Genomic DNA, 216,211 nt, shown 5'->3' on the forward strand with positions numbered 1-216,211 from the left:
ATTTGGTACACATGGGAACTGAACGAACATTGTTATTTTAACCACTGCACATGAGGAACTTCTGTATGTGGAACGTAATTTTCAAACTCGGAGCATCCTTCTGGATGATACCAATAACGAGTAGGGTATCAAAAGTTTTTTAAAATTTCTAACCATTTCAGTCTGATTTTAACAGTCTGTGTGGCATATTTCAGTGTGTATTCTATTGTGAACCTGTCATAATGTAATGAAGGCTTTGCAAAGAGGTTGTTATTGAAGTATAGCAGCAAACTAAATTATCTTTTTCTTACTGATGGTCAAAGAATGGTCATGAAATACTAAATCACGATTGGTTTTAGTGGAAAAAAACTAAATTTATGATATGAGCTCTTTAATATAACAGTTGACCCTTAAGACTACATCCGCTTACTTTAAATCAGTCTTTCAGTCAGTCATGCGATCTTGTATATTCTGGGCTCTCGCATCGCATGTGGGTTTCAAATGCCTAACTTGACAGATTAAAGCATATTTAATCACTTGGAGTTCACAATAGACTCTGAACTACTAAATGTTATTCAAGTCATTCTTCATGCTTCTCCATTTTGTATGAAATCCATGATTCTCCATTCTCTATGAAGAGTCTAGCTGTCAGTTTTACTCTCTTTGTTCTCGAAATACTAAAAATTATTCCTTAAGTATCTGTTGAAAGTCAGAAATGCATTACAGTTAAAAAAACTCTAACCTTTAAATCTGAGAGAAACTCCAGAAGATTAAATGTGCATTAATCGGAGCAGTTAGGAGCTTAAACCCCCCAGTGTGAGTGACAGTTTATGTGAAGTAAAAGCTTGTCTACATACATAATAGCTATAGATTGAGGACTAGCATAGCAAAAAAAAAAAAAAAAAAAGCGTAAAAAAAGTCTAAGATGGTCTTCTAGCTTGTCCAAGCTGGTGTTTATCTGGTTTAGTTGGTTGGCCAGCTGGTCTTCCAGTCTTCCAGCTTAACCCACTTGGCCAGGCTAGAAGAACCACCTCAGGCTGGTTCAAGCAGGGTTTTTGTTGTTGTTGTTGTGTTTGTTTGTTTGTTTCTTTTTGTTGTGTGTGTGTGTGTGTGTGTGTGTGTGTGTGTGTGTGTTCTTGTATACATGGTTTATGAGGACACAAATGTGTATAATGACATGGGTATTACAACGTAAACATGGTTTATGAGGACTTTTTCTGTGTCCTGGTAAACCAAATGGCTTAAAAAACAAACTAAACTGTGTTTTTTTTAAATTCAAAAAATGCAGACAGTTTTCTGTGATGGGTAGGTGTAGGGGGATAGAATATACACTTTGTACAGTATAAAAACCATTACATCTATAGAGAGTCCCCGTAAACCACATATACAAATATGTGTGTGTGTTTTGCCACAGGGCTTTGTAGCTGACGAGTTTACATCTGTCTTGGTAACTGTGCTGCAAGGTTTTGCTCGGCCCTTGTTGTAAAACTCAGACACATTCATGTCTGTGTCTTTACTAATGTCACTCCTGTCAAAACAGTGATAAAACTGACAGGGACAAACTCATGGTGTGTACTCTGCTGCAGCTAGCAACTGTCTTACCCCTTAACTCTTCAAGTCAAACAGAGAATGGCGTATAAAAGAGAAACAAATGGCAATTTGCTATTTCATTATTTCTCCGCCTTTATCTGGGTGTATTAAGTCATTATTTACCTCAGAGGAAAAGGCTTGAGATTTCTCACGGATGGAGGGAGGTGGGGAAGCGTGAGAAGATGGTGTGAACAATAGGGAGAAAAAAAAAATATTTCATTTAGAGCAGGCTTTTAGAGAGTCGGCTTTCATTTATTTGTGGTGACTTTCTCCGGGCCAATTAAAGTGGCACCCGGGAAAAATGTAGCTGGAGAGATGAATGTCAATATTTGCTCTGCCGTACCAACACACGTACAACAGCACACACACTCGCACATCAGACAGTAATTCCCTGGCAGAATGATCAGGTCAATAAACTACAAAACCTGCTGGGCCTGCCTAAATACACACACACACGTACACACACAGAGAGAACCAGATCTATGAGAGGAACTTGCCAATTGTGTTATGTTGTTAGTTTTTATTTTTTATTTTTTCAGTAAAATGGATTGCAATAAATGTGTAACTTTTTGAAATCATGCAAATTTTTTTTGCTTCAAATCTGGCAGTTATGATTCTGTTTTCAGTCATCGTTCCAAACCATTGTCTGTGGAACAAAAAAGAAATGTTAGGCAGAATGCTCATGCTGCTCTTTTTCATTCAATGAAAGTGAATAGTAATGTATACACTGTCAAGGCCCAACAATGGAAAAAACAAAAAACACCATAGAGTAGCCTAATCCATATGACACCTGCACTATATTCCAAGTATTCTGAAGCAATAACTTGACACAGCTTTGCTAATGCAATAGCTAAAGCTAATCATATAGTTTTGTGTTAGCAATGAAGATTAAAGGTAGGGTTTAGGCAACTTCGGAGAGGCTAGCAATAACAAGCTAGCTATGAAAGCATAAGATTCCACCCTCGCTCTGCAAAGCCAAGCCTCCTCCAAAACACATGAACGTGCTCAGCCAGAGTAGAGTCTGCAAAGCGTCACGAGACGCAGCGTTAATTTACCTCATGTCTCAAAGCACATAACGTTATGATAATAATCAATGTAAACAACTTGGAGCACCTGTACCACCTGACTGCTGCAGATTCATTTCAGCATTGATAGTGTTGCCATAGAAACAGATAGGCGGCTGTAAAAGGTGACTGCTGTTTGTTTACAGCACTTGGTCACTGTCTGTCTACAACTCTGCATAGCCTCATGGAGCACGCTGATGATGTGATGCCTGTGCGAGCAGGGTGCGCTGAGGTATGGACATACAGATTGACAGGCAGTTAGGACATCCTATCATTTCATTTGGACTGAATACAATGATTGGATGAACATTTTTTGGTACTGAGACTTCTACAGAAGATATATGTACATTTTTTTATTATTATTTTATTTAATATATACACCACTTCTATTATTGATTGCTATCAGGATATGAAGAGAGTTTTAACCAGTATAACAAAAAGGGTTCATGAAAAACATTGCCTATATCTTTAAGTTCATCTTTAGGTCCTGTGTGTGTGTGATGCTCATTTCCCTTACTTTTACATATTACTTTTACCATCATCAAATATCCACTTAAAATTCTTATTTAAAAACAATAAATTATTAACCAGTGTTGGGTAAATTACTTTTGAAAGTAATGTTACAATATTGTGTTACTCCCTAAAAAAGGTCTAGGCCTAATTGTGTCACTTTTTTTGAAAAGTAATTGTGTTACGTTACTTGCGTTACTTTTTCACAACTTGTTTGTTTTTTAATTACAAAAATAAAACAAAAGTTCTATTTTTTGCAAATGTAAAGTCACTAAAAGTGAAAGGCGGAAGGAAATTTGCAAATTCATGCCTGTACAGTAGAGGGCGCAGCTCAAACAAACCTTTCAGCTGTGCTGCCATTCTGGACTGCTGAAGAAAAGGAAACAGGAGAAGAAAGTTCAACACTTTTCAGCAATAAAAACAAAAGGATGAAACGAATGTGATGTTTAATTAAAGTCATTTTATGGTTGAATTGGTTCATTGAAGGTCAGCAGCATAGACGTTGGTTAATAAAGTGACATTAAATACATAAAGTATGTTTGTATTATTTGCGTTACCCCCAACACTGTTAATAACACTGTTAAATATCTCAAATTGAATATTGATTTTTTTTTAATACTGCACAGTATAGAACTGGGATGCCTAAATTTACTTATAACATTTAAAATGACTGATTTTAGTTTTTATTGTTTTATTTTTAATTTGTAGACGAAATGGTATAGAATTTTTAATATCAGCCATTTATCAGTATCAGACAGAATTTTAATATATGCGAATCCCTAGCAATAACAATTTATCCAGCAAGAATTATAATATTTTTTGATGTTTGTATAAATATTTAAAGAGAGGGAGAGAGAGAAAAGAAAGAGGAAAAAGAGACAGAAAAGTAAGTACAGACACTAGTGTCAGTTCTTGCTTCACTGCTCAGTTATCTCATCTGCCTGAATAAAACACTTATTCAACCGAATCTCTTCGACACACTTCACTGCTCATTTCCCTTACTTTTACATATTACTTTTACCATCATCAAATATCCACTTAAAATTCTTATTTAAAAACAATAAATTATTAACCAGTGTTGGGTAAATTACTTTTGAAAGTAATGTTACAATATTGTGTTACTCCCTAAAAAAGGTCTAGGCCTAATTGTGTCACTTTTTTTGAAAAGTAATTGTGTTACGTTACTTGCGTTACTTTTTCACAACTTGTTTGTTTTTTAATTACAAAAATAAAACAAAAGTTCTATTTTTTGCAAATGTAAAGTCACTAAAAGTGAAAGGCGGAAGGAAATTTGCAAATTCATGCCTGTACAGTAGAGGGCGCAGCTCAAACAAACCTTTCAGCTGTGCTGCCATTCTGGACTGCTGAAGAAAAGGAAACAGGAGAAGAAAGTTCAACACTTTTCAGCAATAAAAACAAAAGGATGAAACGAATGTGATGTTTAATTAAAGTCATTTTATGGTTGAATTGGTTCATTGAAGGTCAGCAGCATAGACGTTGGTTAATAAAGTGACATTAAATACATAAAGTATGTTTGTATTATTTGCGTTACCCCCAACACTGTTAATAACACTGTTAAATATCTCAAATTGAATATTGATTTTTTTTTAATACTGCACAGTATAGAACTGGGATGCCTAAATTTACTTATAACATTTAAAATGACTGATTTTAGTTTTTATTGTTTTATTTTTAATTTGTAGACGAAATGGTATAGAATTTTTAATATCAGCCATTTATCAGTATCAGACAGAATTTTAATATATGCGAATCCCTAGCAATAACAATTTATCCAGCAAGAATTATAATATTTTTTGATGTTTGTATAAATATTTAAAGAGAGGGAGAGAGAGAAAAGAAAGAGGAAAAAGAGACAGAAAAGTAAGTACAGACACTAGTGTCAGTTCTTGCTTCACTGCTCAGTTATCTCATCTGCCTGAATAAAACACTTATTCAACCGAATCTCTTCGACACACTTCACTGCACACAAAAGCACTTTCACCTATAGCACACGGCAGGAGGCACAGTTTCCCAAACACCACACTATTTATTTCTGTCTGTAAAGGAGCCCAGGGCAGCTCCCGTAATGATTGTGTTTTTAATTAGTTTGCCGTAAACTATTAAGACGGCACAAAACCCCAAATCCTAATCACAAGGAACAGAAGCTTAAACTGCCCTCGGTCCATTTGGGCTAATAATGTACACCTTTGGAGTAGCTTGTTGTGGAAATATGGAGAACTTTTGATTCTTTATCTGTCTTTAATTAAAGGTTTTTTTGTATAATATTTTCTCATTCAGATTTCTTGGTGGTGGTTTTACTGGAAGCAGAATTAGAACAAAAAAGAACAGTTTCCGTGTTAAGAAATGTCATTTTTACTTCATGTTTGCCAGGAGTTAATTAACCTTTGGGTTTGACAGATATCAGTGTGTACAACATGCTCATCCCACCAATTCTTGGTTTGGCTGCAGAAATCTATTTTTTTTCTCCAGGGTCTGTTGGTGGGATCAAAACATTAAGATCATTTTCTTGTCGATTCATCGCTTGGATTGGATTAAGGATTTGTCAGCTTGTCAGCTTGTCAATGTTAGGTAGGTATGATGCAAAACAGATTGTTTAGGTTGAACCACGGTGAAAACCCAGAGTGACACCGCTGCTGCCTTTCCCCCCAGAGAACAGATAAAACCAGTATTGTGATTATTGTTTGTTTTGGCATTTTATTGCATTTAAAATCACAATGACAATGTGTCAAGCCATCGTTATACAAGAAAATTCATGTTGAAACCGTTTCCAAATTCAATGCTTAGATACAGCTGAATAGAACTAAACAGAAGCATTGTTTGATCACAACGGTGCACCTGTCTGGTTTGCAAACCTGTCTACCTGCCCGTCTGCCAGCTTCAATAGGTCCAGCTGCTGTTGATTATGTACACAAACCTTGTCAAAGTGTTCAAATGTTGTGTTCCAAAAGTTACCATGTGAGTGGAAGGAGAGAATGAGAGAAGAGAAAGGAAATGTAGGCAATTAAAATAGCTCTGGCTGATTTCACTTAACATCTTAAAAACATACTATTCATGAGACATGTTGATGTTTTAGTTTATCTCTGTGGTAGTGGTTGAAAATTATGGGTTTCTATGGGTCACAAATAAATTTATTTCAACTCCATATACGGTCTTGGTAAAAGTATCTTTTGTTTACTCCTGAGAGTGAATGTGCATTAGCAGCTTTTATGAAAAAGAAGTCCACTTAATTGTATTGAATATACACTTAGTTGATATTATTTAATATATTTTAAATGTACTCAATTGCGACTTTATTATATGTGACAAACGTGTAATTGCGAATATATTTAAAAATATATGACATACAAGCTTCAACTGAAATGACATTAAAGGATTAGTTCACTTAAAATTTCCTGATGATTTACTCACTTTTGTCATCCAAGATGTTCATGTCTTTCTCTCTTCAGTCAAAAAGAAATTAAGGTTTTTGAGGAAAACATTCCAGGATTTTTCTTCATATAGTCGACTTCAATGGTTACCAACAGTTTAAAGGTCCAAATTGCAGTTTCAGCTTCAAAGGGCTCCACGATCTGTCATTTACTAATAAAAATACTCTCTTAAATGACCGATCATTTCACTAGATAAGACCCTTATTCCTTGGCTGGGATCGTGTAGAGGCCTTTGAAGCTGCATTGAAACTGCTGGTAACCATTGAAATCCGCTATATATGGAGAAAAATCCTGGAATGTTTTCCTCAAAAACCTTAATTTCTTTTCAACCGAAGAAAGAAAGGCATGAACATTTTGGATTACATGGGGGTGAGTAAATTATAAGGAAATTTTAATTTCCTTCAAAAACAACAGAAGTATGAAATGTAAAATAAGTCCTAATTAAGTGGCCCAAAAAAACAAAACAAAAACACAAAAACAAAAAAAACATTTGGCTAATTGCTTTTAATATAAGTTACATTTTATTTTAATTGTAATTAGCATGCGATTATGTGTCCAATAAGCTGCATTCAGTTCACACTTAAATATATTCTTTTAAAGTGTATTCTGTAATAAGTAGGCTACTGTTTTTAAAAGCCTAAATAAACCAGCCTAAAAAAAATATTTAGCTTGATTTGAGCTAAAGAAGCAAAACTGCCAGATGTAATATCTTGAAATGTAATCTTGACAAAACTAATCTTGGATTTTGAGGAGCTGTACTTATATTTACTTCCATAGGAAAAAACTGCCTAGACATTTTCAAGATGGCCGCCGAGTGAACTGACTAGGACTTTTCTGGTAAATGTAGGAAAGTGAATACACACCTTTTCTCTCTTTTCAGTCTATAGTGTTAGTGTTGTTTTCTTATTCGTCAATCTCCGTCCTTTTATTTGACATGAACTATTTAGACTTCCTGTCACAGCAGCATTCAGTCAGGATCATCTCAGTTTAAACATTATAGAAACACAACAAATAAACACCTACGCACATAAACCTACAAACATTCCTGGCTTTGAAAGGTACCCAGAGTGAATTCTGAAGTAAAGTGTGTGTTGAACTTGTGTTTAATGCATAAGGTGATGCTTGAGCACCGTATGGACCACAAGCACTTTGTGAAGCCTACGAACATTTCAGCTGCCTTTCATCTTCTAGAACAGAGCAAGAGAAAAGGAGGGGGAGAGACAGAAAGTGTAAGAGTGAGATATGTCATACCTGATCCAGTGCTTGGAGTTGTAAAGATGTTTGTGCATGCAGAGGCTGGTGGTTCTTGAAGATGAAGAGATTGTTTTCTGCATTCTCCAGATGAGCTGCTCCTCATCTCTCTCTCTCTCTCTCTCTCTCTCTCTCTCTCAGTCTCTCTCTATGTATGAAGAAAAAACATAGAGATGAAAGGCAGCTGAAGTGTTTGAAAAATGGACTTTGAAATAGAAAAGGTCCTGGCTGGCCTATGTAAGAGATGAGAGAGTGGATGAGAAAAGAGAAGGATGCAAAATGAGAAACACATGAGTAATGCAGGAGATGATTGGACAACACCGTCCATTAGAAATGAGCCATTGTATAGACTACTAAATGGATAGAGAGGTGGATATGAATTAATCCACCACTGATATCAGCTGGAGAGCCTTCTATTTCATTTTTGTCCACTGTAGTTGGTGTGCTTTTGTTAATATATCAGAGGGTCTAGAGCCAAGGTTCATCCTGAAGAGGACATATTGGGCTTTTTTGTGATTTTAGATATTTATAATAATTTTTTTTTCCCCATTACAAATTGTATTATTATCATTTGAGTGAAAATGTAAGAAAAAATATATAAAAACATGATATAATATTTATTTAAAATTACTATAAAACATTAAAACATTAATTATTATAAAAAACTTTACAAACTTAAATACAAGATTTTCAATGTGGTAATAGACTTTTCAGACCCCACTATATATGATTTAATAATGATGTGATATACCCGAAGGAAATGCCAAGAAAGCAAAAAAAAAAAAAAAAAAATGTTACATTTGTAGGTAACACTAAGGTTTAAAGGATTAGTTCACTTTAAAATAAAAATGACCCCAAGATTTACTCACCCTCAAGCCATCTTAGGTGTATATGACTTTCTTCTTTCTGATGAACACAGTCGAAAATATCTAAAAAAAAAAAATAAATAATCTAGCTTCTGCCAGACCGCCTTCCATATTCAAATTACAAAAAAACGGAACTGGTGTTGTGTCAGTTAAGCTTTTTCCGTAAGTCGAATAGGAAAGGCATAGGAAGTAGCGTAAGCTTTTTGAACGATGAAAGTTTTACACTTACTTCATCAGCAGAATACAGAAGGTGGTCTGGCGGGGTGTTGTTCTCGGGAAACTGCGTACATACGTCACTCGCCCATGCATGTCTTGTCATATTCATAAATAGAGAGAAGTTGCTCCCACTACTTTGAGGCATGTGGAAGTGGCATAGGTTAGTTGTCACAACGAGCTAGAAAGGTTGACATGGAGCACGCTAAATCTCAAACCTCTGGGGAACCACCCATTTTAAAAAACAACAGAGAGTTTGCTGGCAAAAAGAGAACGCGATAGAGCTTGTAATAAAACAATAGCCAGATATTTAGACATCATTTTAGCAAAAGCACATTCGTCCATTCAATTCCTAATGGATAAAATCAAGTCCCATCCCATTTATTTTATCGTTTCACTTAGGTAGCAAATGGGTAGTCATGTTGGCTTTAAGCGGTTCAGGCTCACTTAATTGAGAAATTAAGAAAAATATTAATTTTTAAGCAATATCAATATAGCGCTGTTGAGTAATGTTATAAAAGATGAGTAAATATATATAATTTTCAAAAACACATTCTGTGTAATTTTTCATGTGCAACAAACCCTGTAATGGTGTTAAAAAATATGTAATTGGAAAACTGTTTTTGCAAGGTCTCAGGAGAACATGATGATACTGCAGTGTCCTTCCTCAGAGCAGTGAATGCAGTACACATCTGTTTCTCCAGTCACCTTCATAAAGAACAGAGAAACAACACCACAACAGACATCTCGGGGAAAAAAAAACATATAATCAGCAATAAAAGTCAGCCTTGGCTGGAAAGATTCATTAGATTACAGTGAATTTGAGTCAGTTCTGTAAACAGCAATCACATAAAAGAATCAGAATGGCCAAACAAACGCTTCTGATCTCACACTCTTCCACTCCAGTTTTGTCCTCATTAAGGAATTCCACTTTAGTTTGCTATGTGCAGTATTCTTTGCTAATGCCCACATATCCAGCTGGCTCAAAGGCATAGGAGTTGAACTTGAAGCTAACAGAAATGTTAGCAAGGTTATGACAAGGGCAAAGCCTCTTTCACCCTCCGGGTCAAAGGGGATTTAAATAATGATTAAAGTAAATAACTCGGATAGCTTTCACCATATTTTAGAAATTTATTTGCGATGAAAGGGCAGCTAATCCCCCTGTGGCCACCTCATCTGACAGAGACAACAGTCCATCGTTAGAAACTGTCACATACTTTTTCTCAAAAATGCAGTTTGCTGCTGTTTTCTAGGTCAGAAATGAACTTTTGGATGCTTTTTTTGAAAGTCTTGAAGGTATGTAGACAGGTAAATCTCACAAAAACTGTCAAGAAGTATTCAGGCCATAATGCACCCCACAATCAAAAGTAAAAAATAAAATGTTCTTGTTTTCCATATATATATATTCATTTAATATGCAATATGCAAAAATATATTTTTTATATATTTTTACTAGTGGGTGCAGGACACTATAGTTCATTTATGTAAGTGAGGATAGCAAAATAAAGTAAACTGTGACATATTATACCCAAAAATTATTCATACAGTGGACTACCAGTAAAATTGATAAAAATTTGGAACCAAAAATTATTCGGACACTTTGACCTGACCATGTTTTGCTTAAGTGTTATCTGACATAATTAAGATTATTTTTTCTGACACATTATTTTTTTCTGACACAGTTTAACTCTGAGATCTTGTCATATTTTATTACCATTTTTTTAAACTATAGTGAATAAACTGTATTAATGAATGAAATGTTCAAGGTGTCTGAATAAATTTTGGTTTGACTGTATATATGTATTATTTAAATACATATTCTCCTGGTTTCACAGACGAGGCTTAAGCTAGTTCTAGACTAAAATGCATGCTTGAGCTGTTTTAACTGAAAGCAACTAGTACTGACATGTCTTAAAATATGTCAAAGCCATTGTTTTGTCCTAAGATGCATACCAGTAATGTTTTTTTCTAAGGCACGTTTATAAAAGCCACTTAAATACCCTAATTGAACTAAGGCCTAATCCTGGCTTAGGCTAAGCCATGTCTGTGAAACCAGGCCATTGTATTTTATCTAATAACAATGAAAATTATTTGTTTCAGAGTACCTGTACTAAAAATTTATTTTACATGCATTTCAATTAAAACCAACAACAAAACCAACATTGTGTTCAGACTGAATAATTTAAATGTTTTTAACATTTAACATTTGAATAATTCAAATGTTATAATAACATTCATAAAAAATTTTCCCTTCACCAATAATGAGAATTTAGGGAAAAAATGTCACCATTCCATGATCTCAATGGTTAAAAAAAAACAGCTACATTTTCTTTCTTATAAACTTATTAAAATATATATTTGTTGTTTATTTCTTATGATTTTGGAGTGAAATATAAACCGGTAATTTCTTCATGAGGTTCACCGAGACAAAAAATAAATTTGGCCAACTAAATGTTGGCATATATCCTCAGGCAGTGTTGATATTGAAATTCACTTCAAAACGCTCATAAACAAACACGCCGCTCTCATATCTGCCAACCAATGTGGTGCTTTATTGTTTTGGTTGAATTATGCTTGCTTTTTTGAGTGCTCTCATATGAACATTTTGATTATCTTGGAGAGTGACCGTGAATTGGACGGGTGGTTATTTTTGTCTCTTGAATGCAGGGCTGTATAGTTACGGCACTAAGGTGCTTGTGACTTCATGAAAAGAGAAGGTCATAAAGTCAAGCAGGGACTCACCACTCACTGACAGTTCTCACTGCGCAACTGTGACCTCCCTCCACCCAAGCTTGATTTGTGGTCAACTGGAGCACTTTTAAACCCGGGCTTTATGTGTCTGTCCAGAGACTAGGGTGTGTGTTCAAGGTCAGGTGGAGTTCAAGCATCCAGACTGCTCTGGTTTTCACAAGCATCTGCTGCTGTTCTTGGCAGCGATACTGCGGTGGTCCTGAAGCCACTTCTGTCTTCAGTTCTGATCAGCCATGCTGTGCCTGATATCTGCTTTTTCATTTCCTCCCTCTCTTTCCTTACATCTCAAGTGGAGACGCGTTCATCTGTCTGCAGTCGTCTCTTGACACCGAGCTTCATCATTATTAATCTTTTGTATCTCTAAACCAAACACTAAGGAATCTGCAAACACGTGTCTGCAGTCTTTTCTTGGATTATTAATTGGCAATATGTAAACATGTCACGGTATGTTTGAGCAGTGCATCTCCTTTGACTCGCTGAGGTTTATCCTGCAGTTGTGCGGCATCGTGGGTAAATTCATTTGCATGATGATTGAAGTCCCTCATCTGTGATGATACCCGGAACCCTCTCAGGTTTTTTCCCTGCTAGATTGTGCCAAGATTCATTTAGAGAACAGACGCATTTGTGTTTACTCAGAGCTGACAACAAACAGAATAGCACATATGTTCGGAACAACGTACTACATACTATTTTTGAGGAATATAGATGCAGTAGGCCTATGCATACTATTTGCCTGTTTTCCATGTGCATGTACTACTTGAACAAAAATGTTTTTTAAACTGATTTTTGAGAAAGAAACAAAATTGATCATACCATCATTGTGCCACATGAACATGCACGAATCAGAATGAATTCTAAGTCTTTTTAATAAACCAGGAGAAAATCAACAAGGCAACTACACTTTAACATAAACAAGACTGAACCAAGAACTGAGAGGAACAAAGAGCTTAAATACTCAGAGTGAGGTAATTAACTAGAACAGAAATAGTTGCGTGATCAATCAGAAACCATGGAAACTAATACTAATATCCCCGGGAAGTGATGCGCCATAATAACAGTCCAACTGAGGAGGGAGGGTGGGGGATCTGGAGGTGGACGTAGGCCAGGAAACAGGAGAAGATGATGGCGGGAGAAACCATGGTGGAGATGACGAAGGGAGGAGTCGTAGTGGAGACTTGGCAGGCGGACCCAGGGGGACGACGGAGCCGATGGAGGTGGAGACCCAGGCTGAGCGGATGAGACCAAGTAACACCGATGGATCTGGAGGCTGAGGCGGAGCCACAGCGACGAGCATCCCAAGTGGAGCCAGGGTGCCAGAGGCCTGAGGCGGTGCCAGTGGGACTGAGAAACAAGGCACAGCTTGAGGGAAAGGCAGAGCCTGACGGAGCCGAAGGGGTGGAAGGATGAAGTGCAGCTGAAGGCCCGGAGGTCCATGGCGCAGGGCAGAGCAGCGATTGACCTAGGCAGAGCCGGAGAGATGAGGGAGCCCGGTTGAGCCGTAAGGATGATGGCCCTAAGTGGAGCCGAGGGATGGAGGAGTCAAAATGGAGACGACTGGTTAACGGGCCGAGGTGGATGACTGGCTCGGTGGCTGGATGCGGAGCCAGGGGAGGAGGGGCAGAAGAACTGGCTGTCTTGGGTAGAGGAGGTAGGAGAGGCTGGGTCGGACCACCTATGGGGCATGTTTCACTTCCCTTCTTTTGGGGTAAATAGAGAAAAAAGTATACTCTGTTTTAATGAAACAAAGCCACATATTTGTACCAGATGTGTGAAATTAATCTGGAACAAAAGAAATTCTCTGAACCGTAAATAGATTTACACAAACTGAGAAAGTCAAAAAGCATTAGGTTGTGCCCCACTCTCCCCTAATAACGACCAGGAATATGGGCAAAATGAGGAAAACAAAAACAAAACACAATTAAACTAAACAGACTTAGACATAACCCTTACACATTGTTAGATTTTACTGGTAATTTGACATGTATTTTTGAAACATAAATGTTAGAGATTTCAGTTTTCTCTATTTCAGTACATACAAATTGTACTCAAATGGCTTGAAACCCAGCTAACAAAAATGTTTAAGAATGTTTGCTAATGTTCTCATTAAGTTATGAAAATGTTATTTATCAATGTTCTCTTAACGTTAACATTTTTAAACATTATGAGAATGTTACTTTTGAATGTTCTCTGAATGTTCTGAAACAATAGTAACATTCTAAAAAAAAAAACAGACAACTAAAACGTTTCAGAAAATAACATTGTATGAATAACATTTTTGTGTTAACATTTTAAGAAAATTAGATAGACCAGACCAGAGAACTCTGAAATGAACATTCTATTAATGTTACTGGAAGAATGTTTGTACATTACTTTAAGAGAACATTCCCAACAGCGCTGAAATGACTGCATAAAACTGAATAAATAATTAAAATGTAAGTACTTAGTATTTAAGCAATATTAAACGAGCAATTGTTTTGTTTTTCTAAATATCAGCATGGCTTACATTCAGCTCTCTGCCATGCAGCTCAGCTGCCGCTATTCGGAAATGCACTACACACGTGACATTGCTTTTATACAACATTTCAATAAACAAAATACAATATAGCTGTCAGGATTGTTCAGTCTTGTGTTTTCATTCATGTGCCTGTGTTTCTTCCTTGTGTGTCCATTCAATTTAGTCTTGTTATTCCCTTGTTAGTTTCCTTGGTTACTAATTAGTTACACCTGTGTCTTATTTAGTTCCCTTGTGTATGTATATTCCCTGTTTTGTTCAGTTTTTTTGTCCATTGCCTTAGAATATTTGTAAAGTGTAAGTTGTTACTCTCCTGAGATTCTCGAGTGTGTTCTGTTAGTTAAGACCGTTTATGTTAATTTACAGTTACTTTTGTTGTTTTTCTGTCTATTTATGCTCCACTGATGCAGCAGAACCGTTATGCTTTTCTTTCCTGAATGATTCAGTGTTTATTTCCAAAGACACGTGTTTCTGTTTACAAAGTAGGAGACAGATGAATGTGATATTAACTAAATGAAAGAGTCCTACAATAACAAGGCAATAGTGTTATAACTATATTTATATATATATATATATATATATATATATATATATATATATGTATATATATGTATGTATATTCCTTATAGCTGCACTGTAGTTTCATCATTGTTTTGCATATGCATGCATAATATCATCAGGGGGTGGATCAGGGAAAAAAGCAAGTCCAGGCCACATATCATCCCAAAATCATAAGAAAATTCTGTTGAATATACTATTTTTAAAAAATAGTCAGCAGTATATACATTACAGTGTGCAGTAAGCAGTGTGGGCCTACTATTATTCCATTCCTTCCTATCCCTCTGCAGAAATGTTACACAATCATAATTACACATCATATAGGGTCCAACAGCTGAGGAACAGTTGCAGTGTGAAGGATACAATCTGAGATTAGACACAACATACATCTAATTCAAAACAGAAAGTGTGAGAGAGAAAATGCGATTTAAATGTGGTCAGTCATTGGTTCTGAGGAAAATTAGAAATGGTCATCTCCTGATTCTAATCACTGCCTTAATGAATCAAAGTCTGTCTGATGTGCATCTGCACAGCTAATGCTGCTGGAGCCTGAGGTTTTTGTGTGTGTGTTTGTGGGTGGGATTGTGCACTGTTCTTTAGTAACCTTTGTGTGACCTCTCCGTCTGTCGCTGTCCCTTCTCTCTGCTCCTCTCCTCCTCTGCTCCTCCTATCTAATTACACATCTACTGTACAGTTGTCACGTAGTTCACCCATCTGATGACCTGAATAAAAGCAATTAAATACAGAGCACTCACTCCAGTTCCCTCCCTAGCTCCTGCGCTCTCTACTTTCTTTCGGTGCCCTCCTTCTCTGTTTTTACTAAAATGTTAATAACTTTAAACTTGGTGAGAAAACAGGGCTAATGATGTCATTTCAGAAATGTCATTACCTGTTCTCACCCCTGGCGTTTCATGTTTATGAGAAATATGCTCCTTTTTAACTGTTTCCACAGTGGGAAACAAATACATAAGATATTAAACCTAAAACTAAATAGTCTTTTGACACCAAGGTAACTGCGCAATATAAATCATTTATTTATTTATTGTTTGTTTGTTTGTTTGTTCTAGTTGCATTGTAGTCTCAACACTGCTTTGCCTATAAATGCACTAAATATTGTAAGGGTGAGTCTCACAAAAGCATGTCCAAGTCAGATTTCATCTCAATATCAAAAGAAAAAAATGTATTGCAAAAAGAAAATAAAGCCAATTTTAAGATACATTGTTACATTACTTGACATTAATATACATATATATATATATATATATTCCAAATTCTCATTACTCATTCTGTGTTTACATTAGCTTAAATCAAATCCAGTATTAAAACCATATCAGTTTTTTTTTTTCTTTTTTCTTTTTTTTGCAGTGTGACATTATTTTAGTAGACATTGTCTGTGACCTTATTTTCATGGCAATAACCCCCCCCCCCCCCCCCCCATCATTAATATTAAAATGATAAATGAAAAAATACTTGAAAGGTTGTACAACAAATACTACTGTATTTACTACTTTAAATAAATAATTGCATTTTGGTAATGAGAATTCACAGGTCCATAAAGGACGACCGATAATGTATAATACTGTGTAGGATGGTTTTCTTCGCTAGACAGACATCTTGTGTGTTCCTCTCTTCAGTGTCTCGTTCCTTCATCTTGTCTTGAAGCGCAGCAGATGGTTCATTCTTCATGGATATCAGGTCACATGTGCGACATCCCTCCTCCAATAGTCTCTTCTTCCAAAATGACTATTGTAAACCCATTATGACTAAAGAGCCTGCAGTTGGCAGATTAAAGGGGCACCTGCTCGCCCTCCGAGCGCCGCAGCGGGGGGACACTGAGCCGTGCCCTCAGAGCGCTCTGTGCCCGGATGGCGGCAGAGAGACAAGGACTTGACCTTCTGCTGAACAATGAGAGAAATTTGTTAGGGAAAAAAAGACCTGAGAAATAATTATATCAGCTCTCACGGCCAGCCAAAGTGAAAATTGAAAAGATGGTTGAGTTCGTCTCCTGACAAATCCTGTAGAGTAAAAGAAAAAAGACAGAGAAAATTGGCTAAGTTCACATAATGGAACAGATTTGAAAAGATATTACACTAGATTTGTTTCATTTTGGTGTTCTACTTTTCTCATTCGCTAATCACCCTGCATGTCTGTAGTGATTTAAATCAGTCCAGAAAAAACAAAGAGGGAACTTTTCCAAATATAACAAACCATCTAATAAACACATTTTCCCTCTTGTCCTCTGTTTACTTCCCCGTGACAGGCAGTCGTCAAGATTACTAATTAAATTGCTACATGACTGAAAGAGAATGTTGTCACACACAGCTATTATGAGGGTGTTATATATCCATCCCACAGCTGGCTTTTGAACGGGAGAAGCATCTGAGGCTGTGAAAACATCCTGCTGTAAATGCATTTGACTGGATCGATATCATCTCTGTGGTGCTGGAAAGTCATGTAATTGATGAAGTTACACGTTGTGAGATTGGGTGATGGAGATCAGGCGTTTTTAATCAGCTAACCAGCCCGTCGGTCTCAATCAACGGTCTCAGCTGCCACATGACTACTGAAATCACTTTCTGTCCATCCTGCGCAGTCATGGAAGGGCTCTCCAGCACCACTTGTTGTTTTATCGCCTGGTTTGTGACAGTAAAAACACTCACAAAAGCACTGTGAAGCGTAAGTCCATGGAGTATTCGTTAAAGCTACTCAACAGCTGGATAAAAGAGCCTGTATGTGTTTTTTGCAGCTGCGTTGGAGAGATTTGGGACATTGTAGCTCCATAAGCTTAAAATGCATCCATTAAAATGCTTCTAGTGAACTTGAAACATCCAAGGTTATGGAACCTGACAAGGCAAGGTTGCAAAAACCATCTTTGATGTTCTGAAAGCATGATTTCTGACTCGCTTGCCGACCTCTACTTGATAATTGGATAACATGTCTTGGCAAAAACAGCATGTCCATGTGTGGGGAATTGAACAAGATTCAGAAATTGAATTGGGGTGAATTGGCTGTAATAGATGAGCTAGTGTCATGTGTCATCGTCATTTTTTTACGCTCAGACTTCATGGGCCCAGCAATCTAATTTTAAAAGGAACTTTTCCTAAAATACTTTTTCTCATTGATTTTAGGTTGGGTCCAAAAAAAAAAAAAAAAGGCCATAGTACTATTTGAAAACCTTTTTGGAAATAATCGTTAGTGGTGCTTACATATATCTAGTGACCAGATTATCATAGACCAGATTATTATTATTATTATTAGTGCATTGTGCATAATTTTTATTTTTAGATGTTCTATTTTAAAATGTGTAGGTCAAATTGATTAAAATATGCATTTTATTTTTAATTTGTCCTTTTGATAAGTTCTATTTTTTTCTTTTTAATGTTTTCTATTTTAGATTTATCGTTATTATGGACCCTGTTCACAGAATGGGATGACACTTTTCCACAGTCATTGCGAATCATTTTAAAAATAATGTACTTTTATAAAAACTATAACAACAACAAAGTAGCACTATGAGTTATATAATATACCTTGGCACAGAAAACATTTAAGGGTACTCATGCAACCCTGGTTCCCTGAGATAATGGGAACAAGTATTGTGCCAGTTTTAGCTGATGCTTATGGGGAAAACTCCAGGAGGCCAAAACTCCAGGAGGCCTCTACCTCTGGTAGAGTGGGGCACAACAAGTCCATGAACTTGTAAGCCAGCACTATCACATCCACAATCCATCTGGAAAATCTTTGCTTCGAAACTGGCAGCCCTTTAGTACGGCCTCCAAGCAGACAAACAGCTGCTCTAATTGCCGATATTGGCCAGAGCACTCAATATAAACTCTACAGGACAGAGTGGGTGAGGTGCCTGCTCGTTCTCCGTGAGCGGAAGAGCTGACAAAGCTATCACCTGCATTTTAAACGGGGTAGAAAAGCACTTTCAGCACGTAGCCTTTCCTTGGCCTAAGGACCCAGGAAGGGTCCACAGACAGAGCCTGCAAATCTCCAACCAAAAGATGGCAGTCTTAAGCGAGAGTGATCAGAGGTCAGCTGACTCAAGTGGCTCAAAGGGAGGGCTCCGAAGTGCCCTAAGGACTGTGGAAAGGTCCCAACCCTGGACCGAGCATGGGCGTGTAGGGTTCAGCCTCCTAGCCCGCCAGAGGAACTTAACAACTAAGTCATGCTTCGCAATCAATTGGCCACTATTGGGGTGTGATTTGCCCTCTATGACACGGTATCACATTCAGCAGGGTCTATTTTCTGAGCTAGGCACCAGCTTGGGAAAATGGACCATTTCTGGGAGTAAAGGCGCTTTGTGGAAGGGGCCGTTGACTCTGAGATTGTTCTCATGACTTCCCAGGAAAGGCCCCGTCGAGGGGCCAAACATGCAGGTCCTACAACTCCGGTTGGGGGTGCCAAATCATCCTTGCTGCTTGGGAGAGAAGGTCTCTTCTCTCTGCTGACAGTAGCTGGACTAATTCTGGGAACCATGGCTGGTTCTGCCAGCGTGGTGCCACCAGAAGAACAGCACATGCTTCTTCCAGTATCCGACTGATGACATGCGGGAGCAGGGCTACAGGAGGGAAGGCATAAAGGCGCTGATGCGACCACTTCAGAGCCAGTGTGTCCATTGCATCCATCCTGTCTTGGAGATGTTTGTCACAACTACTTTCCTCCTGGCAACTGAGCCCAGCAACACCCCGTTTTGATAGAAATGGGGCGATTTCCAAGGGATCAGGGCTCTTGCCAAAGTTGACCCTGAAACCCAAGTCCTCTAGATCAGGGGTTTTTAAACCTGTCCTGGAGGACCCCCAGCCCTGCACATTTTGTATGTCTCCCTCATTTGACACACCCACTTCAGATCTTGCAGTCTCTACTTATGAGCTGATGAGTTGAATCAGGTGTGTTAGATGAGGGAAACATACAAAACATGCAGTGCTGGAGGTCCTCCAGGACAGGTTTGAAAACCCCTTCTCTAGATGACTGAGGAGCAGGGATCTGTGGGTGCACATGGGTGCTCCTGTTCCGAATGGGCTATAAGCAGCCAGTCGTCGGGATAGTTGAGAATGTGGATTCCCGTCTGCCTCAGAGGGGAAAGAGTCATGTCTACACACTTCTTGAAGGTATGTGGAGCTAGAGAAAGTCTGAATGGAAGGACTGTATGTTGGTATGCCACCCCCTCGAACACAAATCTCAAGAAGTTTTTTAAATTTTAAAGGTTTTAAAGTTTTAAAATATACCATGGATAAAAAACTAAAATTAATTTACGATTATTATTATTTTATTTTAGTTAGTTCTGGAGTCATAAAAATGTATTTCAGTTTAGCTTTATTCTTTTCTCAGTAATGTTAGTATTTAGTTTTATTTAAGTTAATACATGACATCACTAACTAGATGTCCACTTACAACACCCTCAAATTTTTGTAGGTAACTTTTGCATGGTCAGTGCACTAAAACTTTCCTCAGAAAATTGTCAACTCTAGTAATTTTGGTGTCGCTAGTGGTGCATAAAAAAAAAAAAAGGTGGACCGGCAGTCTAAATTTTCCAGTACAAATCACACTTCAGCTACTCAACACTTTCTTGATGTTTGGGCTTCAGGTCCTAAGAGACCATATATTGCTCGAGGACCGCAGGCTGCTCACAGAACTCCTGTCGTCGGCTCCTCAGAGCTGAGGACACATGTGATGATCGAAGTAAACCGCTTCTTGCTCACACAGGCCTCTCAGCTTTGCACAGGAACAACTGTGTGAGGGTGTGTGTGAGTGTGTGTTGAGAGAGGTGACCTAAATTTTTCTGGTGTGATAGAATTAGCTTGTAAACAGAAATTTACTCTAATTATGTGTGATTATCTCTGGGTCTAGAGGTAGGAATTCTGATGGTGTGCAGTCTTTTTGGCATGCAGTTTCAAAAGAAAACAGTTTATATGAATGTCTGTCATAACCTACAATTATGTGGTTAGATAAGGAAGAACACCATTTATAAAGTGCCGTCATTTCTTTTCAAGTTCCTTTCTTTATTTGATTGTTTCATTATTGCTCTGTCATGCTGTACTAAGCAGAGATTAAATCAACATTGTCTCTAAATTAAATTTACATTGAAAAAGGGAAAGTAAAAGGCCAATTGTTTGGACCATCCCGAACTTAATGTGTGCTATAATTTGATGACAGGTGCTGTCTTGCTCTAAACTACAAACTCATCCTCATTTTACCATCCAGATAAGCCTCACTCATCTTTCAGGTGTCCTACGTCTACTGTCTATTCATTTTTTCCCCATTCTTCTATCATTCGTCCTTTTATTCAGTTAACCAAGATGGATGATGCACCTGTTGGCCTTTTTCATCGACCGTTTTATAGACATTGAAGGTCTCTCTGCTTTTAAATTTGTCATTTTTCTTTTTATTTGTATCTGATACATAATCTCTCTCCATTCTTTCTTTTTTACTCAATCAACTTTGAGTTCTTCTACACTGTAAAAACATAATTGTCGCCATAACAGACGATTTCTACTTGACCTGACCTTTCCTTTGTATAACCTTTTTTACACTTTTTTGTGAAATTTTAGTTGATTTTAATTATAGTTTTTTTTTAATGTGAGAAGAAATAGTGATACAAGAGTCATGAAAGTATTTGAATGCATAATGTTGCAATTTTTTTGAAATTTTAATCAATTTATAATTTATTTTTATCATGTTAGAAGAAATAGACTGCTAAATGATACATGTCATGAAACTACCACAACTATGTATTATATTATATTATATTATATATTATAAAATTTTGCTGTCATTATGTATTTCACAAGTATTCCAGAGAGCCATGTAATAAAACGAGTTAACAGGTTAATTTACTGTAGATGTTACTGTAGATGTTATACACTCTTTAAAAGTCATTATCCTCTCTTCCCTCAATATTTATAAACCCATTCCCCCAGAAAAGTTACTCTATTTTTACATTATTTTGTACGTTTGAAGCTGCCTGGTCCCTATAATGTAGTTGATTCCATGTTTTACTATCCTTAATGTAGGTAAAACCTGACCCCCACATAGACTAGGACAGATTAGCACAGTCATTTTCTCTCTTTCAAGCAGGGTGGGGTAAACAGGTGCTTCGGCTGCCATATCTAAGCAAACAGGGCGAGCAGCAAATCTCTCTAAGAGATGACAGCTCAAGAAGGTCTCAGATAACAAGCCACTAGAAATCAACCTTATAAGTCATGTAGTTCAGTATTCGAACTGTATCATCACACACTTTAGCACAATTATACCCTAAATGTTCATATCAATGTCTCAAAATAGCTCTCGCAAAACAAGCACATATGCTAATCTGACACAGCCGACTGCTGAGAGACCGCGACAGGATCTTGCAGCTGTTGGGGAGAGAAAGCTTCTGTCTCAATGGAATCCTATATGAAGAGTCTGACTCACTACTGCCTCCAAAATTTCCCAGAGTTCCCTGAGATTTCGAACCTGAGGTGAAAATCAATACCAGTGCTGTCTGTGTGTATATATCTCCCACCTGCCTCTCTTCATCTCTCTGATTCCATCCTCCTGTTTTCTGTTTATCTCAGTGTTTGTTTGCTACATCTCAGCATGTCTGTCTATGGGATCCTTCGAAGACGACCAGCATCTCAGACAACACTCCTCGTCCCTCTCATCTTCCTCTTTTCAGCGAGGGGGTTTGAATTTGCTGAGCTTTCAATAATACGGATTTGTCAGACTCCTTGAAGACAGCATTTCAAAGGCAGCGGCCACACACACATTCGCAAGGATCTATCAGACATTCCCTGTGTGTAACAGGTCTTCTCTGAAATCATCAGGCCTGTATTTAAGAGGGATTAAATCAGTCAGTCAGATCCAAATGGCTCCTCTCTGTGTGGAATGCAGACAAATGAGCACCTCAAATATTTGTAGAAAGAACTTAGCTTACAACCACAGGGACAACTAGTGCTCAAACTGCTGAGCAAGATGCCAGCCAGAGACAGTAAAAGGGCGATACGGTTTTGGAGGGACAGAGAAATTGGCCGAGGGACAGCACTGTGCGACATGCTGTGGTTATTTGGCCTCTAATGAGGAGTGATGGTTGACATATCGCATTCTGCTTCCCTCAAGTGTGCACTTTAAAAACATAACTCTCAAGGCTGGCGACTCAGACTGGCAAGTTGCAGATGACCTGTGTGATGCACAAAGTGTAACATCTAATCTTTTATATCTGTCAGTTGAATTTCTAGGTAGCGTCATCAATCTTTGTGCTAGCTTTGGGACCATCGTTATTATGGGATAACGATAGGTTTATAAGAGATCACTAGGCCCAGACAGAAACAGAATCTGAGTTTTAGACATTTGGCTCAGTGACAAATAAGGATCAAAGACAATGAAAAGGAGAAATCCTTTAAAAATCTCAAGCTATACGTTTTTAAATGTAATTTTTTAATACATTACTGACCTCGACAGTTATGTCTAAAAGGGTTTCTGTTTTTCTGTGTAGTTTTTATTCTGTAAAAGTGGCTTAGTGCATGTTGCACCACACTAACTTATATTTGGAAAATAAATAAATAAATAAATAAATGTATATTTAAAAACAAAATTGCATGAATTAAATTTTTTTTTTTAAATAAGCCTTTTACCATTTCTGTTTTATACCTTGAATATATATATATATATATATATATATATATATATATATATATATATAGTTTGCATATGTGTTACTTTTGTATCATAGTTCATACACCATATGACTCAAATAGTATGATAAAGGAGAATATGAAGCTCATACTCATACTCAGTTGTCATATGTCTTAGTAAGATGATATTTAAATGCTTAGTTTTATGATCAAAGGTCTAGTTTGATTTTGGAGACAAAACATTTTAATGGAGTGCAATATGACTTGAGTTGTAGAAATAAACATTCCTCAAAAGCCTTTTAAATCTTCATCTTGAAATATTAGCAACAATATAAAAGCTATTCTTAAGTTTACTTTATATAAATCATTAAGGATTTCACAGCAAAAAGATGCATGTACCACAATCTGAAGGTGGATATTTTTAGAATTATACTAAAATACTCATGTCGTTCCAAACCTGTAAGACCTTATTCGTCCATCTTCGGAACATAAATTAAGATATTCCTGATGAAATCAGAGAGGTATCTGAACCACACATAGGCAGCAACATCATTGCGCTTTTTAAGGCCCAGAAAGGTAGCAAAGATATCATTAAAATAGTCCACGTGACTACAGTGGTTCAAACTGTTATGCAGCAAGAAGAAAACTTTTTGTACTCAAAAACAAAACAAAAAAAAACGACTTACGGGTCTTACGGGTTTAGAATGACATGAGGGTGAGTACTTAATGACAGAAATTTCATTTTTGGGTGAACTAACCCTTTGGACTTTCATGTCATTGACCGATCTTTTGTGCAGATTTTGTGGGAAAATCTGTGGAATGGATTTAAACATGGTCTTAAATATAGCTGAGAGTAGCTTATTATACTAAATCAAAGTAGTATTAAATTCATAATTCATTTAAAATATTTCATAATCACATAGGAAGCACGGGATGTGTAGAATTTTATAATTGACAGGCACTCAAATTCTGCATACTGTAAATCTATGAGTTCTGTGGGTGCAGATACGTGTGGACCTAGCAATCACTGTCCAATAATGCTGCTGCAGAAACTGTTGGAAACAAGTGATACAGTATTGCCACATCTTGCCACATATTCCCCTCAAACTGCGACCCTCGTATGTCAGTAAGATGTCTCGTTTGGCTCACATCTCAGGCTCAGAAACTTTCTGTCAGCATGTTGTGGAACAAGGAGAGAGTTTGACCTCAGCCAGCTGTGTCCAGAAAGCTGATGTGAGCCATATGACCAGCAGCAGAAAAAAAGCAAAGCTGATGTGCTTTCATAACAGCTTCATGATTAACAAACATATGGTGTGCCTGTCAAACATTTAGAAATAGAGCGTGTTCTGTTTTTTCATGTTCTATCATGCGACTCAGGCTCAGATTTTCAGCCATTCATTCTGACAGCCTTGTTTATTTTTATAGCAGCTAATTGTGTTTACTGAGATTTTAATTAGGGTAATAAATTATGATTTTAATAACATATTGTCACAATGAGGTTCATTAAAAATTAATTAAAAAGTTAAATTCTAAACTATGCATCTATGCAGTACCATAAATATATTATCACTGTTATATAGCTGTGATATGATATGAAACATCAACCCATCACAATATGGGCTGAATTTGCTTGATGACTACCTTTGACTTTCTGCATTGACATATGAGAGTACGAGCTCCATATTCTCCTATATCATACCGTACGAGTCATAAAAGCCATGTGAACTATGATACAAAAGTAATACATATGCAAACTATATATATTGTCTAAAGATTCAATGTACTGTTCCATTTCAAAATGAGAAGGATGTATATCAGGTTTTAGTTACATTTTTGCTAGTTGGTAATGTCGATGGTATTAGTGGGCGGGATATTCTCATTCTAGAGAGCATCTGACTGGATAAAAATCTATGTAGTACAGGATGAGTCATCTATATTTTTGTCCAGTTTTCCTGGAAAAGAAACCCAGATGAAAAAATAGTACACTTCCATAATGTACTTAAAGTGCTCTATTTTCCTATCAAATGGCTAAACTGCTGAAATCACGTGACTTTGGCGCTCTGAGTCGATTCTGATTCGATTCGCTCCGAAGCAGTGTTTTGAAATCGGCCCATCACTATATTGTTGAAAAGTCGTTATTTTGTTTTTTTTGGTGCACTAAAATATTCTCGTCGCTTTATAATATTAAGGTAGAACTACTGAACTCGCATGACCTGTTTTAAATATGTTTTTAGTAGCTTTATAGGCATTGAAAAAGGGAATGTTATTGCTGGCAATGCAGGCCTCACTGAGCCATCGGATTTAATCAAAAATATCTTAATTTGTGTTCCGAAGATGAATGAAGGCCTTACGGGTGTGGAACGACATGAGGGTGAGTAATTAATGACATTATTTTCATTTTTGGGTGAACTAACCCTTTAACTTTAGTTAGTTTGTAATATTACTGTTAGAGCATAAACAACACCTGCAAAGTTAGGATGCTCAAAGTTCAATGCAAAGGGAGATATTTTCTTTTAAAGAATTCTCTGTTTAAGGACTACAACAAACGGCTGGCAGGGACTACAACGAGCTTCTTCCTGCATGGGTTAGTGACATCACTAACCCTAAAATTTACATAAACCCTGCCCCCGAGAACACGCAACAAAGGGGGTGAGGCCATGTTATTGCATTACAGTATGTAACACAAATGCAAAAGCATGTTATAAAAGCAAGATAACAACATGACAAGTTATAACCGTAATTAAAACTAAAACTAAACTGTTCTATCTTCATGCAGCATATATTCTCTGGCTCTGTAGGATCTTAAAACAGTTACCACATGAGCGATTGATAGATTTTCATGGCAGAATATGCTAATCAATGACTTTAAGATAGTTAACTCCACATCAGCTACATAAATTCATCAACTAACCATTCAGAAACGTCCTGTTGCATTCTACATGTTGTCACTTGAGTCTCTCGTCATTGTCGGACTCCGTTTTGAACATAAAAGGCTGAACAGTTTCTAACATTTTAAGTGAGTCTACCTGAGGTAATCGGCGCTGCTAACACGAGCTCTTGAAACTCCGCTCTCTTCTTGAGAGCAGCAGGTCATTTGCATTTAAAGGGACACACACACAAATGGAGCGTTTTTGCTCACCCTCAAAAAGTGACAAATTTAACATGCTATAAAAAATGATCTGTGGTGTATTTTGAGCTAAAACTTCACATACACACTCTGGGGACATCAGAGACTTATTTTACATCTTGTAACAGTGGCATTATATGACCCCTTTAAATAAGGTATACAAGTGGTAACTAAATAAAAAAAAAATTAATACGTACAGTGGGTACGGAAAGTATTCAGACCCCCTTAAATTTTTCACTCTGTTATATTGCAGCCATTTGCTAAAATCATTTAAGTTCATTTTTTTCCTCATTAATGTACACACAGCACCCCATATTGACAGAAAAACACAGAATTGTTGACATTTTTGCAGATTTATTAAAAAAGAAAAACTGAAATATCACATGGTCCTAAGTATTCAGACCCTTTGCTGTGACACTCATATATTTAACTCAGGTGCTGTCCATTTCTTCTGATCATCCTTGAGATGGTTCTACACCTTCATTTGAGTCCAGCTGTGTTTGATTATACTGATTGGACTTGATTAGGAAAGCCACACACCTGTCTATATAAGACCTTACAGCTCACGGTGCATGTCAGAGCAAATGAGAATCATGAGGTCAAAGGAACTGCCTGAAGAGCTCAGAGACAGAATTGTGGCAAGGCACAGATCTGGCCATGGTTACAAAAAAAAATTCTGCTGCACTTAAGGTTCCTAAGAGCACAGTGGCCTCCATAATCCTTAAATGGAAGACGTTTGGGACGACCAGAACCCTTCCTAGAGCTGGCCGTCCGGCCAAACTGAGCTATCGGGGGAGAACAGCCTTGGTGAGAGAGGTAAAGAAGAACCCAAAGATCACTGTGGCTGAGCTCCAGAGATGCAGTCGGGAGATGGGAGAAAGTTGTAGAAAGTCAACCATCACTGCAGCCCTCCACCAGTCGGGGCTTTATGGCAGAGTGGCCCGACAGAAGCCTCTCCTCAGTGCAAGACACATGAAAGCCCGCATGGAAGGACTCCAAGATGGTGAGAAATAAGATTCTCTGGTCTGATGAGACCAAGATAGAACTTTTTGGCCTTAATTCTAAGCGGTATGTGTGGAGAAAACCAGGCACTGCTCATCACCTGTCCAATACAGTCCCAACAGTGAAGCATGGTGGTGGCAGCATCATGCTGTGGGGGTGTTTTTCAGCTGCAGGGACAGGACGACTGGTTGCAATCGAGGGAAAGATGAATGCGGCCAAGTACAGGGATATCCTGGACGAAAACCTTCTCCAGAGTGCTCAGGACCTCAGACTGGGCCGAAGGTTTACCTTCCAACAAGACAATGACCCTAAGCACACAGCTAAAATAATGAAGGAGTGCCTTCACAACAACTCCGTGACTGTTCTTGAATGGCCCAGCCAGAGCCCTGACTTAAACCCAATTGAGCATCTCTGGAGAGACCTAAAAATGGCTGTCCACCAACGTTTACCATCCAACCTGACAGAACTGGAGAGGATCTGCAAGGAGGAATGGCAGAGGATCCCCAAATCCAGGTGTGAAAAACTTGTTGCATCTTTCCCAAAAAGACTCATGGCTGTATTAGATCAAAAGGGTGCTTCTACTAAATACTGAGCAAAGGGTCTGAATACTTAGGACCATGTGATATTTCAGTTTTTCTTTTTTAATAAATCTGCAAAAATGTCGACAATTTTGTGTTTTTCTGTCAATATGGGGTGCTGTGTGTACATTAATGAGGAAAAAAATGAACTTAAATGATTTTAGCAAATGGCTGCAATATAACAAAGAGTGAAATATTTAAGGGGGTCTGAATACTTTCCGTACCCACTGTAGTATGTTAAAAGCACATTTTAGTTCATATTCATGGTGTCTCAAAATAGCCCAGTTGAGTACACTTAAATGTTCTTAAGATTATCTTAAGAAGTACTAAAGAAGAATTTTTAGTATATTAAGTACAAAATTAGTGTGTGAAAATAGAGCACTTTAAGTACATTGTGGAAGTATACTTTTTTTCACCTGGGAAGACTGTGTAAAGAATGTGTATACATGCAACATGTGACTTAGAAAGTATTAGGACTTTAAATAGCTGTTATATAATACAGTGGCTCTCAGATAATCTATAATAAAGCCATTTAAAAATACATAATGCACAGTAATAAATTTGCAATAAAGCCATAATGAAAAATTAATGCTTGGCTATGGATGATGTCCAGTGATATAACCATATCCTCATGGTCTGTGTTCATTTTCAGACTTAAAACCTGATTGATGGATGACATTACACTAGGTCTAAGTGAACTATAATGATCATGTATTTCCTGTTGATGCCGGTAATTGGTGATTTAGGGCTGGGCCATAAACACGAAGCGCTCTGGTGCCCTCTCAGTATGCTTTCAAACAATCAAAACCCATTTCTGTTATATTTTTAATGTACATTAGTCTGAAGTTGATAAGCTGAAAATATTGCCTAATATTTTGTTTGAGTCTGCATTTTGTTCTTTTGAACATTTTGGAGTAAATCAAAAATAAATAAGCAATTTGGAACCTCAGCAGAGTCAGGCTGAACTGAGATGTGTTCAATTTGCAATTGTATTTGTAGAACGGGAATTCAGCTTTCAGTGCAAATAAATGGAAGATATTGATCGACAGACTCTCCAGCATAGAGTCGTAGCTCCCCCTAGTGATTGATATGTTTACTGAGAGTATTTAAATGTCATTTAGGGATTCTCTATTTAAACACTTCCCTTTTATGGATGTTTGTCAACAAATGAAACTGCCTCTCCGTGATTTTAAAACTTATTTATCAGAAGAACAGAAAAAAAATGAAGTCACCCCACAAAACACGCATTTAAACCTTGGATTTGAGTAAGCTGAATGTGGTTAAATGTGGTGTCTTACATTCTGTGTTTGTGTGTGTGATCACTCTCATTGGTTCTGAAGGTCAAGAGCTTGTATGTCTTTTGAAGAGGTTTTTCCTCATTTCCTAAAGCACTTGTGCTTCTGTTCTTCATGCACTACCATGACAACAGCATCTCAGCAAGCAGTAAAGAAAACCAGCTGTCCTTGCTCTGGTGGCCTAATTGTGGAACCCATAAATGCTGCACTAAATATTATTATTGAAATTATTATTATTATTTTATTAAAAAATGTTTTGAAAAAAATGATATTTTTTTTCCTTAATCTATTTACAGTTTGGATCTCTTTAATTTACATTACATTCACTGTATCAAAAAACTATTTTAATTAAATCATTTTAATTTAATTTAAAGGGGTGGCTGATTGTGATTTCACTTTTTTAACTTTAGTTAGTGTGTAATGTTGCTGTTAGAGCACAAACAGTCAGCAATGTTATGATGCTCAAAGCTCAATGCAAAGGGAGATATTTTCTTTTAAAGAATTCTCTGTTTAAGGACTACAACAAACGGCTGGTAGGGACTACAACGAGCTTCTTCCCAGCTTCTTCCCAGCATCACTAACTCTAAAATTTACATAAACCCTGCCCTCGAAAACTGCAACAATGCTGAAGCAATGTTGGGCTGCTTTAGAGAAAAGGAAGAGTTGTTTTAGTAGAGTGTTGTTATGCCATCATTTTACGCCGGACTGCTTCATAAACTGGTTAATTCAACGCTGGATTTGCACAAAAGATTAACATGACAGCACATGCTAGTCGATGAGTTGAATCAACTCCACAGCAACTACATAAATTTATCCACTAACCATTCAGAAATGTCCAGATGCATCCTATAAGTTGTAACTTCTTCTTCTTCTTCTACTTCCTGAGTCTCTCCATCAGTGTCCGACTCGGGTTTGAACAATGTAAGGCTGAACACCGTTACTGACAATCGTCATTTTGGCTGCGTGAGATTGTCCAGCTTTGTTGTTGTTGAGCAACCAAGGCGCGAGCTGTTAAAGCTCCGCCCTCTTCTAGAAAGCAGCCAGGAGCAGCAGCTCATTTGCATTTAATAGGGACACATACAAAAACTGTGTGTTTATGCTCACACCCAATTGGGGCAAATTTGACAAACTATAATAAATGATCTGTGGGGTATTCTGAGCTGAAACTTCACAGACACATTCTGGGGACACCAGAGATTTACATTACATCTTAAAGGGATAGGGAAGATATTTTGAAGAAAGTTTGTAACCAGGCCACTTTGGGGCACCATTGACTTCCATAGTAGGAAAAAAACTACTATGGAAGTCAGTGGTGCCTCAAAACTGTTCAGTTTAACACATTCTTCAAAATATCTTCCTTTGTGTTCAACAAAACAAAGAAAATTATACAGATTTTGAACAACTTTAGGGTGAGTAAATGATGATAGAATTTTCATTTTTGGGTGAACTATCCCTTTAAGGGGCATTATAGGTCCCCTTTAAAACAAAAACAGTGTACCACATTTTAGCCTACGTACTGCCATGATTTTCCCTCATTACAATTTTATTTTATTTTACACCCTAGATGAAACATCATTTAGTCATTTTCTATACAGCATGGTGGGAAGACAGATTTTTTAAATTCAGTGGTAACTTTTATACAATTCAATAAAAGTGAAAGTGAGCTCACAGTGCCTATATGTAAATGTCAGAACAGAAGCCCACTTGTCTAAGTACTCTATACAGTGCACACACAAGTGTTTGTATATGTTAACTTTCGCACTTACTAGTAATGAGCTTTCCTCCACCACTTACTGCTCTGCCCGCCAATGTAAGGTTGACTTGTTGCCATAGTTACCTAGTGGGTGGTCTGCATCCCACTTTTTCTGCTCCCTTTGGCCACTACACTGGATTGCACTGTAGGGAATAATAACACAAACACACAAGTGTACATTCTTGTGCTATTTTAGGACAAGCACGAGAACAGGAATGAATTGCTGACTCCAACTAACTCCAACAACAATATAAAACAATATTAATTTCATGTAAACCTCTAGCATTGTTTACTTGACTATTATAGAACTTCAGCCTATTCTGACTGTGTTGTTTGCTAACTGATCCGCCTTATCTTTTTCTAATATTGAGGACAATAATATATTCTGAAAACCCAGTAGACTTTCATTTATCTTATCCAAATCATTGTCTGTCTTATTTTGTTTTTGTTGTTGTTGTTGTTGTTTTTAAAATGCACAAAAGCCAATAAATTCCAGAAAAAGATTAGGCTACACATCAACTATGTATTTTCTCTGTTATTAATTTACTAAAACTGTGCTTGCAGTGATGTTAGCTTTTTGAATAAATAAATAAATGCAAACTAAAAATTATCTACATAAAAAATTAACTTTAAACGTGCGATGTAGCGCTGCACGAGCTCGTTATCACGAGCCCAAGTGACACTCCGGCGCGTGGGATGAATCGCGCTGACGTCACTCAGTGACTCAACCGCTCATCCTTAGTAAAAGTAACGCAGCAGAGAGTAACAAGTCCTCCAGTCTCGGCTCATCATTAATTAAGCTCTAATGGAGGGTACATGTACAGATGGTGGTGTTACAGGTGGAGGAAGGCTCTATGGGGCATTCTTGAAGGAATTTAAACTGCGCAATTCTTCATCATTAGCTCACACACCCGGAAAGACCGGAAAGCTCATCCCGCAGGTAAGATAATGAATATATTATATAATAAATATAGCTGGATTTGAGAACTAATGAGTTATGTTACTTTTTAGATATTATAATGAGCAAGTCAGTCCAAAGTCACTCGCAACAAGATTGTGTTTTAATGATGTTCGTCACTTGTGCGTCTCTTTTCTATTTTTAAAACACACCACTAGATGGCACTATTTGAATACAGAAATAACATGTCTACGCTTGCAGGGGTTGTTTATTATTCAACCTCTCTCTCACTTCTCTCTCTCTATTGGGGCAAGGGGTAGTAAGCATAGTGTCTGTGTTTCCGGGGCTCGTAGCTTTTCGAATGAGAGAGGAGTAGTAGACTAGTTGGTGGAAGCTCATATAATAATGGGGAATAAATTAGTATTATGTACACCGAATGATGATGAATTTGCTTTGATGTTTAAAATAAAGTGAATCGTTTGTGTGTGTGTGTGTGTGTGTGTGTGTTTATGTAAATTAACTGTAATAATACAGGTAAACTTAAAATTCATATCTCTCTCTCTCTCTCTCTCTCTCTCATCATCATCATCATCATCTGCACAGCTGTCAAGCAGCTGGAATTTTTCCTTCATCCCTGCAGTGGGATGGAAAATGGTGTCACTGATGCCGATGCATCTGCAGCCAGTAGAAATGTGCCATCGGTACCAGTTTGTGAGGAGCTTCGTCCTGATTAAAATGAGATGAACAGCAGGGAGGGCCAGTCATCATGGAGAAGAGGTGGGTCTTTAAACTCTCTCCTGACCAATAATCACGGCTTCATCGGGGTTGAAAGATGATGACACTAAGTGCCATGTTTCATGTGTGTAGCATGTTCAGACTGTTTCCAAGCAGAGCTAGTTCTCATAGGTTTTGGATTAGCTATCATCTTGTTTTTATCTAATTTCTTATCTAATTTTTTATTTATCCTGACACAAATTGTTAGATTGTAACAAATGTCTTATAATTTTAAAAAATGGTGCATGAAAGTGACATTGTTATTTAAGTAATATTGATTATTTTTGCATTGTCCCAGCCAATTAAATGATATCTTTAATATGATGTTGTCAGGGATCTCAACAAACCCATGATCCATAAAGTTTGTTTTATGCTATATAGACAAGAATGACATGACCTTAAATTGTGTAGTATGTAAATGAGAGATGTAATTGGGCTTATGATTTTCATTTTGTTTTAATAATGCAAGAAAAAAAAAAAAATCCCATAGAAATACAATGAAAAAAAGAACTTCAGACCAGAAGGACCTTTAACACCCTAAAAATCACTCAGGATACCTTAGCAACAACATAGCAACATTCTCAGAATGCCTTACAACTGTATAGCGACTCCCTGTAACATTGTGCCGTCAACTTTTGCACATGCAAGCTTCTTCAGATCTAGTTGGAATAATAATTCAGAGCCACAGATATGAAACATACCACACTGCAACTCAAAACTAGATGCATCTTTTATGGCTCTGTAACATCAGTGGAATTCCAATAAGCTATTTCATGCATCACTGTCCAGTGTGAGTCTGTCTTCTGTGTGTTCTTGCACTACCATGAACACATAAACAGTGTTGATTTATGACATCTTCTGGTTTTTCTCTTTGCATGGAGTCAGCGGTCACATGTGGTTCATGGATGTCAGAACTCCATGTTTGACTGACTCAAGTGTGTAGTTCTGTAACCATGGTGAGCATGGAATCCAGCTCAGCCAGACAGAGCGTCTGATTGGCTGGCGTGCCGACACTGGTATATCATGCAGCCGGCTCCCTCGCCCAATGGAGATCGTGCAGCACTGGAGCTGTTGCTATGGGCAGTCAGACAGGAATCTGTCTTATTTCTTATGGTCTGTGTGTTTCTGTGATGAACCGTCTCTGTCTGTCCATCAAATAGTGTTTGTACTCACCGTGAACATTGCCTTCTCTCCTTATTTAATAGGATAGGGACAGGGCAGATGGGGTATGTGGGTGCTATGCACAGAAAGTCACGTAGGCAAGACCCCCTCCTCCTTTCGCCCACTGCCTCACTGCCTCAGTCTAAGTGCCTCAGTCTCAGTCAGAGGCTGTGGGTCTACCCAGCTGTGACCAAACATTGCCAGGAATGCACAAGCATTTCAAGTTCCCCTCTGTTCTTCTATCATCTTTTATCCTTTCCTACACTGTCATCCCGCACTCTCCTATTACTTCTATCCTACAACTATCCTAGATATATATATACACCTTTAACTATTATGTCCTGTCCAATCCAATCCATCCATCTTCTACTTTTCTCAGCATCTACTCTTATATCTCATCATCGTCCTATATCATCTATTCACCTCTCTTCTTTTTCGATAGGATTCGGTCCTATCCTATCGGATCCTATCATCCCATCTTATCTTATCCTATCTTATCCCATCCTATTCATATTCCTATTCTTTCATTCTTATTCATGTCATATCATATATCATATCATATATCATATATATTTTATCATATCCTATTCTGTTCCTATTCTTTCCTATCCTATCCTGTCCCTTTCATATTCCTATTCTTTTCAATTCTTTTATTCTATTCTTTCCTGTCTACTCTACCCTGTCTTATCCATATTCCTGTTCTTTCCTATCATGTCCTGTCTTATTGTATTATATTTTATTCTTTATTATACTATAATATCCCATTCTATCCTATAGTATCCCATCCTATCCTATCCTATTCACACTTTTTCCTGTCCTGTCCTATTCTATCCTATCATATCCCTATTCGTTTATTCCCTATAATATCATATATTAATTATATCATATTATTTCCTGTCCCATTTTTTCTTTCCTATCCTATCCCATTAATTTTCTTATTCTTTCCTATTCTGTCATATTCTATTCTATTCTATTCTATGCTATTCTATTCTTTCTTATCCTATAATATCCCGTCCTATCCCATCCTATCCAACCCTATCCTATTTACACTCTATCCTATCCTATTCACACTATATTCTACCCTGTCCTGTCCTGTCCTGTTCTATCCTATCCTATCCTATCCTGGTCACAATTTTTCCTATCCTGTCCATTCATATCATTTGCATTTCCTGTTCTTATTCCTATTGCTGTTCTGTTCTGTATTGTCCTCTCCTATCCCTGTTCTGGCCCATCCTTTCCTATTTTTTCCTATCCTATTCCTAGTCCTGTCATGTCCTATCAAATCCTTTGCCTTTCTTATTCCTATTGCTGTTCTCATTTTTTTCCTTTTCTGTCCTATCATATTCTTTACATTTCATATTCTTTCCTATCCTATCCCTTTCTGTCTTTTGGTCCTCTCACACATCATCTATTAGTGTCTTTCATCTCCTATCACCTAATGCCATAGACTTACATTGAACAAGCAACCAAAGCCTTATTGTTGCAAGGGAATAGTATATCACAGAGACTTGTAGTGAGCTCTCTTTTAATTTGGGTTGGTAAGCAATCACCTAGAACACCCAAACATTGCACTAGCAACCACTTTAACAACCACATAGCAACAACGTGGTGATGTTATATGTATCAGTATTACGTTGAGCTCAGAATTGTAAATAAGGTATCAGTGCAGCCTTTTGGTCCATTAAAAACTCAATAGCAACTGTAGCGACCACATCCACCTCTACGTATAGAGACAGTTTAATCAAAATACCATCGGAGACCATAATTGTCCCATGATGAATTCCACAGTTTCATATTTCTTCAGTCAAAACAGATTTAATTGAGCATATAGATTTTTTCGAGGCTTTGGAATATACCCGATTCTTTCAGAAAATGGAGTCTTTTGCCACCCTACAGTGAGGTTTAAAAATAGCACATAGTGTGTTGGCCTTGTTCCAAAACACACACATACAAGGCAGACACACTCTCTCTCTCCCACATTTTTTTCCACAAATTTCCCACCTCCAGGGCTCATATTTGCTGGTATCCTTTGACTGACACAGACTGCTCTCTTCCGATTGGCTGAGGTGAGATGATTGACAGTTGAGCAGAGTGCAGGAGCAGCAAGCAGTGGCCCCGCCCCCAGGCTGTGCACGTGGATGAGTCTGCTGTGAAAATCTGAGAATCAGAAAGAGGAGAGGAAAGGAGAGGGGAAAGAGGGAGGAGAGAAGTGGGGAACAGAGGCGACAGGATTGACTCAGGAAGGAGAGGAAGGGAGAAGAAAGGTTTGGAATCGCTTTGAAAGAAAAAGGAGTAGAAAAAAAGGGAGAAAGAGGAGAGAGAAGAGGAGGTGAAAGAAGAGGAGAAGAGGTAAGCCGAAGATTTGAAAGAAAAGACCATAATTCAAAACATCTCATAATAGTTAAGGCTACATGCATGTGTTTTTTTTGTGCAAATTAGTATGTGCATGTGGTTCCATATAGGTAAATGTCGTGTATGGTTGTATTACAGACACATTAATAAGCACTAAAGCAGTCATTCATTATTCTGACAGCAGTGTGTGTGCGTGTATATGTGTATGAGGTAGCATTACAGATGCAATGCCTCAAATCATCGCCGGCAACACATTAATCGCTTACATCGGCTCTGTGGTTCCGTGCAATTAAATGAATGCCATCATGAGATTACAATCCAAATGGCATGCTAGTTTTCATCTTGTAGGAAGTAAGTGTTGCTTCAAAATGCGCTGGTTTTTACAAAACAGCATCATCTGTCATGCATGTCAACCCATAAAGGAAGCATGGCTCTAAAAATTACTGTTTACTTAGAAAGAATTCACAGTATACTGTAAACATCTTCAGGATAAAAAGCATTGTAAAGCTATTGTTTGCACAGTCCTGCAGGGAGCTTAATGGCTCACGTGCCATGGTTATCTCCACATACTGACCTACATTCACCAGAGCTTTACCACAGGCAGACAACTGTGAGCTGCTAAAATATCCTTCTAAAAATAGAAGCTTAACCCGAGTCATTTAGTAGAGCTGTAATGAATGAAACCGTGATGTCAGTTAAATGAGATGAGTTGTGTCTTGTAACCTTGTAGACTGAAATGAACCTTCCTGAGTTGAAACCCAGAACAGCGTTCAAACACAGAAACCGGAAGTATGTAATTGCAGAATTAATTGTTTGTGAGGACAACTTGGATACTTGAGTCAGCTGTGTTTTTGGAGACCAAGTTTGAAACACAACCAGATTTGTTTATCCTCACATAGTTACAAAGCATCTCCTGAAACCTTTTGAGGATTATTACTACAAGTAGTCTTTAAGTGCGTAGTCTAGTGCTAAATCTAAGCAAAACATGGCAAATATGTGATAATAACACTCAAAATATAAACACAATCCTGTTTTAAACTTCTCATGCATACTGTGCACCTTTTACAGCTCAGCAGTAAATTGAAACATTATGCTTGGTTCTGGTTTGGACCAAGGTGGTCCAGCTGTGTAAGTCGCAGTGGTGGTGGTTATTATGGTTTAGGAGTGAAGGAAACTTGGTTTAGGAAACATCCTAAAGTTTTGCCAATCCAAGCACTTCACGACCTCATATGGGAATTTGTGGTTCTGATGAAACTGTCATTACTGGACCACCATCGTTTTGGAGCTCTTCAGCTTGCTGTGTACAGTAGTACTACCTTGTGTCGTATCTGCTTCAAGACTTTTGACAAAGGCAAGAGGTACTTGCCGAGGCAGGAATGGTTTACTGTCAAGCTGCCAATTAACTCTCAGATTAGACAGCAGTCTGATCTCAGCAGCCTGAACACAAATGTCTCATCTGAAACTTCTGCTTTTAACAGTCTGATCTCCAACTTTCAGTTTGAGCAGTCTCAACCTCAACTGTCTGATCTCAAACTTATGATATCTTCTGTCTAACCGCAACAGTCTAATTTCAAAATTCTGATCTCAAACCTCTGGTTTTAACTATCTGATATCAACATCTGATCTTAAACTTCTAATTTAATTCAGTTCAGTTCAAATATTGGTAGCTAAGGCAAAAAAGTTTATTCGTATAGCGCTTTTCACAATACATATTGTTTCAAAGGAAATTTACTGAAAATGCTTGTTTCATTGTTACTATTTAGAAAGTATTATGTTATCAGTCAGAGATGAGTGTATCAAAGTAAGGTCCATATATGGCAGTAATATACAGCTATAATATATATGTTATATGTAAGCAATAAGGTACGAGAGGCTGTACGCTTACTCCGCTTCGCGTCGTGCCTAACAACGCCCTTCAGTCGTGACTTATTCACGATACAGCACTAGCCTTGAGTACCTTATTGCTTTTATAAAATGGTTACCACACAATACAAATATTAAAACCAAAAATATGTATCAATGCAACTTTCATGAAGTAAACTTTTACTAAAAGCCTTCCTTCCGCCGAAATAAATAGTCCCTGACCGTGAACAGCAACAGAAGTTACATAATTACGCCATTAGATGGCGACAAAGACTGTCTGTATGAGTGTGTTAGTCAGTAGTGAAGACTTTTAAATTGAAAAGACTGAATTGTTGTGAACACGGAACAAGACGCAACTGACAAATGCATTGACTAGTGCTGTCAGTCACGGGAAAACCCCTTAACTGTTAAAAGGACAAGATGATACATCTGACATTTAAACAGATTTTTTTATTATGAACATAGGACTGACCTGAAGGAAAATGCTAAATCTGAATGCAGATAATAAACTCACTCACTCAATCTCTTTCTCACAACACTCTTCTACATAATATAGTTAGCTTCAATGAACAATATCAATTGAGAACATACAGTTTACGTTGCTAAGAGTGGTTGCTAAGGGTGTTGTGTAGTGATACACAGAACCGTTGGGTGAAGCGGTCATAGGCGTGTTTTAACGTGGATAAAACAGCTATTGACCAGTCAGAATCAAGGACAGGAACTAACCGTTTTGTAAGTGGTAGTTAAAGTGATTTTCAACATGCTTTGTATTGTTACAATGCCTGTAGTAGGTAAATGAACAATGTTTACTTTTTCTCTGTGTTACCTGGGCCAAGAAATTCACGTTTATTTGTCAGCAAAAGTCAAGCAATTGTAGGTTTATCGCTTAAAATCATACTTTGTCTACTCTTTAAACAGCATTATGGTAAAAATGGAACACTATGGCAACAGCTTTCTTACCTGTACAGGACGGTGTTTTGTTTTGGGAGGTTGGGCGGAACTGACAGAATTGCAGTTTCTTACAGTGTTTCACCACTGGTCATCCATTTTGAAATGTTGTTGATTACAAATACAGAGGTAATTCAGATTTTCCGTTGTGGTGTTCTCCTTATATTTACAACTCTTTGCAACATTTTGCCACTGCCTACAACGCTCTGGATCCTTTACCAGAAATCGAAAATAACTCATGTTTGCTAAATGTTTACTTTTTGAATTTTTGCACCCGGGAACAATACAACACCATTATGACTAGAAGTTTTTATTAGGAAGTATTTCCTAATAAAGCAAGGCAGTATTTGACTCTGCATGTATCCATAGCTGGTGGGAGTGGCCTTGGACAGCAACATGCCCAGTGCATTATGGGTGTTAAAGTTTTCCTATCTATTTGGGAAAAGGGAAGACAACAGCCTTTTTTATCTCTGTATTCTCTAGTCAGGTAGCACAGATTTCCTAAAAGTTTTCACCTTGCTACTGAATAGGCAGCCAAGTTTTATTGAAAGCCCATTTTGCCAGCGGTGAAGTACCCCTTTAATTTCATGTACTGAGTTAAGCTAACACAATGAACATGTAAGACAGCGATTACTTGTACTCATAATGATTGCAGTGGGGTAATATTACAATATTATGACAATTATTATGAAAGTTTTGACCGTCAAACAAAAGTAGCCATCATCTGAGTAATTGTCGGCATCACCTGAGAACATTGCAATGGCTGGATCCAAACTGGAGCTGGTGCAATCTGTAGTTACTCCAGGACGGGCCTCTCAAGGGAAAACAGGGAAGCAAAAGGAGAAGAATTAGTGTAACTGCTGTTCAGAGCATTTTAGGCAAAAGATGATCATGTGTATTTGGTATTATTTCATCAGATATAATTGTAGTACAAGTTTATGAGAAACTTTTCTGCATCTGAAACGTGTAACATGTTCCGTAACTTGGCAATGTTTCTAAAGGCCGGGACGGGACGGTCGGCCATCAGGCAATGTTGAACTGTTTTTAATTTAGATAGTGATAAATAATGATTTTAAAAAGACAACAGATAGCAGAATTTAAGATCAGACTTTCATAGAGTAGGTTTTTTTGTAGAGATGCACCGATCGACCGGCCAGGGATCAGAATCGGCTGATTTCCCTCATGATTGGCCCGGATTGGTGACCGGCCGGTCAGTCTCACTTCTTACCAATTCCGAGCCGATCCGTTTTGTTGCCAGCGGCACAGGCAATAACGTCAGCTGCGCATTCTCAGTCTCTTCGTTGGCGAAGTGACACATCCGCACAAGCGCCTCCTCTCTCTCACTCACCCTCACTTGTGCATAATTTTAGTCATTCCCGCAGGTTTCAAACTGCAAAAGTCACGCCCCCCAGTGGTGAACTACTGAAATTTCGAAATGAAGCCTCGTTTACTGAAATCAAGTGACTTTGGCAGTTGGATACACGCTCTGAACCACTGATTCGAAACAAAAGATTCGTAAAGCTGCGAAGCTTATTGAAGCAGTGTTTTAAAATCACCCAATAAAGTCGTTATTTTGTTTTTTGGTGCAGAACAGTATTCTCGTCACTTCATAGCATTAAGGTTGAACGACTGTAGTCACATGAACTGTTTTAAAAATGTCTTTAGTAGCTTTCTGGGCATCTGAAAGTGTTAATTATCTTGTTGGCAATGGAGGCCTCACTGAGCCATCAGATTTTATCAAAAAAATCTTAATTTGTGTTCCGAAGATGAACGAAGGTCTTACGGTTGTGGAACGACATGAGGGTGAGTAATACTTTTCATTTTTTGGTGAACTAACTCTTTGATCAAAGAACAAAAGACAAAGAAACTCACATTCTGCTCTTGACTGAATATGTTTTATAACTTTAATTGCAAGCATGAATCTGTATTTAATTTTTACAATGAAGGCTACCCGGTGTTATTTTACATTTGATTATTTTAATTTCTGTAGTATTTCTTACCTGAATAAAAACTTACTCAAACCTGAAAAACCTTTTTCATAGCTCTCTTTATTCTATTGCATTTATTTGTGCTGTTGTTTGCAATTTGTTTATTTGTTCTTATTTTTATTACTGACTTTTTACTTGTTTTTTTTTGTTTGTTTGGGTTTTTTTTCTTTTGAAGAAAAAGTAGATTTTTGTTTGTATATGCTGTCAATTATAGTTCTTAGAAAAAAAATCGGAATCGGTATCTGCAGGTCAGACTAACAAAAAAAAAAAAAAAAAAATCAGAAATCGGAATCAGCCAAGAAAATTGCAATCGGTGCATCTCTAGTTTTTTGCCATAAAATTACTGTGTATTATTTCAAGCAGAACATTTGTTAAGTTCAGTGTTATTAATCCTTTGTTAGCAGTCAGTCAGCAGTGATTTCTTCGAGTGGACATTCTTGTTATTTACCCTGCAGGGTTTGCATATGGTACATGCAGGAGCAGGAAAGTCATCTTAATAATATGCCAATCCTCATACAGTGTCTGAAGTCACTCAACGAATAGCAAAATAAACTGTACGATGCAAACCAAACAGATGAATCTTCATAAGTAGCCATTCAAATTTCAAGTCCACATAATCTCCCTCAGGAACTCTCATGCTCTCCATGTTTGCATGTGTTTTTCTTCTCAGGTGAGATTGTTGTTTTGAGCTCTGAATGTCTCCTATAACGTTGAGCTGGTGTGCAATGAACAGAGTTTATGATTGGTTGCCTTGGAAACACATACTGTACTCTTTAGCTGTGGAGAGAGAGAGAGAGAGAGAGTGAGAGAGAGAGGGGGGAAATGAGGATGGAGTGAAGGAGAGAGGTGATGGAGAGTGGGGGAGGGGTAGTAGAGGCAGAAGCAAAAAAAGGAAAAGAAATGAAAGCAGACTGGCTGGTAGAAGGGGGTTGGGCTATCTTCTCTCAACACCACTCTCTCTGCCTCTTTCACTGTCTCTCCCTCTATTTCTCTCTCTCTCTCTTTCTGCTTTCTCGTACCATTCCTTTCCTTTCTTTGTCTACTGAAGGCAGGAGAGGAGGGTGCAAATGTAGGAGAAAGCAAGAGAATGTGTTGAGAGAGGAGACAGAATGGATCAGGCACGCTCGCCTTTTTGACAATAGAAGCTCACTTCCTGTCTATCACTGGCGTTTCGTGAGTAAGTCCTCTTTTTGTGTGAGTGTGTGTGTGTGTGTGTGTGTGTGTGTGAGACAGAGCGTGTGCACGTTTTGTCAGAGCTGTCATCCGGTGCATTTAAAGGTAAAGGTAAAACATTTAAAGGTACATTACGCTCCATCACTGGGCAAACAGGAAGCAGTGTCCTTCTCTTCCTCTCTGACCTGCAAGGTAAGAATGCTTGTGTGTCTCAGGAGAGGAACACTCTTCTCTCCTCTTCAAGTCACTTAAATACCGGCCTCTCCGGCTCACTTTCTCTGTCTTTGTGCTTCATGCGGTTTCTTTTCCTTTTCTTTGTGCAGCAATGTGACTGATGTGAATGTTTTGTAATAAATCCCAAGCAAGTCTCTACAACTCAAATTGAATTGTGAAGTAAGCTGCAGAGGAGATCCTTCTATACATAATGCAATTTTGTGTGTGTGTGTGTGTGTAATATAATAGCATGCTGGTCTCTATTGAATACTTTTGTACAGGAAGTATGGTTATTATAGCTGGCGATCATGATCTCTGCCATTACAGCTCAGCACAGATCTAATAAAAGACACCGCCTCGGTTTGTGTGTGTGTCTGCAGTGAACTTTCTCAGACAACCTCCCCATGAGCAGTATCACTCTCTCTGTATGAGAGAGATATCTTAGGTTTGTTATCTGCCAAAGAACACCCACATGCACGCATTACGTTACCCTCCTTCAGGGCCCCGTAGTCACCTGTCATTCCTGTTGTTGACCCGATTCATTAGCAGCACCTGCAAATGAAGATGGAATGATAAGAGTGAGAAAAGAAAAAAGAAACAGAGACAAAAAGATTGAATGTTTTTTGACTAACTTAACTTTAAGATCTCTTCCAAACTTTTAGGGATTTAAAGGGACAGTTCACCTGTAAAATTCTGTCATCATTTGCTCACTTTGTTCAAACCCAGAATGATTCTGTGTAACACAAAATTTATTAAGAATCACATTGCTATTTTCCAAATATTGAAAGCCTACAATATATTGATGGGGATGTTAAGCTGAGAAAGTGACAAAAAAGGGTCATAAAGTGTTATGTATGTCTAGTACATCTTCTAAAGCCATAGAGTAGCTTTGTATAATGAAGTGACTGAAACTTCAGTTCATTTTCAATGAAAATCTCACGCTCCTCCAGCTCCCAAATCTCATTTGCGCTTACACATATTCAGATATGTCTCATGAAGACACGTTGAGCCAGAAATTATGTTAGTGACACCAAAAACCATTGATTTGCTAAGGGTGAATGATATTTGAGAGTTACAAATCGAGAGCTCTTCAAGTTTCGATCTGTTCTTCACACAAAATCACATGAAACTATCATGTGGCTTCAGGAATTGCGCTTGTGCATATTCAAAATCGGTGCATGAAGACACATCAATCCAGGTTTGACAAACACAGTTGATTTCTATTCAAAACTTCTCATCGCAACCAATTTTCATTTTAGGGTACACTATTCCTTTAATAATCAGGGGTAGAGAGTGCCTATGTGTGAGTGTGTTTGAAAAGACTTCTCTGAGAGTATGAGAGTTTGTTGGTATCCCTGTTGAAAAAAACAGAATATGTTGGTTAGGTATGTTTTGAAGCATGGCAGCTGGTTTGAGCTGGTTTATGCTGGTCCTTAGTTGGTCATGAGCTGGTTTAAGCTGTTCCTGAGCGGGAGCTAGTTGCTTAGGACCAGCACTTGACCAGCTTAAACCAGCTCAAACCAGCTGCTATGCTTCAAAACAGTTAACCAGCATATGCTGTGTTTTTTTTCTAACTGGGATGTCTTTTTTTTTCTCACATGCTTTACATCAAAGTTCTTTCCTATCAAATTAGTTTGTTCCTGTCCCATGCTTAATGACCCAAATCTGCCCCCAAATGTGTCCGTCCTGTTACAACACACATTCAACACACTCTTTATCTGATAAAAGCCTCATGTGTGAGAACAATTCTCTGTCTCTGTTTATTTAGGGTAATACGAGATATGTGTACATGTCAATATCTGCCTCTCAGATTGGATATCAAATCATAAAGCCACCAACTGTGACCCCAACAGCTGCAATAGCACGTTGAGTTTTAAAGACTTGTCAGCATCAGTGGCACCTCTACCTAAGCATGAAAGCTGAGAATTAGAGTGTGAGAAAGAGACATCGAGACAGAACTCCCGTGAGAATTACTTGCAGAGAAAATGTGGCTGATAATTCGACAGCGTAGTAAAGAATCACATTTGTGCGGTTATGACAAGGGTCCCACATCAGCAAACATTGTCTGTTTTACGAGACCGGTTTCTCCACAACAAAGTCCCGCTTGACATGAAATACAACAATAAAAGGCATCTTCCTGTCTGTGATTTCGAAACTGGATGTCGTTTTGCGTCTGAAACTGAAACTAATCAACAAAACCTCAAATTTTCTTGCATGATCTATGCCATTTTAGATCGTCGTCTATATTTGTGTGTGTAACACCATGTGCACTTTGCTTTCAAGAAAGAGACACAACATATCTAATTCAGTTGTTTAAACAGGAAACCCCTCGTAGCTCGGCCTAGCTGCTTTTGTTTACGTCTGCAGTGTGCGTGTTGTTTTTTCCGCTGAATATCAAGTCTGAATTTCTCTTATATATCAGTCAGTAACACAATCTTGATGCCCCCGACAGCAGTGGCGCCCCTATCTTTTCCCTCCCCACTCTTCCTCTCTCTTTCTGGCTGTTTGATTCCTGCTGTGGTTCCCCTCTGCTCTCATGAGATATCTGTTTCAGATGGACAGTCGCCGTAGACTCTTTGTTTTTAACCAGATTCGTGGCTTTAGTTCTGTGAGGAATTAGAGTCAGTGTAGAGTTTATAATAGGCTTCAATGTGGATTCTAGACTGTGTGGACTCTATCAAGCTTTCTTTTTGGTGTTTAAAGGGTTAATATCATTACATTTTTCTTGAACTTTAGAAATGAAAGAGGCCCAAAAAGACCATTCATTAAAACTAGGCATCCAAAATGGCTTGTTATAAAATTTCAGATGTCAAATGTCATTCAATAATTTAATGAGGAAGTAAAGATTATTCCAAAACAACAGAAGAGTAAAATGTGGGAAAGTCTGCCATACCTTTCTGGCTTTGCATATCCTTCTGGATCCCAACATTAGGAAAAAAGGGCAGAAGTTCATTTTTAACAAGATCCATAAACATTTCTGTCTGATTTTATCGTTAATGTGGTTAATTTCAGTATCGGTTACATTGTGTTGGCTCTTATTAAAAATGGGAAGCGCTAAGTACATTAGACATCACATCTTAAAGGAGCAGCAACAAAAAAAATGACTTTTTAATTCAGACAGAGAGTAGACAATTGACTAAACATAGATAAACTAAAGTTATGAGTGTTTTTGTGAAAAGAACTTTGATTAACATCATAAATATGCCTCAGAGAGAAAAAATATCACATGAACCATGTAGGACTATGGTGCAAAAGCAGAATTACTGTGGCTACCGACATGGACTCGATTAAATTAAGGAGAGCAAGATATGGGAGGAAAAGAAATTTAAGACAGTGCTGGACTGCCTTAGGCCCATTATTTTTCTAATGTAATCTCTCCTTAATCTAAGTGCATGCATATGAAGCTGGAAAGGCTCATGAAAGCTTATACTAAGAGGAAGATTTCTGAGGAGAAGCTCTTCTGAAGATTCTCCAACTGTTTGCCTGAATCGCACCTCATTTGAATGCAATGCAAAGAAGCTGTGCTCATCCATGAGATGTGCGATACTTTACTCATGCGTCCCAATGAGGCCTGATAACAGCCACAATCACAATCCAAAAACATGAAGAGAAAACTCTGTTTCAGACACATTTGTAAAAGTGAGATATTTTTCAGCAGTGTGTGTATGTGAGGTCACAACCACAGCTGCACAACAGAGTCACGTTTTTACAGGAAGTTAGAACCACTTCCTTTCCAACGGAACAGTTTGCTGGGTTTCTATGGCTACCTACTTTAGCATTTCATAAAAACGTTGGCATACACAACCACTCGTGTGCGTCAGTCTTGCCTCATTGTGTTTTGTATCCTCGCTGGTGGAGGTACACTGTGAGAGTTGGACTGAACAGGTGATATACCTGGATAGGTTTGTGTAATCTGATATAGCTCAACCTGTTTGACATTGCATTGTTGATCTGCTTTGAAATTTGATTACAATGGGATAGGACGCTTACATGAGCGTTGGCAGAACAAAGGAAATTTTTATTACTCAGAGGTGCTCTTTTATAGCTCTATCATAGATCTTCATTGAAGTATCACCTTAATCGCAGATGTTTCTCCTAAATTTCCTTATGATAAATAAAAATAGAAACAAATACGACAATAGTTGACATACAGTATGAGTACTGAGCTATAAAATTAATGAGGATTGAATAACCAAGATAATTTGGTCTAAGGAGATTGATGAGAAGTGTTTGGGTTTCTATTGAAATATTTTTAATTCTCAATTTTAATTTTCTTTAAAGTTACGATGAAATGGTGGCAGGGACATATCTTTTATTCCATATTGTGAAGTATATCCAAGTGAAACTAATTATTGGAAAAGAAAAAAAATAGGACTGGGACTTGGTTCAATTCATCAGAACAGTTCACTGGGATTCTATAGGCCGGTACACACCAAACCGATGGTTGGCTGTCGGCGAACATCTGTCGGGCTAGTTTTTGCGTTGTGTTCCACACGTTGGCGGCTTAAAATGAAGAAAGTTATCAACTAACTGATATTCAAAATGATAAGCAATTCCTGCTTTGTTTACGTTCGTATATCTGCGTATATCTCGTATATCCTTGTTTTGGTTTCTCGATTTGAATGACGAATACAGACTATTGATACCTGCTGATATAGACAGGTAATTCCTTACACGCAGACGCAGAACGCACATGCTAGTCTGCAGTTGGCTGCAGTCTGTGCTGTGTGCTCAAGCGCAGCTTTTTGGTCCAGACCAAGCGGCAACCTCCCTCCGTTTCTCTTGGAGCCAATACGGAAGTGACTTAAACTGCAATTCATCGACTGGCCACTAGGGACAGGCTCCAAAAGAGAGCAGAATCTCATTGAGCCCCATCTTTACAGCAGAAAGAAACATGTTTACAGGCTGGTACAAATTGTGATTTTGGTCTAAATAGCTAATTTTGCCCTTTCTGACAAGGGGGGTGAATTTTTTTTATAACTCATCTGTTTAAATATATTAAGCCTTAAAGTTCTGCATAATTAAGGGCGCGGACACTTGAGTGACAGGTGGATTGCCACTGCTGTCACCACTAGCCGTTTGTCTGCTGCCATCACATCACCTCAGCTCCACTCACGTCCCACCTCTTTGCCCATTTTCTGTTATCTGGGAGTGATGCGCGATGACGCACTGCCAAGATGGAAACGGCTGGCTTTAGGTTTCAAAAATGCTCTTCAGAAACCTACGGGTGACATCACGGACACTACGTTCATATTTTTTTGCAGTCTATGGTCCAGGCGCAGCTGAAGCGAGGTGACAACACCGTCGGTCGCCGCTAGTCAGCTTGGTGTGTCCCAGGCTTAGGACTAACTACATTAGCAGTAGCATTTCATAATTTAGCGTTAGCATTGCACATTTCATCTTTGGCATTGTTAGGCTACTGATTGGACAGAGCCAGATCTGAATGCAGTGTCGAATACGTCACCAGAGAAAAGTCTGTCATTTCACTGAAATTTTGAGTTATGACATTTAAAAAATTAAACATTATGCATGGATGAATCGTTCACAAGATCAATAATAAGCATTTAAAAAATAGATAAGGTACATTTTTGTTTCATGCTGACTTTAAGCAAAAAGACAATTTGTGAATAAAGCATTTACATGAATTGTCACATGACATGTTGATGCAGTCACATGACTTTTACGATGCACATCTTCGGGAAATGTGTTTCCATCATAGTTTATGCACACGTTTTCTTACTGAAAAAAATCTACCTCAAATGAGGGTATGTTTTTATGCACATTTTGGAAATATTTACAACCTGGTGTTTCCATACAGCATTTTTTTTATACAATATTGCAAAATTTGCATAAAATTATGTGAATTGAAATGCCTATTGTTTAGATCTCTTCCGAAATTTCAGAGGCAAAATGTCACCATGTGTTCTCAATTTAATCTGTTTGCCATTTATATGAAACAAGAGCTCTCAATATAAAAGATGTTGTTTGTGTTTTTATGTGCTAGGGCAATGTTGTGTATATGTGTGTGAAAGAAGCATACAAATGTTTACCACATTTGGCGAAAGTGTCAAAGGTCGTGTCTGTGTTTAATTAAGTGTGTGTTAAATGTGCTATTATGAGCTGCAGATAAGAGGCAAAACATCCTTTAGCAAACACAAAGAGCCCGCAGTTGCTCTGTCCTGTTCTGAACCAGAATGCACAACTGGTGTTTTACACTATGAGAGTTGAGCTGTTCACACACCAGAAAGAGCACAAATGCCCTCCTTTAACCTCACACACATTCGCACACTTGTTACGTTCTTTCCTATGATAAAGGACAGTTGGTGTGGGTGGAGTGGAACGTGGGGGACAGAGATAAAACGAAAAGGTGCCTGTGGACTGCTGCAGATGCTTGAGGTTGAACTTGTTCCAGCGTTGCATGTTTGATCTGATGCCTCGGTCAAATCTAGAGGAAGTGTCAGTCAGGTGCTAAAAAAAAAAAAATCTTCAAAGATATGTTAGGTGTGTGCGTGTTGAGAAGATCAGAATAAGATTTATTTCTTTGACAGTTAAGGACGTTGTGTTGTGTTATGGATGCAGCACATTATGCATGGTAGCCACAAACATGCTATTGAGTTAACATGCTTGTGGCTATCAGAGAGCCATGTTATCTTTTTCTCAGGAAACTGATATTGACCATCATTTACAAGAGCACATCCTGAAGATTTCCTTTCTACTTTCCCCTCCCTCAATGGCTTTCCGTCTGTCTGAATGTTTTTAGCTTCCTGTGTACTGTACTAAGGCAAACATCACTATTACTATTACTCATACTAAGGGTCTGTTCATACCCTAATCATTATAATTAAACCAGCAACTCGTCCCGCATTGTTGTGCTACAAGTTGTTCTTTCATTTAGGCCAGAGGAAAACTCCAGCTGAGCCTGGTTTCTCCCAAGTTTTTTTTTTTTTCTCCATTTGTAACCTGATGTAGTTTGGGTTCCTTGCCACTGTCACCTTTGGCTTGCTTAGATGGGGTTAAAAGACACTTGATATTCACTATTATTATCAGTTTGACTGCACTGACACCAACAGATGAGAATAAAACTTGAACTGAATTGAGCTGAATGACGACACTATTGTCTTCTGTAGAGCTGCTTTATAGCTGAATCGAGTTGCAACATCAACACTGTCATTGAACTGATTTAAATCAGCATTGAACTCCCTCAAGCTGAATAATGACACTATTGCCTTCTGTAGAACTGCTTATAGCTGATGAACTCACAATTGATGAACTTTACACTGTTATTGAACTGAACTGAATCAGCACTGAACTGACTTGATCTGAATATTTACACTTTTCACTTTTTAGAGATGCCTTACACAACAGAATTTGAATTTTTTTCATATTTGATGAAGTTTCCATTATTGATTCTGTTATTTATTACTGTTAAACTGCTTTGAAGCAATCTGTATTGTATAAAGCGCTATATGAATAAAGTGACTTGACAATAGCGATACCTGTTGGATAATAAAATGGATGAAAAATCAGATAGATTTACATTAAAGGACAATCCAAGTCATATCTAGTGATGAAAAAATCATAGAGACTTGAAGGTGGGCTCTTTTGACTAGTGAGCATGGAACATCACCACTAATTTTCCTCAAGAAATGTAGAAGATTACAAAAGCAAGGCATTACTCTTATCATGTCAAATTATGAAAGGATGCTTTCCGTTTTATTCATCCTTGTTATTTCTTTTTCTCTCTTTCATGCAGAAAAGCTTGAATTGGAAGCGAGGGAGAGTGTAGTGATCTCTGTTGAGATCTGCAGTGGAGGGTTTCTCAGACTCATCAGTGTGGTGAGTATTCACAGGACGCTTTCTTTTCTCCACAACAAGGTACAGCACGAGTAAACAACTACAGTAATTGCTTTTGTATGTGTGTGTGTTTGTCTCGCTTCAGGCTGAATGTATCACATAGCAGAGCAGTATTCTGGACGTAACTCGTGGGACTCCTTCCCCTCTTCTGGGCCGAATCGAGCACCATGGGCCCCAGGCAGCAACCGGCACTGGGCTCCTCCATCCAGGTCTTCTATTCTCCACATGCATTTAAAAGCATAACATCCATTAATTTAGCAGTTTTATTATGTATATCTTACATTTTCTTTTTAAAGGGTTAGTTCACCCAAAAATGAAAATTCTGTCATTAATTACTCACCCTCATGCCGTTATACACCCGTCAGACCTTCGTTGATCTTCGGAACACAAATTAAGTTATTTTTGTTTAAATCCGATGGCTCCGTGAGGCCTACATAGGGAGCAATGACATTTCCTCTCTCAAGATCCATAAAGATACTAAAAACATATTTAAATCAGTTCATGTGAGTACAGCGGTTCAAAATTAATATTATAAAGTGACGAGAATATTTTTGGTGCACCAAAAAAAACAAAATAACGACTTATTTAGTGATGGCCGATTTCAAAACACTGCTTCAGGAAGATTCGGAGCGTAATGAATCAGCGTGTCGAATCATGATTCGGATCGCGTGTCAAACCGCCAAACTGCTGAAATCATGTGACTTTGGCGCTCAGAACTGCAGATTCGACACGCTGATTCATTATGCTCCGAAGCTTCCTGAAGCAGTGTTTTGAAATCAACCATCACTAAATAATTAGTTATTTTGTTTTTTTTGGCGCACCAAAAATATTCTCGTCGCTTTATAATATTAATATTGAACCATTGTACTCACATGAACTGATTTAAATATGTTTTTAGTACCTTTATGGATCTTGAGAGAGGAAATGTCATTGCTCCCTATGTAGGCCTCACGGAGCCATCGGATTTAAACAAAAATATCTCAATTTGCGTTCCGAAGATTAACGAAGGTCTTACGGGTCTGGAACGGCATGAGCGTGAGTAATAAATGACAGAATTTTCATTTTTGGGTGAACTAACCCTTTAACTAAATGAGTATTACAGCTTTTAAATCCTCAGTTCTTCTATTTTCAGGTGCAGCGGAGGGAACTATCAATCCCCATCCCAAAACTACACAGCAGGAAGAAACTACCCAAACAAAGCTTATAACAACAGGTCAGTCCTTCTTTTCTGCTATAATAGTACTGACTTGTAAGCTGAATGCCAGTTTGCATACTACATATGTACAGCACTGTTAATAGTCAACACGGTCACTGCTGTACTGCAACTGCACCACTTGTACACTTGGATGATGTATTTTTCTCATTTTTGCACACACATAATTTGATGAATTCATGTATTATTAATTATTATATATTAGGGGTGTGACGAGATGAAGGTTTTTCGTCGAGGTGAAAAGCTGTCTCGTGATATCGCCATGACGGAGCGTGAGGGTGAAATCAGCATAGAAATTGCCACCGCTACATTTACATTACGCCTTCACTGTCGTTTATAGGAATAAAAACCATTTAATTTGGTTGGATAACGATCGCTTCAATCCCATCCAGCTCATCCAACACGAGCAGCAGAGTCGTGCGTAGTGCACTGATCACGTGATGAGAATAAGTGACGAGATGACTGACAAGACCAAGGCGGAGGATTTGTTGCACAATAGAGCCTAAGCGTCTGACAAATGTGTTATCTTATAGAATGCGTGCTCAGCACCGCCATTCCCTATTCACAGAGTACGCACGATCACGAAATCGAAAGCAAAAGTAAAATGTGAGCGTGCATTCAAACACGCATTCATTTTAATACCCCACATATTTAAAGCGGCTCACTGATGTGTGCAAATACCTCCCTATATGGAAGCTATCTTAGGCTTGGCTGTGTAGTTGTAACCATCTCTTAGCTCTGTATCATAATGAAGAAAAATTTGCTCTCTATTTGCACTTTGAATATTGAGAGAGTACTTTGATTATGGTTGCACTTATTGTTTGCACTTAATAAGACTAAGACAAAACTGTTATTTATTTTTATTTATACTGTTTTTATTTCTATAATCAGTTTGTGGAAAGGAGTTCAGTTAGGAGGTCAAAAGTTGTAGTAGCTCATAAGTCATGTACAGTTCCAAGGTCTGAAAAGTATCATATGAAATCATATAGGAGAGAAGCCAGTCAGTTGAGTTTGTGGCAAAACCTTTTACAGTGCTTACCTTGAGTATTGTTGTCTTTTACTGCATATGATAATTCATACTCAGAAAGTAGAGCTAAAATGACATCCATTACAAGATGATTAGTTAAAATATTTCAAATGCACCTGCAGATTATTTTTATAGTCATGTAGTCATACCGTGTAAAAATCTTGTCTCGCCTCGTTCTCGTGAACTCAATCTCGTGAGCTGACTGTCTCGTCACACACCTAATACATATTATTGTTTTATGTTATATTTTATAATAAAATTATGATAAAACAATTATTTTATAGTTTTATTTTAATATTTGTATATAAATATATACAATATCTCACAAAAGTGAGTACACCCCTCACATTTCAGTAACTATTTTAGTATAGCTTCTCAAGGGACAATACTATAGAAATGAAACTTGTATATATTTTAGAGTAGTCAATGTGCTGCTTGTATAGCAGTATAGATTTACTGTCCTCTGAAAATAACTTAACATACAGCCATTATTGTCTAAATAGCTGGCAACAAAAGTAAGTACACCCTAAGTGAAAGCAGCTCTACATCTTTTAACCATGCAAAGCCACATGCCCTATTCATCATGTTCATATTTTTGTCTGCTTGATAGGACAATACAAATTTTTGTGTATCTTGTATTAGAGCAGTTAAAATTTGGTGCTTTGAGTACAATTCTCTCATACTGACCACTGAATGTTCAACATGGCACCTCATGGCAAAGAACTCTCTGAGGATTTAAGAATTAGAATTGTTGCTCTCCACAAAGTTGGCCTAGGCTATAAGAAGATCGGTAACACTCTGAAACTGAGTTACAGTACAGTGGCCAGGGTCATACAGAGGTTTTCCAAGATGGATTCCACTCGGAACAGGCCTCGCAAGGGTCGATCAAAGTAGTTGAGTCCTCGTGCTGTACATCAGGTGCAGAAGCTGGCTTCAAAAAACAGATGCATGAGTGCTGACAGCATTGCTTTAGAGGTTGCAGAAGCGGAAGGTCAGCTTGTCAGTGCTCAGACCATACGCTACGCACTGCAACAAGTCGGTTTGCATGGCCGTCGTCCCAGAAAGAAGCCTCTTCTGAAGCTGGCTCACAAGAAAGCCCGCAAACAGTTTGCTGAAGACAACCTGTCCAAGAGCATGAATTACTGGAATCATGTCCTGTGGTCTGATGAGACTAAGATAAACTTGTTTGACTCAGATGGTGTCCAGCATGTGTGGCGACGCCCTGGTGAGAAGTACCAAGAAAATTGTGTCTTGCCTACAGTCAAGCATGGTGGTGGTAGCATCATAGTCTGAGGCTGCATGAGTGCTGCTGGTACTGGGGAATTGCACTTTGAGGGAAACATGATTCCAACATGTACTGTGACATTCTGAAGCAGAACATGATGCCATCCCTTCAGAAACTGGGATGAACCGCAGTTTTCCAACATGATAACGAACCCAAACACACCGCCAAGATGACAACTGCCTTGCTGAGGAAGCTGAAGGTGATGGGGTGGCTAAGTATGTCTCCAGACCTGAACCCTATTGAGCACCTGTGGGGCATCCTCAAGCGGAAGGTGGAGAAGCGCCATGTGTCTAACATCCAGCAGATGTCATTATGGAGGAGTGGAAGAGGATTCCAGCAACAACCTGTGCAGCTCTGGTGAATTCTATGATCAGGAGGATTAAGGCAGTGCTAAATAACAATGGTGCTCACACAAAATATTGACAGTTTTGACATTTTTTTAGAGGACAGTAAATCTGGACTACTATACAAGCAGCACATTGACTACTCAAAAGTATATACAATTTTCATTTCTATAGTATTGTCGCTTGAGAAGATATACTAAAGTGGTTGCTGAAATGTGAGGGGTGTACTCACTTTTGTGAGATGCTGTAATTTAGATTTTCAAAATACTTTAATTTGACATGCACTTATTTTGCATGCTATATAGGACAGATAATATGCAAATTTCCTATGTGAACACTGCTGCGTGACATTCATGGTTCATATTCATCTTCATTCATGTACAGACCTCCAGGTTTCAGCAGGGACAGACCCCACACTCACCCCAGAGACAGAGGCATCGGAAAGGAGCAGAGGGTCCCAAGGGGCTGCGGACCAACACAGAACCAGCACCACAACCCAGAACGCTCCACCCTAAACTACAGCTCAAGCTGTGGAGGACACCTCTCTAGCAGCAACAATCACGGCAGCCAGCCACACAGGGTGAGGGACTTTCATCCAAATATATAAAATTTACAGTGCTGTCAGAGATGAGCAAAACACAAAAGAACCTAATTTCCTGACTGACTTGATGTTATTTCCTGTCTTAGTATGGGGGTCCGCACCAGCAGCAGCGTTCCACTGGGCGCTCCCCACAGACCCAGGGAGAGAAGTGGACACAGTCAACTCAGTCCAGGACTTTCCAAGGGCCCTCTCTCAAACGTCCAGTACCTCCTCACAATATCTCACCACCCCTCCGTGACCCATCCCCTTCACGAGACGACTGTCCCAGCAAGAGGAGTAGAAGCATCAGCTCGCACCAGGTCAGTCATGTTCTTTTTCCTCTTTAAAATTACAAACAACTATTATTTATATTTACAATTTTGAATTTCTATATGTTAATGTTAGTTTTTGGTTGTAGAGCTATATGTCAATCAAAAAGTTTTGGTTATAACACTGTAAAGGGGCAGTGGTCTTTAAGCATCATCTGCTGGTCGGAATGAGAACATCCTTAAGATGTAATGCTTCACTCCTGATAAATTCTGCAGAATTTCCACCCGAGAGACAAATATTTCATCAACCGCCAACCTCCATCACATCCACCTCGGCCCTGGAGCCCAGCATACAAAAGCTCAATGCCCTGGAGCCTGTCTGAGAAGAGGTCCTCCCCCTCTCGCTTTCAGGTAGACCAGTGGTCTCAGCTGTTTTTTTTGTGTACTTGATTTTCTCTATATACCTTGAAGACAGCAGCTATTTTATATGTGAATTAAGACAAGTCAGTTTAACACATTAACAGCCCTCATCACAGACTTCCTACATTAAATATATCATTTACAATTATATACTTTGTTCTGCTTATGATCATCCTTCTTTCTCTTATTTGAAAGGAGTCTAATCATTCAGTCATGAGAGATCACACCTACAGACCATATTCCCTTCCATCTCCACCCAACATTGCCATAAGCCAGGGCCCCCACAGCAAGAAACCCACCAAACAGGGGCCACCCCATCATCCGGTCCGAGATCATTCAGGCCCCCATCCCCGCGGGGCCAAAGGGGGCTGGGATTGCCCATCACCAGCAAACCTCACCAGTGTGCCTTACAATCAGCAGCACCAGCTCCCTCCACCACAGAGGCACACCGGCCCTTCCAGCAGCCCAGTCACCTCAGTACCTCAGCCCAGATTCAACACAGCACAGCCTGGCTGGAAAACACAGAGCCGCTCTGGAAAACACGGCAACAGCGTGAGTAAACTATGGAAGAATTTTCATTTCTGTGACAACTATTCCTTTCAATGTTATGCCCCATTTTTAAAGAACTAGTCTCAGCCTCAGACAACACACCCACAGACCGTCTAAGTGGGCGTTCTTGGCCAGAATAATCTCCAAGATTTGATATCAATAGTCAAAAGTCTGGCAGTGTGAGTCAACCAAGTCTATATAAATTAACAGAAAAAGCAGAGAAGATTACATTACAAAAAGCAAATCATGTATACTGAGGTGCTCTTTCGTATTAGTTTAGACTTGTCACATGTTTGGGCATTTGTTTTTTCTATAGGAGATGGGGCGTACCACTTCTAGCCTGGAATCCCAACAGTCTGAGGGTGGGGACAGAAAACGTCCAAGTGCATCCAAACACATAAGCCGCCAACGTAGTCCCATTCAGCCGTACAGCAGTGCTGAGGGTAGAGTCAGAGATTGTACAGAATGGAGGAACCCAGAGACTGGGTTAAGGAAACATGATCAGAGAGACTCAGACTCTCCTTCTGAACCCACCACTCAAACCTCAGACAGAGGTCAGAGGGCACAGAGGTCAGAAATCAAGAAGAGCAGACACTCTAAACACCAGACTGGATTCAAATCCACCCACAAGAGCTCCCTCAGCAAGCTGGACACTGAACTCTTGAAACACATTCAAGCCAAGAGGAGGCACAAGGATCGTTTAAAGAGGAAGGAGAGAAAGGAGGAAGGAGAGCTGTTAGACACAAAGGAAAGGATGGAGAAAAAACTGGAGGACAGGAAAAAGAAAAAGATGAGGGAAGGCAGGAAAGGGCATGATAAGAAAAACATACATCAAAATGGGAGGAAGTTGGGACAGATGAAAAGAAGAGCAAAAGAGGAGAGAAAACAAGGAATGCATGAAGACAGGAAGAGTGAGATGCCTACTTCGAAATCAGCATCTCCCAGTTTAGGAACATTGTACCCCAGTGATTCTGGACCTCTCCTGGATGACCTACTGTCCGAGCCACTTCATTTCAGTCACAGAGAGGAAGAATTCTCTCAACATACCTCAGGGTTCATCCCACCTTGTAAATCTCCTGTCAATAATAACCATTATTCTCCATGCCAGTCAACCCGTAAAGCCAATACTAAAGCCTTAGAGGTTGGCAACCAATCAGACTCTTCTGAGTCTGCACATGTAGACACTAGTGATGATGACAGTCTAGAGACCCATGATGTTGGTGGGTCCAAACCTACTGTTCCCGATAAGCAGATGGTTTGTAAAGAACCCATTAGAAGCAAGGAGGGTGTCACAGGGTTGCATAGTGCCCCAGACCTTCTCCCTGCTCACTGCACCTATAGCGAGGAGCTCCTAAGGTTGGACCCACCAACAAGCCCACCTGTTCTGAGCTGGCAGGGCTCTCCGGTGTCGGACTTGGGTGATGATGAGGAAGGGAAAGAGGAAGATATGATTGGAGTTCTGAGGAGGCCAGTGCTACAACCCAGTCCAACACACTCATCTCCACTTAGAGACTCAGTGGAGATCAGCACTGGTGTTGACTATTGCCACAGCGATTTGGCCAAGTTGTATGGCTTTTCTGAGTCCTCTAAAGCAATGGACACTGAGGAGGAGGATGAAGAAAAGAAAGAAGGAGAGCAGAAAGATAGTAGTCCTAATACATCAAGCAGCCCTGAGCCCAACAAACCACACTTGCACCAAATGGACACGTTCAAATCCCCAACCTCAGCAATGGGCAGCCATAGATACACTTACAGGGGAGGACCATTTGGTCGGCCTCCTCCTGGTGCTTTAGTTGGGTTGAAATACTCATCATCTCTGTCCTTGGGTCCTGAGATCCACCCTCCAGACCAGCATAGTCCACCTGCCACATCTCCAACAACAGATATCCTAGATCAGGTCACACCACCACAGATCCAGCCCATAGAGAAGGATAAAAAGAGTCAAAGAGAGGAAGAAAGAGAGGAAAATAAGGCAAAAGAAGAAGAAATAGCAGAAGAAAAAAAGGAAACAGAGGTGCAGAAGATGGATGAACAAACAGAGACCAAAGTAGCTGAATCGGCTAAAGACCCAACCTGCACATCACTGGAGCAGAAGGAACCTCTGATGTCTCCCGCCACCCTGCAGGCTAAACTAGTTCACAGCTGCGAGCTACTGCTCACTCAAAACTCCAGTCCCATGTCAAAGGCCATGAAAGTCAGTGGTCCCATGTTTACTGAGAGAGAAAATGAACGAGACCGGGTGAGACAGAAAGATCAAGTGAGGTCTCTAAGAAAAGTTGGTAGGAGCATGAAAGGAGAAAATCCTGAAAAGAGTGAGGGAGGAGAGACTAAAAAGGAAACAGTGAAGGATGACACAGAGACAATGGATTCCTCCTCTAAAGGTTCAAACAAGCAACTAATGGAAACCAGGACCAAACAGGTTTTCACAGAAAACCAACAAATTGACATGAAAGATGGAGAAACAGAACTTAAAGAAGTCGAGAAAGAAAAAGAGACCGATGTTAAAAAAGAGACTATGAAAGAAGACACAGTAAAAGTTGATACATCTGCCACAGCATCATCTACATGTGCCAGAACCAACACACAAACCTCTGTTGCTGTGACTCTCTCCGGCAGACCTCCACTTCTAGACCGGGTCAATCTCCTAAATCTGCAGGAGTTGTCTAAAATTCCTTTGAAAGAACTGACGATCCGTTTGGTCAAGATTGAAAGCGGAGGTCGGCAGACTTTTATCGCCTCAGAAATCGAGCAGCAGAGCATACCACTCAATACCATCAACATCAGAAACAACGCAGCTGAGGTCATTCGAGCCTGCAAGTGAGTTCACGTTTGACCTTTAGACCTCAAATGATTCTGATTGACTTAATATTATTAGTGGTGTTTGCCAAGCCTGAACACCTATAAGGAATAAAAGTCTAAATGCCATGAACTGACATTGAAAGGACCAGAGCCATATCTAAGAAACAACACATAATAAGCTGTTTTGATTTGGGCCAGTAATCAACCACCTAGCAACCACCCAAAATACCTTAGCAATGCATACCAATGTGCTAAAAGCCAAAGTACACAAATCAAATACTTGAGGAAAAATACACATACCCTTGTAAAATATTACTCCAGTTAGAGTATTAAATATACTCCTTTCCAATTTTACTCGAGTAAATATTAAAAGTAAAAAGTACAAATCGATGAATGTTTGTTTTGTAATTTTAGATATTTGTATACTTTTACATTATCAGTCACACTGCTCAAGATACCTGGTGGAGGGGTAATTCAGTTAACTAGAGACTCGCTCTGAATGGATCATTGAATCAGTGAGTTGTTGACTCGAGAACAGCTGCAATTGGATCAGTCCGATTCGCAAATTAACTAAAAATACTTTGTTACTGTCCACGACTGGCAGCCAAACATTGCTACCCTAGAAACCATTCACAACATCCTACCATTAAAACAGCATGTTTACCACTCTACAATGTAATTATTATTATGACTTTGATGAGTAATATGAATCATGTCTCTTACTTAGTTTTTCTCTGTTCTTTCTTACTTTCTTCCTGCACTTACACATACACCTACACTCTCTATTGCTATGACAGAGGAGCAAACATCAAGAGCAAGTTTCGGGAGTCATACCTGCTCCCAGCATTTTCAGTGAAGCCTGTCCTGTCCAGTGAGACTCCTATTCCCAGAGAGAAACTGAACCCTCCAACGCCTAGCATTTATGTGAGTTCAGGCCAATCAGTTTTATTAATGTAAATTGTTGATAATATGCTCTGTCAGACATTAGTTTATATTGACATGTTAGATGTCTACATGAGTTAAAAAAGGTAAGATTGTTGTTGTTGTAACAAAAAACAATAACCATTTAAGTTGTCTGTTTGATTGTCACAGTGTGCTGTTCTTACTTTGTGTGTATGTTTTTGTAATTTTAGCTGGAGAGTAAAAGGGACGCTTTCTCTCCCGTGCTGCTGCAATTCTGCACAGACCCTAAAAATGCTGTCACTGTCATCAGAGGACTGGCTGGATCCCTCCGTCTCAGTGAGAAAACACAATCTCTCTCACACACACTCATTTATATAACAAAGACAGATAGAAGAAAACAGGAAAATCTTTAAGAGACAGCAACTTATCAGTAAAGACACTATCATAGTAAACAGATGTCCTGGAAACTTTCAGACAAACAGCAGACCTAATTAATTACAAAAGTACAAAAAGTTAATGTTTATTTAACATTTATTGATTATACAATAATTTGACAGAATACACTACTGTTCAAAAATTTGTGGTCTGTAAGTTTTTGAAAGTCTTTTATACTCACCAAGGCTGAATTTATTTTTTGATGCTTAAAGGGATAGTTCACCCAAAAATGTATATGTCTTTCGTCTTTCAGCCAAACACAATCAGAGTTATACTGAAAAAATATCCTGGCTCTTCCAAGCTTTATAATGGGAGTGAAACTCCAATTGTGTTTGGCTGAAAGAAGAAAGTCATATACGCCTAGGATGGCTTGAGGGTGAGTAAATTAAGGGAATAATTTTCATTTCTGGGTGAACTATCCCTTTAAGAAACATTTCTTAATGTCAATGTTGAAAACAGTTCTTATTTATTTTTTTATTTTTTTTATTCTTTTTTTTGTGGAAACAGATCATGATGCATTTTTTCAGGATTCTTTGATGAAAAGAAAGTTTAAAATAAGTATTTTATAACATTATAAGATCAGCAGAAAAAAGAAAACAGCCGTCGCAACAGCGTTTAAGTGTGTGAATAGCAGTTGGCGCTAGCTGCCTTTATAAAGCAGCACCGAACACCAATTCCACTGAATCATTCTTCTTCAGACCATTGACTCGTCACGGTCTAAACAAGCCTGATATAGAAGTTCGTTGCCATAGAAAAGCACCTCTTTAGCCAGATTTTTTAGGTTTAAAGGGGGGCGTGACCAAAAAGTTTGAGAACCACTGTTGTATTGGAATAATCTAGAGATATTTTGTCATATTGGAAAAATGAAAGATCTAGTTTTTGTTTGTTGTTATCATGTTATATCAAAAATGCACATCCAATTCATGATAAAATTCTAATAGGAATCTTTTTAGAATTTTTTTACCATGACTTTCTTGTCTTTCTGGTAGATCTGGGTCTGTTCTCCACTAAATCCCTGGTGGAGGCCAACTCTGAGCATGCAGTGGAGGTGAGGACTCAGGTGCAGCAGCCGGCGGACGAGAACTGGAACCATTCAGGATCCGCTCAGACCTGGCCCTGTGAAAGTAGCAGATCTCACACAACCATCGCAAAATACGCACAATACCAAGCATCCAGTTTCCAGGAGAGCTTACAGGTAGACACTGTTGCCATGAGCGCCTCGGTGGTATCAGACACCAACACTATCTCACACTTAACTGGAGTCACATCTCCTAAGTGTGAGAAAGTCTAGATGGGAAAACACTGTGTTGATGGCATAACAGTATGCCTCACCCCGTAAAGTCATATTCTATAAAATAACAAATGATTACGTGAAGTGTCCCTTCTCCTCCCCTCAGAGGAAGGGTATTGCAGTTTGATGGTGCTGAGGTTCCAGGCAATCGCCTGGAAGTGATAGGTACCCATGGACACAATCGCTATAATCACACAGACACACACCCCCACTCAAAACAGCCAATATAAGATTCAATTAAAATTCTCTATATTTTCAGGAAGAGAAAGACAGTGAAGATGAGGAGGAGGAAGACAAATCAGAGAAAAAAAATGTGACAAAATCCAACTTGCAAGTCAATACTGGGTCTTCTTTTTCCACAGCCAGGTAAAAGTCAAAAATTTTGGTTAATGGTAAAATTATCACTCAACAATCTATAGAATAGTATTTATTTATTTGATCAGCTGTCTCTTAAAATTTTCTTTTTTTAACAGCTCGGAGCAGAAAGCCGTTGGAAAAATCATCAAATTTGGAACCAACATTGACTTATCTGACCCAAAACGGTGAGAGATGTTCACTTTGATATCACTGGTACATTAGTTGACAATTGTCCATAAAATAATGTTGGACAGGGAGACTATTTAGTATTTTTCTTTTTTATGAGTGCCATTATTACTTACATTGGTGTGAGTAAAGGAATGTGGGCACTTGTCTTCAGGTGGAAGCTGCAGCTGCAGGAGTTGTTGAAGTTGCCTGCGTTCATGCGAGTGTCCTCGAGCGCCAACATGCTGAGTCACGTTGGCCACACTATACTGGGCATGAACACAGTCCAGCTTTATATGAAGGTCCCTGGCAGCCGCACACCAGGTCAGTGTACGCACACATGATGTATTCATGTATTTGAGACTTCTCTAACCTTCCATAACTTGTTTAGAAATAGGACATTATTAAAGAGATAATTCACCCAAAAAAGAAAATTCTGTTTACTCACCCTCAAATTGTTCCAAACCTGTATGAATTTCTTTCTTCTGCTGAACACAAAAGAAGATATTTTGAAGAATATGGGTAACCAAACAGCTGATGGTCCCCGTTGACTTCCATAGTGGGGCCCATCAACTGTTTGGAACAGGTTTGGAACAACTTGAAAGTGAGTAAATGATGACAATTTTCATTTTTGGGTGAACTATCCCTTTAAATTGATTTATCAGGTTGTTTTTCTTGTGGAGTTTTACTGTTATAAGTTTTACTGTTTTTTAGAAGTTTGGTTTTCTTGAGAATAACAAAACCTTCTCACTCTCTCCCAAACACACATAATGTTATCATTGAGAAATATTTTATTTATTTATTTGTTTGTTAAATAGACTTAATTTTCATTATCAGTAGAGCTACGTGATTTTATCTTTTTGATTTAATTTTCATCATGCAAAATTTAAAATACTTAAAATATTTTGTGAAATGTGACCTGGACATGTATAAAATGAAATGAAATTAAAAAAAACAAACCTTTTCAAAAAATGAAATTCTGCCTTCTCTTTAGGACATCAGGAAAATAATAACTTCTGTTCAGTGAACATCAATATTGGCCCTGGAGACTGTGAGTGGTTTGCTGTCCATGAACACTACTGGAAAGCCATCAGTGACTTCTGTGAAAAGTAAGTTTTGGATCACACACACATAATATTGCAGATATTTTTATAGCTTAGAATGACATTTTAGATGATAAATGTATTCAAACATAAAGCTATGTGTCTCTTCTGTGTGTTAGGCATGGCGTGGACTATCTGACAGGCTCGTGGTGGCCGGTTCTGGAGGACCTGTACCGTTCAAACATCCCAGTGTACCGCTTCATTCAGAGACCAGGTGACCTGGTGTGGATCAACGCTGGCACTGTGCATTGGGTCCAGGCCGTGGGCTGGTGCAACAACATTGCCTGGAACGTGGGCCCTTTAAACGGTGAGTCAGTAGGAGGCGCCAAAGACATTTGTAAAGCATTTACTGTAAATATATTTGTCACATGCTTCATATCATGACTTAGTTTTCATTATATTCCCTTTGTCTTCCCAGCCTATCAATACCAGCTGGCTCTTGAGCGCTTTGAGTGGAACGAGATCAAGAAAGTCAAATCGATCGTCCCTATGATTCACGTGTCCTGGAACGTCGCCCGCACAATCAAGATCACAGACCCAAACACGTTCAAGATGATCAAGTGAGTGCAGTGTTGAAGTGTTTATGTCAGTGAGACCTACTTTAAATGATTTCATAGTTCCACCGCCTTCTTGTCTTGTCTTTTAGACATTGTCTCCTCCAGTCCATCAAACACATTCAGATTTTGAGGGACCAACTGGTGTCTACAGGGAAGAAGATCTCCTATCAGAGCAGGGTGAAGGATGAGCCAGCGTATTACTGCAACGAGTGTGATGTGAGGACCACAAAACACACTGATGGCAAATAATATTCTGTCATGACATGTATTTTCTTCATGTATCTGACTGTGTATGCATGTGTGAACAGGTGGAGGTGTTTAACCTGCTGTTTGTGACCAGTGAGAACAGCAGTAGGAAGACGTATGTGGTTCACTGTGAGGACTGCGCTCGGGAGAGGAGCCACAGTCTGACCGGGGTGGTGGTGCTGGAGCAGTACCGCATTGATGAGCTGATGAACACATATGATAACTTCATCCTGGTAAGTCAAACACTCGCATACACAAGTTTATATCTCACAATTCTGACTTTTTAACTTACAATTTTGACTTTATATCACACAATTCTGACTTTATGTCACGCAATTCTGACTTATAACTCAATTGTGACTTTATATATGCAATTCTGACTTTATATCACACAGTTCTGACATAACTCACAATTCTGACTTTATATCACACAATTCTGACTTTATATCACGCAATTCTGACTTATAACTCACGATTCTGGCTTTATATCACACAATTCTGACTTTATATCACGCAATTCTGACATATAACTCGCAATTCTGACTTTATATCACACAGTTCTGACATAACTCACAATTCTGACTTTATATATGCAATTCTGACTTTATATCACGTAATTCTGACTTATAACTCACAATTCTAACTTTATATCACAATTCTGACTTTATATCACACAATTCTAACTTTATATCACACAATTCTGACTTTATATCACGCAATTCTGACTTATAACTCACGATTCTGGCTTTATATCACACAATTCTGACTTTATATCACGCAATTCTGACATATAACTCGCAATTCTGACTTTATATCACAGTTCTGACATAACTCACAATTCTGACTTTATATATGCAATTCTGACTTTATATCACGTAATTCTGACTTATAACTCACAATTCTAACTTTATATCACAATTCTGACTTTATATCACACAATTCTAACTTTATATCACACAATTCTGACTTTATATCACGCAATTCTGACTTATAACTCACGATTCTGGCTTTATATCACACAATTCTGACTTTATATCACGCAATTCTGACATATAACTCGCAATTCTGACTTTATATCACAGTTCTGACATAACTCACAATTCTGACTTTATATATGCAATTCTGACTTTATATCACGTAATTCTGACTTATAACTCACAATTCTAACTTTATATCACAATTCTGACTTTATATCATGCAATTCTGACTTTATATCACACAATTCTTACTTTATATCACGCAATTCTGACTTATAACTCACAATTCTAACTTTATATCACAATTCTGACTTTATATCACACAATTCTTACTTTATATCATGCAATTCTGACTTTATATCACACAATTCTTACTTTATATCAAGCAATTCTGACTTATAACTCACAATTCTGACTTTATATCACACAATTCTTACTTTATATCATGCAATTCTGACTTATAACTCTCAATTCTGACTTTATCACACAATTCTTACTTTATATCACACAATTCTGACTTAACTCACAATTCTAACTTTATATCACAATTCTGACTTTATATCACACAATTCTTACTTTATATCACGCAATTCTGACTTATAACTCTCAATTCTGACTTTATCACACAATTCTTACTTTATATCACGCAATTCTGACTTATAACTCACAATTCTGACTTTATATCACACAATTCTTACTTTATATCACGCAATTCTGACTTATAACTCACAATTCTGACTTTATATCACACAATTCTTACTTTATATCACGCAATTCTGACTTATAACTCACAGTTCTGACTTTATCACACAATTCTTACTTTATATCATGCAATTCTGACTTATAACTCACAATTCTGACTTTATATCACACAATTCTGACTTATAACTCACAATTCTAACTTTATATCACAATTCTAACTTTATATCACAATTCTGACTTTATATCACACAATTCTGACTTATAACTCGCAATTCTGACTTTATATCACACAATTCTGACTTATAACTCACAATTCTGACTTTATATCACGCAATTCTGACTTTATATCACGTAATTCTGACTTATAACTCAATTCTGACTTTATATCACGCAATTCTGAATTTATATCAAGCAATTCTGACTTATAACTCACAATTGACTTTATATATGCAATTCTGACTTTATATCACACAATTCTTACTTTATATCACGCACTTCTGACTTATAACTCACAATTCTGACTTTATATCACACAATTCTTACTTTATAACTCACAATTGTGAGTTTATATCTCGCAATTCTGAGGAAAAAAAAGTCAGAATTGTGAGATAAAAAGTCCCAATTAACTCACAATTCTGACTTTATATCACACAATTCTGACTTATAACTCACAATTCTAACTTTATATCACAATTCTGACTTTATATCACGCAATTCTGACTTATAACTCGCAATTCTGACTTTATATCACACAATTCTGACTTATAACTCACAATTCTGACTTTATATCACGCAATTCTGACTTTATATCACGCAATTCTGAATTTATATCAAGCAATTCTGACTTATAACTCACAATTGACTTTATATATGCAATTCTGACTTTATATCACACAATTCTTACTTTATATCACGCAATTCTGACTTATAACTCGCAATTCTGACTTTATATCACACAATTCTGACTTATAACTCACAATTCTGACTTTATATCACGCAATTCTGACTTTATATCACGCAATTCTGAATTTATATCAAGCAATTCTGACTTATAACTCACAATTCTGACTTTATATGCAATTCTGACTTTATATCACACAATTCTTACTTTATATCACGCAATTCTGACTTTATATGCAATTCTGACTTTATATCACACAATTCTGACTTTATATCACGCAATTCTGACTTTATATCACGCAATTCTGAATTTATATCACGCAATTCTGACTTATAACTCACAATTCTGACTTTATATATGCAATTCTGACTATATCGCATAATTCTTACTTTATATCACGCAATTCTGACTTATAACTCACAATTCTGACTTTATATCACACAATTCTTACTTTATATCACGCAATTCTGACTTATAACTCACAATTCTGACTTTATATCACGCAATTCTGACTTTATATCACACAATTCTTACTTTATATCACGCAATTCTGAATTTATATCACGCAATTCTGACTTATAACTCACAATTCTGACTTTATATATGCAATTCTGACTATATCGCATAATTCTTACTTTATATCACGCAATTCTGACTTATAACTCACAATTCTGACTTTATATCACGCAATTCTGACTTATAACTCACAATTCTGACTTTATATCACGCAATTCTGACTTATAACTCACAATTCTGACTTTATATATGCAATTCTGACTTTATATCACACAATTCTTACTTTATATCACGCAATTCTGACTTATAACTCGCAATTCTGACTTTATATCACACAATTCTGACTTATAACTCACAATTCTGACTTTATATCACGCAATTCTGACTTTATATCAAGCAATTCTGACTTATAACTCACAATTGACTTTATATATGCAATTCTGACTTTATATCACACAATTCTGACTTATAACTCACAATTCTGACTTTATATCACGCAATTCTGACTTATAACTCACAATTCTGACTTTATATATGCAATTCTGACTTTATATCACACAATTCTTACTTTATATAACACAATTCTGACTTATAACTCGCAATTCTTACTTTATATAACGCAATTCTGACTTATAACTCGCAATTCTGACTTTATATCACGCAATTCTTACTTTATAACTCACAATTGTGAGTTGATATCTTGCAATTCTGAGAAAAAAAAAGTCAGAATTGTGAGATAAAAAGTCCCAATTACGGATGGCGGAATCAAGCTTCCATAGGAATTAGATACTTGTTATAAAATTACAATTTTGATTACCCTTATTATCAATTCCATTGTGTGAATTTAATTATGACTTTAAACCATTCAAGCACAAGAAGACCCGCCACACTATAAAATACAATAAAATAACAAAAAAATTATGTAAAAATATTTTTATTAATTTGTAATATTTTTCTAAAATGTGACTTGGACTTGTTTAAAATAAAGTATATAATGATAGATATTTTTTATCTTATTTTGATTTTTAAAAATAGGCTTTATATTTGTTATGCATAATAGAATTTATAATTATTTATAATATTTTTGTGACATGACCTGGACATTTAAAATATCATATTAAAGTATCAACATGTAATGACATTTTTATTTATTTATTTTGTAAATAAGCTTCATTTTCAGTACGCAAAATAAAATGTACAATATTTTTTTAAAATGGACATAGACATATTAAAAATAAAATAAAAATATCATTAGATATTGTTATTTTTTAATAAATAAAAATGGACATCCTTTTCATGATGCAAACTGGAATTTATACTTTTTGTGAAATTTGACCTGGACATGTTTAAAATTAAAATAAAATAAAATAGATATTGCTTTTTTTTTTTTTCATTTTCGTTATGAAAAACAGAAATTATATTATGTTTGTGAAATGTGAATAAAATACAATAAAATAAAATAATCCATCATCAGATATCTGCTCTCTAGATATCAGCATTTTCACTGACCACTATGATACCATGTACATTTTACACATGTAAATTGAAATTATTTTCACAAAATTTCTAATGCACAAGTTTTCTCTTCCCAGGCTCCAGTTCCGTGCTGTAGGTGAACTTGATGTCTGAAACTACACAGCCATAACCAAATCTCCCACCCTCCTGCCCCAAATCAGCGGCACAAACCTTTCGTTCTCCTTTTTTTTTTTTACCAAAACCACTACTGCAGACTTAAAGAACAGCCAATCAAATCGCTGTTTACTTCACATTGTTTACAATACTATCAGCAGATGTCTCTCCAGCTCAGTCGTCTTCCCCTCAGCCAGCTACTGACGGGACATCTGATAGTTCTCATGTTCCTGATTATAGAATGACTAGAGTGGTGCTACATCATTGGACTTTAACAATAATGTGTAACTTGGCTATCAGGTCATCCATCCACAATGGATAACTGCTGTGATTCCTTTTAAAAAAAAAAAAAAAATTGTCAACTTGCCGAACATGTGCATTAATTCAGGTACTGATGTAGTTTACTTTTTTATGCAAATGGAAGACGATTTCACCGGTCCAGTTATTCTATGTCTCTGGTTTATCTGAGTGGTGCTTTGATACAACGTATATATAAGCAGGGGATTCATTTCTCTTAGAGCTGATGACCATTGCAGTGGCATTACATTTTTTTTTTCTGTTGTTTCGGTCGTGTCATATTTACTACAAGTCTGACCTTTGTAAATGGTATTTGCATATTTTACTGGGTGCTATTTTTTTAAGTTGTCAAAGGTTTTCAGAAAGAGAAAAAAAAAACTTTTTTAACAGTCTAGACTAACACCATTTGGGCCTTGTGATATGCATTTAGACAAAAGGTGATTTCATGGTATTTGATTAAGTAAATAATGACATTTTCTTAGAGCATTAAAATATCACGTGACGTACAGTATATGTAACAGTTATTCCAAAAAATACGGGTTTAATCTAAAACTTATTTGATTGCATTTGTCTGGAAAACCTTATGTGTGTTAAGTGAATCTTTTTTGTACAACTCAAAAAAAAAAAAATCATTCCTGCGAACTTGTGGCTTTTGAAGCATTTCTCGATTGATTTTATCCTTTTATTTGATTTTCTGAATATAAAAGTTTTTGAATCATAATTGCATTACTCTTTGTTTTGTTTTTTATTTATTTACTTGACTTTTCCTTTTGTATTTATTGATTGTTTGTGATGCTTCTCTTTTCGGAGACATATGTATTTTGTAAATCTTTCTGTTGTGCTGATGTGGTGAGGCTTACGGGGGAACGTCTGATTCAAAATGGTGCTGATCCCCCTCCCCCTCCCGGGTCTCTCTGTCTGTATAAATGATCTGTAGGTTTGAAAACATGAATTTAATCTCACAAGTTGGTGCTTAGAACAGAGTCAGTACACTTTTATGAACTGAATGTCTTTGTACTGTATATTTAACACATGAAATTTGTTTGCTTTACATGAGGTACAGGATATTGTGACACGTGTATGATTCCAGTCATTCTAGCTGTTATGATTATAATGACCTTTCTGATTTGTATCATTATTGATGAATTTCAGATTGTTGAGAGTTTTCAGATTTGCATTACATCGATACCTCTCCTCTCCGAGTTTGTTTTCAGGTTCATTGCCATTTTTGTTTGTTTTACTGTATAAAAAAAAAGAAAAAAAGAAAAGAAAATGAAAAAATAAAAGGAAAAATGTTAAGGATCTGAGCCAGACTTGTCTAAAACATTCTGTGATTTTTGTGTGTTATACCTGATATAATGATAACTATAAAAAATAAAACATTCTGATAAATTCCTATCTGTTTACGTGTCGTTATTTCTGGATTGTGTGTGGAAGTGTATTAGAGGAAGGTTACAGATTCACAGTCTCCTGTCTGTCTGTGGAGTGGAAGTGGAGGCCTGCAGAGGTCATGGGACAGGAGTAATGTTTCTGCGACACCTCAGCACTCTCTGCAGACTTTACTGCGGAAATCCTGGCTCCAAGGACAGGAAGACAGGTTTTCCTCTTTTATGACTCTCAGGATATATCTTGTTTTCCACCATCCCTCCACACTTAACTTGCATGTTTCACCAGCACCCCTTTTATCTCTCTCTCCTGATAATCCACTGCTGTGAATAAACAAATAAACAACTGTAAATAGTTTATTTACTTACAGATAAAGTCATCATCCTGTTTTCACTCCTATGAACTTAATATCTTATCCAGTTTATTTTATCACAGCTGGTGGGTCGTGACCTGAAAATGTTTTGCAGGTCTGTTCTGATAAAGTCAGACAGCTGGGAACAAAACAATGCTAAATACTAATTAGCATTAATAATTATAATAATGACAATAATAAAAGCAACTAACAATGTAATGGTGCATAGTTTGGATTTTTATATTTTTCTGCTAAACTGAATGCAAGTTTATTAACAACCAGGGCTTGACATTAACACCCGCCAACCTGCCAAATGCTGGTGGATTTCAGCAGTGGCGTGTAAAGCAGTCACTCCTTCTAGCCACTTTGATGGGTTGAATTTTATATATACATTTTTCAATTGTAGTCTTTTAAAAAGGCATCTGAAATAATAAACTAAGTGCAATGTAGTGTTGTCAAAAAAAAATATCGATTTTTCGATACATATCAATACTGAAATATCTGAAACACTTCTCTCATCTCTCCGACAGTAAGTTGACACACAAACCCGCGTCCCCTCACTCACTCGTTTCATTTGCTCCAGATGAATATTGTTGGTGTTACAGGGCTCGAATTTCGGCATGGGATTGCGCGTATTGCACATAATTTTACTCAGTTCTGCAGATTTTGTTCTCACACCCAAAGTGCACACACACCCATGGCTCTGCAGTGAGCAGGCTCTCGGAGAGTCTGCTGTCAAAAAGAGAATGCGACAGAGCTTGTAATAAAACAAGAATCAACATTGACTTGGCTTTTCGGAGATGGCAAGAACTTGAAATGTTGTAAAAGCGACACAGAGGTGGTGTTTTTATTACTCAGCAGGTGAGTACGGTATTTTACTGAAGACAAATTGCCAAATGTAGCTCTCTAACAAAGTTCATTGTAAAGAATTACCTATTGTGAAGGGTCATTTCATTATGGTTGTTGCAGCGCTTTGCTGGCATTTTTTTTTTTTTTAAGAAAATACCATGTCTATTAATGGGTATAACTACATTAACTTCTTCAGCTAGCCAGCTTGAGATCCTTTCCATCTAAACTGTTTATCTCTCTTAAGTTTAGTAATGAATGTTTTATGAGCAGTAGGATAACAGTATTCATCCACGCAGTCACACAGAGGCCCAAAGCACAACCAAAACAAACTTTGACACACTCATCTCTTACTGATAACAGAATACTTCCTGATTATAACATTGAAACATGCATTTTCTGCGAAGCTGCATTTACAATATGTAACTTTTTTGTTGTTGTTATTTTTGTACACTAAACAATTTAGATTTTAGGCCAACAATTTAGATTATTTGATTTGGGCCCAGAAGAAAAAACCTCCAGTATCTTACTAAAAAACAAAGCCAATCTACATGCCCTCTGCTGAAATCTCCAGAAAACAACCTCACGGAGCCCTGTGTCCTGACAGCTCTGACACATCCTGAGAGATACTGAACAGACATGAACTCCCCTCACTGTAGCTGAACTAAACGTCAGGTGGGAAACATCTTACAAAGGGCCAACTGTTTTAGAGAGCCCTCAGTGGTTTTAGACATAAGTTTAAGCCTTTACTAACTTTTATTTAACATTTTTTTTGTACTGTTACTCGATAGAAATAGTCTTATTAATCTTTTTCTGTGCCACTGGGAGTTTCCCCGATCTTTTTCATTTTTCAGTTTTTTTTATATGCCCTTTAATCATGTTATATATTTTCCTCAGGATATCAAGAGTCCTTTTATTGTGCTTAATATGTGTTATCTTAGACCAGAGGGTCTGATTCTTTTCTAAGAGTGTGATGAAAATACAAAAGTCGTGATGTAAGAACCAGGGTTATGTAACGGGCAGAGTTTTTTCTTTTGAAAGTGAACAGATTCAGTCATTCAAGCTGTCCATTTACTCACAATACCAATTATTGCATTAAGAAACTGCAGAAATGTGTTCTTTAGGAAACTGTGTTAAATTATAAAATGTCAGTTTTGTATGACGTGCTTCTAAAGATCTTTTCAGTGGTCTTCAATCCACAAATAAAAATTAATTGTATCAGAAAAAAGCACAGACTGTCATGGCATGAAGTTGTAAGTAAAACAAATAACTTCAAATAAAAAATAGTTAACAATTTCTGAGTGAGAAAATTGTTTTAAAGTAAATCCAACACCAACACTCTTTTAAAGAGTGTGTAAATCCAAAGGGAGTCCAGGTCATAGATCTTCTCATTGGGCAAAAAAAAAAAGAAACCTACTCCTGGATAAGACTACGCCCCCCACCCAACACCCCAAACTCATAAATGCCCCAGCCAGAGCAGCTTGGGGCCAAAAAGAGAAGTGGGAGTGGAGAGATATAACTGAGTTACCAAGGCAGGACATCTTCGTCAAAGGAAGGAAAGAGTGGAGCAGGAAAGGAGGAAAAGAAAGGGCTGAAATAGAGGAGTGACCATTCCATAGAGATCAGTTTCACACAGAGCCAGCGGAGATACTACAGGTGGACATGAAAACTAGATGAATATAACAAATAATAAACATCATAGACCTATATAATCGTCTCAGCCAGTCTGAAGGATCTGTCTATACTTCATTGAGGAAAGAAAATTATATAATAAGTAAAGGGAAAAGTTTCTCTGCAGGAGAAAAGGTTGTTTTTTAGGGAACGGACGACCTTCTCTATTACACTAATGTAAGTATAGAAGATTTTGGACTTTGTATTGTGTTTGAACTTATGCAAATAGCACGTTTCATGATTTTTATGCAATTTTTTTTTAATATCTATGGTTTATTTATGTACGCGTATTTAAATATGCAAATATATAACGTGGATTTTTGATCATTCAGGCTTTGGATAAATAGAACACTAAGGAATTTCAGTATTATACATTAAGACATGGTTTCTTTGACCCATATTAAATATTTATATATTTACATTTAATCATTTAGGAGCCACATTTATCCAAAGCGGGAAAAAAATAAAAATGGTCTCAATCTAATAAGTGTTTTCAATACACTAATTCTAACCAGTGCAACTCATAGATTAGCTCAGTTTATGCTCCGTTCTTTTTTCCTGCCATATCTATTGACTTTAATTCCCTAAAGACTGTCTATGTCCTGTCAAAATCCCCTTGATATATTTTGTGGAATTTCCTGATATCGGAACGCTGAATCAGAATGTTAGATTAGTAATGGTGGTGATTTAATATTGGCAAATGTTCAAATTCTTGTACTAAAATCACTAAAATAAAATGAAAATATAAATAAAATATTTTAATATGCTAATAAAATACATATGAATTAATAAATAATCAAATAAAATATTAAAATAATTCACCACCATCACTTTGGATAATACCATGTGCAGAATTAATAAATGTATAAAGAATATAAATGAGTCTTTCAGTAATTATTGTCACTTATTAAAAAATACAAGTGATTTATAGGCCATTAAAGACTTCCTCAAGGTCACAAAAAATTGCTCTTATAAGAGTTTAAAAGGTGATCGTGTGGGAAAGGTTTTTAAATCAAGGTCTCGATAACATCTGAACTATTAATGGCAGAGTGATATCATACTTGTATTCACTAAAAATTGGGCCCACTCCAAATAAACAAGGTTAAGCAGAAGACTTATTCCTAGAAAGAATAAGCAAGCATGTGACCTCAGAGTTCTGAAGTCACAATCTAAAACACTTATGTGAGAACATAATGATATAGCTTAGATCATGATGATCTGAGCTCTAACATCAGTCATCAATGCTACTACTACTCAATATGTATTTTTGATCAAAGGGACCAAACAGTATAAATCAAGGTAAAATTAATATTTTCCTGACATTCACTTGCTTAAATGATCACTGTGAATCTGTAACAAGCTGTTAAGGGCTCTTTATGACTGTTTCTTTAGGATGTTGCTCGTTTGGCGTTCCGCTGTTTTATAGTATTTGTGATCTTGTCAGCATTCAGGGTTTCCTGATGAGCCCATTCCAAAGTTATTGTTTTGTACTTTTTGGTCATCCTGGAGATCAGGGTGGGGTCAGCGGCTTCATTTCCTGATCTTCAGTGTTAGTTATCCCCATTTTCTTTCTCTATATTTCACAAGAACTTTTTAGAGAAATACAATCCACACTTTTTAAACAGTTTACACCAACAAAATCACCTTTAAATGAATATTTTTGATTTAATGCAGGTTAAGCTTAATCGACGGCACTTATAATGTTGATAACTACAAAAATTAATTTCCACTTTTTTTTTCTTTTTTTTTTAAAGAGAGCAAAGGTATAGGTTAGTGTGAGGCACTTATAATGAAAGTGAATGGGGCCAATTCATAAATGTTAAAATACTCACTGTTTCAACAGTATAGCCACAGGACATAAACACTAACCCTCGGTTTCACAGACAAGGCTTAAGTTTAGTCTCAGACTAAAATTCATGTTTGAGCTGTTTTAACTGAAAGCAACTTGCTAACAAATCTTAAAATATGTCAGTGCCATTGTTTTGACTCAAGATGCACACCGTAATGTTTTTTTCTAAGGCACTTTTATAAAAGCTACTTAAATGCCCTAATTGAACTAAGGCCTAATCCTGGCTTAATCTAAGCCCTGTCTGTGAAACCGGGCCTTTGTGTGTTAACATGATTTTAGCATGAAAAATCACTTGCTAACCTATTCCTGTGTAAAGTTATATCCAGTTTTACAACTTCACTGGCACCACCATGACAAGGCAACACAAACTCTAAAATGACTGTAAAAATGATTTAAACAGCTTTACAGCTTAAATAATCATTTTTAACAGAAGAATTAATTACCAGCTTCACATTTCTGCTTATAAATCCTCCAAAAACTGGCCCCATTTACTTTCATTAATTGTAAGTGTTTCACTATTATCTTGATTTTTGCTTTTTTATAGCAAAAATTTGTTTGTGGTAATCAACATTATGTTACAAAATAGCTACTGTCATTTGAGCTTGAGGGTTAGTTCACCCAAAAATGAAAATGTTGTCATTAATTACTCACCCTCATGTCGTTCCACACCCTTAAGACTTTCGTTCATCTTTAGAACACAAATTAAGATCTTTTTGATAAAATCTGAGAGATGTCTGTCCCTCCATAGACAGCTACACGACTACCACTTTGACGCTTCAAAAAATTAATTAAGAGATCGTAAAACTAATCCATATGAATTGAGTGGTTTAGTCCAAATTTTCTGAAGAGACACGTCGCTTTATATGATGAACAGATTGAATTTAAGCTTTTATTCATAAACATAACAAACACACAAACATAAGCAAAAGCTCAACCGAACCTGCTTCACATGCAAGAACAAACCTCTTGCAGAAGCTTGAACGTGCTGCGTAACATGAGAATGAACCTCATTGGTTCTTGCATATTAAGCAAACATGCTTGAGTTTCCGTTTACCACAACTGATGTGTGAGTTGATGAATGTTTATATGTGAATAAAAGCCTAAATTCAATGTTCATCATATAAAGCGATCATGTCGCTTCAGAAAATTTGGACTAAACTGCTCAATTCATATGGATTAGTTTTACGATCTCTTTTCAACTTTTTCAAGCTTAAAAGTTTCAGTTGCATAGCTGTGTATGGAGGGACAGAAAGCTCTTAGATTTCATCAAAAAGATCTTCATTTGTGTTCCAAGATGAACGAAAGTCTTACGGGTTTGGAGAGACATAAGGGTAAGTAATTAATGACAGAATTTTCATTTTTGGGTGAACTAACCCTTTAACTTGTGTTGAACCTGGAATATTCCTTTAATAGTCATTTCATTGCTGTTGACTTAGGCATGACTTAAAAGGCTATTGACAATGTTTGTGGCCAGTCATTAAATACTGTGCAATTATTAGCCAATACCCCTTAATTAATGATCTGTCTGTCTGTCTGTCTGTCTATCTAGACACAAACTGGACTATCATACTAACAGACCGATGAACGGCAAGATGAGTCTTTCCCGTAATGGTACCTTGGAGAAACCCGCCTCTCTGCAGTCCCCCACAGATCGGGGGGAGTCCGAATCACTTCACCCGCGTCTCCATCACACCGGTTCCATCTCCTCCAGTACTCCAGCTAACATGTCCAACTCAGGTGTAGTGGTTCCTCCTCCGTACTCAGTAGCAGGCAGTGCAGTGAACGACTCTCCCCTGGAGCTGAGAGGCTCTTTGGACTGTTGGGCCTGTTCTGTTCTGGTTACAGCACAGAATCTGATCATTGCCGCACTCAATGTAGGTTTGGCTGCCTTTATCTTCGGCCTCATCCTGTTGCCATCGCTCGTCATGGTTGTTTTTGGCTTCCTCTGCCATTCAACGGTAATTTTTTAAAAACTTTTTTTTAAAGTCAATATCAAATCAAAATGGCCCCTATTTGCTTTAATAATGAACATTAATAGTCTAACTGTACATGGTTCACCAGTGCATGTTAATCCAAATTTTTTAAAAAAGAGTAAGATTTGACCAAAAGAAACTACACTATAGTTTAAAAATTTGAGGCAAGTAAGATTATTTTATTGGGTTAGTTCACCCAAAAATGGAATTTCTGTGATTAATTACTCACCCTTATATCATTCCAAACCCGTAAGACCTTCGTTCATCTTCAGAACACAAATGTAGATATTTTTGATGAAATCTGAGAGGTTTCTGAACCACACATAGGCAGCAACACCATTGCACCTTTCAAGGCCCAGAAAGGTAGTAAAGACATTAATAAAATAGTCCATGTAACTACAGTGGTTCAACCTTAATGATATGAAGTGATAAGAACACATTTTGTGCGCAAAAACAAAACAAAAATAACAACTTTATTCAACAATTTCTTCTCTTCCCTGTCAGTCTCCTACGCTGTTGACACAGTAAACACAGTGCAGCACTTCTAGGTTCTACGTCAGAACGCCGACTCAGTATTGGCCGATGCTGTTCACGTGAGCACCATGACACCTGCCTGTGATGCTGACACAGGAGCCAGCCAATAATGAGCCGACGTTCTGGCGTTGGAACAATATGAGGGTGAGTAATTAATGACAGAAATTTCATTTTTGGGTGAACTAACCCTTTAATGTTTTTGAAAGAAGTCTCTTATGCTCACCAACGGCTGTATTTATTTGGTCAAACATACAGTAGAACAGTACTACTATTGTGAAATATTGCTACAATTTAAAATAAGTGTTTTTGATTTTAATATTTTTAAAATGTAATTTATTCCTGTGATGCAAAGCTGAATTTTCAGCATCATTACTCCAGTCTTCAGTGTCCAGAAATCGTTCTAATATGCTGATTTGCTGTTCTAGAAAGAGTATTATCAGTGTTGAAATTGGTTGTGCTGCTTAATATTATTTTTATGGAAACTGCATTTTATTTTCATCATGATTCAGAAGAGTTCAAAAGAACAGCATTTATATGAAATGGAAATATTTTGTAACATTATAAATGTCTTTACCGTCATTTTGATCAATTTAATAAGTCCTTGATGAAAGTTGTTCAAAAAAAAAAGAAAGAAAGAAAGAAAGAAAGAGAAAATACTGACCGAAATACTGACTGAAATTTATGATATAATTATTACATTTTAATTTTTTTTTTCTGTACTTGTCCTCACAAACTGAAATTTCACCCCAAATTACAACTCTCTCCCCCCAAAGGAAATTAAAACATTTAGATTGCTCTAACGTCATCCAAACACTGATGACTAAACTTCCCAGAGTTCAGTGCAACTAATACAAACCACCTGGGTGAGCAGAGGAAATAAACTCTTTCACATAATCCTCTCTTATCATTTCGCTGAATCAGTGATCAGTTAACTGTCTCCAACTGAGCTGTCTCAGCCAACTCCCACTGCCTCACCATATGTGAATGTTTTTTTTTTTTTTTTTTTTTTTTTTTAAATTAATTATCGCAGGTCAGTGTAATAATGCTCTTATCTGATTTGACAATATATTACAAGCATAATTTGTACAGTACTTTGCCAAATTTCAGTCACCTCCCTTTATTTCTTGCTAACTTACTCTTTTCCTTGCATTCCTCTCCATTTGTTCCAAAGGTTCAGCGCCACGGTACTTCCGTCTACTGCTCGGATCTCTTGGACGATGGGGGTTGTGTGGCTTTGCTGGTGGTGGGGTTCCTGCTGCTGGCTCCACTACTGGTTCTGGCTCTGGCTGCTTACTGCAGGATGGCACGCCACCTCCAGCTGGGCTTGTGTTTCATCCCATATAGTCGTGCCGTCTACAAGAACCTGCCTGCATCACGTCATCGAGGCCTGGGGGGCTGCTGTGGCCAGCAGGGGGCAGGAGAGAGCGAGGGAAAGGGAAGCGTGTGGGTTTGAGCAGCCTGATGAAGCCTGGTGAATTTAATGTGAATTGCTATAGTAATAGGTCACATTACAGAACCCAAATACAATACCAAACAGATGTCAATACAAGCAGTGCCATGTTCTCAGCAGTTTTGTTGAATTAATTTTTTTTACAAACTGTGCATTTATTCAGTGTCCGTCCCTTTTTAAGTGATGTTTTCAGTCCTTTTTTTTAACTGGCTCAACCTATACCATGGTGAAAAAAAGTGGAACTATTTTTTTTTTTTTTTTTTTTTACAAATGTTTAATGTTTCTTTGTAACATGTTTTTGCATTTTTAGTAGGCCAATTTTAGTGAATTTTCGTACATTTAACAATAAACTATGAAGTCTTTTAAAAAAAAAAAAAAAAAAAAAACGTTTTTATTAGGCTACTGTACAAACACCTCTTACTACTTGTAAAATAAATAAAACATTCCCAAGATAAAATATCAAAAATGATCAATGTGTGACAAGCTATTTAGCAATTTTGAGTGCGGCTGATATGCTCCCATTATCTCATTACACAATCACACACATTTTTTATGCACTTGCAATGAATTGTATTTAAGGTAAAGCTGCTGTAAATTATTTCTGTGGCACTAAACAAAATTACAAAAATAATTTGCCTATATTTTTATATATATATTCTGGAAAACAAATACATGGTGCTTGACTGTGCAAAACCTACCATGATGCTAAATGTTGTGGGGCGTTAAAGGGTTAGTTCACCCAAAAATTAAATTTCTGTCATTAATTACTCACCCTCATGTTGTTCCACGCCCGTAAGACCTTCGTTCATCTTCAGAACACAAATAAAGATATTTTTGATGAAATCTAAGGGTATCTGATCCACACATAGACCTTGTTTACGTCCGAATTATTGGCCGGATCCTGTGTCAGCATCACATGCATGCGTTGTGCTGCTCACTTGTTCAGCTTCGGCCAATACTGAGCTGGCGTTCTGACGTAAACAAGGAAGACTGCACTGAGTTCACTACATATGACAACGGTTCAAATTGTTAAATAAAGTCGTTATTTTTGTTTTGTTTTTGCGCACAAAAAGTACTCTCGTTGCTTCATAATATTAAAGTTAAAACCACTGTAGTTACGTTGACTATTTTAACCATGTTTTCAACTACCTTTCTGTACGTCAAAAAGTGCAATGACGTTGCTGCCTATGTGTGGATCAGATACCCTCGGATTTCATCAAAAATATCTTAATTTGTTTTCTGAAGATGAACGAAGATCTTACAAGTGTGGAACGACATGAGGGTGAGTAATTAATGACAGAAACTTCGTTTTTGGGTGAACTAACCCTCTAAGTTATTGCTGCTCTGAATGTTTTTATAGCTATGCAGTTGATAGAATGCAGTTGATCTGTGTGGTTAGTGCTTTATGGCTGTTTCTCAAATAGCCTACTCCTTTTCCAAGTTTACAGTCAAACTCAAGTAGTCCCGCTCCAAACTCAAGCCAAATTGTCTCCAAATTTTCTGATTGGCTAAAAGGAGCAGGCCGCGATGAATTTTCCATCAACAGCGGTTTTGCACTATTAATTACAACAATAGAACATAATAGAGTTCTCAGACATCTATTTCCGTGATATGCTATCTTGTCAGACACTATATGAGTAAAAAAAAAATCTATTGCCATTAACATGATTTATGCGTTTATTGAATGCATTATTAAGAAGGTTTGCTATGGCAGATTCTTGAGAAAAAAAAATGTACTCAGTCACTTCTGAGGTCAGAAGCTTTTGTTGTGGCTTGCAGGATTAGTTATTTAAAGCCTCGGCCGGTGGAAATTTCCCATGGCGTTCCGCGCACGCTCAATCAAAGCTTTAATACGCAACCGAGGTAACGGAACAGAGGGGCAGATAGAGTCAGTACAGCATCATCAGACAGTATCCGTCGGGAATGCGACCTGCTTGCTGCCCTAACACGATCTCTGTAGGGACCAGCACGAGCACAATCTCATGGAGCCAGAGTTTCAAACGAAGCAAATCCTTCAGATCACTGGATAAGACGCGCGCCACTTTGTTTCTCCACAGGTAAGTTTGTAACTGTTTAAGGTACTGTTTAAAGTGTCTGAAACTGGAATGTGTGACGTAGGCAGTGTTTTGATAAAACAACTTTTTAACGTATGCAGTATGCAGAAATATTTAGTGTGCTTGACATAATAATAGACCTATTTTACTTAATATAAGGTTCTATGCTCAATAGATACTTTAACGTGCACATTTATCATGTTACCTAAAATGTATTTATTTATAAAATATTATAATAAAATATTATTTTTTAGAAGCCTTTCATATTTTACTAATTTGTACGCTATAAACAATGTGTTTCCCTCAACCATGGGCTCATGTTTAGTTTAACTCATCTGATCTGTGATGTGTGTTTGCGTGCAACGCGCGCCAAGTCGCTCTAGTTTGATTTTCTTAAATGAGGGATTAACCTCTCCTCGGTAGAGTTTTATGTAAGATATAAGATACCTTTCGTAGAACGACAAAGTATCTTTATCGTGCGTCTACAGGCTGTAGGTCCGGTGCTCAAGAGACTTGAGGGTCAAAGGGTCTTGGGTAGTTTCTAACTGCTGATGTCAGGGACTCCAATATATTTATATTATATTATACCCTAAAACAGGGACCCCAAAATATTATACACTATATATACAGGTGCTGGTCATATAATTAGAAAATCATCAAAAAGTTCATTTTTTTATTATAAATTATTTTTAAAAATGAAACTTTCATATATTCTAGATTCCCTACATGTAAAGTAAAACATTTCAAAAGTTTTTTTTTTTTAAATTTGATGATTAGAGCGTACAGCTCATGAAAGTCCAAAATCCAGTATTTCAAAATATTAGAATATTTCCTAAGATCAATCAAAAAATGGATTTGCAAAACAGAAAAGTTCAAGTTCTTTAAAGTATGTTCTTTTGTGCACTCAATACTTGATCGGCAGGACATATTACAGCAAATGACTTGCTCCTAGCACAAATTACTGCATCAGTGAAGTGTGGCATGGAAGTGATCAGCCTGTGGCACTGCTGAGGCACTATTGAGCCTTCAGATCATCTGTATATTGTTGGATCGACTGTTTCTCATCTTTCTCTTGAAAATATCCCATAGATTCAGGTCAGGCATGTTGGCTGACCAATAAAGCACAGTAATATCATGGTCAGCAAACCACTTGGAAGTGGTTTTTGCACTGTGGGCAGGTGCTAAAGTCCTGCTGGAAAAGGAAATCAGCATCTCCATAAAGCTTGTCAGCAGATGGAAGCATAAAGTGCTCCAAAATCTCCTGGAAGATGGCTGCATTGACTTTGCACTTGATAAAACACAATGGACCAACACCAGCAGACGTCACGGCCCCCCCAAATCATTATTGACTTCAGAAACTTCACACTAGACTTCAAGCAGCTTGGATTCTGTGCCTCTCCAGTCTTCCTTCAGACTCTGGGACCATGATTTCAACATGAAATGCAAAATTTACTTTTATCTGAAAAGAGGACTTTCGACCACTGTTCACTGTCCAGTTCTTTTTCTCCTTAGCCCAGGTAAGATGCTTCTGACGTTGTCTCTGGTTCAGAAGTGGCTTGGTAGTCCTTTTCCTGAAGATGTCTGAGTGTGGTGACTCTTGATGCGCTGACTCCGGCTTCATTCTACTCATTGTGAAGCTCTCCCAAGTGTTTGAATTGGCTTTACTTGACAGTATTCTCAAGCTTGCGGTCATCCCTGTTGCTTGTGCACCTTTGCCTACCCAATTTCTTCCTTCCAGTCAACTTTGCATTTAATATGCTTTGATATACACTCTGTAAACAGCCACCCCATTCAGTAATGACCTTCTGTGACTTACTCTCTTTGTGGAGGGTGTCAATGATTGTCTCCTGGACCATTGCCAAGTCAGCAGTCTTCCCCATTAGTGGGGTTTCAAAGAACAAAAGATACCCGGAATTTATACTGTAGGGATGGTCATTTAATGAAACTCAAATGTAAATATTCTAATATTTTGAGATACTGGATTTTGGACTTTCATTAGCTGTACGCTCTAATCAACAAATTTAAAAAAAAAAAAAAACTTTTGAAATGTTTTACTTTACATGTAGGGAATCTAGAATATATGAATGTTTCATTTTTTAAAATAATTTACAATAAAAAAATGAACTTTTTCACGATATTCTAATTATATGACCAGCACCTGTATATATATATATATATATATATATATATATATATATGTATGTATATATGTGTTGGGGTCCCTGACATCAGCCAAGACCCTTTGACCCTTGAGTCCGTTGAGCACCGGACCTACAGCCTGTAAACCTATGTGTGTGTGTGTGTGTGTGTGTATATATATATATATATATATATATATAATATTTTTGGGTCCCTTCATTCAAAGGGTCTTGTTTGACCCTCAAGTCCCTTGAGCACCGGACCTACAGCCTGTAGACGTGTATATATATAATATATATATATATATATATATCGCAGCACACTTTATTTCTTTATTTTACTAGTGGTATTCCTTTGTAAATACAATACATTTGTCACATCTGGAACGTTTTAATGATTTACAGCTTACAAAATAAATCATAGTCCCATTCTGCTAAATAAACGGGTGGTGCTGCTCATTATTTACGTAACATAAGTGTTCTGTTATTATATAGCGGTTCTCTTCCTGTAGTTAAGATTTATGTGTTACACTGACGTTGTGGCTAATTGTGGAGTCAGAGCTGGTTGTTCTTGTTCGGGTGTTCCAGCCCTCCGAAGTGGGCCAGGGAACACAACTGTGTGCCCCGCTCAAATGATATAGTACTGTGTAGTACAAGCCTCAGACATGACTGAGGATTAATCCTCTCAGGATGAATGAGCTCTTTGTTTCTTTGAGCCATTATTAGCAGTCTCCTGCTTTCACCTCTCAGCTAATGTTCCGGTCAGAGAATCGAGATAAGCTTGAAGAAACAAACACAATGGCATTGAAACTCCATGTTCTTCTGTCAGTAGACCTTTCACATTTTTCTCTCTCTCCAGATCTCTAAATTGGGCAAGCCATGGGTAAGAAAGTGTTGCAGTGTTTTCCCTGGTACAAACGCTGTAAAGACCGCGGTAAAAGCAGGCTGTGCCCTCCTCCGCCTGGTAAGTTCCCTTGTTAACCAAATTTTGTCCTGATATCCTGCTAATGAAGTTATAAGTCAAACCGTCTTTCAATACTTGATATTGTAGATTCATTTTCTCTCTGTGTTCACAGTGCCATCTGTTGAGGTGCAACCTGGCTTCTCTCCGACAGTCTCCTGGGGTTACGACGGAGAGGAAAGCGCCACACGTCCCGTCTATTTTTCCCACAAAGCACGGGTAGTTTATCGCCACCAGATGGATGGCAATATTATCGATGCCACCTGCTGACCTCTGGGCTCCTTTCCCAGAATTCCTTGCCTTGTACCTGTAGACCTCCAGAACAGTGTAGAGGAGCATCTACTAGACTGTTCCGTCGTGTGTAATTAAACTAAATCTTTTGTATTTAGTAAAGATGTCACAGTGTTTCCTCTGGTTCCTCCATCCTCTTGCCAGACCTGGCATTCACCTGTTCTTGTACTTACTGTGTTGAAATGAAATGAAATGTTTCAAGGGAGACAGAGTGCTGCAGGCCACATGGAATGTAAAAAACAGGGATTGAGCTGGATGTTGTATGTTGTATACAATGTATGTGCATTTTGTCATCCATATCTGGTCCTGGATGCATGATTTCCTGTTGTTGTTTTTTTAGACAAACCACAATTGGTTTTTCAGAGGTTCATGAATGCATTCAGGAAAAAGATAACATTTTGTACTAATCACTGGAATTCTAATCTAAAATGTATGTATGTTTAGTAAATATGATTATATATTTTGTCTCTTGTTCTCTGATTCTGTTAAAGGAGATTGAGTCTTGCAATAAAATAGTTTATAGTAAATACATTTTTATTGGTAATTTTTGTCATTTTTATTTAAATGTTTAAGATTTAGCTGCTCCATGTCAACATTTCTCGCTCGTTGTGACAACTAACCTATGCCACTCCCACACCATGTATCAAAGCAGCAACTTTTCCAGGGATGGTCTTATTATAGGGAGATATAAGAAGGTCTGTGGCTCTACCATTGGAAAAATCGTAACGGTTAACTTGGATCCCGTGTGCCTTGATAACCAATTACATTACAGCCTTGACATCATTGAATTTTGTTGAGTTTGCCACAGTCAGTCACTGTTTGAGGATACCATAGAAATTAATGAGAAGTGCCGTAAACTGAATCATACCTGTCATGCAATTTTCTGTGACCTCTTATAAAACAGCATTTTTTCAGTGTAAACGCTAAAAATAGATCAATCCAAAACAAATGTTTAAGCCCAAACATGTTGAAGATTAGCTGACGATAAGCTATTTCCTCACAAAAGCGGTTTATTCAGCGTAGTGATCTCCTCCATTGACATCCACTCAAAAAAAAAAACCTCTTGTCTCCTTCTCTGCGTTAGCGTTAGCAGCAGGCGTTACATTTTTTCAGCTAAGGTCGCAGGCTTGCCTTCAAGTGACATATGTACTGCATGTGATTTCACGCAAAAAACCATCCCGACAGGAAAAAATATAAACGCTCATAATAGGCTTACCATAGTGAACCTGGGTATGACAAAACACGTTTTGGAATAAGGATTGTATTGATGTATTGATTCATTATTTAAATTTAGTTTATTTTGAACAAAAAAAGTCTAATAGTGTACCTTTAACTGTGCAGTTTAGCCAGATCAAACAAACTCAAAACATTTAAAAATGTTGTGCAAACAAACATTTAAAATAACTGTTACAATTTTACGTTTAAAACAAGATAAAACATGAAAGTTGACAGACTTTGTGATTCCCCCATTTTACTTTCAAGTCTGAGGGTGTTTTGCTACTTACATAGATATGCAAAGGACTAAATCAGCCATAAAATAGTGACTGGTGAGTATTAACTTTTAACTTACAGTAAGACATTATTTGTTTAACCTGTCAGGTCAGTGCTTCAAAATAAAAGCTCTCTGACAACAACAACAACAACAACAACAAATTATTATTTTATAAATAATAATAATAATTTGAACTTTTTAATTGTTTGTAATATTGCATCCTATCATTACAATCAAATACAATATATGAACTTGTATACACTATTCTGTGCTGTCTTATCCTCTACTGTAATTTGCAATGTATGGACTGAGGACTAAAGATGCTGTGGATGTTTTGCCACTTCTAAAATGTTCTCTTCAGAATCCTGGGTTAAACATTAAACTTATTTGGCTGGGTAGATTTACTGTATATTAACATACAACATTTAATTTCACTGTGTAAACACAAAACCATTACCCAGGGTTCAGATAAGAGATGGCAGAGTGGCCCTTTGTCATCAGGGAGGACGCAGAGAGGGCAGATAGGATATAAATTCCCTGGTTGCCAGACATAGGATGAGAATTAGCTTCATTGTGCCTTTGCAAGTCATTATCCGCTTTAAGTAGGCCTCAGTGACGCTGATGGATGTATCTAAAGCGTCTGATGTCTGTGATGATATAGGCCTATAAGAGCTTGTGTTTCTTATGATTGCATGATGCATATATGAAGCTGACATGTTACAGTGGTATTTTTATGCAGAGCTGCAGTAATGAATTGCTCTTTTTCAGAGTTTTTGAGTCCTGAGTCTCTGTAAAAATTTCAGACACTAGATGACGCTATAAACCCATGATTTTAGTTTGAGAGAGAAACAGAAATGCTATTTAATACTAGGGTAGGCCTACTGCTTTTTGCACAGTATACACATACTGCTTAGAAATTTTAAAAAGAGCTTGCAAAACATAATGTAATGTGTAATATGCAATGTTTTAGTAAGATACATTGTTTTTGCATGTTTAATTGCAAGTTTTTTGTCACTGAAAAAGGTCAAGTTGAGTGCATGGCAATGTGGGATACAGTAATCACATCAGTGTTATTCTTATATTAATTATATTATATTGTAGTATTATTTTTAAGTTGGCTTTTTTATATTTAAAGTGTATATATATTTTCATTTTATTTTTTTTGTCACTGTTTGCTTTTATATCTATAGCTTTAATTTTATATTTTGTTATTCAGTTTTATTTTTAGTAATTTTAGTTTTTTTAAGTTTAAGTATTTTATCTAATATTTTAATTTTTAAGCTTTAATTCTGTTTAATAGTTTTAATTTTAGTTAAAGGTAGACTACATTATGTAACTTTTGGCCCTCTAGTGGTTAAAAAACAAAACTGCATGCATTTTGAGAAGAGCATTGTTTTGAGTGTGCTTCGTTTCTGTGACTGTGCAGATGAATATGACCCGCAATTAACTGTTTTAGAGAGCTACAATTTACGTGTCATAAAATACCCTATAAAATACCTTACTCACCTGTTGAGTAGTAAAAACACCATCTCCGCCATCGCTTTTACAACATTTCAAATCCCTCAGTTCTCGCCATCTTCAAAAATCCATACTAGTGTTGATTCTCATTTTATTACAAGCTCTGTCGAGTTTTGCTAGCAGACTTTCCTCTCTTCTGTTTTTTAAAATGGGTGATTCCCCAGAGGTTCAAGATTTAGCTGCTCCATATCAACCTTTCTCGCTCGTTGTGACAACTAACCTATGCCACTGCCACACCATACATAATAATTTGTTACATTTATATAGCGCTTTTCTTGGCACTCAAAGTGCTTTACATATGCACCTTTAACAATGAAGCACTGAAGCACATTTGGCTAATGTAGTAGGTAAAATAAATTTGCAAAAGTCAATGTCATTCTTGACCAAAAACAGCTTTCAGTGAAAAGGAAAAGTCCCAATAAAACAACACATTGCGTCTCAATGCGTTAATGTGTTATATAAATCCTGTATTAGAAGACATCATAAATTACAAATATATTTTGTGACATCTATGTATGTATATACTGAATTGTATGAAAAATATCATTCCTTCATAAAATTCAGTTCTGAGCTGAAGTTTGAAATGCACCATAGTTTAATCAAAGCAGCCCAGAAATTTTGTGTGTACCTTCCTGAGCATTATGTTACAATGCCAAAAATACCTCTTAATATCCAGACTAAGTTAGGGCTGTTGTCTAATCACCGTCCTTAGGCATTGCATTACATCTAGTGTCTTTGCTCTAAAGGCTGTTTGTGCTGACATGGGTCTGAGTGATCAGCATGGCTGGTTGTTGATGCTGGCCAGCATCTTGTGGTGTGGAGTTTTGTACAGGGCAGTGAAACTACCGGGACTGAGAACACCACGGCCTTCCTCGTCCACCTGACCCATCAGGATGTAGTTTTGACCTAGTGAAGAGACAGTTTTTGTCAATAAATAGATAATTTACAGATTTGTAAGAAATGAATGAGCAATAAAGACCAAGGAATGCATATCAGTGGTCTGTATTTATCTGACCATATACCTCTGCGCAGCAAGGGACATTTCTTGCAGGGCATCACAAGTTTGACAGACATAGTTTCTCCAGCTTGGGTGATTGTAAGACTACCAGTCTTATAGGCCTTAATTAAGGACACTGTGGCTTGCATACTCCCTCTAGGTCCAGGAGACAATGTTGTCAGCGTCCCTGTGATCACTGAGAAACAGAGAAAGACTGAAATAAAGAATTGCTCTTATAGGGATAGTTTACCCTTTTAAAATTTAAATTCTGTCAGTACTTATGAACTTATATTATATTATATTATATTATATTATATTATCAAAATGAGGAATTGAAAGAGGGTGAGCAAATGATGGCAGCATTTTCATTTTTTAATGAACTGTCCCTTAAAACATATACTACCATTAAATAAATTCATACTTTTATTGCATTAAACTGATCAAATGTGACAGTAAAGATTTTTATAATGCTACAGCAGGTTTGTAATTTATTTTTGAATAAATGCTGTTCTTTTTAACTTTCTTTTCATCAAAGAATACTGCAAAGAATGTATTAACAGATTCAACAAAACTATTCACCTGCTTTCAACATTATTAATAAGAAATGTTTCTTGAGCAGCAAATCAGCATATTAGAATGATTTCTGAAGGATCATGTGACACTTAAGCCTGGAGTAATGATGCTGAGCTTTGCCATCACAGGAATAAATTACATTTTAAAATAAATTCATATAGAAAACTTTGCAATCAAATTTCACAATATTACTATTTTACTGTATTTGTGATCAAATAAATGCAGCCTTTGTGAGGATAAGAGACTTTTTCAAAAACATTAAACATCTCATCGACCCTAAACTTTTGAATGGTAGTGTAAAAGTTTCCTCTGTGTGCTTTATGTTTTTTTAATGGTTGTTGTATGAAATTACTTACCAAATTCACTAGCACAGAAGCTGGTCTTGATGGATCCATCTCTTTTACATGCCTTTGCACACAGTGGGTTTGTGTCTGTGGCTGAAAAAAAGCATTCAACAATGTCTAACAAGTTATGATCAACCATAACCATCATAATTTGTTCATTTTATCTCTTCCTTACATGGTCTGGATCTATCTGGCTCTGGCTCTGGCTTACGGACTGGAGGCCTCACAGGTTTAATGGGTCTAACGGGTTTGGGTCGTGGCTTTGGCTGCTCAGGAGCCTTTGTAGTAGTGGTTGTAGTTGTTGCTTCTGTTGTCAAGACAACAGTTTTCACCGGTTTGACTGGAGTGAGACGGGGGTTTATGGGTGTGGAAGACACTCTAGGTCCTGATGCAACATCGCCACCTGCAGTCGGAGTACGGAGGCCACGTGGGATGCTGTTGTATGACGCCATAAATCCGTCTGAAGTCACGCTAAGGTCAGATACAAACTGCACCAATAACACATTGCTATTGGTAACAATGTTCCTGTAGGTGGGACACAAAAAAACAGGGATGAATGTGACGGTAAACAATTTTTTTTCATAGATATGATAGCAATAACAAAATGGCAGTCAAAGAGATGAGTAAATTTACTGACTGAGGCGCTGCGTCTCCACAGTATTTTCCGATGCGCCTTGAATCGTCTTTCTCTCCTCCGTTAAAGAACGCCACATAGTCGAAGCGGCAGTACGTGTCAGACTCCAAATCAAACTTATCGAATTTCACCTCAATCACCTGAAACACAAAACCCCGACACTTTACAATAATTAGTTCCCATTAATTAACATTAGTTAATGCATTAACTAAGACTTCTGCTACAGTTTTATAATCCTTTTTAATGTTATTTAATAAAAATAGCCTAGTTCATGTTAGCTCAGATCCAGTAAATAATAGTAACAGATACAACTTATAATTTTAATAATGTAGCCTATTAGTAAATGTTTACATTAACATTAACTAAGGTCAATAAATGCTTTAGAAGTATTTTTCATTGTTAGTTCATGTTAACTAATGTAGTTAACAAATGAAACCTTTTTGTAAAATGTTACCCAAAAATGATTTGAATTGTGTGAAAAATGTATTATATAATATAATATATTGGAAAATATCCCAGATAGGGCCTACAAGCAAAGAAAGTCAATATTTCCCAACAGGCCAATTTCTTATTATTTAATGAACAGGCTGCAAAAATGTCTGGCGTGGTGCCACTTATTCAACATTGAAATATTAACTGAAAACAATCAGTACTGTAGGCTTATGTTTTTTCCTGACCATTTCCGGCTCCACTGTTATAAGCCAGGAACAGCTGATGCCCGGTGGATAATTTTTCTCTGGCCAGTTTGGAGTTTTGATTGTGCCCTGAGACTTCGTGAGCTTCCCGCCACAAAACTGGTGCTCTGATATAAAGAAAAAGAAAAAAAAGACCATTGAGGCTGTAAACGTTCACCTTCTAATATGCAAAATATATTAGTATTAATATATATCTAATATGTTTCCAGCATCAAGTATTTTGTCTGAAAATGAAAAAGCTGTATGAATGACACAGATTCAATTGCAACTAGTTGTTGAGGGAATAATTCAATTGTTGGGGAGATTTACTTTTAAAAGTAATGCATCACAATATTGTGACGAGTTATGTTACTTAGTTACTTTTTATGGAAAGTAATGCATTACATTACTTTTGAGTATCTTTTTCTCACCTGGCTGAGGCTCGATCTCTTCCAGGCCTTGGAGGTGACTTTTTTGTTGTTTTTGTTTTTTTGCAAGTGTTTAATGCAGTAATGCATTAACGCAGCCTATATAACATACACTTTCATTTTCTTTTAAAAACACATTTAGAATGTTATTAGATTCTGACCAATTAGAATATTTCTTGACTCTTAGAGCTATATATGCCATACAAATGATCTCTTAACATTATGATTAATATTATCTACTCTACAACTCTTTTATTGAAAATTGAAAGTAATGTGTTTTGTTACTTTGTTACTTTGTGTACATGTCTAATTGATTATGTTATGGAGAAGAGAGAAAATTTTAACTGAAATATTAATGTGTAAATGTTTAAAGTAATGCTTTACTTTACTCGTTACATTCAAAAAGTAATCTAATTACATATTGCGCATTACTAGTAATCCGTAACCCCAACACTGATTTCAACACATTTGATGTTTAATATTTAATATGTTTGATTTCACCATCCACATGTGGCTTTCCTCCGTTGTAGTAACCCAGGAACCCTCTTCCTCCTGTTCCAGAATCTGATACCATCTCTACCATCATGGTGTTAGACGTGGAGATGAGAGCCCCGGGCCGGAACGTTCCGCAGAAACGCCCGAGCTTCTGCACCATGTTAGAGTGTCCATTATACACATCCACATAATCGTAGCGGCAGAGAGGGTCAGCCTCCAGGTCAAAAATCCTGAAGGAGAGCATGACCACATTGCCTTCTGGAACCTAGAACAAAGGGACAGAGATACTTAAAGGATTAGTTCACTTTCAAATGAAAATGATCCCAAGCTTTACTCACCCTCAAGCCATCCTAAGTGTATAAAGACTTTCTTCTTTCTGATGAACACAATCGGATTTATATTAATAAATATCCTGATGCATCCAAGCTTTATAATAGCAGTGAGTGGGATCAACGAGTATGAGCTGAAGAAAGTGCCTCCATCCACATCCATCCATCATAAACATATTCCACACGGCTCCAGGGGGGTTAATAAAGGCCTTCTGAAGCAAAGCGATGCGTTTGTGTAAAAAAATCCATATTTGACAAGTTATGAAGTAAAATATCTTGCTTCCGCCAGACCACCTTTTACACTTTCTACTTACGAAGAAAGTGTAAAACTCCCGCAGTTCAAAGAGCTTACGCTACGTTATACATCTTCCCTATTCAACTTACGGAAAAAGCTTAACTGACGTGACGCCAGTTCCGTTCTTTTTTTCCGTAATTTCAATACGGAAGGTGGTCTGGTAGAAGCTAGATATTTTACTTCATAACTTGTTAAATATGGATATATATTTTTTTTTTTACACAAATGCATCTCTTCGCTTCAGAAGGCCTTTATTAACCCCCCGGAGCCGTGTGGAGTACGTTTATGATGGATGGATGTGGATGGAGACACTTTCTTCATCTCATACTCGTTGATCCCTCTCACTGCCATTATAAAGCTTAGATGTGTCAGGATATTTATTAATATATCTCTGACTGTGTTAATCAGAAAGAAGAAAGTCATATACACCTATGGCTTGAGGGTGGGTAAAGCTTTGGGTCATTTTCATTTGAAAGTAAACTAATCCTTTAAAGTCTTTTACTCTGGGATATGGCCCAAGATGATGAAAAATCTTAAGTGTGAACTCAAAGTGAACTCACTGTGATGTACCAAGTACATTTGCTGTTGGGTTTATAGAATGATGGGAATCCTTCACTGGCCACAAAGCCTGAGTCTCCAACCAGATCACCGCCACAGTTAAACACAGGCCTGAGAGAGTGAGGAAGAGTGAAAAAAGAGGGATTTCTGGTGACCATAAGAAAATGTTGATGTGAATGTGTTTATATTGCACAATAAACACAGTGTGTTTATACCATGAAAGCGAGTCAGAAGCTTGACCAGGACATAGTTTGCACAAGACATAATACAAAGTACAAACAGATGCACATAGATGGACCTACAGTACAATAAATCAAAAACTGAATTATGGCAGGCATCCAGGCTGAAAATATTTTGCTAACCAAAAGCTATTAAAGATACCAGTTTTATGACATTATAATTATTCACTACTTAATTAAAACGTCAGTGTTTATAGCTTTCATTTTATCTGTCATGAGAAGCATAGTTCAACTAAATAAATGACAGAAACATTTACAAAATCAATAAAAAAGGTGCTTTCAAAATTGTCCCATAACATAAAGAGTAAATCTGAGAACTGGTTGATGCAATTAGCCATCAAACTAAAGTAGCAAACAGGTTTTAAAAGCTAGGAGGCTTTTAATAACAATAATTTTTAATAGCAAAATATTCATTAGTGTGTTTTCAACTCAGTTATTTAAATTAGAATGTATTAGCTTTTTTTTTTTTTTGTATTATTGTAAATTTATCTGTTCAGGTTTAATGTTACACCACCCTAATTAAGATTTATTCATTTAAAAACACCTTTGTACCAGAAAAATGTACAAGTGATAGAAATTACATCAGTAAACTGTAAAACATTTTCAGCTGGTTAAACTTAGAAATGAAAGTTCACCTGCTGCCTTAAAAATGTGAGTTAACTCAACTAAACATAAGTTAACTCAACTTGAAGATAATCTTTGTTTCAGCTCACAAATAGTCAAGACAATGCATTACTTTAAGTTTAAATTTTAACTTAAAGTAATGCGTTGTCTTGACTATTTTTGAGTTGAAACAAAGCTTATCTTCAAGTTGAGTTAACTCACATTTTTAAGGCAGCAGGTGAACTTACATTTCTAAGTTTAACCAGCTGAAAATGTTTTACAGTAGCTTCGAGTTCAGTAGCTAACTACTCTTTTTTTAAAAATATTTTAAATTATGTGCTTGCAACATTTCCAAAGCTGTTCCAGAGAGGCAGACACTTTTATTCAGTATTTACAACATCACAGACAGTATTTCTAAATCACTGACAGCTCAAAATCCCTTTTGGATGTTGAGAAATGTTTTATTGGTTTTGACGTCTACAGAAACATATGTTTATAGACTTAAACTCTATGACACTGCAAAATAAAACAGAGCTGTTTTGTAATGTAATGGTGCAGAGTCAGGACACTCGAGCAGAGCAAAATACTGGTCATTATGCAGTTACTCCCACAAAATCCGTCTGAGACAGATTCTCTTCACTCAGCAATGTGGATGTTTACCGCATATTATAATTTCAGTGACCTTTTCAAATATTTACTGTGTTGATAAAAAAGAGCAAGAAAATAAAATAGGGTTAATATAAACGAGACAACCAATTAGATGCATAATTTTTCTTAAAAATAAGTTATGCATTAGCAGATTTCTGTTTTATTATTTACATCTTATATTGTCTGTAAACTCTTGCTTTACCAAGGCAACAACCGATGCTTTTGTATTACATTTACTGATCTATGCATAGAGATATATTTTACAAATCAGTGATTGCATTCCAAAGAGCTCCGTTACCACACCACAGTGGAAAATGAAACCATATCCGTACTGGAAAAGCGGCTATAGATGGTGTAAAATACCTCCATCAACAACCCCAAAGCTTGTACAGTCCCATACCTCTTCCTGGGTCGACATTTCATTCGGTAACATTAGCTAGTTTTGATTTATATGTCTTAATGTTTGATGATCGCATTAGCCAAAGACTTTGCTTATATTTGCGCAAGCAATGCTTCTATCGTTTGTTTCTGCTTCTTTTTCGCCCATTTTGATCCAGAGATTCTGTACTCTTTCAGAAGATACATAATAGCGTCCCCTACCGTATAACAGTAGCCGTGTTTCCATTACCCTTTAAATTGTGCAAATTAAATACGAATTGAAAATACGCTCAATGGAAACACGTCAATTTCTCTCCCATATATCGCAAAAAAGTTTTTACGCTCGCATAAGGTAGTTTTTCAGGCAATTCGAAAAAGGAATATTTCACAAAACTGCAATGGAAACAGTTTTTTCGCATTTACAGGTCACCTGTTGTATGTAAAAGTTGATCATTCTTTAAAGAGGGCGTAGTATGTTTGGACAGAAGATGAGAGTTCTTCATTAAACTCATAAAAGACAAAAGTATTACGGGACTACTGGATTCTAAACAACAAAGAAATGCCACAATTTGAATTTATCAAGACCTCGAAGCAGATAGGAGGGAGAAACATCCAGAAATACCTCATACGTGACTGCTCCCAAGTATAAGGGCTTTCCTTGCCATAAATGCTTGGATAACATGCCTATGTTTCCTTTGATTAAAAATAATGGCTAGTGCAGTGGCTGGGATATATGTAAACCAACCAACGTCCGTTGCCATGATTTTTGGAATGACTTATCGCGAAAGGGGAAAAAAAGATGTTTTAGTCGCATAACATCGGTAAATGGAAACGCCGTCATTTCGCAATAGTTTTTTATCGATATTTAAAAAATATCGCAAAAAATTTGCTCAAATCTGTAATGGAAACTCATCAAGTGAAAACATGTATTGGAAAATTCCGTCAATGGCGGGAAAGCGTTGTGTCATGAATGAAAATTCCATCAATGGCGGGGAAAGAATTAAGTAGATTTGAAGTAAATTCCTAGGTACACACCAGTGGACTACACAAAAATTCACATCATCAGAATTAGGAACATAACTGTTTTCTTTATAAATCAATATGTTCAAACAATGTAAGTTTATAAGACAGTGTGTAAAATGTGAAAAAACGTTTGTCTGTTTTTTTGGTACTTTTTTGGCCTTTTTCTGTTTATTTTTCTATTTATTTTGGCCTCTTTCATTGTATAGAAACGAGCATGCATAAACATTCTACGAAATTTCTCCAACAAAGACAGAAAATCATATGGGTTGACTAGAAATTTAATTCTTGGCAGAACTATCTCTTTAACTGCAACAGCCTAAATAGCATAAAAGGTTTTTCAGAATTCCAGACCATATGGTTATCAGATTACTCAGTCTAGTCATTATTTAACAAATTTAAATAGTTTTCTTTAAAAAAAAGCAATGGCGCTCACTGCAAAGGAAAGCTGGACCTGATGCAGGGTGAAGCGACCTGATTCACCCTAAAAAACACAAAGTACTTCCATCTGCAACCCTTCATCATTGTGTAATCAATACATTCATCATTACTGAGAATTCATGCACACTCCATGCATTTAAAGAGTCAAAAATGACACTCACTACCAGGCATAAACACTTAAAAAAGCTAGCAAGTTTAAACAGCTCCTGCAGTAGAAACTCATGAGGGTTTGTAAAAAGGGTTATTTATAGCAGCAAAGAGCTGTCTTGACATGCGCACTTAGTTTGTCCTCACCAACAGCCCTACCACACACCTGGTGTAGTTGGTGGTCTGACACAAGGCCCCTCCAAAACTCAGACATAGAAGAATCCCCAAATTCCACACAGCAGCCAATCGCTCCATATTCCTCAGCACTGAGATCCACATGCAGACGCGGCCACAGGACACATGACACAGAGAGGAGGAGGTATAGAGGGAGGGATGCTGAGGAAGGAGTAGAGGGAGTGGGAAAGTGACGCTATATGGGGGGGGGGGGGAGACAGCAAGGGGAAGGTTTTAATTAGAGCCAGATGTTCACTTTGAGCTGAGTATTAGCCTCATTGACTTTGGCCAAATGGAAGAATGCTGCAAAGCAGAAAGGAAAAGGAAAGAAATGCAATGCAATCTCTGTGTGGGATCCATTGAAAATAAAAATCATTTTGCTTGAGTTCTGAGTTTAAACTAGGTTTGAGAGAAGCTCTCCATGCTGCTCAGGTTGTCAGGTTTTAGGTGTGACCTGCATGGAGCACCATGTGCTATCAGGAAGCGCCAGAGGCACCTTGGTCACTTTTGCAGAGATCAAGAGGTTGTGTTTACATACCTTAACAATTCTACTCCAATTACATCTCCTTAGGATATTAGCATATTTTATTATCTCAACTACAAAAATTCAAATGTTGTTCATCGGTTGTTGGTGGTATTGGTGGGAGTACCTATAGGATTCTCATTCTAGAGAATGGACAGAAATCTGTATATAATGGATGTTTGTTTGTTCAGCAGCCTTCTAGTTTTCAACGAAAAAATAGAAGCAAAAAGGTAATTGCGACTTTATATCTTGCGAATTGCTCATAAATTTTCGCAACTGTGATTTTCTTATTTTAAACTTTATCACAATTTTTTTATTCTATATTGACGGAAACAACTTTTTTTTTTTTTTTTTTTTTTTTACAGAAATCAAAATGAATTACACAGTAACACCAGGAACAAGCAAGAAAATGAATATAGGTCAATTTAGATGCAGAATTCCTTTATTTATTTACATTTACATATAATTATATTTTCAGTTTTCATTTTTAGGTTTAGTGATTTTGTTATGTGCTTTTGTCATTTTTATTAGTTTGTTTATATTCAATTTAGCTTTATTTTTATTTCTGTTTTAGTTTTAGTAATTTTAGTACTTCGACTTATTTCAATTAGCTTTCCTTGGCAATATTTCTAATTTTAAGTTTTTCATTTAAAATTTTACATTTTATTTGATGTAATTCAGCTAATATTTAAGATAATAATCCAGTTAACAAAAACTGTTGTTAATAGTTTTAGTTTTAGTTAACAATAACAACACTGTCCATAATCTTTACTTGAACCCAGAACATTCCTTTAAGATTAAAAGGCACTTCTGGTTGTAACTGGGATAAGTGACCTCAGCTTTTGTGAATGCATTCATGTTATCAATCTTTGTCTGAGAATGAGTCACATTGTTTGAAGAATTCACCCCTTATGGTGTTCTGTTGCAGCTCTGGCCTTTCGATGGACATTACGGGGCCTGTACAGGCGAACATCCACATAAAACCTTCAGAAGAATTATAAATCTCAAAAAAGATCACAGCAGATCAGCAGTTCTCAAAGAGAGACTAGATATCTAGTCACCATCATATATAATAAATAACAAACAATGACAAAGATCTAAAGCTAAGCAATGTTAGTACAAGTTTGTACAAGTACAAAGCCAAAATAATGAAAACACATTCAAACTGTATCATGTGAATCCATTGTGTTTAGCTTGGCATCTGGTTGCGTTTGCTCTCTATGGGATGTGATTGGAGTTGTGATGACAGGCAACAGCACAAGAATGTGGTGACGTGGGACTTTGCTGGGGGGTGGAGGAGTGAGGTCTGGCTAACGGGTGGAAGAGGAGGGAGGAGAGGGTGGTGTTGGGCCAACAATGGCTTGAAGACCTGGAGGAAGGTCAATCCATCAAAATGTATTCTTGGCAAAGGGACAGGACAGAATTAGAAAATGTATGAGGAATCATTTGAGAGAGGGAGGTCTTGAGGGAGGAAAAATGCTTGAAATTACCAAGATGCATTTTTTTTGGGCAGTTTTGAAATTTGGGTATTTCACAGTTACATTTGGCAGTAGAACATGAATTTAGAAAAATGTCTCTTTTATGCTCTCATTATGCAATGACTTTAAACAAGGCTACAACATGACTTGTTAAACAATTAAAAGTATGTCATCATTTATTCACCATTAATGCATTGCAAACCTGTATGGCTTACTTTCTTCTGTGAAAGACAAAAGGAGATATTTTAAAGAATGTTCTTGCTGCTCTTTTCCATATAATAAAAGTGAATGTAAATGGATGCTGCTTGAGCTCCAGAATGGAAAAACACAGCACCATAAAAGTAGTCCATACATCTAGAACTTTACCATAAAAAAATACAGTGTCAATATTTAGGTTTTACGGATTGAACTTAAATTTAGTGTAAAAACAAATTTCATTAACTGATCTAATGTTAATATACCAACCTACTGAAGTACTAAAATCTGCTTTGTACCTTTACAATACTGACAACCACCATAAAAACACAGGAGTAATGAGAAATCCACATGTAGAATCAAAGCAAATCACAAATAGCTTTTCCACAAGCTGAGAAGGACAGTACTAATATATTGAAGGTGCACACAGTATCATTCACACACACACACACACACACACACACACACACACACACACACTAAACACCATCATGGTAACACACAAGAAACACACTTCAAATACACACGACACCAAAATAATGCAATAAACATTAATTTACCAACATGAGATGTAACATAAAACTCTAATGTGCATTACTGATAACAAAAAACTAAGAAGAAACAATTATTTAAATGAAAAGCCATCAAATATGAAGTGTCACATATAGGGAATTCGTATGACAACAGTTCAAATTGTTAAATAAAGTCATTATTTTACACTAAGGTTGAACCACTGTAGTCATGTTGACTATTTCAACAATGTCTTTACTACTTCTCTGGACCTTGAATGTGGTAATTTTGTTGCTTTATATGGAAGATTTAAAAAAAAAACCTCTTGGATTTCATCAAAAATATCTTAATTTGTATTCTGAAGAAGAACGAAGGTCTTACAGGTTTGGAATGACATGAGGATGAGTACTTAATGACAGAAATTTCATTTTTGGGTGAACTAACCCTTTAAAAATCAAATAAAAAGAGTGGATATGAATGAAAACAGAACTGCAATGCAGAACTGCATTACTCATTATACACAGCTTGGATGAATCATGCCACTACAGTTGTATCCTCTCTCATTATGGTTTGAATAAGAAACCCTCTATCACACAATGTCAACAACAAACAGCTCATTGCTTCTCTTTCCTATATCTCAGGTTTTTCAGAGAGGTCTATGTAAATATTCATAGAGATTAACAAGAAGAGCTTACAGAAACTTGTCGGTTTTGCTATCTGTAAATATGGAAACGAGAGCCATGAGACAGTCTGGGCTGCATTCTTGAGCTGGGGAAAACTACAGATTTAAGCTTTGGAAAGTAGGCAGGGAAAGTGGAATGCTTTTTCCTTATGTCACCTTAAGACACATACACACACACACATTCATTTCTCTGACTTGGGTTATGAAAACAGTTTGCCTTTGGAAAATGAAATAGGAGTAAAAATCTTGGAAATATTTGTTTTGGGTGAAGGTAATTCAAAGCAAAACATGAAGAGACAATTGTGTATGTTGCCAGATATGTTACAACGCACCCTCTAGTGGCTATGAAGATCAATTCAGTCATGTTTCAAAAAGAAAATTAAGAAGAACTCAGATGGTCAAAGCAGATTACTATAAACATGACATTTATTTATTTAGTTTAAAAGCAGAAAAATACATTTTTCAAGCATGTTTGAGTAAAAATTGTTGAATCAAGGTCTGGCAACTGTACAAAATCAATTTACAATTCTTGCACATTCAACAGAAGCTTCAAACAATACTGCATGTAAACTGATTGGGCCTGTCTGCTTTCACAGAAAGGCTTTTGAAAAACCCTCTCAAACAAAATTGAGGGCAACAGGAAACAAAGGAAGTAGTTGTCTTGTTTGTTTGTTTTTTTAAATCCCTTTTTTTTTTTTTTTTTTTTTAATGCAGTCCTGCATTTGTTAAGGAACTGAACAAGACATTGGATGCTAAAAATAGTACACATATCCTTGTGCTTCTACGGATCATCTAGTGAAATAAAGGGATTGTCAAGCTCATCCGGGAATTGTTATAAGTAAATACATCTCTCTTCAAAATAAGTGCAAATGAACTGTCACAACACAGCACAATTCTCCACCAGCTATTTATTTACATTTTAAGGACTTAATAGTATCAAAAGCACCTTCAAATACATAATTTTGTAAACTATATCCAGTTATTTGAATATGATCAAATAAATAAATCTTTTAACACTACCAGTAAAGAATGCCATTTGTGATGCTGAAACCATGGACTGGAACATACTTAACGCAAGTACGTGAATGCAAATGGTTTTAGCTAAGCAAACTTAATTTTGTGTGTCGTTGTATTCTGATTGTCTAAGATTGCAATTCTAAACCAAAATATATAAAGACATTTGAAAGTAACTATCATACAATGGGACAACGTGCTTGCAATGCATTGGCAACATGATTAGAGGATGTTTCTGGCTCCTTTTCCACCAAAATAGTTTCGGTGGCAGACCCAGTTCTCCACTAGGAGAACTGGAGCCTGTCACAGATGTAATAAAATGAAAAGAGATAGACTGAAAAGCAACATTATTACATTGCTCAATAAGACTATCAAAGAAGTCAGTATTTCCTCAAAATAATCAAGGTCCTGGTTACAGACCAGCAAACTTTTAGGGTCAGAGTGAAACCAATTTTCCCGTCCACTTGTCCATAATTCCTGGGAACCGCTCAGAACGGTTAGAGAACTGACACAAAGTGTCTGTAAAAAAAAAAAAAAAAGGGCTATGAGTGTCAGACTTGTCTTATTTCAAACATATGTGAAGTTAATCCGTAAATTCCTGGTCCAGCTGTCCATTATTCTATAAACTCAACTCACAGTTTGAAGAACTGCTTGTAATAGGAAAAGGTCACATGGTGTCCTTTGAATAATTACAAAAAGACGCCTGTCATAGCATAAGGCCAGGCAGGCTCATGAATAATTATAAGAACCTGGAAGCAGAATATAGTGCAACAATGTTCCTCCTACATCCAACACGTGCAACAGGTTAACATCTCAGAGCATATTCCTTTTAAGCTATAAAAATGAAAGGAAGTCTTTTATTCCCTTCTTCTTTCTATTGTTCAGAAGCCTGGTTATGAAGCTACAAATTATGTGTAATTTCAAAGAATGATGTAAAAATAAGCCATTGATATACTGATTGAACTGACATCATCTGAGCGGATAAAAGATCATTAATCTTTCACACTTTCAGTTTGGTCCCAATTCAGCTTGGTCCTGAAAGTCTATGAGGCAGGAACACAATCAATCACTGTCCAGCAGTCTGCAGTCCCACTTCACCTTCACTGATGATGTCACTTCCACCTCCTCCATGGCCCACTCCTACGTGCTCGAGCTGGCCTGATTGTCTTTCTGTTCATTATCAGATGAAGGGGGGCTCAAGGGAAAGGCTGTTTCTGCAGTGGTAAGTTTATCTTGTTTGGCTTCTTCTCTCAAAACCATGCTGAGATCCATCTCATGAAAGTCCAAATCGAATGGAGGAAGAATCGAGGAATCTGGGGGAGATTCACATCCTGTGCAAGACTGTGAAGAAAAGTAATAACTTATAATTTCCATGCAAGGTATGTAAAATTGACATCAGACAGATGTTAGCATGTTGCTAAGCTAACAACACTCTAAAGGGAATAACAAAAGCACAAACATAAATATTGGGTAAAATAGTCATTTTTTAAACTAGATTTAACTATTTCTAAAAAATAAAAAAATTCAGTACTGAACACTATATATTTAGAGTTGACATTCTTTCGTCCACCATATTGAATAAAAAATGTTGACAGAGCTTGTTGCAAAACATTCTGGGTAATTGTCTAATTTGTGAAAGATACATGCAGTGAGAACTGCATCAGAGCAAAATGTTGGTATAGACGGTGTGTCATTTTTATTAAGAGCTACTCACTGTAATGTTGATGGCTTTTGGTAGGCAGCCGGTTTGAATCCATGGGTGGACCTGGGTTAACTCTTTCGTCTGCTCTTCAGTAAAGTGAGGCTGATGTTTCTGAACAGCTTTCAGGGCGTCTCTGTCTTCTTTCAGTACCGAATCTCTGTCTCTGTACACATACACATACAAATTCTGTATCTTCCGGCAGAGTTTAAATTACACTTAACAATACTAAAATATTTCCGGTATTTGTCAGGAAGTGAAAAAGGGAGAAAAAAAATATGAAATTGCCCAGTGAGTCAATTTTATTTCCACCAAATTTGCATTGTGATTATAATATCCAAACTCAGAATTAGTTTTACCTCAATCAAATACACTAGAACTAGCAAATCAAGGTCTTTGGAGAAGGTTTTTTGTTATTTGTAAATAACAGGCAAATGTATAAGAACATGTTTGGAACTAAAATCTGCAGGAAGGTTGTGGTCAAAACAAAACAGATATTCCTTTTGGTTAGGCTAGTATGGAACTAGATAATAAAAAATCTGAACTTTGATAAAATGGCCTTACTTGATGGGAATCTGGTATGTCATCATGACCTTGTCATCTGTGTTGGCCATGAGGAGCCAGATGGGGTCCTGCAGGACAAACTTTATGAACTGTTCCCCTTCCAGATCCCCAGATGCTGGTTTATGAGTGTGATCATTCTCTGAAGAGTCAATGCTTCCAAAGTACTTGCTAGTATTACTGCTCCCTGAGATTAAAAAAGAAAATGTAATTGCATGGAAAAGAGCAACTAATACAATTCTTCATTTTTGTTCCACCACAGAAGGAAAGCCATACAGGTTTGTAATGACATAAGGGTAAGTATTGGTGAGTTTGGGTGATCTATGACTTTAAGAATGTAGCATACATGAGTAAATTACTCACTTGTGCCACTTCCAGATGTGCTACACCCATTTGATCCAGAGGCGAATGACCCAGACCCAGACCCAGACCCTGACGACCCAGAGCCTGAGGCGGCAGAGCCAGTGCCTGAGCGGGAATCCTCTTGCAGCAGTAGGTCCAGCATGTCACTGGAGGTCGACATGGCGTCCTGGTTGGACTCATTGACTTCATGCTAAAATAAGTTAAATCAAAGTTAGCCAAGAAGGAAGGTAATGAAAAACAAATGAGTTTAAAACTGTTTTTAATACTCACGCTGTTATTTAGTTTGGCATCTTTGGTGTTGCTGCGATTGCTGGAATTCTGCACCACCATCCCGCCCCCTTGTGTTGCGCCAACTCCTGGGGGTGGAGTCTGTTGCGTAGCATCCGTTCTGTTGCTAGGCAATTCCTCAAGTTGTAGAAGATTGAGTGGGGAGGAGCATCGGGACTGAAACAGAGGGGATCCGGCCCCTTCCCTCTCACCGGCCTGTTGCCCGGTGGACTGGGGTGTGCTAGAACGAGACTGTCCATGTGTTGTAGTGTTGGCATTTCCTGCTGGCATTGATGGAGAGTTGGGGAAAATGAACGGAGGATTTGTGTGGTAGAACTGCTGGGGAATCACTGCAGGCATAGTGGGATTCATTTGAGAGCCCAATGGATTGAATTGCCCTATTGCAGGATTGAACGATTGATCACCAGGGTTCATTTGAACAATAGAGCAAGGGAACTGGCCCAAGGGGTTCATCTGGGTGGGCATTTGCCCACTGAGCTGAAAGTTGGCTGGGTTCAACTGTGGTCCTGGATTACCAAGTTGTGGAAACATATAGTTGGGCATCATGAAGGTCATGACTGGTGGCATCACTGGAGGAAAGCCTTGCATGGGGAACCTAGGGACTCCTGCTTGCAAGGAAGGATCCGTTCCCATCTGAGGCATCAAGAAGGGCGAAGAAATGGGAAACATGGGCATGTAGCCTGGTGGAAAGGAGGTCATCACGGGAGCACCACTGGTCTGGGATGCCGCAGGTGGTGGCCAAGATGTGGAAGAGTGCTGGACTGAGGGGATGTTGGGTCTTATTGCTGCAGGATTAGATCCTCTATAGGGACCAGATCCAGAGAGGGAGGGAATGTCCGGAATGTTGCCATCTACTTGGTGTTTCCGCCTTTTCCCACCTCTGCCATGCCGACGACTGTTGCTGTTACCCACAGAAGGATAGTTCTGGGAGCTATTCACAACTAGACAGAACAAGCCAAATAATAAAGGCATAAGTAAAGGAAGTCAGACAGACAAATACAACCTATGAACAACTATACAATGCTGTTACCTTTTGTCCCATGTGTAGATGTGCTTTTGCGCTGTGGTGGCCCGCTGGGTTGGACCATCCGCAGCTGGCTGACGTCTCTAAAACGGTTGAGGAAGGCTTGCTCTTCTTGCTGGGTATGTGTGGATAACACCGCCTTCGTGAGGCCCTTTCCTGCACTTGCTCCACCTCTTCTCTCCTTCTCCTTTTCTTTCTCAGGAACAGCAGCAGTGGGGGATGAGGTCTGCTGAGGGTTCACGGGCATGGGAGAAGCAACAGCGGCGAGTGGAGCTGACGTGGAAGGTGTTGGGGTGGTTGGTGGCTCCTCCATCATAGCAATGTCTGGATGTAGATCAAACAGAGGAGATTGCTTGCTTTTGTACGGTCTGATATTTAATGGAATCTAAGACATACCATGTATAGGGTGGATAACAAGAATAGCCTGAAAAAAAAAAGTGTTCAGACCTGATTCAGGTGGCTTCTTGTCACCAACGTGAACGATGGTGCTGCTGAAACTGCACTGGGAGGTGGCCGAGACAACGCTTTCGGCCTTGCAGTGCAGAGCCAGAGGGGTTAGGGGGTGTCCTGGTGCTGCAGGGACAACCTTTGACCCCTCGGTCACCACATGAGTCTCTGCTATGTCTAAAGAGAGGAGTAAACTTCAATTCTGTACAGCTACACACAGAACATACACAGACATCAGTTGATACTTAAGGAATACCAATGGTGATTGATTGTATGAGTCTGCTTCTCTGTCCCTGACTTTCTGAATACTAATAGGATGTGTTGGGTGAATATTACCCTTTAGCAATCCTTTACTGACCTTCGGTTGCTCCAGCTCCATCCCTTTTCTTATCATCGTCAGAGGTAGAAGAGGTTGTACAGGAAGATGAGCCACACTTCCTCTTCACTGTACCAGGGACATTAAAGCTTTCCAGATATCTGAACAACACAGTGAAAAACATGAGACCACCACATATCCAATACACATACTTCACATACAACCTATAAAACATATTTTGTCTCTTAAAATAAGATAAAATGGGAGAAATAAAAATACATTCACACAAACAAAAAGGCGAGAGAATCACCGTATAATGCTGTCCAGACAGTTGATCTGCTGGTATGAGTAGGTGGTAGGCAGCTCCATCCTGGGTGGACTGGACAGTGCTAAACCTGCCAGACCTTCTCTAGCGGAGGCCTCCGCTGTGTCTGCTGCCTTTGCCAGTGCTTCTAAAATATGACAGCAATCATGTAACTTAAAATGTGATAACAACCCAGTGACCTCAGTCTAAAGAGATAAGAGTACATTATTATTTACATATTAGCAAGGTTTACCTAAGCTGCCCTGTTTGAGTGCTGGCAGTCGGTTTCGGGATTCAATGAAGACCTGCTGTCCGCTGGCCTTTACCATGTGCATATCTTGACAAATCTGCTCAAATGTCATCTAGGAAGAAATAAATGAGGGAAATAATAAAGGTTGACTTCGCACATTCTATACATGGGTATACAATAACATTCATACAAATGAAGATAGGAAAATTATAAGGAATTTTACAAGTCCAAATACTTTTGGGGATATGGATTTACACTAATTTTCCAAGGTTTCCAGTAAGTTTTTTTTTTTAAGTAATGAATACTTTTATTCAGCAAGGATGCAATAAATTGATCAAAAAGAGAAAAAAAGACATTTATAATGATACAAAAGTTTTCTATTTCAAATAAATGCTGTTCTTTTGAACTTTTCTAATAATCAAAGAATCCTGAAAAGAATGTATCATAGTTTCAACAAAAATATTAAACAGCACAACTGTTCTCAATATTGATAATAATAAGAAATATTTCTTGAGCTGCAAATCAGCATATTAGGACCATGTAACACTGAAGTAGACTGCTGACAATTCAACTTTGGGGTTACAGGAATAAATTACATTTAAAATATGTTTATTTGGAAAACAGCTATTTTAAATTCAAATAATATTTCACAATATTACAGTTTTCCTGTACAAATTATTTTTGATCAGCCTTGGTGAGCATAAAAGATTTCTTCCAAAAACATTAAAACAATTGTAGAGACCCCAACCTTTTAAATGGTAGTGTATGTTTGTTTTTATTTCATTATGTAATGTTAAATGCTGTAATGTGTACATCTGGATTGATAATGATAAAGGCCCTCACTGGTTTCCTGGGCTTGATCTGGTCCTCGGAAGCATGTCCATTACTCTCAGAGGAGGAAGTGGCGCTTTGGTGGTGCTCGTGTGAGCCGCTGCTGCCCAGGCTTCCGTACCCCTGTGAGCTGCCCCCGTGAATGGGCTGCACCAGGTACCTGTGGATCAGCTCGTTCAGCTGCGGCACATCTGGGGACATGGTTTTCACCTCCCCGCCCTCCGGGGCAGTGAACACGTCCTCGTTCAATGGGCTCCTACAGAAAGGAAGTGATGGTAGACAAGCTTTGTGAGACCACTTAACAGCAGATTAGCTAATGAGAGTGCATGCCCATGCAGAACTTACTACCATCATGCCAGGGCGTTGCTATGCGGTTGATTTTTCTTTTAGTGCTGTATGATTGCTATATTAAGGAGAAAAACTGTGCAGCCACTTACGTTCGAACTTTGTGCCGCCCCACTATGAAAGCCACCTTCCTGCTCCATGGGTTGATGAAGGATGACCAGCTGGTGTCGAGGGTCAGGTACTCCCCACTTCGTGCACGCATACGCAGGGGCGAGTGGTCAAACGGCTGCCCTGCAAACTGGAGAACTGATGAAGGAAGGACGAAAACTAGATCAATGAATTCTGCTGCACAAAAATTCACCATTGAATTGTGTCTGAGTCTAGAATCACCGACTCACTTTTCTTGTGAATGGCCACCATTAGGAGTCTGTCTTCTGGATGCAGGTAAATAAGCACTGGTTTGCCAACCAAGTCCTGAGGCAAGTAACCAAGTAATGGCACTGCCCTGCAATTGAGAGAGGAGGACGTTTATGTAGCTGTTCAAATAAGACATGGACGGTAAAAATATGAGATAGCTCTAGGCAAAATGCAAACCTTTCATCAATTTCTTGGAAGAGACAGTTTGGGGTGTGACTGGTGGTAAAAATTCTCTTGTCTGCTGGGATACGAGGTGCTGTTATGTGAAAAACAGAAAACATAAGAACAGACACAAAATAACAGAGAGCATGTGTGATTATTTTACAGGGAGTACTTACAGTAATTAAATAGACACATTTAGAATGTTTAAAGCGATTATAATATATCGTTATAATATATGGTCTTGTCAGCATGTGCATTATTTATGTGGTAAGATTATACTTTCATAACAGTGAGGTTGGGTTTCATACAGTAAGTACACTACCATTCAAAAGTTTGGGGATTTTTTTTATGTTTCTAAAAGAATTCTCTTATGCTCAACAAGACTGCATTTATTCAATAAAAAAAACAATAAATATTGTGAAACATTATTACAATTTCTATTTGAATATATTTTTAAATGCAGTTTATTCCTGTGATGGTAAAACTGAATTTTCAACATCATTACTCCAGTTTTCAGTGACACACAGAAATTATTCTAATATGCTGATCTGGTGCTTAAGACACATTTCTTATTACAATCAATGTTGAGAACAGTTAATATTTTTGTGGAAACCATGATATATATTTTTTTTTTTCCAGGATTCTTTGATGAATAAGAAGTTAAAAAGAACAGCATTTATTTGAAATAGAAATCTTTTGTAGCATTATAAATGTCTTTACTTGTTCTTGCTGAATAAAAGCATTAATTTCCTTAAAAAATTTAAATCTTACTGACCCCAAACTTCTGAATGGCAGTGTATTTGACATTGACACTGTCTTGTTTTACCCTCGTAGCCAGAGTGAACTCTCTCAGCGATGAGGAGGCAGCAGGGCTCAGGTTGGGACGTGTCGGAGTCCCTCAGGGTCAGCTGATATGGCGTGAGACGGAAGGGGTAATACTTCACTTCTCCGTCACTGTCCCTACCTCTGCTGATCCGACAAAACATCGACTTTTCCTCGGCACAGTCCACCTGTGAGGCTGTACACAAATGGAGTTTTATTAAATACTTAATTTTCCCAGCATACTTTTAGGCAAATTTTACTTTGCATTACCATAACACTTCATCCTAACTAGGTGAATTTTGGTCATTTTTCAGTTGTCACTTAAAGCTAAATACTGTGTGAAGTAACAAAATTACAGCCAATGAGAACATGCTGTTTAAAATTATTGATGCTTAAAGGTACAGTACTTAATTTCTGAGCTACTGCAATCTGTTTGTGTCAACAGCAGTGTTATTTTAGTATCTTTGATATGCTCTTGTAATATTTTTTATTATTATTTTTTTTTAATTTTATATACATTTTTTTTAAATGTGACCATTAAAATAGTACGTTCTATAAAATGAATGTATGTAGTATGAATGAAATTTGGATGTACTATATCCGCCATGTTATCATTGTCATGTGAGTGACCTAAGGCATCAGTTGTGTCAATTTCACTTCCATTCACAAATTCTCTCCCTTGGCCTCATGGGATCATCTATCAAATGCACACTTCAGAATCTCACCTACTGATTTATGAATACTATGAATTCGGACGTACTACTCACACACTGTTTTTCGCCTGCTGTATAGTATGAAAGTAGGCATATTCATATTCAAAAATACACACCCGTAAAAATCTTTTAAAGTGTACCAATATTAACAGTACTGGCTGATTAGGACAAAAACATGTGCATGGTAGCTTTATTTGTATTTATGGCAAATACAACTGTCTGTAACCAAAGCTTAACTTGGGAATGATTCTGTCTGTAACTGATTTACAAAAGTTTCTACACTCTCTGCTTTGTTGCTATATTCATACAGTCTAAAAACTTCCACATACTGGTGCCTGCGCAGGAGGACCATGGCGGCAGGCGGCTGGGAGCGGTGCTGCTGTAAAAGGTGCTGACGTCCTGTGGTGCCAGCAGCTCCGAAAACAGCGCCCCTTGCAGCCTCTCAGGTTTACAGCGCAGCAGAGAGGCTGCCTGGGATGAGATGTACACAACTTTACCAGAGAGGAATGACACTGCCACAGAGAAAGTGTCCTAGGATGGAATAAAGAAAGAAATAAAAGAAATTCATGTGTTAGATTCTTCTAAAGAGTCACAGCCTGATGTGTATGAAGTATCCTGTCTAGTCATACCGTGTTTTGAAGGGTGTACTCTGATGTAATGTTGTCTAGCTCTTCGATAGTAAACGACGACAGGTCCAAACAACACCCATGGCTCTCTTCCACACTCCATTGATGGTAGTACTCTTGATTAGCTACAGAAGAACACAACACACACTTTCATTAGCACACACATCCCAGTACAAGGAAATGCAATTTAAGTTTGTTTTCTTACTCACCCCGCACTTGTTTGACACAGCTAAGCGCATACTGCAGGGAGGCTAGGGTGCTAGATCGGCCCTTCCTGCGCCGTTCCGCCGGCATGCGGAGCTTTAGCTCACGCAGGGCATTCAGCAGCTCTCTTTGGGTCTGCAGCCGTGCCGGCTGGTCACCACTGGCTGCTTGTGAGGTCAGATGATCCTGCTCCGAGCTGCCACTCAAAAGACTGTATGACACCGAGCTGCTAGGAGGGGAGGGACTGTTTCCATTTGAGCTGAGGAGAGACATTTTAATAGGGGAAATTAGCCAATATTTGTAATACAATTTAATTATCACAATACAAAATTTCACATTTCAGCAATGAAAATTTCTAAAATGAAATTAGCAAAGACCTCCACAATATTTACTCCACAAATAATTCACACAAAAATATGATTTTGGAGATTTTTGAACTGATACTAGTTCTGAAAAGAGCCTGACCAAAACCAGTCTATTACTAAAAATTATATAAAATTGTGCCTAGACCAGTTTTAAATGAAACGTTTTAATAAGCAATTAGCTTATTAAACTGAATGTGTGAGCTATTTATGTCAAACCTCCTTCCTCATACACAGTGTTTTTATCTCTTTGCTGACTAAAGTGGTTCAAAGAGAAGTACATTGGTTTACCCATATACATTTGGCTAAGACACATATCTAAAATGACTTTGCAATGGCATTTAAGCTATTTTATCTGTATATATATGTACACCCACTGTTCAAATGTTTGGGGTAAACCTTTATTTGGTCAAACATACAATAAAAATAGTAATATTAAGGAATCTAATTACAATTTAAAATAACTGTTTTCTATTTGGCTGAATTTTCAGCATCATTACTCCAGTCTTCAGTGTCACATGATCTGCTGATTTGGTGCTAAAGAAACATTTCTTATTATTATGAATGCTAAAAAACAGTTGTGCTGCTTAATGTTTTTGGGGAAACCTTGATATTTTTTTTTTCCAGAATTCTTTGATGAATAGAAAGTTTGGTAACACTTTATTTTAATGTCTTTTAACTAGTTGCTTATTGGCATGCATATTACTAGAATATTGGCTGTTTATTAGTACTTATTAAGCACATATTAATGCCTTATTCTACATGACATTTTTCTACATTCTTAATCCTACCCAGTACCTAAACTTTAACAACTACCTTACTAACTATTAATAAGCAGTAAATTAGGAGTTTATTGAGGGAAAAGTCATAGTTAATAGTTTATATGTGTTCCCTATACTAAAGTGTTACCGAAAGTTCAAAAGACAGTATTTACTTGAAATGGAACTTTAAAAAATCCTTTAACCATCTGCCTACCATATTAAAGTCATTTTGAACATATCACATACCTCTTGCTTTCTGTAGTCTCTGTGGTTGAACCCTTGCCATTGTGAGAGCTGCAGGTGGATGTGTCTCGTCCCATGTGTCCTTCGCTCTCCCTCTCGGCCGAGTCATTCCCGCTGGAATGGGCATCAGTGTCGTCTGAGTGTGTCGGCTCAGGCACTGTTGAGATGTCCAGCCCGGGACGGACAGACTGGCTGTCAGTCATTCCGGGAGAAGCATTCCTGTAGGTTTCCCTTTCATCCTTATGTGTTGCTCCCTTCTCTATACTAGTGACACAGCTCACAGGTGTTTGAAAATTGTCATTACTCATAATGAAGCAGAATAATTGTATATATCACATCTGTTTTGTGCATCTGTAAGGAATGTCTGACAAAGCAGGGCATGTGAACTCCTAGGTTATCCTAGATATCTGCTGCGCTCGTCCAGAATGTATCCGCTTAATAGTCCATAAAGTTGCAAACCGTCTGGTGGGAAATAATAATAAAAACAGAATAAGCAACAACAGCACACTGAGAGATATGAATTTCAACTTTGATTTCAAGATGCATATTGAGAACAGTGAATAAAGCAGAGGTCTTCAGCATTTAACCCCTTGGTGGATAGAGAGACAGAGTAGTTCTTTTAAATTCTGTAACAACTGTATAAAATTAACCCCCGGGTTCACAGACAAGGCTTAAGCCTAGTTCCAGACTAAAATGCATGTTTGAGCGGTTTTAACTGAAAGCAACTTGCACTGACATATGTTAAAATATGTCAGTGTCATTGTTTTGTCTCAAGATGCACACCAGTAATGTTTTTTTTTTTAAGGCATGTTTATAAAAGCAACTTAAATAAGCCCTGTCTGTGAGAAAAGGCCTGAGTGCCTGCCCTATTAATGAGTAAAGTGCCATATTCATGTATTTACATGCATTAACATTACTTTGTTATGATACTTTGTCATTATGATTCAGTGATCCTTAATTAATATTGATGTTATTGATGTTCATGAGTCATATATTTGACATTACACTGTAATCTTAACACATTTTTAAAGTGGAAGGGTTAATGAAATGTTTAGCTGAATTTTAATTTCTTACATGTACTACACATATACATATTATATTGCACACAGCATACTTTAATTTTTTTTTTGCCCTATTTTCACTGCTTATTTATTTTTTACTTTTAAATGCATATTTATGTTCATATATATTTTTAACCTTAACTTAAGAAGTGTTTATATCTCTCTGGATCATGCAGAAACTATTTTGTTACCAACACTGTGTATCCTAAATGTAAACGTAAGAAGTTTTCAGTTTAAAATTCACTTTAATTTGTAAACAAATAAATAAATATTTAAAACATTTTATTTAATATTTATTTAATATTAATTCAAGTTAATATGAAATACAGTGATTTTCTCACTGATTACCATTTCTAAACCTAAATTAAAGTGTTAGGATTTGTTTAAAGGCTATAATAATATATAATAAAAAAATATTTAAAATATACTATGGAAACATATTATTGTAAATAATAATTTTAATCTCTAGCGATAAAATTTTATAAACTATGAAGCTTCTGTATGGTATAAAAGAAAGATAAAGTCTTCAAGTTCACACATTGTTTTATGTGTAGCTTAAAAACACTAGGGTCTGGTTTCACAAACGGGGTTTAAGACAGAATTAGACCTTAGTTCAATTTGGACAGTTCAAGTTGCTTTTATAAACGTGCCTTAGAAAAAACATTACTAGTGTGCATCTAGAGACAAAACAATGACACTGACATATTTTAAGATATGTCTGTACAAGTTGCTTTCAGTTAAAACAACTCATCATGCATTTCTGGGACTAGGCTTAAGCCTGTGAAACTAGTGGTAAATGTGCGGGAAGATGCATGTGTCTGAGTTGTTTACAGCTATTCAACATGAAACTAGGGTTTCCCCGCCTTATGTATTGTTTTTTCTGTTCTCATCTGTTTTCCTTACCCTGGCAAGTTTTAGTTTTCAGTGCATTTTGCACTTCTGTGCATCATGCATTATTAAGTAATCTTTTTAGAATGACACTATAAAAACAACTATATTATATGGTGGAGATATTGTAAATACAATATTTAAAGATATCATAGTTATATTTTCGAGACTCAGTTTCCTCAGCTTTCCTTAACAAATTTAAATATATGCACTTAGTTGAATGGGTAACACTTTACAATAAGGTTCATTAGTTAAACATTAGTTAATGTATTAACTAACATGAACTAACCATGAGCAATACATTTGTTACTGTATTTACTAATCTTTGTTAATGTTAGTTCATGAAAATACAGTTGTTCATTGTTTGTTCATGTTAGTTCACAGTGCATTAACTAATGTTAACAAGATTTTAATAACGTATTAGTAAATGTTGAAATTAACATTAACAAAGATTAATAAAAAATGCTGTATAAGTGCAGTTCACTATCAGTTCATGTTAACTAATGTAGTTAACTAATGTTAACTAATAAACCCTATTGTAAAGTGTAACCAACGAATGTGAGCCCTCTATCTGTAGATCTGTGGAATTACTGATATAAACAATGACTTTAAATGAGAAATATTTTGATACAGCCAAACACATTAAAACCATGCAAACTACATCTTTGAAACAGACAATCAAGTTATTAAAATGTACTGGAATATAACGAAGTCAAATGATAAATCAACTGGCCTTATATACAATGTTCACCCCAAGAGCACATCCCAAAATCACCTAAAAATGTTTACAAATGATCAGAGATCCGCAATGGCATCAGGAAATGCCAATAATATAGACATAATACATGTTGAAAAGTTAAACGCTTTTCTTTATCAAATACAGATTAAACTGTCACATCCGAGGCACGACTATCAACACAATAAACAAAATATTATGATAACACACAGCTTTTCTTACCTTATGAAATTATGTGTTTATTTGTTATTGAAGTTTAAGCAGCTTTTCAGAGCTTGTATCCGAATAGACGCCTGTGCAACATAGTAGTTTAGTACAGTAACTCACGCCTTGTCAGATTTCAACCCGTGTGGGGACACCACCATCATTCTTGCTTTGGAACAAATTTCACGTGTAACCAGCAACTCTCTAAACTATCTCTCATTGGCTCCTAAATTATCATAACTCCGCCTGCTGTACATAAACCCCGCCCATCGACTTGAAACTCGCGCTGCTATTGGACACGTGGAGGGGACTTGATTGTTCGGCTCTCCTTTGTCACGTTGTAGCAGAGCTTCCCTCTGAATGTGTGGACGTGAGGGAACGTCAAGACAGAATTCGCACTTCCCCCCAACCGTATTAACCGCTGTAGAGGCGCATAAGGGCTTTTTGCTAATGCGATACATGGCAAAATACATTTCCATATTTTTGTGAAAGTCAAATAAATAACCCTGTTAGTCTGTGAGTAATTCTGTATGCATCGCTGAAATTATTCATCGCGTTCTACCGTTTGTATTTTCTCGTCTTTTATGGTGATTACAGCATCAACATCAACTCGCGCGGAGCCTTATGCCTTGCTCCTCGTGTCCGTGAGTACTTAGCGTGTCTGTCCACCTGCCTCTGACACATGTGGGCGTGTGAGGGCCATGCCAGCTATTACTGTGCAAAACCTGACTGTACTTTCTTCGTTTGCGGCTCAAATACACGGTGCGAGTAAGTAAATCACAACTGGGCACATTTGTGGACAATGTGTTTAACGTTGAGTGCTTAGAACGCACGACAATCATACATGACAGGATGCTATTACCTAGAAAATTCTCAAATAATGTAATTATATTATTATTTTTTAATTAGAATTTTTAATTATTAATAATTTCACATTTGGCTAGTCTAACACAGTTCACATTTGGCTGACTTCATAAACCTGACATCCCTTTCAAAATGTGATGCCATAGTTTTGTAGTGGTATCAGATGGTAATACCTCAGTACAGGACAATGTAGTCATTATCGCAAAATTAATCCTGACAGGGTGATAAAGTTTTTTTTTTTTTTTTATGATAATAAAAGTTATTATATGACAATAAAAGGATGACTGTACATTAGTGGTGGGGGTTTTTCAGTGACTCTTTCTGCAGGTTATATATTTACACCAGTAGGTGGCGAAAAATGACTTTTGTGTATCAGTGAGTCATTTGATTATTCTTAAAGGGAAAGTTCACCCAAAAATTAAAAATTGCTGTTAATTTACTCACCCTCAGGCCATCCAAGATGTAGGTGTCTTTTTTTTCTAAAGTAGAAATGGGTAGAAGATTTTTAGCTAAAACCATTGTGCTTTGTGATTCATATAATGCCAGTCAATGGCTACTGTCATTTTGAGAGTTAAAAAAAAAACATATACAGGCAAAACAAAATTAATACCCGTGGCTCCTGACAATACATTTAGGTCTTATGAAGTGAAACGATTGGCCTGTGCAATAAACTGAAGATTATTTACAGCATTATTACCTGTAACCCAAAGCCTCTCCAAACGCTCCAGATGTTCACAGCAATCTGGAGCGCATAATTTGGTGTCACATAATTATGTATGAACAGGAGCAAACTTTCACGTGAGCTGACGTTGTGTTCGATTACAACAGAGAGGGAGGACGCGTGTGTTGTATTGTTCATCAAAGTGGTACTTACTTGTGCTTATCCTGGATGCCCCAACCTATATAAAAAATTAAGATTACGTTCATTTGCACAATCTCAATCAGGAGGATTGACTTTTCACAGATTCCCAATTTTTGGAGATGGTCCTCACTGCAGAACACGAGATCCAGGGGGCTGGGTCTAGATCCAACGCCTCCCACTTTACGTATCCCTAAACCTATCCATCTCTGCCCCCTGGATCTAAACCTACCCATCTCCACCCCCTGGAGCTAGATCCAACTCCTCCCACTTTACATATCCCTTAACCTACCCGTCTCCGCCCCCTGGATCTCGTGTGTTCTGCAGCGAGGGGCTACTAAATGTTTGAGTTTCTGCACATACGTCATTATGCGACAGGAAGCTTGCGCTCCAGACTGCCGTTAACACGCTCGGGACCGTTTGTAGAGGCTTTGGATTAAAGGTAATAATGCTGTAAATAATGTTCAGTTTCTTGCACAGACCGATCGCTTCGCTTCATAAGACCTCAGTGTATCGTCAGGAGCCACGGGTGTTCATTTTGTTTCGCCTGTATATGTTTTTTTGACTCTCAAAGTGACGGTAACCATTTGACTTGCATTATATGAATCACCAAGCACCACGATTTTAGCTAAAAATCTTCTTTACTGTTCTGCTGAAGAAAAAAAGACATCTTGGATGGGGGACATCACCCTGAGGGTGAGTAAATTAACAGCAATTTTTTTTTTTCATTTTCGGGTGAACTATCCCTTTAACTGATTTATTCAAAACAGGAACACACAACTGTTGCTTGGAGATGCTCAACAGTTCATTCTGCATTGGCTGAGTTTTGAAATGGAGATAAAAGTCGAAATTATGACATAAAAATCATAATAATGACAAAAAAATCGCATTCAAAATCGCATACTAGCATGATCTTTCTGTCAAAAATTATGACTTTGCATCATATATTTCAACTTTTTATCTCATACTTTTGACTTTTTGTCAAAGTTTCAACTCTATCATAATTATAATTTTTTTTACAGATTTACTAAATGATAATTTAACAAAACATACAAAATTACTGTCAATATTGTGTAAAAGATAAGTTAATGCTTCCACCATGGAACATGACAACTATCCCAAACAACTATCTTTGTTTACAATCTTTATCACCAAATCTTAGCTGCTTTTATGGTATGCAGAAATATTTTCATTAAATGCTCTGAGGGTGGTATAATAGTGAATAGTCACTTACTTGCATTTTTACAGTATAAACATTTTACCTCAGGATTCATTCTGTGGATGTATAGAGCTTCTGCTGTGCTTATTCACATTTTCTCCAATTTCTCTTTATAATTAAGTCTGTTGACCAGTACTATGTCACAACAAATAATAGGTAGTGTAAACATCCTTTCCAAATGCAGGATCTGGCCTTGTTTTATAGTTAACAAAAACACAGCTTATATGTTCTTAAAAATTAATCTTAATCTACAATTAAGAAATAATATCTTACAAATAAAAAATCAACACAGACCCACTTTTATTATATATTTATTTTTTTATGTTGTCATTGTTTTCAAACACACACACATTTTAATTTCTAACTTGGAACAATAAACACAGGTCATCATAACTGTCATTTTTTGCAATATATATATGTATATTTATATATATATTTTCCCAAGATGTTCATCCATATAATAGACATTAACAGATTTACTCTACAATTGAATTCATGTATGTCTGGTTACCAAATGGTTTCCTGTTACAATGTACTTCGTTCTGTTTAATATGCAGTCCACTATAACTTATGACACAAATAAATTAAAAAAAATATATATATAACAACATAAAATAAGATTGTGAAGATCGCATTACCCATGATCCTCCGGCCTAGTCCCTCCAAAGAGGCCAGACAAAAAGGGTTAATACTAATCTTAAACCTTTCCTCCCCAAACAAACCTCCATAAATCAAATAAATAAACAAATGAAACACAAATTGTTATCAATACAGCAACTTGGCTCTTGGTTCAATGCGTTTCTAGACCTCCACGAAGCTCTATGGAATCGACCCCTTTGAATTCTGCTTTATGCAGTTTTTATTCAGTCCCAAAAACCTTCAAAAATGATTTAAACTCTTGTAAAACTCCATAACTTTTCATTTAAAACATCAACTAATAGCAACCGATTAAAGTTGATATTTCAGTCTGTACAAGCTTTCTGAAAAACTCTTGACACGCTAACCTATAATAAGGCAGGGTTCAATTTCCAGTATTACTCTGATATCTTAGGTCACTGTTCTTGTATTTAAACTTAAATAATAGAAAAAAAATCACCCTCTCCTGACTAAGCACAATGAAGCTGTGCCAAAGAGCACCACTGTGAAGCCTTAACTAATTTCTGCTTAAAATAAAGTAAGTAACTGAAGACTAACAACTGCATGATGTGAGTAATGGAGAAATCACTGTCCAGTAAAGTTCTGCGTCTTCATTGGTTCCCTCCCAATAAAAAGAAGACACAGCATCTTTAACAGGCTGGTGTGACAAAACTACTCCCACCATCTCTCTCAACCCACACGGTTTTGAACAAAACATAGAGTAGGTGCCAAGACAAAAGAAAATGTCTTCATACACTCACACAAAGAAAAACAGAATAGCACATACATTATTTGTAGTAGTCTCCTATTAGAATCCTTTAAATTTGTGTTTTCAAACGCTTTGATTAATTTGTCATGTTTGAGTCCTACCCCAATGCTTGTTGTTTATTAGTTACAGATCCCTTTAAAATGTTTACAACCCCCGGGAGAAAAATCATTATATTTGCCCTAATATAATATAGAGATTCTCTATTTTAATATTATCAACATCTTATTCTAATTCCAGATTGTTTATGCCTTAAATGTAAAATCTAAAAAAAGAACCCCCTTCCCCCAGATGAAGCCCACACTACAACACGAAACGATACAGATTTTTTTTTTTTTTTTTTGTCTTTTTTCTTCTTAAACAGCTACAAAGAAATAGTTTCATTTTTCATACTCAGCATTACATATACAGACCTAAAGGAGAAGTTGTGCTATCACTGTTTCAGATATCAGGCCTAGGGATTTCTCCATCGGATTGTGGTTTCAAATTCCTTATCCTTTTAGCAATCACTGCCACGTGTTTATCAATACTAAATATTCAAGTAAAATAAACACAGACCTGAAAAATATGCAGAGAGATAGGGGATTTCTTGATTACTTTTGCTGGATGAGGCTTTTAAAAACCAGAGATCTGGGGAAATCCTGTCTCTTAACCTGTTTTTGATGGCAGTTGGCAGTATAAGCGAGATATAATATGGTCTTTGGTCATTTTTCATTAAAATATCTCAACGTGAGTGGGACAAAGGAGTGAATGAGCATGCAGAAATGAAAAAATTGAAATGAACTAAGGCTATCTCCTTTTAAAGAAGAAAAATGAATGAAATGAAAATGAAACAAGCAGTTTGTTTGATCAGAAACGTTAAATATTATATATAATTCTACTCTAATCATCAGGCTTTTCCATGCAGATGATTACCACGAAATGTAAAAACACACCAGTGGAATAATTTCTCTAGCCCCACCCCCTCAAACCAGTGGCTCCGCCTCCTGTCACAATCAATCAGCTAATCTATGCCGTCCCCCCTAAGTTGCTATGGGAACAGCCTTTCTTTACCTGCAGAGGTCTAAGCAGCCTAATCTGTCAGGATGAAGCCGAAATACTCCACACACACAAACTCGACGGGCAGCTAGAGGCAGAATCAAAGTGTGAAAGGAGGAACGCTAATGGCGCTAACTGGGAAACAAGATGGTGGGGGGGGAGGTGTTCACGTGCAGACACACACTTCACGCCTGGCTTGCCTTTTGTCGACAGATTGGGCAGATGAGACTGAAGGGTGATGCTGATGGAGCGAGAGCAAACCGGGAAGGGCACGGTGAAAAAAAAAAAACACAAAAAGAAAAAAAACGTCCCCCTCAGGTGCTTGGCAGTGTGTAAACTACAGCTGAACTCAACAAACAGGCACACAGAGAGGTGGATAATAGCGAGGGACACAAAGGTGCTCGCTGTGCACACGGCAGCAGCGTCAAGTCCTGAAACAACTTGGTCCCTTTCCTGCCTGCTTCACACGCAAAAATATAATTTACAAATCTATTTCTAAAATTAAAAGGCTAAATAAAAAGGCAGTATCTAGATATAAGAGAGAGAACCACAGCTGTTGAAACTAGCTCACGCTGAAGTGGTAAAATCAACCTGTGTGCTTTCAGACAGATGAACTCGTGCATCGGTTTGGCAGTAGTTCTGCTGCGAGGAAGTAACAGCGTATGGTTCTCTCCCAGTCGGACCTGCAGTCTAATCAGTTAAAAAGCGACATCGAAAACAAGCTTTTTGTGCATGATACTATTTCCCCTTTTCAATCAGTCCCACCCCCACACTTTGTATGGAGACTCTCTGGCCTTGAAAATCTTTACCAGCAGAATGAATCAGGCAGTTTTTCGTTTTGTTTCGTATCACTTACAGCGCAATTGAACTATGTGATTTTTTTTTTTTGTGCGATTAATTACTTCGCCATCCATGTCAAAACATAGTTTGACTGCGTTACAAGTACTTGTGGTTGTTTAAGACCTGTTTTGGAATTCTTTAAGATAAATACACTTACTCTGTTTGATAGACAGCATAATTCTACACTGCTATTAAGGAATGTTTAAGAGATAAGACACTAAAGACATCAAATTAAGATAAACATCTACAGTCATTGGTCCAGTTTGTTGTGGCAGTTCACTAATAGAGTAGGTACAGTTGGTAAGAAAGAAAGATCGAAAGAAAGAAAGAAAGGAAGAAAGAAAGGGGGTTGAGGGCAACGTGTAGGTCTGAGATAGAGTGGATGTGACAAAGGGAAAATTTGGGGATATTGATTTAGTGCCTCGGTTAAGGGAGTCTATCGCTTGTGCAAAAATACACCAATACTCAGTGAGCAAGAAAGAGTGTAATAGAGCGTGCAAGATACAAACATCCAGTTTAAGAGGCAGTAGTTTAAACCTGAAGCAAAATAAGTCTTACAAAACTTAAAAAAATATACAAATGCACACTCACACACAAACTACAAAAAACCATTATATCAGAATAAAACTCTACAAAGAACATTTGGAATATATACTGTATAATCTTATCGTATTTTAAGGGTTGTAATTTCTTTTTTTATCGGTTGTCATTGCCACAAGTAATCAGGAGTTTCGAGTATGAACAGTATTTCAGAAAAGCCGGAGGTATTTACAGAGGACACATGGCCACACACTCACGGACAGGACGAACGAGGAGTGACAGGGGCCCAGCTGTGAGGCAGTGGAGGCAGGGGGCAAGAGGGCTCAGGAAGGGGCGGATTTAGACTCTTTGAGGGCAAATAATTTGATTGTTGTGAGGAGTCGTTTTTCTCATCTTTTTTTGGGAGGGATTTCTCTGTGGCTTGGAATTGGGCGTTCGTGAGCTCAGAGTGGGGTAGGAACATTGCGCTTTAGGTGCTGAAGTACACTGTGAAGAGAAGGAAATGATTTATCGTCAACACTTGAAAATCACAATATAATAAGAAATATAATTATATAACATGAGTCACTGTAAGTCTTTCATATTTAAGCCACCTTTTCACCATCTCTGACAAACGACAGACCGGAAGGCATTCATTTCCAATGGAAAGTAGTTTGGGAGCTGCTTAGAGTTCTGATCAGGTCCAATTTCAGCTTAGGATGTGTTAAAATATTTGAACTTTTGCAGCTAGACCATTTCCAATAAAACCAATTAAATACCATTTCTGTAAAATGGGCAGTTATTATTTCAGAAATAATTATTTTATAATTGTTAATTATTTAAAACCTATGTTTTTTCATTCATTTTACCATGGTAAATAAGAAGAGGGTAATGGTTGCATCACAACCAATTTGTAAGTTCTGTCGGACTGCCACTAGATCAACAAAATGTGACAATCGTATGAGAATGTCGGGGATAGTGGAAAGGCAGATTGCGGCTGCGTCTCAATGTGCATACTATCCATCCTAAATAATATGTGACATTAGTAATGAATACTATTTAGGGTGGATAGTATGCACATTGGGATGCAGGGTTAGTCTTACAGGAATGTTCTGGGTTCAATATACTATGTTCTCTAAAAATATTTTGTACCTCAGCTTGTGAAATCAAACAGAAACCATGTTGAGTGTATAGTACTTAACAGGCAAGTTCATTGATTTTCAATCAGCTTTGTATTATGTATATTAAATTAGTATATGTAAATTATTAATGTTACCTGCACCCTGTACTGCCAGTTTATTTGTCAGCTGAAGTCTCATGGATGATAGCTCCTTTTGTTAAAACTACAGATTGTACTTGCGCATTTTCATGTCCCCGCCTATGGATAGCCAGACTGAGCCCAGTGCAGTATGGGTGTTGAAGTTTCCCTACCTTTCTGGCAAAAGGGAACCCCATAGCCATTTTCTCTGTTTTCTCTAGTCATGTAGCACTGATTTATTTATTTTTTTAATTGCCTATCTACTGCATAGACAGCCACATTTTATTTAAAGCCCATCTTGCCAGCGGCAAACATCCTCTTTTAAATGAAAACTATGGAATACTTATATTACTTATTATATATTACTGTATTATTTATAATACTTATATTTTTTTATTACAAACTGTTATAACTGTGTTGTATTGTATGGAGCCCCGTACATGACATGCAAGAAAAAAAAGTAAATCGTGCGAGCGATTTACTATTTCGTTCCCTCGATTTGCTAAATCGTGCGTACGATTTACTATTTCGTTCCCTCGATTTACGAAATCGTGCGCACGATTTACTATTTCGTTCCCTCGATTTGCTCAATCGTGCGCGCGATTTACTATTTCGTTGCCTCGATTTGCTAAATCGTGCGCTCAATGTACTATTTCATTCCCTCGATTTGCTAAACTGTGCGCACGATTTACTATTTCGTTCCCTCGATTTGCTAAATCGTGCGCACATTTTACCATTTCGTTCCCGTGATTTGCTAAATCGTGCGCACATTTTGACATTTCGTTCCCGCGATTTGCTAAATCGTGCGCACGATTTACTATTTCGTTCCCTCGATTTGCTAAATTGTGTGCACGATTTACTATTTCGTTCCCTCGATTTGCTAAATCGTGCAGACGTTTTATTATTTCGTTCCCTTGGTTTGCTAAATCGTGCGGATGTTTTACTATTTCGTTCCCTCGATCTGCTAAATCGTGCAGACGTTTTACTATTTCGTTCCCTCGATCTGCTAAATCGTGTGGACGTTTTACTATTTCATTCCCTCAATTTGCTAAATCATGCGCATGATTTACTATTTCGTTCCCTCGATTTACTAAATCGTGTGGACGTTTTACTATTTCGTTCCCTCGATCTGCTAAATCGTGTGGACGTTTTACTATTTCATTCCCTCGATTTGCTAAATCGTGCGGACGTTTTACTATTTCGTTCCCTCGATTTGCTAAATCGTGTGGACGTTTTACTATTCTGTTCCCTCGATCTGCTAAATTGTGTGGACGTTTTACTATTTCGTTCCCTCGATTTGCTAAATCGTGCGGATGTTTACTATTTTGTTTCCTCGATCTGCTAAATCGTGCGGATGTTTTACTATTTCGTTCCCTCGATCTGCTAAATTGTGTGGACGTTTTACTATTTCGTTTCCTCGATTTGCTAAATCGTGCGGATGTTTACTATTTTGTTTCCTCGATCTGCTAAATCGTGCGGATGTTTACTATTTTGTTTCCTCGATCTGCTAAATCGTGCGGATGTTTTACTATTTCGTTCCCTCAATCTGCTAAATTGTGTGGACGTTTTACTATTTCGTTTCCTCGATTTGCTAAATCATGCGGACGATTTACTATTTCGTTCCCTCGATTTGCTGAATCGTACGCATGATTTACTAATTTGTTTCCTCAATATATAAATTGTGCACACGATTTAGCAAATTGAGGGAACAAATTAGTAAATCGTGCGCACGATTTAGCCTACTATTTTTTTCCTGCATGTCATGTGCGTAGTATTGAACCCAGAACATTCCTTTAAAAATGAATAAGATTTTCATTGCTTACCAATGATTATGATGAGGACAATCACACATATCACCCCCAGGATAATCATCATCTGAAGAAAAGAGTTAAAAACAGGGAGAATGAGTTAAAAGCAGTAAAACATAGACTATTAAGATCTAACATTCATACATTTGTTCCAATAATGTGTTATTGGCAGATACTGTTTTTATTTAAATACTGTTTTAAAATATATAATGTAATGTACTCTCATTTCAAAACAGTACACTGATTTAAGGTTTACTGTTAGCTGTTTGCTTGATTTAGATGTGTTGTCATGAAATACATTGCCTTTTTTAGCCTTTCTCGAGTCACTTTGTGTGTTATTTACCTTGGCGTTCTTCCACCAGTATTTATTCTTGAGCTTGGCGGCACTGGTCTCGAACTGTGAGGCTCCAGCCTGCAGGGCATCAGCCCGATCATCCAGTTCTGACAGCTTCTGGTCCCTCTCCAGAACCTTGTCCACGTTCACACGCATAATGTCCACCACCTGAAAAACGATGAAGGTGACTTTTAGTAAAATGTGCCATCCCTATATAGGTCTGTTCTGAAAATGCACCTATCGTTGACAGAAGACAAAGAGATGGGGTTCACTCACCTCATCCACCTGAGCCTGTGTCTGCTGTAAGCGACGGTTGCTGGTGAGGTTAGGGGGAGGCTGGTTACCTCCTTCTGCAGCAGGGGCTCCGGCAGGGGCTGGGGCAGACCTGCAAATCAACATACAGTATCTCCTCAATACTACCATATATATAGTATTACTTGTACTATATAATAATACATGTTTGTATTTATTAGTACAGTGATTTATAGAACTTACATATAAGAAAATAAGACAAGGAACACATTTGAATGTACTGTCATAAAAAAGTGATTCTTTTTTTAGAATAGAGTACCAAATTGTAATTTCAATTTAAATTCATTACTAAATCAGTTACAATAAATACCTATTCGTACAGGAAGTTATGTCTTAATCGTCATAATGCAGACTAGCAGCTGCTGTTCACTTACTCGCTTGCCATTTTTTGTAAAGACTAGTGTGAAACAAAATTACATGTATTTTAATAATTGTTGTAGATTACTTTAAAATGTTCTGGCCTTCACTATCAGAAATGAGAAGTGTAAGTAAACAGATATTTCTGGAAAAACTCCTTGCTAATGCCACTCACATCCACCAGAGGAAGACAAAACCCTGTATAAAGGTCACCTCTGAAAAATCCCTGGATCTAATCCCTGTTTGCTTTCCTTGCAGGGAAGGAAAGATTTTTTCTTACTGGGGTCTTCTTCGTCTTTTTTCCATATGTAAAAGGAGTGCATGAGCTGGGAGTAAAGCTTACCATATTTTAGTTCTTATTTACCAGCCATTTTTCTCATTTACTTCTGCTCCTTCTCATTTACAATAGCCTATATTTAGACATTAGGTCTTGGCTTCTCTCACCTTCACTGACAGGAAAAGATTTAATATCAGTATCAGTTTTATGGTTCTAATGGTCAGTAAATCAATGTAACACTCTGGCAACTCAGATTTTTATTTTCACGTCTAAAATCCATTAATACAATTCATGATTCTTTGTAATTCAACTTTAATCAGTTCAACAAATCAGAAACAAACGTATTACTGTTTGTTTTCTGTTTTATTGCAAATACATTATAGGCTTTAAGAACAAAGAGTCTGTGATTCAGCCATGATTCAATGCAAAATTAGTAGTAGTTCTTTATTTGGGTGTAGACAAAATTTTTGTGGTTTCATTATCTGATGGATGCGATGAAAATTTCTCATTTAAAACATAATGGCCCGGTTTCACAGACAGGGCTTAGCCTAAACCAGGATTAGGCCTTCGTTCAATTAGGATATTTAATAAAACTTTTATAAATGTACAATTGGAAAAAAAAAAAAACATTACTTGTGTTCATCTTGAGACAAAACAATGGCACTGATATATTTTAAGGTATGCCAGTACAAGTTGCTTTCAGTTAAAACAGCTCAAACATGCATTTTAGTCCAGGATTAGCTTAAGCCTTGTCTGTGAAACCGGGGGAACGTGTGTCATTCCTGAGTTTGATGAAATGACACATCAAACATTTGTAATGTGCCATCAGAAAAATTGCCTTGCATAACCAGGCCTTTTTTCGGTGCTCACTGACAAATTCCAAATGTGTGAGTGAGAAAGCATGGTACATTTACTGTAGTTTTACTTGAATGTGAGGTTAATAAATAGTTTCTGTTTCTGGGCTCTTCCTTACACTCAACTGGTAAAGGCAGGGTCATATGAATGATGGGGACAACATCCCCACCCCCACACAAGGCCTTCATTAAGCGTGTACGTGTGTCTCTGTCATTGTTGCGTCACAATCAACATAAATTTTTTCAAGTAACTGGACCAGAGGTTTACACTTATTACCAAATGACATTTATCTATTTTTACATTGTGTGGCAAATGCTAGAACCTTAAAACAACAGTAGGTTATTAATCCAAATTATATGTTATATCACAATATCACATTCCAGGTCCAGTGATGCCTTGATAAAAGTATCCAACAGGGACTGGCAACATATTATTGATAATGTGCGCCATTAACAGACTCGATTATTAAAACCAGTTAAACGAGCGTGCCTAGAAAATATAGTATACACGGCCATCTTTCCTGCAGAGGAACACCTGCGCCCTTTGTGCCAGCCATTTGGCTTCAGTCTAACCAAATATCAATGAATATCAAGGCCTGGTTCCATAGAAACGTGCTGAGTGGATTAGAGAATAACATAATTCAAAAATACAACAAATTGTATCGCCCCCTTTGACTGAACGCGAGCATATGACCGTCCGTTTACCAACCCCCACGACTCGCGTGGAATATCACGCCTCTAGTTTACAGCCTAAGGGATGTTTTTTGTTGTTGTTTTTTTAAACCGTGTGAGGTATATTTTTCATTGTCTTCATCTAAATGTCATTTGTGGAAAAAATTGATAACAGGCCAGGCATGAAATACAGTGGGCCTTGGGCTAATTGAGACAAATTCCTGGGGGGTTTTGAAATGACCTCGAAATTATCATCTGGAGAGAGATTTGGGAGGAAAAATATATTAATTTCAATAATGTCAATTCATAAATTATTTTCTTTCTAAAAGCGCGCGACCAATTCCAGTCAAACCAGTCCAATCCGGTGTCTAGGCGTGATTCTATCGCTGTCGCTCGTTCCAAACACCAGAATAAAGCGAAAAATATATAACGTTACATTATAAATAAACTAGTTCCGTGATAACGATTTAATATATAAAGGCACATTTAGTATGTGAGTAGTAGCAAATGAAAATGAAAAACATTGGCCATTAGGAGCCTATTTATAGACTATATTATATAGCAAGTGCGATCGTTAGAATTCAGTTGGTCTCCTTAAATACGTAATAGATGTAGAATAATACGTATATACAATCAAATATAAACATACTATAATATGAAGTATGCTTATTCTGTGCATAGCGTTTATGTTCTATTAGCCATGACAGCTTATCAATAACCGAGCAAAGAATGGGGTTCTGAAACTTAATCAGATAAAAATATATATATATATATTAAAGAATTTGTACTCACATTTTAAACCTGGTTTTATGTGCGTCTACAAGAAGTGTGCGGATGAACGCGCTGCTTCAGGCGTTTCTCCCCGTCTCCGGGATAAATAATGCACTCTCCAGGTTATTCCAGCAAAGAGGTATTCCTTGTATATTTTTAAGGTTTGTATTTATTTCCTTCCGCCGATGTGCCGCGCCTCGCTATTATTCCTTTTATAATAAGGGCGCTCTACCGCTACTCGCTCCTGTCACTATGTACACATAAAAAATAGATGCTCGGATTAGGGGAACAAAGATGGCTCGTTGACGTCACTCGTCATCCGGGAAGCTGCAGGTTGGAAGCAGTGACCATGAGAGACAGGAGATGGAGGACGCATTGCATGTTGACAGTTTGACTAGATGGGACAGGTCACATTTATGCTATACGTGTGGAACGCATTAAGACGAACATGTAAGAGGACATGGGATGGGGTCCATGTATTGTATTTGCACAACATGCCCTGTGTTTAATTTATTTATAAGGATTGCTGAAATAAACAAAATGGCGGTCTATGAAGGGATGAATGGGCTTCGAGCTGCGTATGTTCACTTGATGGTTACCTTTTGGGGAAAATGGAAACATTTAGCCTAGATATCACTTAAAAACCTCTGGAGTGGTAGTATTATGTATCCTGATAACACATGGGCCACCGATACAATTCCATAATACTTTCAGCACTATAATTAGTGAATGTTTCTTAATATTTCCAGTGTTATAAACTGTATGACATATATGTCATTAAGAAGTAATAGTCCAAAAGAAAAAAAAAATGAAAAGTATTTGGCAGCGGTGGGATTCGAACCCACGCCCCCGAAGAGACTGGAGCCTTAATCCAGCGCCTTAGACCGCTCGGCCACGCTACCGTTGGATATGGTTGTTTACGTATGACTATAAAAAAGGTAACTCTGTTCCGTATGACGTGGTTCTTGAAAGGTTTGTGTATTTGTTTAATATTCAGGCGTATATATAACCGCTATCGTTCATATAATCCATAAAGAAAAGTACTGATAGACGTTGTTTATTATAGCAGTCATATTTTATGATCATAACACATAATTATCAAAGTGACAACATCGCTCTACAGTTTATATTACAATAATAATAGAATGCAATCCCTTAATTTAAAATAAAACACGTTTCAATAACACGATAATATGTTAAATTAAATAAGTTATTTCACCACTAGATGACGCTATATGCATATAGGATTCATCTTATGGTTATAATACATTTTTCTGCTCACAAGAAAAGCATTATAATACAAATGGATGCAACATGTAATAACATGAATGCACATGTACGTGTATTGTTTTAAACCTTAAAATTATTTTCACATTATATAATGGAATAGAACTGTGCTTCTACACACTTCAAAAAGTTAGTCCTTGATCAGTTCTGCTATTTTTTTTTTGTATTAACATTTCTAGAATAGTAATTTCATCATTGTTAAAATGGAATTAAACTTGAATCGTTAACATTAATTTGATTTAAATAGCCACGTTTACTAGCCATGCTTTACTAGTCACTCAACTTCCGCTTGCGTGACACTTCAATGGCGAACACCCACAGCCCGTTAGCCCCTCCTCCCCACTCATGTCAACTGTTCTTTTTTAATTAAATAAACGCACATTTTAGGTGTTTTTATAAAATTCGTTTGATGGAAATTTGAAATTCTATGTATGTATGTATTTATTTAACGGGTACATGTAGCTATTTGCGAATAAATAGCGAAAAGACCATCGATTATAAAATCTACCAATGGGATCGCAGGAAACACCAGCATGTTAATATGAGAGCGGAAAGAAACTGAATTTAACATCTATAGTTTACCTTTTAAAAATGACAACAACAAAAAAACATTTATCTTGTAATACTCATTAAATATATGACGAAATTCTTGATTATAACTTTAAATCCTTTAACTGAGTTAGAATTGCAACCATGGTTGAAAACCCATGCGTGGATTACAAAAGCATCCCATGACCATTTCAGCAGTACCTCAGTTTGGTATATCCTTACCTGTTACCTTAGAAATAAGGTTTCAGAACATGATGATTGGATTCAATGAATACGTGATTATTCTCCGTATTTGTTTTGGGAAAACGACCCCTTAACGAATCCTTTCTGATTTTTATTTTTTAAGTGTGGTTTGAAAAACAGATGACGTTTATATACTCTATAGATGAAAGAAGTGAGGGGGTTGTTATGAAATGTTATTTGTTGCTGTTGTAAATATTTATAATGTAACTATTGTAGAACGTTGTTTAAGAGTAATTATAATGTTTGAACAGTTTAAGTTTTAAGTAAGCGGTCTAGTGTTGTTTTTGAGTCCAGTTTGAGTCCAGTTGTTTAACTACGCATGATTTGAGTTGCGCAGGCGTGGAGACGAGGTGGCCGAGTGGTTAAGGCGATGGACTGCTAATCCATTGTGCTCTGCACGCGTGGGTTCGAATCCCATCCTCGTCGAATTATTTTCAGGAAGTTGTCGTGCTACATGTAAACATTATCAGCTAACCGGAAAATGCAATAGGTGAGAATGTTTTCCAGCTAGGTTTGTCCTAATATTATGAAAGGATTGTTGAAAATCCCCTTTGCTCTACACAGAAAATGGTCATGCTCATCTGGTAATCTAGCTGCTTTTGTCATTGATACAACCCAAATACAAAAATACAACCCAAATACGATCATTATGTGTTTTCAAAAAACTACCTTTTACGGAAGCGCTCGCAGGCGCCGTGGCTTAGTTGGTTAAAGCGCCTGTCTAGTAAACAGGAGATCCTGGGTTCGAATCCCAGCGGTGCCTTTTGAATTTCGTAAAACGTGTATAATTTGTATATGTTTCTTGTATAAGTTTGCTCAATAAGAAACTAGAAAAAATACATTAAAAGCGTTTGTTAAGAACATAAGAAACGTTTGGATTTTGTGAAAAGATGGCCTCTTAAAAATGTCTGAAGATATATGTAAAGAAACGGTGACAAAGACATACCACAGTTGAAGGTCTGCGCTCTTCAACATGCGTAATGTTAAAAGCGTTAGAATAGCTTCCTAAACTGTTAAAACATATTTGGCAGCGGTGGGATTCGAACCCACGCCTCCAGAGAGACTGGAGCCTAAATCCAGCGCCTTAGACCGCTCGGCCACGCTACCGTATACGACCGTCCTGAAAATGGTTTACAAATGGATAGAATATTTATATTCCCTGTTCCCTGTGATAATTTCACGAATGACTAATGTGTTTTGAAATACGAAAGAATTTGTTTTTCTATAAGCGTTTCCTCTCCATGACCTGATGGTGTCAGTGTGCCCATATACTATATTTTGGGCTTAAATAGCCCTACATATGAAGCATAGACAAAACGTATAAATAATAAAATTAATTAAATAAACAAAATAGTTTTTTTTTTGTTAATAAAAGACGTGAGCATGTAATAACTGTGTCCAAATCTTTTATTCATTTTTTTTATTATTTAAAGAATTTAAATCTAACATTAGCCACATATTATAAACAAGGCCATGGTTTACTATATGTTACAAATTATACATCTCTTGATTAAAAAAAACATGAATGTAAGGGTAAATTATTAAATGCATATTTTTTAGACTGAAATTGAAAATCAAGGGGCTGGAGCTGCATGGCGGAATGGATCAAATAGATCTTGATTGAAGTCATATGGGTCATAGGTCGGAACTGGAGCATTTAGGATTACTTTGTTCCCTGTTTCCTTTTTTAACTTCTCAGCTGGGAGCACTGGTTGTGGTTTGATCATCTTTACTGGCCTGGGAGGACTGTCGATGAGGCAGTCAGGGTCCCAGTAGGGATCACAGTCATACTCTATTCCTTTGATAATCATTGGAGGAGGAGGTGGTGGTGGAGTGGATTTTTGTGGGGGAGGAGGGGCAGACGTCACTGGTTCTGAAGCAGTTACAGGTGGAGAGGGGGACTCCTGGACAGGACTGAGTTTACAGTTTGGGTGATAACGTGGATCGCAAAGAACAGGTACCCCACCGGCAGGCAGGTACACAATATGTGGATTGCACTGGGGGTCTTTTGAATTACACAGGTACATGACATCCATCTTGGAGACAGGTGGTAAGGTAGGAGGTGGAGGCTGGGTTGTGGGTGGAGGCGTCGACTTAAGTTGAAGACCGAGGGTATTCTGGTATTTGGATGCATCGGGGCCATATGTGAGCTCCAGATGTCGCATCTGCTGGTAAAGCATTCGAAGTCTGTCTATCTCATAGAGCTAGAGGAGAAAAAGAGAAGGTTGATAAACCTGAGAAAATACAACTCCTTTGTGCATTTCAGTAGACAATACTTCTGTTTTTACTTCTAGTGTATATCGCTGGCTGAGGCAAAAGCTTAAAGGGACACTTCACCCCAAAATTAAAATTCTGTCATCATTTACTCACCCTCATGTCATTTCAAATCCATAAGACTTTAGTTAATCTTGGAAATCCAACAAGGAAGATCCAAGACTTGGATTAAGCTGCTCAATTTTATGGATTCATTTTGGGATTCCTTTATGACCTATGTTTTGGTTATCTGGACTTTCAATGGAGGGACAGAAACTTTTCAGATTTCATTAAAAATATCTTAATTTTTCATTTCAAAGAGTAACTAAAGTCTTACGGGTTTGGAACAACATGAGGGTGAGTAAATGATGACAGAATTTTCATTTTAGGGTGAATTAATCCTTGAAGTATAACTTTAAAAACAACCCAAAACAATATTTTAGCAGTTATCAGAATCATAATTTGAGGAAGAATTATTCATATTTTTATTAAATGAATATAATATAATTAAATGACTTATTTGATTAGATTTACACCAATTTATTTAATAATAGTCATCAATTGTTTGATCAAGAACAACTATTTCTAGTACTACCAGTGGAAAAAAAGTTTTTATTATTAATCGGTTATACCTTTCTTTAAAAAAAAACATATATAATGTTCTTCTTACCCCTTCAGTGTGCCCAATACTGCTGTAGTAGCGATAGTAGGACTGAAAGTCTGGATTTTTGCGATGCCAGTTGGGGTCAGCAGTTCTTCTCGGACGTGCATGTGCCAGAAAATCATGGGCCTGTTCAGAGTCAATGCTGACGGATGGATTAGATGCTGCAAGAGAAATCAGTATTAATGTATAATTAAAATAGCTATTATGATGGAACTAGACATTTCATACATGAATGGTGTTGCACTGGCAAAAGTGAAGGCACTAAATGTTATTTGAGATATTTCAATCTTACCTTTGTCCTTGGAGACTTTTGCTAGAGATGTGGCCTGCGACACTGCAGAAATATTTAAAATCATATTTTATATATATTTAGCTGAATATTCATTTCTTGAAGAAAGGTTTTGGATATAAATAATCATACCTGGCAGAATCAACAAACAGTGCAGGGCCCCAAAAAGGCACAGCAGATATGTCACCTGAAAACAGGTTTTTGTACTATATTAACAATCCTTATTTTACCATAAAAATATTATATATATAAAATATTATTATACATCTAAGCATTTTGTTTTGCATGCATTTGACTGACTTCTAAACTTTGAGAACTGAAAGCCACATAAAATCACTCACCTTCTGTCTCATCTTTGGTCTCTGTTCAGATATGAGAATTTCAGAGGGCAAAGCCTTTAAATACTGGACTCAATACCAGCAATTGCATCCTTACATTTCATTGGCTGTGGAGATCAAGAAGCTCCTCCCTCCTGTTTTACCAACCTGTTCATTTTTACACACACTTTAAAATCATTGAAAACATTTCACCTACTTTGTGGGCCAAAAAACAATAAAAGCTCAACTGACACTAAAGGTCAAAAACCTGTAAAATGTATATTGTGTGTGTTCCCAAATGAGTAGCTTTTCTCTTTTACAGTCTCAGTGACCTAAAGAGGTTTTAACAGTAAGGTTTTATGGAAACTAGTCAGAACAGAAACATCTGCATTCTTTTTGTTTTTTGATTGATTGATCTCATGGCATAAATTACACCATTAAGGGATCTATTATGTATATGACATGTTGTAAATCTGATCCCTCAGGCATGTTTTTGGTACAGGGTCGAGAAGTCATTTCTTCAGCACTACATAGTTTCAACATCTCCCCTGTCTGGTTTGAAAAATAACTCAGATGTGTGTGTTCAGGTGATGATAACATAAGTACCCCTGTCTTTAGGGACGCCACACAAAATGAAACCTTTACTCCAACAGAAACAGCTGGAGCTCTAATTTTGGACTTGAGAACAAAATTCTTGAACCAAATCTTCTGAACTTTTACATTGATGATTTAAAGATTAAGTAAAGGTTAAATATGTCAATTGAGGAAAGGGGCTATAAGGGACAACTATGTTTTTGCATTTAACTGTATTTTCTGCAGGTTTTTTATGATGTTACACATGTGGCGGCAGGAGAGAAGAAGGATCAGAACATTTGAAGGCGGAGAAAACTAGTGAGTAGTTTGCCAAACAGGTGTGATCGAACAGAGCTGGAATCTGAGATATGCAGGAAAACAGAAGGTAGATGATGATAATGATCAAATAACAGCAGGATTCAACATCAAGGTGTTATTGCACAGGTCCTGTTTAGCCTCTGTTCACTCTCATCCACATGAGAAATAATGAAAAATGATCTGTCAGTAAACCCTATTCACCCATCTCTTGCGTTCAACCTTCAGTGCAGTCATTCAACCATGACCTGTCTGTATTTGTCAAGCAAGTTTCAGATTTCAGTTCTGAACATTTTATCTGAAGACAAAAATAATCAACATTTATAAACACTTACTAAGTATAAACATATTGAGTAGGCTAAGTAAGGCATCTTCCAGAGTGTTTTGTGATTTTACCTGATTGACTGTTCATCCACCATTGTGAGCCACCGAGACTTCAGAACTTTCCCTCTACACCAATATAAATACATTAATTAAAAAGATAAAAGAACTTTAAGTCGTACTTTACATTAATTTGCTGTTAATGCTATTTTGAGAGTAGCTTTATTAGGCGCCGCTGCCGAGGAGCAGTTCATTATATATTTCAGCTCAGTAGAGCAGTTCGTCTTCCAGCTCAGTAGATGGCAATAAACGCTACTGTCAACACGCGGGTGTTCATGAAGAAGAACAAACCGGCTGTTTACAGTCATGAAGATATCAGTAATGAAACATTTCAGCAGCTAAACAGGTTGATGTTTTCCTATTTCGGAATACAAATGACGGCGGAAGACAAAGCAGACTGATTTTTAATAATATGAAAAAGAATCGTGTGTGCTGAAGAAAATGATCAGTCAAATTTTCATCTTGTCATCAAAGGGAGATCATCTCATATATAAAGACTGTATCCTTACTTATCACTGGCTTACAAATTAATGTGTGAGATATAATGTGTTTACACTACAGGTCAAACGTTTGGAGTTATTCAGATTTTTAAATGTTTTGGAAAGAAGCGTCTCATTTGAAGGTATCATTTGTTTGATCTAAAATACAGTAAAAAAAGTAATATTGTGAAATATTATTACAATTTAAAATAGCTGTTTTCTATTTGAATATATTTCAAAATGTAATTTATTCTTGTGATGGCAAAGCTGAAGTTTATCAGTCATTACTTCAGTCTTCAGTGTCATGAACCTTCAGAAATCATTCTAATATGCTGATTTGCTATTTGCTGCTTAATTATTATCAGTTATTAGCCTATTGGTGCTCAATTTTTAAATAGTGATTCTTATTATTAACCATGTTTAAAACAGTTTTTGCTTTTTTTCTGGATTCTTTGATGAACAGAAAGTTCAAAAGAACAGCATTTATTTGAAATACAAATCTTTTGTAAAATTGTCTTTAATGTCTCTATTGATTACTTTAATGCGTCCTTGCTGAATAAAAGAATTAATCTTTAAAAAACTGTAACTACCCCAAACATTTGGATGGTACACATTTATCACAAAAATATTAAGCAGCACAACTGTTTTAAACATTGATAATAATAAGAAATGTTTCTTGAGCAGCAAATCAGCATATTAGAATGATTTCTGAATGATCATGTGACACTGAAGACTGGAGTAATGATGCTGAAAATTCAGCTTTGCATCACAGGAATGTTAAAATACAGTAAAATAGAAAACTGTTACTGTATTACTGTAAATGTGATCAAATAAATGCAAAAACATAATATTTTAATTATTAGAATTCAAGTGATAGTGTGTATCTCTTTGGTTGGTAAAAAAAAAACCCCATCACATTATAATGAAGCCTGGCCTAGTGCTTTTAAGAGTCATATGACACAATCTTTAATACTTTCTGCTCATAATTGTTTCTTAATTCTGCGTGTCAGTCCGAGGAGAGGCTAGTAAAGACTCCATCAATGTATTCTATGAGATGGTCACAGCACTTAGTGGAGATCAGCCTCCAGTTGTCATGGTAACTTCATGTTTTGGGCATCTGATGTCTGACTAGTTATTTTGAAAATAGGCTGATTTTGCAGTGCGTTATTTTGACTGTGTACTTACAGATGTTGATCTTGTTGCAGACACACAAAGATCATCAATTCATCCACATAAGGCAGGGTGGGCTGTACTGGGTGGCGTCCACCAAGACAAACCCATCCCCTTTTACCATAATTGAGTTCCTCAACAGGTTAACAAATCTTTATTTTATCAGTTATGCCATATTATTTTGATCATTACAGCTATTTGTTACCTGTGATAGCATGATGATAAGCAACTGTTTTATGTCTCACAGATTAGCAGCTCTTACAAAGGACTACTGCGGCAGTTTGTCTGAGAAATCAGTGCGGATGAATTTCGCTCTAATTTATGAGCTGCTGGATGAGATGGTGGTAAATGTTCTCTCTTTAATTTTTGTCACACCAAACAAATATGTCTTAAAAGCACACCGACTCTATATGTCTGTCCTCCATGTCTCTGATTATCAGGACTTTGGCTACATACAGACGACCTCAACTGACATACTGAAAAACTTCATCCAGACAGAAGCTGTGTCATCCAAACCCTTTAGTCTCTTTGACCTCAGTAATGTTGGTTTGGTAAGTTATTGTTGTGTCTTTTTGGCATCTTGCTATTAATTTTTTTCACTCACATGTTTTGTTTCTAAATATATTAGTGGTTTTTTGACAAATAGACAGCTGTGGTCAGAGAAGCCAGAAGTGGCGATATATTAAATAAAATAATAAATAATTAAAATCCATAGTTCCAATAGCAATGTTCTTCACGATTTACACTTAATTTGCATGGCTTGATTACAGTTTTTATATATATATATATATATATATATATATATATATATATATATATATATTTTATTTTATTTATTTTTTTTGTTTGTTTAATAAAATATTTTATTTCCATATAACTCTTTTTAAATCTTGATTAAGTATAAACATTTTAATTTTCATATTTTGTAGTTTGGGGCTGAGACACAACAGAGTAAAGTGGCCCCTAGTGTTGCAGCCAGTCGTCCAATAATGTCCAGTCGAGGAGAGCAGGTGGGTTTCCGTTGATTCTTCAGTTTTACATGTTATCTGTGATGATTTTAGGAAATTAGTATGAATTTTCTTTCTCTCTGGCTGCAGGGTGGAAAGAATGAGATCTTTGTGGATGTGATAGAGAGGTTGTCTGTAGTTATTGGCTCCAATGTGAGTAAAAGTTTAATCACGTTTGACATAAAACTGCAAATTGCTTACTTCACTGTAATCACTTACCTTTTACATTTTATTCTTCTTTTAAGGGAGTTTTAATGAAAGCAGATATTCAGGGAGAGATAAGAATAAAATGCTTTCTTCCAACCTGTTCAGGTGAGTTGGCTACATCTTACGACCCACGTTAATGCAGATTGTGAAATGATCTTGCCTTCAATGATTGTATATTTCTTTTGTTCATCCTGTAGAGATGCGGATTGGTCTGAACGAAGAGCTCAATATTGGAAAGTCCCAGCTGAAAGGTTGAGTATGCAACACTGATCAATACACATATCTCTAGAGGCCGTATCTTTCATTAAAAGTGTGATTAAATCTGTTTCCTTCTGTTCTGCAGGTTATAGTTCAGCTGTGCGTGTAGATGAATGCAGATTCCACCAGGCTGTTAAACTGGACGAATTTGATACTTTCAGAATATTGAAAGTTTGTCCCAGCCAAGGAGAGGTAAATTTTCACTACACACACAGAATTGCACTTTAGTATAATTTCTGTATGGATAGTTAGTTATGTTTTTTTTCTCTTCAGCAAACAGTGATGCAGTATCAGCTGTGTGATGAGCTGCCGTGTGCACCACCATTTCAGTTATTTCCCCTCTGTAGAGAAGGATTATGTCAACAGGTACATCATTTTGTCCTTTTCATACATAATGTATACATTTAAATTAAAATTAAATGTAATTTTAAATTAATTTAAATGTAATTTTAAATTAATGTTAATTTAATTTTAAATGAATGTTACTTTAATTTTTTAATTAATTTAATTTAAATAAAAATAATATAATTTTAATATTCAATAATTTATTTTCATTGTGAGGTTTAAGACAGCATGAGTGACAGAGGTTGAACTGATTATTCTTAATAATGAATTGCTATATTTATTGAATATTAGTGACTTCATATATCATATTGCATAAACACCTCTCAATTGTGGTACAATCACTGTAATTATTGCTTTAATAGATTTTTTTTTCAGGGTGTTGATCTTTCTTAAACTTCGCTGTGATCTTCCACCTAAAAGGTCAGTGGACATGCTGCATAGTGCATGTAATGAGTCATACGTTAGATGAGAGGTGTAAAAAGGCATAATCAATACATCAAAATATGTCAATAAGAGTACACAGTTACATCACAAGTAATGTTCTTTACTTTTTGCTGCAGTACGGCCCTTAACGTTTCCATCACCGTGCCTGTGCCAAAAGGCTCTGTAAGGTCAGATTATGCAATGCATCTCCACGATTATTCATGTAATTTAAGTTTTATGGACCATGTATAACCTCTTATGCTTAACCATCTTGTACAGTATGTCTCAGGAGCTCAGCAGTCCTGACCAGACCGCGGAACTGCAGCCAAAGAACAAAGCCCTGCTCTGGGAGATTCCACGTTTTCCAGGAGGAGCGCAGTTGTCGGCACTGTTCAAGGTGATGTTATAATACGATTATTTGCTTGATGCAAATTGACATCCGTCACTGATAACGTATAATCTGATCCAACAGGTGGATGTACCTGGTCTAAGCTCTGCCTCTTTACTGGAGGTCGGCCCTGTCAGTATGTCATTCGAACTGCCCAAACAAACCTGCACGGGCCTTCAGATCCGCTTCCTCCGACTCTCTCCAACTCAGACAGGACTGTCACAACGTTGGGTTCGATATGTCACTCATTCTGACTCCTACACCATACGGATCTGACCCAACCAGATGGAACAAACATTTAATATGTACAGCACATCACTAAGCATTGAACAAACCACTTTGTACCTCACCCATCCACAGAAGTTTTTTTTTAATTATTATTATTATTTTGTTAGGAAATCTGAGATAATCTATGCATATGAACAAATTTACAGGTTTGATCCTTTTATTTTTTGATTTTAGAGAAAGTGAACCAGGAGATCTTTGGAGATACAACCATATTTTGTCCAGAATAACTGTCAAAAAAGTGTCATCTCTATGCAACACTGTCCGTTCCTGCGTTTTCAGTCAAATAAAATAAGGCCATTGGTGTATAAATATTAAACAAATGACTTGTATTTAAAAAACGTTCAGTTTTGTTGTCGTATTTTTAATTAAACTAACATCATGCGAAAGCAGGTGAGTGTATTCATGATGTTTAGAAGCTAAAAAAAGTCTAAATTATGAGATAAAGTACTTTTTTGTAATTTTCTTCTCATCTCTTAGCATTTCATAATTTTGACTTTTCTCATAATTTGACAGTCAGTTTCTGCTTTTTATCTCACTTATTACTTAGTATCTCATTATTTGATCTTTTTATGTACATTTCATCTTTTTGTTATAATTACTCTTGTAAAAAAAAAAAAAAAACTATACCAAAATCTATTTAAAATACATTTATTTCAAACTAAGTATACTTCAAATACATTAACATATTTATTGACACATCACTTAAGACTTGATATAAAATTATAATTAAAATTTTATTTGGAGTATTTCTTTATTGCACAATGCATATTTCTTAATATTATGCCTAAGAAATGTTTTAATATCACTGTTAATAAGGACTGTATGATCATTGTCAGTCTTTAAATGCACTACTTCCGCACAATTAAAGTGCATTAAGTACAAAATTAGTTGTTCCAGTTTAGCAGACTTTAAGTATACCAGTTTAGTATACCAAAAGTACAATTGCAGGGTATTTTTACTTTGCACAAAATAAATGTATTTCAAATACATTTTATTTTTTTTCACTAGGGTATGACTTAATATATCATAATTTTGACTTTATCGCATACTTGACTTAGTATTTCATAATTGAGACTTTTTATATCATAGTTATGATTTACATGTCTTATGTGGCAGAAATGGGCTTTCATAGGTTATGGTGAAACAGCGGATGGCTTGTTTTTCTCTTCGGTTAGGCCTAAAATGCAGTCTGATATCTCATCTGATGTGTGCAGATCTGTCAAATTCCCTCATCAGTTTAAACCAGTGTGTTGTGAAACCTTTGCAGTGTTCTGTGAAGCTACTACCTTCAAAGCTATAATTATAAAGAAAACACAACCATCTTCTACATAAATGGCTCATCCAGTCAATGATTGTGGAGATATTACACTTTCGGGTACATGGACCCTCTCAGAGAAAATATCACTCTTTGATGTCATCTCACACTGCTACTAAATAAAAATACATCAAAAGGTACAGTATGACATAATTGACCCCTTGTGTTATCAAAGCATAGATGAGCTCTATCACCTCACCATTCTCACTTTGCTATATATTTTAGTTTGATAAAAAAAAGACAAGTGTGACTTATAAAATAATTATATTATACTAAATGTACCATAAATAATATATTAGTATACTATACTATAATTATAATTAAATAGTATTGATAAATAAATAATATGCTTAATATAACCAATAAAAATAAATAGATATGATTAATCAGTATAATTTAATAAGTATGTTAATAGATAAATAAATAATGCATTTCTTTACTGTGATTCTGAGGCGCCACTTGGTTGTTGTATCTACGGCTGTCTGCTGCAACTTTTGTGGGTGGAAGATCACGTGACTGTAGCCCCGCCCACCGCCAGCTACCAGGCAGTGATTGAACACCTAGGAGCTTCTGTTTACACTCTGTTCCATAGCTGTATTTTCCTCCACAAATTCTCACAGCCAATTCTTCCCTCATTATGGGGGACAAGGCAGGCACCCGGTGAGTATTTTTTAAATCCTCAGACATCAAATAAATTATTTTTGTTATCATTATTGTTCAAAATATGAAGCGAACAGTAGAAAAGCTAATACTAGCTGAATTTTAAATGGACGTGGTTGGGTAACCTGACTGAGCATGATGGAGAGATAGCACCTAATAATCACGTTTATTATATTAAAAATGTTCAATCTTCGTAATTTTGTTAGAAATGTATTTTAAGAATTCCCAACGGCTTTACTGGAAGTCAGTTCATCCTTTAGCAGGCATTTAGCCTGGCAGCTAACAACATCTGCTCATGTAGGGTCTATGCAAAATTCTCATACTGCTCTTTTTAATTATTTCATGAAAAAGTATTATTAATATTGTCAAGCATGATCGTAGTATTGTTGGACTTTGCAAGAAAACAAGTTCTCTCATCATGCCATTTGTTGCTCTCCACCATTTGTTTGCTCTTTTGGTTCTTGCCATCTGCTTCACTTTAAAACGTTCCCACCTATTTTTACTAAACGATCAGCTCTGATAATGTCTGTGATTATTCATGCACACATTTATGTTGTTCTAAAGGGTTTTCAAGAAGTCTAGTCCCAATTGCAAGGTAAGAACTTTCTCTATCACACTATCACAGTTTTGGTTTCCACAAGTTGTAGTTACAACCTTGTCTGTTTCTACAGCTTACCGTATACCTGGGAAAAAGAGATTTTGTGGATCATCTTGATCACGTAGACCCTGTTGGTCAGTGACTTAAGACCGTCAGTTCAATTGTATTTAAATGGAGAAGTAAGAGTTTTCTATTGAAAGTTCACTGACATACAACATATTATATACTTATGCTACAGATGGTGTAATCCTGATCGAACCTGAATATCTCAAAGAAAGAAAAGGTGAGCAGAAAAGCATCTTTGACTTTGTTTTTTGGTATGAATGGCAATTGAAATTTGAAAAATGAAAGACACTGAAATTACAATTCTGACTGATACCGATAAACCAGTAATTATTTTCATGTCATGGCCGGTAACCGATAAATCGAAGATAGTAAAACTCTATATAATTTGTCTAAATAATTAAATCCTAAACATTAAAATCAATAAATAAGCGCTTCAAGTGAATTAAACATCTCAAACATTATAAAGTACATTATAAAAAATTATATTCGTTTTGAAATTTGTTGTCTAAAGATTACATTAACAGTGTTATTAAGTTAGTAGTGTTTTTAAAGATTTAAGTGAGCATTAGATGATGGCAGAAGGTAATCTAAATGTAAATACATGGAAATGAGCATGCCCAATTAAATTATATGATACTGATATATTGTGCATACCTACTGTTTATTTTTCCAGTTGGTGAATTTGGAAAGCTTATCTCATATATAGTGTTTTTCCATACTTATCTCATGTTGCTTGACATCAAATGCAAATGATGTCCCACTTGTGGTGTTTCTGTAATAATCCATAATACTTTATTCAATCTTTCTTCCAGTGTTTGTGACTTTAACCTGTGCTTTCCGGTATGGCCGCGAGGACCTTGACGTTTTAGGGCTGTCCTTCCGGAAAGATCTTTACATCTTCACTTTTCAAGCCTATCCTCCCATTCCAGAGGAATCCAAGCCCCACAGTCGTCTGCAGGAAAGACTTTTGAAGAAACTGGGCCAGAATGCTTATCCTTTCCATTTCACTGTGAGTTTCTCCCTAACTTTAAAGGGTTAGTTCACCCAAAAATGAAAATTCTATCATTAAGTACTCACCCTCATGTTGCTCCAAACCCGTAAGACCTTCGCTCATCTTCGGAACACAAATTAAGGTATTTCTGATGAAATCCGTGAGCTTTCTGGCCTCTGATAGACTGCAATGTTATTACCACTTTCAAGGCCCAGAAAGGTAGTAAAGACATTGTTAAAATAGTCCATGTGACTACAGTGGTTCAACCTTAATGTTATGAAGTGACGAGAATACTTTTTGTGTGTAAAAAAACAAATAAAAATAAAGACTTTATTCAACAATTTTTTGTCTTCCATGTCAGTCTCTTACGCAGTCTCTAATGAGATCTTATTGTAAAGTGTTACCCTTTTAATATTGGCCATTTATCAGTTATCAACTGTAACATGAAGATAATTATCACTTTGTATCGGCTGGTAATTTTAATATTGGTACATCTCTTCTAAATAGGAAGTACTTGATGAGATATTAGGGTGTGTAGTGTATGTTAAAGTGGAAATATTCTTCTGTTTTCCAGATACCTCAAAACTTGCCATGTTCGGTTACCCTGCAGCCTGGGCCTGAGGACACAGGAAAGGTAATATCACTTATTCACAGCTTCTTTTAATGCAACAAGCTCCATCTAACACTTTTAGATTTGTCACCCAATTTTGCACACATCCTGTTTGTGAAGCTTGAGCAAACTTGTCATTTGTTTACCTCCGTCTTTCTCGCTCCAGGCCTGTGGGGTGGATTTTGAGATCAGGGCTTTCTGTGCCAAATCAATGGAAGACAAGAATCACAAAAGGTTTGATTCTTTATAGTTTCCTTCCTTTTTTGACCCATAATCATTTGTTTTCAATGTTTTCTGCAACAAAATAAAAAAAATAAAAGGGGTGATTGTGACTTTTTATCTCACAGTTCTGACTTTTTTTCTCACAATTGCGCATTTGTCACAGTTCAGACTCCCAATCGCAAAGGTATAGATTTGTAATTGCAAGTTTATATCTCGAACTAGTGACTTTTTTCCTCAGAATTGCGAGTTTGTTTGTTTTTTGGAATTCTTATTTTATATCTCGCAATTTTTTTTTCACCTCAGAATAACTAAATAATTAAGGTCATTGTGAATTCTTATCTTACAATTTTTTGATTTTTTTTTTTCACAATTGCAAGTATATAACTCGTAATTGCAAGGTATAAATATGTTTTTCCTCAGAATTACCAGGGTTTTTTTTTTGTTGTTGTTGTTGTGTTGTTTCGTTTTTATGGAATTCTTAGTTTACATCTCACAATTCAGTTTTTTTTCTGCCATGGAATAACAAAATAAAAATGGTCATTGTGACTTTTTATCTCCCAATTCAGACCTTTTTTTTTTTTTTTCAGAGCTGCGTGTTTATAACTCGTAATTGTGAGTTTACATCTTGAAATTCAGATTTTTTTCCCTCAGAACTGTGAGTTTACATTTTGCAATTTAGAGGTTTTTTTTTCCTTGAATTTTGATTTTACATCTTGCAGTTCTGTTTTTTGTTCATTTGTTTCTGCCACGGAATAAAAAAAAAAAGGTGATTGCAATTCTTTATCTCACAATTCTGATTTTTTTTTTCTCACAATTGCGAGTTTATATTTCGCAGTTAAGTCAGTTACCTTTTTATTTATTTTTATTTTATTCTCTGGCAGAAACAAGCTTCCATAGCTTTCAGTGTAAGTAATCATTCAAAGGAAAGTTTAGATATTATTTGAAGATTATTTATTTCTTGAAAGGAATTCAGTGCGACTAGTGATTCGTAAAGTCCAGTACGCCCCTGAGAAACCTGGCCCACAGCCAATGGTGGAGACGACAAGGAGTTTCCTCATGTCAGACCGGTCTTTACACCTAGAGGCTTCATTAGATAAAGAGGTAACATACTGTTTAACACATATCAGTGCTAGTTAGAAATAATTAACCTATAATTAACCTTGATCATCTCACACAGCTGTATTACCATGGAGAGCCCATCAGTGTTAACGTCCATGTCACCAATAACTCAACCAAGACTGTCAAAAGGGTTAAAATATCAGGTGAGTCACAGCCATCAGCCTTGCTGTTTGTAGTTTATGACATTATTTTCATCAGTGTCATCATCTATGATCTGTTTACATATTGTTACTGTACTGTTTGCATTTTTGTCTCTACAGTACGACAGTATGCTGATATCTGTCTCTTCAGTACAGCACAGTACAAATGTCCAGTGGCTCAGATAGAGGCAGAGTAAGCCAATTTTATTTACACAGTATAGATGTTGGTGTTTTGAAATGATTACCTGAACTTTTAGTTCTCATTTATTCAAGATTTATGATCAAGATGTCATTAGGAGAACAAACCTACCAAAAAGTGACATAAAACATGTCTTCTTCTGTCTGTTTGCTGACTTTCTAATGATGTGTACATGGGTAACAAAGTGTATTTGTTCCGTCTTTGTGTTCTGCAGCGATCAAGTGGCATCCAGCTCTACTTTCTGTAAAGTGTACACACTCACGCCCACTTTCAACAACAATCGAGAGAAGAGAGGGCTGGCGCTGGATGGAAAACTCAAACATGAGGACACCAACCTGGCATCCAGTACCATGTGAGTATTACTGTACTTAACCAGCACATTTTACCTATTTATTTGCTCACTGGTTACTATGAAAAAACACATTTTTTGTCTTATAAAATTGTAATGTTGTAGAATTACAAACATGCAACATTTTATTAACGTATACAGGCATTTGTGCAAAGCTCAGGCTAGTTAAAGGGATAGTTCACCCAAAAATGAAAATTTGATGTTTATCTGCTTACCCCCAGGGCATCCAAGATGTAGGTGACTTTGTTTCTTCAGTAGAACACAAATGATAATTTTTAACTCCAACCGTTGCAGTCTGTCAGTCGTATAATGCTCGTCAATGGGAACTCCATCTATAAGAGTCAAAAAAACATGCACAGACAAATCCAAATTAAACCCTGCGGCTTGTGACGACACATTGATGTCCTAAGACACAAAACGATCGGTTTGTGCGAGAAACCGAACAGTATTTATATAATTTTTTACCTCTGATACACCACTATGTCCAACTGCCGCATCCGGTTGGTGACATCTAAAAACGCGCTCTGATGACAGAAGTGATCTCTCGCGTGTATATGTCAATGAGTGCAAGCGATCACTTCCGGCATCAGAGTGCATTCAGACCTCATACACCGGATGCCGTGCGTGCGCTCAAGGCAGTTGGACATAGTGGTGTATTAGAGGTAAAAAATGATATAAATACTGTTCGGTTTCTCGCACAAACTGATCGTTTCGTGTCTTAGGACATCAATGTGTTGTCACGAGCCGCAGGGTTTAATTTGGATTTGTCTGCGCATGTTTTTTTTTACTCTTATAAATGGAGTTCCCATTGACATGCATTATACGACTGACAGACCGCAACGGTTGGAGTTAAAAATCATCATTTGTGTTCTACTGAAGAAACAAAGTCACCTACATCTTGGATGCCCTGGGGGTAAGCAGATAAACATCAAATTTTCATTTTTGGATGAACTATCCCTTTAATCAAATGTTCGCAAAATGGAAAGTTTCCTATTTCAAATTCAATTCCAAAGTAAATGAGAGGTAAGTAATCAACTTGTGCTTAAAGTCTACTCTACCGTTCAAACGTTTGGAGTCAGTATGATTTTTTTTAAAATGTTTTTGAAAGAGGTCTTTTATTCTCTCCAAGGCTGCATTAATTTGATTAAAAAATACACTAAACACAGTAATATTGTAAAAAATTATTATTACTATTTAAAATAACTATTTTCAATTTTAATTTATTTTAAATGTAATTTATTCCTATGATGACAAAGTTGAATTTTCAGCACCATTACTCCAGTCTTCAGTGTCACATGATCCTTCAGAAATCATTCTAATATGCTGATTTAGTGCTCAAGAAACATCTTATTATTATCAGTGTTGAAAATGGTCACGCTGCTTAATGTTTTTGTGGAAACTGTGATCCTTTTTATTCAGAATTATTTGATTAATAGAAAGTACAATCACACTTTATATTAGGTGGCTTTAACTACTATGTATTTACATCAAAAATAAGTACAATGTACTTATTGTGATCATGTTGTATTGTAAAACACTTTTCCTGCTATTGAGGTAGGATACGGGTAAGCGTAGGAACAGGTTTGGTGGTATGGTTTTGGGTTAAGAGTCAACAGTGTAATTATAGATGTAATTACAGAAATTAATTACATATGTAATTATAAGCAGGTATTTTTTAAACATAATGTAGGGGAATTTTACAGTTAAAGACCCAAAAGACCAGATATGATGAATGAAGACCGGGAATCAGAGTTTAAAAAAATAAATGAAGAAAATGTTACTGAAGAATAGCAGTTTCATCAGCAGAAGCTAGCTTCAAGTCTCACAAGGAGTTTGTAAGCCGCTCTGCGTACATTCACATTTCCACAGCAATTATACTCTAAGAGAGTCTACTAACTACATCATTCTTTAGGTTAAACGATTATGATTGGCTAAGAAAAATATAATTAGTAATCTTCCACACATGGACTGATAGTCAGAAGCAAATCTCCATCCATCACGCTTCTGACACTCGGACCCTGGATTTAGGCACATGGTGATCTGTTAAATCATGAAAAGGCACCGGCAGGTCTCTAGTAGAATAGCAATTATCCATCAGTACCAATACAAGACAGATACACAGGATTCACAGCTTCTTTAAGGTTGAAGTTGGCCCAGGCTTTAACTATAAACAGGAAAGATTCCCAAAACATACTGATAAGTTGTACTTTTCTCTCAGTGAGGGATACAGACAATATTCATCATTATTCTCTAGTGTTTGAAGATGAAAAGGAAAATAAATGCTTTAACATAAGATGAAGAAATCATGCACATAATTTAATATTTAGAAAGATAAATGTTGATTAATAACTCAAAAGATATATATTGAAGCGGCAGTGGATTCCAGAATCCAATACATGTATGTATATAAAAAGTACATTGTATCAATTGATTAATTTAAATGTTTGTACATAGTAGTTAAGGACACCTAATATGTAAATATAACATTATAAATGTCTTTACTGTCACTTTTACCAATTTAATGCATCTTTGCAGAATAACATTTCTTTCCAAAAAAAAAAAAAAAATTCTTACTGACTCCAAACCTTTGAACAGTAGTGTATATGAAATCAAAATGACCCTATTCACTTTCCTAATACACCTTCCTGGTCCTCTTGTATACAATTCATCAGTCCACTTCAGGCATCTTTGTAATCTTTCATAAATGTAAAAACAGTTGATTTTCTTTTTTTTCAAAAAAAGTAGGTTTTGTGTTGGCTTTAATTTTTTGTAGGATATAGAGCCGACTGACTGATTCTGTTTGTTTGTTTGACTGCAGTGTGAAGGATGTGAGTAATAAGGAAGTTCTGGGTGTCCTAGTGTCCTATCGGGTCAAAGTCAAACTGGTGGTCTCCCGTGGAGGGTGAGTCATGTGTCACACCTGCTTCCTCTACAGTCACACACTGGGGAGCAGTTTTGATAGGTCTGTAGTCCTCCACACATTAAGGACTGTTACATATTGCTAATGTTTTAGATATATTAATAATCAGAATTTATCTCACATGTAGTTCATTGTGTGTGTTAGTTGACCAGTTTATCTAGACATTTTTGTCTTAAATCATTTTCTTGGTTTTGATATTTTCAGCGGTGGTGCTTTAATTAGCGTGCTGTGCTTTAGCTGTTAAAACTCTTTTGCAGGATGCTGTGCGAGCTTTATATTTCCTCCCTGAACTCTCGCCTGTCTGTGCTGCTTCGTTGTGGTTATTGAATCATTTTGTCACTCTCCCATTGTTTTATGTATCTCTCTCTGTCTGTTTCCTTCCCCTCCATCTGTCTGTCACGTTAGGCTTTTAAGCAGCTTGCTGGAGAGGTAAATACATTCATTGTGTATTTTGGTGGCTTGCTGTAGTGTCTCTAGGTTTGCCATAAAAAGGAGATCTGCATGGTGTCCAATGATCTGCTCAACTTGACCCTGATGTTTTCTGCCTGATAGTGTTAGAGCACTAATCTCAACACACACATGAAACCGCATGAATGGATGAATCTCACTAAGAAATGTCTAGGTCATATTTTACCTTTAAATCTAAAGAATTGCATGTTGTAATGTAAATAAAGCCTATTTTGTCTGTAAAGTACTTTATAATTTTTTTAAAAGAAAATATAATATTTACTTGATTATTATTTATATCATAAAACCCTTTCACATGATTAAAACTGGATGAAATGTTAAGCATGGCAAATTATGATTTCCAGATTACAAATATTTAAAAATCAACTTGTCCCTTGAGGATTACACTTACAGTATGACATTTTCAATGGAAGTGAATGTGGCTTAATTGTCATGAAAATATTAGAATCCAAAAAAAATCATAAAATTGTATTCTACAATAATTTTTCTTTTTGCAAAATATACACTACTGTTCAAATGTTTGGGTCAGTAAGATTTTTGCAATGTTTTAAAAGGTTCTTATGCTCATCAAGGCTGCATTTACTTGCTCAAAAATACAGTTAAATAGTAATATTGTGAAATATTATTACCATTTAAAATAAGTGTTTTCTATTTTAGTATATATTAAAGTGTAATTTATTCCTGTGATGTCAAAACTGAATTTTCAGCATCATTACTCTAGTCTTCAGTGTCACATGATCTTTCAGAATAGGTTTTTTCATGATTCTTGAACAGCATTCATTTGAAATAGAAATATTTTGTTACATAATTGTCTTTACTGTCACTTTTGATCAATTTAATGCATCCTTGCTGAATAAAATAATTAATTTCTTTCAAAAAAAAAAAAAAAAAAAACTTACTAACCCAAATGAGTATATGCATACACACATTATATATTAGATTTAATTTTGTAGTGAAATATGACCCAGTCAGTTCTTGAGAGATTTGCCCTCTTAAGAACTTTTGCACACCTCAAGTATTTCAAATAATGGCAATGTTGTTTCTGTGTTGTTTTTCTCTTTCTCTCATTCAGGGATGTTTCAGTGGAACTGCCTTTTGTCTTAATGCATCCAAAACCCACAGACTCCACCCTTTTCCATTCGACCTCAGGTTTGTGTCAAGCCATGATCAAACACAAAACACCTCATTAATTGCACAGAAATAGGCCATGTCTAACTGTCAAAGTAATAAAACCTTCATTAATCATTTAATAATAATACTTTTTCTGTTTAACAGCTGCTCCAATGTTGGATCCACCAATTGACACCAATTTGATAGAGTTTGACACAAAGTAAGCAAGAATTTTTAATAACAACAAACAATGATCAGATTTCCCTCTTGTTTAAAGCTTTGCTTTCCATGTTACTCTTTCTTACAGCAGTTTAACCACAGATGACGACATTGTATTTGAGGACTTTGCTCGCTTGCGGTTAAAAGGAATGATCGACAAGGAGGAGGACTGCTGAATTTTTATCATCTCATTCACCAAGAACAGAAGCGCTTCACATCAAATTGTGCATCTCTTATCTCCTTAAGGGTGTAACAAAGAAATAATTATTTTCATCTCATTGCAATTAAAGCAGTATTTGGACATTTTACTGGGGAAAAAAAGGTGGAGAAAAGTAAATTACTTGATTAATATACCTGTCAAAAGCTAATGAAGGAGGGGATTCCAGGGAATTTCATACATTTTTTCATAAGCATGTGATAATTATACTCTCATATTGTGCCAACTGTTATTTTATGAATGGCAAGCCCATCTGTAAAGGTGGCTAAATTGCTTCATATTTATTCCTTTACAAAGACGGTCTTGATTTTCCTGTGATCTTTGTACAATAACCCCTGTGCATTACACAAAGATGGACAGATTCAGTGACGGGGGCTGTGCATGTTTCTCTGTGCTGCTGTGAGGATCATATGTGATTGAGCACATATTGTCTTTCTGCAGGTTGTAAAAATATGAAAGTGCTGCTTTTAATTTGTTGGGCTGCTGCATTTGGTTAAAAAAACAGCCAATGGATGTACAGAGATTTAACATCCCTCAGGAGAAAGGAAATTTGTTGTGTTAACAATTTTCATAATCACAGGATACACTGTTTGCCATTTTCTTTTAAAACTTTATTTAATTTTTTAATAAAACAAATAAAATACAACATGGCTGTTATTAAATTTGGAAAGCTTTATTACTAACCTTTGAATTCAGCAATTTGCTGAGAAAAGTCAAGGTGTTTGCTCTCACACTGCAAAAAAAAATGATTTCTTTATTCAGTATTTTTTTTCTTGTTTTCCAGCACATAAACATTCTTAAATTAAGACATTTACTAGAGAAGCCAAATTACTTAAAATTAAGTGAGTTTATGCTTAAAACAGGAAAAATCTGCCAATAGGGTCAGAAAAATCTTTTTTTTTCAGAAAACAAGATAATATCTTAAGTCATTTTGCTTCTCAAGTAAATGTTTCTTGATTTAAGAAGATATTTGTACTGGAAAACGACATAAAAAAATGAGTAAGAAAATCATTTTTTGAAGCGCTTAAATGCTTGTTATAAAATAATCTCCAAAAGTGTGGAAAAATCACCAGAAACATAATAAAATTCACTTTCCTCCATAACTACGTTTGTTTTAAGAAGGAGGACGCTAAATTTTAGGCTCTGTCGGTTTGATATCTGAGCTGCTGTTAGCTGCACACGGTGTTGGGCGAGACCTGCCACGATACCGCTTCTTCAGTCGACCAGCCAAACGTTGCCACCTAGTGGACGATATTATGAATGGCAAGTCATTTATGTGTAAAACCATTGAGGCAGCAATAATAAAACATTATGGTATAACATTCACCTTTCTTGTGTGGCATTGTGCTTATTAATCCTCTCGGCCTCTTCTTTTTTCTCCTCTAACCAGCGGTCTAGGAGCTGCTCCTTCTGGAGTTTTGTGGCAGCCAGTTCCTCTCTCAGTATGTTGTGCTCCAATCTCAGTGCTGTCAGTTCCTTTGATTGACACTCCAGCTGATACTCATATTCCTCCAGATCAGACTTCAGACAGGAAGCCCCCTGGGCCAACAAAACCGCTTCTGTCCTGTAATGGGCAACTCTACAGCAGGAAGACATGAAAGAACCCTATTAGAACTGCTTGTCTTGATGATTTTATCATCTTTTTTAAGATGTAACTGGCTGTTTGACCTACTGTGAGTGACAGTATTGTAACTCCGCCTCCTTCAGGTATATATTGCTGGTCAGATCTGATATTTTCTGCTTGAGCTTGAAAAAAGACAGATGTGGAAGGGTATTCCATGGTTAGTAGTAGTGAGAGACTGATATCATACATACACATCGATTAAATGGGTGAAACATGAAAAAAAAAAAAAGTTTCATAAAGATTACGCATAACAATAACATAACCTTGGTAAAACTTACAAACGACCATGTTATGCACAAAATCTCTAGATATGGTGGGAAATAACACATTAGTTTTAGCAATAAGGCCGTTTATCAGTGATGTTTGTTAAGAATATTTCTCTCACCTGTTGATTAAGAAATTCCACCTCATTCACTCTCAAATAAAGTGTGCCTCCTTTATCTGTGCATTTTGAGCTTCCATTTTCTTTGGAACTGAGTCAAATATAACAGTAAACAAAACATAGTACATTCCAATGTATGGCAAGTACATACACCAGGATATATGCATAATGTAATTCATGCCAATAAGTTAAGAAATCAAATCAGTACAATAACAGATGTCACGCATTGCGTTACCTGCCTTGCCAGAGTTTGATGTGAAAGTCCAGCATCTCCTCCAGCCTGGACACTGTCAGAGCATCCAGTCATTACTGAAGCACAGCAGTACTTATAGCCTGTTTATGTACATTTGACAGCATCTGTGTTAAACTCACCCTTGTCAAAGAGGCCAGAGAAAGGGTCTCTCTGCCTGCAGTCTCTGTGAAACAGCTCCGCTCGCACGTGACTCTTCCAAGACTCCATGATCTGCAGCTTTGGAGCTCAGATGGACAATTCACCTATTTCACACTTTTGAAGCTCGTCTAATGTATTTTTACAGCGTTTTTCACATTGAGTATCACGGGCAGGTCTATACAACCAATTTCCGTGGCAGATTTTCTCCAGATGTTGCGCAAATCGCTTTAAATACTAGTTAAACGTGATCCATGTTTAGTTTTCTCTACACGGTACTCGGCAGATTTCGCGTTTTTATCATTTTGTTCTTCTGCGGCTTCCGTACTTCGCAACATACTGAAAGCGCTTTGTGTGCTACATTTAGTGGTTAAATATCTTGTCAACTTTAGCTTTCGGTGCTTCAATATACATGTAAGTAGACTTAAATTATTTTACAAACATATAGGTTTATGAAGTGCTTTTTTAATTTTTCAACAATTAAACTCATTGTATAGTTAACGTGTGTGTGTTGGTTTTCTGCTGCAGTTGATAATTCTGTAAGTTGAGCGCTTGTCTTTGTATGTTTACGCGTCTCTACTCTGTAGGTTGTGTGGTCGGAATGGCTAATGATAGGCTGAGAGCATTAGAAGATGTGGAGAAGGAGATTGCTTTAGTGCTGCAGAGCGCAGGTTTGTGTCAGTTCATAGATGTGTTGTTCAGTAAAGCTTGCATATCAATTCAGACACTTTCTCAACTTTTGGTCTTTGGATTCTGATTGCATTGCCCTATAAGTCATGACGTAATCCTATGAAATATGATAAAACGTATAGAACTGACATTCCTGAGGACCCCCCCCCCCCCCCCCCCCCAAAAAAAAAAAAAAAAGACTTAAAACATCTTAAGGTAGTTTTCTGGTCTTCGCTTGTTTAGGCTAGCTTCCTAGTATGACCAAGCTGGTTTTAAAACCAGTAAACAGATCAGATGGTCCAGACCGGGAGTCCAGCAAACCAGGCTTTTTTGTTTAATTAGGGGTTTTGTAACTGACATTATAAATATACTTGTTTAAACCTCACCATTACAGCATTACAGTGTTAGAATTTATCATTTTGTATATGTTTAATCTAGTGTACAAACTGAATAACAATATGTCTATCAGGAAATATCGTGCTGGAGCTTTCTAAAGAGAAGGCCAATGCCAGTTTATTAGATCGACAGCTGAATCAGTTCCAGACCTCCATCAACAGAGTTGAGAATGAACTGAGTTCACAGATCCGATATCTGACACAGGTGTGTATGTGAATTCACATCTATCTATCTATCTATCTATATATATCTATCTATTGTACTATCTTTCCATCCATCCATATCTATCATTTTATCTCCATCATTCCATACATCCATACATCATTCTATCTATACATCCTTCCATTTATCATGATCTATCCAATCATTCTCTCTATTCATTGTTCTATGCATTGTGCCATGCATCCATCCATCCACCCATCCATCATATATAAAACATTGCATTGGAGAAAAACTTTGCCTCTGTGCTGCACTCACTTTATTTCTTCTTTTCTGAGTGAAGGTGGCAACAGGTCAGCCTCATGAGGGATCAACATACTCAGCCAGAAAGGACTGTCAGATGGCTTTAAACCGTGCAGAATATGCCCGTGTCAAACTGGGAGAGCTGGGACGTACCTGTGAGATGATGCTTGATCCACAGACGTAAAGACTTATTAAATGGACTATTTCTTTGTAATATCTGCTAGCCGACTTCACAAGTGTCTACATGTTTCAAGACCTGTCTGAATACCATCCACAAACAACACTTTTTATTCTCCATAGTCTAAGGAAATCTTGTATGACAAACCTAGTGATTTGCTTTGAATATCTTCCCTGTGCTGTAATAGCACCAACGATTTTGTCTTGTTGAGAAAATGTTACATAGTTTCTGTTAATGTTTTTTTTAAATAGTTGTGACAAAAACAAAACAACAACAATAAAAAAAAATTTTTTCATTAGTATTTTATTGAAGGGAACATAAGACTTATCTTGCATTGTTCATTACTGTTGTGATATCAAGTACACAGCACAAGGTTTGCAGGGTGTACATCAATAAAATAATAGACATTTATATTACCACACAAACATTTAAATATTGGAATTCAAAAAATGTCCACCATACACACACATTCAACAAACACCAGCTACTAACATCTGGATCCATAGTGTTTTATGGTGTCTTATAGCTTATTCATCAGAAGACAACCATCAAAGTGAAGACCTTCGGCTTGTTTTGCTTATTTATATGATGGAAAATGTGGAGTCAAAGTTCCTTCCCATAATGTTCTGAATATTTCTGGAATTTAACAACACATGACATGCATATATATGCACACAGCATGTATTTGTGCCTGTTTATTGTATGTTTTGGACACTTTTTCTTCATAACATTATATATCTAGTATTTAAATTTTGAGCCAAAGATTAACTGGCAAATATATCAATTTCAGACAATATAACAAAGCAAAATCTTCTTCTAGATTGTTGAGAAGTCTTTTAAAAATAAATAATTAGGAATAATTGGAGTTGAATTTGGAAATGGTCTGGGTTTATGTGACCATGTACTCCTGGCGCTTGTTAAGGCGAACTTGACACAGAGACACTGCGCCAACACCTACGTAGATGGCAGCAGCAATGAAGCAGTTGATCCCAACTTGGTTGTAGAGTCCGTAAATTGTCTGTGGTGGATTCTTGCTGTTGAAGAGAAGACAAATTCAGCAGTAAACATTTGCATTTAAAAATGTCATATCATCTCAGGATCTGCCAGTTCTCATTCTACACAGGCAGCCTATTCGAAATGTTTGAAGCAAATTATTATTTGAGCAAAAATACAGAAAAAAAAATGTAATTTGATCCTTCAGAGAAATCATTCTAATATGATGATTTGCTGCTCAAGAAACATTTCTTATTATTATCAGTGATGAAAACAGTTCTGCTGCTTAAAATTTTTGTGGAAACCGCAATTAATTTTTTTATTTAGGATTCTTTGATGAATAGAAAGTTCAAAAGAACAGCATTTATTTGAAGTAGAAATCTTGCAACATTATAAATGTCTGTCACTTTTGATCAACTTAATGCATCCTTGTTGAATAAAAGTATTAATTTCTTATCTTAAAATATCTATTCAGATCTCTGGATCATTATATGGGGGAGAGGAACTCACTCATCACGGATGTCTTCCTCAGTAAAGGGAACATCTTCGATCAGCACAGCAGATTTTGCACTGAAGAAGATTCCCAACATTGACTGAAAACAAGAGTGAATAATTAATAACAAGGTTTGTTATGAATATTTAAAATTAGGACATATAGGTGGAATTAATTATGGAAGAGCACCCAATATATATCTATGGAAATACACAAAAAAGATGAATAGCTATTAAGGCCTTCACATCCTATGATCCCAACACCTGCTGTTATATTCCTCATATCTGGCTCCTAGTATATTCTGCTGATAAATAGGTGACTAAACGTATCTTTTTGTGCAGATTTATTACAAATGTACGCATTTATCTATCAGTGAAGATCCAAATACACCAACATTTACTATTATTACGTATATAGGTAAATTATTCCTGTCGTTGGGGCTTGGGGGTGAATCCCATTAGCTACAACTAGCAAGCGATGACACGAAGAAGACTATAATCCTTACCAGCATAACGACACCCCAGATGCTTAACACGATCCCACAGGCTGCCAATTTGGGCCCACAGAATAAAAGCGACGGCATTTTATCCGAGATCGCCCACAGATTCTTCCTCTCAAAACTGGAAAAATGATGCTACATCCAATCGGGATGATAGCCTGCCTCTATCCTTCTCTCGACCCAAACGACCGGATGTATATCGGCGTCACTCGGGTTTGTTCGACAAGTTCCGTAAGCTTATTCGGCTAAGCTCGGCTGTTTTCGTATGGATGTTGCGCAGATCGTGTGCAATCATTTGATTGGCTATGGACTGACCAATTACACGCCTCGTTTTCGAAGCGCATTGTACTCTGGGAATTTTTAGTTCGAACTATTATGTTGCGTTCATGCTGATTATAGAGACTTTTTGTTAGATATATAATAAAGTTAGCATTATTTTTGTCGTACAGAAGGTCGCTGAATGACTGCAACAGTCATTTTAAACCGGTTTGATAGTTTTATCTTTTCAGCGCCGTTGATTGAGACTCGACTAGATTGTTTTTGTATTTGTGTCAGTTCTTTTTATTTCAGCTCATCACTCCAGCATGACTTCAGCTTCCACAAAGGTAAAACACTTGCATCGTTCTTCATCATAAATATTTTTAAGTAATTGATAAATAAAAAACACATATAAATGCCAATCAGGTGGGCGAGATCTTCTCGGCTGCAGGCGCGGCATTCTCTAAACTGGGTGAACTGACCATGCAGCTGCATCCAGTGGCAGACTCATCTCCTGCAGGGTGAGATGCTGAAACTGCATCTGTAGTATTCAAGTGCATTCTTTGCTTCTATCCTGTTAAATGTTGGATGTTCTCATTAGTTTTGTCCTATTGTTTATGTATAGTCAGTAATTTGTAAATGACTCATTTTCCCTTTGCACACTCATTCTCTCAGAGCCAAATGGACCGACACGGAGATTGAGATGCTGCGATCTGCAGTTCGCCGCTTCGGTGAAGATTTGAACAGCATCAGCTCAGTCATAAAGGAGCGCACAGTGTAAGTGTGTATTAAGTTATAGTTGTGATGGAATTATAGCTGTCATTTTCGTGTTTCAAATTAAAATAAAATATAAAAAACGTTATATTCTAATTTTAATATATTTAATATGAAATATGTGAAATATGGTGTTTTAAAATACACTGGGGGTAAAAATTGAAATAATTAAGATTTTTAATTATTTTAAAGTCTCTTATGCTCACAAAAGCAGCATTTATTTAATCAAAAATACAGTAAAAACAGTAATACTGTGAAATATTACATTTTAAAATAACTGTTTTCTATTTGAATATGTTATTTCTTCCTGTGATGCAAAGCTTAATTTTCAGCATCATTACTCTAGTCTTCAGTGTCACATGATCCTTCAGAAATCATTCTAATATAATGTTTAGTGCTCAGTTATTAATAATTGTTCTTATTATTATCGATGTTAAAAATATTTTTGTGGAAACGGGTACTTTTTTCAGGATTCTTTCTGAATAGAAAGTTCAAAAGAACAACATTTATTTGAAATATAAATCTTTTGTAACAATAATAAATGTATTTACATCATTGTTTACGTCATTTGAATCAATTTAATGCATCTTTGTTGGATAAAAATATTAATTTTTTACTTAGCCCAAACTTTTAAATCATAATGTATCATGATTTCAACAAAAATATGAAGCAGTCAAACTATTTTGAACATTGATAATAATAAGAAATGTTTCTTGAGAAGCAAATGATTTCTGAAGGATCACGTGACACTGAATACTGGAGTAATGATGCTGAAAATTCAACTTTGCCATCACAGGAATAAATTACATTTTAGAATATATTCATATAGAAAACGCTAGGTTTAAATTTCACAATATTACTGTTTTTACTGTATTTTTGATCAAACAAATGCATAATATTGCATCAAAAATCTCTCTGTTTATCTTTTTTCTTGTCATCTTGTAGTGCCCAGATTAAGACCACAGTGAAAAGGAAGCTGTATGAGGACAGCAGGGTTCCTCTCACTGCAGAGTCGCCTAAAAAAACTATGAAGAAAACCACAGTGACACTGCCACCGCCTCCTGCATCAGTGGCCCCCACTGTTATCACTGTTCCAACCTCACAGGTTGTTGTCACAACTGGATTGCAGAGTTCTTCATCTTTACAACCAGCAATAAAAAACCCTAAACCAGCAGGTGACTCACTTTCCAATTACAAGGGATGAAAAATGAAAACATTCATCATCATTAATGTCAGTTTACAAATGCAGTTATATGTCTTTTAAATGAACTGGCTCTCTTTTATCAGATGTGACTCTGAGTGCTCTCAATGACTCTGATGTGAACAGTGATTTGGTGGATATCGAGGGGCTTGGAGAAGGCTCCACTAAAAAACCAAACTTTGACCAAGGTGAGTCCCATTTTAAATGCATTGAAAGGAATGATTACCCAAAAATGAACATTCTGTCATCATTTATTCACCCTCTTTACGTTCCAAACCCCTTTATGGTGCTTCTTGCAATAGTTTTGAAGCTTGAAAACTTAAGTTTCATTTAATGTAATTGCATGTAACATATAGTGACTGTATTAAAAAATTTTCTCAAAATTTCACGGAAGAAAGTCATACAGGTTTGGAAGGAAAGGTAGGTTGAATAAATGATGACAATTTTTATTTTGGGGTAAAGGAATCCTTTAAAGGTGAAGTTTGTAGTTTCTGCGACACTAGTGCCACTTAGCGGAATTACAAAACTAAAGCGTATTTTCAAACACCCCTTTCGCACATCGTGCCTCCACACCCCAAACGTACACTATAGATTGAGCTGGAAAGAGATTGACAGATTTTGTGTACACACAAAAATTTTCAGATTTGTAAAACCATGCGTACGCCAGAAACTGCGCAAAATTCCCTTTTTAAAACCCAGTCAGCGGAAGATTGTGTGTACATGCATCTCCACCCCATCTCCTCCTCGAAATAACCATATATGGAGCTTAAAATGCCTAGTTTTACTATGCATAACCTCATCTGCATATCATTACCATATGAATATTCCCATTCACGTGATACCATGTTTAACGATACAAGACATTAGGAAAATATGACTCTAAATGCCATTTGTGCCATCACATTACATTGCTAAAAATCATTCACTATCCTTGTTTTGTTTTAGAATAAATAAATCAAGAGTGAGTTGTCAGAGAATAGTTATTCTCATTCTTTTCTACTGCCAAATAGTATTTTTAATTGTTTAAAATGCATTAAATTTATTTAATTTTGCCTATAAGGTAAACATACACTATATTGCCAAAAGTATTGGGACGCCCCTCCAAATCATTGAATTCAGGTTCCAATCATTTCCATGGCCACAGGTGTATAAAATCAAGCACCTAGGCATGCAGATTGCTTCTACAAACATTTGTGAAAGAATGGGTCGCTCTCAGGAGCTCAGTGAATTCAAGCGTGGTACCGTGATAGGTTGCCACCTGTGCAATAAGTCCATTCGTGAAATTTCCTCACTACTAAATATTCCACGGTCAACTGTTAGTGGTATCATAACAAAGTGGAAGCAATTGGGAACAACAGCAACTCAGCCATGAAGTGGTAGGCCACGTAAAAATCACAGAGCGGGGTCAGCACATGCTGAGGCGCACAGTGCGCAGAAGTCGCCAACTTTCAGCAGAGTCAATTGCTACAGACCTCCAAACTTCGTGTGGCCTTCAAATTAGCTCAAGAACAGTGCATAGAGAGCTTCATGGAATGCTTTTCCATGGCCGAGCAGCTGCATCCAAGCCTTACATCACCAAGTGCGTCGGATGCAGTGGTGTAAAGCACGCCACCCCTGGACTCTAGAGCAGTGGAGACGTGTTATCTGGAGTGACGAATCACGCTTCTCTGTCTGGCAATCTGATGGACGAGTCTAGGTTTGGTGGTTACCAGGAGAACGGTACTTGCCTGACTGCATGGTGCCAAGTGTAAAGTTTGGTGGAGGGGGGATTATGGTGTGGGGTTGTTTTTCAGGGGTTGGGCTTGGCCCCTTAGTTCCAGTGAAAGGAACTCTTAATGGTTCGGCATACCAAGACAATTTCATGCTCCCAACTTTGTGGGAACAGTTTATGTGTCTGCGCACCAACATGTCTGCGCACCAGTGCACAAAGCAAGGTCCATAAAGACATAGATGAGCGAGTTTGGTGCGGAGGAACTTGACTGGCCTGCACAGAGTCCTGACCTCAACCCGATAAAACACCTTTGGGATGAATTAGAGCGGAGACTGCGAGCCAGGCCTTCTCGCCAACATCACTGCCTAACCTCACAAATGCGCTTCTAGAGGAATGGTCAAAAATTCCCATAAACACACTCCTAAACCTTGTGGAAAGCCTGCCTTATTTTTGCAGTGTAAATAATTGTCTGACTCAGTGTGTCACTGACAAAACATTTTAAATTTAAAACATGTATATGAAAATGGTTATCATTAGGCTACTGTGTCTGCACACGACACCAACTGCACCTGCGTGCTGCAGAGGTTGTACAATACTGTGTCATCAGACCGGACAGTGGACCGTTTGATCATCAAAAACAGTGCATCCATTACAAAATATTTCTATTTAAATTCATATAAAATATGTTCTGGATAAAGATTTCATGTAATTTCAGTGCTTAACTACATTAATGAGAGTGGAATATTAATTTATTCTAAGTGTATATATCAAAATAAAAACAGTTTTTAAATCATTCTGTTTACTTTCTAATTTGCTCACTCCAGTAAAAGAGTCGATCTAATGAGCTAAATAAGCTCACACAATTTACACACACAAAAAACATATGGAGAGCAGTGGCTTTCGTTTCGATTACACCGAACACTGTGAGTGTGTGTTAGAAATCAGGAATGGTGAGAGAATTGTGCTTGGTACGTTTTCCATCTTCAAACAAATCTTGTGTCTTCAGCTGACAAAGTTAATATCCCGTCTGGCTAGTGGCTACACCGCTTCCCATGTTTACGTATTAGGTCAGTAGGCGGAATGAATGCGTTCTTTTGTGGCTGTTTGAATGCATTCGACCACATGAGCGTTTACACTACGAAAGCAATCTGGTCTAATGCGTTTTCGACTACCTCTAGATGTGGTCGAATATGGACAAGCTCAAAAAGTTTTACACCCCGTTTACACCTGTATTTAGCTTTATCCACTTTTGATCCGATCGACCAAATCACATCTTAATACCAGGTGTAAACAGGGCAAGTGTATTAATGTTTACATTTTTGGGGGAGATTAACACATGAATTGCATACTAATAGTAGTCAATGTACAATAAAATGGATTAAGATGATGTACTTTAACATAAAACTCTTGCATCGCATTTAAAGGGTTAGTTCACCCAAAAATGAAAATTCTGTCATTAATTACTCACCCTCATGTCGTTCCAAACCCGTAAGACCTTCGTTCATCTTTGGAACACAAATGAAGATCTTTTTGATGAAATCCTGGAGCTTTTCTTCTCTCCATAGACAGCTACGGGACTACCAATTGGATGCTTCAAAAAGTTCATCCATATAAATTGAGTGGTTTATAAGAGACTTGATTGCTTTTTATGATGAACAGATTTAATTTAGGCTTTTATTCACATATAAACATTGATCAGCAAACATAAACAGAAGCTCAACTGAACCTGAATGACGTGCAAGAACAAACCTCTTCCAGAAGCTCAAACATGCTGCGTAACACACGAGAATGAACCTCGTTGGTTCTCGCACATCAAGCAAACAATGCATGAGCTTCCAATTACCACAACTGATGTGTGGGCTGATGAATGTTTATACAGTGGGTACGGAAAGTATTCAGACCCCCTTAAATTTTTCACTCTTTGTTATATTGCAGCCATTTGCTAAAATCATTTAAGTTCATTTTTTTTCCTCAATGTACACACAGCACCCCATATTGACAGAAAAACACAGAATTGTTGACATTTTTGCAGATTTATTAAAAAAGAAAAACTGAAATATCGCATGGTCCTAAGTATTCAGACCCTTTGCTGTGACACTCATATATTTAACTCGGGTGCTGTCCATTTCTTCTGATCATCCTTGAGATGGTTCTACACCTTCATTTGAGTCCAGCTGTGTTTGATTATACTGATTGGACTTGATTAGGAAAGCCACACACCTGTCTATATAAGACCTTACAGCTCACAGTGCATGTCAGAGCAAATGAGAATCATGAGGTCAAAGGAACTGCCTGAAGAGCTCAGAGACAGAATTGTGGCAAGGCACAGATCTGGCCAAGGTTACAAAAAAATTTCTGCTGCACTTAAGGTTCCTAAGAGCACAGTGGCCTCCATAATCCTTAAATGGAAGACGTTTGGGATGTCCAGAACCATTCCTAGAGCTGGCCGTCCGGCCAAACTGAGCTATCGGGGGAGAAGAGCCTTGGTGAGAGAGGTAAAGAAGAACCCAAAGATCACTGTGGCTGAGCTCCAGAGATGCAGTAGGGAGATGGGAGAAAGTTGTAGAAAGTCAACCATCACTGCAGCCCTCCACCAGTCGGGGCTTTATGGCAGAGTGGCCCGACGGAAGCCTCTCCTCAGTGCAAGACACATGAAAGCCCGCATGGAGTTTGCTAAAGATGGTGAGAAATAAGATTCTCTGGTCTGATGAGACCAAGATAGAACTTTTTGGCCTTAATTCTAAGCGGTATGTGTGGAGAAAACCAGGCACTGCTCATCACCTGTCCAATACAGTTCCAACAGTGAAGCATGGTGGTGGCAGCATCATGCTGTGGGGGTGTTTTTCAGCTGCAGGGACAGGACGACTGGTTGCAATCGAGGGAAAGATGAATGCGGCCAAGTACAGGGATATCCTGGACGAAAACCTTCTCCAGAGTGCTCAGGACCTCAGACTGGGCTGAAGGTTTACCTTCCAACAAGACAATGACCCTAAGCACACAGCTAAAATAACGAAGGAGTGGCTTCACAACAACTCTGTGACTGTTCTTGAATGGCCCAGCCAGAGCCCTGACTTAAACCCAATTGAGTATCTCTGGAGAGACCTAAAAATGGCTGTCCACCAACGTTTACCATCCAACCTGACAGAACTGGAGAGGATCTGCAAGGAGGAATGGCAGAGGATCCCCAAATCCAGGTGTGAAAAACTTGTAACATCTTTCCCAAAAAGACTCATGGCTGTATTAGATCAAAAGGGTGCTTCTACTAAATACTGAGCAAAGGGTCTGAATACTTAGGACCATGTGATATTTCAGTTTTTCATTTTTAATGAATCTGCAAAAATGTCAACAATTCTGTGTTTTTCTGTCAATATGGGGTGCTGTGTGTACATTAATGAGGAAAAAAAATGAACTTAAATGATTTTAGCAAATGGCTGCAATATAACAAAGAATGAAAAATTTAAGGGGGTCTGAATACTTTCCGTACCCACTGTATGTGAATAAAAGCCTAAATTCAATCTGTTCATCATATAAAGCGATCATGTCTCTTCAGAAAATTTGGACTAAACTGCTCAATTCATATGGATTCGTTTTATGATCTCTTTATGAACTTTTCGAAGTGTCAAAGTTTGTTGCATAGCTGTCTATGGAGGGTCAGAGAGCTCTCAGATTTCATCAAAAAGATCTTCATTGGCATTCCGAAGATGAACGAAAGTCTTACAGGTTTGGAACAACATGAGGGTGAGTAATTAATGACAGAATTTTCATTTTTGGGTGAACTGATCCTTCAAGTGGAAAAGCATGTTAACTTTGTTGCTGTTGATAAACTTTTCTTTTCCTTTTTTTTCTGACAGAGAGCTTGAATCTGGACTCCAGTCTTATAATGAACTCCAGTGATTTGCCCCTGCTGTCCCGCTGATCTTCATTGCTCAGTCAAAGTGATATTCAGGGAAATGGGGACAAAGATTATTAAGGACAGCACATGTAAAGATTCTGCAGTTTGATCATGAGATACACAGAATGGTGAAGGCAGCAGTTGGCACCTGTTAAATCTTTTCCACCGTGGGTCCAAATAACACCAGTCCAAACCTCTACTACATCACCAACCATTTTCTACCCCTTTCAGTGAAGAAGTATTACATCTTTAGTTCTTATGCAGCAAAAATGAAGTTTTTTTTAATCTAATGGAAAGGAATCTAATGGAAGATGGAAAATGTTTTTTGTGGTTCATGTTGTGTGATCTGCTTTGCCCACATTTGAAAAGGGGTTTACAGGACAGTGGTGCAACGGTCAAACTACTTGTAAAAATACTTATTTTATTTTTTGTATTTTTAATAGGCCCTTTTGGCTAAAGTAAATCTTTGTGAAGTGACAAAAGATGCTGACTGTAATGGAAAAGTGGCAGCATGCAATCAAAAATAGTTAAAGAATTTTACCATTTTTTTCACTGTATGTTAGGTGCAGTTTCTATTGTATGTATATATATTATTTTAACATTACATTATCAAACAGGTCATTTCAACCGTAAACAAGACATGCCTGTTTAAATTTCATATGAACAAATCAGCTTGACATACATTGTCTTAGCTCAGAATAAAAAGACAGCATGCAAATCAATAAAATGAGTTTTTATTATGATCTTGTTCATAATAAGAATATATGGTATCATATACATTTCATTTATGGTAAATGATATTTCTTCTCTGATAATTGAACATTCATCTTGTGTGACATAAATGTACTTTTGCTACCAATACATCAAAAAATATCCATCTTTCACTTTATTTTTTTCTGGCTTTTAGAATATATTTACAACTTAAACAATTGATAGGCAGAATCTATCGGCTTTGGCATTTCTTTACAATGTTTTTCGTGCGCTCGCAATCCATTTAGTAACAGCACAATCATTTGAGGAGAACAAAAGACAAATCATGACCATCTCTGATGCACAGACCCAACAGATCTAATAGTAAGTGTATGGCAAATCTGGAAAATAAATGACATGGTACATATTGTAGGTAATAGTGGGAAATGAATAAAAACAAGGTTATACAACTGATTCAGAACAACAGAGCTCAAGTCTTCCGTTCAGGTTCTTGATAAGTACATGGACCTGTTTATCCCGGTCAATGTAACAAATACTAATTCCAGCAACTTTAATGCATATTGCACATTCATAATCATTTTTACAGACCCATAAACATTGGTATCAATCTTTGAAATTTCAAGGACCTCAAATGGAAATTGCAAAATTACAAACAGTGCAAGTAACTTTGGAATTCAAACTTAAAGATTTAAAACCTATAAGGCATTGTCATCACTGTGAATGAAAAACTAAATGAGTAAAAATAAAAGGCAATGACTTTATAGGGAAGAATGAGCCATATTCCTCTTAATACGTGAATATGGAAACAGAGGAACAAACTTCAAATGTCCGACGTGCAGCTTTACAGACCAACAAGCTGCCGGTGTTGATAAAATAAAGACTTTGGGAATCAAGAATGGTGACATATCTTTACATTGATATTAAAGTATATACTGCAACCAGAGCCTTTACACATTCATAAATAACAATATAACAGACGTCACAGTCAACATAATTTGCATAATGTTGTGAAGTATCATGGGCAACTTGCTTTAGGAGGGCTTCCAGTTCAATTAACTGCAGCATGTGACTTTTTTGGATAATAATAACGAGCCTAATAAAATGCATCCAGCTCAAACACCAGAATTAAAGCCACAATCCAGAAGTACTGCATCCGATACTTTACGTAAAAAGTAGATCAAGCTAGAGGAGAGTAAAAAAAACGAGTTAAATCCATCTTATGAAGGCTAAGATGAAACTCTTGACTGTTTTTCAGCTCACTGAAAGAATTGAACATTTCCCAAGTGAAAGGATTTTAAAAAATAAACCATACAAACTATACAAAATAAGATCCTTTACAATAAAAGTAAATATGATCCCACTCATGTAACAGCAACATTGATATCTAACACTGTGCAAATAGTACAAGAGGAAGAGTACGATATCCGCTGAAACTGTGATTGTATCAATGTAGCAATGATTTATCTTGTTTGTAATGCAACAGCCCACCCCTTGCATCTTAAGTCCTCGGTTTCTGTACATTATTCAAAACTTAAGGGTCTCGTTTAAGGTTTCATTAGGTGGAAAAACAGTTTGACCAAAGGTTTTCACACTGTGGCCTCAGACGGAATACATTCTCAGACTCTAGGTCAGTTTTCGATGTGGACTTTTCACTGAAAGTGCTTTGCCTATACTACAACATTGGATTCTAGACAAGATGCGAGACGTCTTGTCTTTACAGTACTTGTTTTAAGTAAGCATTAAGAGAATCAAAATGTGGGAGTTGCCTGAATGCGCTGGTATCATTTCCAATGATTTAAAGAATATTTTTCGAACTTAAAAAGTTCAGTCCGAGCTAAAAGCTATATGGAAAAATAAACATATTTACAGATCATATCAGACCCCTCGGATAAACGCAAAAAAAAAGAAACATAGGATTAATACCTACCAAAATAATATTCGATTATTCACATATTTATACACATTTATACAAAATGTTGACCTCTATGGCCAACTGATTTTAATACTCTCTATCCTCTATAGTTTTTTCAACGCATTCTGGACATTTTACCAGACCGTTGGACCCCGTTAATGGAAGCTGAAGATGTACCAAAATACAAAAGTGTTTTGCCACAACTTGAGGAAAGCAAAGAAGAGCAAAACTGGTCTTTTTCTTGAGTCTGTACACTGAGGAATGGGTCTTTGTGTCCAGATTCGCCAGGTTCAAATCACCTGAACACTTTCATCGTGTTATTGCAGATACTATTTCAAATGTACAACACAATATTCTGTAGGCACCATGATTATTCACAAATTATATGATAGCCTGCAGCGTCCATGTTGTCATGTCAAAAACATCCAGAAGATTTTGTCTTCTTATATTGCCTCTTGATTTCCTCTGAAGTCAAAGTCACAACTAGGACGAATTTCCTTCAGAAGTGATTGAGCTGAAAGACTCATCAAAGCACCAAAATAAAAAGCAGGAAAACATGGATAGAACTGAGTTTAAGTCGAAGTTTGGTCTTCATTTAACAACACCTTGAGTCCAAAGCTCTACACACTGGTGATCTGGAGTCTGGTGTGATGAATACTGGGGTTTACATGCTGGGGTGGTGAGAGGTGAAGGGGGGCGGTGGGGAGAGGGACAGGGGGCTGGCTGGGGTGTTTGAACCGACAGGTGCGGTCCCAGAGGAAGAGTCCACTGACTGGGAAACACTGTATGTGTAAAGAGATTCATTAAGTGCTGAAGTTGATACTCGTGAGGCGTGAGCGTTTGTTCAGTTTATTATTGAAGCATCTTTATAAGACTCACCTGACTGTGTAACTGGTTATGTGAGCAGGGTCTGTGACTCCAGCAACAAAGAGCTTTTTAGGCGGACCATCTGATTCCACTCCACCTGAGTGGAGAAGATGGGGGGAAAAAAAGACAGAAAATGTAATATGCCAACTAAAAACTGATTAAAGAATGAGAATGGGAAAAATCCCTTTTTTAAATACTGGAATTGATAAGTGTCACCAGTAGTAGTTCACTTCACGAACTAATTGATTTTTTTTTTTTAATAAATCAGTCAAAATACACTCGAGTGGTTTATCATGACCAACTTGAAAATAACCAAGAACTGTTACTATATATTTATGAATACATAGTATATGTCATTATCATCATTATTACTTACACTACCATTGAAAAGTTTGGGGTCAGTAAGGTTTTAATACTTTTATTCAGAAAGGATGCATTAAATTGATCAAAAATAGCAGTAAAGTCTTTTTTATTGTTGATATTGTTGAGCATAAGAGACTTCTTTCAAAAACATTAAATAGTCTTACTGACCCCAAACTTCTGAATGGTGATGTAGTTAGTTCAAGCAAAAAAAATATTGCTAATACAAAGTGCTAATAAATTGCAATTCTTTCATTATATTCATTAAATTTCCATCCCTTCTGATAACTTATTCATATGTTCTTTTGCAAATGCCTTAGGAGAAAGTGATATTCTGAATTATAGCCTACCTTTCCTTTTCAAAGGTGCAACTGATGGCCATCTCACTCCAGAGCTCACAGATCCTCTGTTTAATCAAAAACAAATCAAAAACTTTGTTCAGTAAGAATATTTGTATATCTTACATTTTGAAAAGAATAATTATGAGACCAAATTCTGAAAAAAAATCCTGGTACTCTTGACATCTGAAAGATATACATTCTAATACTGTAGTTTTATTCATGAACTTACCCTCGAAACCGTCGAGTTGGACTGGGTGATGAATTAGGAGTGACACCGCTGTCCTGGGAATGGAATCCCTGTGTGGGATGTACAGACAGAGATGAATAAAAAGAATGACAATGGATTGACTTATGAACTGAAACCCGAAGAGAGTGAAATACTCACTGGAGACAGATGGCCATGCCAATGACTCACAGGAGGAAGGGGAACAGCAGACGAGGCACTTTGATGGAGGGGGGGAAGAGACAAAATAAGTTAAAAAAAAATATTTTGATAACATAAACTGTTCATTTATGTATATCTATCTACCTTAGTCTCTGTAAACTCCCTCTCAAAGTGAGCTCCATGTTCTCAATCTGAAAGAAAAGAATTGTACAATAATGACTGAATTAATATTTCTTATACTCTAGAAAACTTCAAATGCTAGAAATTAGCTTTGTAGACTAATATAAATGGTCTACTGATGAATCTCTTTACAAAACCAAAGTATATATAAAGGTTATGATGAATCAGGGCATCAGGGCACGCATCAATTTTTGGTCAAGATCTTGTATTGACAATGCAAGAGGTGGGCACTCTGTAAAGTCTACTCCAGCACATCCCAAAGACTTTCAATGAATTTAAGGTCTGGACTCAGAGGTGCCAATTCATGTGTGAAAATGATTCTTCATGCTCTCTGAACCATTCTTTCACAATTTTAACCCTGATGAATATTGGTATTGTCATCCTGGAATATGGCCATGATGTGTCTTCCGACATGGTTGTTTAAGAAATGAAAATCTACACAATCTGTTAGTGTTAAAAGAACAGTTGCCAAACATAAAACATGCTAGAAACATAATAATTACTGTAATAAAGATCCATTCAGAGATTCTGAAGTATTTGCCTATTAAAATCCAAAAAGCAACTTTTTTTTGGCCAGGCAGTGTACATGAACTTTGCTACTGTTTAAAAGAGTCGCAGTATCAATTCTTTTGTTCTCACCTGTCTCTTGTGTTCAGATCTCTCACATGACAGGGAGAATGGGGACAGAGGGAGGGTCTGCAACACAAAGGTAATGTATTATTACTTCTTTGAAGTTTTTTCTTAAATAAATGTCCAACACTAATATTTACAGACCATCTGAACACTCACCCGGGAGGGAAAGCTTGGATTTACAGACACGCTGCTCCGACGATAACGAGCTGAACTATTAGAGCTGAACACTGTCGTCCCATCACTGTAGTGCCAGCATGAAAAGTTGGAAATTTAAAAGAATAAATTTGTTTAGGGATCGAATTATTTTTTAGCTTATATTACTTTTTAAACGTATTGTCACAGTTTCACAGACAGGGCTTAGATTAAGCCAGGATTTAATCCTTAGTTCAGTTAGGGCATTTGAGTAGCTTTTATAAACATGCCTTAGAAAAAAAAAACGTTACTGGTGTGCAAACAGAGACAAAACAATGGCACTGACATATTTTAACATATGACATATTTTAAGATATTGCAAGTTGCTTTCAGTTAAAACAGATCAAACATGCATTTTAGTCTGGGACTAGGCTTAAGCCTTGTCTGTGAAACCGGGGGAATATATTCTGTTCCATTCACTCATCGGTGGATGCAGTTCCTTCACCTGACGTTCGTGATCATGGGGGCGCTGTTCGACCTTCGGAGGGCTCCTCCTGCGCCTGCGCACTGGTCCACCTCCATCCTCTCCATAGCTCGTCCTCTTGCACCGAGGCTGTGCGTCACTCACGGCCGGGCTGAACGCCCACTGGCGCGGCCAGAGCACTAACTCTCACCCGGCAAAAGCCCGACCAGCAGGCCTCACGCCAAAATACCCGATCCAATTTAACTGTTTGACTGCTTTCCCGTGTCTATCGCATTTTGTCGAAGTTTTAAATGAAATACTGTCAGCTTGGTACAGTAATTTTATGAACAGCTGTGAGCTCGCGCTACAGCTGGTTTATCGGTTCGCGCACAAACTTGGTATAAACTCCTCAGGTTGATTTCGTCGGCGTAAACATGAAGTAAATACAGTTATTTCTGTGCATTAAGGAGATTGTTCGTATTCAGACAATTAATTGTGTATATTCAGTGCTATTTCCAATACACAGCCACTAACTCGACAAGGTCCTTTGGCTTTTTAATCCAATTCAACTTATCAAAACAGAGTAAATAAAACATCGAAAAGCGCAAACAGCACATAAGCGAATCAACACAGGTCAAAGTGGTCCGAAAATACGCTTTCGGGTCTTTTCGGTCAAATGTCGTGATAAAGGTGAAGCTTAATGCCACGGCTTATTTTTCAAGTTTACCTGCTAGTTTAAGCAGTCGGAAAAATGACATAACACAATCCCGATCAAACATGTGATCGTCGGCTCTGTCGGTGAAAGCATCCTCATCTGAAAGTGTCTGCTGATACAGTCTGAAACACGGGATACATTAAAAGTTTTCCGGTCATTTCTTAATTTAGAAAATAAAACATATTTCCCGCAACCAAATAAGATTGTGCATCCCCTTGTACAACAGCGCCTCGCTTTGGTAGACCAGAGAATTGCACATAGAGATAAAGCACTGGGCTCGAGAGAAGTGAATATGTGGCTTACAACTGTTTACTGCATACTCTTTTGCCAATTATTCTGGCCTTGTTCTAAGATATGTAGAGTTTGCTTGTCAGATTAATCTCTTTTTTTTTTTTTTTTTAGTAATACGATTAATGAAAAAAAAAAAAAAAAAAAATGCAAACATTTAATGTTATTTTCATTGAGGATTAATCCAAAAGAGTCACCTTGGGATGCATGATTCATACCAAACTATAATACATCAGTAATGCTCTACAAAACTGTACGTAAACGTGTATTTTAACTGTACTGAAGTTAAAATAAGCTATTGATGTATGTAAATAGTACTATTTTCAAATAACATTGGTAAATGGATTATGCATTAGGTATTGCGTACGATTAATATTTTTACACTATTTAATTAATCTAAGTTAATGCTGATTTATAAATGTATTCATTATTCATTTATGTTCATTGTAAAATTTTAAACATGTATTGTGAATGCTGTAAAAATATTTTTCATTGATGGTTCATGATACCTATATGCATTAACTAATTTTAACAAATCAGAGTGTTCCCAAGTAAATTCTGCCAATGTGAATTATATTCATAATATCTAGTGTTTTCATTTCATGGTGAATTTTACACTCTTACATATTCCATACACACACTTTACAATGAAAGTGTGTGTGTGTGTATTTCTTTCAAAACTGCATTTAAGGCATGTAAACATGTATTTAACAACACAAAATTGTTTATGAGGTTAATTCTATACTAACATTCATAAAGCAAATGTCTAGAGTTGTTTATAAATTGCCAAATTCTTATGACTTTTAAATAACATTCATAAAAACAAATGTCAGGTGTTGCTTATGAACTAGTGAATGCTTAGGAATTACACTTTCAAGCATAAATGAAGCATAATAAATTACAAGGAGCTGAAAGTGTTTGTGCTTTTAAGGTTTCATTTGGAAAAAGTGTGCGAGTTTGTCTTTGAGATGCATTAAAATGACTTTTTATTCACTACTGACCTTAAATTTTAAAATTCTAAGGATGTGCAATTGAACAGTTTCAGGATCTCTACAACATACAGGGCATGCTTTGCTAATAGTGTTAGTGAATCGGTTTAATTGTCACAAGATGTAAATTAGTAACTTTTTGCTTCCTGTTTCTTTTGTATATTATTTTGGCCTTTTAACAGTACTTTACTTTTAGCCACTCAGCAATTAATAACTTATTTTGTGCTTAAGAAATGCCAATTTTATACTTTGATGAATTATTATTTATTTTATTATTATTCATTGATTTTAAATTACTTCCCACATATCCATCACAAACAAACAAACAAACACAAAAACATAATGTTTAAAAGAGGTGAGTGGATATAACTGCTTCATCACATACTAGCATAAAACATGCTGCAAAACTCAAGATTGTGTGAAATTACTCAGTAATATTAATGAATAATAAATAATATGAAATCTGGAGCATTTAAAGTAGGTCTGTCCCTTTGTGCATTCCCAACCTCATCTATGTTATTCCTGACGATTTTGAATCACTTTCATGAGCTTCATCTGCTTTATGTGAATTGCCTTGCTCTTGTTCCTCAGCCTCTTTCTGTCCTCCAAGAATCTGTAAAGGCCAGAGAAGGTGGGTGTTATGACCGGCGTTGGACCGTCCACAGCAGGCTAAGCTTTTGTCTCCTGTTAAGAAATAAAGGAGCGCATTGAGCCAAGAATTGCAGGAAGCCAGCGGCCGAGTGATCTTGTAGCAAATGGAAACCATCCGCATGGTTTGGCACTCAACGGCCTTCGTTTCTTTGAGGACGAGGAAGAGCGTGCGCGTTATGTGGAAGGGCAGAAAACACAGTGCGAATAGGATGGTGATGGCGATGATGGTTTTGATGGACTTGCGTCGCCTGTTGAGGTACGGCGCGTGTTGAGAGCCCGAGATGGACACTGACGTCCTCTCCTTGACCACTTCCGCCCCTCCACACATTCCCCCTTCCTCCTGCACCTGTGGCTGGGAGTGTAGCGTCTGGAAGATGGTCCTCACCACCTGCGAATAGCACCACGCAATGATGATAAAAGGAAAAAAGAAGCCCAGAAGGTGCAGAACGATTCCATAAGGCACGTATTCGGAAAACTCTGTGTCTATTGCGTCATCCCAACAATTCCTGTATACCTCCACCTCGACTTTTCCAGCATCACTGCTACTTTCCGACCAAGAATCGACTCCTTCATTCACTCCACCTCCTATTTTCCTCAAAACATCCCCTGTTTTGGCAAACCGGACGATGGGGCATGTAAGTATGAACACTACAACCCAAACGGCAGCGCAAATGCCTCTAACCGCCCGCTTGCTCTCCAGAGTGATGGTTCTGATCGGATGGCAGATGCCCATGTAGCGGTGGACGGATATACAGGTAAGGAAGAAGATGCTGCAGTACAGGTTGAAGTAAAACAAGAAACGCACCAGCCTGCACATGAAGTCTCCAAAAACCCAGTGGTCACGCATCACGTAGCTAGCCACGAGGAACGGCAGTGAGAAGCTGTACATCAGATCCGTGGAGGCCAGATTGACCATGTAGATCAGCGAAGTGTTCCACTGACGGCCACTCTTGCACCGGTAGGACCGCAGAAGGACGGTGGAGTTCAGGACGAGGCTGAGCAAGAAGGTCAAGGAGTAGCACAGAGGCAAGATGACGTACTTGTAGGACTCGTCGATGCTACAGCTGTGCAGTGCGCTGTGGTTGCGAACATCTGCCTGCATTGACGCATTGGAGACTGAAGTCTTCATGATCAGCTGTCCTTGATCTTGTAACCACAAAGCCACATCACTCTGTGCCTCTTCAACTCAATCTAGAAGCACCACATTCTTCAACCTTCAGGATATCCTGTGAGGACATCGCTCCGAGATAGAGAAAACAGATGAACGTTACATATTTTTACTGTGATTGCATTGTAAATCTGAACTTTCGTGTTTGCAGTCCGTCCTATAGTTTATTTCCAAGCAAACTGCAGGTTGACCAATGATTCAGCCCTTCAACTTTATCTGTCTATAGTGCTGATTCAGCCACTTCTGGTCTATTACCCCATCAATCAGTAACAAACCATTCCGTAAACCCTTCATTCATCATTCCATCCCCCATTTTTTTGTGTCCCACGTATTAGACAAGATCTTTTGCATTGCAGTTTTGCTTTGCACAAATTGAGAGGTATCAACATGCGTCACTTCCTGACCTAACTGACCTCGTTTGCAATGAAAACTGTGAAGCGTGTGCGTTAAGATGCCTAATTTATGTCAAGACATGGCTGATGCATTCATCTATATGCATAGTACCTACATAACATGAAGCACTAATGACAATGTCTTCGTGTTTGGTTCACGAAATACTTGAGTTTGTTTCTTAATGAATATTCTTGTGTACTACAGAGGCAGCTTTGGTATTACAATATCATGTGTCCTTGCAGGTATGTTCCAGTAAATAATTAATACCCATTCATTCAGACAAGAAATGCTGAGCGGAAACCCAATCCAGCGTACAGTTCAACACAAAACTGTGCATATCAATTTGATTATTAAAAGTTTCAAAATGTAATCTAGAAAAATTTGATAGTGATATTGAGATTGAAAAAGACTATATAGGTCATCTTTATTAATTTAAAGCAATTTTCTTTTTTCTTTTTCCACCACTTAGTATTAAAGTAAAGTTTGTTCTGTTAGTTCTGATAGATCTATATGAAATATCTTACCTGTTTAAAGGTCAAGGAAAAAGGGTAACTCCAATGTGCAGCCAAAATGCATTAATTTCTTCACACATCTGATAAAAGGTCAGGATGAAAAGTTCAGTGCCGTGCCGTGTTTTGCTGCACTGCAACTACAGTCTCTGTTTACAAATTACTTTCTCAATTTACTATCCAGATCTGCGAGATTTTACTAATCATGTCTCAATCAGCAATTTTGTGTGCTTCCTTCTTTTCTGTCTCGACTCTATGCCCTCTCTCTCTCGCCATCCACTGTGCTTGAATGGTCAGTCAGCTGAGCTGCATGCAGTTGAGTACATTTATGTTCAACAACCCTACAGAACACACAAGGTTCATTATGTAAAACATACCAGCGGTAAACAAGTCCATACAAATAATTTTAACAAGCAGTGTGTTATTCCAACTTTTTTGTTTTATGAACCCCCTCAAACCTTATTAGTAACACTCAAGTGGCCTGTCATTCACATCAAACTAAATATGTGTTCTTAACTCATTTTATACTGGATATCATTTTGCATCACCGTTAATATGATTAAAGTCACCTCAAAAAACAAAAAAAAAAACAATCAATACTGCAGCCTGTCACGGTGTGGCTGTATAAAGATGTGCACGACAAAAGAAAACCTTTGGAAGACTTTTAATAAACTGAAAACACAACCAGGAGAATAACTTGGAGAATAACTACAACCAAAAACACCATTAAACAACAGCAACGCAAGACAAAGAACAGACTGAAACTGAGGGGATATATACAAAGGAAACAGAGGACTAAATAAGACTAATTAAAAAGACACACCTGAACTGAGGACACTAATCAAATCAGTAACCTAGGATACAAACAAGAGGAGAACAGAGGAGAACTGAACCAAATAACAGACTCAAAGAATAACAAAGAAACTCAAACATGTACAGGAAGGAGAAACAGATCAAAAAACAAACTTACAACGTGACACCACCAAATTACACATTTATTCTGCTACAAATGGCTTCCATACAAATTAATTTTTGCATGTATTCATACACATATACATACATATACATTAATTAAAAAGAAACTTAAAAAAAAAAAAAAAAAAAAAAACAGAAATCATGGGTGTATTTTATTATTTTTTCTAGGATCCTTGAGGCACCTCGAGAGGTTCTCCAAAAAGTTCTTCTAACCTGAGGAACCCCAAAACGACCGTAAAGTCACAAATCAAAACTGATTAATATTTTTTTTGTGTATTTATTATGATTTATATCACTATGCACATTTTTTTTTTTTTCTTAAATTCATGTGCCCTTGTAACCTTTAATCAAAAAAACTGCCCCTCCCTCTTGCAGCGACATCTCTTCTGCGGTGCGTTCCAAACGGGATATATCACCCTCTGAAGGGCACTTTGGAGTGAAAACAATCATGGCTGCCATATAGAAAGGTCGTTCCAAACTGAAGTGCTCAAAACTGGCCACTTCAAAGGGCCCTTCGGAATGAAGGATTTCTAAGGGTACAACTGATGGACACTTTGGGCCCCCATGATCCTTTGCACATTTTGCATTTTGACGTCACAGAATGGGTACAGGAGCCTCGGAGTTCGATTTTACCTATAAATATATGTATAGTATTTTTCTATATTACTGTAATATTTATCCGAGTTAGATTTGGTACATTATTATGGTCAAAATGAAATTGTACTTCAACAAAAATACTTTACAGCTACCTTTATCAGTCCATTCAAACATTCAAATACATACAATATACATTATATTTAAAGTAAAAGACCGGCAGTAGCTTATAATGTCAGTAAATGAATGTGTATTAATACAAAGAGTACACCAGGGGGGAAAAGACGAATGCGCCTCCTTGATTGTCTCGTTAAGATGACGCAGAAGTGCGTTCCAAAAAAAGTGTTTTTTTTTTTTTTTTTACCCCTACACCCTTCATCCCTTCGAAGCTCTCACTCCAGAGGGTAAACCCTTTGAAGGGATTAGGGCATAGGGATGAGCCCTTCTGAATGGAACGCAGGGCTGTTCTCTGACAACGTGTTTATTGGCATGAGGGTGGGACAACCTGTCACTCACATGAGATCGACCAATAGCAAACCACAACCATCCAATCAATCCCCAATGGACAAAATCAAGCCCCGCCCTACATTTTTTCTTGCTCAAGAAGTCGTTTCACTTGGATATACATCACAATAAAGAAAAGACTATTGCAACTTCCGTTTCATGAGGATACATTGTCACTTTTTTAATTTTTAAGTATCATTTTTTATGAATAGCATAATTGTCATAGTTCTACTACTTGCATTTCCAATTCCACAAAAAAGGCTGACGACTTTGTATAAAATATAAAATAAATGCTTTATTAAATTATTGCGAATATTTAGCACTGAGATATTCATTCTCATGTATAAGTATGATACACAGGAAAGTTGTAAGGCACATTCATATGACACAGCATAATTCACACCGTTTATATTCTTATGACGATTACATATACTGTATTTCAATGGAATGCTTAATGTAACAGATGATTAATACATCACAGTTATTGATCACATATGGCTTTAACAGCAGCTTATTATATTCTCTATTAACAGATGCAAAATTAAACCATAAGTGATGAGACATGAATCAGAGCCATTAGGGTTCGTTGTTAAGGCACTTTTTTTCACAATAAAACTTGTGACTATAATCAATGACTCACATTTTAGCAAAAGTTTCTTTGAGGGCTACATTTCTTCAAGAACAAACAGGATATTCTGGCCTTGTTAGTCCACAGGATGAGTAACAGTAAATTACTGCTTTCAGAAAGTGCCAACGTTGAACTGCATCTACGCAGTTGTTGCAAACAAAAATCGTTCACAATGATGTCATATCCTGTACATCCAGGAGCAAAGCATCTTGCTTAGTCCGAAGGTGGTCTCGTACTACAAGATGTTTCACCAGTTCTGAGCTCAAATCTAAAAGCACAAATCAAATTAGTGTACGAGTAAAAATCAATGTCATTTTAAAAGTGTAAAAACATTTTGGATAAGAGTTTAAAGAAGCATGGAAATTAGGTAACACCTTATTTTAAGGTGACATAGTTACACGTTTCTACATGTATTTACTATAGTAATAACAGTAAATTAAGCAAAATTACAAGTAACTAACCCTAAACCAAACCCTAACCCTAACCGTAACTCTAACTTAATATTACTCAGTACTTATTTAGTACTAGTACTATAGTAAGTACAATGTAACTACATCGCCTTAAAATAAAGTGTAACCAGAAATTATAACACATTTGTGAGTCTCATTTTTGATTGAAAATGTTGTTTAACAATTGTAGATTGTATCCTTTAGGAAAAAGATACCTTGAATGTCTTCATTCAGTGAGGCCCTGAGCGCATTCAGCTGCAGTAAAGAGCATGTCTGCAGATCACTAAGGCTAAGAATCTTTCTTCTTATGTTCATGTTACTGTGGGTGGCTTCTTGCTAAAAATAAAACAAAAATATGCAAAAAATAAATACCAGAGAAACTCCCATTGATTTTCTCCATAGAGAAACTGATTTTTAATGATTCTGTATAAACCTTTAAATAAAGTAATACTTTTTTCAGCAAGGATGGTTCTCAACCTTTTTGACTCCAAAGCCCCTTAATATGAAGGATTAATGATTATGATTTTTTTTTATTTTTATGTTTTACACACAATTCCTGCCTGATGAAATATTTTAGAGCTTGGCATAAGTAGAAAAATGTATATTCATATTAAAAATTCCCATGGCCACACGACTCTACATAAGACAAGCAGTTTGGAAAACGAATGGATGGAAATTCCTATGATTTTAGAAATCACACATTTATTTGAAAAAAATAATTTAAATAGAAATAATTTTAAGTCATCTTGAGGTCCCCTTGAAAGTTTGCTGAGGCCCCCTAGTGGCCCCCGGGTTGAGAATCACTGCATTAAATTCATCAAAAGAGACAGTATGTTCCAGAATTTTCTATTTCAAATATATGCTTTCTATTTCTACTAATGTATCACAGTTTCCACAAAAATATTAAGCAGCACAACTGTTTTGAAATGTTTCTTGAGCACAAAATCAGTATATTAGAATGATTTCTGAAGGATCACGTGACACTGAAGACTGAAGTAAGGATGCTGACAATTCATCTTTGCATCACAGGAATAAATTATATCTTAAAATAGATTAAAATAGAAAACAGTTATTTGAAATTAAAATAATATTTCACAATAATACTCTTTTTGTTGTAATTTTGATCAAATAAATGCAGCCTTAGTGACCATAAGAGACTTCTTTCACAAAATATAGATATAATATAGAATTCAAATGAAAGTTTGTGATGTGAATCATCCCAGAGCTGGTTGATTTGATTCATGACAGGAACTCTTTATTGAAGACTTTTTCTGAAGAAAATGAAAGGGAAAAATACTGGAAACAAGGCCACTTTTCTGTCATTTACTCACCTGTATGTGATCCTGTCTAACTTTACACAGTGGAACACAAAAGCAAATATCTTGAATGATACTTTTATGGTGCTTGAAAGTTTCAGTCTCCATTACAAGCTCGATTTTAAAAAACATCTCCTTTCGTGTTCCACAGAAGAAAGACAGACCGTACTCTTGGGTGAACTTTGCCTTTGAAACTTCTCACCTCTTTCTCTTTCTGTTCGGCCCATAGCTTGTCTCTGAGAGCCCTGAGTGCTGCTTTCACTTCCTGTTTTAGCCCAGGAGAGCAACTCCCACGTACCTCCACCTCACATGAGCTCTGAGGATGACACAAACATAATGCCTTTTGCAACCTCATAAATCATGACCTGAGATACAACTTGAAACGACTCTCAGCACCCACCTCTTTGCTAGATGCCCCTTCGTCATCCTCCCCCTCACTCTCACTGTTGTTGATGAAACAGAGCTGAAGATTTTTAGGGCTATTAAATCTGTTTGAAACACAGTGCACATTTGAATAGAAACATCAGAACAATGTATCTCAACATTATGAACCTGCACATGCGTAATACCGTGACGTTATGACTGGAACACGACAGGGACTGTAGTCGTTCTCATCTGCCCATGGCTCCCGGTGGAGTGAATGGTGTTTTGACCCTGTCCAGCATCCAAGTATTCTGTCTCGCTCTGATAAACCCAGACTCTAAAACACAAGGTCTCTTTTTTATTATTTGCAGTAAATATTCTACATGCATATATACATACATACATACACACACACACACATATATATATATATATATATATATATAAGGATTAGATTTTTTTTCTTGTGTTTGTTCACCATGGCTGCATTTATTTTAATCCAGAATACAATAAAACAGTCATGTTGTGAAATATTATTACAATTTAAAATAACTGTTTTCTATTTTAATATATATTTATTCCTGAAAAGGAGTAGCTGATTTTTTAGCAGATCGTAATATGCCGAATCGGTAATCAAGAAACATTTCTTATTATTATCAAACAGTTGCTTCATTTGTTGTGGAAACCATGATATACTACCATTGAAAGCTTGGGGTAATTAGAATAAAAAAATTAGAAATTTTATTCAACTAGTATGCATTAAATTGATCAAAAGTGACAGTTACAGATATTTATAATGTTACGCAAGTTTATTATTTCAAATAAATGCTGTTCTTTCAAAATATTCATTGAAGAATCCTAAAAAAAAAAAAAAAATTATGCCAAATCTTGTGATGTAGTGTATATATAAAGTCCAGATGAAATGTTACCTCTGCTTTTTTTCTTCTTTCCTCTTCCTGCCTTTCTAGCTCTGCAATCCGTAAACTTAAATCCTCCCACTGCATGATGGGTAGATCGTGATCACCCAGGGGGGGCTCTTCACTGTTCTGTTTGGTCCCCTGGCTAGAGGGTGAGGGGTCATCTGTGGTCCTCTCATAATGCCTGTCGCTGTCTGGATTCTCCTCCATCCGTTGGAGAGTGATGCTAGTCCAGCACAGACAGGCTAAAAGCACATACATTTAAAAGTCACAAAATGATAAATACAATCAAATAAAAAGAATCTATCATAAAGCTAAATTATTTTGAAAGATTTTTGGGTCGGTAAGAGTATTTTTTAGAGTTGTTTTTTAACGTCTTTTATGCTCACCTAGGCCACATTTATTTGATCAGAAATACAGTACATACAGTAATATTGTGAAATATTATTACAACCTAAATAATGGTTTTCTATTTTAATATATTTTTAAATGTTTTATTCCTGTGATGCAAAGCTGAATTTTCAGCAGCACATGATCCTTCAGAAATCATTCTAATTCTAAAAACATTTCTTATTATCAATGTTGAAAACAGTTGTGCTGCTTAATATTTTTGTGTAAACATACATTTTTTTCAGGATTCTTTTATTAATATAAATTCATAAGAACAGCATTTATTTGAAATAGAAATCTTTTGTAACATTATACGTCTTTACTGTCACTTTTGATAATGTTAATGTGTCCTAAAAATGTATCTGACCCCAATGGTAGTGTATGTTGGGATAGAGTTAGTTACAAGAGGGTTGACAGTTTTATAATAAATTTGAAATTTAGCAATCAAACTGAGCATATTTCCTAACACAGCAAGAATTTGGGAACATTGCTGGGGACAGGCCAAAAGACGTCCTCGTGAAGACAAAAGGGAAAAAATACATTTACCACACTTTTGTTTATGTATAAAGTTACGTAGGCTACAAGAGAAAAAGCCTGCATTAACACATACTAAAAGTGGCTATCTGCTGTTCATTGTTCGTGTCATTGTTTACACATCATGAGGGACAAAATGAAAAGACCCTCCAAATAACACACTAGGGTATTTCATTTCATTCCAGGCCTTTAAAGGAAACCCATGCTACATTAAAATTCTTGTTTTCAGAGAAAACAACTCCAGCACACTCAGTTGCCTAGTCACATTAAAGTAGCTTTTCTGTTTGCTTCGTGACGCATGACTAATACGTGCATCTTTACAAACAAATCATCAAGATATTTTTTTTCTATCAATCATACAGTTTATACTTAATATTACAAGTGACAAAGTTGGATCGTATTGCGGCTGAGCCCCTCCAGTTCCTGTTTTCTTTTCTGGAAGATGTTGATGACATTAATTCACTCACCTTTTATCGGAAAACTGAGGTCGACATCGCGACTGTCACCTAAACTTCAATGTATTTACACATTTCGCGCAGTTTAATGAATTATTTCTCACTACTTCAATCCTTCCTCTGCTGGAGAGGAAACACCCCTTTGGCTTTCCCTTTCCTCCCGCCCTCCGTCCGTGCTTCTTCTCCTGTTTTCTTAAACCGCAAGTTAAAGGCGACTTTTTATCGAAGTCAGTCTTCTGAACTTGTGGAGTCAGTTGCTTCTGTTAAAGTTTGAATTGCGCGAATGTTTTGTATACTGTTATAGTGACAGCTGGAATTGCAGATAAGACTGTTTGGGAAGGGTTGAGAAAGTAGGTGTCCGATTTCACATGTTGGGAGATGAGGACTGCGAGCAGATGGGAAAGTCTGCGGGACTGTGTCGTGTTCACACTGCTGATGAAAGCTGTGATGCAATGCTTCAATTATGTAGAAAATAACATCCCCTTAAACCCCAACATAAACTTCACATCGCATCGCTATGTAAATATTTAAAAATTCTGGAGGAGCTCGAGGTTGTTGATTTGCCATGAGTTAGAATACGGTGTGAAAGCAGTGAACTAGACATTGAAAAAACATCAGAAATCATTTTATTTTGCAGGATCATACAGTAAAAAAGAAAATTAAATGGAATATTTAAAAAAAAAAATCTTAAAAGGTTTAATGACTAAAATGTCAAGTTACCATCAAGTAAATTTTACACTATCAACAAAATGGCTAAAAGATTATGAAAAAATACTTATGCCAACATTTCTTTTCTAGCAATATTGGCCTTTTAATGAGACCAAATTCTTTTTTACAATCTTTGGAGATACCTATAGACAGAAAAAAGGAGTATTATGTCATTGACCCATTTATGTACATATGTATATAGGTCAGTTAGGGCAAATTTTCCCCATAATGAATTTTATTAATTAATTAATTTATTTTTAGTCAGGATCTATTAAGTGAAGCTAGTGTATTACTCATGGAGTTCATGCAGCTTGTATGCTGTCAGTAAAGCAAAAGAAAAATATAAGATTTTCAAATCAAATGTTTCAATTTAACTTCAGTCAATGCTATTATTTTATTTCTTATATTTGTTATGCTAATAATAAAGGAAAAATATAACACACACCCACCGGCCACTCTATTAGGTACACCTTGCTAGTATAAGGTTGGACACCATTTTGCCTTCAGAACTGCCTTAATTCTTTGTGGCATAAATTCAACCAGGTGGTGAAAACATTCCTCAAAGATTCTGGTCCATATTGACATGATGAAACCAGCTTGAGATGATTTGAGCTTTGAGACATGGCACATTATCCTGCTGGAAGTAGCCATCAGAAGATGGGTACACTGTGGTAATAAAGGGATGGACATGGTCCACAACAATACTCAGGAAGGCTGTGGCATTTAAACAATGCTCAATCGGTACTAAGTGGCCCAAAGTGTGCCACCAGCCTGAACCGTTGATACAAGCAAGGATGGATCCATGCTTTCATGTTGTTTATGACAAACTCTGACCGTACCATCTGAATGTTGCAACAGAAATCAAGACTGATCAGGCCAGGCAACGTTTTTCCAATCTTCTATTGTCCAATTTTGTTGAGCCCGTGCGAGTTGTAGCCTCAATTTCCTGTTCTTAGCTGGCAGGAGTGGCACTCGGTGTGGTCTTCTGCTGCTGTAGCCCATCTGCTTCAAGGTTTGATGCGTTTGCATTCAGAGATGCTCTTCTGCAGACCTCGGTTGTAACGAGTGGTTATTTGAATTAGTGTTGCCTTTCTATCAGCTCTAACCAGTCTGGCTGTTCTACTCTGACCTCTGGCATCAACAAGACATTTTCGTCCACAGAACTGCCGCTCACTGGATATTTTCTCTTTTTCGGACCGTTCTCTGTAAACCCTATAAATGGCTGTGCATGGAAATTACAGTCGATCAGCAGTTTCTGAAATACTCAGACCAGCCCATCTGGCTCCAACAACCATGCCAAGTTCAAATTCACTTTTCTTCACCATTCTGATGCTCAGTTTGAACTTCAGCAGATCATCTTGACCATGTCTACATGCCTAAATGCACTGAGTAGATGCCACATGATTGCCTTATTAGATATTTGCATCATGGAGCAGCTGAACAGGTGTACCTAATAAAGTGGCCAGTGAGTGTATATTAACTTTGATCGCTACATTTTTGTATAATTAAGAATTATTACAAGAATTTTCTTCATTCAGTTTTCCTACGAAAAGAAAGCATCTCAGATATGACAGCAAAACGGTAATGCAATTCATTTGTCCTCAAACTAGCTAAACTCAATCAGTCTGTTCTGGTGAAGCTTCCAAAAGCTCCCACTGTGTGGCATCAATGAGCCTATAGTTGATCTGTCTGTATTTCTGTGGGTCTTTCTTCCTCTGCCTGCCCACCTCTTCATATAGACTCTTAAACACTGGCTGAGGGGGTGTGAATTGGGCTACCCTGGCCAGATCCAGGTAATAATCCCACTGATCCTTGTCCAAATTGAGCAAGTGCTTCACCTGCACACCTGTGTCTAGTTTTTTTTGCATCTCTCTCCGCACCTCCTTCTCCATCTCTTCCTGAGTGGGCAGCTTTACCGAACCCTCCAGGACAGCTAGAGCAAACTGAACCTATGGATAAAAATGATAATGTTTGAGTGGGAGTGAATCACATTCACTATTCAAACAATTCAAACCATCAAGTTTTTCCTCTCTGCTCACCTGGCAGTCAAAATGTATGAAAGGGCAAATAATTTTGCAAATGCCAATAAAAAAAATCGACGGGAAGCCAGGAGGCAGCAAGTACTTATAGAGCGGAGTCACAAAAAGATCCTGTACGTCCAGGCCTAGCTCTGATGGACAAAGGAAAGGGAAGTTAAAGTTGTATCCTGTACAGAACAGAAGAATATCAGCCTGGGTCACTGATCCATCCTGGAACTGTAAAGATCCATCCTCCAAGACCCCAACAACAGAGGTAGCCTGCCGGATACCCAGAGGCAGAGGTAAGGACATATTTGGTGTGTTATGACTTAGAATCACCTAAAATAAAAAAACATTTGTGGATGAGAAAGAGAGAAAACAGTCACTCAACTCTCAATTGTTAGCAACGAGGCCAGCTTCACTTTTTATTCCTTACAGATACTAAGGCCAGCTCAAAGTAGATGGATAGGATTGACAAATGAAAAACAAAATTTGATTTAAAGGGATATGGCAATCAAAAATATTCTGTCATTATTTATTGACCCACAAGTTGTTCGAATTTTCCTTTGTGAAACTCAAAAGGAGAAGTCATGCTGATGCAATAAAAATGCACGGGGGAAGGTTTAAAGTGACGATGAAACAGATGCTGTGACACATCTTTTCTTTATTGTGACACATCAGAGTGTAACAGATTTTTTTTTTTAAATGTAGGGTGGGGACTTGGTTCTATAGCATCAGTTGTTGATTGGATGTTGAGATGTTGGCATTGCACTCAAAAGCGGAGGCAGATAAACATGAGCTTACAGTATAGTGGGGTTTAAGTGGATTAAATGGTTGGAGAAGTCCTGCATACATCACTAGAGTGAAGTCTATAATTTTCACAGGAAGGTTGAGTTATGACATTTTGATTAAAAATTACGAGGTCAATTTAAAAAAAAAAAAACTGAAACAAAGCATGGATAAATTTTTCACAATAAGATCTATAATCTGCATTTAGAAACTAGATACCGTGAATGTTCATGTTGACTTTATAACTTATTAAATATGGATATTTTTCTTACACAAATGCATCACTTCGCTTCAGAAGGCCTTTATTAACCCCCTGGAGCCGTGTGGAGTACGTTTATGATGGATGGATGCACTTTCTTGAGCTTCATACTCGTTGGTCCGTTCACTGCCATTATAAAGCTTGGATGCGTCAGGATATTTATTAATATAGCTCTGATTGTGTTCATCAGAAAGAAGAAAGTCATACACACCTAGGATGGCTTGAGGATTAGTAAATCTTGGGGTAATTTTTATTTTAAAGTGAACTAATCCTTTAACCCCCAGTTTCAAAGACAAGGCTTAAGCTAGTCCTAGACTAAAATGCATGTTTGAGCTGTTTTAACTAAAAGTAACTTGCACTGACATATCTTAAAATAAGTCAGTGCCATCGTTTTCTCAAGATGCACATCAGTAATGTTTTTTAAACATTAAAGACATGTTTAATAAAAGACACTTAAAGGTCCTAATTGAACTAAGGCCTAGTCCTGGCTTAGTCTAAGCCCTGTCTATGAAACCAGGCCTAAAATCAGGGTTTTTCAATAAGGGTTATTATTGTTATCTAAAAATAAAAACATTAAAAAAGAAACATTTTTGTTACTTGAAATAAAATAAACATTAACTAAAATAAAATATAATATAAAAAAGTAAACTTATTTCAGCTAGTTGCCAAGGCAACATTTCTCATTTTCATTTAGTTTAAAATCATTTAAAATTGAAATAAAAATAATAAAAAATGATATAGATATTTTAAAAAAAAAAGCAACTAATAAAAATGCCAAAAATGCCAGAATTAAATTTAAAACAGAAAATTAAATTGAAGACAGAAAATATAAAAAAGAAAACAAAAAATTCAAAATATGACTTACATTAATACATTAAAACTAAAATAACACTGCTTTAACGGACTGCTTTAATGGACTGCTTTTATGGTGCTTTTGGTCATTTTTTGGAGCACAGCATCTGTCATCATTCAGAGCTGCATGAACTGACATCTTTTGTGTTCCACAGATGAAAAAAATAATAATTTGGCTTTGAAACGACATGAGGGGTGAGTGGATAATGACAGATATTCATTTTTGTGAGACCAACCCTCTAATTCCCAACCAAATAAAGCTGTGCCATTTGGTATATGTGATACTGTAAAAAAAAAGAAGTTAAGCCACAAACCTGGGCATTAACTTGGACTAACTCAAAGGAAATGTCCACACCAGATGCTCTGGCCCCCAAGACCACGACGGACTTGTTGGCAAAGGCCTCTGGACAGCGGTACGAGTGACTGTGTAAGACTTTCCCTGCAAAACAGCAGCAGAAGAAGGCAAAGATAAATGTAAGAAGATGAGAGACAGAGAGAAAAAGGGGAGATGCAGGGGTGTAATGAGACTAATGGTTGGGGCTTTCAGGGTTATGCATTTGTAGTGATCAGTGATCATTTGTTGTACCTTTAAAATGCTCTATTCCAGGAATGTAGGGCAGGTGGGGGTCGGAGTAATGCCTGCAGAAAGAGGAAAGAAATATGAGTCAGCGCTGAGACGCTAAAGGGCTCCTGTGGTCTTCTGAATTCCCTTACAGAAATGCCACATGAATGCATAACATAATACCCATTCACATCACCTCTGAGAGAATTCAGTGAGATAAAAGCCTCTGGGAATATTATAGGGTAAATGAACATGCCACTATTTGAATAATGCTATGCATTTAGAACATCACTGCGAAGCTGCAATTGGAGATTAGATGCAATTGTGTCCATTTGAGCATGTCTGGGAGATAAAAGGACTCTTTAAGATGGTATTCCTCACCCGTTGCAGACGAACACTGAGTCGAATGTCTGCGTGTTCCGGTCTCCACATGTGCGGTGCGAAATTACCTCCCACGTCACAGCTCCCCCTGTCTCCGTCTCCATGGAGACGGGCTTCACCTTTTCCACCGCGGTGTTGAACTGTGAGGGACAAAGCAGTCTGTCATAAGCAATATTCTTGCTTCTGTTGGTAAGAAAAATATTAATACTGAGAACGTTTCTACTGTGGCTTTGAAGCACACGGGTCCTTCGATTTTTGTGGTGATGCTGATGTCTTTGACTGACAAGCAGAGAGGTCAGTGGCCTCTACAACCCTGATCAATAGGCAATCCGTAATGATCTCAACTTTCTGGCCACTAGTTGATGAACAATTTTACCCTAATATAGCTTATTCAGAGTTTTATGTAGGTGGACTATGATCATGTTCCAGCAATTGTGAAAAGAGACGTCAGTAAATACCAGACTTTTTGAATGATGCATTGCTTTCTCAGACTTAGAATACATGGACACATGCCAAATAGCCTTTGTCACCTGATGATTTATCCATATTGTGTGTTAAATGCCACATTGTGTGAAGAAACATCACTATTAATTTTGTTAGTACCTCTTATATTTAGAGACATTATGTTTAGGACTGCAAAATATACAGTCATAGGAATGGTGATAGATTGGTTTATAACACTCTGGGTGATTTAATAAATCTAAAAAAAATCCACATTTCTTGCACTGAAAGAATAATTTAGTAGGATACTGATTAAGTTTCATTACAAACATATTAAAGACAAACACATACCTTGATATGACGGGCAATATCATAACTCTCACAGTATTTTTCCAAATACCGCTGAACCGATGTATGGTGCAAAAAAGAAGGCAGGTGGTCATCAAAGGGAAAATCAGGGAACATCATAACCTCCTTAGGCAAATTGGTTCTTTAAAACAGATATGAGATTTTATAGTACATAATGTTGCATAAAAATTGGACACAAATGAAAAACAAATAAATTCCCTGCTCAATATATATATATATATATATATATATATATAAAAACACATCTTAAACCTTGAGTGGTTTGCTGGTCTGTTCTGGCAGCTTGGTCAGGTCTGTCTATTGCTGACTTTGTTTTGTTGGTGTCCACTTATGAATAGAGGAGATCATTTTGTGTTTTACACACCTCTCTGCATTCATTTGCTAAACAGGTAGTAGAATATTATTTTGGTAGGACATTTGCTTTAAGACACCAATCAGAATCGACAATTCTTGGGTTTTTTTTTGTAATATAAACGTTCAGTCTGTGCACATCATTATTTTATTTCTTAAATTGTAATGTTTTTAATCTTTAATCAAAAGAAACTTCACCCCAATAGTAAACAACAACAATCCGATGATTCAATCAATTCCCGATGGACAAAATCAAGTCCTGCCCTACATTTTATCTCGTTCGAGAAGTCGTTTCACTCGGATACACATCACAATAGGGAAGAAAAGCAGAGGAGCTTGACATTCGGCTCCCCTCTGCACATAATGGGTAGAGTTTGAAGGTACAGCCACACCCTGACCCTACCCATAACCCTATCCCTAAACCTAATTTAGGTCAAGCTCCACCCATCACATTCAGAAAGGGGGAGCTGACTCTGCAGTAAGCACCAATTGAAGAAAACACTATTGAAACTTCCATTTCATGGCTACTTTAATAGGTTCAGCTTGTCAGTCTGGGAGATCAGACAAGCTAGACTAACCTAAACCAGCCCAAAAGTCCTGAAAACCACAAGGTTTAAGATGTCTTTATTCTTAGCAGGATTATGGACAACTTAATGCTCTCTACCTGAGGTCCCTATACATACTGCTGTGGATGGGATACCCATTGTCATATGTGCCAACTCTTTCCTCATAGAACCAGGTCCCACCCAAATGATCAGTCATTTCATACACCACGGGTGGATCAAAGGTCTCGGGCCTTGACAGAATGTGTCGAGCAGCGCAAAGCCCTGCCGGCCCAGCCCCTATCACCGCTACACGAGCTCTACTCCTCTGCTCCATTCTCCGAAAACTGAAACAGACACGGAAATAAACAGACAATGATAAATAAAGTTTTAGAGTGAAAAAGCCAAAAGTACCCTCCAATGTTATACAATTTCTCGTAATTTATATAAATAATGATTTTATTTTCCTGACATATGTGCGCATGCGCACTGTCGTTCTTTATCAGCATACCTGCAGGTCTCATATGAGTCAGAAGCAATTACCTGTTCTGGATCGGAAAACTCACTGCCGGTAATCACTCACACACACTACACACAAAGCTGTTTACTGCGGAGATTTAGCGAGCATAATCCCCCATTTTGAAGGCCTTTCGAAAAGAAATGCTTGGTCACCACAACAGTTGAATAATGTGTCACTAATGTGAACTTCGGTCATGTCTTTGAGTCAGCTGCCTCCAATCAATGTGGATTGCTCCTCTGTTGTTTGCTGTGGGACGGCTGCATTGGCTGAAAGAAAAATCTTCCGGCAAGCTCACTTTATAACTCACTTCTTATTAGTAACGAGACACACACTCTCACTGTATACGCCTCTGCCAATTCTTTAACAGTTTCACTATACCAGCACCGTTACCAACTCATTTCCCTCGTTTCTTTTCCTAAGTAATGATCTGACTGGCTGTAAAAGAGGGGCGGATAATATAAAGCGCGTGCAATGAATTCAAAATAAAGGCACATTCACTTTCACTTTCACTCAGTCACTTTTAAAGCTACTTTATGTAAAAACTCGTGAAACAGTCGATGTACAAATCTCTGACACCAAAGCCCGGGATACACTGCACGATTTTTGGCTGTCCCAGACGAAAGATTGCCATCGTGAAACATTCGTGGCGATTTCTGTGATCGTGGCTCTTAATCGGTGGTCCTATGACGTACAGTGAGAGAGGTTCAAAGGTCCTGTCCCAAATGGCACCCTAAACACTCACGGCCTTTCTACGAGTCCGCACTTTCGTGACGTAACGTCGCTTTGACTGTCGGGAAGAAGTCTGCCGCGGAGCTCGCACCAGTGCGGGCTCAGCAAAAGTGCGCATCGAGGGCGCGTATCGGCCGCAAAGAGGGCGCTCGCGAGCACCCTTCTGTAGCCTAAAATTGACAAATGGGAAACCCTATGGTCTCTTGGACTTAACGGACACGCGTACGCGTCAGCCATTGTAAGTCCACAAGACCGAAAGTGCATATAAGTGTGCCATTTGGGACAGGGCCAAAGACGGCCGTTTTCCCGGTCTTGCGACCAAAGATAGCCTACGATCATTTTCTGACAGCATGATCATCGCACAGTGAGTTTGCTGCTACGACCTACGTCTACTGACCAGCCAATAAAAATGCGACATGGTGCTAAAACTTAAAACTGCTTACCTCAAGCTCTTTTCCCTTCTTCTTTCGCCTCTTCCTTTTTATTTTCAGCACACATGAAAACTACAACTGCCAAAGTGTGATTGAACATGATCTTTTTGTTTACCACTAGCGCATGCTGATGGCGTTTTATTCTTAATCGTAGCCTACTAGTCAACAGGTGTCATCATCGTACAGTCTACATGCATGTCGTACCCAAGTTTAATAGATCCATGTCGCACAGTGTGATTTGTAATGATCTTATAGGATTGCTAAAATCGTGCAGTGTATCCCGGGCTTAAGAGAGCGGTTTCTTGAAGTATAGAGTTAACATTTTATGCACCACCCAGTTTACTCTTGGGTAGCTATAGTTATTGACATCACGTCAATTTAGTTTATTTGTTTACATCAAGTTTAAGTGTTTGAGATACCCCTTACAGAAAGTACTTGGTGCCTTGATGGTATCAGATATACTATGATATTTACATGGTACTTTCAAAGAATACCATGGTGCCTGTTTAATAAAAAAGTACCATTGTACTTTTTTTGTTAGTTCATATTTGTACAATAAGACACTCTTTTTGAATTTACTGTATACATAGCAAGATGTTGCAGCAGGAGTGTCGCTTGACCCAGTGAAATACTGTGCCTCAGTAAAATATTACTGATAAATTCTTACGATGGACAGATTACCATGTACTGACCATTCAATACTGACTGAATAATTTTCCCTGATAATATTTTGTGAATGAAAAAACACTCTTTTCATTCACGCACTGAATCATTTGATTCCTCACTCAGAAATAGCAATGGAATACGGGCAATGGGAAGACAGCAAATGGAAAAAGGATGCTGGTTGAGGTGGTACTTTAACTAATATCTATTCTAGGAAACAACTTGTCTTCTATCGCTTCAACAATGAAGCAGCTCTTTATTGCACATAGTGTCATGGACGCTGTACTGCAGGTAAAAAGTATTTATATCCATAACATTAACAAAAAAGAATATCAAAATACAGAGACAATTTTTTGACAGGGAGCCTGTCAAAAGCTAGAAACACTCCTGGTTGACAGGACAGTGTAACTCAGGACTGCCTTTTGTTGTGGTGGCTGTTGTTGGGCCCTGTTACGAGTGAGACTTATATTGTTTTATTAGTTTACTTTAGAATTCATAATACTCAATTCTTTACTTTATATAAAAATCCCATAATTGCAGACTACTGTTATTACTGAATTGGATAAAAGCACTGAGTGGAGCGGAAATACTTGAGGCTAAATTACAATTACATTACATTACATTGCAAATCACCATAAAGATTATGTTCAAGTTAAATATATTTAATTAAGTTTAAATTGCATGATTATAATTATGCAGAATTTACCACAGGCTGTTAGTCTTTTTTTTTTTTTGAGTATGATAGGCCTATATTATACAAGGGAAAGCGACACGGTTCTAAACGTCAAAAACCCTATAAACATATCTCTACATTTACTACTTGTTAATATTGATGTTAATGGTCTGAAACTTTACTGGCTATAAATTATGGTAAGAAAAAGTTGTAGATACAACATCAATCACTAGTTTTGTATGTATACTTTGTGGATTATCTTTTCTGTCAAGTACAGAGTGCTTCTGTTTGCTGCCTCTAAATACCACCCTGTTCTTTTTCCAAAGTTATGTCTTTGACTCGAGTAAACTTGGAGTTTACTGACATTTATCAGGCTCACTGATCCGATGGTGGCATTTTATCAGAGCTTCTCTGGTCTGAATGTCTACAGAGCAGGATGGACAGAGGCCACACAGATAAAGATGATGAGCTTCATTTCTGCAGATCATTGATAGGGTTGTACTAGGGGACATTTACTAAGTTAAAACTATTTGCTCCACAATTATAGTGCATGAATGATTAATCTCAAATAGCTGGGTCAAAATAGTCAGCTGAGATTGGAAAATTATATCACCAGTCTACACTTATGTAGTAAAGGCTTCAAGGCTATTCAGTTTTAGATATTAGCTTTCAATCTTGTGTAGAAAAATGCTCAGTTACTGATACTAGTGATTTGCATATTTTCCTAGTGATTCGTTTCACAATGATTTGATTTCACATTTAGGACGGAAAGGCTTAAGGCCTTGAAGTTGGCATGAAATGAAAATTCACCCTGTTTGCTAAATGCGTGTTGTAGATCTTATTGTGAACAAGTCATGATGCATGTGTTTCATATTTTAAAAATAACTCAATCTTCCATGCAGTTAAACGACAGACTTCTCTCTGGTGATGAATTTCTGAACTTCTCCAATCATATAGTACAATTAAACCCAGCCTCTCTCTTAAAATCCACTAAAAGCTCACATTCAAGTCTGCCTCCAAATCAACAACCAAGTCCTCGCCTACATTTTTTTTCTTTTGCGATAGTTTGTTTCACTCAGATGTACGACCATAATTTGGAAGAAAAGATCTTTTGCATGTTCCATTTTATCGACTTTAATACTGTAGCCCAGGGGTTCTCAAACCTTTAAGGTCCACATTCCTGCATGACATGAGTTTACACGACATAATTTTCAACTAAAAACTGAAAACTTTTTAATGCTTTGTGGTTGTTAATTTACACGTCAGTGGCATTTTGTGGGCCTGAAAATGCAAACTTTTGAAAGGTTTCAAAGTGCAAGTTTTTGAAAACGATACCGTTATTGTCTCCATGTAAACTACAAAAATGCAAATCTGTGAAAACTCCATGTAAACTACAAAAATGCAAGTTTTTGAAAACGATACCGTTATTGTCTCCATGTAAACTACAAAAATGCAAATCTGTGAAAACGATGATTTCATGCGCATGCATATTAGGTGTTCAGTCTATAGGCACATAGTTTTTTTACAAAGTGACATCACCAACTACTGGCCTGGCATGCATAATACAGCATTTTTAATTGTGTTCGCGGATCCGTGTGAACGGGGATCGTTTTTGAAAACCTTGTCAAATGTATGCAAAAAACGCAAAGGAAAAACTTTTCCATTTTTAGTACATCATTGAACCTTGAACCTGAATGTTGAGGGCCAGAGTTGAGAACCTCTGCTATAGCTTCAGACAATCCACTAGCTCAGTGCTGCTCAAACAGAGCTGGTCTTATTATTGGGAGATATGAGGGTCCATGGCTCTACCATTATGCGTAACGGCTAACTTGGATTACTAGTGCCTTGATAACTAATTACATTAAGCTTTGACATCATTGAATTTAGTTCAGAGTTGTGCGACAGTTAATCACTGTTTGCGGATACCATAGAAATGAATGAGAAGTGCCATAAACTGAATCATACCTGTCGCGCAATTGTCCGTGACTTCTCTTATAAAACAGCATTTCTTTTTTCAGTGTAAACTCTGAAAATAGATCAATTCAAAATGAATGTTTAAGAGCAAACATGTTGAAGATTAGCCGATAAACTATTTCCTCACAAAAGCTGGTTTATTCAGCGTAGTGAAGCCTCTTCTCCATTGACATCCATTTAAAAAAAAGTTCCCTTGTTTCTTTACCTGCGTACCGCAGCGTTAGCTAGCATTACGCTTTTTTCGGCTAAAGTTGCAGGCTTGCTTTCAAGTGGCTTTGGCTCAAAACTGTCCTGAGGACATATTCTCAAAACTTTAATTGCCTCCAGAATATTTTGTTGTATGAATATGTAAACAGTCAATATATCAAAACAGAGCATCTGCTTAAAAAAAAACAAAAACAACAACATTTAAAAAAAAAAGCTGAGAAAATTGCATTTTTATCAAAGACTTTGTCCGGATTGGAAAGATGATCAAAACATAGATGGAGTAGATCGAGTCCATCAACACCCCCAAAGCTTGCACAGTCTTATACCTCTTCCTGGGTTTGACATTTCTCTTGGTAACGTTAGGCAGTTTTGATTTTATTATTGCGTTTGAATGTTTGGTGAACACGTTAGCTTTCTCCTGTGTAAACAACTTCTATCCACTCCTTCTGGTTTATGCAGATCTTTGCTTGTTTTTGGATTTGGAGCTTCTGTACTATTTCAGAAGATCTGTAACAGCGCCCCCTACCATATAACAGTGAAAACACGTATTGCCGTAAAATCTTGTAAATGGTGGGAAATTAAATAAAATTGTCGTTCTTTTTTGTGGCATAATCTATTTGAGATTACCCTTACTGTCACGTAAAAACAAACTGCGTTTGGCTGCTATACACTGATTAGGCATCTCTTGTCTAAGTGGGTGGTTTTTGCCCAGAGTAAGCTGTTTTTGGGCCCTATGGCTTTTGTCAAGGATCGGCTGTGTGTGATTAGTACTGTATCGCTAAAACTTATTAACATTGTGCCAATGTTAATGCTGAAGTCTTGTCATCTCCAGTTTATGGATCACTCCTACTGTACATAATGATCCTGCCACCCTTGTAAGCAGCCCACATCCTGAACCATTCAGCCACCACAATCACATGTCCATACACATATATAGCATTAAAAAAAAACCTCAAATCAGGTCATTCTTGAGGATTTGAGTGAATGAGAGCAATGCATAGAGAAAGAGCGATAGAAACATGTAGTTGCATTACAGTACACATTCATTTATAACATGTATGTTAATTTTAGAAGAGGCCATGAAATTTGAATTCGTCTCAGAGGTTTTGTTCAAGAGGTTGTTGATCAGTCATATCCGATGAAGTATAAAAAAACCCCAAGAGGATGAGGAGTCCTTTCCCACAGGCACGTGGGCCTGGAACATAAAATCATTTTTAATCCAGATAACACATTCTTGTCACATCTCTGGTTTGCATTTTGTTTCTGAAGCATTAATCTTTCCACCTTTCAGATATGTATCAAGATAATGTCCTCAGATTAGGCAGGATTAGCGTCAAGCACACATGACAACATTGTACTTAACCTGATTAACCCCACTGGGAAAGATAAACCTCCTGCGTCCACCTCCTCAGTCAATTATGTACTTGACATCCATAATCATTAATGTTATTTACAGACAGCCTACCCCACTGCTGGAGAGTTTGTTTACTTGAAATCCTTTAAGACCAGGTTATTGGCAACGTTTTACTTTACTATTGAGAAAGTGAGCAACAACTCTCAGATGCCTGAAACCGGTAAGCGCAGTCTTTATTGCTATAAAATATGATTACATGCTAAAGGTAATTGCGCGAGAAAGTGAAGTTGTCGTGTACTTTATAATAATTAGTTTTAATATAGACCATCATATCTAAATTAACTAGATGAACCAGATAGGAAGTAGATTATAGGTTATAGTTAACGCAGATGCTGTTTTGAACATGCTGATGATTTTCTAGATATGGAAAACGCAGCACTGCCTCCCTCATTTCCATGTTGCACACAGAAAAGTAAAAATAAATGTTGAAATAAATATGTGTGAGAATAAAAATAAATGAAAGCATAAATAAATATGTATATATTAAAAAAAAATTAAAAAATAAATACAGAATATAATGGAAAAAAGTACATTGTTTTTGTTTTATCAAGTCTTTTATTCCTTTATTTTCCTATTGTTACATTATTTATTAATTTATATGTTTATTTTTAATTTCTTCAGAATTGGGCCTCCACACACTAAAGGTCCATTGTGAAATGTTATGAGCAACAGGTTACAGTTTCCCCAGGAGGCCACTTGATGGCAGCAGTAAGTCACCCTCTCTGGTTTGGCGCCCTAAAGCGTGATGACGGGCATTGTGTGTGGTGTTTGCAGGCAACAAGCTGTGGGTTGTCGGAGTGGGAGATGTCCAAAAAACCAAATATGATGATTCCTTTCGCCCTCTGTTACGTGCCAATTGGAGATAAGATGTTAGTCTCCGAAGAACGCGAATACACTCTTGCGGGGGTTCGAATGTCGTCCAGAGGGGGAGGAACGGAGAAAGAAAAGGTGTTTTTGAGAGACAAGACAGCCGGTGGTTCATTCAGCCCACCAGCATACAGTGGCGCGGCCCCCTGATATACATGGTGAGGAGGCGCAAGCGAAGAAAATCGATGACAGGACATGTAGGTGCTTCATTATGTCACAGTGTCCCAAACAAAGTAGAAGACAGCACAAATCCTTAAAAAGCAGAGAAATGGATCTGTGCTAGTGCAAGAAAAACATAAAATTAAGAAGAAGGGCTAGAGTGGCAAGAGGAGGAGGGGGTGTGGGAGACCGAAATAGGGAGAGGCAGAGAAATCAAAAGAATGGAGTGAATCAACCCTATTTTCCCCGAGTCTTTGTGTTTTACATTCAGCGCAGGTCGCTTCCTGGCACTTCATGGTTTCGACCCAGCCGTATGACGCACCGCTCCCAGATGAAGGGGACCTGCTGCTGCTCGGGCTGATAATGATAATAGTTATGATGATAACAGTAATAACCAACTTCCCATGTCGCTCTCGTCCTGCCAGCTGCTTACGTGTTAGGATTATCAGCCGTTCTGACACACTGCAGTGGAGATGCTGCGGTACCCTGGGGCGTGAGCGCATGTGCGTTTTTGTGTGTTCGTGCATAAGTGTATGTGTTTACGTGGTGATGCCCTCAAATCTGTCCCCCTTGCCTCTATTTTCTGTTGATTACACTCTTGCCTAAGGTTGGTGGCCCATTCATCTGTAAGTCCTGTTCTGATGGTGCTCAGGAGTGGGCAGTTACCCACTCGCCCTCTCCACCTTTAGAGCCCCTCTCAGTTGGACCTGTACATCTAAAGGACAGATAGGACAGGCGGTTTGGTTGTTACTATGTTCTCATTGGCTCTTTGATGTTTTATATAGCTAAATTGCATTTATGATAAGAAAGGAAATGTTTTACCAAAGCAACACTTAAAAATAAAGGTTTTTTATTGGCATCGGTGGCTACATGAAGACCCATAGAACCTTTCCATTTCACAAAAGGTTCTTTATAGTGGAAAAAGGTTCTTCAGATTATTAAAATGTTCTTTACACTAAGAAAAATGGTTCTTTTAAGAACTGTTGACCGAAAGGTTCATCTGTGGCAGTGGAACCTTTATTTTTGACAGTGTAGACAATCTCTACTTGACCACTTTACTAAGTACAATACTAAACAAATTTTTCCATAGTAAATAAAGATTATTGGAGTACATTTTACAAGAAAATGCTATTCCAGAAAGAAAATACTAGTTTTTCTACTTCAAAATTTCTCATTTAATTCAATGTGTTACTTGAAGTTTCTTTGTAATTATTTGTGAAATCTACTAATAATCTGTGAAAATTGTTTCAAAGTAAATCCTACAACAGTTTTTTTTTTTTTTTTCAGCGTAACTGAACATAAGCTCAATACATGTATTTTCTTTTCCGAGATACTTTGGTAAAACAATTGCAACCTTATTGCAAATGTAATTTAATAATTCAACACAAGTTGTTAAAAAGCATTGTTGATGTTGTAGCTCCTTGTATGCTTTGTGTCTTGTTTTTAGAGTCTGACTCATGGATACTCTTTTGCTTCACTACACATTCACAGGTGTTTTTGTCATGTCTCATATGCTGATGACTATGACGCTCTGACTCAGTAACTAAAAATGACATCCTTGATTTGTACTCGCACAAATGCGCAGAAAGGACTTCTGGTCTGAGATCATACTCATTTTGAGGTACGAGGATAAGCAATTAAGTCAATTAGCTGGAAGTTAAGCTTCTATTGATTTCCAAGAATAGAGTCTAAAAATGCTGCCGGTGAAATGACATGTGAACGCACGTTGCTCGATGGCATTTTGTAGCAAGAATGGCTCTTGCTTTCGTAATTAGCTTTCTTTGAATATGTAAATAAGCAGATGTTACTTTTAGTGAGTAGTTAGCTGCCAAGATTCCCAAACAGGTGTAATCCAGAAATTGGAGTGTTAATTTGATCTCAATACAGGTTTTGGGATTTGTTTAGATTATGTTTCATTGGGAGTTCATATAAAAAAATTGAAAACAATATTGAATTATTATATTATACTCTTATATTACGTCTTATATATATCAATTAATCTTGGGAAAGACAGATACAAGTCCTTACAGTGGCCAGAGGGATTTTGAGCCATTCCTCTTCCAGAACAGTGGCTAGGTCACTATGTGATACTGGTTGAGGAAAACGTTTTCTGAATTGCTGCTCCAAAATACCCCAAAGTGTCTTGATAATATATAGATCTGGTGACTCTGTAGGCCATGGAAGATGTTCAACTTCACTTTCATGTTCATCAAACTCTGTCACAAGTCTTGCTGTGTGTATTGGTGCATTATCATGCTGATACACGGCACCCCCTTCAGGGTTCAATGTTTGAACCATTAGGTGCAAATGATCCTCCAGAATGGTTCGGTAGTCCTTGGCAGTGATGCGCCCATCAAGCACAGTAGGGAATGCCATGATATGGCAGCCTAAACCATCACTGATCCACCCCCGTGCTTCACTCTGGGCAGCAACAGTCCAGGTGTTAAGCCTCTTTGAGTCTTCTCCTCCACACCATAACTCCCACTGATGTGGGAAAGACAGTGAAGGTGGACTCATCAAAGAACAATACATGTTTCACATTGTCCACAGCCCAAGATTTGCACCGTTGGCACCACTGAAACTGACATTTGGCATTGGCACGAGTGACCAAAGATTTAGCTATAGCAGCCACCCCCGACGAACAGTTTTGGTGGAAGCAGGAGAGTCGAGGTGCGCATATAATTCTGCAGTGAGTTGAGCAGTTGTAGTTTTAAGTTTTTTGAATATATTCCGAGTTAGTACCTAGACATCCCTTTCAGACAGATTCCTCTTGTGTCATCAGTTACTCCTGTTGGATGTGGTGCGCCCTTCATGGTGGTATGCCGACATTACCCTGGATACCATAGCTCTCGATACACCAAAATGGCTTGCTGTCCTGGTCACAGATGAGCCAATGAGATGCGCCACCAACAATTTTTCCTCTTTTGAACTCTGATATGTCTCCTGTTATATTGATTGGAATATTTTATGTACAGCTGTGCTACTGCTCTGCTAATGCGACCTTCACACTCTGCTCTTAATGATGGAATGTAAAATAAGTGAGGATAGGCCATTAGGCCTTGCATATATAGCCATGAAACCAACATTGGCCACCTATACAACAAACCTCCTATATTGGCCACTATACTGTGTGTGTGTGTGTGTGTGTGTGTGTGTGTGTGTGTATATAATATATATATATATATATATATATATATATATATATATATATATATATATATATATATATATATATATATATAAATAATAAAAACTGTAAACTGTATTTGTAGTCTCCCAAGAGACTGATTTCCTGCATATTCCTTTCATTCATATTTCTCATATTACTCTGTTCCTTTTTTCTTACATAATGAAATAATTGTAATTAAAATTTACATGTTCATTTGTTCATGTGTTTGTTAAATAGCTGTATAAGTGGGATAATGTACAGTCAGCTGATCATTATATTATATTATATTATATTATAACAATGTGACAAGAATAGTCTCGGAGACTACAACAAAAATGTCCACTATAGTGGACAGAAAAATGAATTGCTGGGTCTCAAGAGGATAATTGTATCATAAAAGCATTTAACCTCGGGTTCCTCCTGGGGGACTGCATGCTGCCACAACACTAAATCACTTCAAACAAAATGATCTACACTATAACAAATAATAATTCCTAAGGTTAATATTACAATATAAGATGTATGGTTACGTTTTTCATTCAGTGTCAGAAATGCATATTTAAAAATGTCACATAGAAAATCAAACAATCCAGATAAAAGATGCAAGTACATTGTAAAATATTTGTGAATTTCTGAATCTGCCTCCACATCATCATGAATCACTCAGGAGGCTGCAGTCCCAGGTGCTTGCTTTTTTTATACAGTAATTAAAAGCCACGTTGTATGAGCACAACGGAATTAATTGTTAAAAATTGGGGCTCTTAGTGTGCAAATTTGCCTTGAAACAACAGAGACTTAATTACTGGTCATAAATGAAGGAAAAGACCCAGTGCCATTAGTTGTAGGGCGACGGGCACCAGGGCCATTAGTGATGGGCTAAATTGGGCTAATTTTCAGTGAGGGCCATGTGTGCGATGGAGTGATGGAGAGGGAAAAAGGAAGACCGAGAGAGGGGGAGGAGGAGAGAAAGATGGGCTTTAGATGGGGGGCGGGGGCTCCATCAGTTTGGAAATGGTGAGTAATGAATCCGCAGCCAAATTAAGTGTATGAGTCAAACATTTAGGAATTAGATGTTCTGTAAATTAAAGATGTTTATCATGACTGCTCTGCTTTCAGCAGCCTTTAAGCATCTTTTAAACATGTGCCAGTGTTTCATTACAGGCCTGTCTTGACGGAGTCACATCGCCCGTCTAATGATAAACATCTGCTCAGTGGGACAATTCTAATTTATGCACCTTTGTTCTGAAGGATTACTGCTTTCCTGTGCTATTTTTGAAAATGCTGAAGGATTATGGACACCCTACTCAGGCAGTAATAAAACCACAGACGATTTTATCAGAACATTACAGTAAAATTCATTGCAATAGTTAGACACCTAAAACCACTCATTTATATTATTATATAATATTTTATGGCCCTTATAATATAATATAATATAATATAGTTTTTTTTTATTATAAATTATATTATATACTTAAAAGAATGTAATAATAAAAAATAGTGAATATAATAAAAACAATAACTCCCATGGCCCTTTTTAAATACCTCTAAATAGGATATGTTATATTATCTTTAGAGGTATTTAAAAATGGCCATTACACTTATTTATTTATTTTTTATTATTATTTTAAGTACAAATAATATATTATTACTTAATAACAATAGTAATGAATAAAATAAAAACAATAATAATACAAATAAGTCTCATGACCCTGTTAAATACCTCTAAATTATTATATTAATGCTTAAAAAATAAGAATGATAATAAACAACAATAATACAAATATGTATTTTTTAATACCTCTAAATAATTATTAAAACAATATATTAAAATATAAATTGAGAAATCCAAGATTAATAGAAAAGAAAAAAGCCTCATACTCAAATCCTAAGCCGCACACTTTCTCATATGAACACACATGCTTCTTACATGGTCTTGTCGCAGACGGGCACCTGTGCAGCCAAACGCATGTGACAACACTGCTCGTCATCTCGGCTTCCCAGATAAAGACTGTGCGCGCTGTGATAACGGCCATCGTCTCGGCTCTAGTGCCCTTAGGGTTTTAGGCAGAATGGGAGAGGCTAATCTCAGACACAATAACCAGCAGAGATGACAGACCAGCACACTGCAGCTGTGTCACGCCACCATGCACACCACACATTAGCCATTCACCGAGGGGGAGAGGAGAGAATAAAACCTCTGTGAATACCAGGATTTGCCAAATGGCTGACTGCTTACGTGTGTACGTCTTACTTTATACTTTAACATAAACTATAATATAAATTGCTCTCTTTTTGCCTCACATTTTCATGTTCGTGTCCATTTAAGTTATCTTTCAGCCCATGACGGTTAGATTGGGGTGTACGAGCAGCACGTACGAATATTGCTTTATTGTGGTCCTTTCTGATAGACAATTTTCTCCCATCACACTCCTTTTACATCTGTCCCTTTTATGTGCTCTGCCTGATAGGGGACTATGTGTGTGTGTGCTGCTCACAGAGGCCTCTGTGTGTATGTTTGTGCTATAGTAATGGTTTTGTGTGCTTTAATCCTGGTTCTGATGCTATACCTCAAAGCTTAGGATGATAGACCAACTATATAAACAGTTTATCTGTTTATATATGTATGTGGGGTGGGGTGTGGGGGACTAAGATGCTTCACTTTTTCATCTCCTTTCATTCGTTAAACCTGTTTAACCTCCACATTTTTGATCCCTTATATCAAAAAGGCTCAGATGAAAGTGAAAATGTCTGTGTATATTTATTTATAAATGTGTGTAATTATATGTTCTGTGTTTGTTTATTAACTCGGCAAGAAAGATTAATATGTTAGATCTGTTAACCTCCACTTCAAAGTGTCTAAGTACTGTTGTACAACAACCGAAATGATGACAATGAATGTTTGTCATCAAAAAACAAAGTCCCACTTTGTTGTTTTTGACCGTTGTTTGCTGGTGACTCACCTGCTTCATGCATATTTCTTTGTCTCTTTGTGTCCCCGTCTCTCTTTTTCTGTATCTGTTTTGTCTGTCTCTTTCTCTCTCGCTCTCTCTAAATGTAAAATGAGAGCCCGCCCCCGATAGGTCACTTTACTAATGTGAAAAGACACAATTTCACATGCGTGTTTAGCATCGGAATAACCCGCCATCCAATCACCGGACAATACACATCACCCCTCGCTCTGTCATGATGATGTCACAGGGTGTGTAGAGCGTGTAAGCGCGTTGCGTAGCGAGTGGGCACGCGGCAGTGCGGAGCATCGGCTCAAATCTGAGATTTATTGTGAGTGTCGCCCAGTTCTCTTTTTTTATTTTCTTTCCCACTCCGCCCTTTTTTCATTTAACGTCACATTGGCATCAATCATCACTTTTCTCTTGCCCCCCTCATCCATCTCCCTGTCTTCTCCATTGCGATTTCTTCTCGCCATATCAGTCTGTTCATTCTTCCTTTTCCATTTATCACGTCTACGTGATTGTTATTGCTCATTTGCGCTCTGACAGTATTAAAACACCTCAGGCTTACAACAGCTTGCTGTGCCATTTCATTTTTTATTTTTCATGAAAACACTGGTGCCTGAAACAACGTGGAAGGGGGAGTGCGCAAAAAACGAACACACATCATAAACGCCACGCGCTACACAGGAATTAAACTGTCAGACGAGTAAGGACTGTGTGCCAGAGCTGCTGCGTGCGGGTCTGTAATCAGCTTCATTATACTTGTGTGCTACTCGTCCTTTTGGTGGTCTATCAAAAATTATTTTAAAAGGACACAAAATGCCTTTATTTCACAGCCAGGGGTGATTGCTGAAGCGTTTCAAAGCCATTTGACTGAAAATGAGTGCAGCTCAAGCGTGGAAATGGCAAGCTGTTTATGATGTCACCTAAACCCTGACTCATTCTGTAGGTTCCTATTCTGTATTTTCTGAAATTGCATGTCGGCCTGCTAGAGCAGATCTCTTTTGAGATAGCGGCTTGTTTTCGCAATTAAAAAGTCATTTTCTCCACCCTCCCCCCCACCACACACACAATTCATAGCAAAATCTGCCTGACATTTGTGTGCCATGTTTTCAGCGGCGGGGCCAATGGCTTCGCCCTCAGCTCACTCACTTCTGATTGAACAATGACCAGAGTCTCGCTGTCTGAGGTCACTCCATTGGGGTATTTATACTAAAGCACGACAATCCCTTCAGTCCAATCAGCAGCTGCCATATTAGAGCTAAAATGAAATGGTGGTGTGTTATGTTTCGCTCTCGTGTTCTTTGAGAGAGCGCTGCTGCATTGGCCAATCATTGGCGCAGCGTGCAGTCTCTTCCGTCTTTGTGATTTCTTTGGAATGCTGTTGTTTGCTTAAATTGCTCTCTTCTTGCACAAGAAAGCCGGAACAGAGCGCACGGCTCGAGAAAGGGCGGCTGATTGCGGCTATTGTCTAGTGAGTGTGGCTCATGGGCACTCACGGGGTAATTGCCGCTCAAGGAGGCTGAGGCGTGCACCAAAGGGAGAGACCGTATGTGTGCGAGAGCAAGTGTGTTGTGTGTTTGGGAGGAGGATGAGGACAGAGCCAGCGATGGTTTCGCTTTATAATTTATGATGATTTTCCCCAACAATGCTCTCTAGTTAGTACCCCCCCCCCCCCAGAGGGAATCTTAAACTAGCTGTACTAACACACACTTCCATTGTTTCACGAAAGACACATAGTACTCGGTCAAGGGCGAGTGGGAAATGGTGAAAACAATCTAATGGATTTTATACCAGTTTATTGTGTGCCAAGACAACTCTGCGGCTTACAACCTGAAGTCCCATCTTTCACCGTGATGTGTGTCTTTGCCTTGCTTGAAGGCGATGTCAGCGAGATGGAAATGTTCAGAGAATAGTCTGCTCCATCAGAGCCCCAGAGCCATCATGATTTTTAAAAGACGTTATCTGTTAATGCAATGATGATGATCTTTGAGGTTTCATTCCACTTGAAGTACGACTTTTGTCAGATGTTGTTTTGTACTATCTCACAAGATACATTTTCTTTTAAAGCCAGAGCTGGGATGTGTTTGTCTGGCTTTTTCCATCCATTTCGTTTAATTTATAGTGTGACACCTGGAATTGTGAAGGTTTACATCCTTGTAAACACTCTCTGTCTGCATCTGCATCTCTTTTGATAAAATGCCAAACTGCCGGAAATCTGCATTTGCACTGATGAGTGGTTTTGTGTGCACATCAGTGTGAATGTAGAAATTTTATGGCCTGGATTGCTGTCATCTGTATAGATGTGGGGGTCTTTAAACGTTCATGTTATCATATGTTGGCATTATAGGGGGACAGCGAGGGGAGAGAGAGAAAGAGAGAGAGAGAATGTGTGTGTACACTGTATATAAATTGGCAGGTTGTAATTAAATGTGCAGACCTCTCTACTATCTCCTCCTCCAGCCCTGCGCCAGTGACGCACAAACGGCTGCAGCAAAGTGAGTCATCCAGCCCTGAGGATCACCAGCCCTCCCTCTATCTCTATATCCCCCTCTTCCCCAGTCCCCCCTTGTACCTCTTTCTCTTACCGTCCTCCATTCAGTCCCTGCCACTCCATCCCTCGTCTCCTTTCCCCACTGTCCCCCCTGATTTTTCTAGTCACGTTTTTTTCACTTATTGACCGATTCCCCCCATATGAGAGTCTCTCTGCATTTGTCTTTCTGTCTTTCTCACACACAATTTTACTACTTTTTCACTATTCTCATCCGTCCTTTTCAGTCACTTTATCATTCTCGCAGTCTCTATTATATTTTGCCATCTTTTTTTCCATTCTCATCAAATCAATAAAAATAAAATGGATGCTTTAGATGAAAGTCCAGATGGTGGTAAGTTTAAGAAAGAAAGTAACATAAATATGAAAAAAAAGTGGAAGAAAAGAAATGAAGTCAAAAGTGGATGTTTGTCTTGTATGTCCTGCGTCAAAGATGCGTCACAACAAGAGACTATATACAGGTGTGTATGTATACTGGCAAGTTACCTTATATGAGGTGATCTGCCAAGAGTGTAATTGTATGTAAGAGAGATAAACGTTAGTTACCATAAAAGCTAAACAAAATCCTGACTCAATATATGACTCATTTTTAATCACTACGTTATCCAAAGTTGACAGCTGCAACCAAAACAAGCAAAGAGCGGTATAGGAAAGTGTACGAGTAATTGCGCAAACAGAAACAGGTCACATGGTGACTATAAATCGATCAGAAGTGCTACATACATGCTTGGAGTTTTGCTGCTGCTTAAATTACAGTATTGTGTAGATTTTGAGGTCATATGCTGCTATTCTGTCCTTTAGGAATTTTTGGAAGAAGTGGGAAGAAGGCCGATCACATCCGTGAGTCATGTAATTGTGAGCACTGCCCTGGTTGGCTTTGACTATAAAAAGAAGTTCATTGCCTAGAAAAAAAAAAAAAAGCAATTTAGCACCTAACTTGCCGTGGTTATCCAATTAGCTTCATCTAAAATGCGGATATGCATGGGGAGCAAAAGTAGCCATTTAAACACTCTCAAAGACTTCTGCTGAAACACAATCAAATGAAATCTATTCTTTTATTAAAATGAAAGTGGCTGTAGAATAATGGCTGAGTGGGTAGCTGGCTACCCATGTAAATAAAGAAAAAACGGAAATTTAACTTTTCATATTCTCAAAGTGGTTACAGCTGTGACTCATTCAGTTTGCTCAGCCATTGCAGCTGTGCCATGACTACCTAAAGAGTCACACTAAAAACTTTTGACTTCTCAGATTGTCTCTATTCACAATAATGCATATGAATTTATTTCAGAAATGAGCAAGTGGGTACATCAACTGTAGGATGTTATATTTTGGTTACATTTGTGACAGAGTAGGGCTGGTTGTAAATTACATACTGTATAATCAACATTTTCAGCTTTTCGGTGATGCTCAGTATGTTTTGTTTTTGCTCTAAAATGTTTTAAAAGTTGATTATTCTTTAACCGTTGCAAAGTAAATTCAAAATGTTCATTGTGAGTAGTATAGAATACAGTAAGAATCGTGTTTCTCTAAGTAAAGAGTAGAAATAATATTCATTTAATTTGTATGAACCAAAAATATTGTCTTAAAAAGTGATTACTTAAACATTTTAATACATGAAAAATGCCTCACATAAGCCAAATGAGAGTTTTGCCGCAAATAATTGAAATAAAAATTATGAAATTTGAATTTGTTTATTGATATGTACATTGTGGATCTATTAACATAAGCGAATTGAACTTTCCAACTCATTTTGCCAAAAAATTGTTAAAATTTAATTAGCAGACACTACTCAAAATCTCACATTTACAAGGAGGGATGCAACATTTTTTCTAATGACATGCTCTTTAGGAAATTGAACGGCAAAAAATGTCTCAATGTTGCTAGATTTTATATCGCCAGCAAAATCATAGTGAATACATTGAGAATTTTTGATATATTGCCTACATCTGTTCATTTAAATATTGCGTGGTTTTGAAATCTGGTCTCCTCATCCTCAAGAGAGGTTCAGAATGGAGAGGTAGTGTGGGCGAGTTAGTGGAGGCGATGGTGTGATGTAGGGGAGCAGGTATGTCCTTATCAAAACATTATCTGGGACAGCAAGGTCGTTGCTTGCCAGAGGACACCTTTCTGTACTTAGAAAACACTGTTTAAAAACCACCCACCAAGATGCAGCTTAAAGAAATAATCCGACAGGCAGCCTAGTTGATTCAGACTGTAAGAGAACACAAATACATTACATGTCATCTATGTGTGTGTCCGTGTGTGTACATACACTACCGTTCAAAAGTTTGAAAGAAGTCTCTTATGCTTATCAAGGCTGCATTTATTTAATCAAAAATACTGTAAAAACAGTAATATTGTGATATATTATTATATATTATTGCTATTTTAATATATTTTCTATGTAATTTATTCCTGTTATGGCAAAGCTGCATTTTCAGCAGCCATTACTTCAATCTACAGTGTCACATGATCTACAGTGTCACATGGGATGATATATGTATATACATACGTGTGTGTATATATATAAATATATGAATAATATACACACACACACACACACACACGCATGCACACACACACACATATATACAGGTGCTAGTCATATAATTAGAATATCATCAAAAAGTTGATTTATTTCACTAATTCCATTCAAAAAGTGAAACTTGTATATTATATTCATTCATTACACACAGACTGATATATTTCAAATGTTTATTTCTTTTAATTTTGATGATTATAACTGACAACTAAGGAAAATCCCAAATTCAGTATCTCAGAAAATTAGAATATTACTTAAGACCAATACAAAGAAGGGATTTTTAGAAATCTTGGCCAACTGAAAAGTATGAACATGAAAAGTATGAGCATGTACAGCATTCAATACTTAGTTGGGGCTCCTTTTGCCTGAATTACTGCATCAATGCGGCGTGGCATGGAGTCGATCAGTCTGTGGCACTGCTCAGGTGTTATAAGAGCCCAGGTTGCTCTGATAGTGGCCTTCAGCTCTTCTGCATTGTTGATCTGGCATATCGCATCTTCCTCTTCACAATACACCATAGATTTTCTATGGGGTTAAGGTCAGGCGAGTTTGCTGGCCAATTAAGAACAGGGATACCATGGTCCTTAAACCAGGTACTGGTAGCTTTGGCACTGTGTGCAGCTGCCAAGTCCTGTTGGAAAATGAAATCTGCATCTCCATAAAGTTGGTCAGCAGCAGGAAGCATGAAGTGCTCTAAAACTTCCTGGTATATGGCTGCGTTGACCTTGGACCTCAGAAAACACAGTGGACCAACACCAGCAGATGACATGGCACCCCAAACCATCACTGACTGTGGAAACTTTACACTGGACCTCAAGCAACGTGGATTGTGTGCCTCTCCTCTCTTCCTCCAGACTCTGGGACACTGATTTCCAAAGGAAATGCAAAATTTACTTTCATCAGAGAACATAACTTTGGACCACTCAGCAGCAGTCCAGTCCTTTTTGTCTTTAGCCCAGGCGAGACTGGAGAGTCTGTTGTTCAAGAGTGGCTTGACACAAGGAATGCGACAGCTGAAACCCATGTCTTGCATACATCTGTGCGTAGTGGTTCTTGAAGCACTGACTCCAGCTGCAGTCCACTCTTTGTGAATCTCCCCCACATTATTGAATTGGTTTTGTTTCACAATCCTCTCCAGGGTGTGGTTATCCCTATTGCTTATACACTTTTTTCTACCACATCTTTTCCTTCCCTTCGCCTCTCTATTAATGTGCTTGGACACAGAGCTCTATGAACAGCCAGCCTCTTTTGCATTGACCTTTTGTGTCTTGCCCTCCTTGTGCAAGGTGTCAATGGTCGTCTTTTGGACAACTGTCAAGTCAGCAGTCTTCCCCATGATTGTGTAGCCTACAGAACTAGACTGAGAGACCATTTAAAGGCCTTTGTTTTAAGTTAATTAACTGATTAGAGTGTGGCACCAGGTGTCTTCAATATCGAACCTTTTCACAATATTCTAATTTTCTGAGATACTGAATTTGGGATTTTCCTTAGTTGTCAGTTATAATCATCAAAATTAAAAGAAATAAACATTTGAAATATATCAGTCTGTGTGTAATGAATGTAATATACAAGTTTCACTTTTTGAATGGAATTAGTGAAATAAATCAACTTTTTGATGATATTCTAATTATATGACCAGCACCTGTGTATATATATATATACAATATGTGTGTGTGTGTGTGTGTGTGTGTGTGTGCACGTTTTTGTGATTTATGAGGACACAAATTTGTATAATGACATGGGTATTACACTGGTATTACGACGTAAACATGAAATATGAGGACATTTCATGAGTCCTCATATTTAAAATAGCTTTAAAAACATACTAAACAATGTTTTATTAAAAATGTAAAAATGCAGAATGTTTTCTGTGATGGGTAGGTTTAGGGGTAGGGGTAGTATAGGGGGGATAGAATGTACAATTTGTACAGTAAAAACCATTACACCTATGGCATGTCCTCACTTTGATAGCAAAACAAACCTGTGTGTGTGTGTGTGTGTGTGTGTGTAGAGACCATTTTGAATATAACAGAGCTTTTTTAATGGCCCTTATTCAGACATGAACTTTTACTGTTGTTAGTTTCACATTCTTGTTCACATTACTTAAAAACTAATGTAACTGCATTAACTTAATTTAACTGAGTTGTTTCTACTAAAATGAGTATTGTCAGCTTTACTTAATAAGTGTTTGTTCAGTCATCTTAACATTGCTGAGTGAAATGCACAAATTAATGTTGACAAATAACTGGGCAGTGGATCCGTAGTTCCCAGCATGCTTTGCACGGGACTGCATTAGGAGAGTAAATTTAGGGATTAAAGTGTTATTTTATGTGCTTTTCAGTAAAAGGAAAGACGTTGTTAATTTATGTTAGTGTTTAATGTTCAGTTATGTTAGACATTTAGAGGAATTACTGTAATGTTTTTGAATTTTGTGATTAGCATTATGCAGAAGAGTGGCACCTGTGTTTAGGCTGTGAGCCTCATATACACGTTTATAGGATAGAATTCCTGCTCTGAGTTTGATCAATTAGTTTTTTTTTTTTGACTGCATTTTGTAGAGGAAATAGTTAATTTAATAATTAAGTCAATAATTGTGTTCACTTTACTTAATAAACTTATACATTTAACATTAAGTAAACTCCACATACTGTATAAATATTACATAACAGTGACAAATTCAAATAATTTGTATTTACTCAAAGAAATTTTGTCAGCTTTACTTGAATTTCATACAACTAAATTTTTATTTGTACAAATGACTACAAAAGTCTCTTATGCTAATTAAGCCTGCATTTATTTCATAATAAATACAGAAAAAACAATAATATTGTGAAATATTATTACAATTTAAAATTATGGTTTTCTATTTTAATATACTTTAAAATATAATTTATTTCTGTGATGCAAAGCTGAATTGTCAGCATCATTACTCCAGTCTTCAGTGTCACATGGTCCTTCAGAAATCATTGTAATATGCTGATTTATTATCAATGTTGGAAACAGTTGTGCTGCTTAATATTATTTTATAACCTGTGATACTTTTTTCAGGATTCTTTGATGAATAAAAAGTAAAAAAATATCAGCATTTATTTAAAATAGAAATCTTTTGTAACAATATACACTACCGTTCAAAAGTTTGGGGTATATATATATATATATATATATATATATATAATATACACACAGTCAAACCAAAAATTATTCAGACATTTTTTATATATTTTTACTAGTGGGTGCAGGACACTATAGTTCATTTATGTAAGTGAGGATAGCAAAATAAAGTAAACTGTGACATCTTATACCCAAAAATTCTTCATACAGTGGACTACTAGTATATAAAGTTTATATATATATTCACAACCCATGCTTTGAAATTTTCTGGCAATGAGTATTTTTCCATTGGCTGAAAGATCTAAACCAAGTTACAAAAGTCCAACTCACTGAACGTCTCTCCTCGGTTTGTTTGCATCATATATAACTTCCACAATACGGTTGATTGATATGCACCTGTTAAAATTGATTATATGAGCCTATAGCCACATACTATCTGCAATTTCTTATTATTTGCTTATATAAGGCCTACTTTCTATGGTGGCATTTTCATAAACAAATGAATCATATCCAGTGAACCTGCAAGAAAAAATTGAGGAGTCAGTGATCTGAAGACTGAACATTGCTAAACATCACTTGTGGAAAAGCAAGTAGCCTAAGCGAAGCATAGAGAGTATTATTCTGGACATACGTTTACGAATCCTAAGAGCGACCGCTCTCCTATTCACATAAAGTAATAAAAGACATTATAATACCTTTGGATTGTGGAGAGGAAAGCCATTATAAACTGAGAGGCAATATTACTGCAATGAATGCAGATGGAATATCATGTTTTGTAATGCGGCTCTTGCACAGTGATGGGTGATATTCAGTCAACAGATGAGACACAAAGGCAACAACAACTACATTCTTTCATCCTCGCAGACACTGGCCACCGTCTGTTTCATCTAAATATCCTCAATGAATCTTCCATCCTTGTGCCGAGGCTTATGCGCTAATCTCCAGTTATAATAGGCCTCATTATTAAACATATTGCTGTAAACCAACACAGCCATCTGGCTCACTGAGTGGAGCACTGAGTAGGACAAGAGCTACTGTTTCTTTCATGTCACCTAGTCGTAGCACACTGTAAAAACACAATCTGGTACGATGGCTGGTTGGGGGTTGGGGGTGGTGCAATTTGATTGACGAGGGCATGAATGACCTCATAATGGATGAATTTGTATGAGGCGATGCAGAGAGGGCTTTGATGGACTGAATCAGCCAGTGGTAATTAAACGATTAATAGTACTTAGCTCAACTCAGATCATCTCCTGCGCTGGCTCCCGTGGGGCCCGTCATCATGTTGAAATTACACAGATGTTATCGCTCTCCTCGCCTGTAGACAGACACGCAATCAGCGTTTGGTGCGGAGGCTCACTCACGTACGTCCGTACGTACGCCAAACCAATGTCAAATGACACAAAAACAGATAATGGTGATGTTAATGTGGTGCCGTCCTCATTATCTGATCAAGTCAACTCTGTATGTGCTGTTTCGCAAAGTTTAAAGGCGACAAACATTTTCCTCACACTCTTTCTCCACTGAGGCATAGTAACCATTATAACTGGGGGGCATTAGGAAATATCCATGTTGTTTTCCCTCACACACAGTTTTTGGTAGATAATCAATGTCCATGCTTTTAATGCATCCCCTCACTTTTCAAATCCCCCCTGCTTCCTTTACAAATCAATGTGAAATCATAATGACGTCTATTTTGGCTACACCTTCTTTTGTCTTATTGTGAATGATTGATCAGTGAATGTAATCATCTTTTCTATTATTTAAAAAAAGAATGCCATTGCCATTTTTCATCAATATGCAATAACTTGCTCTGCCTTTAAAAATGAGTTTTTCATTTTCATTTAATTTTCGTTTAATAGTTTTGCTTTACGGTCATGGAAGTAAAATGGGTTGCGCAAGCTATTTCATCTAGACTTTTAGCCACTGTTATCACTGGTTCTTTTAATCTATATGGTTACATTTATTCATTTGGCATTTTTTTAGTAGTACAACACAAGTGATTCATCATAAAGAGATTACTATACGATTATTTATGCACTGTCTGTTTGCATTTGGCCAAATGTGCTTACACAAAATAAATCTGATCTAGTCCTGCACTATTTGCAGATATAATGGAGGGCACATACACTTGGAGCCATTTGATCAATAAAACACATTAAGTGACTAAGTGTAAATACAAAGTGCTGCAATAATTCCATAGTTGTAAGCTATAAGTAGCCTACAGAAATGCATGACATATTTCAGTGATGCCGGTGGCCATGTTCACATGTTCATGTCACAACTTTAAACATCTGGATTATCAGACATTTAGGGTGTAGAGGGTGTCATGGGAGGGGGAACATCTGTCTAGAGCTCCTCTCAGGGAATTTTAAGAAAACGTGACTCTACTTTTTGCTCAGTTATAAACATTTGTTTTTCTCTCTCTCTCTCTCTTTTTTGGCTCAGGGAATGTATCGCATACTGATGGTGTGCTTCCATTCATCTTTTTGCGTTTTCTATCTGCCTCTCCCTCCCTGTCTCCCTCTCTCTCTCTCTCTCTCTCTCTCTCTCACACACACACACACACACACACACACACAAATTCGTTTCCCTCCCTCCCATTCGATTGATCAGAGGCTTGTGGGTGTCTTGGATGAGTCATATCAGCAATTTGCCCAGTTTAAAGCATCTTTCAAATTACTTCCCTTCCAGTTCGGTACCGTGCTGATAACCGATAACAGTTTTCGTTCCTACAAGGAGATTTGGAGGACACTAGTGCGCTCGTGTTGTCGGGCGCGCGTGTTTATGGTGCGGTGTATGTGTGTTGTGCTGAGCTGCGCATGCGCGCGTCGCGTGGTCCGTAAACACCGAAAGTCATGGAACATGTGGCAGAAAACAGTGACGAAGATGTTACCCTGACCTACAGGTTTATAAACGGATTACTCCACTCAGTTTGAAACTGTCGGGTCTAAATTAATTGAAGGTGACTTAATTTATGCGGAAAAAATGTCATAGCCTTTGAATCATTCGTTTTTACTCGTACAAGGCTGTAAACGTTGAATGGCCCTAACATTTTCTTGTTGACGTTTTAGACCGCAGTTTATCTTTTGTTTTATCTTTATTTTTATGATACTTAACTCGCTCGTTTGTGTATTCCATCGACTTTAATCTTCAAAGAGCTTTTTTCAAAAGACGCATAGCCTACCATATCTTTTTAAAATCTCTGGAACGATGAAAACGGTTTGATAGGCGCGCGCGCGCTCTCTCTCTCTCTCCTAATATTTGCCTTGATGCCAACTTTAAATGTGAAATGGGCAGCAGCATCACAGAGGAACCATAAAGCTTGGTATCACGTAATGATAGCGCCCTCTACTGGATTTATTTCCAGGAGACGTACACTCAAACAAAGCAGTTTAATAAGCACTCTTTACTATACATTAAATTGACTATTTATTGGAGTCGTTAAAATAGCCTTTAAAGCTGCCTACATGGAATTAGAAGTAAAATTTAGAATTATGTCTATATAATTCAATATGTAAATTCCCTTGTAACCTCCCATTAAAATCAGCATTCCGTAGGGTGTCCTTTGTCCTGCAAAAATAAAGAGAAACAAAGAAAAGAAAAAACAAATAAATTGGGTTGTAGGCCCATATGACGAAGCTACAAATATGTCTATACGCGTATTTTATATTAAAACACAAAAGTATTGTCACTATTGTCTGTCCGACTCCATGTCACTATTTCTCGCCCTCTTATTTATCAATATTATTTATAAAACATATATATATATTTTTAGATTTTTGCTAATATATGTTTAGAAATAATTTAGATTTTATTTTCGCATTCATTTAAAAGCTGATATTTTCCTTTTTAACATTTTGTGAACTCATTGGTGATCTGTAAAGGGTTCCATAATTCCCTTAATAAGCATGCTAATGGATAATATTCAGTGAATTAAATAAAGATGCAAAAAATATATTAACTCGTATCACAACAACATACAGGCTTTTTTCTGTCATTTCTGTCGACATTTAAGTAGGTACTAATATTCACAACGATAATATAAACTGAAGACCAGCTAACATAGGTAGGCTATTTATTTAATGTTTTGTAAGGGGTGACCACACAAAATACATAAAATGATTTAAATGCGTTGACTTTTGTCTCTTAAAATGTCAAGACATCATTTTTAAATCGTATTAACTGAACAAACGTAAATGCTTTTTTATTTGAACATCGCTTGCACCAAGTCCAAATGTTATGGGCGAGCTGATCCATCCTCTCTCCCCGTGAAAGAAAGAGAGATTGATGGCAGGGAACCGATGACTCTCGCTGATATCAATCGGCTCATTAACTCCAAATACGAAGCCAACCTCCGACGTAATATGTCACTGACCAAAGGGTTTCATCGCATAATTCGGCGAAAAACAAAAACGCACGAGATGCTGAGCGTCAATATATTAGGAAACAACAAAATTTAGTTTAGAATGAATAGCTTATTAGGCTATTTATCTTTTCAACAACTGCCTTTCCAATCGACTGTATATTTATTACAACGCAAAATGTCGTTTTCTACGACAAAAAATAATGAACATGTTGGTGTTATCATCTGACCATTTATCTATAAAATATTTTAAATGACAAAAGGCATCAATTAAAAACGCGACAATACAGGTAAACACTTTTGGTTAACGAGAAGCGCGCGGAACAGCTGTATGAATGACTACGCACGCGAGGACGGAGTAGCCTATTCTCTTCATTCGCAGTGTTACGAACTGTTCAAACTGTAAATACTGAGATATTCCGAGGTCAAACACTCTCCTGGGTCGACATTTTTGAAACTGTGACGCTGCACACAATAAATA

The 216,211-nt window shown here is 37.1% G+C and overlaps 16 protein-coding genes, 4 long non-coding RNA genes and 5 other non-coding genes across 37 annotated transcripts; 12 read left to right on the forward strand and 13 right to left on the reverse strand.

Annotated features, from left to right (window-relative positions):
- Nucleotides 1-19,743: 19,743 nt before the first annotated feature.
- Nucleotides 19,744-23,250, forward strand: LOC127521080 (uncharacterized). The gene is made up of 3 exons (XR_007932272.1): nucleotides 19,744-19,857; nucleotides 22,031-22,206; nucleotides 22,303-23,250. It is a non-coding gene; the product is annotated as an uncharacterized LOC127521080 (long non-coding RNA).
- An 8,585-nt stretch (nucleotides 23,251-31,835) lies between these two features.
- Nucleotides 31,836-70,298, forward strand: kdm6bb (lysine (K)-specific demethylase 6B, b). Of its 5 annotated transcripts, XM_051907978.1 has the most exons (22): nucleotides 31,836-32,053; nucleotides 32,615-32,788; nucleotides 50,237-50,319; nucleotides 50,423-50,546; nucleotides 51,470-51,550; nucleotides 54,591-54,786; nucleotides 54,894-55,106; nucleotides 55,332-55,466; nucleotides 55,671-56,027; nucleotides 56,341-58,841; nucleotides 59,621-59,747; nucleotides 59,957-60,062; nucleotides 61,151-61,356; nucleotides 61,712-61,818; nucleotides 61,926-61,994; nucleotides 62,150-62,298; nucleotides 62,969-63,083; nucleotides 63,197-63,384; nucleotides 63,496-63,637; nucleotides 63,724-63,850; nucleotides 63,943-64,113; nucleotides 68,569-70,298. In XM_051907978.1, exons 4-22 carry the CDS (start codon nucleotides 50,428-50,430, stop codon nucleotides 68,590-68,592), a joined length of 5,133 nt encoding a protein of 1,710 aa, XP_051763938.1. In that variant the 5' UTR covers nucleotides 31,836-32,053; nucleotides 32,615-32,788; nucleotides 50,237-50,319; nucleotides 50,423-50,427; the 3' UTR covers nucleotides 68,593-70,298. The 5 variants fall into 5 exon arrangements, with proteins under 5 accessions (XP_051763938.1, XP_051763940.1, XP_051763943.1 ...); XM_051907980.1 differs by lacking the exons at nucleotides 31,836-32,053; nucleotides 32,615-32,788 and adding an exon at nucleotides 36,074-36,295; XM_051907983.1 differs by lacking the exons at nucleotides 31,836-32,053; nucleotides 32,615-32,788 and adding an exon at nucleotides 42,031-42,274.
- LOC127520126 (uncharacterized) lies at nucleotides 68,948-78,797 on the reverse strand. Its single transcript, XR_007932049.1, has 2 exons — nucleotides 78,650-78,797; nucleotides 68,948-70,611 (listed from the first exon to the last, which is right to left on the reverse strand). It is a non-coding gene; the product is annotated as an uncharacterized LOC127520126 (long non-coding RNA).
- On the forward strand, nucleotides 72,966-79,594 carry tmem88a (transmembrane protein 88 a). Its single transcript, XM_051907985.1, has 3 exons — nucleotides 72,966-73,334; nucleotides 76,556-76,964; nucleotides 78,685-79,594. Exons 2-3 carry the CDS (start codon nucleotides 76,587-76,589, stop codon nucleotides 78,964-78,966), a joined length of 660 nt encoding a protein of 219 aa, XP_051763945.1. The 5' UTR covers nucleotides 72,966-73,334; nucleotides 76,556-76,586; the 3' UTR covers nucleotides 78,967-79,594.
- A 652-nt stretch (nucleotides 79,595-80,246) lies between these two features.
- si:ch211-237l4.6 (uncharacterized protein LOC446130 homolog) lies at nucleotides 80,247-84,938 on the forward strand. The gene is given in 3 exon segments (XM_051908346.1): nucleotides 80,247-80,906; nucleotides 80,909-81,020; nucleotides 84,232-84,938. Coding segments are annotated over 3 exon segments (393 nt in total). The 5' UTR covers nucleotides 80,247-80,780; the 3' UTR covers nucleotides 84,387-84,938.
- A 2,925-nt stretch (nucleotides 84,939-87,863) lies between these two features.
- Nucleotides 87,864-96,555, reverse strand: pcolcea (procollagen C-endopeptidase enhancer a). The gene is made up of 9 exons (XM_051908345.1): nucleotides 96,387-96,555; nucleotides 92,747-92,855; nucleotides 91,569-91,827; nucleotides 90,643-90,767; nucleotides 89,969-90,105; nucleotides 89,507-89,856; nucleotides 89,344-89,424; nucleotides 88,440-88,610; nucleotides 87,864-88,323 (listed from the first exon to the last, which is right to left on the reverse strand). The coding sequence occupies exons 1-9, from the start codon at nucleotides 96,497-96,499 to the stop codon at nucleotides 88,193-88,195; spliced, it is 1,476 nt and encodes a 491-aa protein (XP_051764305.1). The 5' UTR covers nucleotides 96,500-96,555; the 3' UTR covers nucleotides 87,864-88,192.
- A 142-nt stretch (nucleotides 96,556-96,697) lies between these two features.
- Nucleotides 96,698-100,548, forward strand: LOC127520365 (uncharacterized). 2 transcript variants are annotated; one of them, XR_007932088.1, is made up of 2 exons: nucleotides 96,698-97,147; nucleotides 97,283-100,548. It is a non-coding gene; the product is annotated as an uncharacterized LOC127520365 (long non-coding RNA). The 2 variants fall into 2 exon arrangements; XR_007932087.1 differs by having other exon boundaries at nucleotides 97,846-100,548.
- On the reverse strand, nucleotides 100,469-114,557 carry per1a (period circadian clock 1a). Of its 2 annotated transcripts, XM_051908344.1 has the most exons (21): nucleotides 114,382-114,557; nucleotides 111,478-111,936; nucleotides 110,114-110,367; nucleotides 109,908-110,029; nucleotides 109,608-109,809; nucleotides 108,570-108,761; nucleotides 107,759-107,837; nucleotides 107,563-107,669; nucleotides 107,317-107,470; nucleotides 106,892-107,135; nucleotides 106,052-106,160; nucleotides 105,805-105,946; nucleotides 105,537-105,655; nucleotides 105,179-105,355; nucleotides 104,738-105,055; nucleotides 103,690-104,648; nucleotides 103,420-103,609; nucleotides 103,060-103,243; nucleotides 102,511-102,661; nucleotides 101,895-102,137; nucleotides 100,469-101,315 (listed from the first exon to the last, which is right to left on the reverse strand). In XM_051908344.1, the coding sequence occupies exons 2-20, from the start codon at nucleotides 111,780-111,782 to the stop codon at nucleotides 101,937-101,939; spliced, it is 4,209 nt and encodes a 1,402-aa protein (XP_051764304.1). In that variant the 5' UTR covers nucleotides 111,783-111,936; nucleotides 114,382-114,557; the 3' UTR covers nucleotides 100,469-101,315; nucleotides 101,895-101,936. The 2 variants fall into 2 exon arrangements, with proteins under 2 accessions (XP_051764304.1, XP_051764303.1); XM_051908343.1 differs by having other exon boundaries at nucleotides 100,469-102,137.
- A 3,043-nt stretch (nucleotides 114,558-117,600) lies between these two features.
- Nucleotides 117,601-128,051, reverse strand: vamp2 (vesicle-associated membrane protein 2). Its single transcript, XM_051910676.1, has 5 exons — nucleotides 127,769-128,051; nucleotides 124,781-124,889; nucleotides 124,514-124,672; nucleotides 124,186-124,237; nucleotides 117,601-121,611 (listed from the first exon to the last, which is right to left on the reverse strand). Coding segments are annotated over exons 1-5 (339 nt in total). The 5' UTR covers nucleotides 127,771-128,051; the 3' UTR covers nucleotides 117,601-121,594.
- A 516-nt stretch (nucleotides 128,052-128,567) lies between these two features.
- trnal-aag (transfer RNA leucine (anticodon AAG)) lies at nucleotides 128,568-128,649 on the reverse strand. Its single transcript has one exon. It is a non-coding gene; the product is annotated as a tRNA-Leu (tRNA).
- A 1,133-nt stretch (nucleotides 128,650-129,782) lies between these two features.
- Nucleotides 129,783-129,915, forward strand: LOC127521987 (U8 small nucleolar RNA). Its single transcript, XR_007932502.1, has one exon. It is a non-coding gene; the product is annotated as a U8 small nucleolar RNA (small nucleolar RNA).
- Nucleotides 129,916-130,170: 255 nt separating this feature from the next.
- Nucleotides 130,171-130,252, forward strand: trnas-gcu (transfer RNA serine (anticodon GCU)). The gene has a single exon. It is a non-coding gene; the product is annotated as a tRNA-Ser (tRNA).
- Nucleotides 130,253-130,515: 263 nt separating this feature from the next.
- Nucleotides 130,516-130,589, forward strand: trnat-agu (transfer RNA threonine (anticodon AGU)). The gene has a single exon. It is a non-coding gene; the product is annotated as a tRNA-Thr (tRNA).
- A 262-nt stretch (nucleotides 130,590-130,851) lies between these two features.
- On the reverse strand, nucleotides 130,852-130,933 carry trnal-uag (transfer RNA leucine (anticodon UAG)). Its single transcript has one exon. It is a non-coding gene; the product is annotated as a tRNA-Leu (tRNA).
- Nucleotides 130,934-131,215: 282 nt separating this feature from the next.
- On the reverse strand, nucleotides 131,216-134,782 carry and3 (actinodin3). The gene is made up of 6 exons (XM_051911071.1): nucleotides 134,634-134,782; nucleotides 133,374-133,517; nucleotides 133,165-133,219; nucleotides 133,036-133,077; nucleotides 132,750-132,904; nucleotides 131,216-132,030 (listed from the first exon to the last, which is right to left on the reverse strand). The coding sequence occupies exons 2-6, from the start codon at nucleotides 133,383-133,385 to the stop codon at nucleotides 131,401-131,403; spliced, it is 894 nt and encodes a 297-aa protein (XP_051767031.1). The 5' UTR covers nucleotides 133,386-133,517; nucleotides 134,634-134,782; the 3' UTR covers nucleotides 131,216-131,400.
- Nucleotides 134,783-134,905: 123 nt separating this feature from the next.
- Nucleotides 134,906-139,521, forward strand: ap4m1 (adaptor related protein complex 4 subunit mu 1). Its single transcript, XM_051911070.1, is given in 16 exon segments — nucleotides 134,906-135,117; nucleotides 136,108-136,193; nucleotides 136,303-136,409; nucleotides 136,515-136,611; nucleotides 136,708-136,818; nucleotides 137,197-137,277; nucleotides 137,365-137,427; nucleotides 137,520-137,586; nucleotides 137,679-137,732; nucleotides 137,825-137,931; nucleotides 138,013-138,072; nucleotides 138,074-138,105; nucleotides 138,460-138,504; nucleotides 138,645-138,695; nucleotides 138,787-138,904; nucleotides 138,980-139,521. Coding segments are annotated over 16 exon segments (1,329 nt in total). The 5' UTR covers nucleotides 134,906-135,059; the 3' UTR covers nucleotides 139,172-139,521.
- Nucleotides 139,522-140,952: 1,431 nt separating this feature from the next.
- On the forward strand, nucleotides 140,953-151,032 carry arrb2a (arrestin, beta 2a). 4 transcript variants are annotated; one of them, XM_051908326.1, is made up of 16 exons: nucleotides 140,953-141,158; nucleotides 141,723-141,753; nucleotides 141,830-141,890; nucleotides 141,995-142,039; nucleotides 142,635-142,831; nucleotides 143,388-143,447; nucleotides 143,590-143,657; nucleotides 144,611-144,746; nucleotides 144,823-144,907; nucleotides 145,025-145,097; nucleotides 145,318-145,455; nucleotides 148,271-148,354; nucleotides 148,778-148,801; nucleotides 149,913-149,989; nucleotides 150,116-150,170; nucleotides 150,261-151,032. In XM_051908326.1, exons 1-16 carry the CDS (start codon nucleotides 141,136-141,138, stop codon nucleotides 150,343-150,345), a joined length of 1,242 nt encoding a protein of 413 aa, XP_051764286.1. In that variant the 5' UTR covers nucleotides 140,953-141,135; the 3' UTR covers nucleotides 150,346-151,032. The 4 variants fall into 4 exon arrangements, with proteins under 4 accessions (XP_051764286.1, XP_051764284.1, XP_051764288.1 ...); XM_051908324.1 differs by having other exon boundaries at nucleotides 140,955-141,158; nucleotides 150,258-151,032; XM_051908328.1 differs by lacking the exon at nucleotides 148,778-148,801 and having other exon boundaries at nucleotides 140,956-141,158.
- si:ch1073-143l10.2 (uncharacterized protein LOC565165 homolog) lies at nucleotides 150,971-152,957 on the reverse strand. Its single transcript, XM_051908329.1, has 6 exons — nucleotides 152,765-152,957; nucleotides 152,628-152,679; nucleotides 152,396-152,483; nucleotides 152,059-152,132; nucleotides 151,714-151,965; nucleotides 150,971-151,627 (listed from the first exon to the last, which is right to left on the reverse strand). Exons 1-6 carry the CDS (start codon nucleotides 152,850-152,852, stop codon nucleotides 151,516-151,518), a joined length of 666 nt encoding a protein of 221 aa, XP_051764289.1. The 5' UTR covers nucleotides 152,853-152,957; the 3' UTR covers nucleotides 150,971-151,515.
- Nucleotides 152,958-152,979: 22 nt separating this feature from the next.
- Nucleotides 152,980-154,786, forward strand: med11 (mediator complex subunit 11). The gene is made up of 4 exons (XM_051908332.1): nucleotides 152,980-153,194; nucleotides 153,368-153,451; nucleotides 153,919-154,049; nucleotides 154,348-154,786. Exons 2-4 carry the CDS (start codon nucleotides 153,382-153,384, stop codon nucleotides 154,489-154,491), a joined length of 345 nt encoding a protein of 114 aa, XP_051764292.1. The 5' UTR covers nucleotides 152,980-153,194; nucleotides 153,368-153,381; the 3' UTR covers nucleotides 154,492-154,786.
- A 33-nt stretch (nucleotides 154,787-154,819) lies between these two features.
- rnasekb (ribonuclease, RNase K b) lies at nucleotides 154,820-156,685 on the reverse strand. Its single transcript, XM_051908333.1, has 3 exons — nucleotides 156,477-156,685; nucleotides 155,989-156,071; nucleotides 154,820-155,519 (listed from the first exon to the last, which is right to left on the reverse strand). Exons 1-3 carry the CDS (start codon nucleotides 156,552-156,554, stop codon nucleotides 155,375-155,377), a joined length of 306 nt encoding a protein of 101 aa, XP_051764293.1. The 5' UTR covers nucleotides 156,555-156,685; the 3' UTR covers nucleotides 154,820-155,374.
- A 130-nt stretch (nucleotides 156,686-156,815) lies between these two features.
- c10h17orf49 (chromosome 10 C17orf49 homolog) lies at nucleotides 156,816-165,049 on the forward strand. Its single transcript, XM_051908331.1, has 6 exons — nucleotides 156,816-157,075; nucleotides 157,155-157,249; nucleotides 157,404-157,505; nucleotides 158,448-158,677; nucleotides 158,790-158,891; nucleotides 164,266-165,049. Exons 1-6 carry the CDS (start codon nucleotides 157,055-157,057, stop codon nucleotides 164,328-164,330), a joined length of 615 nt encoding a protein of 204 aa, XP_051764291.1. The 5' UTR covers nucleotides 156,816-157,054; the 3' UTR covers nucleotides 164,331-165,049.
- LOC127520343 (PPP2R1A-PPP2R2A-interacting phosphatase regulator 1) lies at nucleotides 165,025-171,239 on the reverse strand. The gene is made up of 9 exons (XM_051908330.1): nucleotides 170,333-171,239; nucleotides 169,852-169,936; nucleotides 169,702-169,758; nucleotides 169,027-169,073; nucleotides 168,883-168,940; nucleotides 168,727-168,794; nucleotides 168,507-168,562; nucleotides 167,809-167,893; nucleotides 165,025-167,711 (listed from the first exon to the last, which is right to left on the reverse strand). The coding sequence occupies exons 1-9, from the start codon at nucleotides 170,416-170,418 to the stop codon at nucleotides 167,594-167,596; spliced, it is 660 nt and encodes a 219-aa protein (XP_051764290.1). The 5' UTR covers nucleotides 170,419-171,239; the 3' UTR covers nucleotides 165,025-167,593.
- Nucleotides 171,240-172,366: 1,127 nt separating this feature from the next.
- LOC127521748 (P2Y purinoceptor 3) lies at nucleotides 172,367-175,309 on the reverse strand. Its single transcript, XM_051911165.1, has 2 exons — nucleotides 175,019-175,309; nucleotides 172,367-174,173 (listed from the first exon to the last, which is right to left on the reverse strand). Exon 2 carries the CDS (start codon nucleotides 174,060-174,062, stop codon nucleotides 172,794-172,796), a length of 1,269 nt encoding a protein of 422 aa, XP_051767125.1. The 5' UTR covers nucleotides 174,063-174,173; nucleotides 175,019-175,309; the 3' UTR covers nucleotides 172,367-172,793.
- Nucleotides 175,310-177,345: 2,036 nt separating this feature from the next.
- Nucleotides 177,346-182,509, reverse strand: LOC127521749 (uncharacterized). The gene is made up of 7 exons (XR_007932459.1): nucleotides 182,141-182,509; nucleotides 180,762-180,994; nucleotides 180,039-180,169; nucleotides 179,870-179,957; nucleotides 179,672-179,785; nucleotides 178,369-178,489; nucleotides 177,346-177,972 (listed from the first exon to the last, which is right to left on the reverse strand). It is a non-coding gene; the product is annotated as an uncharacterized LOC127521749 (long non-coding RNA).
- Nucleotides 182,510-182,734: 225 nt separating this feature from the next.
- LOC127521456 (uncharacterized) lies at nucleotides 182,735-190,801 on the reverse strand. Of its 4 annotated transcripts, none has more exons than XM_051910722.1 (8): nucleotides 190,663-190,789; nucleotides 189,523-189,747; nucleotides 188,490-188,628; nucleotides 187,698-187,837; nucleotides 187,341-187,393; nucleotides 187,069-187,193; nucleotides 184,876-185,193; nucleotides 182,735-184,785 (listed from the first exon to the last, which is right to left on the reverse strand). In XM_051910722.1, the coding sequence occupies exons 2-8, from the start codon at nucleotides 189,735-189,737 to the stop codon at nucleotides 184,453-184,455; spliced, it is 1,323 nt and encodes a 440-aa protein (XP_051766682.1). In that variant the 5' UTR covers nucleotides 189,738-189,747; nucleotides 190,663-190,789; the 3' UTR covers nucleotides 182,735-184,452. The 4 variants fall into 4 exon arrangements, with proteins under 4 accessions (XP_051766682.1, XP_051766683.1, XP_051766684.1 ...); XM_051910723.1 differs by lacking the exon at nucleotides 190,663-190,789 and adding an exon at nucleotides 189,944-190,656; XM_051910724.1 differs by lacking the exon at nucleotides 190,663-190,789 and adding an exon at nucleotides 189,912-190,656.
- Between the last annotated feature and the right edge of the window lie 25,410 nt (nucleotides 190,802-216,211).

Source organism: Ctenopharyngodon idella, chromosome 10, assembly GCF_019924925.1.
Source record: "Ctenopharyngodon idella isolate HZGC_01 chromosome 10, HZGC01, whole genome shotgun sequence".
In the NCBI taxonomy this organism is placed as follows: Eukaryota; Metazoa; Chordata; class Actinopteri; order Cypriniformes; family Xenocyprididae; genus Ctenopharyngodon; species Ctenopharyngodon idella.

Coding starts and splice junctions, on each gene's coding strand:
- kdm6bb (XM_051907978.1), top strand. CDS start 50,428: ATGTATCACATAGCAGAGCAGTATTCTGGACGTAACTCGTGGGACTCC. Junction 54,787..54,893: donor ACGGCAGCCAGCCACACAGG/GTGAGGGACTTT, acceptor TTCCTGTCTTAG/TATGGGGGTCCGCACCAGCA. Junction 61,357..61,711: donor GTTTCCAGGAGAGCTTACAG/GTAGACACTGTT, acceptor CTATATTTTCAG/GAAGAGAAAGACAGTGAAGA.
- tmem88a (XM_051907985.1), top strand. CDS start 76,587: ATGAACGGCAAGATGAGTCTTTCCCGTAATGGTACCTTGGAGAAACCC. Junction 76,965..78,684: donor GCTTCCTCTGCCATTCAACG/GTAATTTTTTAA, acceptor TTTGTTCCAAAG/GTTCAGCGCCACGGTACTTC.
- pcolcea (XM_051908345.1), bottom strand. CDS start 96,499: ATGTGGATCTCAGTGCTGAGGAATATGGAGCGATTGGCTGCTGTGTGG. Junction 92,856..96,386: donor CAGACCACCAACTACACCAG/GTGTGTGGTAGG, acceptor TCACTCTCTCAG/GCCTGTGTTTAACTGTGGCG. Junction 88,611..89,343: donor CTTCTGTGCTAGTGAATTTG/GTAAGTAATTTC, acceptor TCTGTTTCTCAG/TGATCACAGGGACGCTGACA.
- per1a (XM_051908344.1), bottom strand. CDS start 111,782: ATGAGTAATGACAATTTTCAAACACCTGTGAGCTGTGTCACTAGTATA. Junction 105,947..106,051: donor ACTCAAACAGGGCAGCTTAG/GTAAACCTTGCT, acceptor GTCATATTTTAG/AAGCACTGGCAAAGGCAGCA. Junction 105,356..105,536: donor TGGAGCTGGAGCAACCGAAG/GTCAGTAAAGGA, acceptor TCCTCTCTTTAG/ACATAGCAGAGACTCATGTG.
- vamp2 (XM_051910676.1), bottom strand. Junction 124,673..124,780: donor CACAGGCTCAGGTGGATGAG/GTGAGTGAACCC, acceptor ATCGTTTTTCAG/GTGGTGGACATTATGCGTGT. Junction 124,238..124,513: donor ACTGGTGGAAGAACGCCAAG/GTAAATAACACA, acceptor TCTTTTCTTCAG/ATGATGATTATCCTGGGGGT.
- and3 (XM_051911071.1), bottom strand. Junction 132,905..133,035: donor AAAAGTCTCCAAGGACAAAG/GTAAGATTGAAA, acceptor TTTCTCTTGCAG/CATCTAATCCATCCGTCAGC. Junction 132,031..132,749: donor GTATTGGGCACACTGAAGGG/GTAAGAAGAACA, acceptor TTTCTCCTCTAG/CTCTATGAGATAGACAGACT.
- arrb2a (XM_051908324.1), top strand. CDS start 141,136: ATGGGGGACAAGGCAGGCACCCG. Junction 142,832..143,387: donor CTTATCCTTTCCATTTCACT/GTGAGTTTCTCC, acceptor TCTGTTTTCCAG/ATACCTCAAAACTTGCCATG. Junction 148,355..148,777: donor CTGGTGGTCTCCCGTGGAGG/GTGAGTCATGTG, acceptor CTGTCACGTTAG/GCTTTTAAGCAGCTTGCTGG.
- si:ch1073-143l10.2 (XM_051908329.1), bottom strand. CDS start 152,852: ATGGAGTCTTGGAAGAGTCACGTGCGAGCGGAGCTGTTTCACAGAGAC. Junction 151,966..152,058: donor TTACAATACTGTCACTCACA/GTAGGTCAAACA, acceptor TTCCTGCTGTAG/AGTTGCCCATTACAGGACAG. Junction 151,628..151,713: donor CACAATGCCACACAAGAAAG/GTGAATGTTATA, acceptor ATCGTCCACTAG/GTGGCAACGTTTGGCTGGTC.
- med11 (XM_051908332.1), top strand. CDS start 153,382: ATGGCTAATGATAGGCTGAGAGCATTAGAAGATGTGGAGAAGGAGATT. Junction 153,452..153,918: donor TTTAGTGCTGCAGAGCGCAG/GTTTGTGTCAGT, acceptor TATGTCTATCAG/GAAATATCGTGCTGGAGCTT. Junction 154,050..154,347: donor AGATCCGATATCTGACACAG/GTGTGTATGTGA, acceptor TTCTGAGTGAAG/GTGGCAACAGGTCAGCCTCA.
- rnasekb (XM_051908333.1), bottom strand. CDS start 156,554: ATGCCGTCGCTTTTATTCTGTGGGCCCAAATTGGCAGCCTGTGGGATC. Junction 156,072..156,476: donor TCTGGGGTGTCGTTATGCTG/GTAAGGATTATA, acceptor TCTTGTTTTCAG/TCAATGTTGGGAATCTTCTT. Junction 155,520..155,988: donor GAGGAAGACATCCGTGATGA/GTGAGTTCCTCT, acceptor TCTCTTCAACAG/CAAGAATCCACCACAGACAA.
- c10h17orf49 (XM_051908331.1), top strand. CDS start 157,055: ATGACTTCAGCTTCCACAAAG. Junction 158,678..158,789: donor AAAAAACCCTAAACCAGCAG/GTGACTCACTTT, acceptor CTCTTTTATCAG/ATGTGACTCTGAGTGCTCTC. Junction 158,892..164,265: donor AAAACCAAACTTTGACCAAG/GTGAGTCCCATT, acceptor TTTTTCTGACAG/AGAGCTTGAATCTGGACTCC.
- LOC127520343 (XM_051908330.1), bottom strand. CDS start 170,418: ATGGAGAGGATGGAGGTGGACCAGTGCGCAGGCGCAGGAGGAGCCCTC. Junction 169,759..169,851: donor ATCCAAGCTTTCCCTCCCGG/GTGAGTGTTCAG, acceptor TTTGTGTTGCAG/ACCCTCCCTCTGTCCCCATT. Junction 167,894..168,506: donor TGCACCTTTGAAAAGGAAAG/GTAGGCTATAAT, acceptor TTCTCCACTCAG/GTGGAGTGGAATCAGATGGT.
- LOC127521748 (XM_051911165.1), bottom strand. CDS start 174,062: ATGAAGACTTCAGTCTCCAATGCGTCAATGCAGGCAGATGTTCGCAAC.
- LOC127521456 (XM_051910722.1), bottom strand. CDS start 189,737: ATGGAGCAGAGGAGTAGAGCTCGTGTAGCGGTGATAGGGGCTGGGCCG. Junction 187,394..187,697: donor TCAGTGTTCGTCTGCAACGG/GTGAGGAATACC, acceptor CTCTTTCTGCAG/GCATTACTCCGACCCCCACC. Junction 184,786..184,875: donor TCATACATTTTGACTGCCAG/GTGAGCAGAGAG, acceptor TTTTATCCATAG/GTTCAGTTTGCTCTAGCTGT.